This window comes from Notamacropus eugenii, chromosome 1 (genome assembly GCF_028372415.1).
Source record: "Notamacropus eugenii isolate mMacEug1 chromosome 1, mMacEug1.pri_v2, whole genome shotgun sequence".
NCBI classification, from domain to species: domain Eukaryota; kingdom Metazoa; phylum Chordata; class Mammalia; order Diprotodontia; family Macropodidae; genus Notamacropus; species Notamacropus eugenii.
Genome location: NC_092872.1, coordinates 176,623,564 through 176,892,301, shown reverse-complemented (window position 1 = coordinate 176,892,301; position 268,738 = coordinate 176,623,564). Strand labels below are relative to the sequence as shown.

Sequence of the window (268,738 nt, the reverse complement as noted above, 5' to 3'; positions counted from 1 at the left end):
GTGTTAAGTAGTATTTTCATTCCTAAATTTTCCTGTCTCTCTCTTCAATAAGTATACCTTCAGGTGGTCAGTCACATACCTTCTCTCATCCACTTCTTGAAGAGTAATAAATATCAACTTATTGTCCTCTGTATGTACACTCCATACCATTAGAGTCTCTTTGCTCATATTGGTTTTCCCTTACCCCTACTATGCCTTCTCTCTTCCTCTCTCATTATCCAAATCATAGGATCATAGGATTTAGAGCTGAAAGACCTTAAAGTTCATGCATTCCAACCATCCTGTTTTACAGGTGGGAAAACTGAAGCCCAAGGAACTTAGGTGACTTGCTTAAGGTAATATGGCAGAACCAGAATTTGTGTGGAGCTACTCTAATTTCATATTGAGTATTCTTTTCACAGTCCAATATACTTCTGATACCTCTGCTTCAGGGTGTAGCTCATATCCATTTTCCTCCATTGAGCCTTTACTTTCTCTACTCTACAATAAATCCCTTTTTTCAACTTAAATTTTCCTTTCCCTCAACTAGATCATGATCTTCTAGTACACAGTTTGGTACACTGTAAGTCTCAATAAACACTTGTTGATCCATTAGTGCAGCCCTTTATCTCTTCCTGATGAAGTATTTTGTCAACCATTCAATCAACAAGTATGGGACTGCCAAACCAATTTATTCACCAGTTTCTAAGTTTTACACAAAAAAGATCCCCTTTAACTAGTGCCAAGCAAATTGTGCTCTTTCATCGTTACTAGAGCATAAACACTTCTTTTAACACTTGTCTTTTAGTTCAAGGTTTTCAACTGAGTTTAACATATATCATGAGAATATATCACTTTCTCTTTTCCCATCTCCTAACCAAGACAGACTTTATAGCAAGACCATTTGAGATCTCTTTGTGGTCTTCTTTTGGCTGGAATCTCCCAATGTACATGGCTAAGTACCCATTTGTCTGGACCAGCATTGACATATTACCATCATGTCAATACACCTTTAATGAACCACTGCTCTGTGGCTTCAATTGCAGACATGGTTTTCAGACTTGTTCTTCTTGCCTTATGTTTGAGACTGATACTATTGCTTCCACATAACATGTTATTCTTTCAAATATTTACAGAGATTAAGTACCATTTTTTAGAAGAATAATTGTCCCTTTTTAAAGGAGAGGGAGGTTTTTTTTGATTTGAGAAGAATTGGCCTCAAATCTGCTTTATTTGGGATTTTGAGAATTAAATAAGTTGATTTTTTTAAAAAAGGAGTTGACGATCATTTAATAAGGATATTTTACAGGGGATTTCTATTTCAGATATGTGTTTGACTAAAGGGCTTCTGAAGATTCTTCCAATTCTAAGATTTTATCATTCACTGATGCTATAAATTTTGTCCAGAAACTAATCTGAAGCTCCTAATTTCCCTAGTTGGTAGGAGCACCTATAATGATGAAATTGCAAATCTTGCTAATGTTCTGAAGTATCATGTCACCTCATAAAACTGTTGATAGAAGTATCTTAGACTAGTGACTATACGCTACAGTATAAAGGACATTGGTCTATATGTTGTTAGGAAACAGGTTTTAATCCTGGTTCTAACACTATATTGTATGGTCTTGTGCAAATCACTTCTCTCTCTAAGACCCCTTTTCTCATGTATAAAATGAAAAGATTTCAGTAGATGATCTTCAAAGTCCCACCTCAGACACAGGGATGTCACACCCTGGAGCTCACCCTTACATACAAATATTTCACTTCCTTAATTAAAATTAAAAATGCATTCTTCCTATCATTCAGCCTCTCCCTATGCTTCACCCTTCCAAAACCAATTATTCACTCTCACCTTGACTTCTAATTCCTCTATCCTTCAGTACTTTCCCTGGACATTTCCCACACTCTTACTTCACTTTTCCTCCTCAATCTCTATCTTAAAGTTAGCCAATTCAACTCCACTCTTTCCTCTACTCTTGATTTTTCACCCCATTTTCCCACCTCTTCTCTTGGAGGACCTCTGCTCTGAATTACTTGTACCATCCTTTTGTTTTGCATCTATTCACATACAGTTGGGGCAGCTAGGTGGTGCAGTGAATATAGCACTGGACCTGAAGTCAGGAAAACTCATCTTCCTGAGTTCAAATGTGGCATCAGACACTTGCTATCTGTGTGACCCTGGGCAAGTCACTTAACCCTGTTAGCCTCAGTTCCTCATCTATAAAATAAGTTGGAAAATTAAATGACAAACCACTTCAATATCTTTGCCAAAAAAAAAAAAAAGCCACAAATGGGGGTCATGGAGAGTTGGACATAACTGAAAGATGGCTTAATAGCATACACTGTTGAACAGAGCTGGAGGAAGTCACACAATGGTGCAGACTAAATAAATTCATCTAGTCACCTTCAACTGGGTCCTTACTGTGTGGCAAGAAAATTCTTTTATTCCTTTTTAAAAAACAAAAACAACACTTTCAGTTTCATCAGTATGTTTTGTTTTTATACTTACAGATTACTGCTACATAGTCAAAGGTCACTTGTAATAAAGTAAAAAAATTAAGTAAAACTAATAATATAATGAAAAAATGAGCAGAGATCTATTATATCCTTCCCACATCCATTCTATTAGAAAAAAGAAGAAAAAACAAATTTCTTGTGAGAATATGCATCACCCCCTCCATGGCTGTATACAAAAAATAAATGTGTCTTATTTCACACCTTAAATGTATCACCTCTCTATAATGAATAGCATGCTTCTGTGGAATCAGTGATAGTCATTGTATCAATCATTGCTCTTACAGCTTTCAAAAAAGTTGTCTTTTATTTCTCTCTAATTACTTCTCTCACTCCCCACAGAAGCTATTCTAAAACTCCTCTTCTTAAACCTCCCAAACCTTGTGTCAGATAGGTTAAAGGCTAAGATAAGCAAGAGGGCCAAGAAAGTTGTCAGAGGGAGGGAGTTAAGTAGGATCAAATGTCAGGCAGGTCAAAATCAACAAGTTTTGGGACAGGCAGAGAAGAAACAGGGAAAAGTTAGTTGTAGCACCAAGGAGAGCTCCAAACATGCTGCAGTGGGGCTGTTTTCCTGACTGAAGCCCTTCACACCCTATGCAGCTCAGTAGCACTCACTCAATACCATTACCTGCCTGGATCTCTGGTAGAAGACCAACTCTTGAGGGATTTGGCTGGTTGTTCAGGTGCACTTGTACTGTGGCTTTCTCAAGAGAGCCCCTCCATCCAACCAAGAGTTCGTAGTATCTACAGTCACAAAATGTACTATGAATGACTCTGGGGTTGAGCTGGGAGATGTCATATTCCTCTCAAAGCTCTAACTATATGGAGCAGAGAAGCCACCTCTTCACTATCAAAATACTCATTCTTAATGTCCTAATTGTCCCCTGTGCCTGAAGCAAGAGTCCGAGCAATGGACATCTTCACATCATCCCTCTTCACAGTCATCTTCCAGTGGTGAGACACAGGATCAGGATCAGTGACCTGACTTCAGTGGAAATGTCTATTGGTCAGGAAGAACAGGCATAGATGACAGGTTCCCAGAAATAATCCCTAGGCAATAGCTTTTCAAATTCAGTGAAGTACTCTCGTAATTGTTGCCAGATATAAGTTTAAGGTGCCATAGCCTTTTAATTCTTCCTTATCTTTGTGGGCTGAGAGTAGAAGCATAACCTGGTTGTTAACTCATCACCAAATTCCATACAGAACTAGATTACCAAAATTAACATCAGAATATCTGAAGGCTGTTTGTAGTCACAAACTGTATGATCTTATTGATGAAAAATAGTGCAATGAAGTGGTTGTCTATCTACTTAGAAAGATGACTTATGTGCATCTACCAAATAGGGAGTAGTGGCCAATCCTTCATATATAGTTTTCCCATTACCTGTCACTACTTAATTTTGTCCTTGTAAAGTTCTGTACAGCTTATGGCTCTGTTCTGTAAACCTGTACAGCATATAGATCAATGAAGTAGTCATCTGAGATTGTAACTCAAGATTCCCACTGTCTCCAGAGGGAATAGATGTGAGAGGAATGATGAGGGGAAGGACCATTGGTGGTGAATATATCTAACAAAAACAATGGAGGAATGCATTTATTGCATAATTTCATGCAAGTGTAATACTGGGGAGAAATGCAACCTCATAACTTTTTTTGACCATGGTATAACAGTGGAGGTTTTATTCTCTTTCCATCTGTCACTAGGTAGTGGATAAAGGAAAGGTAAACAAACATTAACCTCCATGGTGGAGAAAAGATTTTGCCTAACATATTACACAAATTTGGTTCTCCTTGAAGAGATTTGATTTGAGCATCTATTGAGAAAAACAACTGTTTGAAGGAACAGGTAGGCAGCAGCACTTGGTTTATGATTATGTAGGTTAGCTTTAGGTCTACCACCATGAAGATCATGTTGCACTGTTGTGAAAAAGGTAAGAAACTGATAAGATCCATGACAACTATAGCCCATGTTCTCTGGGCATACAGGATGTCCTTTGGTTTCCTGATGTGGCCTTGAGTTCCAGTGAACAGATTTTTACAAGAGACCACAGGCAGGTTTGTTTTATCATATTGATTTTTGTCTTTCTTTTTAAAATTTCTTTGTTGCAAAAGATGACTTGCTGGGGAGAGAAGAGTAAAGGTATATATTCAGAAATGAAGGTGATATGAAAATAGATAGATATAAAAATTTGAAATAAGGAACCTACTTACCTCTGGTTTAATCAGAATAAAAATGATTGACTTTTTTGTTTCTACTTATGTGACTGTGGATAAGTCATTTAAGCCCTCTGGGCCTCAGTTTTTCTCATCTGCAAAATGATGAGGTTGGATTAGATGATACTCAAGGGCTTTTTTATTTCTAAATTCTATGATACTGTTATTCTGTTTGCTCCCATAAAATGAAACCTTTTGTGATGGAAAATTTCATTGTCCTAGAGCTTTCAAAGAGGCCACGCATTTATCTATTGCTTATAGAATGTAAGCTAATGCATGAGTGGACAAATAAATTGTTTCTGGCGGATTCTATCATCTTTCTGTACCTTCACTGACAGATTCATTTTAGAGTTTGAAGAGAGTAAAGCTATTGAACTCCTTGACAACTGGAGAACTCATTTTGAAGAAGCAAGGTTAGTGTTAAGGAATATTTTTACCATTTTCTTGTTCCACAAGTGTACCTTGCTGTTTCAATCTATTAACCACAGTGTTATCCAGAGTATGAAATGTCAGGGAGGAGATCTGATGAGCAAATTGATGCATTGATCAATTGGCATTGTCAGAGGCAATGAATCTCTGAATCAAGTACATCCTTAGAAAAAGGGGAATGACTAAAACAGTGGGAAGTATTAGGGATGGTTTGTGCCCACCATCTCATCCTTGACCAACTTCCATCTTGGTGTTTTTATAGACAGATTTCTGAGCTGCTTGACGTTTAAGTCTTAGATAAATACAGCTTGATCTAGAGAATACATATAAGATTACCCTTTAAAGATGCCACAGTAAGGCCCCAAAACAGACACAGAAGGAAAGACACCTCAGGGAGCCTGGACAGCCAAACAGGATAGCCTCCTACTCCAAAAATCTTTTCCAGTCATTCTCTTTCACTCAGTTCTAGCATGCCACTGATGAATAACAGGGCCAGTTTCAGAAACACCAGGAGCTAGTCACTGTTCATCCTTCCCTTAAGTAGTTAATTATTCCATCATAGGCTTGGAAACACAGATAAACCATCTGGAGCAAGCTTGACTGCTTATTCCCATGTCTTTGTGATATCGATTCTCTTGTGCATCTTGCCACTGATGGTAGGAAATAGTCAACTCTAATGACATCACAGATAGAAAACTTAACATTGCTGGTTCATTTAATTCTGTTCAGAGGCACACATTAAAGAAAGCTTAAAGAAAAGCGTAGCTTGGTGTCACATTGAAGTGATGTTTCTTTCTTTTGGTGGTGAAGACTTTCTAGACTTTAATCCTCCCGCTAAACACCTTACTATCAATTCTTGAAAAGATAAGAAATACTTCTTCACATCCCATCCACAAACAGAATAAATATGAGATAAATGAGTGTACTCAAGCTGACAAAGAGGTGACTTTCATCCATTGTGCTAATGATATGGAAGTCATAGATGTTTTGAATATTGTTGACAAGAGAGAGGACACTGATGGCAGTTGTTTCAGTTCTCACTGTCTGTGATACAGATATCAAAGGTATAAAATCAGAGAGAATAATGAATGACATCCCCAATCCCCAACCCCAGGTGAAAATGATCCATTACTCAAAATTTGGTTGTTCTTTTCTTGACTCTCTTTTGCCTCTGTCACATCTTACCATGCTATATGTGTGTGTGTGTGTGTGCATGCGTGTGTATGTGCCATCTCTCCCCTCCACCCCAATATCCTAGACATTGGACTGGAATCTCCTTGAGAGTAGGGACTGTCATTTTTAAAATTTGTGTCTCCTGTATGATATGCCCTTGTCTATAGGAGGCACCTATAAGTGTTTATTGAACCTGGAGTCAAGTCTGACCTCAAAAATGTACTAGTTTATGACCCTAGGTAAGTCACCTAACCTCTATTTGTCTCTGTTTCTTCATCTGTAAAAGAGGGATAATAATAGCATCTTCCTCCCAAGGTTATTATCAGGAAAAAATGTGATAATATTTGTCAAACCCTTTGCCAACATTAACACATGCTATAAATGCTAACTAGTTACAACATTTACTAGACACAAGACCTTTAGAAAATCAGCCTCTCTGAGTCTCCATTTCTTAATTTATCAAACATGAATTATTATATCTGTATTGTCTACTTCATAAAGTTATTGTGAGAAATGTGCTTTACAAATATGAGATATTATAATAAAATTCTGCCTGCTCATAACATTCCTCTCCTATCGTTCAACCTTCTTTTCCCTACCTTCCTCCTCGATGCTGTTTTCATTCCTATAATCTCTACTTAATAACTTAGGTACAATCCCCATCCTATCTAACTTGCTATCATCTCTTGTCTTCTTATTCCTACCTACTTCTTCCTACTGCCTTCTTGTAGGCCTTTCTATTAGTTCCTTCTATTGTACTCTTCCAGTGTTCTTTTATCAACAATCACTCTCATATCATTGGGTTTTTCTTCAGATACTCCTTAAATGAAACCCACATTTCCCCTCATAGCATCACACCACTGGCTCCCTTTCCTGACCTTTTTCCACTCTCTCAGTCACTCAAGTTGCAAGAGATCTCAGGAATGTATCCATTCCATTAGTTGAGGCATACCTGTATGTACTTCTCAAAACTGAGAGTCTATATAACTCATGAGAATTATTATTGAGGCACTGGAACCTGCCTCTCTGCCTTACTATCTTGAATACTAGGAGACAGCACAGGAACAGGAAAGAAAAGTGTAACCTCTATCCTGAAGTCCATTGGAATAAGAAACTCTCCTGTTTGGTGGAAATGAATGCCCTGCCCTGCATGAGAGCAGGAGGTGCTGGTGGGAGGGAAAGATGGGAAGATGAATGAGGCCAACCCCATTTCAGGTTGCTAAAGTAAAAGACTCTGGGAAGAAGCCAATGTGAGTGAAGCTGGAAGTATCCTTCATGTCCCTATCCCCAGATTGCTATACTAGAGACTTTGGGGACCTTCCCCTTGGGTGAGATTGAAAACACTGTCTCATTTGAGCTGAGTTATCTCACTCTGTATTGTGTAGAATATATTCTTCTAGGTAAACCTTCTCTGATTTTTGTTTTGCTACCAATTTGGATAAATGAGTTTTCTTTGCTATTAAAACACTGATTGGGGCCAATTAATCAATTAATCAACAAGTATTTATGAAGTAAATACTTTGTGCCAGATATGGGGCTAGGCATTGAGGATACAAGGATAAAAATGAAACAGTCCCTGTCCTCAAAGAACTTACCTTTCTATTAGGGGAAACAATAGTACTCATAAAGGCAAGAATAAAATATGTGTAAAATAATAAGTGATCACTTCAGGGGATGAGACATGAGTCAGGAAATGGGACTAGCATGTTCCTTGCTCTCTTCTGCTGCTTCCAGATACTTTTTTCTGCAACCATTGCACTTCACAGTGCTTGACAGATAACAAATGTTTTCTAAATGCTTCTTGATTGATTGATTGATTAATTCATGTGAGTATGCCACCTTCTCTTCATCTTTAATATTATCTTTTGATTATCAAACACATTCCCAATTTTCTTAATGCTTTTAGGACCTTTCTCACTATTTTCTTTTTCAACTTATCCCATGCCATCTTCTTTGATGATATTAATATCTATATTGATAAATTTTTATCCCACACTAAGTTCGCAGTTCATCAACTTTTTCAATTTTCAGTAACCTTTGCCTGCTTCCACTTCAACTACCTACATAGATATCCTGTATGGCCAACCCTCATACAGAATTGCTCTACCTCTCAGATTCTGAACTCTTAAACTGTCCTTTGTGACTTCCACGTCTCCCTCTTCTTTACTATTACTGAACTTGATTTTTAGCTTTAGCACATTCTCAGTGCTGTGATCTTTCACCAATCTTCCAGTTATCCACAGAATAATTACTGACATTTACATATAATCTTTATGCTTTTCACAAATTACTGCATTTGAACTTTCCAATATCCCCATGACTTAGGAAACAGACCTTATCTCCATTTTACAGATAAGGCAACTAAAGGTCAGAAGAGAGACATTATTTGCTTATGGTCACACAGCTAATAAGTATCAGAGGAAGGATTTGGACCCAGCTCTTCCTCACTCCAAATGCAATACTCTATCCATTACACCATGATGTGGTTCTAAATGCTGGAAGGGGTCTTAGAGTTTAAATTCATGCCATTATTACAGTTCTGACTTCATTTGCTTCCCTTCCAAGTCTGGCCAGGTATTTCAACTGTGCAATCACTCCCATTTAAGGGTTCGTTTGCCCCCTGTAATATCTACCTTTTTCTACTATGTAGAAATGCTCATTTCCCTAAGTATGGATTCTGACAGTGATAATGATGGGAAAGTCTCAAAAACCTAACTAGATGACTCCATGGATAGAGGCACTGGGCCTGGAATCAGGAAGACCTGAGTTCAAATCCAGCCTCAGAGACTTACTAGTTGTGTAACCATGAGCAAGGCACTTAACCTGTTTGCCTTAATCCACTGGAAAAGAAAATGGCGTCCACTCCAGTATCTTTGCCAAGAAAATCCCACAGACAGTATGGTCTGTAGGGTCACAAAGAGTCAGGAATGACTAAATAACAACAATGAGGGGAAGGCCTGAAAAACCATTATCGGACATGTTCCCCAATAATCTATAGCCAGCTTCACCATTGCCTCATGTTTATGAATTCATGACCAGCTGCAGTACATCCCTCAATACTACTCTTCACTTATAAAAACACAGAGACTAACCTCCCCTAACCAAAAGAATTATGTCTTTTCTAGGTACACATGTATAGGATTATTTGTTCCAGATCCCAGCTGGCAGTAGCATGAGCCCACAGGGAGATACATAAAGTTCACACAAATGAAAATCTAGGAAAGGTACTCCCAGATGGCAGTAGTTAATAAGGATTCCCTAGAGTTGTAGCTCTGAACAACTTTCAGACTGGGCAATGCACAGCAACAATGCTGCAAATAATTTCCTGTAGCATATAAACAAGTACATCTGTTATTAATGACTAGCTCACCAGCAAAACAACTAACTCTTTTGGTGACCTTTTCTTGTATGTATACATGTATATCAATGAGCAGGTGCCAGGGAGAGAAACGATGAGAGAAACATTGAAAGAAAGTGACAACAATTACTAAAAAGAAATGTACATAAAAGACAATTCAAAATTGCTTTTACATGGGACTGGAGAACAATATTAAATAAATAATTTTAAAAATAATAAAATACTTTGGTACACTAAAAAAAAAATACAGTTCAATGGTCATAGGTTTGTTTAGATCTGAAGGAACTTGATGTTGTCTAGTCTAATTGGCTAATTCCTTAAATGAGGAGACTGAGGCACAGAGAGGTCATATAATTTCCCCAAGGTCACATATGTAGTACATAGCTACATCCTCTGACTCAAAGCTGAGCTCCCTCTACTGTACCATCTTACTTGTTCTGTCTATACTTTTCCATTCTCCCTCTGCACTTGCTAACCTCAACTGCATAATTCGTGCTATCTATTTTCTCTTTTCCAGGCCCAGGTTACTGTGTATTACTATCAGCACCATACTGATTTGGTCACCTAAAAATTCATGCTGTGTAAGCTAAGCTAGGCCCTGGATTCTGCTTATCAATTGTTTGATATATCTCCTCTTAATTCCCTATCACATTGCCTATAATAATTATTCCACATCTTTTCCAAACCCCTCAACTCAATCTTCATCTCCCCTTCTCATAGAAAATTACCTTATTTTCTACTTTAATGAGAAGATCAAGGCCATCTAACATGAGCTTATGAGCAAATAGGACTGTGACCAGGATATGTCCTTAGACTTGTACAGTGTTTTCTTTAGTTCATACCTTAACTTATGCTATTGTCTATACTTTCTCCTGTCCTCATCTCTATCTTATCTTGGTTTTTTAAAAGTCCTGCTCATCTTGTAAAATGTAGCATAGACGTCACCTCTTTTAGAAAGCCTTCAAACCAGCAAAAATTAATTTTTCTTTATTCTGGTTTTGGAATATTTTGAAAAACCTATTGTATAGCCTCAGTGCATTCTGGATTATAATTATGGTACAGTGTGTATATTTGCATATGTTTTGAGTTCCCTCTCATAAAATGTAAACTCCATGAGGGCAGAACACATGATTTGAATATCTTTGTGTCTCCTCTTGGTACCACCTGTGTATCAGACAGTATACAAAGACAAAAAAATGAATGCATTCTTGGCCTCAGATAGTTTCTATTTTATCAGAGGAGGCAATATGAATACAGATAAATGTATAAAAATGAATATGAGGAAATTTTTGTGGAGAGAGGCAAGAGGTGGATGTTGGGAAATACATTTTTTTCACCTGCATTTTGAGCATTTCAAACTGGTTGTCCCATGGCCATCTCAATTTCAACATGTCCAAAACAGAACTCATTTCCCCCAATTCCACTCCTCCAGTGAGCTTCCCTATTATTGTAGAGGGCACCATCATCCTCCCACTCACCCAGGTTCAAGTTTCATTGTCATCCTCAACTCCTCACCCTCACTGGTCCTACATATCTCACCAATTGTCCAATTTCCTAATTCCTTTTCTCACAACATCTATCAGATATGTTTCCTTTTTTCTACTCACAGATTCACCATTCTAGTTCAGGACCTTATTTTCTCACTCCTAAATTACTATAATAGCCTTTAAATCCAGCTCCTTTCTTCAAGTCTTTCCCTACTCCAAGCCATCTTCACACAGATGACAAAATGATTTTCTTAAAATATAGGTCTTACCATGTCACCTCCTATTCAATAAATTCCAAATATTACCTTAGGATCAAATGCAACATTTGACATTTAAATGTCTTCATATTTGACCCCTTACTGTCTTCCCAAACTTTTTATACATTTCTCTGTTCCATTCTATGATCCAGCCATACTGTTTGTGTGTGTTTTTGGGGGGAGGGGCTGTATTTGGTTTTGGTTTTTTTTTTTGTTTGGTTTTGTGTTTGGTTATTCTTTAGACATGACACTCCAGCTCTCATCTTCATGCATTTGTACTACTTTTCTTCTCTGCATAGAATGTTGTTCTTACTCACTGTTTCCTAGAAACCCTGGTTCTTTTCAAGATACAGCTCTAGCACCATATTCTGCACAAGGCCCTTTCTGATTCACCTACCTACCTTCCAGTCCCTTCCCTGCCTATCTATCTATCTACTTTTGTATGTATCTTGCATTTTTCTATTTATATGCATTGTGCATTGTCCTCCATAGAAATGTAAGCTTCTTAAGGGTAGGTATCTCAAGGTGTGTATCTCAAGGCCTTGGCACATAGTAAGTGCTTAATAAACTCTTGTTGGTTGGTTGGTTGGTTGGCTGGTTGAGCAATTGATTCATGCCCTTGTCACAACCCTTTTAATTTCCCTCCCTTCAAATTGAGCCCTCCCTCATGACACAGAAAAACAATTAAGCAAAAATATCTATTACAATGCCTGTAAACACCAATGTCCATGATATTCTATTCCAGATAGCTTTTACTCCTCTAGTTGGAGGGAGAAGACTGATTTACTGTAGAAAAAAAGAAATGGAGTGAGTAGAAAGGGCAAAAATGAAAATGCAAAAGAAAATGATTGTTGGAGTGCCATACCCAAAAGGGAAAGAGGGAAATTTATCAATAGCAATCAAAGATGGTACAGTAAGAACAACTAAACAACATGGTCTTTTCATTAACTGCCAAACTACCACTCACTAACATACTTGGAAGCCATTTGCTTTGCCATTTTCAAGTAATGTATTTTATAGTAGGTATTGTTGGGATTATGTGTGGGGGAGAGTATTTTATTTTCAAATACAATGTATCAATAAATTTGAAAAAGAGAGATTGGGAGAGAAAGTTTTACATGGAGAGCAAGGCCAATGAACGCATTCATTCATTCTCTCATTCATTCAAAAATAGTTTAAGTACTTGTTATTGGTTGCTAAGTGAAATTTTAAATTCCTTTGTCTGGCATTCAAAGCCCTCCACAGTCTAGTGACCTCTTAAATCTTACAGGCTTAATCTAATTCTATTCCATGAAATCTATGCTCCAGCCAACTGGAAGATTTATCATTTCCTGAATATAGTTCTCATTTTTCACTCTTTCTTCCCTTTACTTATGATGTTCTCTGTTCCTGGATATTTCTACCTTCCCCTTTGCATAGTTCTTACCTATCCTTTAAAAACAAGTTCAAATTCAACCCTCTTCATGAAAGCTTCCTCTATTTCCCCTAATTGGTAATAAATGACCTCTTCCCCTTCTACCCCAAAACACTCATACTTCATGTAACACTTTGCTTAGACTTCCCTTATAAGTAGTGCATTGTTGCAAAGTGGTTGTCAAGTTTCTAAGGGATATTTCTCCATTGACTGCTTCAGTGAGATACTTCCCAGACTGAGCAGAGTGCCATCAGTGGTAATGATGGATTCCTTAGCATGGTCTAATTGGAGGTAATGATTTGTGGGGTGGCAATGACACTGGACACCATAACCACTAGTGTATGTAGTATGAAGGTTAATTTGGAAAGTGAAGGGGATGAAGAACAAATGACCACAGAGCAGGATACCTCCTCCACCTCCAACTCATAGATGTTGAGGTACTCCTTTTTCTCTCCCTTCTGAACTGTGGCAGTGTGGTAAAACCAGGAGGATAGCTCAGTTGAGCACAGCTGAGAAGGGGATTTCTGAGATCCCTGCTGGCCAATTCTGCCTTAAGTCATGGCCCAAAGTGTCAGGAATTATCCATGAGTTAAGCTCAATACTCTCCAGTTAGGTGCTGCCTCTAGGAAGCTCAATGATTGTCTAAGGAAATTCTTCATTTGAGTGCCTAAAAGGAAGCCAAAGAGTTTCATAACTTCTGCTGTAAGAAGCAAGAGAATGAGCCAAGAGAAGAAGCTTCACTCTAGGGGATAGGGATTGAGATTTGTTGCTATTTCTACTCTTGTGCCTGCTACAGACATTATCATGCTTTTCCTAATTAAACTATTTTGCTTTCACTATCAATAAGAGGTCCAGATCATTTGTCAACAACAGCTGGATCTAATAGGAGGGAAAGATTTCCCAGTGAATGGGGGTAGGGCCAATGAGCGTGTTTTGAATTCAAGAGTAACAATAAAAGTGAAATTTTCCATAAACCCCCCAAAACCATTAGATTTCTGAGAATTCATTCCCAAGAGAGTTTTTAAATGTTGTGGATTTTATTTTTAAAGGCCTCATGGAGTACTTCAAATATCTTTCAGTATTCTGAGGTAGTGGATAGAGTGCTGGACTTGGAGTCTGGAAATCCTAGGTTCGAATCCAGCCTCACATACTAACTGTGTGACCCTGGACAAGTCATTAAATTCTTCAGCCTCAGTTTCCTTATTAGTAAAATGAGGGTTAATAAAAGTACCTACTACATGACATTGTTGTTAAGATCAAACTAGATGCCCTACATAAAAGCATTTTTCATATCTTAAAGTGTCATATACACTTTATATATATTATATATATTTATATATATATTTTACATATATACATATATACATACACACACACACACACACACACACACACACACACACACACATATATATATATATATATGTATATATATAATGGTACCTACATTCCAGGACCTTTGGGAGGATAAAATGAGATCATATTTGGAACGTGCTTTACAAACTGTAAAGCATTACATAATTGCTATTATTATCACTGTTGTTATTATTATCCTTCCAAACCTGAAGATATTTCCTTTTGACGTTGAAAGATCCATTGAAGATTTTTCCATCCCACTATTTTTTCTAGGCTATGTTTCTCTGGGCTCAAAGTTTTTTGTTGTTTCCCACTAGAACCCTTTCTAGAATGGACCAGCTGCTGTTTCACTAGATCCCGTGGTATATATACTTCCAATATGATGCGCATAGTACTTTATATGTTATTGCAGTGTGATTAGGTATTCACCATGTTGCATGGCTGTGTGGTTAAGTATTGATATTCTTGCAACTGCTGTAACATTTTACAATTATAATCAGAGCTCTAAAAGCACCAGGGTTGTCTCATCCTTGGAAAGCTCATGCTCAGTAGTAGGACTGATACCCATTTACTGATAGATCCTCATCAAGATCTTTTAATTTGAGGGTGTTCCTGTTGACCATGAGGAGAAAAATATGGTGTTGTGGACAATTTGAAGAGATGTCAGTATAAGGTGTTCAAGATGGAAAGACAAAACACTGTTCATGTTATGGAAATTATCTGACACTGAGATAGTCCATCACTGATGAAAACAAAATTTGAGAGAAGTGTTTGGAAATGAGTTAGAGAGCAGCTGGGTGGTGAAGTGGATAGAGATCTAGACAGAGTCAGGATGACTTCAGTTCAAATCCTACCTTAGACACTTACTTAGCTGTGTAATTCTTGGCAAGTCCATCTCAACCTCAGTTTCCTCGAACACCTATTTCACAGGTTGCTGTGAGGATCAAATGAGTTAGCCTATATAAAACATTTTTTAAAAATCTTAAAGTACTATATAAAGGCAAGCTATTAATATAATAACAATATACTCCTCTCACCATTCCTTTCCAGCCACTGTGGCCATGAAGATAGCAAGAAGGCTTAAAACACTTGAACTTAGCCCAAATAGGTACATATGGGAGAAGTATGGACAGAAACTGGGTTGAAGTAGACATCAGGAAGCAAGATAACATATTAGACAGTAAGCTGCTAAAAAAATACAAGAAACTCATTAAGTGAAGCTATGAAGACTGAAGGAAGAACTCACGCCCCACTGGGAAGGACTGTTCAAGTTCAAGACAGAACATACATGCCATTGAAATGCTATAGCAGAAACACAGAATTAATGTAAGATAAATAGAAGAGGTGAATAGCTTCAGGAAAATTACATTTTATCTTATGTCCTCATCTGAAAATTTGGGTGGTAAATAATAATATCTGCGTTGTAGGGTTGTTGTGCAGATTGAAGTAATATTTGTAAAATGCTTTGCAAACCTTAAAATGCTATAGAAGTACTTTATATTATCTTTGTTCTTGCTATTATATTATTATTATAATTTGAACCCAGAAAATGCAGATTTCCAAGGTCACGGGTTTAGAAGGTTTGCAAAGACTGGATGGGCATTGTCTAAGCAGAGACTGCCTCAGCAGGCTTATGTCCAGTTTGTCAATACTAACAAACTCAAGTAACAAAAGTTGCATTTGGAAATTGGGGAGAGGTGTCAAAAATGATCTAAGAATTCCTAAATGAAAAAACCTTAGGATTGCTATCTTTCTTGTTTAGGACCAAACTTGGTCATTAGCATTTAATTTCAAATTTTATCACTATTATTCTTTTCATTTACACTGTTATAGTTACTGTGTATATTTTTTCCTATTTCTGCTTACTTTACATTGTATCAGTTTATATAAGTATTCACATCCTTCTCTGAATTCTTCATATTCATGGTTTCTTATACCATAATAATATTCCATTATACTCTTGTACCAACATTTACCACTTCTTTGCTACCATGAAAAGTGCTGCTGGGAATATTTTCGTATTTATGGGACCTCTTTTTTCTGACTTTGAGATTCTTGAGGGCAGAAGCCTAGTAGTGGGTTCGTGGATCAAGAGATATAGACATTTTAGTCACCTTCCTGGCATAATTTCAAAATATATGATGGAACCAAGTCATGGATCTACCATTAGATTAACTCCCTAAAGCACAGCTCTGGTCATTTCCATCTTTACATCATTATCACAAACCCGTACTCAAATATCTTTGGTCTTCTACCACCATTTCCTTCATTAAGCTCATATTCCTTAGTGGGCATTTTTTGGGTTTCCATGTTCTACCCCCCAAACTACTTTTCTAGCCTCATAGGCTACTACTCCCCTATATGCAACCTATACTTCAGACATCTTTGACTTCCCCAATCATTGTCATTGGTTTGGTTTGGTTTTTTAAATTCTGACTTTACATTGTTGCTAGCTTCTGTGTTTTTCCTTAAAACCTCCCCAATTAAAAAGAAAGAGTAAAATAGAACCTTGTAATAAATAATCACGCAAAACAAATCCACAGTTTCCCATCTTGAAAAAATCATGCTTCATTCTGCACTCTGGGTCCATCAGTCTATCAAGAGGTGGTTAGGATGCTTCAGCATTGGGCATCTGGAGTTATGGCTGGCCATTGCATTAATTGGGAGAGTTTTGTCTTTCCAAGTTGTTTTACTTTATAATGTTGTACTCATACACATGGTAATATTAGCTCTATTCACTTCATTCTGCAGCACACATCAGTATGTCTGCCCAAGTTTCTCTGAAACTCATTTTTTACAATTCAATAATATTACCTTACATTGATAGATCATAATTTGTCCAGTTGTTCCCCAAATGATGGTCACCTCTTCTGTTTCCAATTCTTTGCTATAACAAAAAGAGTTACTATGAATATTTTTGTATTTGTGAATATTTTTCCTTGTTTTTGAATTTGGGGGGGTGTAGTCCCACACCTAGTAATGTTATTGCTATATTGAAGAATATGCACAATTCAGTGATCTTTTGACCATATTTCAAAATTTATTTGGAGAATGATTAGCCCAAATATAGCTCATCAGTAGTATACTAATGAGTTTGCCTTCCTGGAGCCCCTCCAACAATTATCATTTTATTTTTAATTTTTTTCTCAAAATTTGATAGGTGTATAGAACCTCAGAACTATTTTAATTTGCTTTCCTAATTATTTGAAGCATTTTTTCATATGTTAGTTGACAGGTTAGATATCTTCCTTTGAGAACTGCTCACTCATATCCTTTGATCACTGAGGAATGACTATAATTCTTATCACTTGATTTTAATGTTGGATATCAGACCTTTATCAATGACTGTAAAGAATCTTGTCAGTTAATTGCTTCCCTTCTAATTTTAACTGCATTGATTTTTTTTTCGTAATAAAACGTCAATTTTGTAGAATGAAATTGTGTATTTTATCTTCCATGATGTTCTCTCCCTTGTCTGGTCATGAAATTTTCCTCTGTTTATAGTTGTCAAAGATATTTTCTTCCTTGCTCCTCTACTTTGTTTATAATGCAACCTTTTATATGTAGGTCATCTATCCATTTGGGTATTATTGTGGCATACTGTGTGATATATTGTTCCAGGTTTAATTTCTTCCAGTCTGTTTTCCAGTTTTCCCAGTAGATTTTGTCAGTGAATCTTATACCAGGAGTTGTGGTCTTTGGCTTTATTGAACACTAACTTACTACATTTGTTTTCTGCTTTATATTGTGTACATAATCTGTTCCTTTGTATGACTTCTCTATTTTTAGTTAGTTTCAAATAATTTTGATGAATACTACTTGCAATGTAGTTTGAAATTAAGTATTGTTAATCCTCCTTCCTTCTCATTTCTTTTTTCATTATTCCTTTAAATTCTTGACTTTTTTCCTTCCAGATGAATTTGGTCTCTTCTCTCCTCTTTGGTCTTTTATGGTACTGAATAAATTAATTTAGGTAGGATTGTCATTTAATTATGTTGGTATGACCAAACCATGAGTAATTAATATATATCCACTTATTTGGGTATGTATTTCTATAAATATTCTTGGTGGATGCATTCATATAGTTCCTTTGAGTGTCTTGGTAGGTAGACTTCCATTTTTTTTCATATTCCATAGTTATTTTGAATGGAACTTCTATTTCTTTCTGTTCCTCCTCTGTTTTGTTGGTAGGATGTAGAGAGGCATTTGATCTGTGTGTTTTATATCCTGCTACTTTGCTAAAGTTATTATAGAAGTAGCTGGTAGCACAATAGAAAGAGTGTTGTGATGACTAATATGAAAATGTGTTTAATAAGAATGTATGTGTAGAACCCATATAAGATTTCATGCTGTCTTGAGGAGGGAGGGGGAAAAAATTTAAGACTTATGGAAATAATTGTTGAAAATTGAAAACAAATTAATTGATTAAAAAATCTTTTAAAATAGAACGAGTATTATGTCTAGAGTCAGGAAAACGAGTCCAAGTATGACCTCAGAAAATATCTGTATGACCCTGGACTAGTCACTAAATATCTATTTGCCTCACTTTCTTCAAATACAAGGTTGTTATGAGCATCAAATGAGATGATATTTGTAAAAGACAGTTAGCAGAGTGCCTGGCATATAGTAGCCACTATGTAAATCTTCATTCCTTTTCCCTATTCCCTTTCTATTTGTTTCAATTTTTTTTAGTTGATTCTTGGGTACTCTACGTAGACTTTCACTTATGCAAAAAAAAATGGTGACTTTTTTTTCATATCTATACTTATTTCCTTGATTTCTTTTTCTTGTCTTACTATAACTAGCATTTCTAATACTACATGTAATAATAATGGTGACAATAGAATTTTTTATACTTGATCTTACTATAAAGGTCTTTAATTTTTCTCCATTTCATATAATGTTGGTTTTATGTAAACAGCATTTACCATATTAGAGGAAAGGTCCATTCATTCCTATGCTTTTTAATGTTTTTTAGAAACAGAAATGGGTAGTATACTTTGTCAAAATCCTTTCTTACCTTTCTCTGTTTACTGATATAATTATACTATTTTGATTATTTTGGGTTTTGATATGTTCTGTTATGTTTATAGTTTTCCTAAAATTGAACCAGTTTTGTAATCTGGTATAAATCTTACTTGGTCATAATGCATATTCTTTTTGATGTATTACAGTAGTCTTTTTGCTAATATTTTACTTAAAAATTTACCTTGATAGTCAATAACTATATTGGTCTAAATTTTTCTTTCTAGGTTTTGTATATCCCTGGTTTAGATACAAAAACTACATTTTTATCATAGAAAGAATTTGGCAGAATCCCTTATTTTTCTATTTTCACAAATAGTTTGTATAATATCAGAATTAATTTTTATTTGAATGTTAAAATTTGCTTGTCAATCTATTCAGTGTTGAGTTGTACTTTTATTTCTTGGTGAGTTTTTTTTATTTCTTTTTCTTGGGTTATTTAAATTTTCTGTAAATTTTGTACTATCAATTTGATTATTTCACATTTTGTAGATATTTATCAATTTCATTTCCATTATCAATTTTGTTGGCATGTAAATGAGCAAAACAGTTTCTAATAATTTTCTTTATGTTTTATTCATTTGTTGTGATTTCTACTTTTTTCACTTTTGATACTAGCAATTTGGTTTTCCTCTCTCCTTTTTAATCAGACCAGATAATGGTTTATCTGTTTTATTTTTATAAAACCAGTTTTCTCATTTTATCTATTAATTTAATTATTTTTTGCTTTCAACTTTATTAATCTCATCTTGGATTTTTTAGGATTTCTATTTTGGAGTTTATTTAGAATTTTAGACTTTGTTAGTTTTCTAGTTTAGTTGCACGCTCAATTAATTGAACTGTTCTTTCTCTTTGTTAATGAAAAATTTTAGAGATATAAATTTCCCTTCTGGGATGCTTAGTTTGTTGCATCAATATTGTCATGATCTTTGATGAAAATTGCTGTTGTTTCTATTATTCGTTCTTTAACACACAAATGCATTATGATTAAATTATTTAGTCTCCAATTAGTTTTTAATTTTTTCCTCAAAGTTCCTTTACTGAATATAATCTTTACTACATTGTAGTCTATGTAGGATTACTTAATATTTTTTCTGTATTTGTTTGTAAAATTTCTTGCCCTAGTACATGACTAGTATTTGCCAAAAATCTATTATATCCAACTTGTCTAAAATTCTATGCAGACCCTTAATTTTGTTTATCTTTATATTAGATTTGTCCAAGCCTGAAAGACATATGCTGAGACCTCTAAATTTTATAATTTTACTGCATTTTCCTGCAGTTAACTTTTTCCTTAAGTATTTAGATGCTATGGTATTCAATGTACATATGTGTTTGTGTATGTGTGTGAATAAAATTGATGTTAATTCATTGTCTATGGTACCTTTAAGCATAATGCAGTTTCCCTGTTTATCTCTATTAAGCACATCAGTTTTTACTGTTACCTTCTCTGAGATCATGATTGCTTTTCTCTGATCTTTGGAGTCCACCTAAAGCACAATAAATTCTGCTCCATTTTTTAAAAACTCTGTTTGAATCTTTCTGTTTCAAGTATTTTTCTTGTTAATGATATATTGTTGGATGTCACTTTCTGATTCATTATGTGATCCTTTTTCCGTTTTATAGGTGAGTTCATCCTATTTATGTTCATGATAGTATCTATATCCTCTTATGTTTTTTCCTTCTTTTACCCTATCCACTATTTACAAATAAGAAGGTAGTCAGAAAGAATTTTCAGTATCAGTTAAGTTGCCAGCTTCTGATACACTGTACATCTTCTCTTCCCCTTGCCCAAAACCTAGTTACAGATGGTTTTCTCTCCCTCTAATGCTTAATTCATTATCAACCCACCAGAGATAGAATTTGTTTGCTTACAACGAATCCCTCCCTTACTTTGCTCTACCTCTTAATTGTCTCTGCCCCTCTCCATATTCTTACCTGCTTCCTGTTCAGTTCAGCTTTTAAAATTAAAGCTCTGTATATGTGTGTCAATAAGCTTTTATTCAGTTCAGATGAAAATGGATGTACACTCCTCCTTACCCCTTCCTACACATTTTTATTACCTTTTTCTTTTACCTCAACCACATGAAACAGTGAGTTCTACTAATTTCTTCACCCATTCTCCTCTAATGTATTCCTTTCCTCCTTCCTCTTGTTTCTTGTCTTAAGATCATCAAAACAGGGAAAAAAATCTATATACTCTGTCTTTAACTCCAGCCACGATCTTAGAAGACATTAGGGATATAAAGAGACATTTGTTAATTCTCTCTCTGTTAACAATGTAAATATATCATCACTGTATCTTTCCAGTCACTCCAAAATATATATCTTCCTGTCTTTCTTTTGATGCTTGGGTTTGCATTCAGTATGTCCTTTTTTAGCCCTGGACATTTGTATCAGGAATGTCTGGAAAGCCTCTACTTCATTAAATACCAGTTTTTCCCATGTAGGATTATACTCAATTTTGCTGGGTATTTTAGGGGGTTGTGCAGCTTTATAATTTGCCTTTTGGTATATCATTTCTTGCTCTCCTGTCCTACAAAATCATAGCTTCCAAGCTTTGTGTAAACATTACTTTTGTTCCTTGATACTTGAATTCTTTTTTTCTGATTGTCTACAGTATTTTTCTTTAACCTAAACTCTCTGTATTATGGCTCTTACAATTCTGGTAGTTTTTATTTTGAGGCTTCTTTCAGGAGGAAACAGATGAATTATTTCTATTTGCTCTTTGCTCTCTGATTCTAATATAGCTTGACAGTTTTTATTTATTATATTTTTAAATATAGTATCCAGAATTTTTTTGATGCTTGTTTTCTGGTGGTCCAATGATTCTTAGATTCTCTCTCCTTGACATGTTTTCTAAGTCACTTACTTGTTCACAGCAGGAGCCACTTTACATTTTCTTCTCTTTTCTCAGCTTTTTGATTTTGTTTAATATTTCCTATTGTCTCATGGAGTCATTTATCAGCATTTAGTCCACACTAATTTATAAGAGAAATGTTACTTGGTTAAAATTTTACACCTCTTGTATGAAACTGTTTAGGTCTTTTTCTAATTCTTTCCCCCTTGAGCTCTCATTTTATTTCTAATAATATCCCTTTATATCATCTTTCATCTCTTTCATGAATTCTTGTGGGCAAGACAAATCATTACCTGAGGGTCTGCTCATAGCAGTTGTATTATCACTCTCTTCCTCTAGGCCTGTCTAGGTCCTACAAGTTTCTTGATACTTAACATTTCTTTATCATTAGTGCCTCCTTCTGTTTATTCATATTTCTTTCCTGAATTGGGATCCCTGCCCCCTCCGCCCCGCCCCGCAAAAGCCAGGCTTAGACTTCCACACACTTGGATAGGATGGTGGCCTCCTATTCAGACCCAGTCTGTATTTTTTGAAATCCTGCCCTGGCCCTCCCTTCCACTGGTGTCTGGTATGCGCAAATTGCTGCCTGGTACCAGGCTCATCTATATCTTGAGCTCTTTTGAGCTGTCAAACACGGATCAGTTCTGCGGCTGCAAACTTTCAGGATGAGTAGACTGATTGTTGCCTTCTCACTTGCTTTGCTGGCTCCCAGGGTGCTTAAGTAGCATGAGGCCTTCTCCCTGGAGCACTCTGGTGTTAGGGGTGCACTTGACTGCCCTGAAACTCTCTGACTTGCAGGTCTGTTACAGGAGCAGATTTGACTGCCCTGGGGCTTCCTGGATGGTACCTAATAAGGTGTTAGATAGCTGGATAACTTCTTACTGGTAGGTTTGCCTCACCTTAGTTCCTCTGCCTGGGCTCCCCTTCTTAGTGCCTGTGTGCTTGTACGTGTCCACTTTTCCAGACCAAGGCTGCAGCAAGATATTCACTAGAGTTTCTATTTCCTAATCATTATTCCATCTGGAGCTCTTTTTGTTTTCTCTTTTCTCAGGTACATATGTTTGGGCTGTTCTGTTTCTACTTTTTTTTCTATCATCTTGACTGGAAGTTACATCTATACTTTATTCATACTCTATCTGTCTCAGCCTTGTGCTATGTTCCTCCTGCTTATAAAGACTAATCTAGTCATCTTTGTCTGCTGAAGTTCTATCTATCCTTCCAGGTTTAGTTCAAATGCAACCATCTTCATGAAATTTTCCTTGATTTCCATTCTGTGCCTCTGACTGTCTTTGTCTGTTTCTGTCTCTCTCTGCCTCTCTCTTTCATCTTTGTCTCTGTCTCTCTTCTCCCTCAACTTGGGTTGGGGAGAGGGATAGGTATTTGATTTCATTAGTTTGGGAAATGCTCAATGAAGAAACTCCCTTCATTGATACAGCTCTGTATCACTCTGTAACTTTATTGTCTTAGAGAGTTGCCTCAGGCCCTGGGGGTTAAGTGGCCTGCCCATGGATCCATACTACTACATATCAGAGACAGGTTTTGAAACCAGCTCTTCTTGATTCTGTAGCTGGTTCTCTATCAATTGTTCCACACCACTTCTCTTGTACTTATCTTATAGCACCTACTCCATGCCAGGTGCTGTGCTAAGGGGAAAGAAAGGAAGGAAGGAAGGGAGAGAGAGAGAAAGAGAGAGAGAGAGAGAGAGAGAGAGAGAGAGAGAGAGAGAGAGAGAGAGAGAGAGAGAGAGAAACAAAGAAAGAAAGGAAGGAAGGAAGAAAGAAAAAAAGAAAGTAGTTCCTGCTCCTTTAGGAGCTTAAATCTAGTGGGAGAAGACAACACACAAAAGCAAAAAGAGGTACTCATTGTGGGAGCATGATCATTATGGAGTTCAGTGTAAAGGAGTGAAACCAGGTGGACAATAAAGAGATAGCTGCCCTTAGTTGTTGTTCAGTCATGTTGTACTCTTCATGACCCCATTTGGGATTTTCTTGACAGATACTGGAGTGATTTGCCATTTCTTTCTCCAGCTCCTTTTGTAGATGAGGAAAGCAAGGCAAACCGGGTTAAGTGACTTGCCCAGAGTCACACAACTAGCAAGTGTCTGAGGCCAGATTTGAACTTGGGAAGATGAGTCTTCCTGACTCCAGGTCTGGCACTCTAGCTATTGCAATACCTAGCTGCTCCTGGGATCTGTCTTTAAAAATGGAGGCTTTGGGATGAGTTCTTTGCTCTTTCCTCCCCACTCCAGTCAGAAAGGCAGAGTCCTAAGGATACTGACGGGGTGTAAATACTAAGGTTGATGCAATCTTGTAAGATGATGAGGTTCCTAGGGCATGATCATGATGGAGTCCAGGCCAAAGAAATAGATCCAGTTTACACCTATTATGTTCAGCATTGTAAAATAGTTATTTGTATGCATCCTTTTTCCTGATTAGTACTCAGTATTAGTTAGTAGATACTACTTAATTCAGCCATTCTGGGATATTGGGGGAAGGTCATTTTCTACCCCCAGGTTTGTTGAATATATTGATTCATCTAGCCATAGCTCTTATCTGTGTCTGTCACCAGGTATTCTTCCCCAGACCAAGAATATCCATGTGTATATGTGGTCAAGACAGAGAAGTGGCCACTAGGCATTTAGTTTGATTATGCCTTCTATTTGGTTTGGGGAACCCCAGTTCCAGGTGGAGGAATCTACTCACTGACCAGGACAGAGGGAATCAGAAGAAACTGTCATCTGGCCCTCTACCTCCTCTGATGTTATTCAATAAAATGTTAGAAATTAAAGATTTGGCACGACTATAGAGTCCTGAATTCCATCACCATTCAAGATAAATATCCTTTATTTAATACTCATGAATCAGTTGGCTGGTGCAGTAAGATTCAGCTATACCATCTGATCTAGAAACAAAGACCCAATAAATAAAAAATAGATTTCAAAAATTTAACAAGTCCTGTTTGAATATTGGGATATATTGTTTGGGTTGTGTGACATACCTCCAGTTTAGCAGAGGTTCATGAATTCTGTTTTAAGACCTACTGGTTCAAAAGGTGGTGGTTTATCTTGATTATATCATCATTTAATCCTGGGATCCTGTCCAATACATTAAATTGGCATAATCTGTTCATGCCAGCAATAGTAATTTGCCAAATTAGAACAATACAAATTAGCAAAGGGGGAGAGTTCTTGAAACACATAAGTTGCCAGTGTGTGGTTCATATAGAGTCACATGAAATGGAGTCTACACTATAGCAAGTAACTTCCTTCTTTTTGAAACCTGAAGTGGTTCCATGGCTTCCCAAAGTATTGCCACCACTTCCTTATTGGTGTCTCTCACCAATTTGCTAAAGTATTTCAAGGTTTTTCAGAGTTGGCACATGTTTTTGACTGAAGAATCAATTCACTTTTGCCCCTGTTTTGGTTTATCCAAAATCACAGAGTTGCTTGTAGGGACAATATATTCAATGTGGCTATGAAAACTGTCCTCCTCCATACCTGATCCTGCATGTACTACCTAAGTGCTGATCAATGCAGCATAGAACAATATAATCTGGGAGAAGATGCTATTTGTAATTAAAGTTGCACCAGTAGCCATCTCAAGAAACACAGTACCTCAGGTTTGTCCACACTGTCCGTAAGTTGTTAGAGAAACTTCAGCCTGAATACCAGTTCAGTCAATGACATATCAGTGGGAATAATTTTTCATTTCAGAAGATTCATCTTCAGTATCATTTCCATTCCTGGACAGCATGATTTATAGGTATTGTTGGTGTCTCATCACTCAACAAGCTCTTGTACGGTCCATTTATAGCCATTATATCTTTATAGCCTTAAATCTCAACCAGAACCTATTAGATGTAACCTGCCAACAACAGAGTCAAGATTCCTATATTCAGACTAGTTGGTTGCTAGTGTCCCCCCAGCAAGCATGATTCCCACACCTAAGGGATCAGTCTTTGATCAGCTCCCCTTAAATTTATTCATTCCTCTTGGTAAGGTTCAAGAGGCAACACATTTCCTTGGCAATAATAGTCCAGTTACAGGCCATAGGGCTTGATTTTTTTAAAATACAAATTTTTTTTTGTTTTTCTGAACTTGACAAACATCAACAAACATGAAAATTTTCATATATAAGACATATGCAAGAAAAAAGGAATGCATATGAAGTCACAAATCCTTATTATGTACAGTTTATATCTCCTTTCAAAATTATATAATAAAATGAACTCAACAGTTTCAAAGCTACTTTGCTTGTTGTCGCTGTCCTCCTCCAAACCTCTTTGTGTTTTCTCCTGGGCACTTAAAAGTTTGTTTTTTTAAAATTTTGAACTTAATCACCAAAAAATCAAAAATCATTTCTTTGTGCATAACATAAAAGGTAGATTACATATGAAACTACAAATTTCCATTTCATATCACTTTTATAATATATATATGACACATACACATGTTACTTCAAAAACTGTCCTGCTTATCTATGCTTCCTTCTGAATTTCCTTCTGTTCTTTCTGTGCATTTTAAATGGGTGGGGTGGGGAGGAGTAGAGTGGGGGAATGGGAAAGGCCTCTGGCAGCAATTGGGATTTAAACCTGAATCTTGAAGGAAACCAGGAAAACTCAAGAGGTAGAAATGAGAACAATTCACTATTTTTTCCTCAAAATTCCCCCCTTCTTTCAAACTTTCCAATTATTGTTAAAGACACCATCATTCTTTCAGTCAACCTTGGGAAGCCATTGCTAGTCATCCTGACCTATGTCTTGCTACTGGACTCTGATGATTCTTGAGCAAAGAGTGAGGCTGATGACTCTGCACAGACCTGCCTCACTTAAATCCAATTCACTTGGTAGTTAAGACATTGCCCTCCTATTGGTCCTCTTTGAGGATGAAAGATAAACAACAATCTGTGAGTAGTAGTAACTACCCCCTCCCTTGGCACCCAACTGGCCAGTTCCAGTTGGGCAATGATGCTATTTCCTCTCTTCTCCTCCTCCTCATCTTCCTCTTCTTCTACTCACTCTGTCCATGTGGGGAGTCATGTGATTTTGATTGCTTATATTTTGCAAGCTATCTTGGGATTTGGTAGCTAGATTTTTTCCCCTTCCTTATTTATTTATTTATCCTATAATTTTTTTTAAAAAACTGGGACAATTAACTCTTTTGTCTCATGTAGTTTTCATTCAAGATTTCTTGAAATATAGCTCTGGTAAATCAGACTTTGATAAAGTCCATTGGGATTCAAATGAAACTATTTGACTAGGGCTTTAAACCCAAATCACTCTGGCTCTCATTTCACTCTGGCTCTCACTTTTTAGCCAATAATATACATCCCAGACTAAGACTCACTTGCATACTGTTTGGGTTTTGATGGTTCAGAGTGAGTGTAAACAGCAATTGTTTCTGTTCTAGCCAGAAACTCTGAGGGTCTTCCCCTCCCAGACAGAATCTTTTGGCAAGTTCACTAGGTCATCTTTTGCCTTACCTACCCTTTAATTACTGAATGGGTGTTGCCTCAGACAAACTGAGACCTGGGAAAGACCTTAGCTTAAAAAGGCCAGGGTCTCCCACTGCAGCTGGAGCCATCGTCAGTCATCCTGACCTATGTCTTGCCACTGGACTCCAATGACTCTAGAGGAGAAACTGAGGCTGATGACACCATTTTGGTGACAGCAGAATCCCTAACTGATGGAGATTTCTCAGTTCCTTTCCTGTCTTGGATTCTCTACCCTGGAAAGCTGCCTTTCTTTTCCAAAAGAGAAATTTTAGACTCTATATCACCTCTGATATGGACTTCTAGTTTAACTTAGATTCCTAAATTTCTCCTTTTACAACCTTTCAAGTAAATATACATTCACTTTCCACAGCTTATTACCATGAGTCAAATGCAGTGACAGTGTATGAACTGAACCCTGGAACAGTATCTTTCCAGGGTCACATGTCCTATTATCAGAATGGCTAGGCCACCTGACTATGTACTGTACAGGTTTAAAATTCTCTATCTACTCATCCACACAGAGCAAGCTCTTCTGTGAGAGATAAGGTTTCTACTCACAATTTTTTCCTGCATTCTCCTATTCGTTGCAATTCCTCTGGTTGATAGTTATTTGAAAGGGTTGGAGCTTACCTAGGCTGACTTGTAGCATAGCCTAAAAATAGTCAAAGTAATATACAATTAGGGGGCTGGCTGTTATGAAGAAACCCTTGAATATTGGGGATTAGCTCTAACATGACAGGCTCTTAATATTTCTTCATTAAATGTTGAATCCTCCTGAAACCTCTGTAACCAGCAGACCTTACCATAAGCTGATGTAAAAGATGCCCTAGAAGATTCTTCCCTATCATTCAGATGTCTATCTAGCTGGGTTGCCAACTTTACTTTATATTCTTCTATGTTTTTTACTAATTTTTACAATAGACTCAGCTTTGCCCAAAAATAAAACACTTGAAACATTGTCCACCACTATTAGTTGTCTTTTTAAAATAAATTTTTATTTATATATTTTGTTTTTACATAGCAAAACTCTGCCCCTCTAACATTCCCTCTCCTTTCCCCCAGAGAACCATCCTATATATCACAGAATTTTAAAAGAAAAGAGGAAAAAAATAATCAAAGCTAATTAATGTTTTAAAAAATCTAACAAAACACACTATGTTCCATACTAATGATCTGCCCCATCTATAAAGGAATAGGAAGAAGTATCTTCTCACATCTCTTCTTTGGGGCCAGACTTGTTCTTTGTAACTGCAATATTCATTGGTTAATTATTATTTTATAGTTGTTCTTTCCATTTACATGTTTATAGGCATTATGCGTATTATTTTCTTGGCTTTGCTTACTTCATGTTGCATTAAGTTTTGTAATGCAGCTATGCTTTTTGTCATATTCATGATGTCTTACACCACAGGAGTATTCTATGACATTCATGTGTCCTAGTTTGTTTAGTAATTCCCTAATAGATGGACATCTCTCCTATCACAAAATGTGTTGCTATCTGCATTTGGGAATGTATGGGACCTTCCTTTTTATCAATGACCTCCTTAGAAGTACATACCTAATAATGGAATCTCTAGGTCAAAGATCAGAAACATTTTAGCTAGTTTATTAACATAATTCCAAACTGCTTACCAAAATGGTTGTACAAATTCACAGCTCCGCCAAGGCATCACTAGTGTACTTATCTTTGCACATATCTTTCTACACTGACCATCTGTCAGTTTTCAATGATAAAGAAGAATATACTGCTCAGAACATCCATGACACATAGAAGTGGGAAAGTCACGTCCAGTACTGAGTGAGCTTGTAAATAAAGGAGCCCAAGGGAAGGACACAGGAACCAGCCCCAGGTGTTTATGCCATGGGATCTATAGGTTCCTTCCACCAACAGCATCCCACCAAGCCACAACATCAAACTTCAAGGAAATATTTTAGGGACTGAGATGATAGATGATTCCATGACCACTGATGGGTGTATCAGAACCAGGAGGAGATATGCTGGACTTTACTTATGTTCATACGAGCACATGATCACCATGAAGGCTAGAGAACAGAATTAGCTGTCATAAAAGGCAGATGTTTTAGTGAATTGGATTGTATCAGACAAGTGATCATCTTCACAAGGTAATAGGATCAAGAGCTGGAGGAAACCTTAGAGTTCTGCTAACTTAATCCTTTAATTTTAAAAATGAGGAAATATGAGAGCAAAAAAGATAAAATATTTTATCCAAGGTCATATAGTCAGTAAAGCTCAGAATCAGGATTTGCACCTAGGTCTTCTGTCTCCAAAATCCAGAGTTCTTTCCAATATTGCCTCTCTGGTGCTCTTTCAACTTTGCCTTATTAATCTGTGTGCTTCCTATGCCTAAATTTTGCTTTGGCAACCAGTTTTCCCTTCATCTCTTGGATTTGTGTGCTCTGAAGTTGCCAATCCAGCCTGATTTTTTGGGTTATGATTACTTTCCTGAAATTTGGACCCTGTCTTCTCTCTCCTATGTTGAAATTATCTTTCCTCAATGCTGAGGGGTTTATCTAATCAGGAAAGACACAACAGGGGTACTGTATTGTGGCCAATTTGGATAATTCAAGAAAGTCCTTGTTTGCAATATCTGTTTAATAATTCAGGTCTCTGAACTGCAAAAGCAAGGTCCAATTATGACTGTTTTCATAGATTGTATTAATGTCTATGAAATACCTTATCAGTTTCATAGATTGAACTCTGCAATATAAGTCAGCTTGTGATAGTTTTTAGCTGGGTATAATATTTGGTGATTAAGATCTAAAGAAAGTGGTATGATCTCTACTTTGGTTACAAATTTAATTAATATGAAACTTCAGAAGGGAATACGAACTGATCTCAAACCCAAAGAGCATTCTTGGAAGAGTTCAAGAAGGATATTAAAAGCCAAATTAGGAAAGTAGAAGAAAAGCTGGTCAATTATTTTAAAAATATGAAAAAAGAAATCATGGAAGAATTTAAAAGGAAAATTGGACTAATGGAAAAGGAAGTGCAAAAACTAAACGGAGAAAATAACTCCTTAAAAGGAACAATTGGACAGATGGAAAAGGAGATGCAAAAGTTTACTGAAGAAAACAATTTGATAAAAAATTAGAATTGGGCAAGTAGAAACTAATGACTCTATGAGACATCAAGAATCAAATAGAGTCTAAAGAATGAAAAGATAGAAGAAAATGTAAAATATCTAATTGGAAAAACAACTGATCTGAAAAAATAGATCCAGGAGAGAAAACCTAAGAATTGTTGGTCTACCAGAAAGCCATGATGAAAAAAGAGTCTGGGCAATACCTTCCAAGATATCATCAAGGAAAACTGCCCAGAAATCCTAGAACCAGAGGATAAACTAGTCACTAAAAAAATCCACCATTCACCTCCTGAAAGGAATCCCAAACTAAAAACACCAAGGTATATCACTGTCAAATGCCAGAACTATCAAGTGAAGGAGAAAATACTGCAGCAGTGAGAAAGAAACAATTCAAATATCAAGAAGCTACAGTCAGGATCACACAGGACCTTCTACATTAAAAGATCAGAGGGACTGGAATATGATGTTCTATGAGGAAAAGGAGCTTGGACTACAACCAAAGGTCAATTACCCAGCAAAAATGAGCATAATATTTCAGGAAAAGAGATGGACACTCAGTGAAATAAGGGATTTTCAGACCTTACTGATAAAAAAGGCCCGAGCTCAATAGAAAATTCAATCTTCAAACGCAAGTCTCAAGAGAGGCATAAAAAGATAAACAGATAATTATTTTCTAGAGCTAAAAAAACATAATATCAAAACGCATCTGGAAGAACAAAAAGGTCAAGGGAACTAATGAAAAGAAATACTAGGGAAGGTAGCCTAGCTCTACCAGATCTCAGATTGTACTATAAAGCAGCAATCATCAAAACCACTTGGTACTGGCTAAGAAATAAAGGGGTAGACCAGTGGAATGAGTTAGGTATTCAAAACACAGTAGTCAATGAATATAGCAATCTACTGTTTGATAAATCCAAGCACTCCAGCTTCTGGGATAAGAATTCACTGTTGGACAAAAATGGCTGGGAAAACTGGATAATAATGTGGCAGAAACTGGGCATAGACCAATGCCTGACACCATACACAAGAATAAAATCCAAGTGGACATATGATGTAGGTATAAAGACTGATACTATAAACAAATTAGGGGAGCAAGGAATAGTGTATTTGTCAGATTTATGGAGAGTGGAGAAATTTTTGACCAAACAAGAGACAGAGAACATTTTGAACTGTAAAATGGATAATTTTGATTACATTAAATTGAAAAGTTTTGCACAAACAAACCCAATGCAACCAAGATTAGGAGGGAAGTAGAAAACTGGGAAAGGATTTTTGCAACTAGTGTCTGTGATAAAGGCCTCATTACTAAAATATATAGAGAACTGAGTCAAATTTACAAAAATACAAGTCATTCCCCAATTGATAAATGATCAAAGGATATGAACAGGCAGTTTTCAGAGGAAGAAATTAAAGCTATCTATAGTCATATGAAAACATGATCTAAATCACTATTGATTAGAGAGATGTAAATTAAAACAACTCTGAGATACCACACCTATCAGATTGGCTAACATGACAGAACAGGAAGATGATAAATGTTGGAGAAGATGTGGGAGAGTTGGAACACTAATTCATTGTTGCTAGCTGTGAGGTGGTCCAACCATTCTGGAGGGCAATTTGGAACTATGCCCAAAGGGCTACAAAAATGTACATAACCTTTCACACAGTAACATCACTTCTAGGACTGTATCCCAAAGAGATCATACAAATGGGAAAGGGTTCCACATGTACAAAAATATTTATAGCAGCTCTCTTTGTGGTGGCCCAGAACTGGAAATCAAGGGGATGCCCATCAACTGCAGAATAGCTGAACAAGTTGTAGTATATGAATGTAATGGAATAGTATTGTGCTATAAGAAATGATAAACAAGAAGACTTCAGAGAGGCCTGGAAGGACTTATATGAACTCATTCTGAGTGAAAGGAGCAGAACCAGGAAAACTTTGTATATAGCAACAACCACAGTGTGCAAAGAATTTTACTGGTAGACTTAGTCCTTCAGAGCAATGCAAGGACCTAAAAAATTCCCAATGGACTCTTGAGACAAAACACCTTCCACATCTAGAGAAAGAACTAAGGAATTGAATTGCAAAAAGAAGCAGACCATTTTCTCTCCTATTATGTTTTGTTTTGTTTTACGGTTTCTTTCATTCATTTTAATTCTTCTATGCAACATGACTAAAGTGAAAATGTATTTAATAGGAATGTATGTGTGGAACCTATATAAGATTGCATGCTGTCTTGGGGAGGGAGGGGGGAAGAAGAGGGGAGGGAGGGAGAGAAAATCTAAGATATATGGAAGTGGCTGTAGAAAACTGAAAACAAATAAAATAATTTTTAAAAAAGAAAGAAGTACATTTCATAACCACGGTGATAATGAACATTCTTGCTTTATCCCTGATCTTAATGGAAAAGCCTCTAGTATTTCTCCATTTCAGATAGTTCTTGGTTTCAGACAGATAATATATACCATATTAAGAGAATTTGCATTTATTCCTATGCTTTTCCATTTCTTAAACATTAAAAAATTTGCATTTTGTAAAAAAATTTCTGTATTAAAAATCATATGATTTTTTAAAAAGCAAATTTAATTTTTCAGTAGCTAGCTCTACTCTTACTTTTGCTTAAAGTGGCGTATGTGGAATTAAAAAAAAAACAACAATATGTAGTTGTCAAGTATTAATAAAGCACCTATTTTTTCCACATTTATTTTATTTTATGGAACAAAATAACATTAACATAACATAGTATAATTAAAAAGATGATTGCACATAGAATGGGAAATCTATTATGTACAACTTGCTATTCCTTTTAAATATATAATAAAGTTATCATGTAAATTTCTTTTTTCTTTTTTTATTCCCTTGCCCCACACCCTACAGATGGCTACCATTAGACACAAATAGGTATATATGTGTAAGATATATGTGTAAAATCACTCATAAAAATATGTGTAAAATCATTCTATAATACTTCTATGTCTCAGTTTACATATAATATTTCTATGTGTCTCTGAATGTAGATAGCATCTTTCTTCATATGTCCTTTATAGTTAATTTGGATATTTATAAAATTAAAATGACTTATTTGCTCAAAAATCATTCTTAAAACAATATTACTATATATCCTATATTATGATAAAATGAAGGATACCCCAAAAGTACAAAATGGAGTTCCTGTCCTTGGAAAATTTATATTCTATTTGAAGAGACAAACTTAAAAATGTCCAAACATAATAATCCAATTCAAAGCACAAGGTGCTGAGGGTACAGAGAAAAAACAAAAACAAATCCTTGTCCTTAAGGATCTTCCATACTACTATAGGATACGACATGCACATAGATAAGACTATACATGTTAAATTGAAGCTAGAGGGAATAGTGATAGCTGGAGGAATCAGGAAAGGAGGCAGCCTATAAGCTAGGCTTTGAAGGAAGCAAAGAATTCTTAGAGACAGAGGTGAGAAGGAAGAACATTCCAGGAAGGGAGATGATCCATGAAAAGGCAAAGAGGCAGGTAAAGAAATACTAAGCTCCAATGAACAGTAAATAGACAAGCTTGGTAGAAGATAGAGTCCATAAAGGTCTGTAATATACAATAAACCTAGAAAAGTAGATTGGAGCAAACTGTGTAAGTCTAAAAACGTATGTGCATTTTTATCCTAACAGCAACAGCCATTGAAGTTTCTTGAGTGAAGGAATAATACAGTCAGACTTGAGTTTTAGGAAGCTATGTGGAGGATGGATTGTAGAAAGGAAAGAGTAGAAGCCAGAAATCCAATTAGAAGTGGTTGTATTAGCCCAAGTAAGAGGTGATCAGGGTCTGAACTAGAGTGGTGGCCATGAGTGGAGAGAAAAGGGACAGACAAGATGCATCATGAACGTAGAGCTGACAAAAACCTGACAATTTATGATTTATGCAATATTGGAGGGGGGTAGGGAGAAGAAAGAATCGAGGTGTAACTCCAAGGCTGTTAACTTGAATAATTAGAACGGTGGTGATACTTTCAACAGAAATAGAGAAGTTTGGGAGAAGGGTAGCTTTAAGGAAGAGTAAATACTAAGTTCTATTTAGGTCTTGTTGAGTTTGAGATGCCTTCAGGATATCCAGATTGAGATATCCAAAGGGCATTTGGTGATGGGTTGAAGAGTAGCCTGCGTGGTACTTACTGTGAGTATGATAAATAGGAATTCAGAGAAGAATGGATCTATGTGAGCTGGATTGTTCAGATAAGAACAATATCATGGGAAGAGGGGTGATCCTTGAAGGACAGACAGGATTCAAATAGATAACGGATAAATAACAGTTATAAGTAAAGGAATCAAGATAAGAATGAACATGGTGTTCATAAAATATACTGAGGAAACTGCCCTGAGTGAGGAGGAGGGTGCATGCTGGGAAACAGCAGAACACAAAAATTTTGGTAGATGTGTTGCAGAGAAAATCTATGTTGTTGACCAGGAAACATTTCCTTCCATTCCCCCTACACTCCTTCTAATAGCCTCCAAACCATCTATCAGAGTACAATTCTCTTCCTTACATTTGAATGCCATGTAGACAAAATGGTGCCTAATATCATCAAATTCTAGTCTACATGATAAGCATTATCTCTGCAGGTGGAGAACAACCCCGCTGAGAAAAGGAAAGCTTTGCTTCTTTGCATATTTTCTCTAAAGGAACGTTGTAAAGGCATCATCTAAAAGCAAACCAAAGTTATAGTGAGAGAAGAATGTTGAGAATTGACAGAAGCATAATTTTCTTGTGATATTAATGACTTGAGTCCCAAAGAGACTTCATCTCATAAATACCAAGGAAAAATATTTCTCTCCCATGTCTTGTATTATATTAATAGAAACAACTTCTTAGATAAGATTTAATGGAAAGCTATATCTGGAAGCAGACAGCAGAACATATTTATTAAGGATGCTTTTTTAACTCGACGTTAACTTTTAATGAATGAATTAAAAGGTGGAGTTAGAAAAGCAAGCACTGCTTCACATATCTCCTCCTAGCTAGGCATTGTACTGCACTTATTTGGAAAATTTCATCCCAGATGTCAGATTTGAGATTTGAAGTAAGGATAGTCTATCCTTGGAAGCAAAGGATGATTCAACAACTATTAAATTGATTAGGATGAAGGAAGGAAGTGTATCCCTTAAATAAATTCAGACTCCTTTTTCTAACTTGGAAATAATGTTTAAAAGTAACCATGACTATAAATAGGTGCCCATTTTAATGAATTTCTCAGAAAAATTATCATAAGACTGAATTGGAACATTTACTAGGGAAATTAGCACCTTAGTTTTTCATTGGACTGACAGTGGTTGTTAAAGACACTACTTAAAGTATCTTAGAATATTTTAGGTTAGCAGTTAATGGTCTGATTGCATTTGTCTTGCTATGATTAAACAGATTTCTGTGTCTTAAAAAATACATCAGGGGCAGCCAAGTGGCACAGTGGATACAGCACTAGCCCTGGAGTCAGGAGGATCTGAGTTCAAATGTGACCTCAGACCCTTGACACTTACTAGCTGTGTGACCCTAGAAGTCACCTAAACCTGAATGCCTCACTAAAAAGTAAATTCAATTCCATAGTGGAATCTAAAACCCATTTTTATGGGTTGAGATATGCTTAGGAAGATTGAGAACTCATAACCTACATATGCTTTCATTGGACCTGGTTCTCCTCTTTATGTTCCAGATGGTGAACAAGTTGAAGCCCTGTTTCAAGAGTTTTTGTAGCTGACCAATCTTGTAACTAGGCTATTGGAAGGATATTGAAAGGAGTCTGAAGTCAGATAGGGCTGGAATAGCCCACTGTTCCTGACTCACCAAGCTTCCCTTGGCAAAGGAAGTGAGGCCTAGGAGATAGCACAGATTCACTACGCACAAGTCATGTTAAACTGACTTTGTTCTCTTTTTGAAAGGATCACTAGATTGCTCCTTGAAACAAAAACTGATCACTTTAATACTAATGTTCTTCTACTGGTACTGCATGGCTATGAATCATGGCACACTACAGTTTCCAATAAATCAGAATTGTAGGTCACCCAAAGGCATTGTAGGATATGTGGAGGTTGGTGAATATTGCTGGCATAACACGTTCAACAAATATCACAATCAGTATCATCCAGGAAATGAATAATTGGAAAAAGCATGTGGGCAGATCAAGTAGCTAGAGAAAGGGATAAAAGGTGGATACTTCATAGACCATAAAGAGACCTAGAGAAAAGCCTCCAGATCTGAGGTGGACAACTCTAGGTCAGGAGTAGGGAACCTGAAGCTTCAAGGCCACATGTGGTCCTCTAGGTCCTCAAGTTCAGTCCTTTGACTGAATCCAAACTTCACTGTACAGATCCCCTTAATAATAAGGGTTATTCTATGAAATTTGAACTTAGTCAAAAGGCTGTGTGGCTTTGAGGTCCCAAGTACCCACCCCTGCTCTAGGGCAAAGTAAAATGCCCAACTCCCACATCCCACCCTAAATGCCCTCATTCCAAAACAGAACCAAGTCGAAGCTCAGATGCCCAAGATTCAGATACGTTGCCTAGGATAGTATCTGCTACTGGTATACGGTGTATGCATGTAGCACTTTATGTTCCCATTTGCATTCGTTAGCAGAGGAAACAGATCTAGAGCAAAGCCTCACTGCATCAAGAGTTTGCACCAGGTCTCTGCACCCTCCCCCTCACACTTTCACCTGTCAGGGCACACCCACACCATCTCATTCTCTTCAGACCATTCTAAATGTACAACCACTGAAGAATACCTCTTTCCTACTCACTCTGTGTTCTCAGGTGAATGCCCAAGTTCCACACTCACACCTACCTGTTCTGACTCCTACACAAACACACACCCTTACAACACACTCTCATTGCAAGTTCTGACTTTCCTTCCAGCCTACTCACAGATAGCAGGCTAGTCTCCCAAACCAGCAGTTGACATTCACCAGCAATCAATCCACTTCGTGGAGCTCCTAAAGACTCTTGAACAATTGTAGATTGTCCAGTATTCCCACGAGACAGCCCCTTGTCATGGTGGGAAGCTCAGAGAAAATCTTCACTCCTGGTACATACCTGTGTCCATGAAATGGCTGTTAAAATGACTTAGACCTGGATCTCAAGAGGGCATCTGATGATGTATCATTGTGGTAGAGCTAGAAGAACTTAGGTTAGCTATGATTAAATGGATTTATGGGTGGTTGAACAACTATACCCAAAGGAAAGTAATGGATGGAAATCAACATAAAGAGAAGGCTGAAGTATCATGCTGTAGAGCAATGGTATCAGATTCAAATAGAACAAGATCCCTAAAGGTTTCATGTTGACTTAGAAAACTACAAATGAACATTATCTATGTTGTATTGCATTTTTATTTAGTTTGTTCAACATATCCCAGTTACATTTTAATCAAGTTTGGGCTGTAATCAAGGAGTTTGGCTGACTGCTACATGTCTGTTGTAGGGTATTATTTTTGTTCCTGTCCTATTGAACATTTTTAGCAAATGACCCAACATTTGCAGAACGCCTAAAACATTAATTGACACAATCAGGATCTAAATATAAAATGGGGGGAGGGGGAGAGAGAGGGGAAATACAGAAGCTCATGAGAAAAAGACTTGGGAATTTTAGTGAACTGTATATTCTATTATATATAGGGGTAGCTAAGTGGTGCAGAGGATAAAGCTCCAGGCCTAGAGTCAGGAACACCTAAGTTCAGATTTGACCTCATATACTAACTGGCAGTGTATGACTCTGGACATGTCACTCAACCCTGTTTGCCCCAGTTTCTTCATCTTTAAAAAAGAGCTGGAGAAGGAAATGACAAACCACTCCAGTACCTTCACCAAGAAAACCCCAAATGGGGTCACAAAGAGTCAGATGTAACTGAATGTTTAAACATCAAAGTGTTCAATGAGTCTACAGTGGGATGTAATGACTAAAAAACATCCATCTCATTTAGGTTAAGGAGGGAATAACATAGACACTCAACTGGGTATGGAAATCTATCTTACCCTACAGGAAAGTAGGGGTGGGGAAAGAAATAAGAGAGGGGAAGGGATGACAGGTGGGATGGTAGATTGGGGGAAGGGATAACCAGAATGCACATCTTCTTGGAGTGGGGGAAGGGAGAGATGGGGAGAAAATTTGAAACTCAACACTTTTGAGGAGGGACAGGATCAAAGGAGAGAATACAATAAACGGGGGATGGGATAGTATGGAGGGTAATAAAGTTTTACAATATGACTATTATGGAAGTATTTTGCATGACTACACATGTATAATCTATATCAAATCGCTTGCCTTCTCAATGAGGGTGGGTGGGGAGGAAGGAAGGGAGAGAATGTGGAACTCAGAGTTTTAAAAACGAATGGTAAAAATAGTTTTTACCTGCAACTGGGAAATAAGATATACAGGCTATAGAAATCTATTTTGCCCTGAAGGAAAACAGAATAGAATAGAAAACAGAAAAATAGAAGGGAAAGGGAAAAGAGAAGGGGGGAGGATAGTGAAAGGAAGGGAAAGCAGACTGGGGGAAGGAGTAACCCGAATGCACACCATCTTGGAGTGAGTGAAGGGAGAGATGGGGAGAAAATTTGAAACTCAAAATTTTGTGGAAACAAAGGTTAAAAACTAAAAATAATTAATTTTTTAAAAGATACATAAATAACTATCCATTCCCCTCCACCTAAAAATCTTAATAAAGTTAAGGCTACATTAATAGAAGTGTCCAGAAGGAAAGATCTGTTATTTCACTGTACTCTGTGTTGGTTGGATTATATTGGTAATATTGTGCTTATTCTGACCAGCACATTTTAGGAATTTTAGCACATTTAGAGAATGTCCTGACCAAGGATTGACCAAGGCAGAATCATATGTTGTCAGGTTTGGATGTAAAAATTATGCTCCGGAGCCACCACTCATAGTACAGTGGACTTTGTGGATTTTTTTCCCTAGTGTTGCTGAGATGTTTCAATTAATATCCATCCCTAATTAGAACCATGGATGTTTAGAACCAGAAATGGCATTATGGATCATCTGGTCAAACTCACTCATTTTACAAATGAGCAAACTGGATCCCAGAGAAGTCAAACCACTTGCCCGAGTGACACACAGCAAGTAGTGGTAGAAATAAGACTGGAACCCAGGTCCCTGGTTTCAAATCTAATGCGATAATATTTGTAAAACCCTTAGCACAGTGCCTGACACACAGCAAGTGCTTAATGCTTATTCCCTGTATCCCTGTATCCCTTCATTTCCTTTCCCTTCAGATCCAGTTCTCTAATCAGCCTACAAACTTATCAAAGTTTGTTTGATAACCCTTATGATTCATAGTAGGTACTTGGCAACGTGATTACCTAAGGTTATTTATCAGTAGATTCTTTAACCATATAGGTTTTTACTTCCAAAAGACCATAATTTACTTGAGGATCGAGACTTTGTTTGTTAGTTTGGTTTTCATCTTTTAATCTCAGTGTCTACTGCAGTGACTTGCATTTCATAGACACTTATGTCTATGTGTAACTGAATTGAAATGTTTCACACAGGACTCATGATGGTGCGGTAAGTTTAACGTAACCTATGGCCTCAGACCTCAAGGTCTAGGTTTTATATGAGTTGAGTTTAATTTTGGGAGTATCTCTGGAAAAATCATATCTTTTCTCTTGGGATTCCCAAATGAACGAGAAATCTCAGAAAACAGCTTGTCTAGGTGTCCACAGGTATGGATAAAAGACCTCCAACTTACATGCAAACACTCCGGATAATAATGCATATTGAATATAAGGTAGCCTTTCTTCCATCCCACAGAAGATGCAAAATAACATGGGAAATTCATGGTAGCCAGTAACTAATCAACATAATTTTTATTTAAATGCCCATATTGCAGTGAGTCCCACCTTCATTCAATGAGCTATATAGATCTTCAGACTTATAATATACCCTAAAGGTTTACACTCTCCGTAAAAAGGGAAAAATACCCTTGTGGTTGTTGGAGGAGGACTCTTCCCCACATGCTAGTGAACCTCAGGGACTTTATGGGCTTCCAGTCAGAGGGTTTCAACTTCCCATGGAAGGAAAAAGAATTTGGTAATCCTATAGAAAGAAAACCTTAACTTTGCAGTAAATCCTTACCCCATAGTAGAAACAAATGGGTTTGCTAAATAAGTGTGTTTGTTTGGGGGAAGTGGGGTAGGAACATTGGCCATTCACCTTGTGATATAAGCAAGACCATTCCTATCAGACTACTACTGTCTGAATAACTCTTGGAATAGTGAAGTCAAAGTTCTGGTTTTGTTCCTCTGTTGTTTGTCCTTCATTCTTGAAGAGGCCCATGACATCAGTGAGGTGATGCCATGATATGTGAGTGAATTGGATTTAAGTGAGGGAGGAATATGCAAAGTCACCAGTCTCTCTTTCTCCTTCAGAGCCATCTGTGTCCCATGGCTAAATATAGATCAGGACAACTGGAGATGGCATAGGATACAGTGAGGGTTCCTGTAGATCATGTCTCCAACTCCAGAGGCTGTGTGCTCAAAATTTACACTAGGAATTCTTCCCACGCTTTCAGAAATTGGATATTGAGGAATTTTCATCTCTGTTCCTGTAAACACAAGCAAGAGGAGATTTTTGTTGATTTCTTTTTGGAGTTCCGTTTCCCAGGCTCAGGCTAAATTGCAAACATCTGAAGGCCCACTCTCCTTTGAACTCCAGTAGTTCACAGCTGTGCTGAGTTAAGTGGGTTATGATGCCTTCTGACTCTGAGCCTATTAGTTGAAAACTATATATCCTGGGAGGTTAGTATTTTGCTTTGGGGGCTGGTATATGAGAAGGACTTTTTGATTCCCTGGATGAAACTCTGAGTAGCCATTTGTTAAGAGCCTCCTGACTACTCAGATGCTGGTTCTCACTCATCCAGTGGTGTATGCTGTCAGACAGTTGGAGTTCTATCTGTTGATCTCTGTGCTAATTTCTTTGTCTGTATTTTCTCCATGTTCAGGGTGTTGACCTTTGCCCTGAACTAGTGAATGACATATATGTTTAATTAAAGAAGGATCGTTAGCCCCTTTGAAGTTGTCTTTCCTTTATAAGGTAGATCAAAGAACCTGTGCTAGCAGACCATCCTGAGTGTCCTAGAGTGCTTGATAATACAGTTCCAGAAGACTGGGGCTCACTCTCTTCCACTACTCAGGTATGTGGTGCCCCTATCCACAGCTACCATCTCTTGGGCCAATCAACTCTGGAATTGCCTCTAGATAGATGTCCTTTCTGAGGCTGAATTATGGTTGTTGTTCCCAGGGAAGTTATGCTAATATTTCATCCCTCCTCCCTGCCAGGGACCAAAATTTGCTCTCAGTAATCTGGTCTTAGTTCTCTCTGGACTTCTCTTTCTGATTCTGGCAGATCTGCTCTTCTCCTTTCATATGTCTGTTACCAAGGAGTCACAGTGAACCACAATAACCTGAGTCAATTCAATTATTTCCATGCTGAGATGTAACCACATCTTTAATGAGGTGTGAATAGGTGAACAAGTACCTAAGCCTAGGATACTCTTCTTCAATGAGTGTTCTCAATCATGTCAATGTGATAACATTAGATATATCCATAGGAAGATGTCTTCAAAGTCATCTGACTTACCCAATAAATCTATTAGGGATGCTTTATACCTATGTAAGAAACACAAAGTCTTTCCTATATAATCAAAGTTCCTCACACACACACACAAATGGCATCATTCTTCTGATTTAATTACATTTATCTGACTCCTTCGATCAATTATTTTTATTACTAACATCATCTTTGAAGCTGTACTATCCCAGTGTGTGTAGCAGAGGAGCAAATTAACCCCTTTGACCCTAGGGCCACTGAAGACTGACCGCTCAGAAACAAGAGAGAATTGTAATATTTTACTAACGTGTTTCCAAATTTTCATGCCAATGACTATGGAAATCACTGTGAATACCAATCTATTTCTGTTTGGTGATATATTAATAGTCAGTTCTTAGATTAAGTCAAATATTTCAGTTCACCATTAAAGTACTTGTATTTTATTATCATATGAACTTACTTTTAAATCTGATTTTAATTTAGAATCATTATAAAAAACATAATCTTCTGAAAAATGTCTGCTCAGATCCTTCATTAAGATGTGATGGTGATACTCTACCTCAGTTTTTGCATAGTAAAATCTGTCAAGGAGAGTAAACTCTACCAGACTCTCATAATGAAAACACTTTTTTCTCTCCAAGTTGTATTGATTCCTTTGGATTTTATAACATATATATTTCCAAATATCACCTGGCTTCTCTTACCCAGCAAATCTTCCCTTGAAATAAGGATTAAATAAAAACCAAATTCCAATACCACATTTACTGTGTCTGAGAGAATATGTAATATTGCATATCCATAGTCCCTCAAGTCTTCAATGAAAGAAGTTAAGTGCATTTTTCCATCTTTTCTCTATGGTCCATCGCAGTTATTATAATCATACAACATTCATTTTAATTTCATTGTTCTTTTCACTTACATAGTTGTAGTCATGGTGTGTATTATTTTCCCAGTTTTGCTTTCTTCACTCTGCATAATTCACATGTCATGATAATCTGCTTTCTTCCTATTTGTAATTTCTTATGGTGCAATAATAACATTCCATCAGAAAGACTTTCACATGGGCTTTGTGACGGACTGAATCTACCATCCAAAGACGAACCTAATAAAATGTATACAGAGGTCCATCACTCTTAGGATTCTACTATGTAACTAATTATTTGGCCATGATAACCATGAAATAAATTAAAATAGAAAACAGCCCTCTATCCTGTGGATCCTCTCCTGTTCCTACAGTGAGAGGTAGAATGACAGAAAGATCTATACACATGAACTTTAATATTTATTTGGATGAATCTTCCTAGGAGATTGTCCCTGAAAGGGAGAAGAGATGGCATTTTGATAGGATGGCAGGATCAAGTGAAGGTTTTTAAGGAAATCTTTCCCAGGGGAAATTTAAGAATGTTTGTAGGTGGCAGGGAAAGAGACAATGCAATAAGAGATTGAAAGAGGGATTGAAGATGAGAGAGAGGGAATGAAGAAGGGGAAAACTCCTGAAAGATATGGAAGGGGGTGGGACCAAGAGCAAAAATAAAAGGGATGTCCTTAATAAAAAGGAGGGGTTCTTCTTCAGAGTCTGGGACAAAGAAAATGAGGAAGGACTACATATGAGGATTTAAGGAGCAGGGGTACAGAGAAGCAGAGCTCTATATGCTCAATAAAGGGGAAAAGTTATCTTCAAAGGGGGTCATAGAAGGGAGTGGCAAAAGAGAAAAATAAGTTTAGAATAGTTGCTGGAAAGAGTGTGATGCTCAGTCACAGAAGAATATGAACATTTTTTTGCAATTAGAAAGGGTTCAGTTGAGCTCAGATTCTCCCCTCCCCCATTAGCAGGGACATCTTGTAGAAAAGTATCTTGCCCAGTAGAAGAAGATACTGCCATGCCCAGCAAAGACTAGGTCCGAAGAGTCCAGCTAAGGAATCAAGTTGAATTCTAGAGAGAAGCAGGCCCAACTAGGGAAAGCTGCCCAGCAGAGAGATAGCAGAGGTAAGACCATGGAGACATCATGAGAAAAGCCAGTGGGGCCTGTGATGTCAGAGTTTTGAGCCATCTTTCATGTTCCCCATGAGTCTGCCCACTCTTCTCACTGACTATGTACATAGTATGAGAAAGTACACTCATTTGCTAAGCACGTTTTAAGAGATAAGGATACAAAGAAAAAACCAGAACAGTCTTTGCTCTCAAGGAATTTACATTCCAATGGGGATGACAACTTGAACTTACCTAAATAAACATGATAGGCAAATACAAGACACCCAGAGTAGACAGAAATTAATCTTAGAGGGGGAAGGCACTAGAAGAGTGGGTAGGGAGAAACCCGGAAAAGCATCTTGTAGGAGGGTATGTTGGTGTAAGCCTTGAAGAAAGTCATTCATTTTAAGGAGAGCTGGGGGTAGAGGGGCAGGGAGAAGGAGTCAAAGTGGCTGCAAAGGTGTGGGGACACAGGATGGAGTTCTATGGGAAAAAAAGGCTTGCTATTGCAGTTGCATTAGAAAGAGTGCTGGAGCATTGACTTGCTGGGGCAAGTCACTTAACCCTGTTTGCCTCAGTTTCTTCATGTATAAAATGAGCTGGAGAAGGAAGTGACAAACCACTCCAGTGTCTAGGCTAAGAAAACTCCCAATGGGGTCTTGGAGACCAGGACACAATTGAAATGACTAACAATTACAACCACAAAACATGTCAGTCACCGTGCTGGGTGCTGGGCATAAAAAGGGAAAATATTTTTTAAGAAATAATGCCATATTGGGAGTAAACCAATCTGGGTGCAAATCTTGGTTTGGGTTTCAATATCCTTGAAGTTTCAATACCGAAAACAACCAATCCTTGGGTTTCAATATCCATCTAAATTCATGACCTTTTGACCCTATCATTTCAAGATGATTTCTTAACCTACCTAAGACAAGCGATTTTCAAAATTTGCATATGATATTTGAATGATAAATGGTAATGTGGCTCCCTGTGCTATCAGTCCTCATGAAGAGGACACAGAAAACATAAGTGGGTGTACAAACTTGGTTCAAAGTAGGGGCTCCCTTCAGTCACCATCTGCAGATGGGGGATTGGTAGAAAGGATGTTGATCTAGTGTCAGAGGAGATGCTGACCCTTTCACTGGGCTACCTGTTTGACTTTGACCAAGACTTTTAACTTTGGGGGGGCCCAATTTTCTTTACCTGTGAAATGAGGGGGTAGGATAAGAAGATCCCTAAGGTTCCTTCTAGCTCTAAATCTATGATCCTCCAGTGTGTCACATGTAGTCCACATCCATTTACACAATCTAGCCACTAGATGGTTCCCACGAGGGCAAGTCACTCCTTCAGGGGTCTCCAACCATTTTCTTAACCAGATCTTTTTATTTCCCTAGACCTAGACATTACTGGGGTGGGAAGGCAAGGGTGATAACAGTGTCATCTAAACTAGAAAGAGCACGCCATCTAGGGTCCAAACTCAGTAAATGCTCTTCACCTAGAATGGCCCCAGTTAGTTACCTGATCAGGATTCATCTGTAGATACAGAATGTCTTCCCTGGTTGATCTCTGTGTCACTTCATATTCAGTCCTATACTATCATGTCTGCTCTAATCCCTTCTCATGAATTTCTGAGATTCTAAACGGAGATGGGGCAGGGAAGGAAAGGGGCGCTTTAGTGCTGTCTTAGAATGGACGAAGTAGCCCAACTCACTGCTGTTACCATTGCTGCTGCTGCTACCACCACCATCAGGGCTATTAACATTACTACTACTTACTACTTCAGCTACCACTGCTATTACTACTACCACCATCACTACCATTACTTCTATTCATTCTTACTACCCCTGCTGCTCACTAATATTACCCTTACAACTACAACCACCACCAGATTTATAAACTTGTAGCTTAAAAAACAGGATGCAACAATTTCCAACATTTATTAATATTATTTTGTCTATTAAATAACATAGGCAGAGAGTCAGATGAATGCTTCACATGATAAGGGTTTGGAGGTAAAGAGAAAGATGTTATGAATTCTTTGAACATATATAGTCTTCAGGCCAGTATCACCCCTTTTCATGACTATCCACAAGAAATATGGGATTGGAGATTGTTTGGGAACTCTCTCTGTTCCCTTTTATAATTCAAACCATTAGGCAAATAAATCTCTTATGATATTTGCTTCTCTGTTTCTCTAGTCAAGTGGAGACAATGTTTTCTGCCTGATGATAGGCTGTTTTAATCCTCTGTGACCATGATCATTACTACGTTGTGATTTCCACACACACCCCACAGAAAAGGGCCTTATAAAAATAAGAGAGACACTTTGGATCTATATGATTGTATTCATCAAAAATGTTTACAGACATTTCTATCCTGGACAGTTCCTTGGAATTTTTTCTGCATTTAACATGCTAAGATGGCTTCTTGGCTTAAGACACTGAGTTAATATAATGCAGTCTCAACTACTAACAGCACATCCTATTCCAAGCTATCAACCAGCTACTAACCACATTTATTTTTTTTAATATGCCATAATTTGAAGAATGACCATATGTCTAGATTTCATAGTAAGAACAAATGGAAATATTGTGATAACTAAGGCTACTGGGAACTTAGACAATACCTTCCTGCAGAATGCTAATTATACATGGAAGAAAATCCTATCAGCATTTAATGAAATAAGAAACTTGTGCTTTTCTCTTGTATCTGATCATTTCTAACATATAGTTCAATAAATCCTGATTGCAGACAGTCACAATTGTTCCTAGTGAGTCCTCCTGAAGACTGGTGATGTTACCCAAAGCCATTAGAATAGGTAGAGTTGAGGGCAGGTAACTAATGGCTGAAGCCCTCTTATTCACACACTGGGGATAGAACATTCCCTAAAAAGGGAAATATTTTAGAATGGAAAATGAAATTCTGCCAGCATGACTAATTGAAACAAGTTCCTACGTGATCAATATGGCTGGTTTGCAAAGACAACTCTAATGTACAACATCATCATCACTCAGCAGTATAAAAAAGGAGGACTGAGTCAATAAATCAATACCTACCCATTCATCTCTTGGAAGGCAGAATTCCAAAGAAGGCTAACTTACATTATTTTGGGGATGAAGTAAAAGTCAATGTTTAAAAACACACATGTATGCAGAATACAGTGGAAAGAGCAATGGCCATAGCAAGAGGACAGAGAACAAATCCTGCCTCTAATCCTTAATGTATTCCCTATGTGACTTTAGGCAAGTCATTTTACTTCTCTGGTCCTCAGTTTCTTCATCTGTAAAAGGAAAGGATTGACCTGCAGGGCCTCTGAGCTCTCTCTGGCCTTCAGATCTAGGTTCCTAAGATACAACCAAACAGAAAGGCTCAACTGAGCAGTCAAGGGAGAGCCCTTCCTTTCCTTCATTCCCTGTCTCAGACTACCCATGGCCCAGATCCCATTTGGCAAGGACAGCCCCTTTGGAACAGATACTCAGGAGTCCTTCCCCTCAAATTTCCTACCAATATTCCCTTTCCAGTTCCCATTCCCAGATGGCTCTTGGGTCCTATCTTTGCCCCTACAGGAAGCCCCTACTCTAGTCTAACTCTCAAAGTTGGAACTTTTCCATTAAATATTAATAAATGGAAATTTTATTATCTAAGAAGAAGAAATAATAATGATGGAGGAAGGACTGTTGAATGGAAGATACATATGAATATACACAGATACATATGTACACACAGATACATAATATACACAGACATGAAAATTTATATGTTACTATATACATATATATATGCTCACAAACACATCACTATTGTAAAGTGACATTAATTTCTGTGGGATGTATTTGTCTTCTAAGTGTTTTTATCTTACTATGATGAGAATATTTTATGAGCCTATAATACCCATTTAGAAAGTTCAAGTTATGTACCTTTTGCTGCATAATATAGGGGATAAGGCAGCTAGACCTGAGTTAAAAATTCTAGCTTTGCCACTTAACTATGTGCATGGCCTCAAGCAAGTCACTCCAATTCTTTAGTGAAAAAGCTCTGATTTCATCTTTAAAATGAGGGGACTGACCTAGATCCTTGGTGTCAAACTCAAATAGAAACATAGCCACTAATCCATAATAAAGATCCCTGCAGGCTGTATATTGACTTAGTTTTAATAAAATATATTGCCTATATTTTGTTTTAAAATTTATTTTATTAAATATTTCTCCATTACATTTTAATTTGATTCTCACCACACTTAGGGGCATTGTGGGATGTTACCCATGGGCTGAGTATTTAACACCTCTGCTCTGAGGTCTTTTCTAGCTGTAGACTTGTTGTCTGAGTTCTCAGTCTCTTTCTTTTTTCAAAAATCAAATGAGATAACATATGAAAAATATTTTGATAGCCATAAGGTGCCCTATAAATACTAGCTATTATTATGGTCCATAAATAAAAATAAATAGCATAGGATTAGAATTAGAAGGTTCTTTAGAAATCATCTGGTTCAATCCACCTCATCCCCAATTTCATTTTACAGAAGAAGAAAAGGAAGTCCAGAGAGGGTGACTGGTCCTAGATCAAAGAGGGATTGAATGTCGGCAATGATATTTGACCCCGAGTCTCCTCACTCCATGTTCAGCACTCTTCCACTACAATGTGCTGTGTTTCTTTAGTAGCACAATTTCTCATTTATTAAGCATCTGCTATGAGCACGCACTGTGCTAAGTGCTAGGGACACATAAAGAGACAAAAAATAGTCCCTGACCTCAAGGAGCTTACAATCTAATTGGGGGAGATAACATGCAAACAAATATTACACACACACACACACACACACACACACACACACACACACACACACACGATAAATCGGAAATAATTAACAGAGGGAAGGAATTAGAATTTAGAAAGGTTGGGAAAGGCTTCCCATAGGAGGTGGGATTTTATCTGGGACTTAAAGGGAGCCAGGAAAGTCAGTAGTCTAAATGTAAAAAGGACAGTGTTCCAGAAATGGGGGCCAGTCAGAGAAAAGGAGAGGAGCCAAGAGTGTAATAAATAAAACAAATACTAATATTATGCATCATAAATCAAAATAGAACGTTATAAGATCATAGGATTACAGATTTGGGATTAGAAGGGATCTGGTCTAGAGATCATCCCATTCTATCCCTTCATCTTATAAGAGAACTGAGGACAAGACAGATGACCAAGGTTAAACAGATGGTAAATGGTAAAACTAGGATTTGAGCTCAGGTACTCTGACTCCAGATACGCTATTCATTCATTCATTCATTTCATTCATTCATTCAACTAAGTAGCAGGTACTTTGGTAAACATTGGAGATGCAAAGACAAAACTGGAAAAATAAGGCCTTCAAGAATATTACATTCTATTAGGAAGAAAAAAAACATCTAAACATATAATTAAATAAACAGTAAACACAAAGTAATTTCTAAGGGAAGTGGCAAGGGCAATAGAAAGTGGAGAGAATCAGACCTCCTCTTGGATGTTTCAGTTGAGCTGAGTCTTGAAGGAAGTTATGGCTTCTAAGAGTGATAGGTGAGAAGGGAGTGTTGTCCAGGCATGGGGGCCAGCCCATGAAAGGCACAAAGGTGGGAGATGACACATCTCCCATGTGTATGAGGAACAGGAATTCAGTAGGTTTGCTTGACTAGAATACGGGGAGAGAAAGTCTAGTGGAGTAACATGCTAATGTAATTACAAATAAATAAAGAATAAGAATAAATAGAGGAAGAAAATTATTTTTGTTGTTCAGTTGTATTTGACTCTTCATGACCTCATTTGGGGTTTTCTTGGCAAAGATACTGCAATGATTTGTCATTTTCTTCTCTAGCTCATTTTCCAGATGAGAAAATGAAGACAAACAGAATTAAGTGACTTGCCCAGTCACACAGCCAGCAAACATCTGAGGTCAGATTTGAACTCTGGAAGATGAGTCTTCCTGACTCTAGGCCACAGTGCCACCTAGCTTAACAATAGACTTTTGTTTGTGTTTGTGGTACGTGAATGCCAAATTCTATTTCTACTCACTCTAGTCATACAGCACTATTTTTCAAGTGAGGCACAATTTCTAATTAACAAATATATTTTAATAATGTTACTAACAACTATAAATTTACTTGCCTTTGGTTTTTATTTTTTCCAAAATATCAGTTGAAAAGAAATGAATGAGTGTCTTGAATCACAAAGATGCTGGAAATTCCAAAGCAATTCTAACCATTTAGTGGCTAGAATTTATACCATGAAGTCCAAGAATTTGTAAAGGCCACCAAGGATGTAGGTGTTCAGGAAAGACTTGTTTTTTTGGTTCAGACCTATGATTTCAACAGGGTGGGAACTCCCAGGATGTAAACTCTCCACCAATACAGATAAGCAACTCTTTTGTAATTTATCAACTAGATGAAGTACCTTCAATACCAAGGGTTCAAGTGACTTGGCCAAAGTTACCACATGTCAGAGATAGGACTTGAACCAAGAGAGACCAGATCTCTGTGTATCTAAAGCAGGCTCATCATCAATTTATGTCAACTGCTTTGGGAGGGAAATGGAGATAGATACTTGAAAGATGCATTGATAGAACGATAAGGGACTGGGCTGCACTAACAATAGAAGAAGAAGGAGGAGGAGGAGGAGAAGAAGAAGAAGAAGAAGCATTTGTATGGTGCTTTAAGGCTTGCAAAGTACTTTATGTATGTTATGATAGTCAATCCTCACAACAGCCCTATGAGGAAGGAGCTATTATTATCCTCATTTTATAAATAAACAGATGGAAAGCTCTTAGATGACTTGTCCAAGATCCCACAGCTAGTAAGTATCCGAGTCATGATTTGAACTCAGGTCTTCTTCACTCCAAGGCCCATAAGAGTCTAACTGTAACTAGTGAGTAAAAGGTCAGGGACTGAAATGGAAATGATAAGAGATCCAGAGATAGAGGTCACATCTTCTCCCAGGTTAGATAAGATTATTTAGCAGATGCCTGCACTTCTGAAGAGTGGATGGGGCAGCTTCATCGAGCTGCATCGATTCACTCCATATTACTAGACTCTCCTTATCCTTGAAGAATTGGAGCCAGGGCTTAACTAGACCCTTAACTACAGGGTAATTTTGAAGATCAGTAGCCTGAACTCTGTTCATCTCTGTTCATTCTTTTAACTCTCAACTTGAAATGAAAACAAATGGGCACGTTCGGGTTGAGTTGTGAGCACAACTGGGGTTAGCCAGTGGATTCAGTGGAAAGAGAGCTGGGCTTGGAGTTAAGAAGACCTGAGTTCAAATATGGCTTCAAATGCTTAATAGCTATGTAACCTTGAGAAAGTTACTTAACCTCTCTCTGCCTCAGTTTCCTCAACTATTAAATGTGGATAATAATAGCACCTGTCTTGCAGGGTTATTATGAGGATCAAATGAGATAATACCTTATAAACTACTTAGCACAGTGCTAGTGGGCACTTAATTAATGCTTTTTCTCCTTTCTTTTTAGCCAGCTTTATTACATTACTAAACAAATAAATTACTTAAGGAAAACCAAAGAAACTGAACACCTGACAATCTGGCCTGATCTCAGAGGAATATGGAATAAGTACAAACCATACCTTCCTTGGAGTTCAGATCTGGCCTCTGGTAATTAGTGCCTGTGGGCCTCAGTTCCCTCACTTATAAAGTGAGGAGGTTGGACCAGAAGGTCTCTAAAGTGTTTTCCAACTCAGTATGTGTGGACCCATTTTTGCAAAAATCTATTTATGAAGGAACAAGAAAAATAATAATTTACAGAATGTCTGTTGTGGGCCACAGGGAGTCAGGTTGTGTTCAAACTGTGTAAAAATAAAGGGCCAGTGGAGAGTGACGTAAAGCTCTAGAGGCCTTAGATGGAAATGAGGAGAGATTTTGTTCTGGCTCATGTCTGCTGTTAATGACTTTGTGTGCACACCATTTAATGTTCAGAGCCCTAGCTGTAAACTGTGAATCTGTGAACTTGGCTTAGACTACATGACCTCTAAGGTGTCTACTGGCACTAACATTCTGTGTCAGTTGGTCAGTCCCAGCAGATGTAACAGCCACAATAAGAGTGGTGTTTTAGAAAGGTATGAGCTGCTTTTGTTGTTTCAAAAAACCCAAATAATTTTGAGGCCCCTTCCATCCATCCATGGATCTCCCTTGATCTCCACTGCCAACTTTCTGTTCTTATTTGAAAGTAAGATGTATGGTCAAGATGTGTCTATCGTGTAGAAATAGCAAAGTAGTATGTCAGCAGGAGTGGGTTATAGGACTTCAGACACTCTTGTGCTCATCTGAAGAAGTAGACCTCCTAGAGAAGGTTCTAACCATCAAGTCTCACTTAATGACAATTGCCAGTGAGACCAGATTTGGACTTTATGAGAGAACTAACAGTTATTTCTGGGCAGAATTGGACTAATTGGTCTAGGAGTTAGGTAGATCTGAATTTGACTCTTGGTTCTGTAACTTCTTAGGTATGTGAGTTTACTTACATGTAAAACCGAAGGAGGTGGGGGTTGGGAAATGTAATGACATGGCCTGAATGACCCTTAAAGTCCCTTCCAGTCATAAATCCAATGAAATCAATGACTTTGGGGGAAAATCCATTATATAGGTTATAATTGTCTTTGAAGGACATCTCGCAGAGCATGATCAAAATCTCTATTCCTGGTTCAGGTAAATCATGAGAAATCCTTGGAGCTTGTGTCTGGCCATGTGTGATTCCTGTAGTTTACTTTTATACTTTGAGATAATGAAGAATCCTCCTTGTTCACAGTAGAGCTAGAATGATGGATGGGTACATGAATGACAAAAGAGTGTTGTGGACCTCTTTGCTGCTCTCTTCTCTTCTACCTGCCAATTGCATTGGAATTCTTTAAACTGTTACCCATAGAGAAAAGGGGAAGGGCAGTTTGCCCATAACTCTGATTCCTGGTCTCAATGCAGCCCAAGAACATGAAAGCTAAAGCACAGGTAAGCCTGAACCTGGGATTGAGCTACCTCTTTGTCAGTGTGTTCATCCTTCATTGCCAATGAAGAACATGCCATCAGAGAAATGATGACATGACTTGTACTTGACTTTGTTTTGAGTGAGGGAGGGCTGTGCAGGTCACTAGCCTTGCTTCTCCTCCAGAGCCATCTGAATCCAGTGACCAGATATTCATCAGGATGCCTGGAGATGACTCAGGATGAGGCAGTTGGGGTTAAGTGACTTGCCCAAGGTCACACAGCTAATGAGTGTCAAGTGCCTGAGGTGAGATCTGAATTCAGGTCCTCCTGACTCCTGCACTGGTGCTCTATCCACAGCACCAGATGAGGTACAGACCTATCAGTTTAGGAAGAATCCTTGACAAGTACTCTATCACTCTTGTAAGACAGTCAGTGACAAGAGGATTGGCCCAAATTTGGCTGTTTTACCAGCAAATTGTTTCATTAATGCAGATCTGAGGTGAAATATAAAGTGCTTAATTACCAGTCTTGCAAACTACTTTGTGTTGTGATAATGTTAAGTACCAGCCTCTCAGCAGATTATAGTCACAGTAATGTTACTGAATCCTGTTTAACTCATTCAAATGATGTGAAATGTGTGTCTTTTATATTTAGTACACCACTTTTGTGTGTAGAAGTAAACTGTCTCTCCCATAGCTAAGGCTAGCTAGGATAGAATTTAGAGTGAGGAAGGCCTGAGTTAAAAATCTTGCCTCAGATACTAGCTGTGTGGCTCTGGACAGGTCATTTAGCCCTCTTGGTCTCAATTTTTTCACCTGTAAGATGGGGATAATAATAACACCTACCTTACAGGATTGTTGTAAAGGTCAAATATATAAAGATATATAAAGTGCTTTGTAAACCTTAAAAGGCTATAAAAAGTGAGGGGTTGTCATCCATCATCATCACCATCGTATTTGATTTGTATTCTACATTGAATATTTTTCTACACCATCCCCTTTTGGGGGGGAATCCATGAATGTGAGCCATAAGCTAAGCTATCAGTAACTTGTCTCTGTGTAATGGTAATTTAAGGTTAATGGGGGAGGGAAGAGTTAAAGATATTCACCCATTAATAGGCCTCAATACCTTTTGTTAATTTCTATTGAGGCACTGGGTCAGAGGGTCCTGCCCTCCAGGCTCTGAAAAATGTATAAATACTCTGAGGTGAGGTTTTGTTTTACCACTTAGTCTTTGGAAGAAGGTTTGAGTGCCAGATGACACTCTGGGAAGCCGCTAAGGAGCACCCCCAGCTTTGAAAGCCCAGATGCTGTTGCTCCTCTCTCTGGTTACTATGTATGTATGGTCAGACAGTTGGATCTGTCTGTTGATCTGTGATGTATGTATTGCTTATGGTCAGACAGTTGGAAGCCCTCTCTGTTAGTCGATCTTTGTTTCTCTGTATTTTCTCTGAAGTTCAGGGTGCTGACTTTTTTCCCTGAACTAAGTGAATGATATATGTGCTTAATTAAAGTAGATTGCTGATCCCTCAAAAGTTGCTTTCCTTTTAGAAAAGCAGATCTAAGAACCTGTACAGCAGGCCCTCCTGTGAATGTTGGGATCTTTGCTTTACTTTCTGCTGTACCAGAGAGAGAAGTTTAATGAGTTAAAGAATGTAAGAAAAGAGGAGTCCATCTCTATCAGAAAAGGCAGACTCCCCGAGGACAGAATCTGTCTGGGGTTAGACAAGAGATACCCCTCAACGGAGGGTTAGAAGGCACAGTGCCCCAGATCCTCAGGCCCAGATTGTTGTTGTAATTGCTAGATTAGAATGTAAGTTCCCTAATAGGAAAGGATATTTTTGCTTTTTATGCTTCTCTAGCACTTTACATATAGTGTCTGTTAAATGGGGAGGGAAGAGGGTTGGACTTATGTCCTCTGAGATCCCTGTTTGTTCTAAATCTATGATCCTATAACTTAGATGGTCTTGAAAGATCTTATTTACCTTAAAAGTATTCTGCTCCTAAGAAAAGCATTTTCATTTCAGAGGAGATAAGGATGAAATTCTTGTGGCTAATGAGAATGAGAATCACTAAGCTGCCTCTTTCTAAACTTCCTACATGCAAGAATCATCATTATCATCCAAAAGCATTTGCTGAGCATCCACACAGGTGGTGTACTGCTACAGGGCTGTGCTGTTATCAAATAACAAGGAGATACAGATCTGGTCCTTGAGAAGCAAACATCTAAGTGTGAGAAATAAGATTTAACCAGGCATCCATATATAGATCCTTATACAGAGCGATGCTCAGGCCAGTGATGTGGACTCAAAGGCCCCATCACAGTAGTGGAGGAAATAGAAATTGTTGAGCAAAGACACTGTACTATCAGTAGGCTAGCAGTGCATGGGGATGATTTCCCTCTGGGTCAGAGAAAGGTTTCTGAAGAATGAAATTGGTTTAAGCTTAATGAACAAGCACCTCCAGACTAACTCATTAGGATGACTGAAAGGTTTGAGGGGAAAAAAAGCAGGAAACCTATAAAATTGATTTTAAACCAAACTTTAGCTTTGAGCATAGATTCATCAGGTGGATTTTCCAGTTAAAACTCTTTCTTAATTGTTAGCAAGCCCTTAAGGCAGTGTAGTAAGTAGTTAAAAAGGTGCTTGGTCTGAGAGGAAGTTAGGGTAATGTAGTATTAAGACAGTGTAGTAAGTTATGATGAGTGTACTGGATCTGAGAGGAATTTAATGGAATACCCTGCACTGAAGAGCTAAGAAGTTCTAGGTTTGAATCCTGTCTCAGACACTTACTAGATATGCGAACCTGGTCAAGTCATTTAATATCTACAAGCCCTAATTTCCTCACCTGTAATATGGTGATCATGCGAACACCTACTAGATTTTTATGAGGATCATATGAAATAATGTATATTATGCAAGGTGCTTTGCAAACCTTCTAGTTCTATGTAAATGTGCCTTAATTTAAAGAATGACTCTCCTACTTACTATGTGTGTGACCTTAAACAAGTCACTTCCTTTCTATAGAACTCAGTGTCTCTACCTATAGAATAAAAGTGTTATATTAGATAATTTCTAAGACCTCTTCCTTCTCTAAATTTTATGAGCCTAAAAGGTCCAAGTGGAATATATGTAATACCCAGAGGGATCCAGCAGAGGTCTCTATGCCCTAATAATTAGGCTTCTAAGTCGGTATTAATGAGTTCTAGGGAACATTTTTTTTTTTTAAAGAGATACTCAGAATTCTAAAAAGATTGTAAAGAAAGCACATATCAGCCAAAATTAATATTTTTAATTCCCCAGTTACACGATGCTTTTGGATGTGACTTCTGGATTGGCAGGCATCGATAAAATGGTTGGTTCCTATGATGAAGCAGTTTTACACTGAAACATACATTAAAATCCAAAGTCAGCAGTAGTCATGATAGACCTGGGTATATGAATCATCAAGCTTCTGAATGGTTGCTTTTTTATTTTCCAGCAGGTGAGACCAAATTTGCTGGTGATGTAACAAGGAGCTGTAAGAAAGGCTTTTACCTAATATCCCAAAATAAACCAGACTTTTCTGCCAGTGTGACAGAGAAGTTTGCAAATTTGTGATTTGCCCTTGCAAATGAAGGATAAGGGTCAGTAGAGTGAGAGGTCTGGAAACCATGACCAATTTCTCATCTATAAAATCAGAAGACTAAACTGGATGATTGCTAAGATCCCGTCCAGTCTGAAATCTATGTGAGAAAACTGGGGCTTTAAAGAGATGACTCAAGTAGGGAGAAGAGACACAAATTACTCTCTTTATATATGTGAAAGGCTGTTGTGTGGAAGAAGGAATAGACATTTTGCGTTTTGAGGTGGGGGGGTGATTTAAGAGGTGCGGCAATGGAGCTGTCCAGCAATCAAATGGGCTTGCTTGTGAATGTAGAGTGTTACAGAAGGGGTTTCTGAACTGGGATGGGCTAAATCAAGGCTGGGGAACTTGTGGCCTTGAGGCCACATGTAAGTCCTCAAGTGAGGCCTTTTAGGGCCACATGTGGCCTCAGGACTGTAGGTTCCTCACCCCTGGCTTAGATGAAGTAGCATCCTTTCCAACTCTGATTGCATGATGGATCCCAGTGACCCAAGTCTTCAGCTGAATATACAAACTCTTCTGCCAGATGGAAAGCCTAACTGAGGTCTTAGTTCCAAGAGGCCCTAACTGACTTGGTGGCTATGGCTCTGCCACATTGTACAACTAATACATATTCTATTAGATTAGTCATTTTAATTGTTTCCCCCCCAATTGTGGCCCAGGAGCTGTGCTCACTCCATCTCATCAGCAGTTTAGTCTGTGAACACAGAACAGATGTTGTGGGAGATGGTAACATTCCCTCTGTAGCTGGGTTCATAGTAACAAGGAAATTTTCTTTACTTTGACTAATTATGCAGGATTTCTTAGCCATTTAAACCAATATCCTGTGGCTGAGTGTAAAGTATATGCTGTGGTGAACAAATTCAAATGTTATTGGAATTAGAAGTTTTAATTCATTACAAAATAAACATGACTTACTTTCTCTTAACTCTGTACCATGGGGCAATGCTTTTATCCTAATGATCTCTAGTCTTCCCATAATTCAGCAGGACACAGGGATCACTTGGGATTCTCATAGTTATTAGCATCAGAGAGGCGACATGATACAGAGGAAAGAGTCCTGCTCTGAGCGTCAGGGGACTTTGGTTCAAACACTGTCTCTGACGCTCTTAGCTATATGACCATGGGCAACTTAACTTTTCTGAGTCTGTCTTCTCATCTGAAAAATGGGAATGCTAAAATTGTGTTGATTAAAGCTCTCTAAAAATGTGAGTTACTACTAGGATTCCTCCTTAGTTCTTAGTGGTTCATAAGATTGTAGATTAGAACTACAAGGACCTTGGAGGTCATTGAACTCAATTCACTTTTTTAACAGCTGAGGCACAGAAAAATTAGTTGTCTTGCCAAACTTACACAGCTTATAAGTATCCAAGGTAGAAACTGAACCCTGGTCTTCCTAACTCCAGGTCCAACCCTTTATACACCAGCCCTGATTCATCATCATGACGTGGAAAAGACCCTACATTCTCAAAGGCTATGCCAACAGAACACAAGCTCTGGCAGGTCACAGCAAGCTAGAAAGGCTTTGAATATTGGCCTGATGATGTCTGTTGTCCAAGAACTAGCCTAGGTAAGTTCCAACAGGCTCACTGCCAGACTGGCTGCAAGATGAGAGGTTTTTTTGGCTTCATCAACTTTTCACAACCACTTAATGGAGGGGTTGTAATCTGCATCTGGGAGGAACCTAATCACACCAATGAAACTACAGATCCTTGAAGCAGAAGTTGTTCTTATTATTATATTAGTTGTTCTTATTATTATCAGTGGCATAGCAGGAAAACATATAGAATTAAATCCAAAATTAATATTATTAATAATGTAAAATCATCAGGTCAAGCTATGTGTAAGTTCTGTTTGTTAATGTCAAATAACATGTATAGTACTTGGTTCTTACCTTTCTAGGTTCTACCTTTCCTGGGATACCACAGTTTTTCTTGCTTAGGTTTAAGTAGGGAAAGTTGCTCCTGGAAATCCAAATGACAAGTCCCACTTGGTGATATAAAGAGATGGAACTGGAAACATAGTTTTTCCAGTGGGGAGTTCAAATTTTACCCATCCAACAAGAAAGCTCCTCCTAGAAAAGACTACCATGTTCCTATCAAACCCCTCTTTTGCAAGGGAAAAATTGCTTTCTAACCCTAAGGTCCTTTTCTGATTATTGAGCCCCTGAGCAGTCTTGTTGTAGGCCTGGATTAAGTGGCTCCTCCTTCTGTCTGGGAACTCTACAGTCTGATTCTATGTTGTGCAAACCAATGTTTTTGTCTAAATGTAGGGATGTAATGGAACCCTGAGGGGAAAGGAAGAACAGTTTCTTTTATTAGTTTGAATGAATTAGTCAAGCTCTTGGCTTTCACTTCCTGCAGTAGCTCACTCAAGTTGTTTCCTTGATTTTTTTCAATGAAATCAGGATGTTTCCTAACATAGCCAGTCTTGCCTTTATGTCTGAGTTTGAGTTCTGGGTTAAGATGCATAAGGAGACTGAAATGTCTGCAGGAACATTCAAGTACATTGTAAGCTCAGTATGGGCAGGAACTGTTTTCATTTTTTTGTCTTTGCATATACAATAGCCAGAAGAAGAGTGATAGGGTAAATAGAGAGCCTGCCTCTATGTGGATCAGGACCATATAGATTCCAATGTCATCTATGACACATGTGGGCTTCATGCGCATGGGCAAGGTCACTTCTTAGTGCCACAGGTAGCAGTCAAAAATGAGAGATTGCAGAACAGTTGCCAATCTGAATTGGTAGAGGGAGTTTTCTTCCTGGGAGTTCCCTAGATGGATGAAATCATAGGTCCAGACCTCCTCCCACTAAAAAAAAATTTTCCAGTAGCTAATATAGTACCTGACACATACCTAATATAATTCTTATTAGACTGAATTAAGTTAAGTGCTTATCATTAGGATAGTAACCATTGAGTTTACTGGACAGAGAGAAGAGCCAGAGCAGCAGGCTGGCTTGTCAGAAGGCACCAGCACCTTTCCTGGGCCACCAATTAATTTCACCACCAAGACATATGAACTCTAATAACTTCATCGATTTGGAACTAGGAGGGATATTAAAGGTTGTCCAATCTAACTCACCCATTTTATCTATGAAGAAACTAAGGCCCAAGGTCACACCAATAGTTTGCTTCAGAGTCTAAATTCAATCCCAGGTGCTCTGACTCCAAATTGAGAACTCTTTCTACCTCACCACTCATACCTTCCACCCCTTGAGACCTTCCTAGAGTAGAGCAAAAGAACCTAATCTTAGATTTCTTGTAGGATTTTGTTAAGAAATCTCATTGCTTATTTCTTCTTCATTCATTTTTTCACACTTGAGAGGAATTAAAAATGTTTTAGAATTTTCAGTCCTGGTATAAAAACACTTTTGAAATCTGGTTTATTAATATTGTGGTACAGAATAAATATTATTATGAGGGAAATAGAAATATTTCCAATATTTGATTATTTGCAATAATGCCTTTATTTTCAGGATCACTCAACTATTCTTTGTGAGGAAGAAGAAGGCAATCTTCATAGCACCTGTTGGATGAAGGTTGTATGTAATTCTTTCATAACTGCTAAGGGGGATCAGCCTGAAATTGTGATTTATCTGTTGACTTGAGGGTGTGTAGTCACTATTGTCAGTGGAGTAAACATAGTCTCATAAAGCAGAAATCTCTAATAATTCCTTGCATTCAGGTTGCTCAGATAGTAACTATCTCTTTTATAGACTTCTTTAACAATATTTCTAGGAGACAATGGGATATGTTTTCAGAAGGTTTAGAAGCATGACTATGCCAGTTGTTATACTTCCAGTGTCAGCATTTACAACTTAAAAACTGGCAAACTCTACAAATCAAGGCTTGATTTATTATTTGGTTGATTATCTAGACCACTAGTCTCAAGCTCAAATAGAAAATGTCAATAAACAACCATAACTAAGGATCCCTACTGGCTAAATATTGACTTAGATTTAAAACATTATTATCTATGTCTTATTGATCACACTGAGGGAGTGTTAAGGGCTACATGAAGCCTGGCACCTCTGCCTGTTTGACACCTCTGGTCTAGATTTAAGAAAATGTTGAGGAAAAAAATAACTATACAAAAAAAATTTTTTTAATGTGCTTTGGGTATATTTGGAAAGCTGATTGTTAAACATTTACTGGCACATCACTGATTAGATGTCAATCTGTATAATGCTCTTCCTATTTTATTTTGTGAAAAGATGAAGGGTGTTATGTATTTTTTTTAAAAAAGGAATTCACAAAGTTGTCTTATTCTAGACAAGTTGTTTTACCTCTCTGGGCTTCAGTTTCCTCCTCTGTAAAATAAGGTTAGACTAAGTGACATGTAACATTTCTTCTAGCTTTAGATCCTTTGTTCATATCAGTTGTAAGCATATTTTTTGGGGTCTTAGCAGGGTAGGCATTTTGTAAAAGAAAATATAATGGACTCCTTTCTGCATACTATATTTCCAAAGCAATATTTTCCAAATATGGCCTTTGGAGTATATGGCTGGCTGAACAGAAACTCAACATCCAGTGAGGTAATTAGTCATTGTTCCTACTGCCTTGCCAAGGCTAATCTAATTCTAGATGAAAAAAAAATGGGTTAGGCTTTGTATTTGGTTGTTTCAGGGATTTCCCTGCTCTGTTTCTCTGGGTCTGGGGGATTTGGCTTCCCCCTCACTCCCAATTTTTGTTCCTCTGGACCTGTGGGAGACAGGATTTGTTCTCTACATAGACACTAGATTTTGTAAAACATAATGGAGAAATGGGACCAAGGTCAGCTGGTTCATCAATAAGTATTTATTAAACTCTTAATTTGTGCAAACCACTTTGTTAAGTGCCAGAAATACAGAGAAAGGTGAAAATTTCCCTACTTTCCCTGGAAAAATATCTACTGAGCTCACAGTAGATATAAGATATATACAGTCATCTTAGATTACAAGGCATCAGCATCTGGGAAAACCAAGAAAGGCTTCCTGCAGATGGGATTAGAGCTAAATATTGAATGATGTCAGGAAAATGAAGAGTCAAAAGTGAGGAGAGAAAGCACTCTAGGCATGGGGATCAGCCAGGCTAAAGGCATAGAGATGGGAAATGTTGTGTCCAATATGAGGAAGACCAAGTAGGGTTGGATTGAAAATTGGATTGGAGAGAAAATGGAATTAAATAATAAGAAGACTAGGGTTAAAAAAAAGAAGACCAGAAAAGGAGGGAAAGGCCAAGTTCTAGAGTACTACAAAGGCCAGATGACTTTATACTTAATCTTGGAGGTAAAAGGAAGCCTTGAGAGTTTACTGAGTAGATGTTGCCATGGTCAGACACACACTTTATAAAAATCACTTTGGCAATTAAGTGGGTATATTGGAGTGGGGAGAGACTTGAGGCAGAGAGATCAATGGGAAAGCTGTGTGTGTGTGTGTTCATCTTTTGTTGACGAAGACCATGCCATCAAAGAAATGATGACATGACTTGCACTTGACTTTCTTTTGAGTGAGGGAGGGCTGTGCAGGTCACCAGTCTCACTTCTCCTCCAGAGTCATCTGAATCCAGTGACCAGATATTCATCAGGATGATTGGAGATGACCCAGGATGAGGCAGTTGGGGTTAAGTGACTTGCTCAAGGTCACACAGCTAGTGAGTATCAAGTGTCTGAAGTGAGATTTGAACTCAGGTCCTCTTGACTACTGCACCAGTTCTCTATCCACTGCACCACCTAGCTGCCCACTATACAATGTAATTTAAGTAGGAAAGAAGAACCAACAGCTAGGGGGATCAGGAAAGGCTTCATGAAGGAGGTGGCAAACAGCTGCCCTTTTTTAACAGCAGTAAAGATTCTGATGGCTTACTCGACACAGAGCCTAGCCTGGTAGGCTGTCCTTCTCATTGGAAAGCTACTGCAAAAATCAAGGGGAAAGGTGATCATGACTTGAACTGGGCTGTTGACTGTATGACTGGAGGGAATGAGTTGAATGGGACATAGGCTGTGGAAGTAGAAAGGACAAGTATTCACTCCAGTGCCTTCTGTAGAGTAACCTGGACTATTCCAGAGGGGACTATGGGAGCATGGCTTATCTTTGGAATTTTCAAGCCTGAGGATGACCTGGAAACCAGTCTCTTCTGGCTGAGGCAGTGGTGTTGGGGGTGTATGCCTGAAGTGCCTCAGGGCCAGACTGATCTCATCCTGACTACTGAATTGGTCTTGGGAAAACAGTCAATTAAATGCTGTTTGACAAGTTTGTTCTTTGACATATTAAAGCTGCCAAAATTCTTTAGAGTTACATTTAGGGCCAACATTTATTTACTCTGAGCTTTTATTTTTTTTTTCAAATCAAATTCTTGAGGTGTTATGTCCCCGAATGGGGGACGGAAACTGGGAATTAAAAATTCCCTAACTTGAATTCACCACTCATAATCAGCTATTATCAACATAATGAAATGAAAGTTCCCTGAGGACAGGAATTGTTTCATTTTTGTCTTTGTGTCTTCCAAACCTACCACAGTCTCTTGTACATATAATATATAAGTATAATTAACTGCTGAATTGAATCAACCCTTTGGAAGCTCTGCTGTGAATGGGATAGCTATGTTAGTCCATGAAGAGCAGGAATTATTTTTTGCTTTGTAAGCATTATGGTCGGAGAGGATAATCCTTTATCCCCTCCAACGATTAGCATTTGCAGCTGGAGTTTCCTAATCTCTACATCACAACATTCCAGACAGCTGTCTGACTTCTTATTCTAAAGACCTTCTGAGAATAGAGACCTTTTCAGGGCTGTGCTGGAGCCGGGTCCAAAGAGCTTGCCAGAGTAGATTGTTACATTTTCAGTATGAGGATTTACACTTCAGAAATCAGCAAAATCTACAAACCCAAGTCTGATTTATTATTTTGTGGATCATCTGAACTTTGTGAGAAAATGATGGAGAAAATTTCAGTAATGCATTCCTCCTTCACCTGGTTGTTAAACATTTATTAGTACAGCATTGCTTTTAACCCTTCAGACTGGTCTCCACCCCCTACCACACACACACACACACACACACACACACACACACACACACACACACACACACATACACACACACACAATTTTTGTTGTTCAAGTTGAATCAGTACCTTGAACAAATCATTTGATCTCTATGGACTTAATTTTTCATGAATGTAATTGTTCACATTTAAACAGTACTTTAAGGTTTCTAAAATACTTGACATATATCATTATCTCATTTGATCTTCGCAACAACCCTATAAAGTAGGTGCTATGATTAGCCCCATTTTACAGATGGAAAAACTGAGCTGAAAGAAGTTAAGTGACTTGCCCAGGGCCACAGAGATAGCAATTTTCTGAGGCAGGATTCAAACTCAGGTTTTCTTGACTCCAAGTACTGGCACTCAATCCATTAATTTCTCATCTATATGTAAAATTTATATATAAAATGGAGGGAAAGAGAAGTTGGACTAAATGTTTTCTAATTGCTTTTCCAGATTTAAAATTTGATTATTCTAAATATCTGTTGAAAAATCTCATCACACAAAACTCAAACTACTCTGATAACATGAAGTTTATAAGGTTCCATTCATCTATAAATTTGCACTTCTATCATGGGTCTACTGTAAAAGTGGTAGGTGAATTCTAACCTTGCTTCCCTTTACCTAAGAAGTTCATTAGTAGTTCTAACAGTACCTTTACAAGAATCAAATCAAAATATTAAGCTTTTTTGTTTGTTTGCTTGTTTTGAGAGCACTGTGCTAAATTGGGGGAGGGAGAAGAAGGCTTACACGTATAACAGCCTGATAATCCATAGATAATATCATTGAAATAAACAAAATTCATTCAAGTGGTGCAAAGTTTAAAGGGAACTTCATCCCTCACCAGCCTGTGCAAAGCACAGCAGATAATGATGCTCCCCCAACGTAGATTCCTGTTGCATAGGAGAATTTGCAGTATATCTAGTAAGATGTTGGGCACAGTCTCATCAGCAAGGGAATATGGAAGATTGAACTGAAAGCCAGAGGAGAGGGAAAGAAAAATGAGAGGTAAGGCTAGGGGCTTACTCTGGGCTGCATCTAACTCTTTACAGTATTATCAACAATTATCTAAATTCATGCTGGTGTTAGGTTTCAAAATTGTTTACCTCCTATTGTTACCAATAGGGCTTCTTCTGGATAATGCTGGGACTAGACTTTTGAACAGTGATGTGACAGGGCTATATAAACATTGAGTTTTTATCCCCTTCAGGACCTGAGGGACTTCAACAATCTGATGACAAAGGACAATGCAGGGCCAGGCATCCATATGTTAGCATTTGTCCATGAGGCAAATCATTACATCCTTCTGTTCCATTGTTTGCATTGCTGAGCTAAGAAGTGATGTTTAGGAGTAGGGATGTATAGAGTCACACCCTCCTCTTAGGACTTAGGATAGCTTGGGAACTAATGTGTTAAGAGTGTAGGCAGTCTGACTTTAATTCCTTATTATGTGTTTCGCATTTTACTTTATGTAAATACTCTTTTGTATTACTGTGGTGTCTCAGGATTAATCTTGGTTGGTTAGGTGGGAGGGTAGGAGAACAGTATGGATAAGTGGGGGTGGGTGACTAGTAGTTTAATAGGTGGTAAAATTGAATAGGTTGTAAAAACCTGAATATAACATTTGAAAACTATAAAAATGCCACGTGAGATTTAACGGAAAAGGTCATTACTGACAGGACAATCAGGCAAAGCTTCCTGGAGGAGGTAACATTTGAATTTGGCTTTAACTGATGGGTTGGAATTCAATAGGCAAAGAGGAAAAAGGGAGGCCTTTCCAAATATGAGCAAGATAAGCTAAAGCTTAGAGGAAGCAAAAATGCAGAACTTGTCAATAACAATAATATTACATTTGTATATTGATTTAAGATTTGCTTCATGTTTTGAATACACCTTATCATTTGATCCTCCACAAAGCTTTTGAGGTAGGTGCTATTTTGATCCCTATTTTAGAGATGAAGAAACTTAAAGGAGACTCAAGGAGATTAGTGACTTATTGAAGGTTCCATGGCTAGTTAGTGTCTGTGGGAGGATTCAGGTGAGAATGTCTATTTTGTTTAGAGGAAATTAATGTGAGGGAGGGGATGGAAAAGTAAAAATGCTGCCAGATCCTGGTGAATCTTAATTACCAGGCAAATTTTTCAATTTTATCTGGCAATAAGGAAACATGGAAGATTTTTGAGCTTCAAAGTGGCATGACCAAATCTAAGTATTAAGAAGGTTAATATGGGGGGAGGGCAGAATGAAGAATGGATTGGAGATGGGGAGTAGAAGCAGGAAGATTTGTAAGGAAACTTTCCACCATCCAACCATATGGTAATGAAAGCTGTATTCCAGGATGTTTGCAGTAAGAACAGAGAGGTGGAGAAGGATCAAGGGGTGTTATGGAGACGGAATCCAAAACAGTTCGCAACTGCTTGGATATGGGAGTGGATAGAAGGGTCAAAGAGAACCTTAACTTTTCAATACTGGGACTGTGAGTGAATGGTAATACTACTAACAATAGAAAAATCAGAAAGGACAGCAGCTTTCATACCATAAGTTTGCCTTCGAATATGTTGAATTTGAGGTGCTAATAGAACACCTAGGTGAAGATGTCTTGTAGGCAGTTGACCATATGGGTTTGGAACTCAGAATAAGAGTTCAAGATCAGAGATGAGATTTAAAAGTCATTTGAATAGGGGTGGTTGTTGAAGGTGTGAAAGTGAATATATTTGTCCAGAAAGAATGCAGATGAACTGATGCTGACTGAAGCGAGCAGAACCAGAGAACATCCACAACCAATGCCGTTAATACATCACTAGAGTACACAGTACAGCAACAGGGATGATGATTAACTATGACAGACTTAGCTCTTCTCAGCAATACAATGATCCAAGACAATTCCAGATGAACATCCAAAGAAAGATCTATGGAATCTGAATACAGACTGAAGCATACTATTTTCACTTTTTTTTGTTTGGGGTTTTTTTTCCCCATGTTTTTCCCTTTTGTTCTGTTTCTTCTTTCACAACATGAGTAATGTGGAAATATGTTTAACATGATTGCACATGTACAACCTCTATCAGATTGCTTGCTGTCTTGAGGAAGGGGGAGGGAAGAGAGAGAGAAAAATTTGGAACTCAGAATCTTATAAAAAAAAGAATGTTGAAAATTATCTTTACATGTAATTGGAAAAAAAATACTATTTACAGGGGGGAAAAAGGCTGATCTAAAAAAAAGAATGTAGAGAGGAGAGAGAGAGAGAGAGAGAGAGAGAGAGAGAGAGAGAGAGAGAGAAGAAGCAAGGGCAGAGATTCTTAGTGAGAATCTACCTAAAGGGGTAAAGAAATAGATGAAGAGCCAATGGAAACAGACATAGGAGAGACTACAGATGACTAAAGAGTTAGAAGAAGAACCAGGAAAAGTATGATATTTCTAAAGCCAAGGAACAAAAAAGAGTATTTACTAGAATGTGGGAGGGCAATGATGACAAGACTGTAAATTTGTATAGTGATATAAAGTTTGCTTGTCTCATAACAACCTTCTAGGTCATGCATGTATTAATTTTCCCATTTCATTGATGAAAAAACCATGTCTCAGAGAGGTTCAGTGCCTTGCCTATGGTTACGCAGTTCTTTAATGGCAGAGCCATGAATCCATGTCTTCTGATCCCAAATACAGTTGACTTTATATATCATACTGATTCTAAACAGTGTCAATTCTGCAGAGAAGTCAAGAAGAATGAACTTGCTTGGGCCAGGAAAGGCCAGTGGATCTGGTGGTTAGGAAGTCATTGGTTTGAGACAGCAGTTTCAGTAGAGCAGTGTGGTCAAAAGCTGTGGTGTAAGAACTTGATGACAAAATTGGAAGTGATGTATCAGAGGCACTGGTCGTACATAGCTTTTTGAGAAGTTTAGCACTTTTGACTCAGAGCAATATTACTGAATACTAATGGAAATAAATGTGTCTTATCAGACCAAACATATCCTTTGTTGTTATTTGGCATTTTGAGCAATTTAAAAAATATGTGAAAAATAAAACTCTCAATACATATCTGCATTGTCTAGCAAAACAATTTCCCATATTGGCCATTTCCAAAAATGTGTGTTTCTTTCAGCATTTTCAGTTCATTACCTCTCTGTCAAGGAGGGGCATGTTTCCTCTTCATTCTTTTGGACTCTGGTTTATTATTTCATTGATTATTTAATTGATTAGAGTTCTAAAGTCTTTAAAAGTTGTTTTTCTCTTTAATGTTATAGTTTTATACATTGTTCTTGTAGTTCTGCTCATTTCATTTTACATTAATTATAGGGGTCTTTCCACTTTCCTCTAAAATTGTTCATTTCATAATTTCTTATGGAATAATACTATTCCACTACATTCATAAACATATTTTAGGTTCCCCAATATATTTGATTATCTCAAAAAGGGGTGCTATAAAATACCACTACTATGTGTCCCAAAGAGAAAAAAAAAATTCAAAAAGGAAAAGGACCTATATCTAGCTACAAAAATATTTAGAACAGTTATTTTAGTGTTGGCAAAGAATTGGGAACTCAAGTATTTTAAAAGTGCATGTTAGAAACTGTTTTTACATGTCATTGGGGGAAAAAATAAAATATTACATTATACCAGATAAAAAAAGAACTGCTATAGTATTTTTGTATATATAGCTTCTTTTCTTCTTTTTTTTTGATTTCTTTGGGGTAAAGGTCAAGTGGTGGCAGAGCTGGGTTACATACATAATTTAGTAATTTTATGGGCATAGTTCCAGATTACTTTGCAGAACGCCTAGGCCATTTCAAAGTTTGACCAACAGCACGCTAGCATTACCACAGCCCCTCCAGTATTTAATTTCCCATTTTGCCATCTTTGCTAGTCTGATAGGTGTAAATAGAACCTGGAAATTGCTTTATTTTGCATTTTTTATTGGTTATGTAGAACATTTTTTTCATATAGTTGTTGATAGTTTAGATTTCTTCCATTGAGAAAACTGTCTATTTGACCACCAGTCTCTTGGGAATGGTCTAGTCTTATAAATTCAATCGGTTTCTTATGTATCTTGGAGATGAGGTCTTTATCAAAGAAACTTGCTGCAAAGTTTTTGTTACCTATTTCCCTTCTAAAATACTTACATTAAATGTGTGCAAAAACTTTTAATCTTATATAGTGTCCATTTTATCTTGTGTGATCCTATCCCTTGTTTAATTATGAACTCTTGCCCTATTCAAAAATTTGAAAGGGAATTTTTTACTTGCCCTTATAATTTAGATATAAACTTCTAAGTTTATATACATTCTTAACTTATCTGGTCATATTGTGTGATGGTCTATACCTAGTTTCTGGCAGACTTCCTTCCAGTTTTTCCATTAGTTTTTGTCAAATATTGAATCCTTCCCTTGGTAAATGTGATTTGGGGGCTTATTAAACACTACGCTACCAGTGTTGGCTTCTATATGTTGTGTACCTTAACTGTTTCACTAATTTTTTTTAACCAGTACAAAATAATTTTTAATGATTACTGCTTAATATTCAAGTTGAGATCTGGTACTGATAGGTCCTCTTTATTTCCCACTTTTTTCCCCATAATTACCATTGAGATTCTTGACCTTTTGTTCCTCCATATGAAGATCATTATTTTTTTCTTGACCTGTGTACCATTCTTTTGGGAGTTTGATTGCTATAGCACTGGAAAAGCAAATGAGTATAGGTAGTATTGTCTTTTTTATTCCATTGACTTGACCTACTCATGTGCAACTATTATTTCTCTAATTATTTAGGTCCATCTTTATTTCTACAAAGTTGGATTCATATATTCCCTGAATGAGTCTTGTCATATATAGCCCTGAATATTGTATAACTTCCATAGTTATTTCGGATGGAATCAAAACTCAGTCACTGAACCACACTGCCAAAGAGGAATGGAGAAAATGTACTACATCATCTTGTTACACACACACACACACACACACACACACACACACACACACACTCACACACTCACATATAAGAGGCATTTCAACATACTGACTTGAATGGGTGGGACTCTTGATAATACCATTACTAATAATATATAGGAAGTATTTATTGAAAAAAATGTGCCAAATGCACTGAATTTAAAGGAGATACATTTGAATTTTTAAATCATTGTATTGCTAAGATATATGCTATGTAAAAAATTTTAAATCATGTAAAAATGAAATAAAAAATAAAATTTATAGCTCAGCTTGTGAAAAACTAAAGCATTATGCTTCTCTCCCCCCTACAAACATTTTAGCAGTAAAGAAGAAGAAGAAGATGAAATGGAAGTTCAGTAGAATAGAAAGGTCAAGGAAAAGTAGAAGATAGAAAGGGAGGCTTAAAAAAAATATTGGAAACATTCCAGGATGTTTGTAGTTAGAGAAACCAGTGTTGGGAGAGACATTGAAGATGCCTGAGAGAGAGGAGAGAGAGGGTGTGTGTGGAAGGGGGTTGGAGAATGGTGACTTCTAGAGAAGAAAGAATAGGATGTAGGGATCAAGAATTAACCTTAGTGGAAGTAGAGAACTTTTTCTATGACAAGATGGAATGAGAGAGCTGATAAAGCTTTGCAAACATTTTGAGGAATGAAAGATAGAAGAGAAGGAAGCTTATGTCAGAAAATCTCAATCTTCTAAGTGAACTAAGTGAACTGTTATCTTCTGTGGCTGGACAGGATCCCAGTTGAAGGGTGAAAGGAAGGAGTAAAGTATTTGCAACTGCCAGAATGGGAGGAAAAGATAGGCTATAAGGATTATGAAACAGTAGTGAGCACCATCACGGAGTATGCAAATATGAACTTGCTTTTGTGATTTTGTCCAGTGGTGTTCAGCAGCCTGGGAACAGAATGAAAGAGGTCAGATGTCATGAGGAGTGTCCCCAGGAATGGGAATTTGCAGGGTGAGAATTTTAGAAGATCAAGAAATTCTCAGGTTAATGATATGTTTAAGTATCAAATTGTGGCATCAAGACTGGGTCTGGAGACAAAGGAAGTCAGTGTGAAAAAGACTAAGAGGAAATTGGAGGTCACTACCAGAATGAGGAGGAATAGGTTTCATAGAAGTGAGAGTAGGGCAGCTAGAAGGACAGAAGGCTGTGGTAAGAGAGTGGTCTTTAGAAGCTCCAGATCATGGAGACAGTGCAATTCTAAATGAGGAGAAAGGCAATAAATAATGGTGAGGGGATAAGGTGGGTACATGAGGCTGTCAGAGTTGAGGAAGTTGGAAGAACATTGTAATCAGGTTTTTGGAAGTCTCACTGGTATGAATAACAAAGTCCTTGAGGATGAAGGCTGGGAATAGTATAGAGAAGACTGTGAGCCAGGTGTTAGTCATTGAGAATGTGGGGAAATGATTCAGATGTGCATAAATGGCAACCACAAAGATGAGGAAAGAGCACAAACAGATTTCATGTACTTCAAAAGAGCCAAATTTTGTTTTTGTATGTTTAGGTTTTTTTTTTTTTTTGGAGGCATAATGGTCAAATTGTCTAGAAATGGCAGGGGTACACCAGTCCTCCATATATGGCTTTGAAATTTGGTATCTTCATATTTGCTACAGTTTAACTGTCTGATAAAATGGTTTAAATTGAAATAGGGAAAAAATGGAGAATTCAGTTTTGATCTGGATCACAAATAAAATCATGTAGTTAGCACATAAATAAACCAAATTGTAGCATTCTGGAGCTGGAAGAAACCTTAAAACAGCTCATTCCTAGCTTTTCATCTTACAGATAAGGATCCTGAGGTGAGATCAAGTGACTTGCTCAAAATCACACATTATTATTCAAAGAATTGCATGATGGGAAAATGGTATGATTAAGTGATAACTAGAGAAGACTTGTGGCACCTCCCTCTCTTTAGGAAGTTCTATTCAGGGACAAAGAGCAAACGTCCATAATTTATCAGGATAAGTGGAATATGCCTGCTTCCAGAGATAGTTATTGCCTATCATACAAAAACCAAAACCATCAGGAAGATGCTTTCCCCATGTGTGTATGGCATCATGTTAGATGCTACTTGAAATAAGCTAAAAGAAGATCACTCTCCTTGCTACTAAAAAAAACAAGGAAAGTACTAAGTGGAACAGAAATTGAAAGATGCATTTGCATTATACAAAAAATTAAAGCATTTATCCTCTATTGATAATGCACTGGCAAGGTTGTGGGTTGGACAAAATCAGAAATGTTTTTTCCACTTATTCAAGAAGACTCTTGGGGAGTGCATGGGATTTTAGAAGCGGTTTCTATTCCAGGAAGTAAGGGATTTGATGAGGGCAGTCCAGACCTGGAGTGTGGTGTGAGAGAAAGCTCAGAAGAGTAAGGTAGATGAATGATCACAGGATGTGCCAAGTATGGAGTATTTGCAGAAGTGGGTGGACTAGAGGGAACAAATATTTATTAAACACTGACTATGCTCCAGGTAGTGTTGTAAAACTCTTTAAAAATATTATCTTACTTCACCCTTACAACGATCCTTTGATCTATTATAAAGGATGCTATTATTTCCCCATTTTACAGATAAGGAAAATGAGGCGCACAGAAGTTAAATGACTTGCTCTGGGTCACACAGCGATTAAATTGTCTGTGGCCACATTTGAACTAGGTTCTTTGTGACTCCAGGTCTAATACTGCATCTCTTGTGCCATCTAGCTGCTGAATTAGAAAACAGAAAATAAGGGAAATGAGCTAAATTTAGGGGATCTAGGAAAGGACCTAGAACTTGAGAGCATAGCTCCCGATATTTAGGTTGAGAGGAAGCCATGAAGCATCTCAGAAATTGCGTTGAAGTGGTCAAAGTAGAAGAGAGAAGAGGGCTTTGCCTCTATTGGTCAGGATTGACAAAAAGAATGAATGTTTAAATTATACCACAAAGACTGGGGCCCAGGAGATTTGGGTTTCAGTTCAGGCTCTACCACTAAATAGATGTCTGAATATGGTGTTTCTGTGCCTACTAGAAGGTAGTTTCTATTTTCCTAGCCAGCTTTTCCTCCCTGAAAAAAGAAAAAGTTCTAAGTCTGGACTGCACCCATCTTGTAAAGCCTACTCTAGCTCTAAGATTCTTTGCCTCTCTAGATTCATCAGGAATGATTGAGGCCTGAACTAAGGAAGGAGAGTCAAAGACAGTCTAATTCACTGGAGTGAGGAAAAGTGATGGATTTGGAATAAGGAGGGACCTGCTTGAATCCTGCCTCTGAAACATACTTACTTTGTGACCTTTGGTCTGAGATCAGTCCACTAGGAGCCACAAAACATGGCTTTGAAATCTTGTTCCTCCACTCCTCCACCTCAGGTGACCTTTGGGCTAATCACTTAACTTGAGTCTCAGGTTTCCCAGGTTTATTGTTATCAGATAAGCTAATGTGGGTGAAAGTGTCTCTGCAATAACATACATAGAAGGATTCCTAATCAGAGGATGTTCTCTCAATTCCTTGCCACCACTATATTTGAAGGTACTGAGTGAATAAAGTGAGGCATCTACATATACACATCTATCTATATCTTTCTATCCATCTAGATCTCCTTTGAATTCCCTGCCACCACCCTATTTGAAGCTGAGTTTGGGTGCACTTCTCTGTCTCTTCATATATACACATATGTGGATTATGTACATGTATACCTATACCACACATGAACATATTATATGTTTATACATACGTGTGCATGCACATATGCATATTGTCCTAAATAAAATTGATTTCAGCATCAGGAAGACTTCGGTTCCAGTTCTGCCTCAGATACATATGACCAGATGGCTCTCTAAAACTAATCTGCATTGCTAAATGAAGTTCCTCACTGGGAGGATATATGAAATCTATTCTCAGATCTGGGACCTCCCCTGTGTAGGGGGTGCCCAGTGAGAAAATTCCCTCTACCAATGCTTAGGGGCATGGAGAGTTAAGTAATGTTTCCAGGGTCACTTGGTCAGTGTTTGTCACTGATCCTGGGGAATTTCTCTTCCTTAAGCTTAATTTGATCATCGTACCCAAACTGGCAAAATATATATATAGTGGGTGCTTAATACATGTTATGCTCTTTTTCATTAATACTGAAAAAGATTTGTCAAAAGAAAAACTTTTTTAAAAAATCCCTTAAAAGTCCTCCTCAGCTATCTCCAAGTGACAATGGTGGTAACCTTGGATTCTTGAAGGCTGTCCCAGGTTCTGGCAGGTCCCCCTATGCTGAAAAGGCATTAAGTAGGAGTCAGATAACAAACGTAGATTGAGGACTGTCACGGCTAATAATTTAGGAGTTTCATCACCAGGGTGCCTGTTGGATGATGAGTTGTTCTCCCACAAAACCTCACAAATACTTGGCTGGGGTTGTAGTGTATTTCAGTGGAGGGACTATCCCGCTGATGAAATCACAGTTCTTTGACATTCATGAAGTTACTCTTAAAGTTACATGTAAAGGAGGAAAGGCAATATCATTTGGATATTTATAAAGCAAGGATGGTCACAACTCTACCAGCTTCACATGAATATCTGTGCTTCTCTCTCTCTGTATGTGCATATGTATATATGTGTATGTATATACATGTACATATGTGTATGTGTGTATATGTATATATGTGTGTACATATACGTATATATATATGTACACCAAGCACATAGCAGGAGCTTAATAAATGTTGATTGTTTGATCATTATCCCTGGACCTTAAAGAAGTCTGAAGAGCAATGAGTGAAGGGAGTTTCTATTTTCCTAGCCAGCTTATTCCATTAAATGACAGTGTCCACACAATCAAGTATTAGAATCTTTATTTCAAACACCCTAAAGTTATTTTTTGATGCATGTCATATATGCAGTAACTTTCAATAGTCTCAGCCGATGTAGGAGCGGGGAATTACATTAATCTTTCCTCAGTCCAGAGCTTAGCATAGCGTCGCTAGGGCTTAGCACTGAGCATGGCACATAGTAGGTGGTCAACAAATATTAGTTGATTGAGACAGTGGTACTTAACCTTCTGGTTATCATAGACCCCTTTAGGTACTACTATCAATCCCTTCTGAGAATGTTTTTAAAAGCATAAAATAAGGACACCAACTATTTTGAAATGCAGTTTGCAAAATATTTTAAGAGACGGGCTCACGAATCCCAAGTTAAGAGCCCCTGGTAAGGTATTTTTCTCTTTCTTTTTAAAAATTATGCAAGATAGCTAACATTTCTGAACATCAGAAGTTCAGGTATGCTACTAACTGAATCTGATAAAAGCAAATCTTATCCCTTGGGGCAAGCACCACATGCTTGGGGATTGGGGGTGAGGTACAAGACAACTTCAGTTTGGGTAAGGGGAGGCAGGGAATAGGGATGGGGAACAGGGAAGACAGCATCCCACAGGGTACAATTTAAACTCTGGTACACTAAGTGGCAAAGAAGCCATCCCAGGACACAACAGCTAGGTGCCAGGTTGCGAAGTTCCCCTTGCCTGTATCCACTGGGCTAATTATTCATGCTAACCAGGTGATAATTTCAGTTGTGAAATTTTCAAAGCACTATCATGATTACTCTCTAAATTTTGGCATTCTTGGGTAAAGCCCCAGTCACGTGAGGCTAGTTATGGCTATAGCAGTTTCGGCTCATGAAGAAATTATAAATGGAGCGGAGAGAGCCTTGGCTTTGTAGTCAGAGGATCTGGGGTCATATATTGACTTTGTTCCTTGCTACCTGCATGCCCTTGGACAAATCATTCATCTCTCTGGGTTTAATTTAATTATCTATAAAATAAGGAGGTTGGATCGTATCAGGTACATGAATATTTAAAAAAATTTGACAACTATATAAAAATAATTGATTTCCCTTTGCAATCCTTTGTATTTTGTTTTATGCATTTAAAAACATTATTCTAAGAAAAGGGGCCATAGGCTTTACCAGACTGCCAAAGAGGTCCATGATCCAAAAAAGGTGAAGAACTCCATTCTAAACCAAAAGTACAGCTTGTTTGGGCTTGTCTTTAAGAACATAATGTAAACCTAAGAAAGGTAACCTTTATAGCCAAATGTGGTAGAAAAAAAGGAGTCTGCTATAACTGTCAAGGGGCTTTTGAGCAGGAAGGGACTTTAGAGATTAACTAGGCTAATACCCTCATTTAATAGAGGAGGAACTGAAACCTAGGAAAGACAAATAAGAACAGTAATGAGAGCAGCTAATATATAGAGCACTTGGGATGTGCCAGGCACTGTGCTTTTTACAACTCTTATCTCATTGGATCCTCACAACTTTGGGAGATGTGGGTGCTATTATTATCCCCATTTTACAGATGAGGAAACTGAGGCAGAGGTTAAAGGATTTGCTCAGGATCATACAGCTAGTACCTGAGGCAGGATTTGAACTAGGATGTTCTTGACTCCAGTCCCAGCATTGCATCCACTGAGCTCCCTGGTTTGTCTTGAACTGCTCCAGATAACCCAGGGGGTAACAAGCAGCACTCCCAGCACCTCCACTCATTACATCTTCTTAACACAGGGTAAGAATCTGTTGGATATCATCATCTCTGTCTCAGAAGACTTCCATTCTCTTCATTAGAAACAGAATTTTTTATCTGGAATGTACCTCAGAGGCCATCTAACTTCAAACTCTCATTTAACACATTAAGATACTGAGGCTTGTCCAGACTCACAGAGCCAACGGGCAGCTAGGAAGCCAGGTCTGACATCGATAAGACTCCTCTCATCTTGTGGAGTTCAAATCTGGCCTCAGACACCTAGTAGCTGTGATGAGAATGGGCAGGTCACTTAACCCCATTTGCCTCAGTTTCCTCATCTGTCAAATGAGCTGGAGAAGGAAATGACAAACATTCCAGTATCTCTGCCAAGCAAACCCCCAATGGGGTCATGAAGAGTCAGACACAACTGAAATGACCCAACAGAACCAGAAAGTAGCTGAGCTGGATTAGTCTCAATCCCTTGTCTTCTGGCTCCCAGCCTGATTACTTTTCCTAATTTTAAAAATGATTTCCATTTGCAACTCCAAACTATAGTTGTCAGTATTCTTGTTTGTAGACTCCTCTATTTGCTGTTGGTTCAAAAGGAAGGCATCTTTCCCATTTCTTCATTTCTTTTTCTGTTAGCTCTCCCTATTAACTGGCTTCTTTAGAAACTGGGTCATACATAGAATTTAAACAATCTTAAAGTTCAAGCCTAAGGTTTAGATTGACATCCCTCTTAAAATATTAACATCTTGTAGTTTCCATCTTGACAACATCTCTCATATGCGTCCCTTTCTCTTTCTTCATTCACACGGCTACAGCCTCAGTTCATGCCCACATCACCTCTTGCTTGGACCACTGCAAGAGTCTTCTAAGTAATCTCCAATCTCTCTACTCCAAACCATCCTTTACATATATGCCAAAGTGATTTTCTGGAAAGTTACCCCATCCCTATTCGATTAACTTGTGGCTCCTCATTACCTTCAAGATGGAATATAAAGTCTTATGTTTAGTATTTCAGGCTTCTCACAATCTGATTCCTTTCTATCCTTTTGGTCTTCTCACACCTTACTTTTCTTTATACATTGTACAGTCCAGTAATACTGGCCTGCTTGAAGTTTCTCACATACAATATTCTATTCTGGGCGGGGAGTGTCTTTGAACCACCTGTCCTCCATGCCTGGAATATTCTTCTTGCTCAGCTCTACCTTGACATCATCCTCAGCTTCCTTCTGCAGAAGACCTGGATCCCTCCAGCCACTGGAGTCTTTGCCTCTAAGGTTACCTCTCTACGTACCTATTTATTTACATATTGATTTCCTTATTAATATGTAACCTTCTCTTGAGGGAAGGCTGTTTTTCTTTTTGATCTGTTTCCATAACCCTAAAACTTAACACAGTGCCTAACATATAGTAAGAACTCAATAAATGTCTATTGATAGAAAATTGAATAGTTGCATAACTGGTTGGACAATAAAAATTATGGGAATTAAGTGTGGAGCAAGGATCCATCATATTTTTACTTGAGTCTAGTTTTCAATTTCAATTGGGTATTGAGAGACAAAACTTGATGCATTTATTTAGTAGGTAGGAAGATCCAATGTAGTTAAAGTTGAGACTTGGCTAATTCTAACTAGGTTATAGATATTAGTGTGCCCACGCACAATATAAGACTGGCGGAGGAAATGTTGAAGCTAGAGATTTTTAGACATTCTATGAACTCTAGACTTCTTTGAGAGTACGAGCTGTAAAAACAAGATGGTAGGCTTAGATTAGATGGGTTATATCTACTCTTCTAATCACTTTATCTCTTTTTCACTTTATTTCCCCTCACCCTAATAAAAATATGCATTCCTTTAAGGCAAACTGTCTTATTTTTGTCATTGTATTCCTACCACCTAAAAATAATTGCTTGACGTATAACAGGCACTTGATAAATGCTTGATTTTTCCCCTCTTTTCTCTACTTTCCTTCTCAACAATCGCATTCATTCATATAGTTGACTACCCTACCTGGGCAGATGACTGTTACATCTACATATCTACTCATAAGCTCTTTGTTACAGAGTCCCAGACCCTAATCTCTCAGAGCCCACAGGATATCTCTACTAAGATTTCCCACTGGCATCTCAAAAGTCCATGTCCAAAGCTGAGCTTATCATGTTTCCCCTTAAACCCACTTCTTTCTTTCTCACAGAACTTCATTATTTCTGTCAGAGGCAGCACCTTCTATCCAGTCTCATGTCCAGAACCTAAGTGTTATCTTTTTTTCTCCTTCTACACAATCAGTTACTAAAACTTGATGGATTCCATCTCTGAAATACTGTTCATACATGCCACCTCTCTTTTTACAATCACCAACCCAGTACAGGTCTTTATTACCACCTATTGGGCCTGTTAGAATAACCTAATAGTCTTTTCACCTCCAGTCCCTTCCCACCCACTCAAATCCATCCTCTTTACACCTCTGCCACCCAATCTGCCAAAAGCATAAATCCGATCATTTCATTTCCCTGTTCTAAAATCTTCAGTGGCTTTTTGTTGACTAGGAAATGTTTCAAATACCTCTGCTTGATATACAAGATCCATTACGATCTAGCCCCACCCTACAATTAAAGCTTGAACCAATATTCTTTGTACTCTTATGTTCTGATTAAATTGTACCAATCTGTCCTCCAAACTCACCCTGTGCCCACTACCTCTGAGTTTTTGCTAATGCTGTTCCTTATGCCTGGACATTTTAGTCATTCCTTCTTCACCATTTGTTGCATATTTGTCCACTCTTTAAGGCCCAATTCAAAATTCACCTCTTCCACAACCTTTCCTGAGCTCTTCCCTATCCCAATTTGATAAGGATTCTTTCTTCTTGTTTGCATCTTACAAAGTACTTCATTTGGGGTTAATATATTTATTATGTATTATCTAGGTTCATATTACCTATTAGAGTAGTAAGTTCCATGATGACAGAGGATGCATCTTGGCTAAATGCTTGATCTCATCCAGTGGCTAACCTGGTGCTCTGCCCACAGAAGGTACTAATACATTGGGTTACTTGATAATAGGTTCACTGATCTAGAACCAGAAGGAACATGCTTCAGAGGGCCTCAAGCATCTCAACTTTCTTTTTAATTTTACAATTTATATCCTATACCTATAGTTGATATGGTATTAAGTTAGTGGGAACCAATGAAATAATTGCAAATACTATGATACTCTTTTCCTTATTGTAATAGAAAAAACTGCTTCTTTTAAAAAAGTAAGTGTCAAAGTCCTAGATTCAATAAGGAAATGGAAGAGCGTCTCTTGGACAAGCTGCCATGCGCCTTTTGCTTCTTCCCCCATTTTAGTAGGTGGTTTGGGTAAATCTAGAAAGAAGGGTTTGTAAGGTGACCATCTCTGAGGGCTGATCCATATCACCGCAAAGGAAGAAAATATGGCCAATGAGTAGGGCAGGAAGGCAGAATAATCAAGGGAAATATCATTTAACAAAAATGGGCAACAGAGTTTGGGAACGAAAATGAAGAGAAAACTAGAGTTAGTTTCTGATGTTAGCTGGTAAGGATTTATGATCTTCAAGAGCATTGGAAAGTAGCACTGGTACATTTGGAATCAGAAGACCTGGAGATAATTCATGGTTTAGTACTTGTACAACCTCAGGCAGATGTCATTTAACTAAGTTCCTAGGTCTTAGCTTCCTCATCCGTCATATGAGGGGATGAATTAAGTGACCTCCAGAATCCCATGACACCAAACCTGTGGTCTTGTGATTATATATATAGATATTCTAAGATATTTGTTTGCTACAATCTCATCATTTAATCCCTTGGATAGTAGAATTCTCAAAGTCTTATGTTCTTATGTTGGAATCATACTTACTCTTAGGTACTGGTCTAAACCCCAACAATCCTAAAGGCTTTCATTTGGTTACTCTCAGTTTGGAAAGTAGGTCCAGGAGAGAGAATTAAGTACATGTGTTTATGGATTTATAAATCGGAAGGACAAAGTTGAAGGAATATAGGAAGTTGAAGAATTTCCAAAGTTCTACACATATGTAAGTTTTCTTTAAAAAAAAAAAGATTCATCTAAAAAAATCTTTCACAAAAATCAGTGGTTGCTTGGTTGCTTTTGGTATCTGAAATGAAACAAAATGCTATCAACATTACTCTGTATTCATTATTTACCATGACAGCATGTAACAGCTGAATCATTTCAGCCCAAATCTTCCCAGGTAAAAAGTCAATATACCAATAGAAAACATTACTATATTATTGACACTCTAACTCATTAATTTCCATAATTATACTGTGGCTGTGGTAGCAGCAATCATGATACCGTATATTTAATTACCATAAACCTACTGAGCATGCAATGGGATATATTAATCGAAGCATGTAGTTTCTAAAACTAAACTGCAAAATGAAATTTGTTCTAAAAATGTATTCATTTTAAAGCAAAAGAAGTGTCATATATTTTTATTAACTCATAAAAAAATGCAAAGGGTATACAAATTTCGCTCCTTTTTTGAAAACAGTGAAAAAAATGGTTTGTGTATAACAAATATTTGAAAGATACATCACATTTGACTTGTAAACAGAGCCTTAAAGTTTAAGCAATCACACTTACAAAAAAAAGTTGAAATAGTTGGTACCAAGTTATTGGCTTTTTCACCAAAAGGCCAGAGTAATAAGACTCTTCTTTGGACCAAATGTTCTCTTAATGGATGTTTACCATTACTTTAGCCTTCTGGAAATATAAAAGATTGGTTCAGTTATACTCTGAATATGAAATTCATTTCTCTCCAGACTTGTATAACACCTGCCAATCCCAAATTTCATAAGGTCTTATTTCATTGGTCTGATTTGGCTTCCTTTCTAAGAATATGAAATGGATAGTATATGGTATTGAATATATCTTAGAATAAGTTAAGCATTTAAACACACAGAATGGCACTGTTCTTTCTACCAACTAAATTCAAAAAGTTCTACCTAATCTTAATACATCCAAAAAATGTATCAAGATTAAGAGATACAGTTATGGTGAAAATCCAAACAAATCTTCAAAACCACATACTCTAAAACACTTAAATATATACAAACTGTGCTATAAGAATCATGCTTGTATACCACAGGTGACCAAAACAAATTGAAGTTTACCAAGTGAAAATAAGCAGTGGTTTTGCAAAATCTAGTTTTAGTGTTTTTCCTGCTCTCCAGGAAGGATTCAGTCAAGTATACTGTTGCACAACATATATACACATACAATACTCATAGGACATAACCACAAATTAAATATTATCAAAATGCTTTTAAATAAAATGCAATACCAGTAAGTGCACAGAACACAATGCAGAATACTGTCGATTACAATGACCAGAAAGAACAAGGTGAATCACCTCGGTTTCAGAACCAAAAATAAGAAATGCAATGTTTTTCTTAACTATTATTAAGCAAAATTAAACCTTTTCCTACCTGGATAACCAAATTGTAAACATCTACCACTGCTCTGTGAGCACCTCTTTTGGGTGTATATATCCTCCATGTGTAGAATTTAAAACTTAAATAACTACCAATTTGGGAGTGCTTTTTTGGGGGTGGCAGGGAAGGGAGAGAAAGTAGGCAGGAAAAAAATGCTGATTGCTTCCTAAAAGTAGTTTACAGAAAGTGCACTTTAACATAGGAATTTTTTCATCCACTTCTAGGATGTGTTTTGCTACAAATCAGGAACCCAAAAAGGGCATTTTATATGTCAACACTATTCTCTGAGAATGTTTTCTAAAGCAAAATAGGAGGCCACCTTAGAATAGAAATAGACCATTCCATTCCAAATAACCTGACAGTCTCATCTAATAGTCTCCAAGTCATTTTCCTAAACCCACATTCTGGCTTTTGGAATTATTAAGGAGTTGTTAAGTTCAAAGTAGGATCTTTAAGGACAGGTCCTTGTGCTCAATGATTCCGTTAAGTCCCCAGGACACATAAATCTGGTCCTTAATACTGCAAGTCTACCTTAATAGTCCATGAATCTCACCCTCTCCACTCCCTCTCTAAATTCAGGATCCCAAACTGTCCACTGGTCCAGTGCTTCCCCAAGGTAATATGTAAACAAAACTGGGACCAGCTGGATTATCTGCAGGCTTCTATATTCTCAATGAATAATACTTCAGGTTTAAGAGAAAGTAATACTAGATGGTACCACCACAATACCATCCTTCCATATTGCATATTATTATTTTTTGTGTCTTTTTTGTTTGTTTTAAACACTACCCAGCCTCTAGAAACTTATAAAGTCAAATGAAATAGTGGTTTAAAGCCAGGGTATGCCCTGTGGGCTTGGCCAAAATGGAGGAAAAGAAAATTAGAGACATTTCATTTTACTATTTTATTATCTGAAATAATTAAAGCTTATCAAAAGAAAATTCAGTCTCCCATCTTGTTACTGGAGATTATTTGGAGATGTGGTTAGACTTTTGTGCAAGTTGGGATTCTGGCTATGCCTATTTCGACTGCGGACTGATGAGAACATGGTATTGCAACCTGGTACTTTACACTTGTGAAGTTGGCGGAGGTGCACAGTTTTGTAGTGGGCCCTGAAGGTTCCTTTATTACTGTATATCTTTTGGCAGAGGTGACAAGTTATTGGCAAACCAGAGGGAAGGTTTGAAAAGCTGTGATTGGCCTTTTCCATGAGGGCGCAAATTGGGTAGCCATCTTCACTGGGGATCAGGCTTGGCCCTTCACAGCTTTCATCACTGTCTTCCAGAGCTACATTGCCCTCTTCACTCCCTCCATCGGAGTCCCAAGATGAAGGGGTGCTGCTCTCGGACTTCATGCTGGAGGTAGTGCTTAAATCAAGGACGGTGGCCTCACTGGTAGGACCGCAGCCATAGCTCTCTAAACAGGATTCTCGGATTTTGGTGATTGGATAGACGACACTCCCAGTCCGGTTGGTTCCTTTGAAGATGACTGAAGTCTGGGGAGTATGCTGTTTGAAAGCTGCATCCTGATAAACCTCCTTAGCCATATCTTTCAAAAGGCAGGTTGCCCCCAAAGGGTTGTCATTGCTTTCCAGGGTATCTTTGGTGATAACTTTCTGATGAAGACTTAGGTTTGAACTGTGTCTAAAATAGTGAAAAGAAAATTAGCCATCAACAGACTGTGAGTTGTTAAAACCTTAAATCATCAATGTCATTATGAAGTCACAGTTTAGGGGGAAACCTATAGGCTGTGGTGAAAATGTTCTCAGGGAAAATGTTCACCAGTCCTTGGCATACTGGACTGGATTGTACTGACGGGCACATGATAAATGCCTATGTTTGTTAACTGACCCACTGTGACTCTGGACTCCTCATCTAACAGGGATAGACTAGAAGATCCCCTTCTAGCTTTAAGATTCCATGTCATAGCAGCCTATAAGATACTTTGAAGCTTACGAAACTGCAGGTCTCATTACTGCATCAGATTTCACAGGGTCCAGAAATAAAGTCAATGCCACAAAGTTCTAAAAAAGTTCAATATCTCTTCTGCACTTTAATCCATAAATGTTGTTTATTTCTATGACTATACCAGGAAATGAAAATTACTCATTTATTCTGTAAGTACTTCAATTATAACTGTACTAAATTTTTCCACCAAATTTCTAAGTGGAAAGAGGAAGTATATTTTGTTGCATAAATGGACAACAGTCTTACACGTAGAGGAGACTGCGTACAAGTTGCTCGGCAAGATACCAAGTGAACTACAACTACCTAAGAAGCACCCATCTAGAGAATCTAAATATAGGCACTCAAGGTACAAGCATTTGACTTCTGAACATCTTGCATGTATTAATGCTATGCCTATACTGGCTTTTTCCCAGAGACCCAAAGATGTTTCCTTAGCCACCATGTTTCCTTTTCCCCCCTTCACTTCTAAATATGTTATGCATATTAAAGCTATACCCATGCTGAGCTTTCCCCAGTGACCCAAAGATATTCCCTTAGCCACCATCTTTCTTTTTTTCCAGGAGGCCATTGTAACTGAACTGGAAGGGAAAACAGGTAGAAAAGGGGTGATAGGCTGGAAAAGAAATTCCTTCTCCCTTTTAGGTTCCTAGATCTAGAGATGGAAAGACATCTCTAGTCTATCCCCCTCATTTTATAGATGAGGAACTCAGGGCCAAAGATGTCATCCCAGTATATTCTGAACTTAAGTTTCCTTGATTCCAGAACTTGTGGCCCAAGCACAGATGCTACTAAAATTGCAAAAGCAAAGAAGGAAAGGTTCCAATCTTTAAAGACGGGGAAAACTTTTGATAATCTCATGCAACAATTTCATTTTATAAATGAAGAAACTACTGTGTAGTATAACACTGGAGGGAAAGTGAGAAAGACCTGGGTTCAAAGTTCAAATCCTATCCCATATTCTACCTGTGTTGACCTTGGGCAAACAACTTCACCATTTTAACAGCCTCAGATCCATTATAAGAATAATGGGGTTAAAAATAGTACAAACTTCACAGGGTTGTGAGGCTCAAGGGACAAGGTATATAAAACACTTTGAAAACCTAAATGGGCTACATCGATGTACATCATTACTCTTTTTGTTGTTAAATTGGTTTTTATGGACTGAAGGTGACAGTCAGTTGACAGGGGGTATCTCTGCATTCCCTTTTGCAATCCCTGTGGATTTCATTTTCCCACAGAAATAATGCTCCACATGGTCATTAGGTTACTGTTAGGTCACAGAAGTATATTTAACCAAGAATGTGGCTGATTCTGTGGAGGAGTTGAAGAAGCACTGGACCTGGGGTCAGGAAGAGCTGGGTTCTAATTCGATTCCAGACATTTCCTAGCTGGGTGAGCCTGGACCACATCTCCTTTTTCAAAGCTGGTTTCTTCATGTGTAAAAAGGGGCATAAGTATAGCTGGAGCAGTCACCTCCCAAGAGTTGGCAGGATTAGATTGCATAAACCTTCCAGAGTTATAAAAATGGCCATTGTTGCTATTATCAAGAGTAGATACAAGTTTTGTGGGACTAACTTTGGGATTTAGTCACCATTAAAAAATTGCATTTGTATAGAACAACGTATCCCAAATGCATGTAATCAACGATGAGTCCAATGGGCCCCTTCAGGCCATCGTGTCCAGTTGCCCCATTTCATAGATGAGACTTAATTTGCCCAAGACAAGTAAGTGACAATGCTGGGATATTAGCCCAGGTCCTCTGACTCCAAATCAGTGCTCTAATGCAACACACTTGACAATGTTCAATAGTGCTCTAAGGTTAGTTAGTAAAGTGCTTTACAAATTTTATCTCATTTGATCCTCTTGATAACGCTGGAAGGGAGTACAGAGGAGGTCTCTCTCAGTCTCAGTTTCTTCCTCTGTAACTTGCCAGGATCACATCTATGTGATCTGTCCAAGAGTTATCTGAGGCAGAATCAAACTCAGATTTTCCTGACCCCAAGTCTAGCACCCTATACACTGTGCAACCTAACTGTTGCTACAAAAAGAACTTTCAGAATATATCCTGCCTGTAAATGGGGGCCTGCTTATTTTTATAATAAGGACAAACACATGAAATTAAAAAAAAAAGCCTTTTGAATGAAGTGACTACTAATTTAGCAGATGTTGTACAAAATAATAAAAATGATATGTAATAAGGATTTTAATCTCATCAAGACTATTTCTTACTGCTCTTTGTGATCCCCACAGCACCAAATGTGATGTAGGAACATACATTCAAAAGATCTTTTTTGAATGACTAAATGAACCCTCTCCATTTTTTTTTCTACCTTCTCTGTGTATTTTCTTTGCTCTGAGACCACTGTGCTCATTCATGAGAACGCATTTGCTCCTATCTATAAATAGAGGGGCTGTGCTGGCAGGGAGTAGGTTATCCCTCAGCACTCAAGTTGGGTTTGTCATAGAGAGAATGCTTGTTTTCATGTGGCCTGGTCTAGAGGGTCTCTAAGGTCCATTTCAAATCTGATCTTCTGTTATAAATTTTTTCAGCTACAGAAACTCATTGATACAGTGTACTGGAGTATAGTAGAGACAGTCATGCTTATGAAATCAGCGACACTTGAATAAAGCATGTGTTTTATTAGTAATAATATATTCTCATGTGCTCCATTCAAGAGTTTCGTTAAGAAATGTCTTTAGGACTTGAACATTATTTCCCTCTTAATTTCTCCCTCTAGAAAGCTTTCTGAAATTCAATTTGAACTCGAGTTAAAAGAGCTATCTGGAACTACATAATTCTCATTTTATAGATATGGAAGTTGACATGTTACTGTACTTTTTGAACTGATACTCAAAGCCTGCCAGATTCTGGCCCCAAACATTCCAATCTTGCCTTTCATTACTTCAAATTACCCCATGGCTTCAAGTCAAACTAGCCCAAACTTCCCATTGTCTCACCATTCCCCCACCCCATGCTAATCTTTCAATCTGTAATGCCCTTCTTTGTAAAATTCTTCGAGCTACAATCTAATGACCCATTCAGTTTTCCCTAATCCTTCCAACCAAATGGGATCTCTTTCTTTTCTCAGCACCCAACACCTCAGCATTTGCATTTCTCTTGTGGCATTTACTATATATCAGGTCTTGCTTTACAGTTATCTATACACACTTCTCTCTCTGACTAGATTCTACTTGAGGGCAGGGACTACCTGCCCTTGACCAGAGTCAAAGACAAACAGAACAAAATTCAGTTTTGTATCTCCAATAGTACTTAGAGATGCTCAGTGAATGTTTCTTGAATTAATGGATAGGCTACATCAAGACATAATGATCAGAAGGAAGAAATGTATTTATCATTTTTCATGTATTTCATAAAACTTCTGATCTCCTCTGAGTTCTCTTGGGGACAATGTTTCAGAGTCACTGTGACAGGAATGGGATCTCAAGACTTGTCAAGTTAACTCAACTTTACTAAAAACAAAAGGAACAAGATTATAACTCAGGACACATGACCCTATTGGATGGATTGGATATGGTCTATAGGCTGCTTAGTTTTTAAAAGACTGGTTATCTTCAAATTCAGAATCACAGGAGTCAAAATGAGATGAGACTTTAAGAGATGACATTATACTACATACAACAGTATATTATATTACAGCCCCTGAATTTTATAAATAGGGAAATTGGTATGTTTGTGTATCAGAAACAAAAACAAAAAAACAAAACCCAAAATTTAGTCATCTACAGGTTTTCCTTCTTTCAGTTTATCTAACCATAAGCCATATATTAAAAAAAAAAAATCAATCCTCAACATGTACTCAGTAGAATCCTCACATTTTTGCCTTTATCAATTAAAGTTACTCTGCTTTGAAAAATATCTGATCACACCAAGGAAAATAAGTTTCTATAAATGAAAAATCCCTTCCTTCAAGGCTCACACTCATAGCCCCAGCCCCTTCTTGATTCTCCTTTCCAGGCTACAAAGTAAGCTCTCCCTAAGGATACCTTTCATAGCGTATTTTCACATTTTACTCTTTACATTGTTTTTGGCTCCCATGTGATGCTAGAGGGTAAGCTTCATATCCAACCCATCCAACAGGGTCATGTGTCCTGAGTTATAATCTTGTTCCTTTTGTCTTTAGTAAAGTTGAGTTAACTTGACAAGTCTTCAGAGATCCCATTCCTGTCACAGCGACTCTGAAACACTGTCCCCAAGAGAACTCAGAGGAGATCAGAAGTTTTATGAAATACATGAAAAATGATAAATACATTTCTTCCTTCTGATCATTATTTTTAGTAGTCTGGAAACTCTTCTGTTGCACATTGTACTCCCTGCCCCATTCCATTTCAATGTGATAGTGAACCCTTTGCTTAAAGTAGATGTTTATAAAATGTTTGCTGAAGTGATTCAATAATTATATTCTATAAAGGGTACTCAAATAATCCATAGAAAATAAGCTCTCGGTATAAAACCATGCATACCCTTTGACTTAGCAATAGCACTACTAGGTCTGTATTCGAAAAGAGATTTAAAATAAAAAAAGGAAAAAGATCTACATGTACAAAAATATTTAGAGCAGTTCTTTTCTGGGGGTAAAGAATTGGAAATGGAGGGGATGCCCATCAGTTAATGAATGGCTGAACAAAACTGTGGTATGTAATTATGATGGAATACTACTGTTCTATAAGAAAGAATGAGCAGGATGCTCTCAGAAAAACCTGGAAAGACTTTCATGAGCTGATGCAAAGTGAAATGTGCTGTGTATACAGTAACAGCAACATTATAAGATGGTCAGCTGCGAATGACTTAGCACTTCTCAGCAATACAACAATCCAAGACAACTCTGAAGGACTTAGGGTGAAAAATGCTCTCCATCCCCAGAGAAAGAAGTGATGGTGTCTGAATACAGATTGAAGCATATTATTTTTTTTACTTTATTTTTCTTGAAGTTTCTTTTTTTTTTTTTAACTTCCCTTGGTCTAAGTTTTCTTTCACAACATGACTATTATGGAAATGTTTTGCATGACTACACATGTATAACCTATACTGAATTGCTTACGTTCTCAATGAGGGAAGCAGGGACAGAGGAAGGGAGAGAATCTAGAACTCGAAGTTTTAAAAATGAACATTAAAAATTCTTTTTACATGTAACTGGGGAAAAAATAAAGTATTAAAGAAATTTTTATAAATGTAAAAAGGCCCCTTTTCTCAAGTAGTTACATTTCAAATGGGTTGCTATCATGACTGCAATAAATCAGACCTTTTACAAATTTCTTACCTGTCTCGGCTTCTGCGGGAAGGGAAGGTTGCACTACAACCCTCAATTGTACAGATATGCATTTCTTTGGCATGCACATTTTTGAAATGAATTTTCACACTGTAAGTGTTTTTAAAGGTCTTCTTACAGATATCACAATGAAAGCGAGTTTCTTCCTTTTGTCTTCCTAGTGCATGCTGACTGACCTGATCTCTCTCTCTAGCATCTTCAAAACAAGGAAGAGTCATCCCCCGGTTGGACAAAGCATTTAAAAATCCCCCAGTCAGTAAGTGGTGCTGCAACTCCACGCAGTCAGAATTGGGAAGCTGGTGTTTGGACTGTTCTTTTGCATACATGGGCAGAGGCTCAATGACTGGTTTTAAGACATTGGTGTGTTGTTTGGGATCACTGAACACAGCTTCCCTGGGCACAATGGCTAACACTGGGTTTTGTTCAGTCTCTTTCTCTGAGTTATTCAAATCCTGCTCGGATATTTTTTTTAAGTGTTTGGTCTCAATCACCGATTCTGGTTTGGGAGGCCTCCCTCCCTCAGAAAGAGATTTCCATAAGCTGGCCGAGTGTGGGTGCTGCTCTGCTTGGTCAATGACCTCTTTTTCCACCCTGAGCTCACATGTCTCTAGCTCTCCATCACTGACAACCTGCAAGGGCATCTCTTCATCTGAACTGAGGGCATCACTATTTTCATTGGCAATTTCCACTGCTTCCTTCTCTATTTTGATAGGCATGCTCGATTTCCGAGATTTTTTCTTGGGTAGAGCATCGAATGGCAATTCATTGGAAGCCAGCTGTTCAGGTATGGAGGAGGACACCAGAGGCAGAGAGGGGAGCGTTCCTGGGGTGTTAGCAAGCTCAGCTGGTGTGATTGGATTGCGGTAGAAAGGAAGAACAGGCTGCACTGTCTTTAAGTTGGGAAAAAGCACACCATTTTGCCCAATACTGGGAAAGGCCGACTGTACTTTGGAGTCAGTGCATGGTCCTATATAACTGGGGATGGGCCTGCTGTCTGGTGATGACACAGGAAAGCCTGTTCTTTTGCCCTCCTCAGGGATGGTCATGTTCAAACTGTTCCTCAGATCTTTATCTCGGTTGTTCCTGTTCATGGGCATATGAAGCCGCGGGTTTGGGTTTGCACTGTGTCGGTTCCGGCTCCTCAGGGAGCTGAACACCATATTGCATCCTTCAATTGTGCATTTGTGCTTGATCTTTAGATGGACAGCATTATAGTGGATTTTCAGGGTCCCTTTATCATAGAAAGTCTTTTCACATGCAGTGCAGAAAACCCGGCCTTTCTTTGGCCCGATGCCATTTCTTTCAGTAGCTTTCCCTTTGGGCTCTGGGGACAACCGGCTCATTTCCAGCTTTGCGACTGTGTGGTAGGAACCAGAATCACTGAAATGGGCATCATCTTCACTTTTGGGGAGGACATCTGGACAGTTTATACACTGTTCATTTTTGACTTGAAATGCAGCAGAAGTAGGAGTTAAGAAGCCATTTTCAGAAAAGGGTATCTGGATATCATGTTTGGCGTCATTACTTCTGTCCTGACTTTGCTCAATCACATGTCTCTCTGGTGGTGAACCTATCAGTGGGGGAGGCACTGGGCTAAAGAACTGAAAAGGCAGCATAAAAGCCATGTTATTGATGAGGTTTTCAAAATGATGAAGGTTGCCAGGGTTCACTTTGTCCACCGGAACAGAAAGGCTAGGACTTCTCTGGTTGCAACTTTCTATAAAGGCCCGAATATCCAAATTAGTTGTTGTCGATGGTACAATAATGGACTGTCCTTCTTTCTCCTGAATTGCCATTAGCTCTACGATGGATTTGGTCTCTCCAAAACGAAGAAACTGCTGCAGGGTGGCCAATTCTTCTTCACCGGTCATGATACTCCAGTGATCCAAAACCTTTCCTGATGCATCCTGAATACAAGATTAGTTGAAAAAAAAAAATCAGTGGACTGTTCTTTTTGTGAAGAAATGATTCCCTTCATTCACCGTAGCTATTTAATGGCAACATCCAAGTCTAACCCAAGATAACTCAAGTATCCTTGTTTCCCTTCTTTGTTCCAACCCAGTGATAAACTATTCGGCTGTCATGACCCAAAGAGTAATTATTTATTAGAAACTCTTGTATAATTTCATCACCAAAATTAAAATATGCACAATTGGAACAACAGCAGCACCTAAGACTAAGAGAAAAGATAGAGCAATCAGCCTAGATGTATAACTCAAGTATTATTTCACTGAAAGCTTAATAATCTTTCAAGCAACTGACATCAGAAAACAAATGAACCTGTATTGATCTGCTGCCAGTGTTCACAAAGCACAGTTGTAATTACACTAGAGTGTTGGAGTTCTTTCAAACTCTAGCTATGCCTAACTTTTCCCAATAACTATAATAAATATTTTATCACAGAACATGTATTTGATGGCCTACTGAGATTTTTCACAGTGCATGTAAGAGTTTCTAAGATGATAAGGAATGTAACATCATAAATTTTTCATGTGATAGAGGTTCAAGGTAATTGATTCCATATTTTTAATCTGAACACTAAAAAGCAGGATTATCAAGATCGTTAAATATTGATCTATGTCATAATGTAAGATCATAATACTACTTTATATAAAAGGTCATTTCCATCTAGTTGCAGTGCCCACTTTGTGTGAGCACATACACACACACAGATTAATTTGGGGAGATTTGTTAGTCCGGCAAATGTAGGCTACAGCCAGATAAAATTCTATCTACATATTTAAGATCACTATATGAAAATTAAGGTAAATTTTCTAGGACACTGAAACCAAGCACAAGTGACGCATTCCATGAGATGTATTTCCCCCAACAATTCTTAGTCTAGGTTGTCAATTCTATAGTACCTGGAGCACATATCCACGAATATAATCCTGTAGAGTCCAGTCCAAGGCATGAAGAATCTGGATTACCTCCTCTTGTTTCAGAACACTGAAAAGCCGATCTAAAAGAATTTTAAGGCGAATGGGAATAGCTTGGGTCCCGTAGAGCATGAGACTGCTGATATCAAAAACCACATTGGACTGGACTATCTCCACTTGGCTAGTTGGGTACACATTTGGGATCCTCAATTTGCTTAGTGCTGAAAACCAGACATAAGAAGCATTTTAAAGAGGTGATCTCAGTTCAGAGGTAAAGTCACTTAAACTAAAGTCCATCCTCAATTGTTTAAAAGCTATTAATAGTTTTACAATTTTGTTTAACCCAATTACTTCCTGTTCATTCCCACCAAACTTTTTTTTTTTAAACAGGAACTACTCTCTAAGACGTGAAATGGGCAGGTCTTACATTCTTCTCTCCCTCCTTTTCCTCATAGGGGCTACTGAAGCTCATGAGAAGTTAAACTGCCACATACAGGAAGGGAGCGGAATAAACAAGGGACGGAAATAATCCCCCAAACTATATAACTAGCTACTGAATAACGAGTTGATTTATCACAAGCAAAAAGTTATACAAAGTTATTGTGGTTTTTTTGTTTTTGTTTTTGTTTTTTTTACCGTGTGCCACCCATCCATGTCTGCACTGTTCACACTGCCGGTGGTGTATTTTTCCTGGTTTGAAACCTTGACAACTGCAGTTCAGAGTGCATCCGATAGCCTGCAAAAGCAACAAGCACAAAGTGAAAAGAACGGCAGGGTGTTTTCTTTTTTAAAAGCCCGAGCAGAAAGGATATGATCAATTTCAGCATAGGAAAATAAATAGTTAATTTGGTGCCTGAAACCATTAATGTATCAAATGAATTTTCTCTGCACCCAAAGAAGCAGCTCACACATATGGCTGAAACAGAAATAGATTTCTTTATTAGAAATAGACTAGGTTTACATGTAACTCAGAATCCAAAGAGTAAACTCTTCAGAGTAAGTGTTACAGATGCCCCATTTAGAGCAAATCGGATAAAGGATTACAACTGTGTTGCTTTTAAGTGCTAATGCGTTTGAGCACAGAGGTAGGCTACAATAATTCCCTATTTTCCAGCTGGAGAAAGAGAGGAAGCTGTTTGGCAGGCAGCTGTATGTAGTTTATGGTGAAGTATCACTGCAATGCAAATGTTTGCAATGCAAACTCAAATGGAGATTCATGACCTCATTTTAATCACCAAAGGTATCTCACTTTTGGGGGAGTAAATCACATTTGCCTCAATCTACCTGTTCTGTTTCACACCCTGCCTCCTCAATCCCGGCCTGTAAACCCCATAACTCTTCTTACAGGGCACTCCTGAGAACTGTTTTCCTGCAGCCCCTGTTGTTCCAAGCAAGTCTAGTTGTTGTGAATACTTCTCATTGTGGAGTTTGAAGGGTAATGAAAAAGATCAAGGGAATAAAGATTTTTGTGTGAGGGCAGATAAAAAAAAAATTAGTCTCTTTTAGTCTAGAAAGGCAAAGGTAGGAGGTGGGGAGTCAGGAAATATGATCAAAGCCTATAAAAGCGTGAAGGGTATTGATAGGGTAAAGCCCAGACTACTTTGCCACATCCCAGAATATTAGAGCTAGGGAACATCTACCCCTTGAAGCTTTAAGAGAGGTAGTTTTAGAACAAACAAAAGGAAATACTACTTAAACAGCGGGTAGTAAACATATGGAACTCATTACTCAAAGAGGTGGCAAAGGCTGAATACAAATTGCTTCAAGAAGGAGAGATCTATTAAGGGAACCTAGGGAAGTTTGGGGGTACAGTCTTTATCTTTTAAGTGAACTTCATGAAGGGCAGGCCTACTATCTTTACCTACCACTCAAGAGAAAACAGAATTTGGGGCAGAATGGACCCCAGATATGACCCCGTGTGATTCTGTAACATTCTCCAAATGGAGAGTTTGAAACTTATAAATTCGACTCAATAAGTCTTATTGACAACATAGCAGATTACTAAGAGCCACAACACTGCTGTCTTGTAGGTAATGGCAAAGTCTTATTATTCCCACTGTACAGATGAGGCAACTGAGGCTTAGAAAGGTTAAATAATTTGCCCAAGGCCATGTAGGTAGTGCTGGAGTTGAGATTTGAATGATGTTCTTTTGCTACACATCTGGTACACTGTTGTGCTAGGGAGCTGAGAACTTTATAAGAATAAAAGAATGTTTAAGATAGAGATCTTTGGGGATGGTATCATCCAGCCCCCTTGTTTCATGAAGAGAAACAAAGTGAAATGACCAAGGTCAAACCAATCAGAGCCAATGACCATGCTGAGAGTGGTATCCAGCTCAACAGTTCCCAGTTCAGTGCTCTTTTCAATACACAATCCACAGTGCTTTGTCCATACACAAATATGTAAAGATAGGCATGAGTCCAAAGTGGGTAGAGTTCTCACTGACAAAGTTTCAGAAATATTTAAGTTTAAGCTGAATTTCTCAGACCTTCCCTTCATCTCCAATCCTCCAGTGAGATAAAAAGGTCTAAAGAATGAAATGAATTATTAAATAGAAAAAGCCCTCACAGGAGACCTGTCAGATATGAAACTCTACCAGGAGTGGTAAAAGCAGTACACAGTCTGTTTGGACCTAAGAACACAACACATCAGTTTCGGAGAATTGCATTCTGTTGGGTCAGGGACAGGATGAAGGCAATGGAGTACAAAAACACTGGGTTCACTTGTGGTACTGGTTAACAGAATGACTACCTTACCCTCTTGGGGGCTTTAGTTCTTGCTTCCAGAAACATGGAGATAGTGCTTATTTCAAAAGTGTTTTGAGATCCTCTGAACATAAAGGAAGAAGGGAATCTGTTACCCAGAATTGGGAAACCTGCCCTTAGAGTATGTATCAGGGTGCCTCAGCAGTGATAATTAGTGACTCTCACTATAGAATTTCACATCTCTACAGCTTGCTCATTTCCAGGATTTATTCTGAATGAGGATGACATATTAGCATGCCTGGAGATACAAAGCTGGCAAGAACTAGGCAGCCTTCGGTTTTCATCTGAAGGACTGGAACAGGAGGTAACAGGGTGTGCAGCTGACTGGAGTATTTCTGCATAATCCCTCAAAGAAGTCATCCTCAAACGATAAAACTGGTGAAAAAAAGCTTTTAGCTCCTTGTAAAAGAGGCAAACCCAAGAGCATGTGGGGTAGTATTAATTAATCACTTTCTCTCCTGTAACAGATCTATTTTAACTTTGTTATGGAAACATGTGATGAGTAGAAAATCATACACATTTAAATCAAAGGTTAAAAAATAATGAATAAAAGATTGCCTTTACCTAACAAGATGTCAAAACAGAAATATAGTTCAATTAGTTGACATCCTTATACATCTGACAGATATTCCAACAGTTCAGACTTCCATGAAAAGCTTTCAATGTAAGCTGCTGGAGAATCAGAAATCTTGCCCTCTGGCTGTTCTGAACACACCTAGTGTCCCAGTGGTCATTTATAAACAGCAGGACTATTCCACAACCTGCTTCAGCTCCAAGGCTCAGGGAGGGATTTCATCAGAATGGGTACCCCCCCCCCCACCAATCCAGATTGTGACCCCCATACATTTTAGCAGACTGTCCTCACAAGTTGTTGGGATACAAATATTTATCACTTATAAGCCAAGTGGGTCACAAGCCTTTTCAAATACAGATAAAATGGCTCTCAAATGAGAAGGATGTGTTCTGGGTTTATTCTTTATCTTTTTCAGTTCTTGAGAATCTGCCAGATTCTGTGAGTACATCACGATTAAGACTAGGTCATTCTTAGCTTATATTTAAAAGTCAAGTGCATGTCACGTCACCATTTCTCTGATGGCATGGTCTTCTTCGGCAACAAAGGATGAACACAACAACAATAAATTACCTTATCTGGGATTTCTTTTTTTACATTTTCTTTCTCTCAAAAGGACTACAAAAATAAGAGATTCAATATTTCCTTTTCCTCTTGCATTCATTTCCCTCTGAGTATAATTTGCTGTGTATAGTTGGTTAATTAATATTTGCTATTTGCAGCCTGGGAAAATGATCAGTAAAATGAATACTAATGATAATAATAATCCCTCATATCCATATCACACTTCCTCCTAAGGTCCTTACCAGCTTTAAATCTATGCTTTTATGATGTTCCCCTGTAAGGTAGGTAAAGATTTTACGGGTCAGACTTTGTCTCAGACAGATTAAGGTGAAGGTCAATGGACTAGGAAGGGGAGGAGCCAGGAGCATAACTCAAGTTATTTTGATTAGACAGAAACAGAGACACACAGAGAGAGGCAGATAGACACACAGATTCAGAAGAGAGGGTATGACTAGGTTCTTCAATATACTTCATCCTTTATACACAAACTTCTCCAGAGCAGGGATTGTTTCGTTCTTTGTGTGTCAATGCCTGACACCTATCTGGTAGATACTTAATAAATGCTTACTGTTCGATTAACTCATAAGGGTCTTCAAGGAGAGCTTCTCATGTATAGAGAAAGTTCTATGCCAGAACAGCATGGCTCCTATTAACAAATGGCAGCTCTTTATTTACTCTAGCCTAGGAGATTCATACATTTTGTTGCTGAGTCGTTTTCAGTCCTGTCTGACTCTTCATGATTCCATTTGGGGTGTTCTTGACAAAGATATTGAAGGAGTTTACCATTTCCTTCTCCAGTTCATTTTACAGATGCAAACAGGGTTAAGTGACTTGCCAGGGTCACACAGCTAGTAAGTGTCTGAGAAATCTTCTTGACTCCCAGCCTAGTGCTCTATCCACCGTGCCACATAGCTGCCCTGAGATTCATATATATTTGAGAGATTAATTCCACTTTCCTTTATGAACAGGACTTTCTGTCTTGAATATCATGTAACCTGGTCACTTCATTTCAGGAGCTTTCAATTCTCGTTCAGGATTTCCAAGAAATTTATCAACAACTCTAATCTCCAAACCCGTGTTTTATAAGCTACACTCAGATCAGTTCTAACTTAACCCATTTTAAGAAGAGGTAATGATGGTAATTAAGCATCTAGGGAAATAATCTCATCTGAATCGTTTATTAAATATGAATGCTAATTATAGTGGCTAAGAAAGCTTCTAATTTCAGTGTTTTTTCAATAAGCAAGAGTCAACAGAATCCTACCGGGTTGAAGAACAGTAGCATTACATTTTAAAGTAAAACTAAAATATTGAAAGGCAAATAAAACTTCAAAATTCTAATTAAAGGACTAGAGGTGCACATGGAAATTAAAATGGAACACTCTTTTTAAAGTTAAATCCTTTCACTCAGCTTCTTAATATTTCTTCCATTCTCTAAAAACATAAAGCAGATGTTTAAAGCATTCTGGACCTATAAGTTATCATTATTGTCATTTTTTTCATCACACCTCTTCTTAAACTGAGTTTCCAGAATCAGTATTAGACATTCACATATGCTTTAAACCAGTATTAAAAGTTCTGGTGTCCACCATGATCCAGACTCTGTCCATGACAGAACTAGAAGCATCTTTTGGCCATTCAAGATCCAAGTAAGGATACTGACTGGACTCTGCCTGATAGGCATGTTTGGGCTGTCCATTAGTGAGGATGCAGCAGATGCATCCACTATTACAAAGACACGCACCTTGAGTGATTCTTCAAGCTACACGAATGAGTTTGCACTGACTGCACGCACACTCGTAGCTAGCTAATAATCAGGATGTGATTCCTTGGAGAAGGGATCCTTGAGATAGTACTTCTATTTAGCTTGGTGACAGGACTTGGATTGTGTTCAAGAAGCAAAACTATACTTGTTTAAAGCAACTACAATCCTTCGGAGGTGTACCTAGTATCACATTACAAAAAAAGAAATTCAAGAAGATCCTAGATGACTCAAGGCAATGGGGTGGGAGACTTGGGTCCTGTCTTGGACTCAAGATTCTAACCCCAGGGTTCTATAATAGTGATCTGCCACATAGCTTTAGGTCAGTTAATTAACAGTTCCTATACCTCAGATTCCTCATCTATAAAATGGGAATAATACCTGCCACCTATCTATCTCAAAGACATGTTTTGAAGAGTTAAGGAGGTTAACAGGCACACAGAGCTTCAGAGAATAATTACCATGAAATGGTTGCTATTTTTCTAAGTTCGATAAATAAACCAGGATTTCAGTTTTTTCTAGCACTGTCAGCTCAATTCCTGTCACCACCAACAGAACTACCAGAAACTAAAAACCCATTAACAAAACATTCATTCATTTATTAAACAAATATTTACCTAGTAACCATGTGCAAAGTCTGTACTACCCTGGAGGGGCCAAAGAAAGATGAATAAGAAACTATCCCTGCCCTGCAGCAGCTTACAATTAAGTGAGGTGATCACACACACACACACACACACACACACACACACACCCTAAACTACAAGGCAGACCATGTAAAGAGCCTGAAGAAGGAAACATTAGGATGATTTAGAGGAGACAGAAAAATCACCTGATTTAAGAAGGTATAAGACGGGGGCAAAGGAGACCATGAAAGCTACATGAAGGAAGTGACGTTTGAGCTGGACCTTCAAAGATGAACAGTTGCCTTTTGACACAAACTCTAGTCCCAAAGTGAATAGTCCCTGAATGAAATAATAAAGTGGAGTATTTTGTTGCTATTGTTATCATTACGACAGGAACCTGGAAGTCTGAAGGATCATAGGAGCTCAAATTTAGACCAAATAGGGGCCCAAGTGGCTTTCTCCAAAATTACTTCTTTATTGCCAAATCTGATGTTTTGCTACTGGCTTTTTTTTTTGCCCCAGTCCTCATCCTACTTGACCTCTCTCTTCTGTTGACAACCCTCTCCTCCTGGAAAGTCTCTCTTCTCAAGGTTTTTGTGATACTATTTTCTCCTCCTACCTGTCCTGACCATAGCTTCTCAGTCTCTGTCTGGATCGTTATCCATAATCATGCCCCCTAACTGTGCAATGGCAGTAAATGTCTAATAATCTGCTCTCACTCTGCTCCCCGAAATGTACACGACATGCTTTTAAATTTAATCTGCATTAAATATTTAACACAGCACCCAAAAAATACACACAGGATATACTTTCAAGTTTAATCTGCATTATTAACATTTTCCCATCACTTTCTGAAATCTCAATCATCAACAAAACAGTAAATCAAGTGGCATGTGTCAAATTCTAAGGTGTAAATACTCAAGGTGAAGATTTAATGATCAGCTCTTGTGAGCTCCTTTAAGCTGGCTCCAGCATACACCTGGAGTAATCCAAGGCTCTTTCCTACACCTTTTTCCCTCTTTGCTCTGGTGACCTCATCAACTTACAGGGCTTTAATTATCATCCCTATGCAGATGGTTCTCAGCTCTACACATTTGGTCCAAATCTTCCTCCTGAACTCCAGGACTGTGTCATTAACTGCTTTGTTGAACCTTTTGAACTGGTTATTGAAACTCTAATTCAATGTGTCCAAAAGAGAACTCATCTCCCACCTCTTCACATTCACGCCTTCTGAATATCCTTATTTGGGGGGGGCTCATCATCTTTTTTAGACTCCCAGTTTTACAATCTCACCATTATTCTCAACTCTTGACTCATATGTACTTCTATCATATGTCTTGAATCCATTGTTTGAGGTCCAAACTGCCTTGTGACTATTCTACTCCAAAGGGCTCCTAACTGATGTCTCTGGCCTTAACTCTCTCCTCTAATCCATCTTCCAGAACCAAAGTGACAAGGTCAGTACTATTCCCCTACTTAATAAACTCCACTGGCTCCCTATTTGCCCCTGGTATCAAGTACCAACTTCCTAGTTGGGTTTAAAGCAGGGATGTTTTCATTTTTTGTCTTCACATTCTCAGCAGCTAGCACAGGGCTGATAGTAATAAATGATTATTGACTGACTGATTCTAGTAGAATCCCTTCAATTTTACCGATTTGGAAACATAAGCCCAGAGAGGTTAGATCACTTACACAAGGAATCCAAAGGTATATTTCAAAATATTAGTAGACTGTATTCATCTCCTTACGTGAGTTGACTATCATAGTCTGAACTCGCCATATTTTTAAGATATTCATTCATTCCTTCAAGTATTTTCAGTCACCTAATATATAGAAGCTATAAAGGAAGCATAAAACATGGTCCTGCCCCATTGCCAGAGACAAGCAATGTGTAGATAATATGAAAGAATAAGGCAATGATAAGACAATTTAGGGTAAAATGTCCAATAATGAATTCTAATGGCACTGTGGTCAGAGTTCATGGAAGGATTCGAGGAAAAGATACTGCAGAGATTAAGACCTTTTTCTGGATGTGGCCAAGGGGACAATTTGTTTTGCTTGACTACACATGCGTTAACAGGGGTTTTGATTTTCTTGCTTCCTCAATTGGCGATGGGGGAATGAGAAGGCAGATCTAAAAATAAAATAAAATGTAATTAAATAAAAAGAAAAAAGTAATATGGGGAGTTGGGGAACAACATGGAGAAAGGCAGAGAAGTGAAAATCAGGATGACATGAATGAAGGGAATGGTGAGAAGACTGGCATGACTGGTATAGACAGATTCATCTTGTAATGTCTTATAAGCTCAACTTGGTTAGGCACTGTGGGGACTGATAAATGCCTGAAGGAAAAGTTTGGATTTAAGCCTATTAAGTAATAAGAAAACTTGAAGATTTCTTCCTCTTTTTTTTTTAAATCAGGAAAGTGACTTCATATAATCTACTTTAAGAAGTGCAACTGAGGCAGAGCTGGGAGACCAGATGACTAATTAGAAGTTAATACTCAAGATGTGCAGTGATGATGGCCTACAAGACAGTGGTATCACTGGGCATGAAAAAAGATGGTTCCATACAAGATACATGTGAAAAGAAAACACTGGAAAGTGACAGAATAAATGGCAAAGAAGAATGAAGAGAAGAGGGGAAAAGGCAGTCAACAGTAACTTGGAGATTCCATCCTGGATTACCAGAGAGGATGGTGGTACTACTATTGTGGAAGATGATAATCTGAATGGTGATATGTTTGTGTGAATCTTGGAAAAGGGAAGTTAGACTTCTATGGCTGCCTAGTGCAAAGACAGGTGACTAGTCAATTTCTTTTTCTTTTGATCTCTCTCTAAATACATGTATAAACTTCTCCCCCCAAAACATATCACATTCATATCTTCTTTTTATTTTCAAAACTAGCAACTTCAATGACAAAAAGAAAAGAAATATAAAGAAAAACAGTTTTAAGTAGATTACTTAAAACAAAGCAAAGTATTTCTATTCCTTCTCAAGACATATGTAGAATTAAAAACATCTTCACCAGTCTTCCATTTCATACTGAAATTACGAATGTACAATAATAATCTTCAGAGGCACCCTTAGAAAAAGTCAATGGGCAGACGCTAACTGCACTTTTGGATTGATATTTTGAATTTTACTCAGCTTACTCACTGAGATGTCTTCAATCCTAAGCCACCGTCCAGGAGGCAGGTACTTACAAGAGCTATAAACGGCTGTATTGGGATCTGAACTTTGCTGAGGAAGAAACAAAACAACTTACTGCCAATTAAAAAGAGAACCAAAACCAAAGCCATGAGCTGTGCCGTACCGTGTTAATTCTCTAGAAGCTCAGTTTCAGTTTAATTCCCAGGATGCCACTGAAGTCCAAGGCATAATTAAATGAGGAATGCCATTCCAAACAAACTATGTGTGCACCTAAGGAAACCAGTATGTATATCACGAGATGTCAAAAGCACCAGAGTAAGAATTTATCCTTCAATGAAAAATGGAAGCGACAAGGCAGGGCCTCCAGTTCTCTGGAATTAGACGCTTATCTCTGAAAGCGTAGGGGAAATGTTTCTGAAATATGGGGGAAGGGGGTGGCTATTGGTATGAAGCAGGAATATCATTCAGATGCTTATTTTCTTACACAGCAGGACAGAAAAGCTATCCACATGGGATAAAGAATTAGAGTAGGTACAACTATCCTCTTAAAAAAAACAAACCCAACACCTATTGTTAGGTGTAGTTGAGTCAAAACGTACATGTGACAACTGTTTTCCACATGGTGTTGTTTTGACAGAGTTTTCTCTGCCTGCTCTGGACACAGTTTTCTTTCTTCATTTCTGTTGAGCCCTACTTGACTGAATAAGACTATTAGCACCCTGAAGCGATATTACCACAGTTTACAATAATTAGACCATGTGTAGATCTGAATGGTGTTGCAACTTGTTTGGCTATAACTGCGAAGAGTTCTGGGAGGTCAGAAACTGGACACTAAAAGGGTCTAGTCTTCCTTTCTATTTTTGTCTGTTTGTTTTTAAGATTTTCTTGTTTTGGCTAAAATAGAAGTGTATACTGGGTGGAGAAGTACACTCCAATCCCAAGAATCTCCAGAATTCGGAAAACTTCAAAGATTAAGAGAATATACTTCCTTTAAGTCAATCTCTATTTGTAAAAAACTTTGAAAGTACCAACTCTGTACTGCTATTAATAGTAGCCTGCCAGTTAATTCTTTTAAACTGCTAAATAATCTCTCAAAAAACCAACATATCTGCCTTGGAGAATTTGCAAAATTCCCCAACTTATATTAAAAAAAAAAAAAAAAAAGAATCTTCTTCCTAAATAGTGATCTGTGGCACTGAAAAGAGGAGAGTTTTGGACCTGAAATAGGAAAATTTAGGGTGTAAAAGAAGGGTGACATTTCTGAAGAAGGCAGCTTATTATAAAAGCCACCTCTAAATGAAAATGTTCACTTTTGGGGAGGGGGGGAGATAAAAACAACAAATCACCACCACTATTCTTCTGGCAAGTCATTTACCCTACAGGGCCCCTCAGGGCAACTTCTGTTAATGAGTACTGTCAAAATAATTACTAAGGCCACAGACAACTGCTGCCTTTTTTTTTTTTTTAAACGTCAGCAAATACTCTATGCTGTAGTTCAATTTTACTGTCAAACTGTATGTCGTGAACTCATTATATCATGTATATTTAATCCCATGCATTTATAAAATACAGGCATGTTTTGAGGTTTAGTTACATACTCCACTGGATCAGAGGGTTATGACTTCTTGCACCTCTAAGTAAGAAATCAGGAAGACATCCTTCCTTTCGCTGGACATTTTACAACTGCTTGGCTACTCGGCTCAGACCGACCTTAATAACAAGCTGCCAATCCGCACCATACTGAAACACATGCAAGACTGGAATGTGTCTACTGCTGCAAAGAGAAAGAAACATTTTGGGGAACTTTATCTGCAAATCATTACTGTTGCAGAACTTCTCGAAATTGACAAGGGAAGCCATTTCTAAAGCAGATTACAACCCAAACTAACAGAACATGGCTTGCTATCTATTGAGCACCAATTAGTCATTTCAAGCTCCCAGCTTGCTGTTCAAGGTTTAGAAAGCGGCTCAGTCCCTGGAATTCTTATCAGTTTAAATATACTACATGCTAACAGATGATATTACCAATTATTTAAAGGATGATGCCTCATCACAATTACATGATGATTACATGGATGAACTATACGTGTGCTACTGTACATTTTCTTGTCTACATGTTCAATACCTTTCATCATTTAACTTTCTGGATGAAGCAGTAATATCCATTTATTCGACAACAGCCTAGATGGATTATTCACTTTCATTGGTGGAATCAGACTTATTAACAGTTTTTCTTTTAACATTAGATTGAAAAGGTAATGACTGTCATAATCCTTTGTAATTATTTTTAAGAAACTAGCTGTATAATCTAATTTTTAAAAACCAAAGGCTTTAAAAGTAAAAGCTATTTGTAGTTTTCCTTTACTTTAAAATTTGCACTTTTAAATACATTTGATGTTTTGTAACATTTAAGTGATGTGCATTCCTAGGATGGGCAAAAGTTATTTTAACTTTTAAAATATGTTTTCTTTTGGTTTTCACCAAAAGCATTGTAATGTTTAGATATTCTTTTGATTAATTCCCCCAAATTCTCAGGTTTTTTAAAAATCCCAAGTGGCGCTCCAAGATCCATTCACCTTAAACATCAGTCTATGGCTTCTTTTTCTGTGTTTGTTCATGCACCTTTGAACTAAAACTCTTCCAGAAAACTCTACAATGATTACGCAAAAATCTAATGATAAGTTAAAACAGTCAAACCCAACATTTGTTATGGGGGGGGAGGGTTTGCACGGTATACTGGAAAAATGACAATCTCTTGCACAACATAATCCTAGTCACTGAATAAAATTTTTAACTGTGGTTAAATATACAAAAATTCATTAAAAAAAAATCTATGCTACCCCGTGTGTCCACCAAATGGCAGCAATTCTCACATAAACACACATATACACATATGAACACACAAGTTTCTCAAAATGTCCCTTCTGCAACCCCACCTCCAACAGGGTTTCCCAGAAAAACAGTGGGCCCCTCCTTCTTAGGACTCCAAAGTACTAATAGGAAAGCTGGTTCTGACCATGAATTGGAGAGAGATATTCTAGGAGCCTGGCCTTATTTAAGTGCTCTCATCCTCAGAGGACTCTAGTGAATATAACTATAAAATCTGGAGGAAACATAAAAAAAAAAAATACAAAGTGTGATTCCCACCTTCTCCCCCCTCCCAGTAGAATTTTATTCATACAATTAAAGGCTGTTAGTTGGCATCCCATTTAACCGTCAAACTTAGACCAGTGGCAGTTCCAGAGCCACAAAGAGAGGCACTAAATGAGAAGAACATGTTACTACACAGCATATGAGAAAGTTTGGCTCCGAGCTATGCACTGATTAATATCAGATCTCCTCCTTTACTTGCCTCTTGACAATCTTGTCACATCTGGCTGACAAATCCTTACAAGCTTATCCAAACCAAGGCAGCCCGGATCATGCTCCAGGACTAGCTGGAAGGAAGTGGCAACACCAGCCATGCATGGGATGTGCCATCGTGAGACTAATGAAGCTGACTTCGTTTGCAGACTGCGGGAACACTAAGAAACCCAGCCCGCCTCCAGGTTTTGCAACATAGAGCAGAGCCGAGCTCACCCAAAGATAAGACAAACAATAGGCTCCCCGGGTTTGAGAAACTGACTAATTATATGACTTTAAAAAGGGGAGGGGGGGAATTTATTACAGATTCAGGCAGCTCTCAACAACCTAGTGAATACAGCATAACATGCAAAGCCAGTGTTATTAAGCTTGTCTTAAATCTCAGATGGGTGGACTTTTTTTCAAAGTGACAAGTGACCATTTTATCAGGCTTTTTCATTTGGAAAGATTAAAAACTCAACGTAATTCAGTTTGAACTAACCCTGGGGAGATTTTTGTTTTTCAGAAACACAATCCAGACTTTTACAAATTGTTCTGAAACCTGACAATCTGGATGGAAAGTCATTTTACATTTTCCCAGAAACTCTTTTACATCAGTCACACAGCTCTCCTTCCTACCCTCTGTTACCGAAAATATTTGGGAAATGGTGGGTACGTGGTAGGGATTTGGGGGTAGGGGGAAAGACAGTAATTGCCACTCTGCTTTCTGTATAATTCTGCCTAGCAAAATGATAATGGATTTAAGTTTACATTTGAGGCCATGTTTAGTTTTCCACAGACAACCAAATCTAGTCAGAAAAAATAGCCTGTCTTAAATGTCAGCTATTTAGCTGCTTAATTTCTTCAAAGAAAATCACTCCACGGAACCAAACAACGCCAAGTAGATACCTACTTCGTTTGGAAAAAGTATTACTGGCTTTAGTTTCTGAGAGGCAGAGAGCGTCAGCAATGAAATGTGTCTAAAATGCAGACATGGGGCTTCGATTGCTGAACACTTACACGTTCATTCTAAGAACTCCAGAGAGAGGCTGGATGGCTTTCTGGTCTCCCAGTGCATTTATACATCACAATAACTCTAATGTATTTGCTCAAAGCACTTGGCCTTAGAATACATTTAAGTCACAAATCAAAGATTTTTATTGTGATTAACGTATATCTCAGACTTGTACAATCAGACATCATCAGGTTCTAGGTCTTCAGAGCCCGACCACTTCAGTCTGAAAACAATTACCTAACTGGTGTTTATACCTAGGTGCAGTAAGCTAAAATTTCAGCTTTCCCCCTTTGCAGACAGCTTGAGAGCACACAGCCTAGCAGCCCAGGTATGGCAGCTCTTTTGAAAATTAACTCATCAAATGCCTCAACATGTAGCGTTAGAACCCATTAAAGCCCAAACAGACAACACTCCCCCTCAAAGGGCCGCCTCCACAAACCCCATCACTCCAGCGGCAACACACACCCCACAGTCCCCAAAATGAGAAAAAAAAAGTTGTCCACTATAATCAGGCATTCAGTGTCTAAAATGGGAACTTTTCTTACCTCAGCCATGTTGGTGCTTATGTTTCCTGAGCTTTAAAAGAATTTCCCATTCCTCGGTGAGCTCTCACAAGAAGTACTGGAAACACTCCTGTCTGTACAAGTACTAAAAAGGCAGGACCATCACCCACCCCTTTACTCTCGTCTGAATCCGAGCACCTCAAGGTCTGATGTACACTCAGCCCTCAGACGGGAATGAAATAAGATCCTCCCCCTTGGTGTTCTCCAGTACGAAGTTGTGTCTGCCTCTCTCACCTTTGTAGCAAGCTCTCATCTCTGTGCCCGGTGTGGTGTGTTCCAGCATGCCCTAGGAGTCCCAGAGCAGTCCCTCTCACAGCTGGCTTGAAGAGGGCATGACACTCATCATTCACAGAAATTTGATCAAAAGGAGTCATAGAGGCTCGAGGCACTTCTAATGCGGTCTAAGAAGATTCTCCCCCTGCTCAGGCAGCCTGAGTAATGCATTAAATCAATGAAGCTGACCTGAGGCCCATTACACTTTCCCGGAGAACACAGACCTATCTGCAAACAAGCTGAAGGCTTTAAGTCTCTCCCCCCCTCTTTTTTTTAAAGCACAAATGCATTCCTTTTCATCTCCAGTTTAAAACGGTGAAGGTTTTTCTTGAACACTTAAGTGGACTGATTTTACTCTATTCAGGGGATGCACATACAATTGTGACTGGCTACGAAGAGACACAGGTTCTTATATGCAACTTCAATGACAGAGGTAGAAATAACACGGGGGAGGGATGGGGTAAATGTTCTGGATGTCAGTAAAAGGGAGGAGGGATAACATATGGAAATATTGTTAAATAATGGTCAGATGTGCTGAATAATATAAATATGGGCCTCCCAGGGCAGAGGAAGGTTAAAGGATAGGTTATGAGGGGGAAGAAGTTCAACCTATGCTCAAAAATGGAGGGGGTAAGGGGAAATAGGGGTCGAGTCCAGAGTGGGGCGGTGGGTTGGGCTGTGCCAGAAGCAAGGCTAGCTCAAGGTCTTGGAAGTCGTCAGAAACATTGTAACTCGGACTGTAACCTAAACCCAACCAGACCCACAGCGTGCTGATCCCAGTGGAGCTGGAGGCCATGGGAGAGAGCAAGAAAGATGGGGGGAAAGGGGGGTGGGATGAAAAGGGGGGAGACTGCTCCTTCATCTCTTACGAGGAATCCAGAGTCATCCTCAAAGGATTTAGTTCTAGAAAGTACTTTAGAGATCTAGTCCAACCCCTTTACTTTACTGATGAGGATGCGGAGGCCCAGAGACACCACACAGATAGTTAACAGGATAAATAAACATATTTTTTTTTTTCAGAGATGAACCTGAAGTATGACTTTGGACCTCCCTTTTCCAAAAGCATGTCTCCTCACCTGCTTCCCAATGCCTAACATTCCTTTAATGAGAAACAAAGCCTTTTATACCAGGAAGAAAGATAAGGGACTTACAAGGCGAATGCCTGGTTGACGGAACACATTATAACTGCAGTTCGAATGAGTGTCAATCAACTAACAAGTGCAAATGGTATCAGATCATTTCTAGGTCTGCCAGAAAGAAGACGCTCGGGGAGCAGGAGGGCACTGGGTGGCCGAAGGTGGGAGAAGGGGAAAATGAGTTGCCCCTGCAGAGAGAAAAGTTCACAGAAAGGATAGGCCAGGGTCTCCTAAGAAAACTTTTTGCCAATTTTACTGTTTTATAGAGGGCTGGACTGTCTTCATTCGACCAAGATCATCATTCTCATGTTCCTTACCATAACTGCACATTCCTATAATGCTTTAACCTGACACAGGCTGTACAAAAGTTTGGCTTTGTTCAATGGTGCCACCGTTCAGCTTGAAGAGAAAACTACACTGAAACAGTATTGATTTGGTTGGTTCAACTTTGTATGTTTCTATGAAAAAAAAAAATTAATACGTCTAACTTTTATATGGCCAACAAAAAGCTCGGTTGCCAGAAGAACCTGTGCATCCTCATGTGCCATCTTCCATTTGCTCCATGTGTTCATTTTCTGTAAATATCCCCATGATGGCAATGTCCACATTATAAAGTTGCTAAGCCCCGGACAATAGCCCATTTAAATCAGATAATATTCAATTTGACAAGATTTCAGCCTAACTAAAGAAACTGTACAAGTGCCTGGAGCATGCCAGAAACTGCACTGGACTTGTACATTTGTTTTAGTTGAATGTCTTACTTCCCACAAATTAAAGCTTAATCTAAATCAAGTTTTTTTTTTTTTGTTGTTGTTTTTGTTAACTTATCAGCAATGGAGTAGGTTTTGAAAGATTTTGGTAAAGCAGGACATTTAGAACTTCTGTGGATTAAAGCAAACAGGAGTGGTATGGAAGAAGAAAGATGACTTGGCAGTTGTCTGCCTGGCATTTTAGACCTGGAGGAGGACACAGATAATCTTTTTTGAAAGTGAGACCATAAGAGCCTATATGAGTTGTCCAGGGCTACTCAGCATAGATAGGGCTCAAACCCAAATCTCCTCTCCTTAAGCTCTTTCCATCATACTACATAGAGCACGTCTCACCTCACACATGTGATTCCACATGAGAGAGAAGAACAAAAGGGGTGGCTAGTACTTAGCATGCATGTACAGAGCCTCAGAGTGACTTTAAACAGAAAGACCAAGTTTAGAGTGCATTTGTGTGTCTCATAGAAATATCTAATTCTTTGTACATCTGGGACCTATTCTGCCCCTTAACCACCTACAAAAGAGACTTCATGAAGGTATTCAATGAATTGTTTAAAAAGGAAGAAAGATGGGCTCAAGGTTAGGGGGTCATGATCATGATCAGTGGAATATATGGCAGTTCTCCCCCCCCCCCCCCCCCCCCATTCAGCTTCAAGTCCAAAACATTCAGCTTGCGATTAAAAAGAGAAACTGGCTTCTCTTACCTGAAGGGTGCTTTAGGAAAATAGACGATTTTACTCACTCACCATCCAGGAAGTTCCCATTCTCCTGGTACTCTGGCCACAGTTTTTCCAGCTTACAGTGATGTGCTTTGTTCACCATCAGGAAGCTGTGGTTTCTGATACCTCCCAATTCATTTGGGGAGGAATACAGCATCGGATCGTCAAACCATTTTTGGTTGGGGTCAAACACAAGTTTTATTGCCTGCTGAAACCTTTGGTAGCAGCATGTTATATCTGTACACTCTAACTTGACAAAGTCAGGAAGTGCCAATGTTAAGAATTCCTACAGTAACAGGAGCTCAACCAAACTTGAACATTCCAAATGGGAATCCAAAATGTAAAACCACTGGTCAATTTATGCTGTGTTGAGAGCTTAACTCCTGCATTTTCTCAGCTGGGTAATTTTAAGTTTCCACTTGCATTACTATAAATTTTCAAATTTTTTAAAAAAAAATAAGGGGTGAGGGGAAGGACAAACTAAAAAGAAAATTAAAAAAGCCAACAAGAAATAAATCCACCAAGGACTACTGCAATGAAGACCTTAAAATCAAAGAATATCAAAACTCACGGGGACTGTAGATATCATTTAATTCAATTTCTTATTTTATAAGTGAGGAAATAGTGACCTGGAGAAGGAAAATGACTTGCCTCAAGTCAAACAGCTGGCTAGTAACAGAGCTAAGACTTGAATTAAGAATTAACCATCCCATGTGCTGATGTTTTTAAGAATCCAGCATTTTCTAAGGAGCATCTCTCTCTCTCCCTCTCTCTCCCTAAAGTAGCATAGAGAAAAGATTATAAAGCAAGAATTTACAACCTTTTCTGATCCCATATGTCATGGATTTCAGTAAACCTTTCCTTACCCCTATTCAATAGCAAAGAAATTCTAATGTTCACTATGCACATGTCTCACATAATCAGCTAAGCAATCAAGTATTGATCAGGTACTTATTATGTGCTGGATATGTTTCTAAGTACTGAGGATAAAAACAGCAAAAACACAACTTGCCCTCAAGGAAGGTATGTTCTAATAGGAAGACAACATACATAAATCAGGACATACAAGATATATACACAGAAGATACAGAGATTAATTTCATTAGGATGCTATATTTATTTGCCAAGAATTCCCATATTCCTTGATAACCTTCTTGTAGCCCCAGGGGTTCATATATTCCAGGTTGGGAACTTCTGGTGTGAAGAAATGAAATCCTCAAAATCTACACACTTGGCATAACCATTAGGCACTCAACTTTTTTTTTTTTTTAATTACACAACTTCTTTAAAATTGTCCTATGTTCATGTTCCAGAACAGTCTCTACCCATGACTCATAAGTTGTAAAATGGTAACAGGTTGCAAGATGGCAATTTCCAAAGAAAAAATAGGTTGTTTTTTTTTATAGATTAACTCCCCATTGAGGAATGTAAATGTTCTTTCCAATAGAGAAGCACACACACACACACACACACACACACACACACACACTCACACACACACAAGTTTTTGGAAGAGAAATCATCCATTTGTAGATGTATGGCATCAAGGACAATTTCTGAGTATGTATATTTTTTGACTAATAATCACCTAAAAGGGATAAAGATCTGAGCACTAATAAGAGATAGGACTTCAGACTACCTTATAGCTAGGAGGGAAGGTTTTCTGCTTAAGTCAGAAGAGGCCCTGCTACCTGAACACTTTGATGGTACTGTACAAAGAAACTCCACTATTTGTTGATAGGTGATAGGTGGAAACACTGTACCAGTAATGGGTCTACTGATATTGGTAAAAACCAAAATCAAGTCTTTTAAGAGATGAAAGAATGAAAAGAACAACTTGTCTCTCCTTTATTGATCTAAGGATCAATACTGGGAGACTACGAACATTCCTCAGAAGACAGTGTGTCAGGAAACACCAAGAGAAAGGATGAACCCTTCTACCTTCACCCCACTGCCAAAAGACATCTACCTAGGGGCAGCAGGTCTGGGCACATCTGGGGCATGAGATGGTGTTGGGACCTGACTAAGAGCAACAAGTAGGAGCCAAGGTTCCCCCCTACGCAACAAACACCCTGGGTACAGATCATACTGCCACAGAGGCCAAATGTTGCAATTTCTATAGAGACTGGCTCAGAAACAGCCTTCTGTTGAGAGAGAAGGATGATAAGGTCTAGCCAAGAGGTTGGCTCCGATTTCTGCTGCCAAAACACTGTTTTGCCTGTGGTTCCCTTCATGCTGGTCCACTCCACTTTCCCCTCTTCTTGTCTGGATTTCTCCTCCTCTACCTTTACCTTGCATGTTAGACAAAACTAAATTTCCAAGGCTCATGTTGTTTCATTCAGTGTTTCTTCCTTGAAGAGAGAGGGCATTCAAAGTGCCCAGTGGGCATGTGTAATACCTAGAGTGAATGCAAGGTGACTGGACTTTTTTTGTGTGTGAATGAGATTTCCCAATCTTAAGTAAAAGGAAAGAGTAAGAGAAATGAGAGATAAGTATGAGGAACCTAATCTTCAAAACAAAGAAGCAAAACAAAACAAAATCTAAGCCCTAGTTTGGCTCTAAATCATCTCTCCTGTATCTGTCTTCAGCAGAGATGCAAGCTGGAAGTTTTTGTCCCTCTGTGAGAAAAAGAAAACAGGCATAAACAACGTAATGTAACCCCTACAAACTTGGGAAAAATATAGACGTGAGTGGCCTTTAAGGCTTCTTTTAATTGAGGTAAATAAGGCACATTCTGATTTGGGGAAAAAGAAAAAAAAAGATTGCCTAAGTGGTTATCACCATTCAGATCTGCTTAGTGTGTGAAACGGACCTTCTTTTTTGCTAGTTACTTCATGTCGACTTTTCTATCAGCTGCCAGCTCCAGTCTTGGCTTTGCCAGTAACCTTGGGGAAATCACTGGACCTCTCTCAGGCTCAGTTTCCTCATTATGAACAGACGGCATTAGACTAATGTCTTGAGGCCCCCTTCCAGCTTCAACATATGACAATCCATTGGATCATACCAGAAAGCTGGCATTTCTCTTCTAACCTCACAATGTGAGCAAAGGTACAAAAAAAAATTAAACGGTTAGGTTCATCTCTGGGAACTTTTAGTTCAGTTAATTTCTTGAGTTACATATTTGTATTTCATATTTGAAATGTGGACAGAGGAGGAATGGAGTGAGGATTAATTATATAAAAACCAAGGGAGGGAAAAAAAAAGAACCTCCAATCTTACTCTATGGAAGATGTTCAAGTTTTGATTCCCGTTTTTTTCCCCTTCCCATCTCATTGGCCTGTTGTCTTGAAAGCAGAGAACCCTCTGCCCAGCCTCCTAAGATGACACTGATTTGTGGTCTGTGCACCAGGGAAATATCCTATAAAGAAAAAGCGATTTCTTCTTAACAGGAACCTGATCAAAGATAACAATAGATGGGAACAGCTAATCTTGGAGGTTCTGTGAGAAGATGAACACACTAGCACATTGTTGGTGGAGCTGTGGATCAGTACAATCATTCTGAAAGGCAATTTGGCATTCTACAAATAAATTGACTAAAATGTCAATATTCTGGGAACCATGTAAATGGAAAGAACAACCACAAAACAATTAAAAGCGAATTTGTAAAATTACAAACAACAAAAAAAACAAGTAACACTGGAAAGAAAAGATATGAGAAGACACCTGCTCCCCCTTCAGAGGTGGGATGTCCACACTGTGGAATTATTGCCTGTATGTTTGGACTTTCTCAATGTATTGATTGTCTTTAGCTGGAGTTTCTTCCTTAAATTTTTTTTTGGGGGGGTCACATGAGATGGTTCAGGAGAAGAATACTGGGAGAAATTTTGGCCATATAAAAACAAAAGAGATAAATAATTTTTTTAAAAACAGGATGCCTGATTTTTTCCACAAACTGAAGAAAATATAATTTGCAGTAAGCAATTATCCTGCTTAAGAATTTTTGCCCCCAATAAAATGGAAAAGTAGCATTTGGCTCTAGGAGTATCTTGCTTCATATCAAAATGAAAAAGTTCATAAATCTAAGAAGGTAGTGCTGGTCCTGGTTGGGAGGTACTCTGAAAGCAAAACCATTATCATCAAGAACACAGACAATGCAGAGAGGCAGGTAGGGTGGCACAGTGGATGGAGCACTGGCCCTCGAGGCAGGAGGATCTGAGTTCAAATTTGAACTGACACTTTGTGCTGTGTGCCCCAGGGCAAGTCACTTAACTCCAGGTGCCTCACAAAAAGAAAGGAAAAAAAGAACATAGATGATGGGACCTCTGACAGGTCTGACAGGTTCTACAGCTATGTCCTGGGGACTGGTATCAAATGCTACCCCCACAAAGTGACCCCAGCAATAGGCAAAGAGAAGATTGACAAGAAATGAAAAATTAAGTCCTTCATGAAAGTTTATAGCCACAACCACTTCACATCTACCAAATATTCTGGGGATACTGCACTGGACAAAACTTGTCACAGTAAGAATGTGTCCCATGACCCTGTACTAAAATAAAATGTGGGAATAAAATGAAGGAAGTCAACGTCAAGTTAGGGAAAAGCTACTTAAAAACAAGTAGTTTTTCCAGAAGCTACAGTTTTAGAACTACTTTGCTGTTGGACAAACAAAATGGCTTTTTTTTTCCTCAAAAAAAATGGAAAACTGACCCTAAACTTCTACAATGCCATCTTCAAAGGAAGAGATGTAACCTGTGTTTAGAGCATCACTTCTCTCCAATGATTTTTTCTCTAAGTGCTTTTTAGGGCAATCTCGATGGATTTTATGAAGGAAAATAGCTTAGTACAAGGATGAAATGAGACCTCCAAAGCCCATCTCCTTCATCTATTGGGCCGACATCTCTCAGGCACAGGGGATGAGGAGCATCTCCTTTTTAAAAGATCTAAGGAGATTTCATCATTTTCATGGTAACTAATAAGCCTCACTACAGTCAAGTGTTCTAAATTTTATCTTTCGGTGGAACACATATCACAATGACCAAGCCTGGCCCCTAAAGAGAGATGAGAAAATGAATCTCCCTCCCCTATTTGCAGAGGTAAGGAACTTGGGGTGCTGAATGCTGCATGTTGTCAAACTGTCCATGTGTTAGATCTGTGGAACAGCTTTTCTGCTTTTTCTTCTTTCTTTAAAAAAGAAAGAATGTTACAAGAGATGTCTTTTCGGATAAGGTGAGGAAAGATAGATATATCTGTAAATGAAGGTGGTGTATGACAAAAGATACCAAGACTATTTTTTAAAAAGCCATCTAACTAGTTGGGGTACATCAAAAAGAATTACTATGTTCAAAAGAGTGGAAGAATTAAAAAAAAAAAAAAGCTCTGCATTCCATAGCTCATTTGAGAGACTATATGACTAGATTGCCTTAAATACAATCAAATGTTGCTGTCGCTCTCGTAGCTTCCAGTGCACTCGTACCTCAAGTTCTTTGCCCTTAGCCTTTTTATTCTTCACTGTTTCCAAATAGGCTTTATCTTATTCAATGCAACTCACCATTCTAGCTCATAAAGACCACTAAGCAGTAGACCTAAAATAAATTGAAGAGCTACCTTTCCTTTTTTGTTCCAATGAAGTGGGAAAGAGGGCTTTTGATATACTGCCACTGGAATTTGGTTTGGGGGTGAGCTGAATATTGATACTCATTATATTATTAGGTATGACTATCAGGAAATATGACTAATTGCTAAAAAAATGATACCATCCAAATGAAAAATGTTCCTTTCAAAGCAGTTACTTTGGAATAATCTAGAAATACATTCATGGGCTAGCATGTGGATGAAGCCCTCTTATTAGCTGACTTCCACACCTGTGATATAATTTTTACAATATCCTCAATGGTAGCCAATCTTCAGCTTTTTGAGAGTAGACTTGAATTCTTTTTAACTGTCCAAGATCATTCAGAGTTTTGGCTGGTGAATAAGGCAAGTGATTAAGCTGGGTAATACTATTTGGGTAAAAATGTAGGTGTGGTAATAAAACAATGAGACTTGGTTTCCTGTGTGGCTCATGTATTAGCTCTGAAGGCAATTCCAAAGAGGAATTCTGAGCACTGGCAGCACAGCTGAAATCAAGGTCTCACCTACTAAGGTGACTTCTTTGAAGGGGATGCTTCTCAATTGGAAGTAAAAGTTTCCATATGTTTGCTACATTGATTTTTAAATCCCTTTTCTATCATGTATATTTTTTAAGGTTAATTCAACATTCAACAAACATATTAGGAAATGAACAGCTGGTTAAGAAAGTAATGTCTGAGAATGAGACTTGGAATTCTTGAATACAGCTTACAGTGTAAGAATGACCTGATTTCTGGATTGGAAACGTTAGGTATAGTAGTGATTGGGGGTGTTCAGTTATGCAGACATCTATATGAGTGTGCGCTTTGTCTAAAGCACAGTAATTAATAAGTTCCTGATTTGCCTTGATAATTTTATCCTCTGAAAAGTAGTGGAAACAGTGAGAAATTCTATTCTGGATTTGATTGTTAACAAAAAGAAGGAACGAGTGGCTGCAGTGGGAATGATGGGAAACTTTCAGGGAAGTGATTGTTCTATCTAAAAGAGGAAACGCTGACACACCCTCTAGATTTTGAGAGATCAGATTTCAAAGTAACCAAAGAAAGGATAGGTGGAATCACAGAGCCTGAAATTCTACAGGGGAACCAGTGCCAGTAAGGAAATTCTGAAAGGCACAAAGAAAATCAATTTGATAAAGAAGAAAAGAGGAAGCAGTCTAAAGACACCAGAGTGTGGATACAACAAAATAAAAGATATGTACTGAAACTGGAAGCTAGGGCAAATAACAAAGGATGAATATTAAAGCATGCCATGGTCTTCTAAGATTCATGGCAGGATTTCTAAAGCTTAGAATTAGCTGTGCCTGGAGAGGAGACTAAGAAAGCAAGAGGTTTCCTTCTTACCTACATAGGGAAGAGAAAGGTCAAAGAAAAGAGAGGACCACTGGAGCAATGAATGGCATGATGATAACTGATGGTGAGGAAAATATAGAGCTGCTCAGCTTAATTTTGCCTATCTTCTGTGTCAAGGAAAATGAGTTTTTTAAACTGGCAAGGTCAGAAAAAATGGCTACAGGGGAAGTGATAACTAAAACAAGTCAAACGATAGTAAGAGAACATGTCACTGGACTTGATAGGCTATTCCTAGCCTAGATCATCAGACCCAAGTGATCCAGACTGAGATCTAGAACAGTGAAGGAACTGGAAGATGTAAAACATGGAGAGTGAAAGACTGCATTTCAGTCTAGGTTACACTCCTGATTCTGGACTTTTTTTAACTACAGGTGTAGCCTCCCTTCCCCCAAAGCTTTTCAGCTTCCTTTTTATATGTTGTAAGCTCCTTAAGGACAGGGATCATCTTTCTTCCTTCGTATTTGTATTCCTGGCCTACTGCACAGTACGGCACAAAGTCTTTGTTGCTGCTGTTGAGTTGTTTCAGTCATGTCTGACTCCTTGTGACCCCCTTTGGGGTCTTCTTGGCAAAGAGTAGTTTGTTATTTCCTTCTCCAACTCATTTTATGGATGAGGAAACTGAGGCAAACAGGGTTAAGTGACTTGCTGAGGGTCACAAAGCTTGTGTCTGAGGCCAGATCTGAACTCGGGAAAAATAAGTCTTCTCTAGACTCCAGACCTGGTGCTCTGTCCACTGTGCCACCTAGCTGCTCCTGAGGCTTTTAAATAAAGGCTTGCTGACTTGAACTGAAAAGCTACTATAGGATTTGGGAAGGGCAAATACTATCCTGATTTTCCAAAAAAGGAAAGCAATGAAGTCTACAAACTAAAGGTCAGTGAGTTTGAATTCAATTCTTGGAAAAATTCTGGAATATATCATTAAGTGATGGAGAACAAAAACTGTGATCACATTAACTTAACATGGTTTCCTCAATATCAGTTTTGACAAGATTACTAGACTGGGAGACCAGGAGGATGATATAATGAATGAATAAATAAATAAATGAAAAAGCATTTATTAAGGTCTTATTATATGCTATGCTATTAAACACTTTATACCATGTTAAGCACTGGACATACAAATAGAAAAAAAAGCAAAACAACGAGCTCGTTTTAATTAAGGGACACAACTCATAAAAGAAAATTTAGCTCAGGGCAGATACAAAGGTTTAGAAATTTTTAAGAGTGCATTGGAAGGATAGGTGACAAGGCCCAGGGGTTCTTAGATTGTCAGCAGGTCAGATGATAATGTCAAAGGGTCTGCAGGGTATATAAGACAAGGAAAATCATAAAGCCTGGTGGCTGGTCCTCTGCATCTCACCAGGAAGAGTTGAGTTAGTGATTCCCATGCCATCCAAGCCATGTGAATGGTTAAGCAGCCCCTATGAGTTCTGGCTAGCAGGAGGAAATGAAGGAGAAAACTTAAGAGAAAATGGGCTGTTCCTTTTGGTCTGGTGGTGGTAGGTCTTCCAGCTGCATGGTGAAAATGAACATAATGAATTTTGTTGCTCAGAGTTTAGCTGGCCCTGACAGAGATAGATGAGGTAACTGCTTCTTCTTGACTAGAACCATTTCTGTGGTTGTTGATAACCTATATTTCTTTATTATTGGTATTCTTTTAAAAATTTATCTAGATTTTACTGGAGCATTTGCCAAAGTCTCATACTATTCCTGTATAAATGATGGAAAGGTGATAGTAGATTTAGGAGGCTTAGAATTTGGTTGAACTGGCCAGACCAAAAGATGTCATCAAAGGTCTATGATAAAATGTCACAGGCATCTATCTGTGCTCAGTTTTATGCTACTTAACATTTGTATGGATGCTGACATGCATGGCATAATTTCTTATAAAATCTGGAGGTGCCAGAAGGCTGTGTGAGATATTTAATATGTCGGATGAATCTAATAAGAAGAAATTTAACATAGATCAATGTAGAGTCTTAACACTTAGGTTTAAAAAAATCAGCTTCACATATACGAGCTGAGGGAAGAGATGGCTAGATAGCAATTTGTCTGAAACATATCTAGGGCTTTTAGGAAACTACAAGCATAACATGAGTCAACAGTGTGATATGGAGGCCAAAAAAAATGCTGATGTGATGTTTGGTTGCATTAAGAGAAGAATACAGTCAAGTCCTGATGAGCATGAACAATGAACCCCCTGAAATGTTCACATTTTTCAAACCCACACTGCTTATTTCCATTGGGCCAGAACCAATTACCATATCTTACATAATTATAACTTTGAAAATTTGGATAAATCTGAATACATGCAACCACTTTACAAGACTCATTATTTACAAGAATCAGTACCTAGCTAGAGTGGCAAGGACAAGGACAGTAGTAGTCATGCTACATTTTATCTGGTCAGCCTATATCTGGAATACTGTGTTCAGTTGTTACCACATTGTAGGAAGGAAGTTGATGAGCTAAAGTGTGTCCAGAAAAGGATAACCAGGATTGAGAAGAGCCTCAGGATAACATTGTATCAGAACTGGGAAGGACCTACGACGACTGGATTTGATGGAAACAAAGATGTTTCGCCTACATGAGAGAAGAGTTGGGGAGGGAGAAACAATCTGATGGCTATTTTCAATTATCTCAAGCCATCACGGGGAAGTGGGATTTGATTTGTTTGGCTTGGCCCCAGAGGCTAGAACTAGGAATAGAAGTTGCAGGGAGGCAGATTTAAACTTGAAGTAAAACAAACTATAAACTTATGTTACCCATTGGGAGCTGTCCCAATGTGGAATGAGCTGCCTTGGGAGATTAATGGATCCCCCTCACTAGAGGGATTCAAGCAAGAGTTAGATAACGATATGGATATTGGGCAGACAGGCTCAGGTCCAAGCTGGGTTATATGGCCCTCAAGTGTCCCTTTCAATTTCAGATTCTGTGAAATGTTTATTAAGCTCCTTACTAGTACTGAACTAGGAAAAATTCAAAGAAAAATAAAGACTGATACCTGTGCTGAATGAACATATTAGAACTTGGAAGGAAGAGTTGTAATGAGTAAGAATTGGTGAATATACATAACAAAAACAAAATTTTATAGCTCTATATCTTGTTTTTTTACACAACTATGACAATCTGACTTTACAAATTTGTAACACAGGCTTTGTTTTTCTTGCTTTCTCAATGAAGGTAGGAAGCAGGAGAGGGAGAAGGCTCATCTTTCTTTGAAAATAGAATTTTTTTAAATTTAGAAAAGCTAAGCAAAACAAACAAACAAACCCAAACCCCAAAGCAATATAGTATAGTGGATATAGGGCTGGTCTTGGTGTCAGAAAGATCTGTGTTCAATTTCTGCCTCTGACACTTACTAGCCATGTAGTCTTAGACAAGTCACTTAACATCCACAAGAAGCCAGAGGCAACTCCCTAAGTCATCTAAATCACAAAAAGGTTTCAATCTGCATTGGCAGAGAAATCTCCCATTCTTGGGAAAAGTATTCTTCCCATATTCCAGCAAATCACAGATCCTTCCTTTCAAATTTAATGTCATTTGCAAATTTAATGGCCATTTAGCTCTTCAAGTGTCAAATTAAAAATGTGGAGCTTCCCCCTTCACAAACAACATGAATGGCATATATTATGACTACTGAACATAGTTACTAGACAGACATTGGGCTACAATAATTGAGAATTTGGAATATGACTAATAGCTTGATTTATTACTTTATCCTATTTTTTCAGAAGTAGAGAAAAAGGGCTTTAGAGAAAATAAGATACAGGACTAAGTTAAAAGGTAGACTCATATTTTGTGGAGTTATAGACTGTCAGAGGGGGAGGGAACCAAGTCCAGTCCCTCATTTTATAGAATTATCCTTTTCAAAAAGGAAAGAAAATAAAGATGATTAATTACAATTCCAAACCTTTGAAAATACTTCTTAAGGGCTATATATCCCAAGGGAAGAAGGAACTATAAAAATCAGATGTCAGTTTGAGTTACTAATTATTTTGCTGTCTACAAAGCCATGTGGCCCTGAACAAGTCTTAACTTCTCTGAACCTCAGTTTCCTCATTTGTAAGATGAAGGGGTTGGACTACATTATTCTGAGCTTGAAATCCATGATTCTAATCTATAAAATCAGGAGTTGAATTAGTTTTCAAACTATTTGCTGTAGAACTCTTGAAGTAAAACCTTTTGGGGTTTTGTAAAGATGCCTCCTAATAATGGTACCAAACACGACAAGGTTTACCTTACATATTCATATTATCATGTATATCATATCCAATAGATATTCATAATTGACATAAATGATCCCCCAACTAGTCTCTCTCAATAAGCACTTTCTTCATACTTGGGAAACATCATTGGATGTTCCTGCTTTATTTGTTAAGGTGTTTCAAAATTTTCATTTTCTCTTCTCCTTTATAAGTCAGCATTTTGAGATGTTTTATTTTGTTATATTTTGGCTTTTAAAAATTTTCGGTTTTTTTGTTTTTCAATTCTCTGTAGTTTGTTAATAAGTGCCTTTGGTAATTTTATGGTGCCATAAGAATTTTTTTAAAGAAAAATTAGTTACTAACACACATATTAGGATAACCAGAAATGAATCCTAATTCCCTATTGCTTTCATCATATCTGTTATTTAATTTGTAAACTATCAGTGCATTGGTTTATTTTTAATGCTTTTGCCTTCTTGTATCCTTCAATTATTCAAAATGGGCATTTGGTACAAAACCAATGAAAAAATATCTATCTGTATGAAAAGTTATATATAGATGGGAAGAGGGAGATGCTCCATAGATATAGGTATGGATGAATAAATACTGATTATCTTATATAATAAAATGCTACAACAATGACAAACAACTGGTTATTCATTATACAGTACTGGTACAATCAATTATTAATTCAAGACCAATGAGAAATAAATTAATTTCTAAGTCGCAAATGATTGAATGTAACTGTCCATGAGGAACCACATAGCACAGAACAAATGGGCTTCCTACGTATGGTTGTCTGCTTTTGCAATATTTTCCTTTCTTCGTATCCCCCACGCTTTAGCACATTGCCTAAATCAACAACTGTTGACTGACGACAGATCCTCTTGGACTGCTTCACAGGAGATTATAGTTTCAGTAACCCCTGAAGTCTGTCATCTAAGAATTGGTCTTACCAGTTCAGTTTTCTAAAATTATTATCCTTTAAAGTTTGACTGCAGAATGTTTATAATCAACAAATTAAGTTTTGCTTCTCCCACATCTGATATGTTGACTTTCCGATGTAGGTTCAATTAAATTAGTGATCAGCCAATGGAAGCAGCATATTTAAAGAGTTTTCAATTAATTTTATTGACTGGTCATCTAGGTAAAAGAAGAGAAAAAAATTAAGTACTAGATGGGTCTGAATATAGGCAGCCTCAAAAGAGAGGCTTTAATCTTAAAGGAGGTTCTCTTTGAAAGGATATTTATCCACAAGTGTATATTTGTGCAAAAAAAATAATACTAATTATAAGCCAAACTCAGATTTTATACAAAACAGAGTTAGGAGACTCCTATCTACATTTAGATTGATGCACTATAAAACCTTCCCAATAGAATACCTTTTATCAGCCACATACTTGCATTAGCAAAATGCCATCTAAAAATACATTTTTGAATTCCAGATTTTACATCTACAATCTCTTAAGGACAAGTGTTGGCAAGTCTACCAACCAACATATCCTTATGAAGTTTAAGTCACTGTTAAAGACTTCACCTTTAAGAAAAAGAATTTTTTTTTGGTAAAAAACAAAACCAAACCAAAAACTTTACATAGTTATACTTTTATATTTGAAGGAAAATAAATGAGATTTGATGTGTAGTTTTTAAAAAAGACCCCTTCATAGAAATGTTATAGTTGAAGATTCCTTAAAAAAAAGTTATTGCTAACTGTCCTAACTGCTTTTAGGAATCTCCTTTGTCAAATTGTGGCTTCCAACAACATATGTCTCCTGTACCAGATCAGTTGTGATAGTGATGCTTCCCAGAGGCGTGGCTTTTAATCCTCAAATTACAATGCAAGTTGAAACTGGCAAGTTTTGTCTATCATCAGGAGTTTAGTAATTAACCAAAGATCCCCAACTAATGGTTTATCAAAATGCTGGTAAAGCAAGTTAACAGAATGTATAGTAAATCAGACTGGCATGCTCCCTAGGATAGATGTGATGGATCCCTTGTGCTACATCCGTAAGGGGGCTAGTAAGCAGCACGCCATTATGTGCCTTAAAGGTACACTCTAGCAGAAATCCAAGGCCAACCTTTCAAAAGGAGTTAAGCGACAGACCAACAGCCAGCCAGCCAACCCCCCTCGTAGTTAGTGGCTTCTCTCCCTCGCTTTCTTCCCCTCACAGAGAATCACAAGCTCTGTAGTCATGCTCACAGCCCCGGGCATCATTGTGCAGGAATCCTTGCTTGATCTTTAATAAAAGCTAGTGGTTTTCTCAGGGGTTGGAAGGCAGAACATAACAGCCCGTGAGTAACCTGGAAGTAATGCCTAGTGCTCAGGAAAATTGCCAGTGGTGACAATTTTCCTTTGTTTGTTTCGTGGGAGTGTAAGAAGCAGAGTTATTAGCTGGGGTGACTCTCACTGAGGAGTGGGGAAGGCTGACACACTGAAAGAAAGGTGGATTCTATTTACCAGACAAGCTTGCCAAACCTTAAATGCTCAAATGTGTAGGTGTGCTTAGCTACAACTCTTGTGAGCAACCTGACCAGGGAAAGAAAAAGGACAACTTGATTACTGCCCAAGATTTGTTTTAAAAAGTTTATTTCGGGAAAAAGAATGTTTTTATTTTGTTTTAAAGGCCACCATGCCCTCAAATCATGATGGAATGGTTCCCACACATGCTAATTCTTGTATTTCTCCAGAACTGGTTTCCTGCTTGAACCTCCCCTCTCACTTTTTCTCTTGACAGGACATCACTAATGGATTACAGGCTTCCCACTTGGTCAGGCACAGATTTCAGACACATCTGCTTTCAGAGCTTTCATTACAAAAACACCTGCAAACCTTTAGCTCTGGTGAGCTTTACAGCACATTTTGAGCTTTGAAAACTTTTTTGTCTGCTAGAGAAGAAAGAGAAGGCCATCTGCCCTTGGAGTATCATCGTCCACCTTCTCAGTTTGGAGTTGGTGATGGACACCAGTCTACAGGATGTTCTGCTGTTCCTCCTTAGGTAGTGACCACATGGGTGTGTTAATACCATACCTATTCTACTAGAAATTGGCGAATCAATTTTCTAGAGCCGACTGAAGCTGCAGGAAAGAGATCTAAGGTAGGAGCTGTGGTCACTTTTTGCTTGATTTTTTTCCTCGATAAGTCTTGAAAAGGATTATTAGGCTTTTTTTTTTTTTTTTTAGTTCTTTGGTCTTTTTAAAAAAGTTTTTTTATGGACTTTAAGGAAGTCAACCTGGGTTTTAATCTTGGCACAGCCACCTTTTAGCTGTGCCATGAACCGAACTTTTGTAAGCCTGTTTCCTCAGAATAAAAAAAATGGAGATAATACATGTCCTACTTACTGGTACTTTATAAGATTTTTATGAGAATCAAATGAGATCAATCAGTAAATGGACAAGCATTTACTAAGTGTACACTATGTGCCAGGACTTAAATCTTCGGGATACAGTGATAAATAAAACTGTCCCTGCCATCAAAGAGTTCACATTCTACAGTGGGAGACAACATGTACATCTCTAACTCTATACCTATGGGTACATATATGCAAAGTAAAGAACCCAATAATCTATAAAGTTCTATATAAGTGTGAGCTTCTGGTGTTATCATTAGCTCCACAAAGACCTCCAACAATAAAATAATGGAAAGTTTGTTACGATAAGATCATAAAACGCTTTGTTGACATGTTGAAATTCCTACATGTGCTCAAAGCATGCAGATAGTTCTGTGTTGGGTAAAATCCCCAGAGATTCAATTCAATTTAACAAATAATTATTAAATGCTTACTGTATTCTGTGTACTATGCTTGTAGACTCTATTGCTACAAAAATATTTAAAAATTATACACTACTTGTCCTCAAGAAGCTTACAATTGACCATGTATATATTAATGTAACAAACACACAATTAAGTTTAATATGAAATATTAATAATAATACAAAACAGTGTGATGGGCAGAAGAAATCAGAATGAACTTCATCTTTGAGAAAAATGTGAGAAGAGAGAGAATGCTTTTCAGCAGGGTCTAAACAAATACAGAGGAGCTTTAAGTATCAATAGCATCAGATGAATTGACCTTTGAAAGATACTGACAGGTAAAGATAAGGAACAGGGACATTACCGGCATTGGTGGGGAGAGAGGGGCGGGGAGGGAGGATGGCAGGTACAGTTTGAGAAACAATTTCCTATCCCATTTGGCTGGATTCAAACTAGTTTCAACTGCCTTCTTTACTTTCTATACTTCAAGATTTTTTCATTTCCACTTTTTCCCATGAATCCAAAGAAATTAGAATCTCATTTTAAAAGCTCTGAGTAATTAAAAAATTAAATTGTACATCTTTAGCACTGCCAGAAAAAGTTGTGACAGATGCATATTTCCAGAATGGCAGAGAGAGAGCATTGAGCTGGTCAGCAAGAGGCCTGAGTTCTAGACTCTGATCCTGTACGAACAAGCTCTATGACTTTGGGTAATTTATTTAAACTTTCTGGCCCTTACCTGCCTCATTTATAGCAGGAAGGAATGGTCTTTTTGGTACAGAAGTGGAGGACTACGGTGCAGAATGTTATGTTCCTTGTCAGTCAAGGTCCCTCTGTCAACTGACTTTGCTTAACTGTTTTTGTTTGTTTTTTTACAAGGGACAGTTCTTTTGACAGATACCTGGAAATGATTATTAAAAAAAGACACTAATAAAAACTCTAAATATAAACAAATAAAGTTGCAGCATAAAGAGTACATAAAGGCAGGGAAGGCCTTGCTGAGATTTTATATGAGGATCTCCTGCTTATAAAAATGATGTTAAAAATAAAATGGAACATTATGATTTTATATGTCTCTTCCCAGGAAAGCTTAATTCCTAAATTTCATCCCAGTTCATCTAAATCTTCATCTTAAACATCTCTAGCAATTTCTATTTCCCAAGTATTTTATAATCATTTAAAATGTGGAATTTCTTGCTACTACTGTATTTAAAAAAATTTTAATTAGTATTACTCACCTCATTTTATACATCAAGAAATTAAAGGCATAGTTTATTTTTTTTCTTCAGACTAATTCTTAAACTGGAGTTAAAATCAATTCATTCCACTTCTCTATGATGTAGTAGAAGGCCTTGATGCCTTTATCCTAAATGCTATTTTTTATCTGGATTTTGATATTATTAACAATTATATCATTTGTCTTAGGATCAGAGAATGTTAGATCTGAAAGGGAGCTTATGAATTATCTGACTCAAGTCATTCAGGACCTTTATGGAACACTTTAAGGTTTACAAAGAGACCTACACATATCATCTCATTTGATCCTCTAACAAAGCTTTTAGTCTAAAGCCCTACCTTGTAGAGGAGGAAACTGAGGCTCTAAGACTTTAAGTGACCTAGGTGTCAGGGGTGGAATTCAAACCCAGACCTCACCTTCATACTACACCACACTCCTTCCCAATTTACTGAAAGTCACATTGCTATTACCAGGGACACTAATTAATGTGGGGAAGCAAAGGTTGGTTACTAATGAGTGACAGTGCTATTTAGTGCCACTTTCAATAGCAGGTTGGAGCTGTAAGTGTATCTGTAAGAGAAAAAGAGCCTCTTCCACCCCATCCAATCCAATAAAATTTATTAAGGTACCTAATACGGCACTGGGAATACAACTGATAGAAAGATAGCCCTTGCTCTCAAGAAGTTTACAATCTAATGGAAGGAAATAACATACAAAAGGAGGCAGGAAAGCAGGGGATGGACACTACGAAGGACCCAGCACCAGGGCATCTTTTTCTATGGAGCTGAAAGCAGGCAAGACAACAGATGCAAAATGGAGCCAGCTAAGGGGCATCTAGGTGGCAGAGAAGACAGAACACCAGCCTCGGAATCAGGAGGACCTAAGTTCAAATCTGGCCTCTGACATTATCTGTGTGATCCCGGGCAAGTCACTCAATGCCAATGGCCTCCAAAGAAGGGGGAGGGGAGAGTCAGCTATATAAGTCCAGTTTCTGCCCTCTATAAAGGAAGTCATTGGGAGGAGTTCAGTCCTCTACCTTCCATCCTTCCAAAAAGAGGGCAGGAGGCTGGAGGTGATGTCCGTCAAAGCTTGAATTAAACAGCATGGTGATGAGATCTGAAATGATGAGCTTGCCCTGGGAGGGGCATCTAGTTCCTGGACTTGAAACCAGGCAGAGCAACAGATACAGAGTGGAGATGACTTCACAATGTTTTTAAAAGTTGTTTTATATTTAGGGTTTTCTTTCCTTTCACATTTTGGGACTGGAGATTAAGTACCTTTAAACAAGGAAAAGAAGACCAGACAACTATGATAGTGCTAATTTGATGCTTCCACAGGGTAGGAGGAGCATTCAGGGTGCTCAGGGCCATTATGCTACACCCCAGAAAAGTAGGAGGGAGAACGAGTTAAGGAGACAGAGGTATGGGAAGTACCCAGAGGTGAGTGATTACAGGTGGAAGAGTGAATTTTGTCTTATAAAAAACTGTAGACAGCTCCTCTAAATTATCCCTCCACTGTGACCATAAGCATCTTTTATTTAAGAGGAATTTGTTTGTTTTTGCTTTGAAATTGTCCAACCAACAAACTAAAAGCCTTGGTGAAGGAAAAGAATTATGCAAGGAAAGATTTTTATGAAGTTCTCTATTTTGAAGGGGACTGCGTAACAATTAAGTGATGATTTGTAACATCCTCATACTGCTTTCTACAATAGTTCTGGAAGCCACACAGAAAGGAAACACACTGGATTTGGTTTTGAATAGTGGACACCCTCTACCATCGTCACCACCACTTTGTCCCACTCCTTTAGAACCACAGATTCTAATAGCTGCAAGGGGCCTGGAAGGCCATCTTGTCTACCTAAAAGCAGAACAGCAAACCTTCTACTACAACCACCACCACAACAACCCCTCTACACAATGACCAACAAGAAAGGTTATCAGCCTTTACTAGAAGCCCTCTAGCGAGGGGAAGTCCATTCCATTTTTTCCTGTTCCTAATTCTTAGAAAGTTTTGTTTTCTTACATTAAAATGAAAAACTTCCTCTCTTTGACTTTTACCTACTACTTCTTCCGGACAATTCTGCCCTCTGGCTTGGTCAAATCTTTCTTCCACATGACAGCCCTTTAACATCCCATTTCCTTCAACTGATGCTGATACAGTACATCCTCAAGGCATTTTGTTATTATGGCTGTCCTCTCCCAGGGATTTTCCTGATTCTATCAATATCTTTTCTTAACATGTTTAGTCTCAAGGTGAATTCAAGAAGTGATGTGACTGGTGAGAGGTATGGGGACCTCTTGTCTCCCTTATTCTGGATATTACACTTTTCTTAATTTGGATTCAAATCGTATTATGGCTGCTATATCTTACTCTATGGTGCCTGAAGGATTGGTCCCCTAGATCTCTTTCTAATGAACTGCTATCTAGCTGTACCTTCCCTGTTTTGTACTACTGAAGTTAGTTTTTAAAATCCAAGGGTAGGAATTCATATTTATTTCTTTCATGTTTCATTTAACTAAGATTAGGTCTAAAATTGAAATATTTTTAAAGCCTATCATGTAACATATTAGCTACCCTTCTCAACTTTGTCTCATTTGAAAAACTGGTAATGCTATCTTCATTTACGTCATTGATAAAAATGTAAAAAAAAATCAAAACAACAAACCCACAGAGTCAAGCACAGATCCTGAGGATTAAAAATCTCCTCTGTGATCCTCTAATGACTAGTTTTGGGGCTTGGCAATCAGCTAATTCCAAATCCCCTATCAAGTAAGGCCCACATTTCTCTAGTCCTAATCACACTTAACTTTTCTGGGCCCCTATTTCCTTATCTTAAAATGTTTCACATAGAGAACAATTAAAATTAAATTATGTGTAATTATGATGAAATATGGTTCCTGAGAGATGGGAAAAATTCATCTCCTTCCCTTGCTTAGGTGAAACATTGCATGTACTGTTTGTCAGATGCGTTGAAATGTTGTTTAGTTTTGCTGAGCTCCCTTCTTTTCCCCTTCTTTCTTGGAGAGGCTTGCTGAGTAAAGGAGAGGGAAGGGATGCAAATGTAAAAAGTGATGAAAAAAGAGATGATGCTAATAAAAAATTTAACTAATTCACAGATGTTCAGAGTTGGAAAAGACTTAAGAGATGTTCTAATCCAACCCATACCTGAACAAGCATCCCCTTTGCAGAATATCTGACAAACTCAGTCTTTGCTTAAAAACTTCCAATGAGGAAGAATCCACCTGCCAACACCACTGATTTCTCTGCAGTATGGCATAAAAAAAAAATGTTAAATTTCGAATCAGAAGACACAATTTCAAATTCCAATTTCACCACTTTCTAGCTATGTGATAACCAAGCAAGCCACTTAATCCGCTGAAACCTTACTTTCCTTATCTATAAAATAAAGATAATATTTCACTAGCCTATCCATAGGGCTGATGTAAAGATTAAATCAAACAGCATCCATTAAATACTTTGTAACTGGTAAGTGCTATAATAATATATACGATTTTTATTATAACCAGGCCTTCTGGAACTGCTTAGGCCACAAGACTTTTTTGCCTATCAACATCCTCTTATTTAAGAAGAATGCAATATCAAGGGTAAATATCAATGAATACTTTGATCTAGTCTCCCTACTTTCTACTGGTGTCTATTATAGATGGAGGATCTCTACTACTCTGCTATCTCATAATTCCAATGTCTTACCATCTGCTCTCCTCCTTAAGGACCAATAATCACTTAGTACACAAATGGGCTGTTCTGAGAAATTATACTACTGCTTGCCTTCCAGGAGGTTAATGTTACCTGAAACACCAAAACTATTCTCCTGATGCTGACTTAACCAAAACAGAGGAGGTTCCCTTGAAGCCAAGTTCACAAATTAGCCATAACACATTTTTCCTGGTACATGTGTAAGCCCTGTTCGACACTCTTAGTTTAAGAAAAAAAATTCCCCCCTCTAACTTTCTATCAGAGAGTATAGACAGCATTTTTTTTTTGAGTTCATGAAATATTATAGCAAAAGTGGAAAGTGCATTTGTAGATAACTTGTTCTTGCTACGTGATGATCTCCTAATCCATAGGTTTCATCATATCCTTTCTCTTGCTCAAAAGACTTTATTAGCTTCTTATTGCCTCTGGGATATGATAATACAGCCTCCTTCACTTGTCACATACGAGTTCCCATAGTCTTCCAACCTTATTGAACACCATTCCCCCCCTTTACTTTCCATATCCTTCCCCAAAGGGGTGACTAGCTTTTTCATGATCTCATTCTATAACGCATCTGTGCATTCTTTGAAGGCAGGACCCTAAGTTTAAACAATACCCTTCCCTCATCCCTTGCATCAAGCCCCAATAGGGTGTACTCTTCTTTTCTCAATACTTTTCCTGATCCTTTTATCTACAAGGAATGAGTTTCCCTTGGTTCCTATCCCATTCTATCTTAACCTACTTGTGTGCATGATGCATTGCGTCTTAGATCATAAGCTCAACGAGGACAAGAACTATGTTCTTGCGTCTTTGTACATCCAGCGCCTTGAACCCAGCAGGCATTTTGGTGTTTGCTGATCATTACTTTGTGACAAAGATCTTTCCCCATGAGAACAAAGACTATTTTCAAGAAATACACATGTAAAATTTATATCCTGTGATATTATAGGAAAAACCCTCATCCCTCTTGAACCTTTGAGGAATGAGTTATTTTAGTAACTGAGTTTTCCCAATAGATGAAGGTTTTACTCCTTTGACTACCAGATCATAGGAGGTCCCATGGCTAAGTGGAAAGAACGGTAAATTTAGATTTAAATGGCCTGATTTCAAATCCCATCTCTTTGTCGCTACCTGTGTGATCTTGAGCAAGTCATTCAAATGCCTTATGCCTCAGTTTCTTCATCTGTATAAATGAGAGAGTTGCTTTTTGGCTTGGGATAGCTGGCTTCTAAGATTCTTTCCAGCTTAAAATGTGAAGATCAATGACTTTATTTTAAGTGTGAAAATGGTGATTTCCTTAGGTTTTGCTGAAGCCATGAAATGGCCCAGACTACAGTTGGATCCTGATTAATGTAAAATAAGGAATCCCATGAAGTGGTTACATGAATTTAAATTTTCACTATTCAAAGTTGTAATTTTGTAAAAGATGATAATTTGTTTTAGTCCTGTGGAAATATGCAGCATAAATTCAAATAATAAGATCATTTATTATTCACCCTAATCAAGACCTAACTGCTTTTCTGTTCCTCTGTTTGCAAGTGATTTTCCCAAGGTCACACAGGGAAGTAGGCATTAGAGCCCAGCCATAAATCTAGGTGCTATAACTCCCAAGATACAGATCTTTATGCTATACAATGCTGCTGTGGGCTTGGAAAACATACACAAGTTTGTTAAGACTGTGTATAATGTAAGTCGATGAGCCTTCAGTCATTCTGAAGGGCTCTCTTATGAGTAATATACATGAACCTGCATGAATTTGCTTTGTTAGTTAATTCAGATGTTTTGTCTGTCTATTTCCTGCCAGTCATTTGTTAAGAGATTACTATGTGCCAGGCATTGCACTAAGCGCTGGGGACTTACAGAAGCAAAAGACAGTCCCTGCCCTCAAGAAGCTCATAATCTAATGGCAGAGTCAAAAAAAGCAAACCAACATGTACAAACAAACTCTATACAGGATGAAAAGGAAGTAATTAAAAGAAGAAAAGCAGGAGAATTAAGAGGTGTTGGGAAAGGGTTCCTGCAGAAGGTAGGATTTTATTTGAGACTTAGAGGAAGTCAGGGAAGTCAGTAGGCAGAACTGAGGAGGGAGAACATTCCATGCATGGGGGACACCAAGAGAAAATGGAGGTTTTGTTGGGGGAGGTCAATGTCACTGGATCAAAGAGTACTTGACCAGGAGTAAGTACAATTGGAAAGATAGGAGGGGTCCAGATTATGAACAACAAACTGAATTTTGTATTTGATTTTGGAAGCAATAAGAAGCCAATGGAGCTTCCTGCATGGGGGGGAGAGGAGGAGGGGCAGTAATCCACAGCTGGACCTGTGCTTTAGGAAAATCACTTTGGTGGCTGAATGGAAGATGAATTGGAATGGGGAGAGTCTTGAGGCAAGCAGCCAGGCATGAGGTGAGGAGGGCCTGCACCAGAGTGGTGGCAGCATCCATAGAGAAAAGGGATATATAATCAAGAGATAACAACCTGGTTCCCTACTGTTTTCTCAAACCTAGGTGAGATTGTTGGAAAGTTCCATTCCAGTTAAAAGACCAGACCAGAGACAGAAGAGCCTTCCTCTAAAGAGTTTATCTGACCAACTCCCTCATTTTACAGATAAGACTAGATACAGAAATGATGTAACTTGTCTGAAGGTCTCACACACAGAGTGGGGATTGAGACCAGAGAAAAGAGTCCAAACAGAAAAAAATAAAATTTCTACATTTCTACATGCTTTATAAATATAGATATCCTTACCTCCTTGAGGGATAAGGGAATGGAGTTTAGCCATCATGGGCAATCCATGGGTGAAACAATGGTTGGAACACAAGACATAATGTGGAAGAGTAAACAGGACACTGTGCCAAAGGCCAAGGTCAGGAGGAGTTCGACAAGTGAACAACTATGGAAGCAGAGCCAGGCAGAGATGGAAAAGGGGGGACCAAAGGGAGGCCTTGGGGAAGTGGTGAAGGGATTTGGATGGAGTAAGGATAAAACAGAGGTGAATGACTGTAGGCCTTAAAGGGTACTGTCCATTTATAATAGCAATGTTAGCCATAAATTCTTTTCCCTCAACTGTGACTGTACCACCGTAAGCCTGCAGACATGAGGAAATGCCATGTTGGAGTCAGAAGACAGAAGTCTGAATCCCAGTCCTACCAACTTATTTCACTTAACCATCCTGGGCCTCAGTCTCCCCATCTAAAAAAGAAAGGAAATGAACTTGGAAAACCTGTTCCCTTCCATTTCTACATCTATGATACTATGAAATACTGGGTCTTCATCAGAAATGTGATTAAGGGAAATTAATGGGTTTTGTGATTCTGTAAAAAAAAAAAAAAAAAAAAAAAAAGTTTTTATTGATATTCTGCTTTTGTATCACCTTTCTGGGGTTCTTACTAAAATGTCCTCTTCTTTGGAAAAAAAAAAAAAAGAGTAAAAAATATCCTGTTCGAGTACTACTTGTATCCTTAGATACAAGTAGTAGAACTTAGTAAAACACCTTATTAGTAAAACACCCCTGGAAAAGCAACAGGGCTTTGTGATGAGACCAGACCACTTTATCAGGTCTGGAGAGCAAGATTCTGATCCTTAATTAGTGAATCCACCTTTTTACTTAGGAAAAGCAAAAACCTCATAGCATGGGATTTTTTGCTTCCAAATATTTTACTTCAATTTTTTCTTCTAGGGATACCGGGAAGGTTAAATATTACTTTCCATCTCTGGGTTTCAGATTTTTCATTTTTAAAATGGTGAGGTTGGGCCAATTCTTGAGGTTGGGTAGGGGGAAAAAAAGCACTCAGTAAATGCCTACTATGTGTCAGGCACTGCGGCATAATGAATAGGATCTCAGGTGATCCTCACAACAAAACTTTGAGGTAGGTGATCCCCGATTTAGAGTTGAAGAAACTGAGGCACATAGGGGTTCTCAAGCTGGATTTGAATTCAGGTTTTCCCAACTTCAGACTCAATGCTCTTATCCCTAGAGCCACTGAGGTGCCTGAAGAGGTTTTGAAGCTCCCTCCTTTGATTCTATAGTGTTCAAAACATCTTGCGGTCTTTGGTGGTCAAAAAGTGAGCTCAATGTACAAACACTGTTCGACCAGGGAAATATAAGGTCTCCTCGGGTCAACAGAAGGTATTATTTGCTAGCCATTTTTTTCTCACACCTGCTAGAATATTCCCACAGTTCTGAAAGATAAGGTTGAAGTCCCGTGACATTCTATATTCCAGGAGTGGGGAACCTATGGTCTCGAGATCATTTGTGGCCCTCTGGGTCCTCAAGTGTGGTCCTTTGATGTAATCCAAACTTTTTGTCAAAGGGCTGCACTTCAGGACCTAGTGGGCCACACATGTCCTTGAGGCTACAGGTTCCCCATCCTTGCTCTATACCCTTTTAAGCCTTCAAAAGTAAACATATTACTTTAATTTACCCTTACTAAATGAATGAATGAATACATGAGATCAGAAAAAGGTGCCTGCCAGACAGGGGTGAGTCAGTCAGGGCACTGGCTGCCTTCCTACTCCTCCCAGGGGTCTCTTTGTCTCTCACCATTACCAATGCCTCTGGAGGGAAAGAGGAGTGGTTCTGTGGCTGGCTACTTATTGGGCATCCATAACGTAACAGAAGAAGATGGTGGCCTAGTTAACTAAAGAGAGGAAACATGGCATAATGGGGGGGGGAGACTGTATTCAGAGTGTTAAGGTCCAGTCCTGGCTTTGCCAATCATTAGGATCTTAGGGCAAGTCACCTCACATCTCTGGGAATGAGTCCTTCATCTGCAAAATGAAGTGGCTGATAAATTCTAAGGAACTTTCCAAGTCAAATATTCTATGGTCCTTGGAACACAGCTTGACCTTTGCCCTTCCACTTATCTGGTGGGCATCCAATCTAACCTCTTCTTTGAGTTCCCCTTTGCTTTTGGAGAGAAAAAAAAGAAGATAAGAGGGTATAATAGTTAAATGGCAGGTAATATTCACTTCATTTTAATGACAAAGATCTGTTCTTATACATAGCAGATTTGAAAAATAATGACCCTGTGATCTTCATTTCGTTTCAGACAGATTTGTGTTTTGTCCAGAATCTGTGAGAATCTCTTAATCTACTACTTCCTACCCTCTCCCACCTCTCACCACTACTGCTGCAGAGGCCAGACAACTGTTTGGCATTTGTGGCTGCTCCCTCTCAGGATCTTAGAATTATGGGAGGAGGCCTCTGGGGCCTGTTACCATCCACTTGGGGTTTGGCCACTTTCTCTCCCACTCTTTTCCTTTCCCAATCTAAATAGCTGTCTTTGGGAACATGCTAGGGGTGTTTCCTAAATCAATCATATAAAGGTTATAAAGGCTCCTAATTTTCCCAGAAGATGAGTGCTACTCAAATTTTAAAAAGCAATTTTAAAAACAAAGTCTTTTTTTTTTTTAATCATCTTTAAGGCTTCATCTTTTGCTGAAAATTCTTCTCCGTGGGTAGATTGAAAAAAAAAATCACACTAGTAAGGAGACTTCAGAAATACATATACCTTCATCCATGGGAAAATAAGTGGCATTACTGTTTTGTAATGCTTTGACTAGTCATGATTTATTTCAAATACTGGAACATTCCACTTCTCCAAGTTAAAGACCGTAAGTCAGCTGTCTTCTACCCCCTCCCCACCCCGCAGTTAGTCAAAATGTCTCACAACTGTCTCTTCACCTCCAGCTCTAGTCATTCCCAAATTCAGGCTTTCATGACCTCATGTTTGGATGACTTTCTGCCTGGCTTGGTCAAGTCGCTACACCTTTATGACTTCCAGTTTCTTCATCTATAAAATGAAGGCATTGGGCTATCTGGCCTTAAACTGTCTAATTTTGTTTTCTTTTTGCTATTGTCCTCTCTCTCATACAAACATGCCAGGCTCACTTCTACCCACTGCCTTCACTCATGCCCCCCTACCTTGGATTGCCTTCCTATCTCTCATGGTCAGATCCAAATCCCACTCATTTTCTAATGTCCATCAACCTCCAAATCAGAAGTCTTGAATGGCTCCTTATTATTGCCTCAGGGATAAAATAGTAATTCCTAAGGCAGGCACTGAAAGTCTTCCAGAAACTGGTTTCCTCCTAATTATCTGTCCAATATTGCTCCATATTGTTCCCCTTCTCATATTCCACGTCAAACTGACCTATTAGCTAATTCCCCAAAAGAGATGGTATATCTCTCATTTCTGTGTCTGTGCACAAATTGTACTCCATGTTTCTAATATCTTCTCCTTCTCACTCTTACCTTATAGCTCCCTCCCAAGTACAGCTCAAATGACGCCAAGACCTTTCCTAATCCCAAGTTACTAGTACTCTCTCCCTCTCGAAATTACTTTGTACTTAATTTATGTGTGTATTTATATAGCCTTGTGACCATAGGCAACTCATTGAAACTCTCAGTCTCAGTTTCCTCATCTGTAAAATGGGAATAAGGACAGCCCTCACTTCACTGGATTGTTACAAGAAAAGGTCAAGCAAGATGATAGCATGTGTAAAGTGCTTTGCCAATTTTAGAGCACTATAAAGGGTATCCTCAAACTCTTAGAGCAATTTTCTGGAACACCCTTTATAGTGTTCTGTATAGTATATAACATATGTAAATTTTGCAAAAAAAAAAAATACTTTAAATATACTATCTCATTTGATCTTTCCTTACAACAATTCTATGAGGCATATGCTACTGTTTTTTAAGCTATGAGATCTTAAAACTGGGCTTAGACTTTTGGGACACCCTGTTTAAATGCTATTATTATTTTTAAAAAACCCTTTGAGGTCAATAACTATGCCTCTCATACTTTTTGACACATTTCCCTGATCCTCTCAGAAGGTAATTCTCTGCCTCTAAATTTTTCTTGTACTATATTTATTTGTGAGTATGTTGATTCCAGCATCCCATCTACTAGAATAGGAGATCATCAAGAGCAAGAATTGGCTGGAGGTGGGGGATGGGAGAGGAGACATTGGTATCCCCAGCAAATAGGCAGCGGGCACTTAAATGTTGGTTGAATATTTTCCTTACTTCTAGTAGCACTACGTTTCATGTGACTGGAGGCAGAAAGCAGAAGAATTAAGATTTTCTGTCTGGAGAAATGGAATGTTCTCGTTTGGTTTTCAGTGAAAAACAAAAGTCTAAATAGATCATGTCTAGTTATAACATTAAAAAGCAATAATGGCACTTATTTTCCCCATGGATAATGGCAGACACTTTAGTTGCTGAAAGTGGCACATAAAGAACATTTGTGTGGGGAAATAATAATAAAGTCAGCTTGTGAAGAAAAAGAAAAATACAAATATTTCAGGAGGCAGTCCACTCCTCCATGAAGGTGAGAGGTCCACAAGTGTTACACACTGCACGTGTTTTAAGACTCTTCTATGTACTGATCAGTTGTGCTGTTAAATTTCCCCCATTTAAAAAAATATTATTTATTATATGGGCTGGCTGGGGGGGAGGAAGGGAGAGATATTTGGTATAACTATTAGGATATAACAAACAAGACATCAATAAAAACTTATTTTAAAAGAAGTGTTTGAAGAGACATTTGAGAAATAATACTGCCTCAGAGATAAAAATCCTTGATTAAAAATGGAGATGGCCGAAAGGCTCTGTTGTGTATCAGTTCATTTGTGAATGACTGTTTTCAGAGTTTTGAAGGTTATAACTGAGAAAATAAAAATTAAGTAGCTGTGGGACAATTACTTATAAGTTGAATGTTACACCTGAAAGAAAGGGGGAATTTTTGAATTTCACAACATACAGATAAGTCACTAAATACAAGGAGACCCTGATTTGACACAATGAAAGACAAGGAAGATAGAGTTGTCAACTAGCATGTATTGAACACCTATTATGTGCCAGAAATTGTGCTAAGGGCTATGAAGGAGAAGGTGTTAAATGATGACAGAAAGAAGATACAATACAGAAGCTGACAGCAGCCGAGTCCCTCTTTATAGGTGGCAGACTTTATAGATGAAGTAGGGAACTGTTTGATTGGAATGGAGGACTGTTGTTGTTGGAAGCTGACTGGAGCAAAACAGACTCTTCTGCTATACGATGACCTCTCTGGGCTTACTGTTCTTTCATGCCATCTACAGCCTGAGAGGGAAAATCTCTCAGGGCTGCCTATTTTGACCTTTATCACTCCTCTATGGCTTGGGAAGGGTAAACCCCCTCCTAGCCCACAGAGAACAGAGCTGATTAGCTTAGTAGAGACATAGGTTTTCCTAGTAGGAGAGCTATGATCACCACAAGGTGCAAGTGAGATCAAATGAGATAACTGTAAAGCACTTGGCACAGTTCCTGGCACATAATAAGTGCTATATAAATGTTAGCTAGCTGTTATTCTTATCATTATTAGGACAGCAGCTAGCAGTGGTTTTGCCCAGAAGGTGACACTTGGTACAAACTGTTCCCTAAAGAGATTAAAGACATCAGAGCCTGTAAGTCCAGAACCCAGAGTGGTCTGAGTTTCCATACTTAAGTATGGGTTTCCATCCCACTTCCCTCCATCCTACCCACCCTCCCCAGTCCCAGTAGAGAACAGTAGGAGATTGTTTCCCATGCTTATGGGACTGTCTTATTTTGATTAGTCCTGATTTTGCCTTCAGTTGAGCAAATGTTTTGATCATTTGCCTTTCTGGGGGGTAAATGTTTCATGCTTAAGAATCAGTGATGTGGACACATAGCTCTGAACCCACAACCCATAGAACAACTACAAAGAAGTAACTCACGGCGAATTCTGCACCCAGAGGCCACAGAACATTGGAGTGGGAGATTTCTGTTCCGGAGAGACCTGCAAACCTCTCATGGGGTGTCCTTCGCGCTGCGGACTGGGCGCCGGGACTGGGAGCTGAGTGCAGCCCTGCCACGGCACCGAGAGGAAAAGATCCGAGTGGGCTTCAGGGACGGGATCTCCAGTGGCCGCATAAGTCCCTCCACCCACAGGTGACAGGGGTCGGTGAGAGAGTCTCTTTGGCGGGTCAAGGGGGGAGTGGGGTGCCCCCATGGCTTGGGCCCCCTCGGGAGACAGAAGCTGAGGGGCAGCAGCACACCAGGGCTCCCCAACCAGGCAGGAGCCTGGATCCATTGTTGAAGGTCTCTGCATAAACTCCCTGAGGGAACTGAGCCTGTGAGGCGGCCCTGCCCCGACCTCAGCACCTGAACTTTATCTCACACTGAATAGCAGCCCTGCCCCCGCCCAAAGCCCTGAGGCTGAGAGCAGCATTTGCATCTCAGACCCAAACGCTGGCTGGGAGGATCAGGAGGTGAGGTGGGTGTGAGGAAAATATTCAGAGGTCAAGTCACTGGCTGGGAAAATGCCCAGAAAAGGGAAAAGAAATAAGACTATAGAAGGTTACTTTCTTGGTGAACAGCCATTTCCTCCCTTCCTTTCTGTTGAGGAAGAACAATGCTTACCATCAGGCAAAGACACAGAAATCAAGGCTTCTGTGTCCCAGCCCACCCAATGGGCTCAGGCCATGGAAGAGCTCAAAAAGAATTTTGAAAATCAAGTTAGAGAGGTGGAGGAAAAGCTGGGAAGAGAAATGAGAGACATGAAGTCAAAGCATGAACAGCAAATCAGCTCCCTGCTAAAGAAGACCCAAAAAAATGTTGAAGAAAATAACACCTTGAAAACTAGCCTAACTCAATTGGCGAAAGAGGTTCAAAAAGCCAATGAGGAGAAGAATGCTTTCAAAAGAAGAATTAGCCAAATGGAAAAGGAGATTCAAAAGCTCACTGAAGAAAATAGTTCTTTCAAAATTAGAATGGCACAGATGGAGGCTAAGGACTTTATGAGAAAGCAAGATATCACAGAACAAAGCCAGAAGAATGGAAAAATGGAAGATAATGTGAAATATCTCACTGGAAAAACAACTGACCTGGAAAATAGATCCAGGAGAGACAATTTAAAAATTATCGGACTACCTGAAAGCCGTGATCTTTTCAAAAGAAGAGCCTAGACATCATCTTTCATGAAATTATCAAGGAAAACTGCCCTGAGATTCTAGAACCAGGGGGCAAAATAAATATTCAAGGAATCCACAGAACACCGCCTGAAAGAGATCCAAAAAGAGAAACTCCTAGGAACATTGTGGCCAAATTCCAGAGTTCCCTGCTCAAGGAGAAAATATTTCAAGCAGCTAGAAAGAAGCAATTCAAGTATTGTGGAAATACAATCAGGATAACACAAGATCTAGCAGCTTCTACATTAAGGGATCGAAGGGCATGGAATAGGATATTCCAGAAGTCAAAGGAACTAGGACTAAAACCAAGAATCACCTACCCAGCAAAACTGAGTATAATACTTCAGGGGAAAAATTGGTCTTTCAATGAAATAGAGGATTTTCAAGCATTCTTGATGAAAAGACCAGAGCTGATAAGAAAATTTGACTTCCAAACACAAGAATGAAGAGAACCATGAAAAGGTGAACAGCAAGGAGAAGTCATAAGGGACTTACTAGAGTTGAACTGTTTGCATTCCTACATGGAAAGACAATATTTGTAACTCTTGAAACTTTTCAGTATCTGGGTATTGGGTGGGATTACACACACACACATGCACACACACACAGAGACAGAGTGCACAGAGTGAATTGAAGAGGATGGGATCATATCTTAAAAAAATGAAATCAAGCGGTGAGAGAGAAATATATTGGGAGGAGAAAGGGAGAAATGGAATGGGGCAAATTATCTCTCATAAAAGAGGCAAGCAAAAGACTTATTAGTGGAGGGATAAAGACGGGAGGTGAGAGAAAAACATGAAGTTTACTCCCATCACATTCCACTAAAGGAAAGAATAAAATGCACACTCATTTTGGTATGAAAACCTATCTTACAATACAGGAAAGTGGGGGATAAGGCGATAAGCAGGGTGGGGGGGATGATAGAAGGGAGGGCATGGGGAGGAGAGTGCAATTTGAGGTCGACACTCATGGGGAGGGATAGGATCAAAAGAGAACAGAAGTAATGGGGGACAAGATAGGATGGAGGGAAATATAGTTAGTCCTATATAACACAACTATTATGGAAGTCATTTGCAAAACTACACAGATTTGGCCTATATTGAATTGCTTGCCTTCCAAAGGGAAGGGGTGGAGAGGGAGGGAGGTAAAGAAGTTGGAACTCAAAGTGTTAGGATCAACTGTCGAGTAATGTTCTTGCCACTAGGAAATAAGAAATACAGGCAAAGAGGTATAGAAAGCTATCTGGCCCTACAGGACAAAAGAGAAGACGGAGACAAGGGCAGAGAGGGATGATAGAAGAGAGAGCAGATTGGTCATAGGGGCAATTAGAATGCTTGGTGTTTGGGGGGGGGAGGGGATGAACGGGGAGAAAATTTGTAACCCAAAATTTTGTGAAAATGAATGTTAAAAGTTAAATAAAAAAAATAAAAAAAAAAAGAATCAGTGATGTGTCCATTTACACTGTTGTCTCATATTGTACAAAAGGGAAGCATATTGTACAGTGGGAGCTCAGGAGTTATGAGAGTGAACAGCAGGTGTACATGCCCTGTACCAGGGCTATCCGTAGAATCCTGAGAGTCTGAGATAGCTGTATCAGTGTGATTGTGGCCACGTCTACCTTCTTCTCCTACTTTGAGAGCAACTCTCTTTAGGACTGCTAGTGTGAGGAAAGGATGGAGGTGAGACAGAGATAAAAGGGGGGAGATGAGGGTGCCATGTATGTATAAACATACATACATACACGCACACACAATAGGTTCTCAATAAATACCTGTTGATATGCTCAGGGCTACAACTTTCCATAACTACCTAGAAAGGAACCTAGAATTAGTAAGAAAATCTTCAGGCCTCCAGTGTAAAACAACAAAAATAGTTAAACAGAGCCAAAGATGCAGAAGATTCCAGAAAATATATTCAACTATTTAACAATCTAGTAAATAGATTTAACAATCTAACAACCAGGAACATTCTCCCTTTGGCAGGCATTATGTTATACAACTGAAGCCCCACTAGCCCCAAAGCTGAGAAATGTGGGAGAAGACAAGAACCAAGAAAGCAGAGAAAAATAAAGCTCCAGTGAGCAGAGGAGACAGATCAATGCTGGACGAAAGAAATCAGATCTTAAAGAAATCAGTGCAAGCTTTGGGGACAAAAGGTTCACATCCAGCCGTCATCATGCCCGAGCCAGGCTTTCTTCAACATGGATGGGCAGCTACTTCTGAGAGGCCCCGTTGCCCAGAAACCTCCCTGCTGTAACGTGTAGTAAAGAATACAAGATTCTAGTCACCTTGGAGTTAATGAATTGCATCTTCAGGAGCTATTAGAATTAAAATACTCCAGAATGGGCAATACTTAGTATAATTCACTTCGCAACTGTACTGTACCACCCAATGGCGTCAAATTTAAACCAGGAGGATGAAGCCTCCTCTTCCTCCTCCTCACATCCACATAAAGGGACAAGTGACCATTATTAAATCCCAGGCATCTGTCCACATGGAATAGAGGTTTTTAACCTGGGGTGTGTGAAATTTAAAAAAAAAGTTTGTAACTGTATTTTAATATATTTGGTTTCCTTTATAGTCTTGCCTATTTTATTTTATGCATTAAAAACCATTATTCTGAGAAGGGGTCCATGATCTTTACCAGACTGCCCAGTGGGTTTATGACACAAAAAAAGATGAAGAAGCCCTGAGGTAGAATCTACTTAATCAAGGCCCTCTAAAATCTGGCTAACCTTCTTTTCTAGTCTGACTAATCCTGTGATTCCAGCTAAAGCGGGCTACTCAACGTTCAAAATGTCCTCTTAGGCTGTTCTCATCCAACTTGTCTCCATCCATAGAAAACATTGCCCATCCTACAAGACCCAGGTTAAGGGCTGCCCCTTCCCAAGAAATCATCTGGCATCAGCCTCTTCTGAATTCCAATTACCCTTCTTTCTACTTCTCCAACGAAAGGACACTTCTCACATCCTGCTATCTACCTGCCTAATCTCCCTTGTCCGACTGTAAGTTCTGGAGATCTGGGACCGGTTACTTCTCACTTTTTTATCCTTTCCAAAGTGCAGTACAGTTCTTGGCACAGAGTAGGCAGTCAGTAAACACGGACAGCAAGGTAGAAAGGCCAGCTTCATCTTATTTCCTATGGGATATTCAACACACACAGAATGTTAGTGCTCATAGGTCATCTTGCCCAACTGCCTCATTTTACAAATAAGGAAACTGAGGCAAAAGGTGAAATTAATTTTTAGGTCATAAAGTGAGTTAATGCCAGAGCAAGGGCTAGGATCCTGAGCTCCCTATTCCCAGTGCAATGTTCTTCCCAATACACATTTCTGTACAGAGGTTGACGGGTGGGAAAAAAAAAAAAAAGCCCTGCAAACAGATTCTGTGAAAGTGCTACCATTTACCACCACTTAAAGCTAATTAGCAGCTGCAGTACACCACTCCACCCTTAGCAGTTACATATGCTGCTGGTTTTACTTAGCAATTAAACCAGATTACATCACAGTGCGACTAGCCAGTCATAATTAGGCAGACCAGCCCTTGCACAGTGAATGTGAGTAAACATAAGGTAGCAGAGGGGGTTTTTATCATGAACTCACTGGATTATATCAGGATTAAATAAGCACAAATCTGAAGGAGCAGACAACTCTCAGAGTGCTATGCTATGTAATAGCCTCTCACTAGTTATATGTACACAGCCTTTAAAATTACAAACTGGCCTGTTATCAGCTACTGTTTGTCTCTTGGGGCAGCTAGTGACCCAATGGATAACAGAGTGCTGGGCTGGACTCAGGAAGATTCATCTTCCTGGGCTCCAAGACTGTGTCACTTTGGGCAAGTCACTTCTCCCTGTTTGCCTCAGTTTCCTCATCTGTAAAATGATCTGGAGAAGGACACAACCAATATCTTTGCTAAGGAAACCCCAGATGGAGTCACAGAGGGTCAGACAAGACTGAACAACAACTTGTCTCTTTAAGCTCAGTTAACTTTAAGCCCAATGTAAAGAAAGGACTTGGCTTGACCAAGTAATAGACATAACGGGGAAAAAGAGATTCACAGTAAAACTGCCATTTTTCCTTCAAGTCACAAGTTACTAAAATACCAAGAAAGGCAAATGAACCAAGTACTCCTCTGTCAGTCTGAACTCTTTCTGTGGTTAAATCAACACACTCATTTTTTCTTTTTAGATTTCTATACAGCATCCTATTTTCTAGGGAATTATTAAATGAGCTTTCTCATTACTTAAATCAACACTTAGAAAATGAAAATCGTTTTGGCTTTCTATATGTATGGTTTCTGCCTGGCTAACTTTAGTAGACCCAGAGTTTTAGTGCTAAAGGTATAGTACTGATCCCCTAGGGCACCCCTCCATACTCTCTACAATCCACCTACACTAGCTGTAGTTGCTATGCCTTACGTACCTACTACTGTCCCTAAGCCTGGAATCCACTTCCTCTGCACCTTTGCCTTTGTTTCCCTGACTTCATGCAAGGCTCAACTCAAATGCCACCTTTTCCAGTCTCTCCCACGTCCCCCTTCTCAGCCACTAGCATCTTCCCCTCTGAAATTACTTTCCATTTATTCTGTATAAATCTTATGTGCCACTAGTTATGTACACTTCCTCTTCCTCATTTGAATGTGAATTCCTCAAAGGCAGAGAAGGATTTTTTGTTTGCTTGCTTTCTCAACCATTCCTTAGTGCAATTTCTGACACTAAATGCTTAATAAATGCTTGTCAATTGTTTGGTTCTATAAAAAACATGCAGAAAGTTCATCAAACTGATTTGAAAAATATATGTCAACATCTTATTTTTGACAATAGTTCCATGTTCATCTATAACAAGTCAGCAGTAATAAGAGTAGTAGAATATTTGGAAGACCAAGATATAATAAGGAATAGTTCAAAGTCCACCTAAATTAAAGAAAATCCAATTTTATTTCATGTCATGCTCTCCTCTCAAGTAAACAGTTTATCATGTTCAATTTAAACACTATGGATTAATTTTAAAGCCTATTAGAGAGCACTTCAATGGGGTGTCAAATTATTTTACTGCACCAAATTTGGTTATACTGAATACATAGTATTGTTCTAAATTTTTTTTAAGTTACACTGATTTTTTTTGCTTTCTAAAACCCCCAATATTTTCTGGTATTCTTATATCATTGAACCTTCCCTAGTGGCAAAGAAAAACAGTTAAGCAAAATTGACCACTCAAATTATCTTCTTACAATGCATCTGATTTGATGCACCCATTGTCCCCCACCTCCCTAGTATGTGGATAGAAGTTTGTTTTTTCCATCTCTTCTCTGGATAATTAGTTGGAAATCTTTAAGTGTACAATTTGTTTCCATAAAATACATACAAACTTGAGACACTGACATATCTATTTTCTAGTGAAATACATCTCAGTTTAGGCTTCATGGAAGAATTGGCATCTAAAATGAACCCTGAAGAAATTCAGAAGCAGAGATGGGGAGAAAGCGAATTCCAAACACTGAATACATGGAGGTGGGAGATGGAATGTCAAATTTGGCTACAACATGAAGTGAGTGATAGGGAGTCGTGTATATAAGGATAGGAAGGTAGCTGGAGCCAGATTGTGTGGGTGGCCTTAAATGCCAGGAGAAGTTTATATTTTAAACTAGGCAATAGAGAGCCACAGAAGTTTTGAACAGAGGAGTGACATGGTAATATGTGTGAAATGGGAAAATTATTTTGGTAGCTGTGGTAAGGTCAAACACTGGAATCTGAAGGAAACAACTCAGAAATTATTTTTAATAGTCCAGAAGAGGGGTGATGAGAGTCTGTATGAATAAATGCAGTAGTTGTGTGAATGGAGCCTGGGTGTGAGGGGTCAAGGGGGATTTAGTACAGCATAGAATCAGCAGGGCTTAGCAACAATTAGATGTGGGGGTGAGGAAGAGATAAGAATGAAGGGTAAACTCTGAGGTTTCAAACCTGAGTTAACTCATAGGCTGGTGGTATCATCAACAGAAATAAAAGTTGGGAGGAAGGTCAGGTTTAGGGGAAAAGATAAAAAGCTCAGTTTGGGACATATTGAGTTTAAGCTGCTGAGGGAAGGTCTTTTGAAGACATAAGACCAGAATTCTGTGGAGGAATATGGACTGAATACATGCATAGGGTCTGAAGAGAGGTGATATTTAAACCCAGTGGATTAGATGAAGTCTCCAAAGAGAGTTTAAGGAGAAAGGAAAAGACCCAGGGCAGAACTTTGCTGAATGCCCACGTTAAGGGCTGTGGGGAAAATGATGACTGAGCAAAGGAGACCAAAAGGAAGGTAGGAGGAAAATGGGAAGGGAGTCATGTTACAGAAGCCAAGGGGGATGAGAGTATCTGGGAGGACAGGACAGTCAGTGGTGTCAAAATTAGCAGAAAGTTCAAGGAAGATGGTATCTGAGCACAGAAAGGCAGATTTAGCAATTAGAGCTCACTGGCAACCTTTGATAGTATAGCTTCCAGAAACTAGTGGAGTCAAAAGGCTGACTGCAAGGACTGAGAAAGAGGAGGCAGTGAATGTAGAATAATATCCCTTCCACAGTGTAACCTTCCCCATTGCAGTTTCTATATATCGATGTATTGTGACAGGTCAGCATATGAAATTAAATGGGAATTTTGAGGAGCCCATAGATGACAGAAAAATTTAGAAACTCAGAAATGCATAAAATATGTATAGTATTGTAAAATGTCAACATATTTTATTTTTTAATACTGTAATAATTCAGACCTTCTTCTCTGGTCTGAAGGAAGGTTCAAAAAAATGTTATGTGGATTTTCCAGACTTGGTGGGTGCCATGCCCCAACCCCATGAGATACAGAAGCGATAACAGTACTCCTTCTAAGTGTTTAACAGTCAGTGGGGATGAGTGATGATGAGGACCCTTTGGAGCACAGATTTAAAAATAGGGGAAACCTGAGCATGTTTGTAGGTAGCAGGGAGGATCTCAGTAGTAAGGGGTAGAGTGAAGATGTATGTGAGCAGGAAGAAATGACTGATGCAGAAAATTTCCAAAGGGACACACGGGAGAAGGGGATTAAGAGAGAAAGACAAAGGGGTTAAACTCACAGGGTAGGAAGTCCATCTCATCATCTGAGACAAAAGAAAGGAAAAATGAAAATAAAGCTTCTTAACCAGCCTCTCCATCTCCAGTCACTTCCCTCAGTAATCTTTGACTCTCTCCATTACCAGACTCATCAGAAATCAGGCACAGACCAACATCTCAAACCGTATAACAAGGGTAAGCGCAAAAGGGGTACATGATTTAAATAAAAGGGTAGCATCATAAGGAAATTAGGGGAACATAGAAAAAATTATCTGTCAAATCTATGAATGAGAGGAGAGTTTCATAACCAAACAAGAAACAAAGGATCATGGGAGTTAAAATGGATAACTTTTATTATATTAAATTAAAACGGTTTTGCACAAACAAAACCAAAGCAGCCAAAATTAAAAGGCAGGCAGATTTTTTGGGAGGTGAGGGGATTTTATAGCAAGTTCCTCTGATAAAGGTCTCATCTCAGATATATAGGGAACTGAGTTAAATTTATAGAAATAAGAGCCATTTCCCAATTGATAAATGGTTAAAGGACATGAACAGGCAGTTTTCTGAAAATAAAAAAGCTATCAAAATCATATGAAGACACACCCTAAATCACTAATAATTAAAAATGCAAATTAAAACAACTCGGAGATACCATTTCATACCCATCAGATATGCTAACATGCCAGAAAAGGAAAACAGCAAATGTGGAGGGGATATGGAAAAACTGGGAAGCTAACGTATTGCTGGCCGTGTAATGAACTGGTCCAACCATTCTGGGGAACAATCTGGAATTATACCCAAAAGGCTATAAAACTGTGTACATTCTTTGGCCAAGCAATGACTCTATTCGTTGTTACCCTAAAGAGATCAAAATAAAACAATGAGGACCAATATGTATAAAAATGTTTATAGCAGCTCTTTTCATGGTGGTAAAAAATTGAAAACTGATGAGACGTCCATTATTCAGGAAACAGCTGAACCAGTTTGGTATGAGATTGTGACAAATACTGTTCTGCTAGAAGAAATGACAAGGCGGGGAGGGGGAGTGTCAGAAAAATTTGGGAAGATTTATATGAATTGACACAAAGTGAGGTGAACAAAACTAGGAGAACATTGTATACAACAGGTACAATATTTTAATGAAGATCAACTGTGAAAAAGTTACTCTGACTCAACAATTCCAAAGGAGCAAAGATGAAAAATGCTATCATCCACCTCCAGAGAGAAAACTAATGGACTCTTAAGTGCAGACCGAAGCAAATGTTTTACATGACTTCATATCTATATCTATATAGATAGATATAGATATAGACAGATAGATATAGATAGATACTATCTATATCTATCTATCTATCTATCTATCTATCTATCTATCTATCTATGTCGTAAATCTTGTCTTCTCAATGGGCAGGGGAGGGTTGGAGGGAGAAAGAAAATTTGGAACCAAAAATAAAACAATAAAAATGTAACAGCAATAATAAAAAAGAAACACAGATGGTTTCATCAATTGCTATGGATGAAGGGAGGGAAATGGCTTTCCTGGTTAAACCTCTGGTTAAAAGCTTCTGCAAATTTAGCGAGGCTGGTACTTGGTAATAGATATATAGACCACTGCTAGGTTCATAAGCAAATTCACGCTAGCTTGATAGAATATTACCTCAAGGGCAGTGGCTGTCATATTTTAAAGCTGTATCCTGGGTCCAAGCACGATGCTTTGGACATAATAGGTGTTTAATGAACAGCGAATGAATGAATGGCAGTAGAACCTATTACAGCTTACTCCTCACCGACATACTCTTTGAGAATGCTGAGCTACCTCTATGGCCGTGATGAGGTAAAGAGAAGGATGTATCTTCTTATTCTATATATATATATATTTTTTATCTCAAATAGCAAATAATCTAACAATGTACTGTCACTGGAATGTCTTTTCTTCATTAGCAGAGCTATTAGGGTATTGTATAGAGTAAATATCAGAGGCTCACTATAACACTGTCCCCTGGAACCTACAATAGTCTAGGCCTTGCATGCAAAATCAACTTAGGATCCTTTTTAGTTTTCCAGTAAGAAAATCCCCTTGGACTGATGGCAGTAGGGGTGGAGATGAAATCATCATATACTGAATCCTGTTATATATGTAGCAAAAATCCTGTTAATTCCAGCCGCAGAGACATGTTCCCTTCCTCTACCTTCCATTATTTCCTACCACACTTTTGAATGGGAAGTAAAGGAAATGACACTGGATTCAAATGCTAAGTACCATGAAAGTGGGCAGACACACTGCAAATGGGGACCTCCATCTGCTGGCTGTGGGAGGTTTGGCTGTAGAGATAATCCAGTTTCCTTTTCAGCCAGTTCCTAATCTTCCCATCATAGATGTAGAACTGGAAGGACCTGAGAGACCATGTAGTGCCAAAATGATGTTTTTGCAAAAGAAGAAACTGAGTCGCAGAGAGGTTAAGTGATCTGCCCAAGGTCCTACAGCTGGTGAATTTATTGACTTCCTACTCATTTACTTCCAAGAGCTATAATTCAAACTCAGAGTGTTTGATCCCAAATCTAGAAAATTTTCTACTGTGTTTTTAGTCGTGTCCAACTCTTCATGACTCCATTTGTTTGGGGGTTTTTTTGTTTGTTTTGTTTTTGGCAGAGATACAGGACTGGTTTGCTATTTCCTTCTCCAGTTCATTTTTATAGAGGAGGAAACTGAGGAAAAGGGGATTGACTTGCCCAGAGTGACACAATTAGGAACTGATAGAGGCCAGATTTGAACTCAGGTAAATGAGTCTTCCAGACCCACCACTCTCTCTGTGCCACCTGCCTATTTTCCACTGTACTGCTCTTTCCTAAAACATTCTAAAGTCTATTCAGTTCCTGCCACGTCTTTTAGAACTATCCCTTCCAGACTCTTACCTAGTACCTTCATACCCCTATCCCTAGCAAAAAGCCTTGAGGTTGGCCAGAATTAAGATATAAAGGGCAGGATCTTATTATCACTATCCCAAGAATATCCACTGAATTACCCTACTGACAGTCACAGGAATAGAAATCAATAGCATCCAAGAATTTCAGAGTTGAAAGGGGTCTCATCAATCATCTAGTCCAATCTAGGCTTTAAAAAAACTCCCACTTACGCATACTAAGTAAGTGGTTGTCCAATCTTGCTTAAAGGCGTCCATTAAAGGGAAACCTGTTACAACCTCAGGAGGTGGGTCTTTTGGCTGCTACATCACAATCTATATTTACTCAGAGTGAGCCTGCAAGGCTACAAACAGTGGCAGATCTTTTTAGAAAATGCTGTCTAACCATGCCTCTTCCATTCTGTACCTGGCAAGCTGATTTTATGAAGCCACATGTAAGCCTCCACATTTACCCTTATCAAATCTCATATGTAGCCTAGTTTTCTAACATATCAAAATCTTTTTACATCTTGACACTCCTGTGCACTGTTAGCCATCCCTCCTAGTTCTCTGTCATCTGAAGATCTGCTAAGGATGCCATCTATGCCTTATTGATGAACAACAACAACAACAAAATGTTAACCAACACAGGAAAAAGCACAGGTCCCTGAGTTAAGCACCAGATGAATACCTCTTAAGAAGTTTGCTTGGAATTCAACCACTGAACCAATCTGGAAGGAGTGCAACTGGACTATCATTTAGCCCACATTTCTCCACCTTTTCCACAATAATAGCATGTTACACTTTATCAAATGTTTTGCTAAAACTTAGGTATACCTACATCTATATCACTCCCTTGCCCCCCACCCCCAGTCCACCCATTTAGCAACCCTGGTGAAAAGAAAATCAAGTTAGATGACATGATCCATCCCTGATGATTGCCATTTCCTTTACTAAATGTTCACTAACAATCGCTTTAGAGATTTTTAGAATTTTTCCAGGAATCAAAGTCAAGATCATGTATGTTCCAATATCTTCTCTTTTTGAAATTTAAGACATTTGCCCTTCACCAGTCCTTCTGTACCTCTTCTGCTCTCCACAATCTTTCAATTATCACTGACAATGGTTCAGCAATGACATCTGTGAGATTTTTTTTTTTACCCCTTCAGTATCTAAAGATAGTGTTCACTTGGATCACAGCTGCTTAGTGGTACAATGGATATAGAGCTAGACTTGGAGCTAGGAAGATCCAAGTTGAAATCCCACCTCTGACATTTACTTCCTGTGTGACCCTGGGCAAGTCACTTAATCTCTGCCTCAGTTTCCTCATCTGTCAAATACTACCCACCTCTCAAGGCTGTTGTGAGCTAAGATTGGTAATGCATTCCGTAAACCTTAATTTCTGGTGGTTGTTGATGTTCAGTCACGTTTGTCTCCATGATCCCATCTGGGCTTTTCCTGGAATGATTTGCCATTTCCTTCTCCAGTTCATTTGACAGATGAGAAAACTAAAACAAATAGGGTTAAGTGACTTACCGAGTGTCACACAGCTGGTAAGTGTCTGGAGCAGATTTGAACTTAGGAAGATGAGGCTTCCTGACTCCAGATCTGGTACTTTATTCCCTGTGCCACCTAGCTGCCCAATTGCCAACCTTAAGGGTCAACATAAATGTCAGTTGTCATTGTTGTTACCATTGTCAGCAGCAGCCTGCAGCTGCAGATTCCCTTACTTCTAATTGCTTAATTCTTCATCGCTCACCCTTCCCAACCAATAACAAGAGAGAAAAAATAGGCTGAGAAGTATGGCAAATGACTGTTCCAAATCTTCTATGATACCCAGTCTCTCGAGCTCATCTCCTGACAAATCCCCTTTAGCAAAGACCAGCCTTGTCTACTATTTTACTGACAAAGAGTCTATTTGGCATAAGTGTCCTTATCTCCCTGTCTCTCTATCTCAAAATATTTATCTCCACTGTCCTATCTCAAAATGTTGACTCGAGATACCTAGCCTACATGATTCTTGTTTTTGGTTATCATACCAGCACCGTACATGGGAAACTGAACTTGTCAATCAATGAATAGGCATGGATTATATTTCTACTCAATGCTACTGGAGGTATGACATGTGACTAAAACTTAACCCCCAAATCTCTCTCTTTCTTAACTTTTCTATTGCTGCAAATACTCATTTTCACTAGTTCAACCTCTTCATTTTACAGATGAGGCATAAAGGGATAAAATGACTTGCCTAAAGTCATAAGGTACCAAGTGGCTGGGCCAGAATTTGAATCCATATCCTCTGACTCTAAAACCAACCTCTTTTAAACTCACCACATTACACCAAAGCCCATCTGCAATTAGCTGTCAAGTCCAAACCAAGCCAAACATCCATTATATATCTATCTTTCCTTCAGAATCTCTCAAATATGCACTTATCTGTTCATTCCCATTGTTGTTATGTTCAGCCCTGGCCCCTATGTCTATGTTACACAACAAAACTTTAAGTTTCTTTAATGCACAAGTTTTGCTTTATGCCTCTTTGCAATGTTTTTGCCCCCTAGCTGCTATCTAACAACACACATACCAACAAATGGTTATGATATATATATGAATATATATACATATATGCAGGCACCAAATATGCTGTGAAACTAAAACCTAATACAAAATGGCACACATCTCAAGTCTAGAAATACATTCATCTTTCCCTGACTTTGACATAAAATGTCTCTCTTGCACCCTCCCTATACTCCCTAACCCCCAAATCCATTTCAGTCATGGACAGGTGCACATCATGAAACCACTTTCACATTTTATCCGCTATGAAATAATAACTATTTAAAATGAAAAATATCTTTTTTTTCTTGTTTCTTTTGGCTAATGAAAAATAAATTATTTCAAAACTGTCCGATTATTTTTCTTTATTTTTTTATTAGGCTGTTGCCAAACATGTTTTACAGAATTCATCAAATTTCTTTCAAGCATCTCCTGCTGTACTGCTAAGCAATGAGAATGATAAAAAGTACAGATAATACTAAGGGCTTACAGTCTAACAAACTAAAACCCAGTTTTAAGTAGGATTCATGGATACAGGAGAAATTGCTACCACTCTGAACAAGGCACCAAGTTGGGTTCCAAGAACATAAAATAGGAGGTTCAACAAATATTTAGTGTTTATGAAGATAACAGATTCACTACCTAAAGGAGGAAGTGATTTGCTGCTGGTGATAGCTAGAGTAAATTCATTTCCACTTGGCAACATACTATTTTCCCTACCTTCAGGGAATTTATAATCTTCTGGCCAGTCTATATGGCCACTTAAAATTACTGTCTACAGAAGGGTGTGCTCCAGAGCAACCTAAAAGGATCTCATCCTAGGAAGATTCCCCCAGGGATGCAAGAAGGACCCATTAATCCCTGCTTCATAAACATAAAGGAAAAATTTGGTAAATAAAAAGTCAGGTCAGCCGATCTTAGGGAGATACTGGAAATAAGATTTTTCTATTTACTCTGTAGTTAAAATTAAGTAATTTAAAGAAAAAAAAATACTGCTTTTCCTGGTTTCTTTGTACCAAGGATCTGGCGTTTAACTTTTTGACTGGCAAACATATACCTCGGCTTAAAAAAAAAAATGTGGGGGAGTAGTGAGGAGAGGAAAGGGGGTGGGGGTTTGGAAATCCACCTGGATGCTATCAGTCTTGTCCAAGTAAACAGTACTGACATTAGTGCTAGCCTGCTGACTGGTACAGGTTAGGAGGGGTCAGAGAAGCAAAATGGTGACCCGACTTGCCCCAAGGTAGAGATGCTCTGGAATCTGTCACAGAGGACAGAGCTAAAAGTTCATTCCTCTTTAAATGAGCTTTGTTTTTCCAGCGTTCCACAGCATTTTGGGGACAAACTTTAGAAATGTCTAGAATGTAAGTTATGGCAGAGATCAAATATACACTTAAAAAAAAAGCTACATAAAATTGCCCAGTAAGAAACTACCAAAAGCATAAAAAAGGCTCCCTGTTAGCACAGTTCCAGTTTGAGTATTCAAAAAACAGAGAGACACACAAGGAGAAAAAATGAACATTTGAAACACAAATGTTTTGACCTACTTGACATCCCACAAAACAAAACAAAAAAAGAGCTGAAATCTTGCTCCGTAACAAGGGGCATATTTCGCTGTTCCCTAAATACAAAGATGAGGTGACAGTAAGGAGAGATTTCAAAAATTTCACAGCTGATTCCCCCTTGGAAGAAAGAGCTGGTCAATAAAATAATAAATAGTAAATAAAACTAACTCTCAAGGCAGTCATCATCACTGTGCTTAATCATTAGCGTAATAAGGAGAATCATCCCTTTGTTGAACCCATAGGTCTTAGCACTTATATGGGTGACTCTCTGCCCTCCCCTTCCAATTTCTCACGGCACTGTTTTTTCCTTTGCCACCATGATCTTGTTCTATTTTGTACTATATTTATTCATCTACATGTTTTAGCTTTCTTACTAGACTGTAAAATCTATGAGCACAGGAGGTCATTCATCTCTGGATCCTATCCCAGCACATGGTATGATGCGTTGCTCAACAGCTGTATGAATAAATGCCTGCATGGCTCTGAACAGAATGCAAAAATTATGCCAGACATAGCCCCTTCCTTCTAGGAGCTTAAAATCAAACTGTGGAGGTAAGACATAGTTACACTTCCTATTCAACTGGAGGAAAAGAGTCTCCTTGTAAGCTTCCTTTCATGATTACACACTAGGCCAAATCTTCCTCTAATTTTATTCCCAGCCAGCCAACTGATATGCAACTGTGGCGAGTCACTTTATTACTCCCAGCTCTGAGTTCTGCTCATCTATGAAACAGAGATGGTAAAAACACACCTACCTTCCAGAGGTAGTATGTACGTTTTATATGAATGCTTGTAAAGTGCTTGGAGATTCATGGATGAAAGGCTCTACAGAAGTACAGAGCATGATTACTATAGTATAAACCTGACCATTCCCATGAAAACTATGATCATCTTTTACCATCTCTCAGAGAACATTTAATAGTAAGTCAGTGGTGTGTTCGCCATGTAAGAGAATTCCATTACTTGTACAAAACAGACTGCAGCATATTGACTAGTATCCTAGAGACTATTATCATAAATAATTAAGACTAAACTCTCCTCACAGCTTAATGAACTAAGTATATTTTGTGATGCAGGAGATTTTGATTGTGGTTTCCCCCAACTTGCTAATGTCACAAAACTTGATTATTCTAGGCGGACCCTCTCGTTGGTCTGAATTAGCAAAGGTTCCACTTTTTGTACTGGGTGAGCAACGTCTTTTATATTACACTTTGGAGAGATATTTCTATCTCTACTTAAGAGAAATAAACCCAATTAGAGGTTTCTTCTGCTCTCAGTACACACAGATAACACTCATTAATGTTAATGAGAGGTTAGGCAATGTGTGCTTTGCTAAGAGAATGAGCCTCTAACTTTATAATTAATCCTGTATAAACCTTTCAGCTTGAAAATATTGAAAAACCCTTACAAATTGAAGTCATACTAATTGCCCATCCAGAATGTATGCATTTGTGCATAAAAAAGCATATACAGTGAATGTTGTATGCACGTATACATGTAAAGATATTCCTCATTTGCTCTCAGAGCACTTTCTATTCTACAGTCTTATACATCATATTCCAATTTCTACATTTATCTGTGTAAATGTCTTAATTCTCCCAATTAGACTATAAGCTCCTTGTGGGCAGAAGCCATGTTATCTGTGCATTTACCTTGAAGGGTCATACAGGATCACACCTCTAGAGTGGGAAGGCACCTCGTAGACCCTCTAATCCAGTCTTCCCATTTTACAGATGAAGAAACTGAGTCTATTACAGATACAAAATCAATGTTGTATGAAAGAAATAATAGATTAATTTAAAAATATTAAGTTTCTGCTTTTGTTTAGAACATGCCCCCTCCAATAGCACATTTACTTATGAACTGCCTCATGAGAAAGACCAATAAGACTTTTTTAGAGAACATCCTGGCTTTCAGATATGCAATATTTAAACTCTTTAAAACAGCTGATTCAATAAAAGTAACAAAATGGAAATGTTAAGAGACAAAGTAAAAAGGCTGAAAAATATCCAAATATGAGCCATTAATACTTAATGCTCAAAACGTGTCATTTCATGAAATTACTTTGAAATTACTACCCCAGAACCTTATTTTAAACTGATACCCAACAGAGCAGAATTACATTTTTTGTGTGATTTTTCACTAATTACTTAATTTCAATTCTGCTGTCTTTTGGAATCCATCAGTGAGGCAACTAATAACACCAGTATGCTCCTGTCTGCATATAATGAGAAAGGAAAGAGATTATGGTTCCTGCCACTGAGGTGACTCGTTAACATTTTAAGTGCTTTTTGAAAATAATCATAGCTGCCATTTATGGTACTTAAAGTGATAGAGGTAGTTGTGGTATAGTGATAAGCACATGGGTGGGTCTCACAATCAGTAGACCTGGGTTTCTATATGGTGCCCACGCTGTGTGAGCCTTTTTGCTTCTTAAGACCTCAGTTTCTTCAACTGTAAAACACAGACAGCAACAACTGTATTACCGACCTCACAGGCTTGTGGTAAAGAATGTTTCTCAGTCCACTTTTTCATCTGGTCTGCCCCATCTCCAAAGCTGCCTTTTACTGAGGATGACACCATTCTAAGGTCAACATGATGATGACTGATGGGTGAATTCTTGACCAGATGGGTGAATTCCACAAAAGTTGTGGCTACACTGCTCATCGCTTCCCTCCCAACTCATTCTCAGCTATGCTCTATCTTCACAATGACCGCCGCAATCTCCACCTTTCCTTTATATGCTGTCTTCTTCTGTTAGAAGATAAATCTCCTTGAAAGGAGGATTCATCTAATTTTCTTGGATTTTCCTAAAGCTAAGAACCGTGCCCAGACCAGTTGTGTTATTCTGTCATTTTAGTCTTGTCTGACTCTTCATGACCCCATCTGATGTTTTCTTAGCAAAGATACTGGAGTAGTTTGTCCTTTCCTTTGCCAGCTCATTTTATAGATGAGGAAACTGAGGGCAACAGGGTTACATGACTTGTCCAGGGTCACACAACTAGTAAGTGTCTAAGGCCAGATTCGTACTCAGGAAGATGAATCTTCCCAACTTCAGAGTAGGCACTCTATCCACTGTTCCACCTATCAGCCCAACCCACAGTGAGTGCTTAATAAATGCTCCTGACTATGGTAATCCACTATTTGATAAATTCAAAAGCTCCAGCTTCTGGCATAAAAACTCACTATTTAACAAAAATTGCTAGGAAAAGTGGAAAATCACATGGCAGAAACTAGGCACAGATCAACATCTTACACCCTATAACAAGATAAAGTCAAAATGGGTACATGATTTAGATATAAAGGCTGATACTATAAGCAAACTAAGACAGCAAGAAATAGTTTACCTGTCAGATACATGGAGATGGGAAGAATTTATGAACAAATAAGAGATATAGAACATTATTAAATGCAAAATGGATTATTTTGATTACATTAAATTGAAAAGATTCTGCACAAAGTCAATGAAATCAAGATTAGAAACGAAGCAGAAAACTGGGAAACAATTTTTAAAGTCAATATCTCTGATAAAGGTCTCATTTCTAAACTATATAGAGAACTGAATCAAATTTATAAGAATAGAAGTCATTCTCCAATTGATAGTCAAAAGACATGAACAGGCAGTTTTCAGAGGAAGAAATTAAAGTTATCTATAATCATGAGTCATGTGTGTTCATCCTTCATTGCTGAAGAAGATCATGCCATCAGAGAAATGATGACATGACTTACACTTGACTTTGTTTTGAGTGAGGGAGGGCTGTGCAGGTCACAGCCTCACTTCTCCTCTAGAGCCATCTGAATCCAGTGACCTGATGTTCATCAGGATGACTGGAGATGACCCAGGATGAGGCAATTGGGGTTAAGTGACTTGCCCAAGGTCACACAGCTAGTGAGTGTCAAGTATCTGAGACGAGATTTGAATTCAGGTCTTCCTGACTCCTGCACTGGTGCTCTATCCACTGCACCACCTAGCTGCCCCTCTAATCATATGAAAGAGTACTCTAAATCATTTATTGATTAGAGAAATGCAAATCAAAACAATTGTGAGGCACCACCTCACACTTACCAGACTGGCTAACATAACAAAACAGGAAAATGATAAATGTTGGAGAAGATGAGGGAAAATTGGAACACTAATGCATTATTGGTGGAGTTGTGAACTTATCCAACCATTTTGGAGAGCAATTTGGAACTATGCCCAAAGGGCTATAAAAATGCATCTGAAAGAGATCATAAAAACAGGGAAAGGACCCACATGTACAAAAAATATTTATAGTAGCTGTTTTTGTGGTGGCCAAGAACTGGAAATTGAGGGGATGCCCATCAATTGGGGACTGGTTGAACAAGTTGTGGTATATGAATATAATGGAATACTATTGTGCTACAAGAAATGTTGGGCAGGCGGACTTTAGAAAAACCTAGAAAGACACATATGAACTAATGCTGAGTGAAATAAGCAGAACCAAGAGAACACTGTACATGACAACAGGCACACTGTGTGACGACTGATAGACTCATCTCTTCTCAGCAATGCAAGGATCTAAGACAACTCCAAAAGACTCATGATGGAAAATGCTATCCACATCCAGGGAAAGAACTCTGGAGCCTGAATGCAGAGGGAAGCATACTATTTGCTCTCCTTTCCTTTAGCTGTTTTGCTTTGTTTCTTCTTTCCTATGGTTCCTCTCACTGATTCCAATTCTTCTTTACATCATGACTAATGTGAAAATATGTTTAACATGAATGTATAAATAGAGCTGTTTGAGATTGCACATCTTCTTGGGAAGGAAGGAGGAAAGGGAAGGGGAGAAAACTTAAAACTCAAAATCTTATGGAAGTGAATGTTGAAAACTAAAATTAAATAAATTAGTTATTTAAAAAAAATAAATGCTCCCTCCCTCCTTCCCTCTATCTAGTTTTGGAAAACTCAAAGTACTATATGACTGAGAGTTCATAATAGTAATTTTTAAAAAGCCTTTATATACATCATTTTTCTTATTTAGTTCTCACAAGAACTGTAAGAAGTAGGTAATAGAGGTATCCTTATTATTCATAGAGAGAAGAAGTGCTTTGCCCCAAATCCTCAGTTTCCTTCAAGGTTTGGTTCATATGTCACCTTCCATATGAGGTCTTTCTTGATCCCCTCAACTGCTAGTCCTACTCTCCCAAATCATCTTGCATCTCCTTTCTACATACCTATGTATGCACATATTTTCATGGCCCCTCACCCACAGTGCCTAGCACAGAGCCTAGCAATGAACAAGTACATAATGAATTTGTGTTATCTAATCACACAGCTAGTAAGTCACATAGCTGAGACTCAAACCAAGCTCTTCTCATTCCTAGCTCCACAGACATCTCCATGATATCAGCTGCCTCTGAAAAAAAATGCTTTGGGATACAAAAGTAACATTTTTTTTGAAGTCAGGGTTATCATCTATGGCCCTTCAGCTTTTCTATCTACAAGTGATCTGGGCCAGGGGTGAGCAATCCTTCCCAAATTCAGAAAATAATCCAAGCATTAGAACCTTTTGAAACTATGGCTTACTCTAACTTCAGACCAGCAGAATCAATAAAAACTTGCCCATGTATAAACCAGTTTACTGAATTGTTTCCTAGGTGTGTTGTGCTTATCACAAAAGTCCATATGACTCTAGGGGAAGATCTGTGAACAGACCCAAGGCAAAATGCTGACATTTCAGACTTAAGTTTTGAGGATTCACATTTATTGGTGACTATAAAATCATGTGATTGATTTATTAACACACACACCCAAATGTATACATCCAAATGAATGCTGCTTTCTTCAAACTAATCATTTTAGGACGTTAAGCATTTAATCCAGTGACGCGGTCATGGCTCAAAGCATTTTTGGAGCGCTTCTTTTGGAAATGCCTTCTGAGGCCATCTTTGAAAACCCTCCAGGGATGGCAAATTTTTGTCCATTGACAGTAGAGTTAATTTCTGGTGGCTGCCAAGAGTAATTTGGAGCCATGTCTAGAGAATAAGGTGGGAGAGTAATTAGAGTTAGCTATAAAGTAATGAGAGGGAGTTTCTAGAGTGGCCTAGAAATTTCCACAAAGCCAAGCCAAAAGTGATCTGGGGAATGGTAGCATTTGGCCATGTGACTTGGGGAGGCTGGAAAGGGAGGCAAACCGTTCCTCTTCTGGAGGACTGTCTCCTCATCAGTAAGATATTGGACTACACAGACTAAGGAATACATCCTTTCCAGCTGCAGATCTGTGTTTTAAAGATCCAAGATGATTCCTAAGTTAAACTCTAGCTCTAGTGTTTTACAATACCAACATATGGCCTTCCCCAAGGCAACTACTCTGAAGAAAACACTCATTTGAAAGTATAAATTCTGATAAGCTCATTTGTTTGGTTTTAGTCCAAATGCTTTATGGTCACGCATATATTTCACTATTTTAAAAATAAAACATTAAAGCATTTTAAATGACATGGCCTATGTGGGGAAATTTTTGATCTAATAGTCAAAATCCTTTGTTTGGTTCTATGAATAAGTCCCCATTTCTCAATCTATGAAATAAGAGTGATAATCAGTTAATCAAATAAACATTTATTAAGCACCTACTACAGGTCAGGCAATTAGGTATTAGGGGCAACTAGGTGGTATGGTGGACAGAGAGCCAGACTGGGAGTCTGGAATCAGGAAGATTGATGTCTCTGAGTTAAAATCTGGCTTTAGACACTTAGTAGCTGTGTGTCCCTGGGCAAGTCATTGAACCATGTTTGCTTCAGTTTCCTCATCTCTAAAATGAGCCAGAGAAGGAAATAGCAAACCACTCTGGTATCTTTGCCAAGAAAACCCCAAATCTGACAAAAAGTCAGATATGACTGAAAGACTGAACTACAACAATGGTGTCTTGCACTACTCTAAGTGCTGAGAATATAAAGGATGTCAAAAAGTTATTTTTCCTCTCAAGGAGCTCAGAGTCTAATGTGGGAGACAGCCTGCCAACAACTTCATACACAAAGCTATAAATAGGAATAAATTGTAAATAATCAACAGAGGGGAGACACTAGAATTAAGAAGGATTAGGAAAGGCTTCCTATGGATGGTAGGATTATCACTGACACTTGAAGGAAGGTGGGGAAGCTAAGAGATGCAGATGAGGAAGGAGAGGATTCTGGGCATGAGGAACAGCCAATGAAAATGTCTACAATTTGAAGATGGTGTGCCTTGCCAAGGAGGCCAGTGCCACTGGATCCCAGAGTACATGGAAAAGTAGAGGGGAACTAGGTTAAGACAGACTTTGAATGCCACCCAGGATTTTATATTTGATCTCAGAGGTAATAGGAAGCGCCTCGAACAGGGGAATGACATCATCAGACCTTCACTTTTAGAAAGCCTAGGACTTGTGGCAGACAGACTGACCAGCAGGCTGCTATAAGCAATAGTCCAAGAATGAGGTGATAAAGGCCTGCACCAGGATGGTGTCTGTGTCAGAAGAGATAAGGGAACATATACGAGAGATATTATGGAGGTAAAATTGACAGAATTTGTCGGATGAGGGAATTATTCTTCTGAATGTCAAAGGAATTGATATAAACATGTATCAGATCCAGGGGTGGGGAGCCTGTGGCCTTAAGGCCACGTGTAGCCCTCCACATCCTCAAGTAAGGCCCTTTGACTGAACCCAAACTTCACAGAGCAAATCCCCTGCATCCCTGATATCATTCCACATACATTGTTTAAAAAAAAACCTGGCATGTTCTAAAACATTGGGCATAAATCTGATTTTTCTAAGTCAAATTTTATTTCAATTGCACTGCGGAAAACTTTCTATTTAAAAGCAAGTAGTTGCAGAGAAGTTAATCCTTTTATAAACCTGAAGAGTCCTTTTTAATATAAAATTTCTGACAAATTTTTATTTTGTAGGTTTGTATTTTCCTATGCTATTTTCCTAAAGTGGTCCATGACTATATATGGAAGGTTCTAAGTTCTCTGAAAGATAAGTAGCACATAAATCTAAGCTGGTATTTCTGTTTTCCTTTTTATTAGAAATGAAGAAATAGATAAATTCCCATCTACCTAGGAAGAGATAAATTAGATAACCTCTCAAGGTCCCTTCCAGACCCATGATTCAATTTTGGCATTGTTTGGATGTACTTATGGCTCCCTATTACCTGGAGGATCAAATAAAGACTCCTCTGGTTGACATTTAAATCTCATCAGAGCTTGGCCCCTCCTACCTTTTCAAGTCTTCCTAAGCATTACTTCCCTCAAACTGTGCTCTAGTCATACTGGCCTAATAACTGTTCCATACACATGACACTTCATAGAATCCTCTACACCCTTCTCCTTAGCTGATTTCCCTACCTGAAATGCAACAATGCTTCCTTATTTCCTTCAACACTGCTCAAATGCCACCTTCTAAATAAAGCCAGTGACCCTGGCCCTGGGCAAGTCACATCACCCTGTTTGCCTCAGTTTCCTAATCTGTAAAATGAGCTGGAGAAGGAAATGACAAACTACTCCAGTATCTTTTCCAAGAATACCCCTAAATGGGGTCACAAAGAGTTGTACACAACTGAAACAATTCAGCAACAATAAAATGAAACCTTTCCTGGTCCTTCAGCTGCTAATTCTCCAAAAACAACCTAAAAGCCCACACCAAGGTGGGTTTGAGCTATCTCTTATTCCTGGGGAGCCAAAGAGGACAGAGAAGCAGGAAGACAGAAGAAGAATGAGAAAGAGCAAGAACCAAAGAGTGAGAGTGAAGCTGAGAAACCTTGAATAGCAGACAGAAGAGCTTCAGGTATATGGGGAAGAGCCAGTACCCCCAAGAGATCCCTTAACTCACAGCACCTGTATTCTAGAAACTTCCAGGAACAGGTGACAGTGTTCTCTCCTTGATTGAGCTGAGAATGCATCTCATTACCAAGGCATAAAACCCCCTGACACCTGTGTGTCCTATTGCCTAAACTGATCTGTATAACTTTTCCAAACTGTATTTTATTATTTGTTCTGATAAATATATCTGCTTGCTGAAAGTGACTGTCTTTTGTGTAGTAAGCGTTTGGTGGGAGGGAAGCAAAACTGAAAGGTCTTAAACAGGCACTCTGGTGGACCAGGGAAAACACCTTCTCCTCTTGATCCCCTAAAGAACATCTTAACCTGAGACTGCAAATATCTGATGTGTAACAATTAGATGTAATTCTAGCTCCATGTCCTTCTTGAAGGGAGGAGAGGACAGTGACTGCCCAGTTATTCCTGGCTCTCCAGTAAGGTAGAAATTGTAGTTTCTCTTAGACATGTAGAATGGGGCATGCTATATCTGTTTACAAACTCATACTATATGCTGACTCTCCCCCATATATCTATAGCTCCACGGATTTAGCTCCGTAGCTCTTCTCTTCAGAGTTTACATCTTCTCTCTCTGTCTCTGTCTCCCTCCTCCGTGTCTCTTGGCTAATCAGGAGCTATATTTTCCTATGCAAAAAGAGCTGCACAAGGAAGTCCCTAAGGGGACTGCCCAAGCCTACCTAGGTTGGGAGAATGTGACATATGATATGATATCATAAAATATAATACATATATGCATATACTTTTACATATATACACTTTTGTTATCTCACCCTATTAGGAAGGAAACACATTGAAGGTAAGGACTCTTTTATTTTTTATTTTATATCCCCAGCACCTGGCACATAGTAATTATTTAATAAATGCCTGTTAATTGAATAAATTGGCAAATAATTTAATTCCAACTATCTTCCAGCTTCCAACAGTTGGCTTCCCTTCTCAAACCTTTAAGATTTTCCATTCCTAAGAGAGAAATAGAAACTTTTCTAAAGAGGCAAGGAAAGATTATGTTTGTAAAGTGTTTTGAAACTCACAGATAAATGATATTCCCAGAATCCAAGAAGCCTAGAGTTTGAAGGGATCTCAGAGGTGACCTGGTCCAACCTACCTCCTGATGCAGTAATTCCCTTTTAGAACACATGGCAGGTGAGTATCCAAAGCAATGGGGCACCTGTTACTTTGCCAAGCTTCCCATTTCATTGTTGCAAAGCTCTTAACTATCAGAAAATGTGCCTTTATATTGAGCAGACTTGCTTCCACTGCACTTAAATCTGTCTTCTGGGGTTATAAAGAATAAGCCACATAATCATAGAATCTCTGACCGGAAAGAGATTTCAGAGGCCATCTAACACAAAACCCAAACCCCAAATTCAAGAATTCCCTATATAACATGTGACAGATAGAAGAATTCAGATTTTATCTTAATACTTCAAGTGATTGGGTTTCCATTACTTCCTGAGGCAACCCATTCTACTTTTCAATATATTTGTTGGGAAGAGGACCTTCTCATCTCACTAAGTGGCTCATTGGACAGAGCACTGGCCTTGCAGTAAGGAAGACCTAAAGTCAAATCAAGCCTCATACACTTACTGTGTGACTCTCAGCAAGTCACTTAACCTCTCTTTGCCTCAGTTTCCTCAACTGCAAAATAGGAACTCAAAGGGTTCTTATGAAGATAAAAATGAGATTAGCTTTGTAAAGTACCTCGCACACAGCAAGTGCTTAATAAATGCTTACTCCGTATGAGAATTTTTTAGTTATTAAGAAACAACAAATTCTTCTCCAGGCTAAATATCACTAGTTCTTTCCAATGAGACCACAAAGAGCACTTTGAATACCTTAAATGTATACATTTGAGCAATTATTATTATTCAACAAGTGTTCAAGGACAAAAGTCCATGAACATGCTGGACACTTTCATCTAGACCTGATAATAAGAGCTCACGATTACATAGTACCTTAAGGTTTTCAGAGCATTTTACATACATCATCTTATTTAATTCTCATGACAACCCCATGAGATAGCATTATAGATTTAGAACCAGAGGGGATCTCAGATGCCATCTAATTCAACTTCCTTCATTATACCCTCTGTGGCCCAGGTTGTTAAATGACTTGACCAAGGTCACCTAGTTTGTGTCAGGGGTGTGATCTGAATCTGATCATGGCTACCACTATCCATTACACCATGCTGCCTCTCCACATTCCAGTCTTTTAAAATATGTAGAACTAAACAATGTACTTCCAACGTGTAGCACAGGGTACAATGAGATAATGGTCTTCTAAAATTTGGGCACTGTGTTTCTGTCAAGATACCCTAAATTTGCACTATTATTTTTTAAGCAACCATCTCACCATCTATTATGAGCACTCTGAAAAATTATCTTAGTTCAAAATTTGTATGAAATATGTTAAGGTGCATCTCTTTCAGCTATTTCAAATGTCACCATTTCCGCTTAATTCAGTCTACTGCTTACTAACAGCCAATTCATTACCAGCTAACCAAATCCATGAACATCTTATGATTATGAATGTCTACTAGGCTGTTATTTATTTGAGCAGTTACCAAAAGCAAGGACAGGAGATGAGCAAAACACCCTGACAATTTGGATAAAGAGAAATATGAGGTGACAAAAGCCAGGCTTTTCCTCCTTAATAACAGTCCATCTCCTCTCTACTTAGCAGAAAACAGACAGTGAAAGTGAGAAGATGAATATGCAGAAGGTAATTTTAATAGGAAAAGTGGGTTTTGGATTCACAAGTGGTAGAGAAGACACACCTGTCAAATTCAAACTTTCCTTCTTAACACAATTGCCTTTAATCATTTTCTTGAGCACTCCTCCTATTCAAATGGCACACCATGGCTAAACAGTTTGTTTAAGCTGTTATAGATTTGAGTTCTATTTACTTACAGCTTTCTTTTTTTTTAAAAAAAAAATCTCTTTGAAAATGAATTGACAAATGGCTTACAAGTGTCGAATGTAGAATCATGTCTCACTCTCCCCTCTCTCTCACCTCCAACATTCAATCAATTGCCGAATGCTGGTTCTGTCTCTGTGGTGTCTCTTGCATCTATTCCATACTTTTTCGTTCTCCCTGTCGGTCCTCCCTTTCAGGTCCTTCTTACCTCTCACCAAGACTACCATAATAGCTCTCTACTTTATCTTCCCACCTTCAGTCTCAATCTAGTCCAATCTGTCCTCTACGAGCTAGCCAGAAGTAATTTTTTTTTTTTTTAACATTTTTATTTCAAGTTTTGAGTTCCAAATTCTATCCCTCCCTGAACCCTCCCTGAGACAATAAGCAATCAAATATAGGTTATATAGGTAAATATAGGTTATGTATATATGTATATATATGTAAAACATTTCCATATTAGTGATTTTGTATAATTCAATCATTATCAGTTCTTTTTTGGAGGCTGATAGTCTGCTTCCTTTGGGATTGTCTGGGATCACTGTATTGCTGAGAACAGTTAAGTCATTCAGTTTTTAATCAAATGATATTGTTGTTAACTATGTACAATGTTCTCCTGGTTCTGTTCACGTCATCGTACATCAATCCATGTAAGTCTTTTCAGGTTTTTCTGAAATTATACTGCTTGTCATTTTTTGTAGTAGAGTAATATTCTGTTACAATCTTATACCACACCTAGTTTAACCATTCCCCAATTGAGGGGCATCCCTTCCACGTTTAAGTCTTAGCCACCACAAAAAGAGCAGCTATAAATTGTACAAATAGACCTTTTTCTCCCCTTTTTTTTGCATGTCTTTGGAATATAGACCTAGAAGTGGTATTGCCATATCAAAGAGTACACAGTTTTACAGCTCTTTGGGTATAGTTCCAAATTGTCCTTCAGAATGGTTTGATCAGTTCACAACTCCACCAACACTGAATTTAGGGTCCAAGTTTTCCCATATCCTCTTCAACATCCAACATTTTCCTTTCTTTTTGTCATATCAGCTAATCTGATAGGTATGAGGTTGTTTTAATTTGCATTTCTCTAATTAATAGTGAGTTAGAGCATTTTTTTCAAGACTACATATAAATAACTTTGATATCTTTGAAAAACTGCTTATTTATATCCTGGGACCATTTATCAATTGGGCAATGACTTGTATTTTTTATTAATTTGACTCAGTTTTCTATATTTGAGAAATGAGGGCCTTGTCAGAAAAACTTGTTGCAAAAATTTTTCCCCAGTTTTCTGCTTCCCTTAAGGTTTTGGTTGCACTGATTTTGTTTGTGCAAAACCTTTTTTATTTTATATAATCAAAATTAACTGTTTCACATTTTTTAATGCTTTCTATATTTTGTTTGGTCCTAAATTCTTCCCTTATCCACAAATCTGATACAATGAGTTTATGTTCCAAAACCTTGGATCTTTGGGTTTATCACATAATAGAGTGCTATGGTCATTTACTATAATTTGTACCTAATCTATTCCACTAATCCACCATTCTATTTCTCATCCAGTAGTAGATTGTTGTGATAATTATCACTTTGTAATACAGTTTGACATTGAGTATGTCTAGACTACCTTTTTCACATTTTTTTCAATAATTCCTTTGATATCCTTGAGCTTTTGCTCTTTCAAATGAATTTTCTTATTTTTTCTAGTTCTATAAGATAATTTGATAGCTTGATTGGGATGGTACTAAATAGATTAGGATAGAATTGTCATTTTTATTTTGTTGGCTCACAAACCCATGACCACTTTTTCCAATGTTTAGATCTGACTTTGTGTGAAAAGTGTTTTATAGTTGTGTTCATGTAGTTCCTAGGTTTGTCTTGGCAGGTAGACTCCCAAATATTTGATACTGTCTAGAGTTATTCTAAATGGAATTTCTTATCTTGTTGTTGAATTTTGTTGCTAATAAGTAGGAATGCTGATGATTTATATAAGTTTATTTTTATTGTGAAACTTTGCTAAAGTTAACTTCAAGTAGCTTTTTAGTTTATTCTCTAGCATTTTCCAAGTATAACATTTTACCATCTGTAAAGAGTGACAGTTGTGTTTCCTCACTGCATAATGTAATTCCTTTCATTTCTTTTTCTTCTCTTATTGCTAAAACCGTTTCTAGTACAATATTAAATAATAGAGATGATAAAGGGTATCCTTGCTTCACTTCTGATTGTAATAGGAAGGCTTCAACTTATCTCCATTATAGATAATACCTGTTGATGGTTTTGGAGAAATATTACTTATCATTTTAAAGTAAGCACCATTTATTCCTATGCTCTCTAGTATTTTTAGTAGGAGTGGGTGCTGTATTTTGTCACAGGCAAAATCTGCATCTATTGAGGTAATCATCTGATTTCTGTTGGTTTGGTTATTGATATGGTTAATTATGCTGCTAGTTTTCCTAATCTAGAACCAGCCCTGCATTCCTGGTATAAATCCTATCTAGTCATAGTGTATGATCCTTTTGATATATTGTTGGAATCTCTTTTCTAGTATTTTATTTTAAGATCTTGCATCAATATTCATTAGGGAAACTGGCCAATAATTTCCTTTCTCTGTTCCTGGTTTGAGTATTAGCACCATATTTGCTTCATAAAAGGAATTTGGTAGGTCTCCATCTTTACCTATTTTTCCAAATAGTTTATATAATATTTGGATTAATTGTTCTTTAAATGTTTGGTAGAATCCATCTGATCCTAAGAAAAAATTCCCAGCAAGTTCATTAATGGCTTATTCAATTTCTTTTTCTAAGAGTGGGTTAAGTACTTTATTTCTTCTGTTAATTTGGGTAATTTATACCTTTGTAGATATTTATCCATTTCATTTAGATGGTCAAATTTACTGGCATATAATTGGGCAAAACAGCTCCTAAAGAGGGGGTGGAGCCAAGATTACGGAGTAGAAGGATGGACCTGTAGAAGCTCCCCCCCACAGCCCACAAAATACCTGTAAAAACTTCTAGAACAGAAGCCACAAAATAACAGAGTGAAAGAGATTTCCATCCCAAGACAGCCTGGAAAGCCAAAAGGAAAGGTCTATCACACCAGAGCAGAGTGGAGCACAATATGGTCTTGGCCACACGGCTTGGCACTGACAGGCCCAGAGTAGGCCTCGGAGGGTGAAATCACAGGGAACAGTAGCAGTTCCCAGACTGTTCAACCCATAAACACCAGCGATAGCTTCAAAGGTCTGTGAGAAAGCTCTTTCACCTGGGTGAGAAGGGAACATGGGCTGGCCCTGCCAGTAGCAGCCACTGCAGCAGCAGTGTCCATTTTTTGGAAAAAGAAGTCCAAAAAGCCAATGAGAAGAAAAATACTTTAAAAAGCAGAATTAGTCAAATGGAAAAGGAGGTTCAAAAGCTCACTGAACAAACTAGTTCTTTAAAAAATAGAATGGAGCACATGAAGCTAATGACTTTAGGAGAAACCAAGAAATTACAAAACAAAACCAAAAGAATGAAAAAATAGAAGACAATGTGAAATATCTCACTGGAAAAACAACTGACCTGGAAAATAGATCCAGGAGAGACAACTGAAAAATTACGGGACTACCTGAAAGCCATGATCAAAAAAAAGAGCCTAGACATTATCTTTCATGAAATTATCCAGGAAAACTGCCCTGAGATTCTAGAACCAGAGGGTAAAAGAAATATTGAAAGAATCCAACAATCACCTCCTGAAAGAGATAAGAAAAGAGAAACTCCTAGGAATATTGTAGCCAAATTCCAGAGTTCCCAGGTCAAGAAGAAATATTGCAAACAGCCAGAAAGAAACAATTCAAGTATTGTAGAAATACAATCAGGATAACACAAGAACTGGCAGCTTCTACATTAAGGGATCGAAGGGCTTGTAATATGATATTCCAGAAGTCAAAGGAACTAGGATTAAAACCAAGAATCACTTACCCAGCAAAACTGAATATAATACTTCAGGGGGAAAAACGGTCATTCAATGACTTTCAAGCATTCTTGATGAAAAGACCAGAACTGAATAGAAAAGCTGACTTTCAAACACAAGAATCAAGAGAAGCATGAAAAGATAAAAAAGAAAGAGAAATCATAAAGGACTTACAAAAGTTGAGCTGTTTATATTCCCGACATGGAAAGATAATATTTGTAACTCTTGAAACTTTTGTCAGTATTTAAGAAATTGGAGGGATTATACACACACACACACACACACACACACACACACACACACACACACACACACACACACACACACACACACACCACACAGAGCAGAGGGTGAGTTGAATAGGAAGGAGTGATATATAAAAAAATAAAATTAAGGGGTGAGAGAGGAATATATTGGGAGGAGAAAGGGAGAAATGGAATGGGGCAGGTTATCTCTCATTAAAGAGGCAAGAAAACATTTTTTCAATGGAGGGGAAAAGGTAGGAGGTGAGAGATAAAAAGTGAAGCTTACTCTCATCACACTTGGCTTAAGGAGGGGATAACATGCACATTCAATTTGGTATGAAAATCTATCTGACACTACAGGAAAGTAGGGGAGAAGGGGATAAGCAGGGTAGGGGGGATGATAGAAGGGAAGGCAAATGGGAGGAGGGAGTAAAATTAAACACTTTTGGGGAAGGACAAGGTCAAAAGAGAAAATAGAATAAATGGGGGGCAGAATAGGATGGAGGGAAATATAATTAGTCTTACACAACATGACTATTATGGAAGTCTTTTGTAAAACTACATATATACAGCCTATATTGAATTGCTTGCCTTCTCAGTGGGGATGGGTGGGGAGAGAGGAAGAGAAAAAATTTAGAACTCAAAATTTTGTGGAAATGAATGTTGAAAACTAAAAATAAATAAATAAACATTAAAAAAGTAGCTCCTAAAAATTGTCTTCATTGCTGGTGAATTTACCTTTCATTTTTGATACTAGTAATCTGGTTTTCTTCTTTTTTTTTTTTAAATCAAACTAACCAGGATTTATCTATTTTGTTTCCCCCCCCCCCATAAAACCAGCTTCTAGGTTTATTAAATATTAGTTTAAGGGTTTTCTTCTTTCAGTTTTATTAAAATATCTCCTTTGATTTTCAGAATTTCCAATTTGAAGTTTAACTGCAGATTTTAATTTGGGTTTTTGTTCTAGTTTTTTTTTAAAATTCCATCCTCAATTCACTGATCTGCTTTTTCTCCATTTTACTGATGTTAAACAATTAAACATAGAAATTTTTCCCTACGTACTGCTTTGGCCACATCCCCAAAATTTTGGTATACTGTCTCATTGTTGTCATTTTCTTTAATGAAATTATTGGTTGTTTCTATGGTTTGCTCTTTGATGCACTTATTTTTAGGATTAGATTAACTGTCAATTTTTAATCTCTTTCCATTATTTATTTTTGAATGTAATTTTTATTGCATTATGATCTGAAAAGGAAGCATTTGCCTTTTCTGCTTTTCTGCATTTAGTTGTGAGGTTTGTATGTCCTAATACATGGCCAATTTTTGTGCAGATGCCATGTACTAATGAAAAAGAAGGTATAATCCTTTCTATTCCCATTTAATTTTCTTCACAGATTCATCATTTCTAACTTTTCCAAAATTTTATTCCCTTCTTTAACTTGTTTCTTGTTTATTTTTTGTTAGATTTATCTAGTTCTGAGAGAGGAGAGTTGAGGTTTCCCACTAGCATAGTTTTAACTCATTCAACTTCTTCAAAAATTTAGATTCTATATCATTTGGTGCATATATTTAGGACTGTATGACTTTATTGTCTACAGTACCTTTCAGCAGGACATGATTTCCTTTTTTAACTCTTTTAATTAGATCCATTTTTGCTTTTGCTGTTTGAGATCATAATTGCTACCCTGAGTTCTTTGCTTCAGTTGAAGCATAATAGGTTGGACTCCAACCCCTTAACTTTACCGTATGTGCATCTCTCTGCTTCAAATGTGTTTCCTGTAAATGATATATTATATTATTCTGGTTTTTTATCTATTCTGCTATCCAAATTCATTTTATGAGTTCATCCCATTCACATTTACTACATATTTCCCTCCATGCTATTTTCACTTGTTTATCCCCCTCTTTTACCCTCTACTCTCTCTTCTCACAAGTGTTTTACTGCCGCCTTTCCCAATATAGCCTCCCTTTTATCACTCCTCCCCCTCCCCTTCTATTATTCCCATTTTCTTTTTTACTTCTTTATAGGGTAACATCAATTTCTATATCCAACTGAGCGTGTATGCTTATTCCCTCTTGAGGTAATTTTGATGAGAGCAAGGTTTAACCTCCCCCTCCCCCCACCCAATCTTTCCCCTCCATTATAATAGCTCTTTTATATGAGATAATTTACCCCATTCAATCTCCCCCCTCTTTCTTCCAGCACAATTTTCTTTCTCACCGTTATATTTTGTTCGGGGTTTTTTGGTATCATTCCATCAAAAACACCTTATTTCCACACCCTCTGTCTACATATATGCCTTCTAATTGTTCTTAGAGTAATACAGTTAGGAGTTACAATTACTATCTTGCCACACAGAATAAACAGTTTAGCCTTATTGCATTTCTTATATTTTCTCTTCCTTTTTTTCCCTTTTCATGTTTCCCTTTAGTCTTGTATTTGGAGGTCAAATTGTTTATTCAGCTCTGGTATTTTAATTAGAAGTTCTTGAAAGTCCTCTATTTCATTAAATGCACATTTTTTTCCCCTGAAATATTATATTCAATTTTGTTGGGCAGGTGTTTCTTGGTTGTAATTCTAACTCCTTTGCCTTCTGGTATATCATATTCTAAGCCCTGTGGTTCTTTAATGTGGAGGCTGCCAAATTCTGTGTAATCCTGACTGTAGTTCTATGATATTTGAATTATTTCTTTTTGGCTGCTTGCAATATCTTCTCCTTGATCTGTGTGCTCGAGAATTTGGTTATAATATTCCTGGGAGTTTTCATTTTAAGATTCCTTTCAGGTGGTGACTGGTGGATTCTTTCAATTCCTGCCCTCTGGTTCTAATATATCAGGCAGTTTGATAACTTCTTGAAAGGTGTTGTCCAGGCTTTTCCTTCTTTTTATTTTTTTTATCATGGCTTTCAGGTAGTCCAATGATTCTTACATTATCTCTCCTGGACTGAGGTCAGTTTTTCCGATGAGAAATTTCACATTTTCTTCTTTCTTTTTTCTTTTCTGATTTTGTTGTATTGTATCTTGATGCCTCATAGTCATTAGTTTCTACTTGTTCAATTCTAATTTTTAAGGAATTATTTTCTTCAGTGAGTTTTTACACTTTCTTTTCCAGCTAACCAATTCTATTTTTTAGGGAGTTATTTTATTTTCCTTGGTAAATTTTTATATTTCTTTTCCCTTATTATTGCATCTTTTTTTTCATGATTCTCTTGCATTACCTTCATTTCTTTCCCCAATTTTTCATGTACTTCTCTAATCTGCTTTTTAAACTCATCCAGGAATTCTTTTGGGGCCTCAGACATTTTTTCTTTGAGGCCTCACATGTAGTCATTTTGACACTATTGTCCTCTTCTAAATTTATGACTTGATCCTCCCTCTCACCATAGTATCTTTATAGAGTCAAGATTTTTGGGGGGTTTTTTTTGTTCATTTTTTCTGCCTTTTTTTGTTACTTGGTGTTTTTATGTGAGAGCTGGGATCTGGTCCTGCACTGTCCCAAGCTTTTTGTGCTGGGTCTCATTGCTGGCTTTCTCTGGGCTTCAGGGCTCAGCTGCTTGCTTTCTCTGGAAGGTAGACTTCCCTTCTGGCTTGTACTGGGTGTGGGATGGGGCTCTCTCTTGGCTGACCCTGGAAGCGGTATCTTGTTGCCGGTCTGTCCTACAGGTGGGGGCCCTGCTGCTGGATTGCTATAAAAAGATAGTCTCTCTGATGGTAGAGGCCAACTCACTGTTGGTCACTGGTCAGCAATGGGATCAAGGCCTCACTGGTGGCTTGTGGTTGGGGTGGAGTTGCTGGGGGAGGCCCTTGCTGCAATGCCCAGATTACTTACTTGCCCAGGGGGCTACTGGTTTGCAGGAGGGTGGGGTCTCCCTGGTGGGCTGCCCAAGCTTGGAGCCTTGCTGCAGGTCCCTTGTTGTGAGGCTGGCTGGTTGCTGCTGCTCTTGGCCTTGCTCCCCTCCCACCTCAATGAGACAGACCTTTCCTCCCATAGTGGTAAGCTGCTTCCATTCTCCTAGACTAATTTTGAGGTAATTTCCTAGTTGTTTGGAGGGAAATCTGGGAGGGCTTCAAGAGGGTTCCTTCTTCACTCTGCCATCTTAGCATCAGAAGTCTCCAGAAGTCATTTTCTTAACATATAACTTCTATCCCATTTTCCTGATCAAAAATCTTTGATTACTTCTGACCAACTCCAGGATGAAATTCAGACCTCCAAAGTCAGCATCCAAGGTCCTCTGTCCTTGGTTCCCTCTTATCTTTCCTAACTTCTCTCACTACTTCCCTTTACTCATTCTGCATTACAGCATAATTGGAGTATTTACCGTTCCTTGAACTTGTCCTGCCCTTTCCTGCCTCTATTCAGGATGCCCCCTAAGCATGAACCACATTCCATCTCCACCCTCCAAGCGTCCCTGCTGATAACTTTCACATCCTGCTGGGCCAGGCTTAAGTGTGTTTATGGCCCCTTCCAAGACCCCTGCTGCTTTAAGTGGCTTACAGTATCATCTTGTGCCTCTCCAACAGACTTATCGCATTCAAATTTCTATTAAATAAAATAATAACCTGTCTGTCCCATGCTGAAATTCTAAAATAGGTTAGCAACTAAACTGGGTGTGGACTAGACAAGGCTGGACAAGTCACGTCACATTTTTCTACCAACTCATCTCCACCTATTTATTAGTAACTCCCTTATGGCACTGTGAGGCCTTGACAAAATTCTTATCATATTGTGAGAGTTTGGGGTTCTTTCTCTCCCCTACCTCACTTGACCTCACCTGATGTCCTGTAGACTTAACATTACTTCCTGTGGACTGCACAGTCAGCCAAGGATGGGTGCCTGACACTATGCCTGGGCTTACAGCTGCTGAATGACAGCTCCCATCAGCAGGTTCCTAATGAAAGAAAGCAATCCAAAGAAGGATAAAATGGGGCTAATTTACAGTTCCCTTTCATTCTTTAAAGCAGGTCTCTCCACACCCAACAATCCTGAAGTAATATTAAATCAGAATCACATTTTTTTTTTTTACTATATGAATCTTTTCAAAAGTTGCTTCCTTGTATTCTGTCTACAGCTAAATTCTTTCCCACCTATCAACTCTGCAATTTCAAATTCCAAAGAAATAACAATCTAGACTAGGAATTTTCTGGAAAGAATACAAAATAAGGATGTCACAACAAGTGCACTTAGAGGCTAACACTGCATACTCTGGCTCTTAGGATGTCAGAGATTATTCGATCTAACTCCTTTATTTTACCAGAGGCTCTGACTTGTCCAAGGTTACTCTGCTAGTCATAGGCTGAATTGAAACCCAGCTGTCCTGTAAAGTTCTTTTTTCCACAAGCATCACACTCTACTACTATTTTTTTTTATTCTTTTTGTTATCTCAAACCCAACATAACCATTTCCGCCCACAAAAAACAGAAAGGATTGTACATGAAACACAAATCACTGAATACAGCTTTAATTTTTTTCAAAAGAATATAGCAAATTCAACAGTTTAGTGTCAAAGTGGTCCCTACTTGTCTTCCTCTGAACATTCCTCTGTTCTTGGGATTTAAAAAAAAGTTTCCTATGATGCTTCTTCATGAATATCTTTTCAGTTTACTCTCATTAGGCCCCTAACTCTCCCCTCTAAACCCTGTCCCTTGTAACAAATAAACAGAGTTGGGCAAAAGAAATCCATACACTGGAGAGAATGAAAATACATGTCTCATTCTGTGCCTCAAGTCCATGGCCTGTCAGTCAGGAGGCGAGCAGCATGCTTCATCACTGCTCCTGGAGGATCTCTCATTGCTCACTGCATTACTCAGAGTTCTGAAGTTTCTCAAAATTGTTTTCCTCTACAACATTCTTGTTATCATATAAATTATCCCTAGTTCTGGTCATTGCATTCTGAATCAGCTCATAAAAATCTTCCTAAAGTTTTTTCAATCCACCATGTGTCATTTCTTTCAATTCAATAATATTCCTTTACAGTCATGTACCATAATTTGTTCCACCATTGATGGGCACCTCCCTAGTTTCCAGTTATTTGCTACAACAAAAAGTGCTATAAGTATCTTTATACATGTGAGTGTTTTTCCTACTTATTTGATCTCTTTGGTATATATATGTCTAGCGGGGGTATTACCTGGTCAAGGTTCTGTGCCTTTTAGGACATAATTCCAAATTTCTTTCCAGAATGACTGGATAAATTCATACTTCAACAAAACTTCTCCAATAACTATATTTTCCTTTTTGTCATCTTTGCCAGTCTGATGAATGTAAAGTAGACTCAGAGTTGTTTTAATTGGCATTTTCTTATTACAAGTGATTTGGGCTATTTTTCTCATATAACCTGATAACTTGGATTTACTTTGTCTTATTTATCACTTTTCTATTGAGGAATGGCTTGTGTTCTTAAACATTTGAATCTGCTTCCTTTAAAAGAGAAACTTACTGTAAAGATTTATTTTCAGTGTTAAGTGGTCCCTTTCTATTTTAACAATACTGATTTTTTGTGCTTTTTGTTGGTGTTTTGTTATTTTCAGTTACATCCAACTCTTTGTGACCCTATTTGGAGTTTTCTTAGAAAAGATACTATAAAGGGTTGCCATTTCTTTCTCCAGCTCATTATACAGATGAGGAAACACAGGCAGACAGGGTTAAGTGACTTTCCCAGAGTCACACAGCTAGTAAGTATCTGAGGTCACATTTTAACTCAGGAAGAAGAATCTCCTTGGAGTGACACTGTATCCACTGGGCCACCTAAGCTACACTTATTTGTGTTTCTAAAATAAGACCTACAGATAAAATATTACGTCTATTTAGAGATTATTGTGGTATGTGTTGTGTACGTCAAGTTTATTTGGTTGAAACCTAATTTCTGTCAGACTGCTTAAGTTTCCTAGAACTAAGCTATGTTTTGTTTTGTTTTTCTTCCTAATATTTTCCTTAATTTTCCTTAATTTCCGGTAATTTTGAAAGAATATTCTACAAGGATACTAGTCTTTAGTTTCCTTTCTCTACTTTGTCTCTTTAATTTAAGTGTCCAAGATTACATTTGTATCATAGAAGGAATATGGTAGGATCTCCTCTTTTCCAATTTGTTACAAATAATTTATGTAATGTTAGAACTATTCTTTGAATGACTGATATAAATCATTTGTAATTCTATGTAGTCTTACGGTTTTTTCTTTTGGAAATTTCCTAATGGCTGGAAGGCTTTGGAAGGCTCCTAATGGTCAAAACACTGCCATTTTTTGATCTGCCCTGGAGATTTCCCATTCAAATATTCTAAGCTGCCTGTTGCCCAATACAAAACGCTTCAGGATTCAGAGACCCCTGGAGAGTCACAGGTTGCAATGTTGTAGAAATTTGTTTACATCTTTTTTCTGAGGTTGGACTTTTAAAGTTCTTTTCTCTCTTGCTCTATTAACCAAGGTATTTTATACTTTTGTAAGGATCCATACATTTCATTTAAATTATGAGAGACAATGTCTAATTACTTTGACTTCTTCATTTGTTGTGAATTCTTTTTCATTTGTAATACTTTCAATAGTTTTCCTTTTTCTTTTAAAATCAGATTAATGGTTTGTCTGTTTTATTCATTTTGCAAACTGTCTTTGATTTTATCATTTTGATATTTTAAGGTAATTTCAACTGTTGATCTCATTTTTTTTTTTAGATTTTTTTTCTTTTGGTATTTAGTTGGCTTTTTAATATTATATTATTCTAGGGGTTTTTTTTTAAATAGGTCAATTAAGCATCTATTATCTAGAGCAATTAATCTAGATGAAAGATCAATTGACCTGTACTTTCTCTCTTGTTGATCAAAGTATTTGATGAAATTTTCCCCTAAGGACTGTGTTGGTGGTATGTTGTCTCATTATCATTTTCTTTGGTGAAATTATCTATTATTTTTCTGACATGTTCTTTGATCTAACCAATTCTTTATTTAAAAGGCTTTCCGTTTATTATTTTTTATTCTCTTATCAATACAAGATTTTATTTTTTTCCTTAATTCGCTTACAGGGCTTTTTTATGTACTAGCACATAGTCAATTCTTGTAAAATTTTTAAAAAGCCAGTCACAGATAAGAAATGTGTATTTCTTTCTGTTCCCACTAAATAATCACCAGAGACTTAATATATAAAAATCTAAATTTTCTGCATTCTCATACAGATCCATAAATTTTTTATCGTTTATTTTGTTGGTGTTATTGTTAGACTGAGGTCAACAACTATTGTAACTCTGCTATTTCTCCTTGTAATTTAACTTTAAGTATTTAGTTGCTATGCAATTTGGTGCACACATATTGAGTACTTATTATTTCACTTTCTTTGGTACCTTTCACCATAATGTAGTTTCCCTGTTTATCTTTAACTGCGCTTGTTTTTTTCTGTCAACTTGTCTGAGGTAGTGATTGCTATCTCTGATTTATTGAATTATCCTGAACAAAAATAAATTCTGCTCCAGCTACTTATTTTAATTTTAATTTTAATTTTTAAATTTAATTTTAATTTTAATTCATTGTAAATCTTTCTGTCCCCAAGTATATTTCTTGCAAACAATATATTGCCTCCAATATACTGCCTCTGCTTTTTAACCCATTATCTTACACTCTTCCATTTTACTGGTGAGTAAATTCCATCTACATTAATGGGTATGATGGTTAATTGTTTATTTTCTTCTATCATATCTTCTCATATATTTTCCTCTTTTTTCCTATACCCCATTATGCTCTTGACAAAGAAGGTGGCAAAAGAAAAGGAATGTGATCAACATCAGTAATCTATAAATGAAGCAATCTGGCTTCTACACCCTTGCCCCTCCTCACTTCAGTGATCAACAGACACTGGTTCATATACTTTTTGTCTTTCAAACTTTTATTATTCAATCTCTGTCTTTGAAGTTTATTTTGCTTGTGACTATTCCCCTTCTAACTCCTCCCTCCTTCTTAAACATTCTTCTGACCTTTCTCCTCTGTCCCTGTCAATTTCTCTGTTGAGTTTGGTATGTTTCTAAGCAAAACTCTGTTTTCTAACAACCTTTTGCACAGTTTAAACTACGTTGTATTTACCTACTTTGTATATGTTTACATTTATTAATATATTTATGGTACATATATTTTTATATGTACATGTTGTCTTCCTTATTAGAATTCAAGCTTATTTTAAGCAGTGATTGTTTCATTCTTTGTATTTGTATCCCAGGAACAGAAAATGAGAGGTATTTAATACATACTTGCTGATCAATTCATATAACTGAGGTTTATATGATACCTAATCTTCTCACTGCTCTCCCCAATGTATTTGTATAATCTTCTTTTCATGCATCCCAATTAGGAGAAATAAGTTTGACTCCCCTGGAGATTTCCCATTCAAATATTCTAAGCTGCCTGTCTCCCAGTAAAAAGTGCTTCAGGATTCAGAGACACCCTGGAGAGTCACAGATTGGAATGTTGTGGAATTTTGCTTACATCTCCAACACACTTGGAGTCCTGCTCTCATTCCTACATCTATGGCAAAAATGGTCAGAACACTATAGTCTTCTTCGTTGTTTAGGGCTTCCCAATCCACTCAACTCTGGCCTTCCTTCTTCTTCCTCCCCAGTACTCAATACAGAATGTTGCAGGTGCCAGGGGTTTCAAGTGCCCCTGAACCATCTCTGGCCCCAGCACTAACACGTTTCCAGCTTATTTACGTGCATTCATTTAAGCTTCCCGGGAGGAGGAGGTCCTTCAGGATTTGGGCCCTCTTCATGTGCAATTTTAGGTTAGTTGAAAATACCTAATTTAGTTTCTCTTTGGATTTCTTAATCATTATGTAAGTCCACTGTCAAATTTTTTTAATCTTTGCTGGTATAGTTGAGTTCATCTGATACCTTTCAAACCACCATCTCTGTCACTACTTATCAAAAATAGATTTTCATAGAAGTGTCTAAATTTGGTATGTCTACTTCCCCCTTCTAATATTAAACTTACCAAATGCTTCTAAAGGATAGGCAACCTGGACATTTCGCAATAAACAGTATCCCTACTGGTAATAAGAGCCATATATAAATCTCCCAGTCCCATTTCTGTACCATAATGGGCTATTACTCTATGTAAGCATTTGTGAGGAAGAATGGTCAAGAGAGGGTAGGAAGAACAGTGAGATTCTCTTTTCAATGACATATCAAAGGATCAAAGACTCAAATCTAGAAGGAACCTGAAGAGATTATTTAGTCCAACTTCTTCATTTTATAAATCAGGAAACAGAGATACACTGTGGTCAAGCAACCTAGCCAAGGTTACAGCTCCAAGTGGCACAATCAGGATTAAAACCCAGAAATTATGGTTCCTATCCTCCAAAGTGCCTCCAATATATAAGCACTCTCTTTCCTCAGACCCCAAATTTCCCAAATCTAATCCTTTTTTCCTACACCCTTCACTTAAAGTATAAGGGGGCCACTGCTTGCAATTAAGTTGCACTCAGAAGTTACAGAAAAGAGAAATGCAATAGTCCTAAAAATCAGTAATCTGGCAAATGAGGACAGTTGGGGGGAATGCTATTTTGATTAGTCAAAAAACAAACAATAATCTACTTGAGAGTATTTCAAGAACCCCCACCTTCACAAAAGAAGAAAACAAGACCATTTTCTAGGCAGATTTCACTAACAATGATTCTAGACCACAGAACATATTCACTGTGTATATTACCAGTAGTATCATATATCAAAGCACCCTGTCATTGGTGGCTGGCAGAGCCACCTAAACACTACATCTAAAAGTCTCTGAACCCTGCAGGGTATACAGTTCCAGAATATCTTCTGGTGGTGAGTCCAAGAGACTTAGGAACTGGGGTAGAGGGAGGAAGAGCCTGGGGACTACGTTCTTAAGTTCAAACCATCCCCTGGAATTAGGTGGCAAAGGAGATATATAGGATGGAAGCTTACTATATTAGCACCACCGTACAGCACTACTCTCCTACTTCCTCCTAGGAAGAAGCCATTGAAGGTAAATAAGGTAGTGGATTCCTTATAGCTTTGAGTATGTGTGTGCGTGTGTGTATGTGTGTGATACAACAGCTCACTTAGATGATCACTTGGCAAAGGTGAACAACTAGCCAGTTCCTGGAATTTTGCTAGGAATAGGGATGGCAACAGGTCATCATTCCCATACAGATAAGCAGACAATGAGATTGCACTGAACAAAAAACTTGCTCAATTTGTTGGAAAGGTTACCCATCCAGAGAAACAGTGATCTGTGATATGCAACAGCAGATCACTATAACACCAAAAACAATAAACTAACAATTAAACAGCAAATGCAAACAATTTTGCTTATAGGCACTTAGATCTAAGAACAAAGTAAGGCTACTGTCAATCTGATTGAACTTTTGATAACTAAAGTAAAGTTTTCACTACAATTCAAGAATGGATTTACACATCACAAACTATTACATTTTCTTCCTTAGCAAAATGGATCTGATATTGAGCCTCATATTTTGTTTCAGACGGTAGGACCATATATCAAAATAAAGTAACTAGGGCAAAATTTGAACTTGGAGTCCTCTTAAAGATTTCATTCTGGACCATAGCCCATTAAGTCATACAAACAGTACATTCTCAACTGTTCTTTCTCAATTGCAAGTCTGAGTTCTGAAAAGCCTCATAATATCAGAGAACTGGAAAGGACATTAAAGAATCCAACTCTAACCACTCATAAAAAAGAGAAGAAAACAAGAGAGCTCAAAAATTACTTGACCAAGGTTACAGAGTAGTAGAACTGGGACCTAAAACAAGGTCTTTCGACTCCTAGTCAATTACTCTATCTCTTTATTCCTAGTCTATGATGCCCCCACAAGAAGTGACACTAACATTTTCCTATGCATTCCTCACCCCAATTTGTGTCTGTGTGTATCTCTACGAATCTACCCTTCAATGAAGTAAAGGGCAGGAAACTCAGAAAACTCCACATGCCTATGCTTCTAGAGACTTTGGACATCCATCAACAGGAGAGAGGGATAGCAGATGGTACGTAAATTGAGCCCCCTTTGTACCATTTTCTTTCCAATTCCTCCTTTCAGAAAAAGTAATGCCAGGCAGGGAGTGAATGACTTTCATCAAGAGCACACTACAGGCTCCAAAGGGGATACAAAAATGAATGAAATACTTTCCAAATTTTTTTTTGCACATTTTGGAACTAGGGATTATGCAAATGGGAACTGGGGTTTCCATAACTCTATTGCAGAGATTAAAGGTACAATGAATGTAAATAATAATAATAATAGCTGACATTTATACTGCAATTTGAAGTTTACTAACCTTCTGAGGCAAGTACTACAGGCATTTTTATTCCCATTTTATAGATTAGGAAACTAATACCCAAAAGTTGAGAGCAGCAGGAAATAAGAACAGAAAGCTAAAATGAAATAAGATTGTCAAAGTCTGGATTTTATTCATAATGTTCTAAAAGTAGTGCCAAGAACATATAAAATAAGTTGAGACTGATTAAGGAATATCTAAGGACAAAACACCCAACAATAACAAAATGTTTTTAAAAGCTACACTGAGGAATAGAGGAAAATCAAAAAGAGATAGGAATACTGCTTGAGTTAAATGGGATGAGAATAGATGATGGAAAGAGAACTGGTCAACTAGCTTATTTGGCTTCTGTTTTCTGTGCCAAGGAGCGTGATAACTCAACTAAAGAGAACAGAAACAAATGGGACTTGAAGCCCCCAATAAATGGGGAGATAATGAGACAGCACCTTGTTATCCTTAAGGAGTCCAAGCTGTCAGGATGAGAGGGGCTATGGAAGCAATGAGAGAATACGATTAGTGGGAAGGATGTGGTCAATGAACTGAATGATCATGAGGAAGGGAGAAAATACTGAAGGACTGAGGGGGAGGAAAGGTTCCACTTAGCAAAAGAGGCTTCAAACTTTAGGTCAGTAAGCTTGACTTGAATTCCTGTTCAAATTCTACACTATTATGAAAGACATTGCTAATGAATATCTAGAAAAGGAAGCAATGCCTGTAAAAAGTCAACATGGCTTCACCAAGAATAAATCATATCAGACTAACGTATTTTTTATTTCTCATACTAGGTATGTGATACCAGGTAGGTAGATCAACAGAATACTATAAAAATAATCTATCAAGATTTTAGGAAAGCATTTGTCTAAGTCTTTCTTGCAAAACAGATGGAAAGATGGGGGCTAACAGGTGGTTTCAGAAACTGATTAAGAAAAAAGGCAGAGAGGTGCCAAGATGGCAGAATAGAAAGACACACATATGCTAGCTCCAAACCCACAGCGCATAAAACATCTGTAAAGAAGAACTCCCAACAAATTCTAGAGCTGGAGAAGCCACAGAACAATGGAGTGGAGGAGATGTCTGTTCCAGAGAGACCTGAAAAACTGACCCGAAAGGTCTGTCACCCACTGGACCCGGAGCAGAGCCCAGCCCTGCCTTGGCCACTCGGCACCGAGAGGAGCAGATCTGACCAGGCTTCAGGGATGGAATCTCCAGCAGCCACGCAGGTCCCTCCACCCACAGGTGCTAGAGGTCAGTGAGAGAGTCTTTTTGGCTTGCTAAGAGGGGAGTGGGGTGTCTCCATAGCTCAGGCCCCCTCGGGAGGCAGCAGCGGAGTCAGCAGCAGACAAGGGCTCCTGAAGCAGGCAGGAATTCGGATCCATTGTTGAAGGTCTCCACGTAAACCCCTGAGGGAACTGAGCCCCCTGAGGTGGCCCTGCCCCCACCTGAGCACCTGAACTTAATCTCACACTGAATAGCAGCCCCACCTTCACCCAAAGCCTTGAGGATGGGAAGCAGCATTTGAATCTCAGACCCCAAGGGCTGGCTGGGCGGATCTGGAGGTGAGGTGGGTGTGGAGAGGACACTGAGAAGTCAAGTCACTGGCTGCGAAAATGCCCAGAAAAGGGGAAAAAAATAAGACCATAGAAGGCTACTTTCTTGGTGAACAGATACCTCCTCCCTTCCTTTCAGATGAGGAAGAACAATGCTTACCATCAGGGAAAGACACAGAAGTCAAGGCTTCTGTATCCCACACATCCAGAATAAATATTCAATGGGCTCAGGCCATGGAAGAGCTCAAAAAGGATTTTGAAAATCAAGTTAGAGAGGTGGAGGAAAAACTGGGAAGAGAAATGAGAGAGATAAAAGAAAAGCATGAAAAGCAGGTCAACACATTGCTAAAGGAGACTCAAAAAAATGCTGAAGAAAATAACACCTTGAAAAATAGGCTAGCTCAATTGGCAAAAGAGGTCCAAAAAGCCAATGAGGAGAAGAATGCTTTAAAAAGCAGAATTAGCCAAATGGAAAAGGAGGTTCAAAAGCTCACTGAAGAAAATAGTTCTTTCAAAATTAGAATGGAGCAGATGGAGGCTAATGACTTTATGAGAAACCAAGAAATCACAAAACAAAAACCAAAAGAATGAAAAAATGGAAGATAATGTGAAATATCTCATTGGAAAAGTAACTGACCTGGAAAATAGATCCAGGAGAGACAATTTAAAAATTATGGGACTGCCTGAAAGCCATGATCAAAAAAAGAGCTTAGACATCATCTTTCATGAAATTATCAAGGAAAACTGCCCTGAGATTCTAGAACCAGGGGGCAAAATAAATATTGAAAGAATCCACCAATCACCTCCTGAAAGAGATCCAAAAAGAGACACTCCTAGGAACATTGTGGCCAAATTCCAGAGTTCCCTGGTCAAGGAGAAAATATTTCAGGCAGCTAGAAAGAAACAATTCAAGTATTGTGGAAATACAATCAGGATAACACAAGATCTAGCAGCTTCTACATTAAGGGATCGAAGGGCATGGAATAGGATATTCCAGAAGTCAAAGGAACTAGGACTAAAACCAAGAATCACCTACCCAGCAAAACTGAGTATAATACTTGAGGGGAAAAAATGGTCTTTCAATGAAATAGAGGACTTTCAAGCATTCTTGATGAAAAGACCAGAGCTGAAAAGAAAATTTGACTTTCAAAGATGAGAATGAAGAGAAGCATGAAAAGGTAAACAGCAAAGAGAAGTCATAAGCGACTTAATAAAGTTGAACTGTTTACATTCCTACATGGAAAGACAACATTTGTAACTCTTGAAACTTTTCAGTATCTGGGTAGTTGGTGGGATTACACACACACATGCACACGCACACACATGCACACACACACGCACACACAGAGACAAAGAGCACAGAGTGAATTGAATAGGATGGGATCATATCTTAAAAAAATGAAATTAAGGGGCGAGAGAGAAATATATTGGGAGGAGAAAGGGAGAAATGGAATGGGGCAAATTATCTCTCATAAAAGAGGCAAACAAAAGACTTTTTAGTGGGGAGAAAAAGAGGGGAGGTGAGAGAAAAACATGAAGTCTACTCTCATCACATTCCACTAAAGGAAGGAATAAAATGCACACTCATTTTGGTATGAAAACCTATCTTACAATACAGGAAAGTGGGGGATAAGGGGATAAGCAGGGTGGGGGGGATGATAGAAGGGAGGGCATGGGGAGGAGAGTGCAATTTGAGGTCGACATTCATGGGGAGGGATAGGATCAAAAGAGAATAGAAGTAATGGGGGACAGGATAGGATGGAGGGAAATATAGTTAGTCCTATACAACACAACTATTATGGAAGTCATTTGCAAAACTACACAGATTTGGCCTATATTGAATTGCTTGCCTTCCAAAGGGAAGGGGTGGAGAGGGAGGGAGGTAAAGAAGTTGGAACTCAAAGTGTTAGGATCAACTGTCGAGTAATGTTCTTGCCACTAGGAAATAAGAAATACAGGTAAAGGGGTATAGAAAGCTATCTGGCCCTACAGGACAAAAGAGAAGACGGAGACAAGGGCAGAGAGGGATGATAGAAGAGAGAGCAGATTGGTCATAGGGGCAATTAGAATGCTTGGTGTTTTGGGGTGGGGGGAGGGGACAAATGGGAAGAAAATATGAAATCCAAAATTTTGTGAAAATGAATGTTAAAAGTTAAATAAATAAATTTTTTAAAAAAAGAAACTGATTAAATAGCTGGACCCCAAAAGTAAAGGAATTACTACATTAATGGTTTGATGCTAATTTTCAAATCCTTGTGTCTGTGTTAATATTTTTATTAGTAGCATGAGAAGAATAGATCCCATGCTTCAAAAAGTTTCAGATAACACAAAGCTAGAAGGCAGAGTTAAAATACAGGATGACAGGTCCAAAAAGATGCTGGCAGGACAGAATGCTGGGTAAAATCTGACCAAAAAAGTATTTAATAGAACAAATTTAAAGTCTTACGTTTGGGCTTTAAAAAATTAACTACAAATACAAGATTGAAGAGGTATGGCTAGGTAACAATTTAAAAAGAACCAAGGATGTATAATTTTGGGAAGAGAAAACTTAAGAGAAGATGAGAACTATTTTAAAGTATTCAAAGAGCTAACATATGGAAGAGGGATTCAACTTCTCATGCATGGCCCCAAAGGGCACACCTAGAAACAGTGGTTGGAAGGGATAGAACAGCGGTTTTCAGTTTGACATTAAGAAAATTTTCACACATTTAGAGCTATCCAAAAGTGGAGAGGGCTTTGTCAGGAAGTAATGGGCTCCTCATGAGAGGGTTCTGAGCAAGGGTATTTTGTTAAAAGTACTCTTATTCAGATATGGCTTGGCCTGATGGCTTCTGAAGTCCCTTCCAAATTAGATTCTGAGGTCCTGATTCTGTAATGGTGAGTCTTTAGATTTAGGAATGGGAAAGAGAACACCAAAAGGAGTGTTTTAAAGGGTTAATTTGGCAAAATAGAGTAAAGAAGTTATCTCCCCAGATACTGGATACAGGAATATTAGTTGGGAGGTCACTAGAAAACAGAAACAAGGTGAAAGATCTAAAATAGACTAGTTAACAGGAATGGAAAAATAGATGCAAAAGATTTTAGACAAAGGAAGGATTGATGATGCAAATGATTTTAGACTAAGGGAAGATTGAACTTGGGGAGGACTTGAATATGGGGACTTAAAGAGAGGAAGGAGTCAAAGGTGACTCCTAAATTTCCAGCCAAGGTAACTAAGATAATGTGGTACTTTGATCAAAAAATGAGGATGTCTGAAGGTGAAACTGACTTGGAGAGGAAGATGATGAATTTTATTTTAGATACGTTTAGATTATGGTGATGGCAGAACACCTAGGTAGAGATGTTGGCACAATATAGCCAGAGCTGTGAAAAGAGGCTAGAAACTAGTAAGAATGTATCGACATCATTCCAGGAACAGTCATGTCTCTACTTTTCTTAAAGATAATCAAGGAAGGAGATTCCATAATATCCCTCGGTATTCCATTCAAACACCTCTCTATCCCCAGAAATAGTCATTATTCTAAATCTCAAGAAAAAACATGTTCAGAACTTTGGGCGCCCAATAATTAGAGATACAATCCCATTTTAATAAATACTATTATACTGTCCAAGCCTATATAACAATACCATTTTCACATCCCTGTGAGGGGCCCGAATTAACATCAGCTTTTGCTGAGGTTATTATTAAGATATTTTTTAAATGAAAAAATTCCATGTAATATATAGTCATTGGTTCCCATCCAAGTAAGAGTAAATTTCTATAATAAAGATACTGTCTTATTATTTGGGCTTTCCAATGCAACCCCATTTTAATGAAATAACATTTAATTGTATGCTTTTAAATGTTCCTATTACGATTTTGGGGTCAGGGTGATGGTAAGCTCCAAGGTTGATGATGGTGTATAAAATGCTAAACAAAAAAGCCAAGGCCAAGAGGTGAAATGGACCACATCCTGAGCCAGGGGCAGTGACTAGTGAGGGTGATTATTAGCCAAGAAGATTGTGGCATGAAAATCAAACAAGTGAAGGGCCAGGCTCTCTTAGCAGTACAAGGGAGAGAGCTAGGTAATTAACAAAGCAAGGGAATGGCAAGAGAAGGGAGGAGTGTAACATTCATTTATTCATCATATCTACTGAGCATCTATCCTATGCAAAGTAATTCTAGGTTCAATGAGACATAAGATGAATATTTCAATCACTGGCTATGCCCACAAAAGGTATATTATAGCTAAAGAGACAAAATGCATGCATGCTTGTGAACACGCAAACAGGTAAATAACAATACGGAAGGTATATGATTAAGTACTAAATAAGAACTGTTCCCAAAAGGTGGTTCCTAACCTTTTAATTAGATGTACCTTTACATGAGGATAGTTGTACTATTAAAGAAAATATATAGTAACAGAAAGCTACTACTGTATTTATATCCCTAGCACCGTGCAGTGCCTGCCACATAGTAGATGTGTAATAAATGCTTGTTGATTGATGAATGAACTCAGTTTTTAATGAATATGTCATATGATCAATTCAGGACCTCTATCCAGTGCTAATGATCACGGTTTATCCATGTCAGCTAACCTGTTCTTCTTCTTTGTCTCTGTCCTCCCTGGCAGCCTTCATCACTTTTTCCTGACAGCAAGTGGGTACCAGGGGAGAATTTTGTGGTTGTCCAATTGACATACCATTGCCATTGACTAGCCCATCTTATCTTCCTATTATACATTTTGTTGATGACATCTTTACTCCTATTTTTCTAATTTGGTTCCTCATTTGGTTATATATTGGTTGGTTTCCTATTCCTCATTTAGTTATAGGTTGCAGTCTGTTCATGCCCACTATGTGCCTTTTCCATTAATTCAGTACTGCTTTTAAAATTTTAAATGTAATACATATGTAAGGTATATCATTCAGTAAACAGAAAGTATGTTTGCCTTTCTGTGGTTTTGCTTATCTAGGTACTTTTGCCCCCACCCCTGCCCAAAAAAGAAAAGGTCCAAAGCATAAGGGTTTGGGAACCACTGGTAACAAGAATAAGTTTGAAAGGAAATCAGAGGACTAAGAGATCATTGCTATTATTTGGAACCGTAGGTGAAGGTTTTGGGCTTGGTCAGATAAAGGGATATGAGTTATGGTAGATAAAAAGAGTAAATAAAATGCACTGCAGACAGTAGGAATGATATGAGCAAAGGAAAATAGGAGGAAATAATGTCTGGGGGACAAGTAAACTAGATTTGTGGTAGTAAAGTATAACTGATATTCATGGTAACAGAACAGTGAAATAAGTTTGGACAGGTAGAATGGGGCAAGATTATAGAGTGTTCCAAATGCCAGGTCAAGGTACAAGGTCTTCATCCTGTCATTAGGAGCCAAGCTGGTGAGGGAAGTGTCAGGTAGAGTGATGCTTTTTCTGCCAAGTGTTTTCTGTGTCTCCTTTCTTCCCTCTCTTTCTCCTGATCTTCTGAATAGTTATCTTAACTCTGTAATTTTATTTACTTATTCTGTATAAATGTAGATACACACACATACCCTTACATTTGTCTCCCCATTTAGAACATAAGCTCTTTGAGGGCAGAGGGGTCTGTTCTTTTTCATTTTTTGTACCTCCAGTGCCTAATACCTGTCATAGGATAGGCAATTAATACTTGTTAACTCCATAACAAAGTCAATTCCATAGGTAATTGATTTGGTTCTTCTTTCAGAATGACTGAGACCATCATTATTCTGTGGCTTCCTGATATATTATTGGTTTCTTAAATTTTTCTTCTTTTATTTTTGACATTATACACAAATCCCTGGTGTTAGATACAGTTATTTAATGAGCTTGCTTTGGGTAGAGTAACTGGCCTGCATGGACCTTGTGATTCACGGCACATTTGTTATTCATGGACCACTCTAGCTAAGGTTATCACGAAGTTGGCTGCAGGGTAATGTATGTTTTTTGGCCAAGAAACTCTCCAAGACTGATCATTTACTACATCATAAAAGGGACTGGTACAGAGAATGCCCAAAATGGAAAAAAATCTCAGATCTTTGTGGTACTGGGGTATCTAGTAGAATGTTAGACAAAAATAAGTGCTGATTTACTACTTACTGAAATTAAGATAGAAAAGAAAGCCGAGTGCAACACCCTTCACGATCTTTCTGCTTTCCATGTCAAAATCCCAACCAGAAGAGTTCTACAGATTCATTCCTGGTCAATACTCTGAATCAGGGACTTCAAGATTTGCAATGGATTTTAAACTAAAACTCAGAAAAAGTAATGCTATCCCAATGTCTGTATTTCATAGATCTCACAAAAAAAAAATATTTAACACATTAACAGAGTTAGATTTTGGTTGCCCCAAGAAGTTCCTCAGTTTAAGATAGTCATGTCATATGATACAGTATCTTGCCTGACCCATTCCCTATGGAACAACTAAAGGCCACAGAAGTATTCTATATTTAGTGATCCTTTTGCATGTATACTGAAGTTTCTCAGTATGCCACAAGGGACAAAATATCTTGGAAATAATCAATTCACTAAGTCATGAAGACCATCTAAAGCCCTAGTCAGTCACACTGGAATTACTGTATGCAGGGACAGTGCTCAAAAATATTCATGAAGGAAGCCAGAGGAAGTCCATTTGCATGCTGTAAACCCAGAAGAAGCCTCAAGTTATATATGCAATGACATGTACCAGGAAAATACTGAACTGCATGGAAGTTTTAACTAAAACTATTGCTGAATTCTCAGTTCCTAGGTATGCCTTCAGATAATTGAAGAAACTTTCAGCCCAGCATTCTATGAAACCATCAGAAGCAGAGGTAATGGGAGATACCTAGAGTCCTACATTCATTGACAGAACTGCAGTGAATCAGGTCCTCTGAAAGACATGCAGAGTATGAGAGCAACATGGCACCATGCTCTACAGGCATAAAAAGCAGGGAGACCTGAACCAACCGTAGCTGTTATTTCTAGTTTCTAAGAGGATCTGATCAGCATCACCTACAAGCCCTCATTAAGACCTGGAATGTAGCTAGGCTATGAAAGAATCAGAACAATGCTCCTGTCACATAAGTAAACTGAACATATGCTGGAAATGTACAAATGATGGATGACAGACAGCAGGAATACCCCAAGATACTGGTATGATTAGATCATATGGGGTATTCCACAAGGTGAGAGGGTATAAGGAACACTTTAAGGATCCCTGAAACACAGCCTCAAAAAACATGTCATGAAAAGTCAGTCAAGTCAGGTAGTGCTGAGACAAATGGTGACAGAACAGGGAATTGCTCTGTTTTGTTCAAAGGTCCAAAAAGCCTGCTCATGTTAACCATCCATCTAAGAGACTGCCTTAGTAACGGTGACTAAGTGCATGGCTATACTGTAGCTACTCACTTATCAAAAGACAACGTTTCACTTGTACTAAGTGTGGAAATAACCATTGCCCAATGCTGGCAAATAAACATAGTAATTCACTACCAAGAAATGTCATCTCTGACAAATGAAAGGATAAGAACTGTTTAATTTTTGAAAATCCAAGTACCTGTAAACTACAGCCACAGATCTCCATTTTAATTGACAAAATAATCCTAATGTCCTATCAAATTAGTCAAAACGGGATTCTACCTGTAAAACTCTGCTATCTGTTCTTAACTTATACACACTAAATTCTAGTGGTACTAAATAAATACTAAGAATGACTCTGAATTACAAACTCCGTATATTTATTCTCATTTATCAAGTAATGTTTTTTAAACTATTATTACTTGACATTTGCCAGTTATAAATCATCAAAAGCACTTTAGAGGAATTTTAATTCAAATCAATTCAATGAACATTCATTAATCTTGTCCTATCTCCCCAACGTGGATTATCAGACTTCCAGAAGTGATGCCAATAGTCCCATGGGTTTGGAACTCCCATCTTTGGGTTTGGCTGTCTTGATTGGTGAGCAATGGTGTAAACCCAATCTATCTACTTTATCTCTTTTCCCCCAGAGTAAACCACCCTTCATATCTCATCCAGCTAGCCAGCCTATCCCTCATCTTTCATCTTCACACTCTCTTCTCCCCATTTCCAATCTGCCTTCCATTGGGCACAATAATTAAATAAGTACTTCATTGTTTCTGAAAAGGCTATGTCAGTTGAACTTGCCCTACGGATCAATTCCTAATCCTGTGATGTCCCAGACCAATACTTCTTTTCCTGACCACCACTCCACAGTACAGCTAACATTTATCATGCTTTTTAAGGATTGCAAATCACTTTTTACATATATTATCTCATTTGATCCTCATAACAAATCTACGAAATAGGTGTTATCATTAGCCCAATATTACATATGAGGAAATATATGAAAAGAAGTTGGTTGCATGTCTAGTAAACATGGGCAGAGCATTGCAACTCAGTTCTACCTGACTCCCAAGTCCAGCTCTCTAGGGTTGTCCTCCCTATTAGAATATAAGCTCCTTGAGCACAGGGACTGTCTCAACTTTGCATTTGTATTTTCTGTGCTTAAACAGTGTCTGTAAGTGCTTAATATGTTTTAGTTATACATTCATTAAATCATTAAGTACCCGCTCTGCCAGGGACTGAGCTGGGCAGTGGAGATACAAAAGACAAAAATATAACAGGTTGTGTCCTTAAGACAATTTGGTGTGGTGAAAAGAACGGTAGGAAGGTAGGTGGCTTCCAGGGTTCTTTGCCATCTGAGCTCTACTGTAAATTAGCTATGTGATCTTGGAAAATCTAAGCCTCAATGCCGATTGGAGAAATGAGGTATCACAGACTTGACGCTGAAAGTGTATTGGATTGATTAACTTTTTGGGTCCCTGCAAGACCTAACATCCTATCAATCTCTAATTCTAAAAGCTTACCAAAATTTAATGAGGGGGCAACGACAATCTTCAGTTTTATTACTGACTATTAATTTCACAACTTTGTTCTTCCTTTCTCACTTCTGCCAACTCAACTAGCTTTTTTTCTTTCTGTTTTAAATACATAGGATCTCACTTTCTTAATGTTGTTGTAGTTGGGCAATAACTTGGAAGTTAAAGACAGTTATAAAGATAAAATAAGATTATGCAGACTAAGAATGAGTACAGTCTCATTAACCATTTTCTGCTTTGTCCTTGTTACCAGCTTTTCTACCCTATCATCTTGTGGTCTCTGACACCTATCCAATATGGGATTTAGGGTGGAGTGCTCTTAAAGGGCACTGAATTAATTGTTCAAGAAGGGAATCACCTCAGAAATCGCTAATAAGAGAAAGACAAACTGAAACAAGACTGAGGTTTCACCAAACACCCAGCAAATTTTTATCAAGGATGATAAAAGAAGGGGATAGTCAATATTGGTGAGACTGAGGAAAGATGAGCATACTAATGGCACTGTGAATGGAACTTTTAACTGGTCCAACTATTCCGGAAAATAATATGGAATTACACTTTTAAAAGTGACTAAAATGTTGATGATTTTTGACTCAGAGGTTCCACTGTTAGGGATATGCCACAAGGAGGTCAATGACATGACATGAAAAAGGGCCGATATGTAGCAAATAATTCACAGCAGCACTTGTTGTAGTAGCAAAGAATTAGGCATCAACTAGATGCCCTCTGACTGAGGAATGGATAAACAAGTCGCGGTACCTGAACGGAATGGAATAGTACTGGGATTATCATGAAATACAGAGAAGCATGGGAAGACTTAGAGAAGTCAGAACCAGGAAAACAATGTGCCCAATATTAATGTTAATTAATGTCAATGTTAAACATAACAACTAAACAACTAAACTTACATGCCGTGCAAATATAATGACCAGCTTTGGCCCCAAAGAAGGGATGTGAGAAAGCACTTCTCCCTTCCCTAATTTCTGCAGGGATATGTGTATTGGAGGGAGGGTACAAATATTGAACATTGCATATAGCCTTAGACTGTCAATTTTTTGGTTTTACTGAATCCTCCTCCACTTTTAAAATTCTTTGTAATGGGGGAGGGGCTCTCAGAGGCAGGTAGAGGTTGGGAAACGTAGGTAACGTACAACAAAAGATCAATGAAGTGTTGCTTTAACAAGCATAACTTGCATTTATAGAAGTTTAGATATTAATCAATATTTGGATATTAGCAGATCACACTTCCCCTTTTAACTGCCTGCAATATAGTACCACAGAGCAGATATATTTAAAGGATGTTGTAGAGTAGAAGTGAAAAGAAAAACAATACAAGGGTTTGAATTCTAGCTCTGTTGCTACCGAGGAGACCTTGGCCAAGCCACTTCACCTAGCTCGAGACCTTAGTTTCTTCATCTGCAAAATAAGAAGGGTGAACTCAATGACCTCTAAGAATATCTCCAGCTCTAATTCAATTTAATCATGGATTTATTGATATTTTATTCCTAACACAGAACCAGAACATTTGAGCTGCTTTAGACTGGCAACTGAAAAAGAAAAAGTGCTTAGGGTTAGTTAGTGAGAAGGATATATACGCTCAACGTAGGATCATTTTATTTTCTTAGAAAAGAAGGACTTGGAGGTTTGGGATGTGATGATAAACAAACAGATGGCTGGGGAAAAAAAACTGCAAATATGACTTCCTTCCAGACATAGTTGTGAGAATACAGTAAGTAAAGAGTCAGATAATAGTGAAAGACCAGAAAATCTTCTGGCCATGCTGTGTGAATCAGAATACCAGGCCATATTATCTCAGAGTATGTTAAAGAGCCAGGTGTCAGAGCCAGCTTCCATCACAGCTGCAGTATGTTAAGCAGGAAGAGGGGGTAAAAAGCATGACAACGTACCCCCAACTACAAACAGACAGACGCTGAGCCAAGCTGAAAACCAGTCAGTCAAATCATTGGTTCTGGTGACTGGGATTCCATGGATCACAGCCCTGGGCTTGCACCGGGCTCCCCCTCCAGCTCACTTTCCTGGAACTTGACTTCTGCCTCTGTCTTGGACTTTGCTCCTGGATTTGCCCCGGACAGCTCTCACATCTCTGTGGTCTACACTCCTGGCCTGGATTCAGATGGTCTCCTTGTTTATCTCAAGTACCAGGCTCTGACCTGCTTATCTCCTACCCTGACAAGTAGGAATCTGCTCTAGTCTTCTTTTCCCCCAACCCCCATGCCCAGCTGCCTCATCAAGCACGGGTCAGCTAGTGCCATTTCCACCTGGCCTTGGAGCTGGCAGCCCCTCTTGTTTCCAGGACCAGGGACACTCCCTTTCAGAGCTGTAGGAATGAAGATCAAAGAAAAGTTTTGTCCATTTTATAACAACCTGTGAAGTAGTCAAAGGATAGGAAGAAATAGTTCCCAAAAGAAAAATTGCAAACTATTAACAACCAGGTGAAAGAATGATTCACATCACTAATAATAAAAGAAACACAAATCCAAAATAACACCAGCAAATTCGTCAAGATGACAAAAGAAAGGATAAACTAGGGTGGGGGAAGGAGAAGGGGGAGAGGAGGATGTCATGGAAAGATGCATACATGAATGCTTTGCTGTGAATCAGGAGAATCATTCTGGAAAGTAATTTGGAATTATTCCAGTAAAGTGGCTTAATTATTCATACCCTTAAACCCAGAAATTCCACCTCAAGGAGGTAATTCCTTCAGAAAGAAAGAAAGGAAGGGAAAATGTACATTGATATAACTATAACAGCACTTTTTATGATAGCAAAGAACTGGAAACCAGATGTCCTTTGTTTGAAGGAAGGTTCAAAAACCAGGTGAATACTTTGGAATATTACTGTGCTGTAAGAAACAACAAACACGATGAATCCAGAGAAGCCTGGAAAGACTCCTGAACTGATACAGAGTAAAACAAGCAGAGGCAAAAAAATATACGTACACAGTGGCAACAAAGGAAATTTACACAACCATGAAATAATCAAAAATGAATGTTGCTAAATTACAAAGAACAAGTATGGCCCCAAAGAAGAAATAAAATAATCTGCCCTCCCCCCCTTTGTAAAAGCCCATGGTAATAATATTAATAATAAGAGAGAATAATAATTTGCTTGATGTTTTGAGATTTGCAAAGCACTTTACAAATATTATCTCATTCTTGCAAAAAGCCCTGTAAAGTGCTCTTTTATCCCCATTCTACAGATGAGAAATCTGAGACAGAGGTTAAATCACTTTCCCAGGGCCACACAGCTAGGATGACTGGATTTGAACTCAAGTTTTCCTCTCTCCAGGTTCAGCATTCTATCCATTGTGCCACCTAGCTGTAATATAGGTTTGGAACACTGCATTTTTAAATTGTATTAACCAATTTCCCTGAATGTTTTCTCTTCATCTTTTTCTTTTCTTATTTCTTTTTCTCTGGGAGAGAGGAGGAGGAATTCAGGGGGAAATCTAGATAAAAATAATAAATAATAAAATCTATTAAAAACAAAAATAATTTTTTTAAACATTGCTTTATCATGCTACCTCTATGGTTCTGGCTTAATTTCTCTGAATCTCAGTTTTCTCATCTATAAAATGAAGAGGTTAAGGCTAGGTGACTTAAGGTCCCATCCAGCTTTAAACTGCTCCTATCAATTCCCCAAAGAATTTTTAAAAGAAAAGTTAATCATCTCATCTTTAAACTCCTTATCTAACCTAGCATTCTTTTGGGTTTTTTCATGTCCATGGGTTATTGTGCCCAAGGCTCAACTGTGGACCAGTTCTACATCTGTCCTACACACTGGACACAGAGATGAAGGAATCGAAGAAGAAATGGAAGGAAAGAGAAGAAAAGAGGGGAACTTGGGAAGGGGGGAGGAAAAAAGAGAGAAGGGAAAGAAACATCAAGAATAGATAACAGGTACCTTTCAAGACATTCCCCTGTCATGCTTTTGCCCAAAAGGAAGAATTCTTCCCCACATCCTATCCCAAGAGCTACATCCTAGGAAAGAATTCTCATCTGCCTTTAGCCCGACTGATGGTAGGGTGATTACACAGAGACAGCACATATTCCTTTGCCATTAATCTAGGAGTCACAAAACCTGAAATTTTAGAGTTGGGAGAGATCTTAGAAATCATCCATCCAGCCCTAACATTTCACAGAGGTGTAAACTGAGGCTCAGAGATGAAGTAACTTCCCCAAAGTTACTCTGCTAGTCAGCAGCCTGTTGCATTGAACCCATTCCAAATATTAGAAATGTCAGTTCAGGGCTTTCTCCAACATACCATAGTTAGAAGGAAGGGAGGGAAGGAAGGAAAAAAGAAGGAAGGAAGGAAATTGTTTGTGTCTTAGCTTGGAAAGTAAAAAACATTACAATATTTGTCTTCAAATCCAGAAACAAAACGGGAACGGGAGAAGAGGAGCAGAATGTGATTTCTTTGTCAACAGGTATCTATGCTTTGTGATGTCAGAAACCTCTCAAAGGGGTCCACATCTGATTCTGAGAGTCCATTCAGTCTGCGAAAGAAATGAATAATCTATCTTGATCCGTAAGGCAACTTGTTGCTGCTGGGAATTCAGATACTGCGCACCAAGATACTTAAAAGAGACTAATATCCCTTACCATTTGCCCTTCCTTTCAGCGTTTCCTGAGGACAGTGCCAGACTTGTAGAAACTAGCTTTTGGTCTGACTAAACATTTTCTCTGAGAAGAGCAAGCTACGACGACAGCCTCATTCTTGGAAGAGAGTAAGGCCTGGGGAGAGGCAGAACCCAGCAGAGCAGAGAGAGAACCAAGGCGGCCCCACTATTTCACATTATCACTGCTATATCGCACATGAAGGAGAGAGAAGGATCTCTCAATCTCTGAAGACCTAAATCAAAGTGAGTAAGCTTCAGTATTTGATATCGACTCCCCAGAATTCCACCTCATTTAACATGTAAAATTTCTCCTGGACACACTCTGTGTAATTAGGACAGCAGGAAAAGCTGTGTACACATTGTGACGTAGTAATATTACAAACACTTTACTGTGATTTTGAGTATCTGATTGAGTTAACAAAAAAATTACACAGTAAGTTCATGCCTGTAAGACGAACTAACAAGGATGTGAAGAGGGGAGGAAAGGGGAGGGAAAAAAATGAAAGAAGGGCAATAGGGAGGAAAATGCAGTTTTCCCTGGTGTGTTTACAATTTGTTCATTTTGAAAAGGGTTTAGGAGTGGGGAGATAAAAGAAACTAGAGTTATTTTATTCCCCAAAGTCATCATTACTCAAGGTATTTCTAAGGCCTTTTACACAATCCTTATTTCACCCAAGTTATTACCACCTTAAAACAGGACAGATTTTTAAGGGTCACATACCATTTTTATCCATCAGCCCTCCTTTTGTCTTTGGCAGATGTAGACATGTCATTTGGAATGTAGTGCAAGGGGCCCTGATGAAATTGGAAAAGCATGTGGAGATAAAAATCACTCTCAGATGAATTCAGACACTTCCTGCCACTCTACAGATGCCACAGTGCTGCAAGCCACCCTCCCAGGAGAGATGATTCACCTGGAAGGAGGGCCAGGCTCTGCCAGATGTGTAGGAAGCTGCCTGGGACCCACACGCTAACACTGTCTTGATTGTATGAAGCATATGCTTTCAGTCAAGGGTGAAAAATGCAGGCACCAGCACATGCCAGAAGTCTTTCAAGCATGGCCCACCAGTCAGCCTGAAGCTGAATGCACTGCTCCATCGAGTCAGCAGATGTATGTCACCACCATGCAAGTCGAGGCTGGCTAAACTATAAAAGGGCTAAGTGACCTAATCCAGACATTCAGATCATACAAAGAAAACCATGCCAGTGTCATTTGTGTGCCTCATATCAACCTGATTCTAAGATCACTGTAAATATCTGTGCTTAAATCAACAAAAAATGGTAAGCTGCACTTTCCCGCACCCAGCTGGGCATTTCATTCACTTACAACCCAGGTGCCACACACTGCTGACAAATAATTTTAGAATCAATTCTGAAACTCTACATGCTTTAAATTTTTCTTAATGTAGAACATAATTCACAAATATACCTGATTAAAAAGGTAGTTTTTAGAGTATCTGTTGTAATTACCAAGTTTATATGTGTATGCATGCATGTATGTATATATACACACGTATATATACACACACATGACATGTAGGTATGTATGTAAACATTCATCCTCTTCCAGGTTGTTTGCCCAGTGGGTATCCAGCAGCATAAGTTAGCTACTTAATGCCCCAAGGCATCTCTTCTCACCTCATTCATGAATATCTGGTCTAAGATTTGTCCAAATGGTCTAAAGACAGAAAAAACAGGCTTTACAATTTCTGTCTAGAATAACTCAAGATTAAATGTAGCAACAGAATTTTAGAAGTGGAAGAGGTTTAGAAAATGACCTAATCCATGTTTCTTCATTTCACAGATGAGGGAAACTGATGCCCCAGAGAGGTGACTTGCCCAACTTTAAAGAGCTAGGGAAACTGGGGCCAGAATCTGGACATGTTTGTACATGTATGTAAGTACACACAAGAAACACACACACACATACACACATACCACCCCTACATTAAAAAAAACCAACCTGGTAGAAAAGTGTTCTGGAATAAACACGGTGAGCGCAGCATATGAGCAGAGCCACTTTCCAGCTCAGACATAAGTGATAAGATACAGCTCTTACTGGGCAAACACAATTAAGTAGATGTAAGCAGATGTAAAGCCTTCTCTTGAAAGAAGGTCTTTTCCACCTATCAACTGGAATCCAGTTCACATAGAGCTTTCTCAAGTGTTTCTCTCTGTAAATATCCCAGCCTTTGGAAGAATATCGATGTTGCACAATGACTTCATTGTGCTTGGATACAGCCAGCTTGATCCATAGTCTGAAGCAAATACACACACCTGTTTCATCTATGCCAAAAAGACCGCAAAAGCCAAATTGATTTAAATCATCATTTGAACTCTTCAAATAAAGTAGGGCTCCTCCACCTTACTGGCTTGATATATCATCCCTTATGAAAGTTTCTCCAAGGAAGAGCATCCAGTTGCTTAAAATATAATCTTTATAATTTAAAACAACATAGAGAAGAAATGAATATAAAGAAAGAGATGCAAGTTTTCTATGAATTTAACAGTACTCTAGGTTTTACACCTTAAGGCTTTTTCTGTTACCCCTTTGGTCTGAAAACACCCAAACCAATTAACAAAGTTTTCAAATCCTGACATTTCGTGATTGGCAACTGGAGATCACGTCCCAATCCTACATTTATAAATGAGGTAAAATGAGCTGACTTGCCCAAGCGAGGTCACTCAGCTAGTATGTAGCACAGAACGGACTAAACTGCAGATATATTGGGCTCTCCCCTACTTCCCTTCAGGTCTGCTGCAAAACAAAGCAAAACAAACAAACAAAAACAAACCACAGAACTCCAAAGTAGCTTATCTATGAATAAGGTAGCCAACATGTGTAGGTGTATACAAGATTCATGAAGAGTGTATACGTCTCCACCTCCCATCTCTGTGGCTTTGAATTGGTTGCCCTTGTAGAAAAATGCCCATTTGGATAAAATGGTTTATTTGATTAAACCTTCACAAGAAGGCCTACCCAGTGTCTTGCATCAATGGAGAGAAAGACAAAGGGATAGAGACAGAGACACAGAGACAAAGAAATAGGCAGACAGAGATAGAAAAATGGAAAAAATTCTGGGATCTGAAAACAGACCTCAGTTTTTAGCTCTGATTTCAGCACTGACCAGGATGTGACCATAAGTAAGTCAACAGGGATAATGGGATACTCGAGATTTACACAAATATAATTATAAAATCCTCTATAAAGAAATTAAGAATGACTTAAATAATTGATTCATTGTTCATAGCTGGGCCATGGTAAATATAATAAAATACTACCTACGTTAATTTACCAAATTACTGCTACAGAAAACTAACTTATCTAGGAGAATTTCCTAGTACACAAAAACATAAAATTCACTTTGAAGGTAAGTCCAGAATTTCAAGAAAAATAATGAAAAAAGTAGGAATGAAGGGGTATATTACCTCCAGAGTTCAACTTATATTTTAAAGCTGTAATCATCAGGATTATTTGGTTCTGATGAAAAAAGAGGAAATTAGATAACTGAAACAGACAAAAGAAAAAAGCACCAAAAACAACAAATTTCAATAACCCAGTGTTTGATAAACCCCAAAATATCAACCATAAATTAATGAAATTGAAAAGGTTTTGCAATAATAAAGTTAATTCAGCAAAGTCAATCAATTGGGGAAAATCTTCTGGATTAGTCAGCTATCTCTTATAAGCATCTAATATCCATGATCCATGATGTATGGAGAATTTACACAAATATATAAGATTAAGAGCTGTTCCCCAGAAACTAAATATTCAAAGGATATGAACAAACAATTTTTAAAAGAATTGAAAAGTACTGCTCCAAATCATTAATATGAGATATGTAAATCCAATCAACTTTGAAGTTTTGCCTTTGATTCAGCAAACTGGCAAAGATGATACAAATGTAGAAATAATTCATGTTGTGGGGATCGTGGAAAGATAGAAACATTAACGTATTGTTGGCTAAGCTATGAATTGGTTCAACTATTCTGGAAAGCAACTTAAGTATTACACTTTTGAAAAAGTGACTAAAATTTCCATTCCCTTTGACCCAGAGATCCCACTACTAGGTGCATACCCCAAGAAAAGTAAAGACGGAAAGCAACATTCTACATACATCAAAGTACTCATAGAAGCATTTTCTATGGCAGCAAAGAATTTAAACAAAGTATATGCTCATTGACTAGGGAACAAATTGCGCTGCTTAAATAAAATGGAATTATCACTACCCTATAACAAATTATGAAATGAATAATTCAGCAAAACGCAGAAGACTTATGAACTGATGCAAAATAAAGCAGGCAGAACCAAAAAAAAACAGCATACACAACTGTAACAATGTTAACATAGATAATAAAATCTGAAAGCTCTAAATTTTAATGGCAAAATTTAACCCTAGAGAAGAGATGGGGAAACACACCCCTTTTCTTCACTGTAGAAGTGAAGGGTAGGGGAATTATGGTCAGTATTGTACAAACTGTCAGGCATGGTCAATATCTTGGTTAATTTTGCTGAATTGCTCCCCCTCCCCTTTTTTAAAACTTTCTAACAAGGAATGCTTATGGCATGGGTCAGGGGACAGAGACAGTATATTCACAAAGTAATATGATGATAAAAAGGACATTGTTAAAAGTAAAGAAATTTAAAATAAAATGGATGATCGGTACTTGCGCTATTACAGGGTCGTGCTGAAGAAAATGTCATGCGCCACAGAATCATGACTGGTTACTGTGATCATACAAGCTCAGAAAACACTTTTTTGAAAAATTAATACAAGAGAGCAAAGAATACTGATAATAACATCCTAAACTAGGGAGGGTTCTTAAAAACCAGGTCATCCAGCTCCCTCATTTTGCAGGTGATAGAGCCAAGGCCTAGAAAGGTTAAGGGACTCACCCACAGTCACAGAGCACATAAATGCCAGAATCAAGTCAAGACTGGTTTCTCTTGGTTCTGTAGGCAAAAGGTCACCCCTCTGTATAACCCTGCTTCCTGTAAGTACCTCTCCTCTCCTCATCTGTTCTTTTCCCTTCTTTTCCTCTCTTCTCCCCACTTCTCCTTCACTAGAGAAAGTGCTAAGTAGGCAAAAGTCAGGCAGCTATAAGGTATGGGGGGGAAGCAAGGGCTTGCCAAACCAAGTTGGTTATATTTACTCATTTCAGCCAGGTACAGTGAGAAGACAATTATTAATTATATGATTACACCATTATGATAAGCTTCCAAGACAGCCAGGGTCGTATCTCTTTAATTTGCTTTCCTTAGCACTTAGCAAAATGCCAGTTGCATGTGAGTACTTAATAAACACTAGTTGGGATTATGATAAACACTTTTTTGAGATAAAAAGTAACTGTTTTTAAGACAGTTTTCTCTCTCTCTCTCTGTCGTGTGTGTGTGTGTGTGTGTGTGTGTGTTAAAAACCTGCTTCTTGTTAATTGCTATGAAGTGAAAGGTGCCAGCATATCTCCCACTAAATCTTACCTCACTATGCCATGGGTCTCTTGTTGTTTTAAGTAAGGATGCTACTTAGTTCCAAAAAGAAAATTAAAGACTGCTTTTTAGACAAGTACAGTCATTTGGAGGAGAGAAAACGCATGGTTGCATTTAGAGATCAGATCTGAACATGACAAGACACCCCTCTAGCCCACATAGGAACAGGTCATATGATACAAATCTGGAATTTATACGAGAATATTTTGCCCTTATTATAGCACCTTTTATCAGAAGATCTTGACAACATTTTCAGGCGTTAATTAGTTCTTGCTACCTTTCCTGGAAGAACCCATTTTACAGATAGGAGACTAGACACAGAGTATGTACCCTGCGAGTAGAATAAAAGAATGTGCTAATTGTTAGCTTTGACCTCTTGCCCTCTTATCATCATTAGAATTAAATCTTGCATTGATACAAGAATTAAATATAGAATTGCACAGAATTAAAATTGCATGGATGAAACTTAAGTGTTAGCCATTGGGATCATCTTTTAGCATAGCTGGAAGAAAAACCTATCACAGGGAGACAGGAAATGCTACATCTCACTTTCTAACTTCCCTGTGACAGCCTTCAGTTGTAGAGACTATCTATAGCCCTCTCATGCCATCTCGGTATGATCTGACCAACCATCTGAAGTTTGGAATGGGAGATGGGGAAAAGGAAGGATCAAAACACATATGCAAAGCAACTGTAAAAAACTTAATAAGGTTTTTTACTAACATATAGCCATGGGCTTTTCATAATTTATCCTCTAAGCTCACATGGAAGCACAGTATGTTCCTGACTCGTGGGCTGCCACCCAAGGTCATGAACTTTTCAGCTATGGAGAACACTGGCTCCCCTTGTCCTCCGTGCTTTCTGTCACAGAAAGCTGTTCCCAACACCATCTCTAATGTACCATTGGGTGCACAAAAGACTAAAAAAGACAATATATACATGGTTCAGTACAAATTCATCACTGAGAACTCACAGTTAAAAGATTTAGAGTTGGAACAGACTTTAGGGGCTATCACACTCAACAGTCTATCCATCATACCTTACTGCCTTGCTAGGTGTTGCTTTTAGCACCGTTATTTTCATACTTGGAATAGGTCAAAATGATTCATATTAAACTGTTATTAATCCATTCAAAATGTAAGTTTAGAAAACTGAGAAAATAATTTCTAATAAACAGAGTTTACCTTAAAACAGAAACCTTGGTAAACTAAAAAAAAAAAAAAATAGCCTATAAAAATTTTTAACAGGATGAAGCATTTTTTCCAATCCCTTCTGATGTTTCCCAGAACCACAGGGCATCTGATAGTAGGAAGCACCAATGCCTTAATGTTGAAGCTTTGGAGGTCGTTTTAATTTTTATAAGGATTGCCATGTAAAGCAAGTTCATCTTCTGGCCCAAAGCTTGCAGCTACAAGAAAAAGAATGCCATTTTGGAAACAGCGTAACACAAAGAAAACTAGCCTGGAAGTTACAATCTAGGCCTGACTTTGTCTGACCAAGGGCAAAGCCACTTCCATCTCAGGGGCCTTAGTTTTCTCATTGTCCAAATGAATGATGAAATTATCTTTTAGGTCCCTTCTAAGCCAACATTCTGGCATCAATAACATGACTCCAACTTGGAGCTTCCAACAAGTGACCCCTTAACATCTTCTGTGAGTCTAATGGTAGAGTGCTGTCACTTAGGGCGTAGCCCGTCAAGTGGCAGCATATTTAAGTAGTTAGCTTCAGAATGTAGATCTGCCCTGTTTTCTTTACCCAATGGAGTTTAAAATTCATGCATATTATGTTGGATAAAGGCTACCAGGATACATTCACTAGTGTGTGCCTTTAAATATACAGATAATTATTATCAACACAATTTATATATAGGGTAGTAATGAAAGTGCATGCCTTAATAAAAAATTGGTGATATAAAAATGTTTGGAATTTAGTTTTCATTCTAAAGGAGAGTCAACTTCTTAAGGAGAGCATCAATTAATTTCAGTTAATCAAGAAATATTTTTTTTTGAGTAACCTACTTTTCACTCAATCCTCTGAGAAAGAAAGGAAAGGAAGAAAGTGAAGAAAGAAAAAAAGGGAAGAAGGGAAGTGGGAAATGGAGAAGAGGGGAAGAGGAAAAGAAGAAATGAAAAGCAAGAAAGAGAGGGTGTAAAGAGGGGACCCAGTGTGAGAGAAAGTCTCTATCCTTGAGTAATAAGAGAATATGAACATAAGAGAGCTGGGTAAACAAGACTAATGCATATGTGAGGACAGGAGGGAATAGAAGAGGCAGCAAGGAGGAGTGTGCATAGAGAGCTGCTGGGCCTTAGGGATTCAGGAGAATGTAAGTTCAAATTCAGCCTTAGATGCTTAACTATCTAGCTATCTAGCTATCTAGACCAGTCACTTAAACTTTGTCGGCCTTGGTTCTCCATCTGTAAAATGGGGAAGATAATAGCACCTATCTTCCGTGATTGTCAAAATAACATCATTGTAAAGTGTTCTGCCAATCTTCAAGTACTATATCAATGCTATTTTAATTAAACGTTAAATTCTGTGACGCAAACTAAGGTTCATTTTGGAAACCATTTGAGACGAGATTAATAAAAATGTGAGGAGTCAAGCAAAACTTTTACTTAAAGAGTGGCATTTGGGCTTGCAGGATGGGCAGGATTTGGATAGACTGCAAGGGACAGAAGTACTTTCAAGCAGCAGAAAGAACACAATATAGAGCCAAGGCACAGGAGATGGGTCTGGTGACAGCTGACAAAATACAAAGGGAAATAAAGAGAAAAGGTAAGGTAGGACCAGATTAATGCAGATCTTGGATATTATGCAGGGAAGTTTAGAAATGTTGTAATATAGAATAAGGACCCACTAAAGGTTTTTAAGGAGAAAAATTATAATTAAGGTACTCTTGGTTCTTAGCTATATTTTGGACAGCTGCAATGACATTTAAGCCTTTATGCCACAGAAAATTTAATACCTGACACTGAGACCAGATGATGTACAATTAATTAGTAAAATGGGAGATATCTTAAGGCATATTTTGTGCACATCCTTGGTTCTGTTCTAAACATCTGCAACCTTCTTTTAGCCAATAATTTACTTATTTAGAAAAGGATACTACAGGAGAAAGTCTGGACACTTATTTGTGACTTGCAGGAGAAAAGTTTCAGTAGAGTGGTGGAAGCTAAATTGTAGGAGGTGGAGGAGGTAATGACTAGAGAGGAAATGCAGATAGCAGAAGTAGGCCATTTATTCAATAAATTTGGCAATAAATTAAAAGTGTGTAGGGGGAAACAGAAAAACTGTTAGGGAGCTCCATGGGGCCACGTTAAAGGGTTTTTGTTTGTTTGTTTTACCTTCCTTTCTCTTAATAGGAAAGACCTAAACATTCTTGAAAGCAAAAAGGAAAAAGCCTGTAGAGAGGTAGAGGAACGAACTTCCATTCGATTTTGGATGCAAATGAAATCACCAAGAGCCAAAGTGAATTTTCTTACTTTGCCTTGATAGAGTATGAATTCTATGCTTTAATTACCACCACCTACACAAACTTACCACATAGATGGACCTGAGCACCTATTCTAGGTGCTTGAACACACGTGTTATGCCACTCTTTTTATTCAAGCTATTAAAGCTTCAAATAACACTAAAACTTTTGGGACATCCTGTATAAGCCAGGTTACTGATTATGGCCTTGATAAAATTTACCATGACCGCAGCATAAATAATAAAGGATGTCAACCACTTGTGACAGTCTGATTCATATTTCCAAGGACCCCAGCTAAATAAGTAAGCTACAAGACAAATACAGAATTCTGCTAACATCCTGAATAGAACCAGTAATGGGCAAATACAAAAAATGTACTTCCAATTATACTCCTTTGACAATGTAGGTCATCTTCTTTCACTGTGATAGTCAGTCAGTAAGCACTTATTGTCACTTATAAGTGACTATTACATGTTGGGCACTATGCCAAGCACTGGGCATAGAAAGACCTTCCCCTGCCCTGCCAGAAACAGAAAAAAAAAAAAAAGTCCCATGTTCTCTGAAGGGGCTAGCAGTCAAATGGGGTCACAGATTAAATTTTCTACAGCATGCCGATCACGAAACTTAGGCATCATCAAGAATATAGTTAAGAACAAAGAAGAATGTGAAGGTTTTCTGAGAAGCTAAAATACATGTCACAAAGCCAATGCATGTTAAACTTGTATGCTTTGAGACTTCCTCTAATGATACTAAGTGCCTTACAAATATCTTCACAATAACCCTGGGAGGTAGAGGTCCTATTATTATCTTCATTTTACAGATGGGGAAACTCAGTCAAAGATTCTGTGACTAGCCCAGGGGTCACAAAGTTATCAAAAGTGTCTGAGGTTGGATTTGAACTCAGGTCTTCCTGAGTCCTGGTCTAGCACTCTCTCTACTGTGCTAGCTGGCTGCTCTCTAGAATAAAAATAAATGGTAACAAAAAATAGCTAACACATTTATATAACACCATGCTAAGAGCTTTACAATTATAATCCCATTTAATCCTCATAGTAGCCCTGGGAGGTAGTGTGACAAAGTGACAAATGTGCACTAACATTGTATACTCATGAAGTATTTCTAGGGCCTTCACCTAGAGCAGGGGTTCTCCACCTGGGGTCCACAAACTTTATTTTTAAAATATATATTCTGATAACTATATTTTAATATAACTGATTTCCTTTGTAATGCTATGTATTTTATTTTATGCAATTAAAAACACTAAACACTATCCTGAAAAGAAGTCCACAGACTTCACCCGATTGCCCAAGGACACTCTTTTAAGTTTAATCTGAATTATTCACATTTTTCTCCATTGCCTTCTTTAGTCTACTCAATCAACAAAACAATAAAGTCATGCCCTGACTTTTGGTTTGTCAATTTCTGGGGAGTAAAAGCTCCCACTGAAAATTTAACAGTCAGTTCTTAGAGCCAGAATAAGCTGTCCACAGTACAAAAAAGTTTAAGGACCCTTAACCTAAAAGATATTATTCTTATTTTAGGAGAATAAAAAATTGCTTGGTTAATGCTAATAGAAAGGCAAATCAATACTACGATACAGGTAGGGACAGCAAAAGCAGTGACAGGAAAGGAAAAAAACAAAAAACAAAAAGAAGCATTATACATACAGAGAGAGAGAGACAGAGAGAGAGAGACAGAGAGAGAGAGAGAGAGAGAGAGAGAGAGCGAGAGAGAGAGAGAGAGAGAGAGAGAGAGAGAGAGAGAGAGAGAGAGAGAGCACAATTATTTAATGTAAGAGCTAAGAGACCTACATTTTTTTATAAATCCTGAAGGGCTGTATTACAATCTGTACAATAAGTTCTTTCTAACACCAGACTTTGTGCCAAGTTTTAGGGATACAAAGTGGCAAAATCAGTCCCCCTTTCTTCCAGAAGCTCAGTCTAATCAAGGAAACAAAGTGCAAACACTTATGCACAAAACAAAATATATACAGAAAAACATAGAGGTAATCTCAGAGGAAAGGCTAAATTAACATTAAGTGGGACCTGGAAAGGCTTCCTGAAGGTGAGGTGTTAGCTGAGACTTGAAGGAAGTCAGGAGGCAAAGACAAGGAAGAAAACTCCAGGGGAATAGCCGGTAAAAATGTATAGAGTTGGGAGGACAGCAAAGAGGCCAGTGTCACTGAAACACACAGCATGTGGAAGGGAGCAGAGTGAAAGAAGACTAGACAGAAAGGTAGGAGTGAACTGAAATATAAAGGCTTTGAAAGCCAGAGAGGTTTTATGTTTACTTCTGGAAGTAATAGGGAGCCACTAAAGTTTATTGGATAGGAGGAACAAATGGTCTGACCTGCGCTTTAGGAAGATCACTTTGTCACTTGAGTGAAGGACACACTGGGGTGGGGAGAGAACTGAATCAAAGAGACCAGCCAGAAGGCTTCTGCAATAGTCCAGGCATGAGATGATGAGGGCCTACACCAGAGTGATAGCAGTGTCCAAGGGGCCACATTGGAGACATGTTGTGAAGGACTTGGCAACAGATTGCATTTAGAGAGTAAATGAGGGAAGTCAAGGAAAGCATCTAAGTTATAAGTATGGGTGATGAGGAAATGATGACATCCATGACAGTAACAGAAAAACTAGGATGAGGGGAGGGCTTAGGGGAAAAAAATAATAAGTTCAGTTTTGGGACATGTTGAGTTGAAGATGAAGATGAAGAATTATAATAGGCAGCTGTAGATGCAAGCCCAGAGAGAGGTTAGGACTGGATATCAGTATCTGAAAATTATCTACATAAGGAGGTCTCCGAGTCATCAAGATTAAGTTATGTTTAGGGAACTTCAAGAAGGCCAGAAAGTGTGTTAAACATTTTAAAAATTTTCCACTAAAAAAAAGTTTTGAAGTTTACATGAACAAATTCTCAACTATCTGGAAAACTCAACTATCCAGAATGATGCACACTTTCTGATGTTCCAGAGAAGGCACTATGTTGCGGTTTATAATCCGAATACATTGTCTGTCACTATGTAAAAGTAAACATCTGTGATTATAAATGTGTTGACAGCAGGCTATTATTCACAATGTTGCACAATGGTTATCAAAAATTAGGATAAGATTTATGATAATCCACGACAAGCACTCCTAGAATGAATGCAAATTTAAACATTCTTTTATATTCCAAATGTAAAGCCGCTCACAATTAAACATGTGACATAGAAAAATGACAATCCTACTTCACTTACAATGAACTATTTAACATGCAAAGTAATAAGATATTAAGTTGACATTTACATCCTCCTCTCAGAGGTCTCCTGGAAAGGACCACCACCTTTCCCTGGACAGTTACATACACACTTCTCTCAAGTTCTTGATCAGATGAGTTCTCTTCCATACCTACAGTCAATATTCATTATTCAAAATAACTTCTCTTTCCTAAAAGCTAAATTTGGGAGTTCCTAAGAGGACCCAATGTTATGCCATTCAACAAAAATGCTGAACCCCACTCCCCCTACTGAGTCATGGTTGTTGGAAATCTACATGCATCAGCCTAAATTCTCATTCTTACAACAAGAAAAACCTGCTGAGCGATCTATGTAACTGTATTCTGCATAGGCTTCCCAGCAAAATCTGTCCAAGTGTGTTGAAAGGAATGACACTGACTATAATCACTTTTACATATTCAGATTTGCAGCTGTACTATACTGTGGGCAGGTAGGTGGTGCAGTGGATAGAGCAACAGTGCAGGAGTCAGGAGGGCCTGAGTTCAAATGTCACCTCAGACACTTGACACTCACTAGCTGTGTGACCTTAGGCAAGTCACTTAACCCTGTTTGCCTCAGTTCACCATCTGTAAAATGATCTGGAGAAGGAAATGACACATATCCACCCCAATATCTTTTCCAAGAAAACCCCAAATGAGGTCACAAAGAGTCAGACGTGACTTAAAAAACTAAAAAAAAAAAAAATTAAATATTGTTATGTCTCAGAGAATATGGAGGCTGAAAGTGAGGGTGAGAGGCAGGGAACGGCTCATCAGTGGAGCAGTCAGAACACACACAACATTTATCAATTAGGTTTGCTGTCTTACATGGGTGCAGTTAGTTCATGGTGGCCCAAAACAATTACAATAGTAACATCGAAGATCACTGATCACAGGTCACCATAACAGATACAGTAATAACGAAAAAGCTGAAAGATCCCAAGAATTACCAGAATGTGACACAAACATGACATGAGCACATGCAATTAGGAAAAAAAAAGTGGCTTCACAGACTTGCTCAAAGCAGGGTTGCCACAAGCCTTCAATTTGTAGAAAATGCACTATCTTCGAAGCACAATAAAGTGCAATAAAACAAGGTATGCCTGTAATTGGCAGAGAGTGGTTAGTATGTTTTTACACGCCATGATCTCCTCTCCCACTTGGCAAAAAGCAAAAACACAGCAGGTGATCAGCATTCTTCAGCGACAGAGAAAGATAAGTAGATATCCCTATCTATCTATCTATCTATCTATCTATCTATCTATCTATCTATCTATCTATCTATCTGCATTCCTACAATGCAAATCCTGGGCAGCCACTGATAAAGAAGAAAAGATGTAGGTGGTTTCCTTTCTTTCCTTCTTCACCTCCGAAGGAGTACAGAGCATGGATTAGATTGGAAACAGAGAGCTAAACAAGACAGCCTAGGTAAGCCTAGAGCTGGGGGTGCTGAACCTCTCTGTGTGCTATGGGCTCCTTGTGGCAGTCTGGTGAAGCCCATGAGTCCTTTTCTCAGAATCATGTTATTAAATGTATGAAATAAAAATACACAGGAAACCTATATGCACACATTTATAACAGCTATTTTAGTGGTAGCAAAGAATTTGAATTTGAGGGAACGTCCATCAATTGGGGAATGGCTAAACAAGTTGTTGCAAATGGTTGTGATGGAATCCTATTTTGCTATAAAAAAATGATGAGCAGGATGCTCTTAGAAAAACCTAGGAATACCTTACATGAACTGATGCAAAGTGAAATGAACAGAACTAGGAAAACATTGTATATAGTAACACTGCATGATGATCAACTGTGAATGTCAACTATTCTAAGGAATACAATGATCCAAGATGATTCTGAAGAACTTAAGATGAAAAACACTATCCATTTTCAGAAAAAGAACTGGTGGAGTCTGAATCCAGATCAAAGCATACTTTTTCTTTATTTCTGCTGGGAGTTTTTTTGTGTTTTCTTTCACATTTTTTCAAGACTGCACATGTATAACCTATTTATATCAAATTGCTTGCCTTGTCAGTGGGGAGTGGGGTAGGGAGAGAATTTGAAACTCAAAAAAAATTTTTTTTAATGTTAAAAATTGTTTTTCACATGTAACTGGGGAAAAAGAAAATATTAAATTTTTTAAATGCCTGCTTTCTCAGTTTTGGGCTGATTAGATTATCTTATTAAAGTCACTCATAGATAGCTAAAGGAGGCTTAAGTCTCTACACAAGTGGTTGCAGCATACAATCAGAAGTTAGAAATTCAAATAAATTTCTAGTTGATGAGATATGGGAGGGAAATGGTATGGAAAAACTCTAATGCCACCAGTAATCTTGAAGTAGACAAACACAACTGGGGTTTATAAAGCATTCAAAACAGCAAACTCCTAGTTAGGTAGCTTCCTCTTCCTCCCCTTGGAGGCTCCATAAACAGCAGCAACTTGAGTACTCAGGAAGTATGTCCCTAACAAGGACTTGTATTCCAACTTCCAAGGTCTCTTTGATATCTCTCCTACTCTCAACTGAAATTATCTCAAATAATTAACCTGAGAATACCTTTCATATTACTGGCCTTGACTGAATTTTTGGTGTTTGGACCAGGCAAAAGGCTTCGACTTGTGGCTCTGGAGATATTTTTGGACCAAGTACCTTTATGTACTACTCCTGGTCTACGATGAGCCAGCCAACCCCACTGTTACTTAGTGGACCAGAGAAGACAACACAAATGCAAAATCGGCGTGAAAGACAAGACAGTATCTAACTTATTTCCTCACTTCTACAACTAGGGCTGAGGTTAAAAAAAAAAAAAAAAGAATGAAAGAAAATGTCTATCAAAGAACAACAAAAACTCTGATTTGCAGATGAAGAGGTTCTCCTATTTAACTCTATCAAAGTAGTTAAACTTAAAAATTAAGCCAATGTTACTGCAGATCACAGTTTTTTAGTCATGTGTGGTTCTTTGATAGGTAATCTGTGGTTCTCCATGACTAATATCTGTGTGGGGCACCTAGGTGGCACAATGGATGGAGTTCTGGGCCTAGAGGCAGGAAGATCAGAAAATTCAAATCCAGCCTCAAACACTTACTAGCTGTGTGATCCTGGGCAAGTCACTTGACCCTACTGGTCTCAGTTTCCTCATCTGCAAAATGTTCAGGAGAAGGAAATGGTAAACCACTCCAATATCTTTGCCAAGAAAAACCTAAATGGAGTCATGAAGAGCTGGACACAACTGAAAAACGACTGAACGTACTATGCTAGACTACTGGAGCTTAGACCAGTCATGTGACTTTTTAGGTCAATGGTAACAGTGAAAAACTATTCATATCACTATTAAATTATAAAGTAGATTTAGAGAACTATCTTTCATGGAAATAAGCTGCTACATAAAACTTAGTAGCTTCTTCCCCATTCCTTAATTTACATCATTTCTTAATCTGTTTGAGGACCTCAGAGAGAAGAATTTTTAACTTCTTCATTGACTCATGTAATTCAGTATTAAAAGCCCTGGGTTCTGGAGAGTTCAAGTGCAGTTAAAGTCTTCATAGCTTCCTTCAGAGGAAGCCTTCAAAAAATATTTTTTTCCCTACTCGAAAATTCTAAATGACACTGGAAGCCATGGAAATTTACAAGGCATCACCAAATGGTGCTCTTATGAACACCGTAGGACTGAAAAGTTTCAGAGAATTCTCCAGGAACAATGAACTGATAAATGTAAAATTCATTAGGCACCACGAAATACCTAATTTCACCCCTCAATCAACATATATACAAGCTTATCTATGCTGGAGGAGGGAGTAGAAGGAGGGAAACGGAGATGAAGATATTCCAAAAACTAAATCTAAATCAATTCTTTTAACTTCCTCCATACCAAACTTTTTACTAGACTACTCTGAGTTTCACCTCTTCCTCCCACTCTCTGAAAAAGCAAACAGAAAAAGAAGAATGAGGGCCCTTCTGGGATCACACATGAGATAGCAATGCCTTATATTTTTATGGTGCTTTACAATTTATAAAGTATTTTTCACGACATTGGTTGATTTTATGTTCCCTATGAGGTGGATGGCAAGGATTCTTACAGGCAAGGAAAGTCAAAAAGGTAAAGTTACTTCCTGAAGGCTGGTGGTTAGCCATTGGCAGAACCAGATCTAGAACTCAGGTCTTCAGATTCCTGGGCCAAGGGTGCCTTTCAATGCCCCATCCAGTCTCTGAATAAATCGAGAGTAGAATAGAACACAGAGAACCCAAGAACACCTTCAGGAGAAAGAAATGTTGACAGGTTTAAAACTTACTAAGACTCAGCAGTTCTGGTATCTCTCACTGGAATATCTCCTTGAAATTGGTGTGTGTTGATTTGTTTTGTTAATCCATGTAGGTACCCATGTGGAACTCTGATCCCCAACTCTCCAATACTTTCATCATCTAGAACCTAATGTTCTTTCAAGCAAACCCAAGGATCTCTTTTGAAGCCCCTCTTCGAGCACACAGTTTGAGAACAAAGATGAAACATAGCCATAGGGGCACAATTAGCGCCAGGTCACACAGCAAATCAGTAGTGAAATTACAAACCCCTTAAGGGAATCCATCCAACAACTATTTTTCATACCTATCAGCGCCATTTTTTTAAAACTCATCTCCCAGATCCAGGAAATCCTCTGCTCATTTTAAACAAATAAAGAAAATCATCTCTGGGTTGATTATCAATTTAAAAGAGTATCATCTTGTAATTCCAATGGAAGGAAGGAAATAAACATTTACTAAAAAATCTACTATGTGCCTGCCAAGCACTTAACAAATATTATCACATTTGGTCCTCACAAAAACCCTGTGAGGTAGGTGCTACTATGATCCCCATCCTGCAGCTGAGAAAAACTGAGGTCCAAGAGGCAAAGTAACTTGCCCAAGGCCACAAAGCTAGTAAGCATCTGAGGTTGGATTTCAACTCCCTGGTCTTCCTGACTTCAGACCCAGAACTCTATCCATTGTGCCATCTAAGCTCCCAATTGGCCCATTTAGTACAGTATTAGTTAAAAATGTGTTGCCCTTAGCTCCTATTATAAGTAAAGTACTATGTTAATATTTAATGGCTAAATTTAGAACAGGAAATTGTGTAGAATAGAAAACTTATCTGGACTCAAACAGTAATGTTCTCACCAACGTCAGTTTTTTTGTTTTTTGCCAAGTCATCAAATTTGATATATTAAGGTTTGTAAGCTGGATACAAGAGGTAGCTGGGTGGTGCAGTGGATAGAGTGCAGGACCTGGAGTCAGAAAGACTCATCTTACTGAGCCAAAGCTGAACTTAGACACTAGCTGTGTGACCCTAAGTCACTTAACCCTGTATGCCTCAGTTTCCTCATCTGTAAAATGAGCTGAAGAAGTATCCATTCCAGTATCTTTGACAAGAAAACCCCAAATGGGGTCATGAAGAGTTGGGCATGACCAAACAACCACAATATACAAAGGCAAAAAAAAAATCAGGACATTTTACATTTGCTCAAGGTTTCAAGAGTGGTTTCCAAAGTGATCCTTGGGGTTGCTTGAAAGAGCTTTTGGTCCTTAGAATAATGGTATAGAGCCTTGGTCCAGACAATAAGAACACTGGGGACTTGGTTTGTGTGTGCATGAATACTTTTTAAAATATATGGTATGAAAATGTGTTTAATACATTGCAAAATTTATTAAAGTAAAACTGCGGCATTGAAATGAAAATACGTGGAGTCCAAAAAAGGACGCTCACGAGTTGATAGCTTTAGTTTTAATAGAACCTGAAACCAGATGAAGATGAGAGAGAGAGAGAGAGAGAGAGAGAGAGAGAGAGAGAGAGAGAGAGAGAGAGGAGAGAGAGAGAGAGAGAGAGAGAGAGAGAGAGAGAGATAAAGAGAAAGAGAGAGAGAGAGAGAGAGAGAGAGAGAGAGAGAGAGAGAGAGAGAGAGAGAGAGAGAGCATTTGTTATAGTGTAGAGATGGGGGGGCATAAGTAAAGTTCCCAAGGGAGATTAAGCAGTGCCCCAAAATAATGAATTCAATTGTCTTTCTCCTAGCACAATGACTTTTTTGAACTCTATTCCGCAGAAGCCTATGAGTCTATAACTCTTCTCTAAGGCCTACAACTCGTGGTGAAAGCAGATATATCTGTGCCCTACTCCAATGCCATTTCGGCATCAGAGATTCCAGAATGTAAGAAAACACAAAAGGGAAGTTGCATCAATTTAAGAAATTTGAAAAGATGCTCTAACACCTTCTTTCTTAGAGTCAATGGCTTTCTCCTTTCAGTGCTTCCCTTAGTTTTGATCCACAACTGTTCCTAAAGATTAAAAACAAACTAGGGTCTTTGCCCCAAATCTACCTTTAAACAGTAGGCCAGCAGGCAGAACATTCTATTAGGACCTCCCTGGCTTATGTATTCATGAATGTTAAAAATCCGTTGTCTCCTTGAGACAAGCTGAAATGCAGCCTTCATGTGGCCTCATGAAAATAATTTCTCCAATCTTATTTTCTAGATCCAGGAAAATATCTGCTCCCCATTTTAAACAGAGTAAGAAATACACTCCCTTGCAGTTTCCTTTTAAATCATCCTGCAATTTTAATTGGCACATATAATACCACAAATTAAAACAAAGCTCATAGCCTACCCAAACACTAATTCATTTACTACGCTTCTCATCATCCCTCAAGTGGATAAACTGACCTATGGTAAAATGGCCATATTTCAAATTGTCCAGTGCAGGATAAAAAAGGGGGACTGGATGGACAAAGGAGGAGGAATCTGGGCAATCATTCAATGAGTTAAATATAACCATGTAATTCTAAGATAAAATATAAACTCCTCAGTTAGACTTGTAAAGTCCTACACACTTGGCCCTCACCTATCTCTTCAACCTCACTGGACCTCCCCCAACCCCTCCCGAATTCTTTGAGCCAATGAAACAGGCCTTCTCTATGACCCTCACGCGTGACATTCCATCTTCTGTCTCTGTGCTTTTTCAATGGTCATTCCACATACCTGAAATGTCTTCCCTCCTCTCTAAGTATATCTCTTCCTTTAAGGTACAACTACAATTTCCCCTCCCCCCAACTGCTAGTGCCTTCCATCCTAAATTACCTTATATTTAACTACTTTGTATATATTTTTATTCATTAGTTTTGTACAGGGTATCCCTAAAGTCTTAATGCAACTTTAAACTATGAAAGCTAGGACAGTTCACATTTATGCTGGAGAGATTTTATATGTACATGTTCCCCCCATTAGAATGTAACCTCCTTGTGAACAGGGATTATTTCATTCTTTGTACTTGTATCCTCAGCTCCTAGGTCAGTGCCTAGCACATACATAGTATGAGTTAACACTTGATGATTAATCAAGGGTTCTTCCTCTCTCTCCCTCCCTTTCTCTCTCACTCTCCTTCTCTCTGTCTCTCTAATATTCTGAAGTCTCCTGGAGCTACAATGTCTTCCAAGTAAAGGCCAGGCCTGTCAGAACATGTAACAGCCACGGATAGACTTCAGGCAAGTTTTCCCATAGACTATTTAGCCAAATTCATAATTTATATATAAAATTTAAGCTTAAGTTATTGCCAAGGAGGGCTAATTAATTTCTGTACAAACTGATGAACAGGAAGCATGTTGTTCACATTATTTCATCAACAATTAATTCAATAAGCTCAGATTCATTAGTTTCCTGGCATTCATCTAAATGATGTTTGAAAGGTGTTTATAGAGGGAGACTCGTCTATTTTAAGCCTGCTAGTGAACATGTTAGGCTCAGTTACCTCTCTGGCAGGTGACTTCATTCTCCTCAGGAGAGGATTCGTTAAGGTCTGTTTTGCATGCCCCAGGAATCATGTCTGGGTGGTTGGTGCTTCCTTCTTCCTCAGGATATTCTGGAACTGCATAGTTTCTTTGGCAAGAAGAGAGAAGTGTTCCCTCCTTCTCTTTGGTCAGAAGATCCCTAATAAGCAAAGGTTTTTCAGGCACACGAACTATAGCCTGGACGATGACAAATAAACCACTCGGATGGAGCTCCATCTCAGTACTGTTCCCTGCCAACCTCCCTCTGGCTGGTTGTTTCTGACATCAGAGACAGCAAGTGAGAGCTCAGGGTCTCATTCATCCTGACACCCAAAGGGCAAGCGTTTAAAATCACTTAACCTGATCACCTTTAGTCTATAACTTTCCCATCTGTTTAAAAAAAGGGGGAGGGGGAAATTGTGCATTGCACTTTTATGCTAAACAATTTAGAATTGGATCAATCGAAAACATTCTGTATGCTTAACTTGCACATCTGTATTTAGGAGTAAATGGATTATCAGCATCTAGTTCTAGGACAAAGGTTAATTGCTGCCCCTTCGGAGACATTGGGAGGAAAGGGTGGTGAAGATGAAGAAGGAACTAGAGATGAAAGGCAGTTTCTGACAGAGGGAAAGTCTTCTGCATTCCTCTTATAATAGCAAAAACAAGGGATCCGTCTGCGGTAGGTGTTTGTGTGTCCATCATCACTATTACAAAAATGAAACACCCAAATCCACAGCTTGTATTACTTATTACATTCTAATGGATGCAAAACAAACTGGAAAGTGGGCATCAGGGTAAGGCAGGAGCTAAAGAAAAGGCACCCAAATTCATTCTGCAGATTGGTCAAGGCTACTGTTTGAGCTCCACATCAAAGACAGAAAGAAACCTCTGTTCCCAAGGGTTTCCTGATGGTGTGAGCCAGGCAATCTGAGTCACATTAATCATCAAAATTATTTTCCTTCAGAAATAAACGTCCTTTGTGCACCAGAGTTTATGTAATGTAAACTCATCTGTCCTTTGTTGAAAATGGCACTAACAGTATTTGATACTGGAAAGACTGGAAAACCAGGACCCACTTGGATAAAGAAAACCTACCTTCTCTGTACATACACATATACCGTCATATAACCACCTTGCATGCTTTCTCATATCATAGATTTAGAGGTAGATGGGCCTTAGAGATAATCTAGTACAAATCTCTCATTTTAGTGATATGGAAACTGAGGCATCATGATGATGAGACTTTATTAATGATCCCTATTCATTGTTAAGTATGACATTTTCCTTCACCCTTGCTATGGTAAAAGTACCAGAATGCAAAAAGGTATCTATGTAGGTACATACCCTCTTTCAAACCAATTTCAGGTACATACAGGGGTAAGAAGCATTGCATTTAAGGCTGACATATCAGTTCATCTGGCCTTGTTCCACATTCATAAATGGGAGCATGCCAAGGAAGAAGAGTCTCACCAGTGAGGATATTTTGGCATTACTTCTTGGCAGTTGCTCTGATTTTTACATACTTTATCGCTTTATGAATTTCCTTTTTTGTACGTGTATAGTAAACTGCTTGCAGCTCGACTTCAGTCTTGGCTCATCAAGGCAAGTTATATCCCTTGGCTGCCATCCGCTTTCAGAAGTTCTGACTTGCTCAGGACTATGGAGAAAAATATCCACCATTTATCTTATAGCATCCTCTCTTTTCTTTACTTGAGTGTTGTTCCAGGTTTCCCTTGGGTATTGCCAGAAACACTGGTTTGTACTAAACCCTCAACATTTGCAGCAGCTTTGTGGAAAAAATTTTTTTTTAATAGTTTCTAGCTCCATGAGTGAGGACAGCAAGAAAAGCTGTTTCAAGACAGAAATATTTCACTTAAGAAATTCCTCAGGTTGGCCCAGAAAGAATTATATGCTGAGCACAGTTGTAGTCAGGAAGAAGCCAGGAAAAGTGAAAACAGCTGTCAATTTCCTCCCAATGGTAAGAGTAGATGGGGAGATCTGTGGTCTTTAACATACACCCTGATCCCCTAGGATGCAGAGGCAATGCCTTCCTTTGCATTGCATAATCAACCTCTTCTCTGAAGTCCGGTATCAGGAAAAGTAAGACTTCTTATGAGGTCCTTCCATCTAATATTTCTGACTGCTGTGCTTTAAAATTATTATGGAAACTTTTAATTCCCATTAATCATGTCCCCACAAAGAAACCATCAAAAATAATTACCACCATCATCTGGTTGCTGTTGCTTTTAAATTGAGAGACGGCTAGGGAGTTACATGGTTATTGACTTCGGGTATATTATGGATCTTCAAAATTCAAATTCAGCAAATATTTATTGAGTCCCTAAGTTGTGAAAGGTACTATAAGACACTCTTCCTGACCTCAAAGAAGTTCCAATCTAATAGAGGGAGGGGAAAAAAGAAAATATGGATAGAACACATTTAGTGTTATAGACCACATAAAAAAAAAAAAGGTAATTCCGAAAAGGAATCAATCACGTTTGGTCAATTTGGATCAGGACAGTCTTCATGGAGTCTTCATATACTATAAAAGTGCTATATACAGAAACATATAGTTTATTTTCCCTCTTACACTGTCAGCTTCTTAAAACCAGGTCTCTGTTTTATTCATGTCTGTATCACCCACAAAGTATTATACACACAAGTGTTCCATCAATGTTAGATGAAATAAATCAATGTAATGAAATAAATTAATGAAATGTTGGAAAACTTTCTTAAGCCTTCAGATTCATGGGCCTTTGTTGTACATATTCCCTCTTCATGCCCTTATATGCAAAGTGTTTAAAAGGAATGTTTTTGTAGAATATTAAATGATATGGCATCTTACCATTATTATCCAGCACTCAGCACAAGAAGCATTTAATAAATTCTTATTAATCAATAACTAACAATTATTCTGTATTCCATCCTCCATTCACTTCTATTATATGTCAGGTATATGAATAAAATGGAACAGCAGGTCTTGAAAAACTACTCCGCAAACATTTTCCTCGAGACTCTCTCACATCCTGCTTCTATTTAAACAGGAATGTCTCAAGGTCCCATCCATCAAGGGAACAAGTCTTTTCTGAGCATATTTATTGGGCTGACCACCTGGCAGACACTTGGAGTGGGGGAAAGAGGGAGAGAATTATTTTAAAAATAAGCTTTTCCCTCAAGAAGCTTAAAATCTAAGTGTGAAGACAACAGTGAGGAGATGATTTTATTATTATTAATAATAATAGCACTTATATAGTGCCTACTATGTTCTAGGCACTGTGCTGAGTACCTTCTAAATACCTCATTCAATAATATAGCACTTGCTATGTTCCAGGTATTGTGTTCAGTACTTTATCAATATCTTATCTAATAACAATAAAAAACATGTATATAACACTAAAAGCCAGGCACTGTGCACATGCTTTACAATTATCACCTCATTTGGTCCTATGAGGATCAAACAATCACGTGAGGTATGTGCTGTTATCGTCCCCATGTTAGAGTGGAGGATAGTGAAGCAAACAGAGATTAAGTAAGTTTCAAGGTCATACCCACAGTAAGGAAGAAAAGAGATCTTGGGAGGCTGACGTTATAGGAGGTTCCATTGAGGACCAAATAAGAGAGGCCACTGAAGATCTCACAGAAGAATTTTAACTTGACTTGAAATTTAGCAGGGAGTTACTGTGTATACTTGAGTAAGAGGGTAACAGAGGGAAAGCAGTAATTTTAGAAAAATTAGTGTTCTGCAAGATGGAATGAAAATGAAAGCCAGAAGGCAAGGAAGCTGTTACTGTGGACTAGGGAGGGATGAGAAGACAAAGGCATGGACAATGTTGGTGGCAGCAGGAATCAGAAAGAAAGGCCCATCTGAGGGCCATTTCAAAAAGAAGCCACAAGACTTGGTGATGACCTAAGTCAAAGTGGCTTCCAAGTCTTGTCGGTGAGGCTACAAGGACAACAGTATTGTTGACAGAAATGGGACAGTTAGGAAAGGGAACAGAAATGAGGTTGAAAGAAATTCCTCAGTCGTTAAGATTGAGAACTTAAAAGGCTCTTAGTGATCATTCAGTTCAATCCTCTCCTCTGAAAAAGGAGAAAATGGAGATTTTTGACTTACCCAAGGTCTCACAAGTTAAAAAAAAATAGTTCAAGTAAAACTTTAATCCAAGTTTTGATTCCAAATCTAGTGTTTTTTCCAATATACTGACAAGTTCCAAACAACTGTCCCACAGTAAAAAAAGGGATGGTGCTGATAACATCAAGGTTTCAGGTTCCAACTCCACTTCAAGGCAACCAATGGATTGAGGGACTTTCTACATTTTTAGTACATGAAAATGTCACAAAAATGATTGTGATTCTTTGTTTCCCCAATATGTGGCACTTATAATAATCATTCATTTAACAAATATGAATCGTGCTCATTAAAACAACTTATTCATCTATGCTGTTATACTTAAAGAAAAAAGAAATATTTTTAAAATTATATTTAAGAAAGAAATTCTACTAAATTGTGAGAATAAATATTTTTGAAACTTCCCCACAATGTTTTTATAATGCTGCTGAATGTAATTTTATTACTAATCAAACAAACAAAAAAGCCAGAATAAGGAAAAATCATTGACGAGAAAAAAAAGACAAGACAATTCCTAATTTTTCCAAGCGTTCAACTATATTAACAAGAAACCATACCAAGGATCCTAAAGTACTACTGTAAAAAGCCTGGGAGGTGCCTGGCAATAAAATGAAATGGAGAGTCTGATCATATTCAATAGCATGGCTTCCAAGTATCTTGTATGTAAGACAACAAAATAAAGGTGGCGTTGTAGACTGGATTTGGAGTAAAAAACAAGTGAGTTGGAACTCTTGCACATTCAACAGTTGCGTGGCTATGAGCAAGACAGTTACCCTCTAAGCCTCAGTTTTCTTATACATAAAATGGGAATAATAGCACCCTCTTCACAAGGTTGTTATAACGATCAAGTGAGATCATTTGGGTATCCCAAAAGTCTTAGTGCCATCTTAAGTTTAACACCACAGAAAGATTTTGGAGACATCTTTTATCTGTACAATGCTCTATAAACCTTAAAGTACTACATATTATTATTTTGAGGTAATAAGATTCTACAGTATTGTCATATATAAGAAATGACACCTGGTAGCATAAATTTCTTGTAGTATGAAGATATAAGGGGCAGCTAGTCATCACAGTGGATAGTGATGGCCCGAAGTCAGGAAGATTCATCTTCCTGAGTTCATATCTGGCCTCAGACACTTAATAGCTATGTGACTCTAGGCAAATCACTTAACCCTGTTTGCCTCAGTTTCCTCTATAAAATGAGCTGGAGAAGGAAATGGCAAATCACTCTGCTATCTTTGTCAAGAAAACCCAAATGGGGTCACGAAGAGTTGGACATGACTGAAAGACATGAACTGATCCTGACTGAATAAGATTCTACAGTACCATCAAATGCAAGAAATGACACCTGATAGCATAAATTCTATGTACTGTGGTGACAGAAAGAGCCTGAGTCGCTTCATCAAAGGAGAGAAGAATGAAAAATGAGGAATCAAATAAACAACGTTATGATTCCAGTCCCCTCTACTAATTATAGATACATAAGATGAAAGGACCTCAGATCTCACGCAGACCACCCCTTATACATCTCCCTGATGAGGTCACACAATATAGTAATAATTAATAAAAGCTAACATTTATGTAGAACTTACTAAGTGCCAGACACTATACTAAGTAAGCACTTGACAATTATTCTCTCAATAACCATGGGGGTCAGATACATTCATTTTACAAATGAGGAAACTGAAGCAAGTTATTTGTCCAGGATTATATAGCTAGTAGGTGTCTGAAGCTGGATCTGAACTCAGGTCTTCCTGACTCCAAGTCTGGCGCTCTCTCCATTGACACCAAGCTGCCCCTCATAGAGATAATGACAATCAATAAGAAAGAAAATTACAGACAGTCCCTGACCTCAAAAAGTTTACTATCTAATGGGAGAGACAACATGCAAATATATATGCAAACAAGCTTTACACAGAATAAATTGGAAATAATTAACAGAGGAAGGTATTAGAATAGGCTTCCTGTGAAAGATAGGATTTTAATCCAGAATTAAAGGAAGTCTGGAACGAGAATCGTAAAGAGGTAGAGAAGGTTACAATACGAAACGCCAGAAACAACACGGCCAAATATTAACTTGATTTCATGAGTGGCATGTGATGCAGCTGAGTCTTCTAGAAAATTTGTAGCAACACATAAAGGAATAAAAAATGCATATTTTTTTTTCCCTCCCAAAGTTAATCTCAGGCAGATTCTAACTAAGGAAATGCAAGCCTAAAAACCTTCAGCAAAGAGTGACACTGCTATACTTTAGCACAAGGTTTAGTAAACTGACTTTTTGTGAGTGGGGAAAAACATGACCAGAAACAAGCCATAGGAAAATGAAGTAATTCACTGAGTCCCTTATACTGTGCCAACGGATAAGGGAAAGCTGAGCGAAAGCAACACTTTTTTGCAAACAATCTGATACTCTAATGGATCTTCATCAATGTTAGTACTCCCTCCAATGATGCAACCTAGACATGGCCCTCACTGTGTGCATCTTTTGTCCATGTGCTCCATCCACATGCCCATGTGCTATATATTCTCCACTAGCGGTCCACTTGAAGTGCTAAGGGCATTTCCTTGGGTTCTCTTGCCACTGCCTAGACACCAAAGGGCAACAGTGCCAGATGACTGTGAATAAATTGCTACACAGTACCAACCAAAACCTACACAACAGAATTGGTATAAAGCAGATATATCAAACATGATCAGCAACGTTCCTGCATACTGTCAGAACCAGATTAAAACATAACTAGGAAATATTTAACAAAAGAAATCAAAATATAATAGAACATAGATCATGTGACTACGTGGTTTTGTAAGTCAAGAAGGGGCCCACAGGGAGCCTTCTCTACAGTTTAATGGCCCCCATTTCTATTTTAATTTGATACTACCATTTGAAAGATGTGTAACCAGAAAAAAAGGTGGACCAGTCACATGATGAGAGAGCAGGATAAATGACAGACAGCTGGTTTGCACACAGCAGTTGCTTAATATTTGTTGAAAAAAATAAATGAATCCGTAAATGAGTAACGTAAAATAAGAGGATTAAACTAAATGCCTTCTAAGATCTCTTTCTCTCCGATCCTAGGTAGATGAAAAAAACCCCACCTCCCACATGTAGGAAATAAAAAGAAAATCAAATTAATGCTTTCCACCATTCTAACATAAAATGAAACAAAAAAGCAAATTAAAATCTGAAAATATAATCTATAGCTGAACTAAAAGAGAAAGACCAAAAGGAAAAAGATACTGAAATATTAGAAATGTAAATAATAAAAATTACAATATCATAATACCACAAACAAAAAAGATTATATTCACTGCATATACTCATGAAATGACCATTTTAAAATTAATGAATGTTACAGTCTGTGACTAGAGAAGGATAAGGTTAAGAAGTCTGTAGTGTTTTAGGTTTATGTAATGGGAAAAAAACGGTAAAAGGACATGTCCTTTGAGGAAACGTTAATGGACTTGGGACTATGAAGTTCAGAGAAGGCAGAGGGCAATTTGAAAATCTTCTGATATCAGTCAGGCCCTTACACGCAGGGCAGTGGTCCTCATTATGGACAGAATATAGAGAAATGAGCATAAATATCCATTATCTGGGTCAGATAAGAGAAAGGAGAATTGAGAGGGAGAGTTTAGGACACAGAAATGTCTTCTTTGGAGAGTCGTTTGCATCCATCTGGAATGGTTTCCATTTGTCCCTGCCTAAAGGTAGAGAGGCACAAACCCGATGATGTCCCAATGCCCCTTCCAGCCTTGTGATTGCATGTGCCTCTTTTTTCCCTTGGTGCAAGTTTAAAGCTCACTTTGAATGCCCAAATGAACAGACATCACAATATGTAAATAATATCACTTATCAGGAAATCAGCCGATATACCACTAACATTAGTACAGAGTGAAATATTCTAATACCATGAGATACTTTTTAAAAAGGTACGGAAGGAAAATCAATTAACTCAAGTTGAGTGGTATGCTACAGCAGCACCTAAACACACTTCAGCAATCGCATAAACTTCTAGTATGCTCCAGTGATGCCATACTCACTTGTTTACTAGCTCCTAGGGCTATAAAGGCTGAAGAAAAAAAATGGATGCATGATGAATTGTCAAAATGGATGGATGTGTGTGTGCGTGTGCACGTGCGCATGCATGCACTGTGGCTCATTTGCTGTGAGGCACTTGTTACCAAACAGATCTACCTATTTACCACTGGACAAATCTTCTGGACAGCTTTGCTACATCTCTGTTAAGGTAAGAATCAATTCCATTCAACTGTTAAGCGCCTGCTACATGCAAAGCACTGTGTTAGGTGTATGGGAGATAAAAGGAAGAATATAGAACACAGTGCTAATCCTCATGAAACTTACAATCTGTTTGGGGAGACTAAAATAGGGAGAGAGAACTATGGGGGGAGGTCTAATGTTTTTGTCCTTCATCAAGATGGAGTTGGAATGGAGTTTAAAACATGTGGTGACTTTGTCAACTAGCCTTAAGAGGTCTTCTCCTCAATCTCCAGGGGCCTAGTGAGCTAGTGAGAATGTCTGAAGTTCCACAGAGGAGAGAAGTGGGATAGTGCTGCTTACTTCCAAAAATTTGTTTTGTCAGTTTCTTTTTGGAGATCCAGGGTGGGGCTATTTCTAAAAGGATGACCCAGGAAATAAGGGGGAAAAGATTTCTAACCCAACCTAAAGTGACTGATTTAATAGTTACCTACAGTTGCTAATTTGAATCTTGGTTTAAGGTAAGGTTTTCCCTTATCTAGTCATTTCTCAATAGCCAGAGACTCCCCAATCTAAGACCCTTTCTACAACATCACCCCAAAATAAGTCAATGATTTCATGACCCAATGATTACCCCCAAAGGTGAAATTATATTTGGTTTACCCAGTTTATAAAGACAGAAGAGGTTATAAAGTAAGTGAAAATGATTTTTAGCCATTTTCAATGAGATCAAAGATGATAACAACGATAGCTAGCATTAACACTGTACCTACTATGTGCCAGACATTGCGCTAAGGGCTTTACACATATCTCATTTGATCCTCACAACAACCTTGTGAGGTAGGTGCTTTTTTACAGTTGAGGAGGCAAAAAGAAGTCAAATAGAAATTGAGTGACTTGCCCAAGGTCACACAACTAGTATCTGTTTAAGGCTGAATTTGAATTCAAGTCTTCCACATTCCAAGGTCAGTGCTCTATCTACTATCTACTATCCCAGCTGCTGAGGAAATTTTGGTGCTTGAAGTGGCAAGTTTCCACTAACTAGAAAATTAGCGTATACATAGCATCTCACTCATCAAAGATGCCTGGTAAATGGTTTTACTACTACATGATCTTACATGAACTCATTCACCCCAGATGTCCTCCTTTCCAATGCCACATCATGGCATGGAGGTGGATCTGGGATCTCTCTCAAATACTCCACCCACCAGGAGACTTCACAAGCTCTGGCAAGACCTAGCTAAGATGGAAGGGCTTCAAATTCATGCCCAGTGACAGACTGAGTGCCTCTTATCTTATGACCAACCTAGCTCCTCTTGGAGAGGCTCATACTGAAGACTGGCTATAGGGGGACGACTTTTTCATCCCTAGAAGCAACCAGATGATAGAGGGGATGGGGGCTGGCCCTATAGCCTCAGACACTAACTAGCTGCATAACCCCTGGTAAGTCACATAAACCTGTCTGCTTCACTTTCCTCAAGGGAATACGAAGAGCACCTACCTCAAAGGGTTATTGTGAGGATCAATTGAGGTATTTGTTCAAAAAAAATACTTAGCACAGTGCCTGGCACACAGTAGGTGCTATATAAATGCACACATAAATATATATTACACATTCATAGCATATTATATATAAATATATTATGTTTATAACATATGTAAATATATCATGTATATATATATTATATATAAATGAATCCCCTTCCCCTTCACAGTACAGAAAGGGCATGATCTGAAGCCCTGCAAAGAACAGCCACAATCAGAAGATTAAGTCTTCTTGAAGTATTGCAATAGACAGTACACCTGTACTCTCACATGTACGCATGCAAGTATTCCCAGAGCTTTCCATTTAAGTTCATCTGAGAGAAGACGCAGTGTCTAAATAGCTCTACTTAGTGAACTCTGCAGCTGACGTGGAGGCCAATCAATAAAACTCATATTTTAGATGCAAACAGCAAGAGTTATTTAGGTTACATTTCACTGTGATGGAAAGGAGTTTAAAATAAGCTGGGCATCTTCAAGTCAAAGGTTGGAATCACTGATTTTCAGCACCAGTCTACAATCAGAACCTTCACTTCCTTCCACACATATATGTCCATAAATGAAATGAATGAAGAAATGAACGTAGGAATAATAATGTAGAAATGAAATTACATAAACGATAAGTGCATGGACAGGATCAGGGAAGCTAAACTGTAGCATCTAAGTGAAAAATAATAATAGTATTTTTTATCATTTGTTCAAGTCATTTCAGTCGTGTCTGAGCCTTTATGACCCAATTTGGGGTTTTCTTGGCAAAGATACTGGAATGGTTTGCCCTTTCCTTCTCCAGCTCATTTTACAGATAAGGAAACTGAGGCAGAGTTATGTCATTTGCCCAAGGTCACACAGCTAGTAGATTGTCTGAGGTCACATTTGAACTCAGGTTTTCCTGACTTCAGGCCTGGGTTTTATTATTCTATTTATCTGCTGTGCCAACCTAGCTGCTGTAATAATATAAATAGCTTACACTCATTTCTCACCTTTAAGGCTGGCAAAGTGTTCTACATATATTATTTTGTACTATTAGAAAGCTGAAAATAATACTGCTAAAAAATAAAAACCACACAAGCAGCTGGAACACTTGTGTTTAAATCCTGCCTCAGACACTAGCTATGTGTTCCTGAATAACCTTTAAAAAAAAAAAAAATTTCTCTGTGCCTCAGTTTCCTCTTCTGTAAAAATGAAAGATGGACTCATCTTTCCAGGTTCATTCCAGCCCCTAAATCCATGATCTCTGTGAACTTCTAATTCACCTAGCTGACTGAAAACAAACAAAAGTACCACATGCCAAGTTTACTTCTTTCTCATCACCTTTAGTAAGTTTTTCCTAAAATTAGGCATCTTACAGTTACTTGGTTCCTTCTTTTGATTCAAATGTCAGAATTTCTTTGAATAACTCTGAATGAGTACTGAGGGAAACACTGCATTTTTCTGACACTGCTCCTACTCTATAAATTTTCCAGGAAGAGCCTAATAGCAGGACACTAACCTGTAAATCACAACTTCCTCCCTTTAGGTTCTTTTAGTTTAACCTACAACTCTAGTGCACACTTAATTAAACTCTCTATTTAATTAAATTTTACTTGTGGGTCTCACATGGACATCTAGATTATCGCTAACGTAGTAATGAGTGTTTGTCTCTGAAATTGTTCCCCTCCTTTGGGCGTCTGCGCTAACATGGGTAACACGCCGACTGCCAAAAGACCATAGCTTTTTTGTGCTGCATACCAGACTCTGCAAACCACACAGGGCTGCCTCCAATGCTGAGCGTTTACAAGTTGTATACAGAGGCCAACAATGATCCTCCCCAGACGCTAAATCATAATCTTCATGTTTTTCGTATTTCACATTCTAGCCACAATTTCAACATCCCATACCCCGTGACATTAGAGAATGATAAATCAACAGGCATGACAGCTCCCTTGTAGAGACTGGTACGGACCTAGGTCCTACCACAGCCAACACCCACAGCCCCTGCCAGATGTCTTTAAGAGAGTATGATATTAACCCCTTCAAACTGAGCTGGAGTTTTCTTTCCCTTCTAAGCTAATTCTACAAGCAATTAAAAAAAAAAAATGAAAACCAGTCTCTAGCATTCTTAGGTCAGTCTGCCTAGAATGGTATCTCCAAAGATAACACTGCAGTTAAGTACCTTAATGTTATATCTAGAAGATTCTGAATTTTACTGAACCAACTTAATACGACTGTATTTTCTTTAACCAAGTTCATTTCATTTAAAAGGCTTCTCCCTCAATGCTAGGGCATAAAATGAAGGAAATAAAGGTAAATTAAAGTTCATTTTAAAATCGGAACAAAGCTCATGCAAATCATTTACTTCATAAAGCACATACTATCACCTGAACTGGTCTGTGTGGATATATGACTATACATATGGGTCTGCCACATATCCTGACAGATTATCACAATCCACATGCACACAGATAGACTGTATGCATATTTAAATATTATACAGCCATCATATATAAGACACAACATAGCATAATAGATAGTGACCCCACCTTGGAGTAAGAATAGCCTGACACATACTAGGTGTAAGACCCTGGGCAAGTCACTTACCCTTCTAGTGCCCCTAGGCAAGTCTCTAAAACTATAATTGCCAGAAACTTCACTTCCTACACTGACTGGGACAGGTCTAGACAAATAAACATAAATGTAAATCCGGTTTTTGGTGGTTATTTTTAGTCAAGGGCCACAGGTAGGAGAGCAGGTCAAGAGTCACATGAGTAAAAAAAAAAAATCAATTTACTATTAATAATTTGCTTTGTCATAGAAAAAATACAAAACATTTAATGACTATTTTTGAATTTTTAGATATCATTAAACTAATTCAATAACTAAAAAAAAAAAAGCTAAAAATCCTTCTGTTTCATAGTAAATCAAGTCTATATTTATTAACCAACTACTATGGGTCAGCTAGGTGCCTCAGTGGAGAGAGTGGATAGAGTGCCTGGCCTGGAGTCAGGAAGATTCATCATCCTGAGTTCAAATCTAGCCTCAGACACTTACTAGCTGTGTGACCCTGAGCAAGTCACTTAACCCTGTTGGCCTCCATTTTTCTCATCAGTAAAATGAGCTGAAGAAGGAAATGGCAAATCACTCTAGTATCCTTGCCAAGAAAACCCCTAATGGGGTCATGAAGAGTCAGACATGACTGAAACCAATGAACAATGAATCAGGATGTTGAGAATGCAGACAAAAATGAAACAGTACCTACCATCTTTGAGAAGATTACACTCTATCAAGGGAAATGTACCCATAAAAGTATATACAAAATACAGATACAAAAACAAGTTCCAAATTAAATTAAAATGGGAAGAAAGAGAGACATTTACAGCTAAAAGGGAGAAGCCGTACCAGCAAAGGCTTGCAGGAAAGCAAATTTTTAGTTTAGTTTAAAAAGTAGCTAGGGATCCTTATGAGTGAAGACAGAAACCATTCAGTAATAGGGGAAGATCTATGTGAAGACACAGAGATAGGAGATGGAATATTATCCATAGGAAACAACATGAAAACCAGGTTCGTGGGTCCACAGATACGTGAAGGGAGAGAATCAGATACATTAAGTAGGTTACAGCCAAGCTGTTAAGGGAATTTATTATAGGGAGTTATGGAAGAAAGAAGTAAAGGAAAAAGACATACAAAGCAAGGAAAAGATGAGGAGGAAAAGACACAAAAGGGGAAGAATGGAGTGGGACTGGAGAAAGAGACAGAGATATTTAATAAACGTAGACAGGTCTGACCTATTCTGAAGTCTTGGCAAGCCAGTATATAACAGCTTTTGAAAAATCCCCCTCATTTATTCTCTTGGGTTGTGGTAGGGAGCTTTTTAGCTCTTTAGCTGTTAATTGTAGTTCACAACTTTGCAGCCACTGTGATCAAATCTCCAAAATAGAAATAGTCACAGTATTCTTCAGCAGAAAATTATTTTTCCTTCACCCCTTGCTCCCTTGAGATACAGTCAGGCTGGAAGAATATCAGTTTTCAGGCTGAAAACTGAATGTTAATGAAGCTGAGGGCTAAATGTAGCCTTCACAATGAAGGTTTCCCCACTTCTGGTTTAATATATGCAAGTATCATCCAACATACATCTGTGTTTATATACATATATGCATGTACACTGAATGGACACATGCCATGTATACACTGACAAGTGTATGTCTTTTAGCTACGTAGAAACAAAACGAACATTCAAGTGTTTAAAGGGGCGTTTATTCACTCTCAAATTTGACATGAAAAATGGCTTTAGTGTTTGTTTCTGTCATTTTATGCTTTTTTGGAACAGCTTAGTTAATATCAAAGATGTACTTTACAAATAAGTGTTAACAAAATATTTCTAATTCTATTAAACACGTTCATTATAATTATTCCATTTAGGAACACATAGAAAAGTTGAAATGTCTAGAATTACTTGAGACGGAGAATACCACATGTTGTAGTGGGGAAAAGCATGGGGCTGGGAGTCAGGGATCCTGGGTTCTACCTTCAGTCTGTCATGGATTGCCCAGCTGTGTTTAAACTGCAGCATCTCTGGACTTCACTTTTCTTATCTGTAAAATGAAAGGGCTCTTATCTCTGCCAGTTCAGACTTTCTACGATTTCATTTGTGGTCAACCAATTCCAAATAACAAATCAAACTGTTTCTAAAACTAATATTTTCAAAGGAAAAAAAAGAAATTCAAAAGTATTCTATATAATTCTTTATTTTCTGCTAAAGGGTTAAGCTGTATTACGTTTCAGAGTAAACTGTTTGCCTTAGAGCCATCTCCTCCTCGTTCCTGATGAATTATCTGACACTTCACATATCATGCACTACTTTTCATTAGGAAATAACATTTGGTTCTAGCCATGGCAGAAGACCTGGCTTTGGTGATTTAAGGCCATAAGGAATGTGGCAGAAAATTAAAATACTTTTATATCTCCAAAAGAGACAGACTCTAAAATACAAATGTTCATTTAAAACAAAGCAAGTTGGCTCTTTAAGCACAGTTCAAGAATTATACTAAATCATTAAAGTTACTACTTCTCTCTTTTTAAAAATAAAGTCTAGCTATAGTTCTGCGCTCTATCAAAACCCCATTATGGTCTGGCTGGACTGTGTTAAAGAATGTACTGTGGTTTGAGGCAACAGATTTAAGGAGAAAAATCTTACGTTTTAAGGAATCGGAGAAAAAAATAAAATTTTTGCCCTATTAGCCAATTAATCCACAGCAAGATATAAATTATGTAAACTAGAATTAGTTAATATGTTATCATATTTATTTTATGATACAAATGATTTATTTTTTTTTAAATGAAAAAATCTTTGCAAATGTTTCCCCCTCCCCTTTCCTTCTCTCCTCAACAAAGGCAGTGTTAGTGCAGTGCAACAGGAAGGTGATGGCCTAGAGTCTAGTCTCAGATCTGCCACTGTCCCAAGCTTAGGCATGTCATTACCATCAAAGCCTCAATTTCCTCATTTGTAAAATGTGCCTGTTAGACCAGATGCTCTCTTAGATCCTTTCCAACTGAGATGTTACTCGAAATGATTTTCCTTCTTTTGGCAGAAGGGGATCAAGGGGTAACTATTACTTCTGTGGGAAGAACACACATTGAAAAACCTAGAAAAACAATTAGAACTAGACAAATGCCAATAAACTTCAGCTTCAATTGAACTTCTTTTTGCTCCTCAGAATTCAGAATGGCTCAGTCTATGTAATCCCTTTTCTTTTGTTTATAACAGAAGTTGACTTTATATAAAGAAAAAATATTCAAGGAAATTCTAATAATAAAAAAAATTAATGCTTTAGCAACTTAAATACAAAAGCTAACCCAGGTCATGGTGTTAAGGTATGGGTGTGGGAGTCCAGCAACTCTTAGTCACCTCATGCTGACCCCATGGGATCACAGATTTATTCTTGTCTGACCCCTTCATTTTACAGGTAAGGAAACTAACGTTGGCCTAGGTCACATAGGCAGTAAGCATCAGAGGTGGATTTTGAGCTCATTTTCCAATCTGGTGCCCTTTCTAACTACTTCACTCTGCCTCCATTTCTGCCCTGTTCACTCTTCCACTCAAGATTCCACATCCACCACTATAAGATAACTAATCGATCAATAAATAGTCTTTGCTCAATCCATTATTGACCACTATTTCTCAATATTCCATTTCTCCCTTGCATCCCATCAAACTAGCTATATGCTTACTCATCTCTTTGTCTTGGTTACTATTAATAATAATAAATAATTAATAAAAATAATGGCTAACATCTACCCTTGAAGGTTCACAAAATGCTTCAGTCTAAATTATCTCATTTCCTGTTGCATATGTGTGGGATGACTCACTACTCTCTACCTACTAAATTCTTACCCGTCTTTCAAAGACCATTTCAAATAAATGTTATCTCTACCATAAAGTGTTCCTTGATCTCCTGCAGTTGGTACTGGCCTATCTCCCCTTATACTGCACACAGTACTGCTTCAACCTCTTTAATCATGTATTATTCAGTATTATGAGTTATTTATGCACATCTCTCCCCTCTAAAAATCCCCTCTCCCACCCATCCCTCCCAACCCTCCAACTACCAGACTGTTAAGTTTCATAAGGGCTAGGAATATGTATTATCTCAACTTTGTAACTCTCCCAGTACCTAATAGTACTACACATGGTGCCAATATTATCAAGTATTTGGAAAATTGAATTGAATGTTATGATATCCCAGTTTTCTTACCTCTTTGATTGCCTTTTAACTTTTACTTTTTTATTTTTCCTAAATACAGAATACCATGAGGTTCATTTCATGGCCCTCTGCTATTTGACATACAGTTTCTCTCTCAAACAACTTATCCCTTCTCACTGCTCTATGGAGGGCACTGATACACCCTAAATTTGTATCTAGCTTTGATCCTCCCCCTAACTTTCAAGCTCATATCTCTAGCAAATCTGATTAGTACCTTCCCCATGAACTCAAACCTAATATGCCATAACCTAACAACCACTAGCTTCTGGACTTCTCTGTTTCTTCCAATGGTACCACCCCCTCCAGTTGTCTCAAAACTGTGCAACTATTTCCTTTTCCCTATCCCTCATCCCCAAAGGAAAAAAAATTCAAGAAATAAAATCAATCAGTAACCAAATCCTGTCAATTCTTCTTTCAAAATGTTCCTCCCATCAGTCTCTTTCCCACTGATAGCATCTAGTATGAAATCCTTATCACTTTACCAGAAGATGAGTATAAAAGCTTCCAACTGACTTTTCTGACTCCCATATCTTCATCCTCTAATCTGAAGAAGGCAACAGAAGTAACTCCCTATTAGAGTAAGAAGCAAAGAGGTGGAGGAGCAGATTTGCCCCCTCCTTAGTACTTCCTAGGGCTCTATTTTACTCACCCTAAAAAGTATTAGGGCCATATTGTCCCATTCTAGCCTCCTTACCTTCACTCAATTAAGCTTCCTAAAATGCCATTTTCCATATGTTACTCTTCTCAAAAACCTTTAAATCATCCCCACTGCGCATTACCTCCAGTGCCCTTCAAAAAATGCAATGCCGCCTCAGTTTGATTCAGAAGATTCCCCCAACAAGAAAGGCAGGGACATCATACCAAGGGAGCCCCGAATATGATGCCTGAACCCTTACAAGTCCAAGGGAGAGAACTCTACCTACAGGGACAGAGTTCCCCAGTCTACTGAAACTCCAAATGACCTGACCAAGAATCTGCCCCAAAGCAGAATAACTACCCACTCAAACACCTGTGCTCTAGCCCTCCTACCAAATGTGGCCCAACTAATAATTGCTTCAGTGGTCATACTCTTGGCACTTAGCCTGGTAAAGTCTAGGAAACCTCTGCCCATCCCGGGCACTATTCATGTGGAAAATATCACTAATTTATTAATATCAATTGTAGAGAAATATGAAAAAAGTAAAAAGGCAAGGAAGGGGCAAGAGAAATTTAGTCACGAATTTAGGACCTCAAATGATCAAAGCTAATCCATTTCTTTTTTGTTTTTGCCTGTATTGATATATTTTGTTGAAACGCAGCAGACATTTGGCAACAAAGACCTAGAAACTCCTCCCCACTTAAAGTACATACCCCTGAAGCAAAACTACCTAATGAAGTAATTGCCATGGGCTTTAGCTATTTCTCATGTAGTTCAAAAATATAACCTCTTCTATTTTACAATTCAAAAAAAGGGCTTGGGTACAATTAGCATGTTACATTTATTCTTTGCTATAGCCACTAAAAGGTGGAGCATCTTTAAAGTCTGATAAAACTTCAGAAACAAATAGAGGATTTTCCAGCTAACAGCATGCAAAGCTTTCAAAATTAAGATTTGAATATGGCCTATCTTATATAAAGTACCACTGACTGCTACCACTGCCAGTTATCATGACACAATGACTGCAGCTAGAGCAAAGGGTCTTAAGTCGGATTTGTCTGGAGAGCGGATAGGACCTCCAGTAGTATCATGTCAACCGTGGGCTGGAACAGGGGTAGGGAACCATCACTCGGAGAAGTTTGGATTCAGTCAAAGAGCCACTACTTGAGGACCTAGAGGGTCACGTGGTCTTGAGGCCGAAGGTTTCCCCCCAACCTTGGGCTAGATGCCTCTGGATAGGTGGGAATTTCAGAAGATTATTCTAAATAACTGAGGGTTTTTTCCACCGTACTTTTTGTTTATATGGTATCAAAACAAGCATTCAGTTCATTCAAACAAATCAATCCAGCTATTTGGCACTATACAGACAAAAACAACCACGCAATGGAATTTTCCATATTTCTACTAGGTGTTTTAGTGTCAGATAAATATAGTTTCAAAGCAGAGGAGAGAGAATGAAGGCAATCTGAGACCAGGAAATACTCTCTCCTTAAAATTCTAAAGGTCTTCTATGTGACTAAACAGTTAACATTTCTCCTTCTTTAAATTGTAAGCTGCCTAAAAGCAGGATCTTGCCCTTTTATTTCCACCACAACTCCACAAAGCATCTGATGCAACGCACCTCGTTAGGTAGACATTTAAAAAGTTGAACTCTATCAGTCAATCATCATAAGTAGATGGCATTTATTTTAAAGAGTATACCCTCAGAACAAGGATTCGATAACTTGGATGGGAAAAAAATTACATTTTCATTTCAATATAATTGGTTTCCTTTCTCTTATGAAGTTAAAAACATTATTCTGAGAATGGGCCCACAGTTTCACAAGAATGTCAGTGAGGTTCATGACACAAGAGTCCTAGAGGGAAAAAGCAGAACTATACAGAACGTTACAAATGGAAAAGACCTTAAGATCTCAAAGACTTTGAGGCCACACTACAGTTGTATTCAAATATTCGATGGTTAATCACATGGGAAGGCGACTCGTCTACTCAAGCCCCTGCAGGCAGGACTAGGGGTTATAACTGAAAGTCACAAGGAGGCAAATTAGACCTTACATGAATTTTTAAAAGCCAAACAACTTTCTAATATTTAAACCTATCCCCCAAATAGAATGGATTGTCTTGTAAGGCAAGGAGTTCCCAATCACCAGAATTTTTCAACCAAATAAAATGATCATTTATCTATAAGGATGTTGGTAGGGGGATAAACATGGGTGTATGTGTTTCAGGTAGGGAACAGAAGAGATTCTTCATTCAGTATCTTAAGATTTTAGTCCCCCACACCCCTCCCCCCAACACACACTCACACCCTCTATTTTACAGTTGAGGAAACCAAGATCCAGACAGGAGATGTTATTTGCCTATGATCACACAGGAAACTGAACAGTAGCAAAACCAGTCCTGGAGCCAATGTCCCCTAATCTCCCACCCAAAGGTCTTTAGACCCTGCCAAGCTGCCTCTCTGTATACTAACTTTAAAGCCCTGAAGGGATACCTCATAAATTATTGGTAACACATGCTAATCACAACCTGAGTGAATAACCATATACCTACAAAAGGTGAATGATTTAGCTCTCTCCTCAGGGAACGAATCTGCCAAGTCTTTTTAAAGGGTTGAAGAACTATTTTTTGAGGTTCTCTCTTACTAACATCCTTAGAAAAACCAACAAAAACTGATATTCATTTAAGAAATAAATTATTGTTCACACACCTGTTTTTAATTGTTACTGCCATATTCTCTAATATTTGACTGTCTCTCCTTGGAAATTGAGGAGTTTTGGGCTTCTAAATATAATAGCTTTCCCATACCCTATATGACACTTGCAGTCCATGACATCTACCTAATGGACGTCTCCATGAGTACTACTAGATAGCTTGAAAATGGCCTCCCTCCAAGATACAGGGATCTAAAAAAATGTGGCAAGCAAAAACACTTTGAAAAGTACAAAAGACTGGTTCCATTATTGACAGTAAGCAAGAAGAGATGAGAAACAGATCACAACTCAGAGTTTAAAAACATTAATGTTTGTTCTTAGAGGCAGAGAAAATGAAAACAATCCTGGGCTTTTAGTCCCAGCTCTACCACAAATTAGTTCTATAAACTGAACAAGTCACTTCAAAGCTCACTAGGACTCAGTTTCTCCATCAGTAATATGAAAGAACAAGATATTTTCTGAGGTCTCTCCTGGAAAATTCTTTGGCCAGATGCTTGAAAATTATCCTATCGTAGCAACAATAACAACGAACTAATTAAACTGTTCTTCCAAAAAAAAAAAGATCTTTCTTAACCAAGAAACAACAAATGGAATCATACAGCAAATTAAAATTCTGTCAAGACACACACACCTGAAGTTACACAGGAGATGTTTCTGAATAACACCAACATATATTATATATAATATCTGCATATATTTCATATAATCATACATAATGTATAACATAACAATATATAACCAATAACACCAATGAGCAACCCCGAGTTATATTTCTTAAATCCTAAGGTTTAAAAGGCACTTTCTGCACAACAGACCCATGAGGCAGGAAGTGTAAGCACAGTTATCCCTTCTACATCTCAACTTCCCCCATCTCGGTTTTCATATATCCAAGGTTGGCATAAGAAGTTAAAAGGGAATTTTTTGGAAGTTTTGTAGAAGCCGCAGTCAATTCTCAAAGGCCAGCAGATGACCTAGAGCCTGGGACCCAAATACCTAACTCATATTTTACAATAAGGTACTGTGAACACCCCATAAAAGAAAAAGAAAAAAATTCAAACTTCTAATCCCTGGTGGAAGAGAGGGCCAAAAAATTTTATGAAGATTTTTCCAAATTGAGGGGCACCGCACCCCTAATACCCAAAATGTGGAAGGGATAAACTGTATTATCATAGCAGTTGTACAGATAAAGGACCTAGAGTCTCAGGAAGGATAGAAAGACAGGAGGACCTGAATTCCAGTCTTGCTTCCTCTGTGACTTTCACTTCATCTATCTGGGATTCCATTTCCTTCATCTGCAAAATGAAGGGGATGGACAAGATAGCCTCTAACTAAGCTTCCAAATTTAAATCTATAATCTTTCAAAAGATCTTACATCTTGCCCAAGATCACAAAGCTAGTTTAAGTGTGAAAGAAAGGATTCAAACACTGGTTTTTCCCAATTCCAATCCCTTCACTCTTTCAATTATTTGGTATTTCTCAGTGTCTGATAAGAACTCTGTAAATAGGAGCACTAAGTCTATCAAACACTGAAGCACTGGGACCTCTCATCAAGATTTATCTAACAAGCTGAACTCCTAAAAACCTTGACTCCAGTTCTACTCAGAGGCTCAACGTGTAGCTAGGATCCTGAGTTTTCAAAAGGTTATGTCAATGAAATTCAAGTTGTAGCAGACCTTATCAGTCAATATTTACAAGGAGTCTGTTATGTGCCAGGGTTTTTACTAAGCCATGGGGGTAGGAAAAATAAAGTAAAAAATATGATATCTGCCCTTAAGGAGCTCACATTTTAACAGAACACACCACGAAACTACCTGTACATACAAAGACAGATGCAGTGAAAATGGAAGACAGCTTTAAGGAAAAGATACTGGGGGTAGGGGAAGAGGTTGGGGAAGAGGGAAGACAGTATTTGAGCCAATCTCGAAAGCAGCCAAGCTGTGAGAAGAGAGAGAACATTATGAGCACAGGCGAAAAACCGGTGCAAAGGCTCATCCAGTTAGGAGATGGAGGCAAATTTTACCAGACTGTTGAGTCTAGAGGGGAGTAAAGAGTAAGAAGAAAGGAAAGATAGGAAGAGGCAGGCAATGAAGGGCTTTAAATGTCCAACAGAAGATTTTCATATTTGATAACAGAGATAACAGGGAGCCCCTAGAATTTTTGAAGGGGGAGCCAGAGGAGTGAAATGGTCAAACAGCCCTGTAAGAAAATTACTTTGACAGCTGAGTGGAAAATGGATTTGAGTGGGGAGAGACTTGAAGCAGGGGACTAATGAGGCTATTGAGAAATAGTTCAGCTGTTCCTCTGTAAGGACCTACATACACCTGGTTGGTGACTGTATGAGTAAAGAGAAGGGGAGATACAGAAAGGGGTGTGTGTGTACACATATATACATACATACGCACACACACACACATATATGATACTGTGAAAGTAGGAACAACAAAGCAACAGATTATCTATGTGGAGTGAGCCAAAGAGTCAAGGATGGCATCAAGGTTGGGAAGCTGGATGACTACAAAATTAGTAGTGCCCTCGACAATAACAGGGAATTTTGGAAGAGGGGTTTGGTTAAGGATAACAAGTTCTGTTCCAGACATGACAAGTTTGAGATGCCTATGTGCTATCCAGTCTGAAATGTCCTTTTAAAAACCTTTTGGGATATAGGACTAGAATTCAAGAGAAAGGTTAAAGCTGGATATGGAGATGAACCATGGAAGCTGATGAGATTATGAAGTGAGATAGTGGGTGTATATATAAGGGGTAAAGGGGAAAGAACTTTTAAATCCCTTTGCAACTCACCCCTTCCTACCCTTCCAGTCTTCTTACACTTTACTCCCCTGCACACACTCTACAATCCAATGACACTCATCTCCTTTCTGCTCCTCACACACAACACCCCATCTCCTGACTCTGTGCCTTCTTACTGGCTGTTCCTCATGTTTGGAATGCTTTCCTTCCTCATCTCTTGCCTTCTGGCTTCCTTCAAGTCTCAGCTAAAATGCTACTTTCTGTCTCTGCCTGTCCCCCTCAATGCCAGTACCAGGACTACTATCAATTTGCCCTGTATACACCTTACATATGGCTTATTGTTTCAAAGACTATGTCTTCCATCCCTCCACTCCCACCCTATTAGAATGGGACTTCCTAGAAAGCAGGAACTATTTTCCCTTTCTTCATATCCCCAGGTGCTTAGCTTAGTGCCTGGAATATAATAAGAGTCTAAAAACTGTTTGTTGATGACTGGACACCCACTTTTAGTGGGTGTGACCTGGGTGAAGATCCAGCAAAGGAGACTAGGAGCTTAGAAAAATCAAGATATCAGTGTCATGAAAACCTACAGAGAAAAGAGGGTAACTGACAACGTTAAAGGCTACTACGGCAAGAGTGAGGAGGAGGATTAAGAAAAGGCGATTAGATTTGCAATTAAAAGATCATTAGTGACTTTAGAGAGAGCAATTTTCATTAAATGATGAGGTCACAACTCAGATTGCAGAGGGTCTAGAATCAAATGAGAAGAGAAAACACAGAGGCAGTGAGTGTCGATGGCTTTCTCAAAGAGTTTGACCATGAAAAGTAAGAGATATAGGAAGATAGCTAGCAGAAACATGAGGATCAAGTGAAAGTTGTTTTTTGGCTTAGTTGGTTTTTAGAAGTCTGGAGAGGTTTTAAATCCAAGTGCAGTGGAGAATTACATGTTTGTCTAATGAGGACCAGCCTAGTTAAGTTTGAAGAAGCTCTTTATTAGGGTGAAGTGATAAATTTCTCAGCTATCTAGCAATAAGAACATGTCCTTCCCAGATCTAAATCAATGATTTATGATCTACTAGGTTATAAATATATATGCATCAAAGGGGATTACTGACACTGACTTCATAGATCCTTGGCAAACTAAAGTATTTCATTTAAAAAATAACATTCAATGTCCTGACGTGGTTGTTATTGGGTGGGGGAATGGCAGAGAGAAAGAGGAGGGAAGAATACAGATCACTCTTTCTTGAAATTATGCCAGGTGAGTATAAGTTCTGGCAGGTCTCACGAAACAGGCCAGTTTTGTGTTCAGGCAGTGTGACAGACTCTACACGTCTAAGTTGGGCACCAACCTGGAGAGGCTCAGCACCAAGTGACTGAAAGGGTGATAAAGTCTTTAGCTACAGCAGTTTATGAAGATCATTTAAGGCACAGAAGGATCACAATCTATACTGGTGGAAGAAATAACCAACGAACATAATCATGGGTCCTTAAAATATTAAAATAAATATTTAAAAAATATAAACACTAAATATCATCATGGATTTTTTTTGTCCAGACCTATGACTTCCTCTATGTGGGGATTTCTCTGGCATAGAAAACTCTCTCCACTGATGTAGCAACTCATCTGAAACTTATAATCTCAGAGTTTCTTGGGTCACTGAAATGTTTCTTGGCTTGCGCACAGTTACCTACCACAGTGTCAATGGTGGAACTTGAACTTAGGTTTCTGACTCCAAGGTTGGTCCATTACACCAGGGTACTTCTCAAAAATCATTTAATCACAGATGACAATTTAATGAAAATGCTAAGGATTTCCTCCCCCAAAATTTTAATGAACATAACAGTGCTGCAAAGTAGAAAAAGCACAGGGCCAGAATCAGGGAGACCTAAAGTTCTGGCTCAGCCAAGTACTGGCCTTGTGATCCTGAGCAAACCACTCTCTCTTCAGATTTCCTTCTTTTTCTTGTATGCAAGGCACAGAAATTCATTTCAAAGTAGAACCTCCTTTACATGGGCACCAAGAGTCATAAGACAGAGTCAGGAGTAGGGTAAAGCTTGCTATGCTTGCTCATATGCCCCCCGAAAGTGGGGCTAGAATAGCTCTTCAACAAGCAATCTCTACAGAAATCACCAGACAGCATTCCAAGCACAAGCCGCTCCAGCTCCCCTCCGATGCTTCACACACCAGTAAAAATGGACTTATTGAGGTTCCCCTCTTTCCAACTTGTGACTTGATCCAGGTTCTGTCCCGTCTCATTTAGTCTAGTGATGAAAATGCAAACATTACCACAACTTATTCCAATTAAGATTCTCATCTCCTCAGCTGCCCCTTCTCCACAAGGACTACACATTTGCATCATAAGTTAACATACAGTTGCTGAATGCAATAGAAAATAAAAGATACAAACATTAAAACTTCTAAGCAGCGTTCAACTGCTCTGATAAAGTTCTAAAATCTCCACTCCCCAGTGGTTGCAGCTGCTCCCATTAAGATCCAAGTTTTCAACTTCACCTTCCACCAAGGGAATAGATGCACTCAGAGGGTTTTGCTGAGGAGGGTTTTCAAGCATCCCTCCTCACAATATCAAAGTCATAAAAAGAGGTAATGGAGAAGTCTTAATACAAAATGAGTGGAAACCTCATTCCAACTCCTAGAAAGACAGCAGCCACTTTCCTGATCCATCACCAAGATGAATCCTGCAATGATCTTAACAATCTCTGATTATTTTCTCCGATATCTATCGTTACTCTATCCTGTCCCTTTGGCCCAAGACCGCAGGAACTTACGCTGAAACTCATTCTTCGTATTATATCTGGTTTGTTTTCTCTCTGTTGCTTCTTATGGGCCCTTTCGGTTGTGAGGATAGGCTTCCAATTACTAAATCTTACATGACCCTTGAGTAAATCTCCTGACAATACATGAAACACACTTCCTATATTCCTTTAGAGCCTTCATGATGGGAAAAAACGGGATCAAATGAAAATAAAAGGAGCCCCGTTCAAACCCAAGTTGGCTCAAACATGAGCAATGTGTAAAATGTGGGGGTCAGATTACAATTATCTCTTAAATTCCACCTAGTTCTAACATTGTTTCTATCCGATGGAGAAACATGGCTTAATTGGGTGATCTGGTTCCTACTTTAAAGAAGTACTGACAACCTAGGAGTAGGCTGACATTTGAAGATGGTCCTCTCTTCAATCTCTTTGACCACCAGATGCCAAAATGGCTCGGAGATCTGGTTCTTCTTACATCTCTTGAAGAATACCTGTAAAGGCCACCACATTTTCCATATGATTTTCACAGGGCTTCTGGACAAGGGGCAATGGAAAACAGTTGTTGAGAGACAGGAAAGTGAAAAGAAATGTTTCCTTAACTTCAAAACCATACTGACAGCCATTCTTGCAGAGATCAGACAGGAATCTGTTTTTCCCTTCAAAAAAATAAGCCCAACTCAAGATCTGGGACACAGTCTAACTCCTACGTCACAAGACTTCTAACACTGTTTCCCTTATGAACAGATATTTTAAAGAAAATAGGTACAAGAAGGGGAACCTTAAAACCTTTATCCCAATTTTTGACCATGAATTTCTTGTGACCCTGAAATGACAGGTCAGGGTAGGTTGGTGGCACTAAGTATTGAGGTAACTTGTCTAACTCCAGGACAAAAGTCTTCTTTCTGCATGTTTACTGTCCTTATTTCTTTACGCATGATATTGTCCTCTTTTGTACCCATTCCCTACAACTCCCACGAGAAAGCCTCCAGCCCTCACTTACAACAGGAAACTAACTCTTGGGTAGATTTCCAAGGGATGTTTGCAAATTAATTGTACGAGTCTAACTGAAGCTGTGTGGAAATATTCTGGTTCGTGGGCAGCTGTACATCAATGCAGCAAAGAAAAAATATGAAAGTAATAGAAGTAGCTGGTGTCAGGTAACTAGTTTCCTTGCTAGGGCAGAAAGCTGGGCAAAGGGAGGTGCCCTCAGTCCCCTTTACCTTGCCTTCCTTCCCCTAGAGACCAAAGAAGAAGCAGCTCCTCTCACAAAGATGAAGCCAAAGAGAGATTCATTTTGGTTAATAAGCCCTGCTTTTTAAATGCAAATATCCTCTGGGAAAATTAAGCTATTAGTCATTCATACCTTACAGTAAATGACTTCAATTAGATAATCAGATTGCCTGAAAGCTAACTGAGATCTTCAGGAATGGAAACTTTGATGGCAGGCACTGGGTGGAAGAAGGGAAGTGCTTAGCAATACAGCATAAATACCAGGAAGAGTGTGCATCGAAGTGCTGTTCACACTATATAAAGGATATTAACACAAATATTTACATGATTATAGCCATTATTGGTTAATGTTTATGCGAGGCATGGTAGCTGAATGAATGAAACATGATTCAGTGTAACTCAAACTTCATAACTGGGGGGGCTGGCTTCAACTAAAACAACACATTCCACAGACAATCAGCTCAATTTTTTGATGACTAACCCTATCTAGCTGAAGCAACACATGCAGATACTCTCTTAGGTTAAGTCTCAGAAAACATTCCAAGGGAAAATGCAATTGTACTTGCTGGGGAAAAAAGAAAAAAAAGATAGAGCCTTGGCATCTGTTTTGCCCAGAACCCATCACAGGCTGTCACTGCACACCAAAAAGTCTGTATCTTTTTAAGAAACAAAATAAAATCAAGGCTGAAAAAGATACCTCTTGGCAAGAAGGTGGTCATCCTCTTATATAACCCCCCTGGAATTCTACAGGACAGGAAGTAAAAGAGAGTGGGAAAAATAGGACAGGCCTATGCAGACTTGAGAAATAAGAAAATCTGGAAACACTCTCATAAGATTCTAACAGTTCCACACAATTAATGTTTCATAAATTCAAGGGGTATTTATCAGATGATGGATGACCTTCTATGTTTCCCCAAAGTAGGTTTATATTTGAGGAGCAGTGCAGTGTTCCCTATACTACTATCTATCTGCCTCTTGGAAATCAGAGAAGCATTGACTCAGAGTGGGAGGGAACTTCAAGGTCATGTAGTTCAATGAAAAGTTCCATTTCAATGGCACCCCTGATAGATCATCTAACATAAACTTCAACAATTTCAGTCCTCAAGTCACCTGGTTCAGCTTTTGTTCTGCTGTTACTAATAAAGTTCTTCCTTAAATTGAATTATAATCTGCCTCCCTTGCATTTACTAGTACTATTCCAGTTTTCTGGAGTAATGTAGAGGTCTACTCTGCAATTGATAAGGTCAAATGTTTGACCTGGCTAATGACTTTCCCTTCTTCTGGCTTATCATTTCCACTTTTCCTTTTTATTATTTCTGTGTCAGATAGTTTCCTCACACTAACTAGCTTTTTAAAAATTTGATGCCTTAGATTAAACACAATCCTTCAGATGTGGCAACAGAATAACTCAGTGGAATGATTTAAATTAAGCCTAAGACTACATTACTGGAGAGCAACAAGATGGCAGACTAGACATTCTCTCTGATCTCTACAACCTCTCAAACCTCTACAAAACAAAAATTATGTGCCAAAGACAAACCATCATCAGCTGTCTTCACAGTCTAGGACAACCAAAATTCAAAAGAGTGTAATAAATACCCCCAAACTCAGGAACTGATGCTCACTGACCTTGAAGTCACTCAATAACCATTTCCCACCTTCCACACTACTGACAGGTAGGCTTCCCTAGCAGACCCAAGGATACCAACACATATGCTTTCTTCCACACTCATCTCTACACTCTAGTCACTCCTCCCTTAAGTCGGAGGGAAAGAACCCAGCATCTACTTTAGGATAGTCCTACACTACCAGAAAGTCAGTCCTACACTACCAGAAACCTAGGCTGAAAGAGGCTGAGACATTTTGAGATCCAGCCCCCCAAAAAATCAGAACCAGAGAAGAGTCAGTGATAAGGAAAGTAAAGTGAAAGACTAAAAAAAGTACGAAAGATTTCAGGATATCCATCAATTTTCATAGATCTTCCCATGCTATTATGTATTCACCACACTCCCCATTTCTTATAGCACCATTACATTTCTGTACCATAATTTGTGTAGCCATTCCCCAAGTGATGGGCATCTATTCTGTTTTTAGTCTTATAGCTGTTCTGTCATTTCTCAGTCATACCTGACTCTTGGGACCCCATCTGGGATTTTCCTGGCAAAGATACTGGAGTGGTTTGACATTTCCTTCTCCAGCTCATTTTATAAAAGAGAAAACATCTCAGAGAGAAAACTCATTTTACAGAAGAGAAAACTGCCCTACACAGAAGTGAAAAGAGGATGACAAGAGGCAGACAGGATTAAGTAACTAGCGAAGGGCCATGCAGTTAATAAGTGTCTGAGGCCAGATTTGAACTTGTGAAGTCTTTTTGACTCCAGGCCTGGCGCTCTATCCACCGTACCACCTAGTTGCCCCTTCTCATTCTTAGCTATCACAAAAAGCTGCTATAAATCAACAGGAAAAACAGTAACAGTAGATGGAAATATGGCCTCCAGATCTAGTAAACAAGTACATGATTGCTGAATACTTGCAAAATAAAGGGAAGTGAAATAGTCTCCAATACTTGATACTTACTACCTGTGAGACCCTAGCCAAGTCACTTAATCCCAATCCCCCCCAAAAAAAAACAAAAAAAGGGGAATAACCAACATTTGACAAAACAGTGGGCCCTCTGGAATTTGTGGAGAACATGGAACCACAACGAAGTTTTAAACCTGAGTGGCTTAAAAGAGAAATGAGAATTTATGAGAGTATCTTTATGTACCACATAGTAAAAAATCAGAATAGAAAAGCTTGAATCTGCAATGGCAAACCTCATTTCAGAAATAAAAGAAAGAATAATAAATAGATTGGGAATGCAAATAGAAGAAAAAGACAACCTAAAAGAGGAGAATCAAAAAACAAGAATATTAAAAGAAAATATTCCCACTATGCAAACAAAATATAGGTATCTTGAAGACAGCACACAGAGAGATAAGCATAGAGATAACTTAAGGATCATGGGTCTCCCAGAAGAAACTGACAAGACAAAAAAACCTTCACAGCATAATGAAGGAAATAATGGAGGAGAGCCACTTAGAACTTCTGAACATAGAAAACAAAATTCCACTCGAAAATATTCACAGATGACCTCCAGAAAAAAAAGTTCAAGGTTGGAAAGACACATGAAATGTGGTTAAATTTAAGTTAATTCAGTAACAAATCCCGCAAGCCATCTGAAGAAAGACCTTCAAATACAAAGGAAAGTATATCCTAGTAACAGAAAACTATTCCACACCCACTAGAAAAAGGAGGAAAGAAAGGAATAATGTGTCCCAAAAGACAATGGAGCTTGGGATGCAGCCCAGGGCAACCTATTCTGTGCATATGAACTTAGTCATACAGGACAAAGGATGGACATTCTTTAGAGCTGGAAATGTTTTTTAGAAAGAAAATGGGAACTGAAGAGACTTAGGTGACTCTTAAACATTCAGGAATGACAGAAATGCAGGAGGAATGAATAGATGCAACAGGCAAGGACTGCAACAGCAGTAAAGTGAGCCCAGAAAGACTGCAAGAGACTTCTTTCTAAATGTAGATATATATGCCTACATGTAAGCAATACATTGTTGGTGGAGCTTCACATGTAAATGGTATGATCATTCTGGAAAGCAATTTAGAATTATGCAAATTAAGTGACTAAAATGTCCATGTTTTTTGAACCAGAGACTCCATTACTGAATTTGTTATAATCCAAGGAAGCCAATGATTTAAAAAAAAAAGTCCTCAAATACTCCAAAATATTTATATCAACACTTTTTTCTGATAGCTAAAAAGTAGAAGAGGCTGCTAGGTGATTCAGTGGATAGAGGGTTGGGACTGGAGTCAGAAAAGCTTATCTTCTTCCCAAGTTCAATCTAACCTCAGACACTTTCTAGCTGCGTAACCCAGGGCAAATCTCTTAGTCCTGTCTGACTTGGTTTTGTCTTTTGTAAAAATTAGCTGGAGAAGAAAATGGCAAACCACTCCGGTATCTTTGCTGGGAAAACTACAAGTGGGGTCACAGAATCAGGTGTGGCTAAAAAAACAACTAAGCAACAGCAAGAATTAGAAACAAAGTAGATGCCCATGACCTGGGGAATGGCTACACAATTGTGGTTCAGAAATGTAATGGTGCTGTAAGACATGGGGAGGGTGATGAATACATAGAAGCACAGGAAAATCTATATGAGTTGATGGAGAGTGAAATAAGCAAGAGCTAAGAAAACAATGTACATATAGTAACTACAACAACGGAAATGGAAACTACCACTGCACAGGAAAAATCAACAGTATACGTAAAAAAACTATAAGGATCAAATAGAACTCAAATGTAGAGTTATGAAAAGGTGGGAGGTCCGCAGGTGTTACACACTGCACATGTTTTTTGAACTTTTTCAATGTAAAAAAAAAGTACAGCACCTGTTAACTTAAAAAAAAAAAAGACTCCATTACTTTTTTTTTTTTAAACAACCACAATACATCACTGGCTTATATTTTAGCTCATGGTCAGCTAAAATCCTCAGGTCCTTTTCCACACGAAACGAGATCTTCCTTATTCTGTACTCTTAACAATTTTTTAAAATTTAAACAGATCAAAACAAAGGACACGTGCAATAGTTCTACCTTCTTCCTGTCATTGATCTATCAGCAGGGCCTATCCTAAATAGATGCACTAAATGAGAACTCAATGAGCTGCCTGCCCTTCCCATTGCATGTCATAATCTTGACAATATTCACTCTTCATTCGATTTCTCCTCAGTGGATTGCTGATTTGATCTCTCTGAAATAAGCATGGAGCACACAAAGAAAGCCCTATAAATTTCTGAGGTTTAACATAATCGGGACATTGTCATCTGCCAACAGGATCAGCTGGAGGCCGCAAGGAACAATTGCACACTCCTCTTCCATCTGGATCTTCATAGACTCTATACATTTGGACTCTACATTCACCCCTGTAACAGTGAATACCTGCAGAGAGCAAATGATCTCCCTTAATATTGATAACCAAAGGATCATTAAACAAACTCATTTCTGGGCTACTCCTCTCAAAGAATCTTATATGATTTGAATAAATGCATGAGAGACACCTTGATATCAGGAGGAGAGTCCTCTAGCCAAATTCATTCTACAATCAAATGCTTTTTAAAACTTAAACAATAGACAAAGCACCATCTTATGTTCTCTACACCTCCCATTAACACGGATCAGATCATATTCACCTTCTTGTTTTATAGCTTCAAGTTCGCTTTGTTTGTTATTGTTATATAGATACCTAAGGCCATAGGTAATGCCCCTGACCAGCTTCCCTGTTATTTTTACCTGAGAATTACTAAGCACCCACCTGCATGAGGTTGCTTCTTGCTTTGCCTTACAAGTACAAAGAGGAGTCAAAGGCAGCCACGTGTGTGGTCTATCAGGTACAATTCAGCCATTTTTATGCTCGAACCAGTCCTAATACCTGGCTCAGGAATAAAATCAGGTCCAAAGAAAGATTTCCTCTCCTCAGTGGCAGAACTCAAGAGTGGTGCTATTCAGGAAAAATTGGAAAAGGAAAAAACTAGAAAAGAATGACTAATTAAAATACTGCTTTGGATACATCTGGCACCAGAAAGTAAATATCATTATGGTTTAAAGATATTAAAATCTATATCACAAGCAACAAAAGTTTCATTATCAGTTTCTGGTTCCATGACAATGGCATTTGGTCAACTACACAAATTTTCAAACATGCCTTTTCTAAGTGAACGTGTTAGATAGCACTAACTTGAATGCCAGTCTTGATTCATGGGTCCAAAAAAAAAGAAAAGGGAGGGAGGGCAAGAAATTAATAGAAACGTTGGTGAGTTAAAGTAAGGAAAGGAAAAATCCATACCTGCCAATTCTGCTTATCTACTAGGTTTTCCTTGCTCTTCATAACTGATGCATTGATGTTGGAATAAGCCCCAAAAGGAATTGAATTTTTTAAAAATTGGTGGGGGCAGGAGAGGGGGGTGGAAGCAGAAGAATAGCTGTGCTACCTCACCTGGTCTCCTGCTAGTCTCCTTGTCCTTTTAGCAGTGAGGGACAGTGGCTAGAGCACTAACTTCCTTAAAAGTGTGATGTTTGTTCAATACTGGTTATGTGAAAAGGTCAAGGTGGGGGGAAGAAACAAATACCCTAGATACCCTCAGTCGTCATGGCTGTTTTCCGGAAGTGCCCTGTCCCTTTGCATTGTCTGACTGTCATTATGTATTATCCTTCGTGTGAAATCCAGGGATAGAGGGAAGGAATGGAAGACTTCTCACACTCTCTTCCAATCCCATCATTCTATTTGACCCTTCGAGTCAAATAAAGAGAAGCCACTTATACTATCATTCACACAGAGAGAAGACAAAGAAAAAGTTGTTACAGAATTCCACTTTCCATTCCCTTCTGCCAAGAATATCAATAACATGATGGCTTAGGAGCAATTATACTCTTTCTCCATATAAATCCCCAAGTTTTCCCTCCAAAATGAAATAACTGCATTTTTTAAAAAGTATAATATTTCAAGACTCAAGATTAAGACTGAAAAACTCACAAACAGAAAATAGCTTCATACTTAGGATGAATCACTCACTTCGTTTCCTACCTCTCTCATGTCCTCCCTCCTCACCTCTGCCTCCTGGAATCCCTGGATTTCTTTAAGGCTCCTACAGTGAAACCTCTTCCAGATCCCTTGGTTTTTAGTGCTTTCTCTTTCCTCAAATAGGTTTACTATCTTTTTTACATTTTGTTATCTCCACTTTAGAAAGTTAGCTCTTTGAGGGTAAGGATTATTTAACACTGTTTCATTAACCTCAATGCTTGGAGTGTAACAAATACTTGGTCAGTTCAATCAGTGCACTGTAACATGGCTCAGTTGCAAATAAGAATCCTTGCACTATAAGAGGAAATCCTCCTGACCCAATAGGTAATTGGGTTTCTCTGTTTTGAGGCCGAACCAAATGCCAACTGGATCTTACCGGCCCTCTGGGAAAGTTTCGTTTGTATCGTTAAAGGGAGGAACGGGGAACTGGACCTGTGATTCACTTACTTCTGGAATCGTACCTTCTGAAAGATGCTTCTCTGGGCCCTCCTTAATCTTACTGCCTTCCCTCTAAGATCATAGTTCATTTATCCTGTACATATCTTGTTTATAATGGGTTTTGCATGTTTTCTCTCCCATTAGTTCCTGGGCCCCTACACAGTTGAGCCTATTTTAACTTTCTCTGTATCCCTGCAACTAGCACAATGCCCGGCACATAGCATGCATTTAATAAATGCTTGATGAGTTGATTATACAGAACCCCCAAGTGAGAAAATGGCCATTTACCAATAGAGGTCAGTACCTTTTCTGTACCTTCTAAGTGGCTTAGAGGATTTCTTAAAAGCATTGAGAGTAAATGACTTGTCCAGGGTCTCAGTCAGTAGTATGCATCGGAGATGGGACTGTAGTCTACGACTCCCTGACTTCAAGGTCAGCTCTCTATGTACCTACACCACTCTAGCTCACGTGTCTCCGTATCATTATTAGAAAAACATCACAAAAAGTTTATATGCATGATATATGCTTCTTAAAGCAGAATTATTTTTTAAAGCTTCTTTTTATAAATATAAATATATATTTTATAAATATAAAAATATTTTCAAAATTCAAATAAAATGTTGGCATTTTGGTGTTTTTCTTTTTCACTGTTAGTAGCTTAGGGGAAAAGAAAGTAATGGCCTGGGGACTTGGCCTTGCTAAATTTTGAAAAATAGAGGTAATCTTTTCTTCTCTTAATAATAGAACTTTGTGATTCTCCTGGTAAAAACCTTCTAACTTTAATTTCTTTTTTCCAGGAAGTGGCAAATGGAAGAGAATCACTACCCTAAATTAGGATTTGAAATAGACACCTTAAAAGGAAGAAATTTACCATCAGAGACAGCGAAACTAGTCTCTAGCAACTTTTCAATGAAGACCAAACCAGCTACTTTCAATTTGGTCATCTGTACAAATCATCTCCTCCATTCAAAACAACAAACATTTATTAAGCACCTACAGTGTGCAGATACAAACTTTAGATAAGACCCGGTTCCCACCCTCAAGAAGCTTTCTTTCAGTCTAATGGGGGAATAAGATACAACCATAGGTAATCTTATCATAGTATGGAAAACTGCAGAACCAAGTGTTGGTCTTAGGTGAAAAAACCCTACCAAACACAGGAAGAGATGGTGTTTGAGATGGAATTTAAAGGATGGCTAAGAGTATTAAATTCCACCTACTAAATTGTAGGATGCTTGAGGACAGGGACTGTTACTTATTTTAGCATCTCCCACCAAAGTTAATCAACAGCTAGGTGGTACAGTGGGTAAAGTGCTGGACCTGAAGTCAGGAAGACTCATCTTCCTGAGTTCAAATATAGTGTCAGAGACTTACTAGCTGGGTAACTCTGGGCAAGTTACTTAACCCTGTTTGCCTCAGTTTCCTCATCTATAAATGAACTGCAGAGAAAGTGGCAAATCCAGTATTTTTGCCAAGAAAACTTCAAATGGGGTCACAGAGAGTCGGACACAACTGAAAAACCAGTTAATGCCTTTCGTTAATAAGAATGCTCATTAAATATCAGTAGCAAGGTAAGAAATTGCTTTGGTAAACTGATCTTTAATATGTAAAAGGTAAAGGGGGCACAGAGATGGATGAACATGGTATACTGGCTTTATTTTTTCTTTTAAAAGGTGCCCTATTGGGAGAGGCAGAAGACTGATTGTACAAACTAGGCAAACATATTTGCCTGGAGCCTGCAGTGGTTCTGATGGTAGATTTCCTATGTTTAAGCTGTTTATTTTAAATCATAGTTTAGGGAAGCGGTTCTGTTCCATTCCCCACCTCCTAGAAAAGAGAAATTAAAATTGTAGGGGTTTAAAAATTCCACAGCATTATCAGCATCTGATCCGAGAATAAAACAATCCTCCGTGTATATGTGTGTACTTGCTTGTTAGGGGTGGTGGATTGTAAATTCTGACTTTCCACTTTGTGCAGGGGATGTGGAAAGTCAGAAAGAGTAGAAGCTTGTTAACCTGGGTTCAAATTGGGATTTTCTGTAAACTAAGAATTAACTCCTTCCCCACTCCCACTGAGGAAAAGTTTATAACCAAACCTAGTTTCCAGTAACTTTTCAATGAAGACCAAGGAACGATTACAACAAATCACAAACTTTTAATGAAAATTGACAAAGGCAAGTGCTTTTCTTCCCCTTCTTTAAGGCTTCCCCTGCCTCACCACTAAAACCCTAAATTGGCAAACAGGATGACAAAGGGAACCAGGATTTTTTCTCTGGTCTCTTCTTCTGAAATGCAAAAAGGTTTTGATGAAATATGGCTTGAGGGCAGCCCATAAACAGCCAGGCATTTTAGCAGCTGGATCCCCATCCAGCCAATTAAGTTTCTCTTCCAAAGACCCTCTCAGTTCACAGCCGGGGTACATACACTTCTGGGGGGTTGAGAGAAAGAAGGAAGTAGGGAGACATACCCTTGCCTCACAGAATCCAGGGCAGTGTCTTGCAGTCCAGCACACACACAACCACTCAGAGAACAGCAACCCCTTTACTTAAATTATATGTGGATCTAGGGATATACACTATGCATGAGAAGGTAATTAATTGCAAGCATGGTCTTGTTACTTCAGCTCAGTATAACTTAGCACAATAATTATGACAAAGGATATCAGAGTGTTTAAAAAAAAAAAAAGAGAACCCTACAATATCACTGAATCCAAACTTTATAAATGAGAAAGCCAAGGCCCAAGGAAGGAAAAAGACTCATTTAAAATATCTTAACTAGAACTAGAAGGCCTTCTAGAGTCCTGGCTCATGAGCTGAGATACTTTTGGGAACTAAATCCTAAAAACCTGTCACTTTTATCCCTAAAATTTATTATAGTTGATTTTATAAAACTCTTGGTACCTATGGCAGAACATCTTTAGCAGGTAAGGACTGACTGCTGGTATTCAAGAAAATAACTTAAAGATAGTTTGAAATTCATTAGTGTTTCTTGAAACACCTGAAAATTATATTGCTGTGTATGTATATGTGTGTGTGTGTGTGTGTGTGTGTGTGTGTGTACACACACACACACACACACACACACACACTTTTAAATGACTCGATTTCCTCCGAATTTCAAGTTAAAAACTGAATTCTATCAATAAAAAACTTATTAAAAGTTTTATATTAATATGTTGCCTTGGATACTATTTAACTAAAAATTATAAACCCCATTCCACGGTGCTTATACCTTTGAGTTTTACTATATTTTAAATAAAATTATCTAGGCTTTTAAAAAATAATTTAACAAATGTTTATATGTACATATGTATGTGTGTATATGCATATATATGTATATAAACACACATATATAGTTTTCAAAAATTGTTCAAACCCTACCCCCCCATTTATCTTCTGATCAAAGCATTCTATTTAAGAGATTCTTGGCAGTAAAATACGTGCTGACCACAATCAAGAACAGAAGCCTCATTCCTGATTCTGTCTATTAGTCATCAATGCAATTGGTTTGATATAATAATACAATTCTCAAGGAATTTTTAAAATTTTACTCTGAATTTTGACACTCTCATAAGCTTAGTTTCTACCAAATATACTTATAAGCCATTTTTTCCATATACTTAAGTTGAATGTGCAGTTTGTCCTTCCTTCTTGAAGAGGACCATGACATCAGGAAGGTGATGCCATGACTTGCAACTGAACTGGATTCAAGTGAAGGAGGGTTGTGAAAAGTCACCAGCCTCACTTTTGCCTCCAGAGCCATTTGGGTCCAGTGGCCAGATATGAATCAGGACAACTGGAGATGACCCAGGATGCAGTGGGAGAACTTGGCCTTTTTAAGTGCCCAAAGACATGCTCTTAAGACCTAGGAAACAAATGGGGTCTGTGAGCGGTTAACAGAGAAGTAATGTAGCTACTATGATTCCAATTTTTCCAGACAGAATTGTTATTCATCTAGGTTAGCACAGGGTCCTAGGAGAACTGAGTTCTTTACAAGGTTTTTGTCATGCAAGAGTGCAGGTAATGGCTCACTTAAGAAAGGCCATAGAGTGTACTGAGTAGAGGAGCTATCCTCAGAAGTCTGGAAAACTAGGGTTAAAGTCCTACCTCAGCTGTCTGACTGGGTGACCCTGGACAAGTCACTTGACCTTTTAACACTACGTAAAGATGTAAACAAAGTACCTTGAATCAGATGGAGTTCCTCGGTGCACTGAAAAAAGCAATGGATTTAGAAGCAGAAAAACTGGATTTAAATCCTAGTTCTACCACTTACCTGGGTGAACTTAGGGAAATCACTTATACTTTGGGCCTTGGTTTTTCTCATATGTAAAATGATAGGGCTAGGGGAGATAGTACCTTCCACCTCTAAATCATTTTCTGAGTTTCTAATACCCATGACACCACAGGTCAAGACCTCCCTAAAAAAATGTGACAATACACATATGTATATAGGAGTAAATATAGGGGTTTTTATCACACATATATGTGAGATATACACACATACATGTATATGGCCATGTGTGTACATACACATACATATTTACATATAGATAACCTTTCAAAAGCTGAATATAAAAGTCACCAAACCTGTCCTGGGATGCTGGAATAGGAACAGGGTAGAGTCTACTCCAGGTGGTGTAAAGCTGCCAAATCATTTTTGGGGGGATAGAGGGGGTGGTTCCATTCTCATGAGCATGAAAGGTAAAAGCAACATTGAATTATCAATCAGGAAGGGGACATGAGGGAAAAGGACTTGCAGTAGGAAAGGAGAAGTACAAAAAAGAGAATTAATACATAATAGCAACTAATAGAAATAGCAATAAGATTAATTCTAGGGTGAGAGGAACAATGCCTTCTACTGAAAAAAACAGCCCTCTTATCCCTTCATCTGCTTCTCTGTACATTCTCCAAACATTTATTAAATATTTGATTCTATGCAATGTGCTGTGCTGAAAATTAGGTAAAATACAGAGATAAGACATCCATGGTCCTCGCAAATTTCAAAAATCTCTGAAGAAAGTATTTTGCATGGGCAAATGACTTCCTAGGATGCCTACACATTTTCACAGTAGCATACACAGGTGAAACTATTCCATTTCATAATGGCTCTTTTTGTTAAAATTTTTAGCAAGCCAACCATGTTCTTAACCAGAAAATCTACACAAAAAATTTGTGAAAATTCTAAGGCAGTTTCTACAGCACAGTATTTTCTACTCTCTGAATTCTTAAACACATTACTGCTTTATTACCACATATCATAATGCTTAATTATATGCTATCTTGGATTGTTTGCTGCTGTTTTATGCCCCAGGAGTCGTCTCTCCAACAAGACGATAAGAAGGCAGGGACCTCCAGGATACTCCACAGCATCTGGTCTAGTTGGGACACATATCCATGAATACCTGTTGACTGGTTGCTCAAGCCCTGGGCAGTGAACATTTTAATAAACCCCAAGGACCCAATCAACTTTTTAAAACTCAGGGCTTCTCAGTACAACCATCTTAAAAACCATTCTTCTCCTTTCACAGGACATGTGCCAAGTAGCAAGGAACAAAACAAGACATGTCATCACAGGCCTTCCCTGGGCACCTGAGGTCATCAGTAAATGAGTGCCTCCCTCCTCGGAACCATCTTGGCCAGCCAGCTGCTTAAAGGGCACTAATGAGGGCACTGGCTTCTGCTACTATTATATTTCTTCTAGTGCAATTCAACAATTCCGTTCAACAAATACTTATTCAACACTTACTATGTGCAAGGCAAAAGGCAGTTAACAGTAAGTAGGTAGAAGACTGGCCTTGGAGTTAGGAAGACCTGGGTTCGAGTACTACCTCTATCAGATTCTAGCTGGGGAACCACTGCAGAGTCACTTAACCTTTTAGGGCCCCTAGATAACACTAAATCTATTAGTCACAGAAGTTACTAAAGACTAGACAATTTGTACTAGTGGAAGTTTCAATATTAATACTTCCCTTAACCAGGGAAACAACAGGACGAGCTCTCATTCATTTGGCATTAGGGGTAAAAAGACCAAAATGAAAAAGCAACTGCCTCCAAGGAGCTAGCCTACATTCTCCCAAGGGAATATAACAAGTGCCTAAATAAGAATAAGAGAAGGTAGGGAGTAATGGGGGCCAAAGATCATGGATTTGGAGGCTGGAAGGAACTTCAGAGGCCACTGAGATCATTTTACAGATGGGGAAATTAAGACAAAGAAATTAAGTAATTATACATTAAAAGTTAAGAGTTACACAGTAAGTGTCTGGGCAGTTTCTTCCTAAAAGAAAATATCAGACAAAATATTCTGAGAATATTTGAGGAAGGAGAGAACGCTTGGTCTACCTAAGCAGAGGTCTACCCCGAAGTAGGAATCCATAGAAAACAGTGTATTGTGAATGCCTGGATACCTACAAAATCCATGGATGGTGATTTGGTCACTGCAGTGAATCCTACCTAAATCGAGATCCAGGGATAAAATGTAGGAGAATAATTATTTTTTCAAAATCCTTCAAAATCCCAATCATCAGAGGGCTACTGTGGAGCATGAAGAGAAAGAGAATTCACCAGCACCAGAAAGCATTTACTGTGTGTTCCCTAGGTGGTTGGCAACATAACTAAACACCATGAACAATATTTAATACACATTAGCTACAACACCTACTTACTGTCAGGCTTTAAGGGGGAGAAGGGAGAGGGAAGTCAAGTCTGATGAAAGAGCAATCAACAAGAATATAAAAACACAGATATGTATAGTATATCCACTTGTATTCCTTAAATAAGCCCCAGTCAGTCTGAATATTTAAAGATTTTAAGCATCTGTATACTGTTACTATTAACCGGGAAATTCTTCTTGGCAGTGCTGGCTACTGGAAGGCTGATACTGTATTAGGATTATTCTCTCTAGTTCTAATTTGAGGTGTTTTCTGCCTTTCCCCCTCTATCTTTTCAATCCCATTTCTTTCTCTACTATTTTTTAAAATGTTGGACCACTTACAGGTAAGTAGCCATTGTGACAACTACGGATACAGACCGAGTCGTGTTATCGTTTCTGCACTCACAACTGCTGTAAAAACCAAATCAACAAGATCAACTTGAGGTTAAAAATCTGGAATTATAATTTCATCCCTTCCACGATGCCTCCTCTAATTTACCAGGAACTCCCTGCGAGCCCGGTGCACTTAATGCACGGTTTGCCCCGGTTGGTTAGCACAGTGTAAGTGTGGCTGCTATACGGAGAGAGCTTGCAGAAACTTACTCTCTGGAACCAGGACACCCCCCTGAGGCCAAGTTAATTTAACCGCCCGCCACAGACCTTTTGTTTTAAGACTCGTCCTACCCCCCACCCCCATCCCCCCAAAAGCTAACAAAAACAGAAAATTTAGAAGTCTGGGTGAAATGCACCCGAGCCTGCCCTTGGGCCGGCTGTCCGCAGGGACGGCAAACTATCGTACAGAGAGGCTCTCTCAGTCCCTACTAATGTAAAAGAAGCTCCAACAGCTTTCCCTTTCGCGGGACTCTATCCCCTGCAGTGAGAAAAGTAGTTCTAGCCGGCCAGGGCTAAGGTCAACACCGAGGTCCGGTGGTGCCATCTGCGCCTAAGAAGAATGTAAGAGGCTCAAAGGCTGCGCGTCCCCGGCAGCGCGGTCGCCACGAGCTCTGCCCCCGTTTTGGTCCCAGGCGGGCAACCCCTTCCCTGCCACCCACAGGAGTGGCGAGCCCGAGCCTCCCCCCGCAGATGGCGAGAGCTGCGGCGCAGGCGGCAACGGCCCCCCGGTTCCCTCTGCCCTTTCTCCCGGGCGGTCCCAGCGGGAGCCGGATGACCCGGAGCTAAGCCCCGGGAGGTGCCCTGGCCAGTGGCCGAGGCTGCCCAGCGAGCAGGAGCACCTTCCCTTCCTCCCGCATGCCCAAGCTGGAATGCACGGGGCAGCCCCGGCGCGCGTTAGCAGCACCGACACTTACCCACTCCATCCCGCTAGCCGGGGGGCGGTGTCACTCCGCCCGAGTTTGGGACGCCGCAGCCGCAGCCTGGAGCTATCCTCCTCTCGGGACTCCTCCCTGGGAGCCCGAGGCTGAGGCGGAAGAAATTTAAACGGGACCGCGCCCGGGTGCGCACGGGGAAGGGTGGGACCGGCCGCCTGTCACCCCCCCTGCGGCATGTCCCCGGCTGCGCCGCATCCGGACGGGAGGGGCCCGCCTCCACCCTCCAGACCAGGCTGGGCAGAGCTCGCAGCGCACCTGGGACTCATTTGTAGGCTGCCGCCGGGCCGCCGCCCGCCCCGGGCCCTCCACCTGTCCCCCGGGCCGAGTTACAACAAGCTCAGAGGAAACCAGTGCGCTCAGGGAGATGCCTCTGCACAGCTGGGGCAGGTCCAGGGCTGTGACCTTGGCGTTTACACGCAAACGCCACGGGGCAGGGGGCCCAGCGGGGTCGCCTGAGATTGCACCTCGCGCCCCTCTCCCCCAGCCCTAGATAATCGGGGTCTCTGGGAAAGAGACATCGTGTGTGCATCCTTTCTCCTTAGAAAGCAGGCGAAGTTTCAAAAGAAGTTTATTGGTAGCAACTGGGCAGTTATTTGCTAGCTGGTGCCTTTAGGGTTTCTGCACCCGCCATCTGCGTCCACCCACATCTCCCTTCTCAGCCCCTGCTCTCATGGATATCCCAGCCATTGGGACCCCAAAACTCTCCTCTTAGTGTCTCTCACCTCTTCGGTCCGAGAGAGCCCCTAGCTCTGAGGGAAAAGTTGACCGCCAGGTTGGGGTGGAGTGAGAGGGGGCGCGGCCACTTTGGGGTGGGAGAGGGCGCACCCAGGTACCGTCTTCTCAGGTGTACCTGTTGGCCTAGCTTAAGAAGTGTTCATGTGGCCCTAGGTCCTCATTCATTTAAAGGTGCCAGCTCGGGGACTACTGTCCAGCTGTTTCCTAAAGACTCGGGTAGCCTCGAGACCACTTGGAAGGTGCTGAACTTACACCGCCCCCCCACCCCAACCTCCTCCACCCGCGCCCTTCCTGATCGAGGGAGAAAGAACCCCTTGCGCCGAAGAAAAACAAAGAGTTAAAGCTCAGAGTAACTGTAGAAACAGTGTGCAGTCCCCTGAAGAACTCAGGGCTCTGGGACTAGTACCTGAAAACAATCGGATACTCTATCTTCTTTCAATACATTAGGCTTTAAGTAACTTTCTAAGTCTCTGCTCCGGGTGCACGACCTCACACTAGAACGCGAAGCAATTAAGCCATATTTACCAATAGGAATTTCCTGTCACTTAAAGACTGGCCGGAGGAGCTGTGGACCAAGAGGCAACAGAGAAGCTCCGAGTTCCACCTAATACCTCGGGTATTCATTGCCAGGAAGTGCCCTGCCGGAGGGTCATTATCACTGTCACAAACAAGGAAAACATTTTCATATGAGAAGAGTGAAAAGCGTAATTAACTACCTTTTTAGGGATTGAGAAGGTAAGCATGGAGCTGCCTGTTGCCATGGATATGGTGTTCTGTTTACAGGACTGTTCTTTTCCTAGCAGTTAAAGGGTCTAGGAACCAATAGGAAACTATTTTCCCACAACATTCCACTAGGTTTATAATGGGTAAGTAAGTTAATTGGATGTGTTTCGGTGCTTGAAAAACTTAGGGGGAAAAAGCCCTGAAGCATTGCAGGTGACTTATGATGGTGGTTAAAACAAAAAATCAAAGCAAAGAATATGTTCTTTTTGCTGTCTGCTGCAGGAAAAGCATTCTGTCCCTTGCGGGGGAGGTGGGGAAGACAAAGAAGGATAAAATCTAGCACCCATCCTCAGGAAGCTTAAAGTTTAGTAAGGAAGACAAGACGTAAATGTGTACAAAGTTAAACAATAAAAGTTTAAAGTGACGGTTGAACTATTTACGACGTTCAATCGGTTGTAAATCCACGGTGCTTGGAAAGTTTTTTCCCTAGATAAACTGGTGAAACTTAATTGGGTATGTAGTAATAATTCATAGCATTTGAACAGTACTTTACAGGTAAGAGAACGCTTTTATGTACTCATTTCATTCACTTTTATATTCTATCTGCACACCAACCCATTCTAGAGATGAGGAAATTGTTTCACATAAGGGGACACAGCTAATAAGAGGCAGAAATAGGACTAGAACCCAGGTTTCTGGCAGCTTAAAGAGTGCTCTTACTAATATACTACGCTTTCTGTCCGTTCTCCCACACCATCTTAAACCTTTCCTTGATATGAATAAAAATAGGTGGAATAATCTGCATAGAACTAGGTGAAGTAGGCCAGCTTACTGAGTCTGCGGTAGTGGAGATGGTGGTCTACCTAATACCAGATATCTCCCACTCATCTGAGATTCCCACCCTAGGTCCCTAAGGTTACCACTGGGGAAAAAAATACACTTTTTCATTAGCTCTATTATCACAAGTGAGTTTGTGAGATTTACTAGTTGATACCCTAGGGCCAGGGAAATGAAATATAGAGTATCCAAATTTCAATGGAAGAGAGCAAAGCAAGGACCAGTCCTGATTTCAAGGGACCAATACAGGCTCCTAAGTAACAAATGAGGGGAAACCTAAAGTGATGAAGTTTCTTGGAGGAAGGAAGATGAAGGACAACTAGATGCTCAATGAATTTGTCTAGGGGTGATCTATGTCTGGCATTTTCTGCCTTTAAAAATTTAATCGATCAACCTACAAATTTTTTAATAGAACCTACTTTGTGAAGTGTACTTTGTCAATGATAAGGTATCCCTGCTAACAATGTACTTATAGTTTAGTTGGAAACAGAAGATGTATACACAAGATAAAGCTATAAGGTAGCCACCAATGCTTAGGTCCAAAAGCATAGTAGCCAGTAATTGCTATAGGACTTCAAAGGAAAAAGAAATCATTCATCTGAGACTGAAACTCAAAAGACTAAACAGTCTCAGCTATTGATTAGTGAGTGGTGTAATTCCAAGTAAATCGTTTAAATTTTCTCAGTTTCAGTTTCCTCATATGTCAAATGTAAGCTCCTTAAGGTTAAGGGTCCGATTCTGTTTTGTGTTATGTCCCCATTGCTTAGCACAGTGTTTGCGTACACATATACATATATGTATATATAATTTATCAGTTAAAGTCATAGCTAGATGTTTGATGATAGCAGTGAATAAATGATACAATTGTCAGAGTTGCATAAACAAAGGTACAGTTATTCACAACCACCTTTAAAAAGAAAAGCTGCCCAAATAAAAGTTTCTCCATCCAGGTACACTTCAGAAAAAATCATACATGTATTGCAAATGAATTAAATTATAAGAAGCAGACCAATATGACAGAAAGAACACTGATTTCAGGGTCAGGAAACCAGGGTTGGAATCCTACACCTCTATCACTTATAAGATATGTGACTTTGGGCAAGTCATTTGACCATTCTGAGCCTCAGTTTCCTCATCTGTAAAATGGGTATAATGGGTATAATGATGCTTCTGTAACCCACTTTGAAGGGTTGTTGGTGAGGAAAATGACTTGTTAGTCTTCTCTTTCCCCACTTAATAATATTTTATTTTTTCCCAATTTCACATAAAGATAGTTTTCAACATTCATTTTTATAAGATTTTGAATTCCAAATTTTCCCTCTCCAAGACAGCAAGGAAGCTGATATAGATTATTCATGTACAATCATATTAATCATATTTCCACATTAGTAATGTTGTGAAAGAAGAAACAGAACAAAAGGGGGCCACCATGAGAGAAAGAAAAAACAACAAAACCACAAAAAAGTGAAAATAGTATGCTTTGATTTGTATCCAGACTCCATAGTTCTTTCTCTGGATGTGGATAAGATTTTCCATCATGAGTTTTTTGGAATTGGCTTGGATCATATTGCTGCGAAGAGCTAAATCTATCATAGTTGATCATCGCACAATGTTGCTATTACTGTATACAAGCATCAGTTCATATATGTCTTTCCAGGTTTTTTTTTAAATCTTCCTGATCATCATTTCTTATAGCACAATAGTATTCCACTATATTCATACACCACAACTTGTTCAGCTATTCCCCAATTGATGGGCATCCCCTCAGTTTCCAACTCTTTGTCACCACAAAAAAAGTTGCTATAAGTATTTTTGAATATGTGAATATAAGTATTTTCATGTTTTTATGATCTCCTTGTCATACAGACAGTGGTATTGCTTAATCAAAGTAGTACTACTGGAACTAGATTATTTTCAAGGCAATTTCCAATTATAGAATTCTATGGATGTGTTCCAAATAGTAGCAAGTTTGTGTCTTGTGTTCCATACACTAAATTTCCCAGCTCAACAAAAATTTATTAAGAACCTATGGGAAAGATGGCAGAGTAGGTATGAAAATTCCAAAGCCCTCCAGATTTCCTCCACAAATAAGAAAAAAAATTGCACCTCAGGGTGAACATAGAGCAGCAAAAATAAACAAGAGTTGGATTCAGGGCAGTGGTGCTCCTGGGACAACTCGAGAAGGCCTGAGGAAAGACTCCAGGAACAGACATTGAGCTTCAGTGAAATGCAAACACCTCCAGGAAATCTCCTCTGAAACAACAAACATCAAGGCCTAGCACTGGGTTGGGAGGTAGCCTCAGCTACTGAAATTCTCACCTCCCCCACAGTGTGGTGGATCAGACATCTGAACAGGGGAAGATTAAAGGACCTCCACTGCTGAGGGCCACCAGGCCCAGCTGTGCTGCTGAGACCAGCACATGCACCTTGAATGCAAAAGCAGTGGAGCTGATGCTGCTGGCTCTAGGCACTTACAGGAGAGCTGAATTCTTGGTTTTGGTTATAGGCCAGAGGGGAGAACTGAAGGCTACAGCTACTGGAGGGTCCTCAGGGAGCAAGAGCATTTCCAGCATGTGTGGCTGGGGGACCTAACTGTGGTGTGGCTTGGAGGGGGAAAGGAGTGCTGAGCTGTGGACAAAGCTCAGAAAATAACATTAAGGACCTGAGGCACCATCCACCACACCTCAGGACCAGAGTTCATTATAATAACAAGCTGTTAAAAATAAAATAAATAAAAATGATTAAGCAAAGAAGGAAGAATCCAACCTTACATAGCTATTATAGAATAGAAAAGACCTGGTGTCATTTTTAGAGGAGGATACTAAAGCAAAAAATAGCCTCTCCTACCTCCAAGAGTAACATCAAATGATTACCTGCCCAAAAAGAATTTATAGAGCTTTAAAAAGACTTTAGAAATCAAATAAAAGAAATTGAGGAAAAATTAGAAAAAATAAGAACAATCCAAGAAAATTATGAGAAGAAAGTCAAACAACTAGAAAAGTCAGAATCTTAAGAAAGAAAATAACTCCTTGAAAACTAGAATTGGGCAAGGGGAAGCAAATGATGTTATAAGATACCAAGAAATAATAAAACAAAATAAAAAGAATGACAAAATACAAGAGAATGTAAACCATCTCACAAGAAAAACAACTGATCTGGAGAACAGATCTAGAAGAGAAAACAAGAATTATCAGACTACCTGAAAACTATGATTAAAAAAAAATAATCTTGATACAATATTATGAGAAATTTAATTAAAGAAAATTTCACTAAATTTTTAGAACAAGAGGGGAAAGTAAAAATAGAAAAAATCCACCCATCACCATCTGAAAGAGATCCCAGGATGAAAACCTACAAGAATATCATAGCCAAATTTCAAAAGCCCCAGGTTAGGGAGAAAATATGAGTAACAAGAAAAAAGTAATTCAAATATTGCAGAGCCACAATCAGAATTGCACAAGACCTAGCAGCTGCTATACTAAAAGACATAGGTCTTGGAACACTATATATCAAAGAGTAAAAAAGCTGAGAGTTGTGGTCAAAAATAACTTACCCAACAAAGTTAAGTATAATCCTGAAGAAAAAAAAAAATAAATATGCAATGAATTGACAGATTTTCAGGTTTTTGTTGCAAAAAGACCAGAACTTAATAGAAAATTTGATATAAGATCCAGGAGAAATATGTAAACCTTGAAGACAAACTACAAGGGATTCAATAAGGACAAACTGTTGATTTTTATATGAAGAAATACAGCCATATTCTTAAGACTGTCATTAGTAATTATGCAGTTCTAAGGAAAGATTGGATGTGTGCTGAGTATGGTGTAGTGATTCTAAAAAGCAAAATTATGTAGGAAAAGATAAAAAGAGGAATTATCTCATGCAAATGAGGTGCAAGAGGAAGAACTGATACAGAGGAATCAGATTGGGGTGGTAGTACTGGAACGCATCAGATATGGGTTAAAGAGGAAACAATATATACATCTAAAAGGGTATAAGTCTTCTAAATTTATAAAGAAATTAGAGGGTGAGGGAACAGGATGGGGGGTGGAGCTTAGAAAGGTGTACAGATTAAAATTTAGGAGGGTAGGGGTAAGAGGACAGGACCCTTCAAGGAGTGGGTAGAACAAGGAAATGGAAGTTTAGGGAAGAGGATAAGGGAGAGATTCTTTAAAAGGGTGTGGAATATGGAGGTAGAGGAATATAGAGGAGGGATAGGGTAAAAAGAGAGGCTGAGAAGGACAATAGTGAAGAAAAATAGGATGGAGGGAAATACATGAATAACCATTATAACTTTGAATATGAAGGGGATGAATTTACCCATAAAACAGAAATAGATTAAAAATCAGAGTCCAGCAATAGGCTGCTTACAAGAAATACATTTAAAAATGATAAACACGAAGTTAAAATAAAGGGCTGGAGTAAAATGTTTTATGGCTCAGTCAATGCAAAAAAAGCAGGGGTAGCAATCATGATATCAGACAAAGTCAAAGCAAAAATAGATTTAATTAAAAGAGATAAACAGGGAAACTACATTATGATAAAAGTTACCATAGATAATGAAGCAATATCAATACTAAACTTATATATACCAAATATAACATCAAAATTTTTAAAAGTTAAATGAATTACAGATGGGAATAGATAGTAGTATTATAATAGTGAGGATCTTTAGTTTTCGCTTCTTAGAACTAAAATGTAACCAAAAAATAAATAAGAAAGGAGTCAAGGAACTTAAAAGTATTTTAGATAAGCTAGATATGATAGATATCTGGTGAGAACTGAATGGAAATAGAAAGGAATACACCTTTTCTCAGGAGTACATGGTACTTTTACAAAGATTGACCATATATTAGGGCAAAAAAATTTTATAGCTAAAAGCAGAAATATTTAATGCTTCCTTTAGAGACTATAAGGCAATAAAAATGATATTTAATAAGGGATCATGCAAACATAAAAAAAACTAATTGAAGACTAAACAAGTTAATCTTAAAGAATGTATGGGTTTAAAAACAAATAATAGAAACAATCAGCAATTTCATTAAAGAAAATGACAATAATGAAGCAACATATCAAAAACTATGGTTTACAGTGATCAAAAGAAAATTGATTTCTCTAAGTGCTTATATCCAAAAAAAAAGAGCAGGTCATTGAACTGAGTATATAGTTTTAAAAAAACTAGAAAAAGAACAAATTAAAAATCCCCAATTAAACACTAAATTGAAAACTCTAAAAATTAAAAGAGAAATTAATGAAATTGAGTGTAAGAAAACCATTGAATAAATAAATAAAACTAGCAGTTGTTATAAAAAAATCAATAAAATATATAAACTATTGGTTAATATGATTAAAAAAGAGAGAAGAAAATGAAATTATTAGTATCAAAAATGAAAAAGGTAAATATACCACTAAAGAAGATGAAATCAAAACAATTTTATGGAATTATTTTGTCCAATTATGTGTCCATAAATTTAACAGCTTAAGTGAAATGGAAGAATATTTACAAAAATACAAACTGCCTAGATTAGCAGAAGAGGAAATAGAATAACTAAATAGACTTATTTTAGAAAAAGAAATTGAATAGGCTATAAATGAACTTGCTAAGAAAAAAGCACCTGGACCAGACAGATTTACAAATGGATTCTATCAAACATTTAAAGACCAACTAATTCTATTATTAAATAAATTATTTGGAATAATAGGCAAAGAAGGGGTCCTACCAAACCTCTTTTATGAAACAAATATAATATTGATACCTAAACCAGGAAAAGTAAAAACAGAGAAAGAAAATTGTAGACCAATTTCATTAATTAATATGAATGCAAAAATCCTAAATAAAATACTAGTTAAAAGACTACAATTTATAGAGATTATACATTATGGCCAACTGGGATTTATACCAGGAATGTAGGAAAGGTTTAACATAAGGAAAACTATTAACACAATTGATTATAGCAATAATACAAGTAACAAAAATTATATGATAATATCAATAGGTGCAAAAAAGCGTTTGATAAAGTACAACACTCATTTCTTTTAAAAGCACTTAAAAGTGTAGGTATAAATGGACTTTCCCTTAAACTGATAAGAAGCATTTACCTCAAACCATTAGCAAGCACTATTTGATTTGTAATGGGAATAAACTACAAAGAAGCCTTCCCAGTAAAATCAGGAGTGAAACAAGGATGCCTAGTGTCACCAGTATTGTTCAGTATTGTACTGGAAATCCTAGCAATAGCAAAAAGAGAAGAAAAAGAAGGAATCTGAATAAGGAATGAGATAATAAAACTATCTCTTTATGCAGTTGACATGATGATATACTTGGAAAAATCCTGAAAACTCAACTAAAAAGTTAATTGAAATAATTAATAATTTCAGCAAAGTAGCAGGATGTAAAGTAAACCTACATAAATAATCAGCATTCCTATATATCACCAATAGGATCCTGCAGGAAGAGATAGCTAGAGATACTCCATTTAAAATAACTCTAAACAGTATAAAATACCTGGGAATATGCCTACAAAACAAACATAGGATCTATATGAATAAAAGCATCAAAAATTTTGTGCACAAATAAAATCAAATTTAAGTAAATGGAGAAATATTAATTGTTCATGGGCAGGCAGGGCCAATATAATAAAAATGACAATTTTATCCGTTGATCTATATATTCAATGTCATACCAATTAAATTACCAAAAAGTTACTTTATAGAGGTAGAAAAAATAATAAAATTCACTTGGAAGAAGAAAAAGTCAAGAATATCAAAGATACTAATGGGGAAAAAATGTATAGAAAGAAGGTTTAGCAATACCAGATCTTAAGTTTATAATCTTAAGATTATGAGGCAGTAATTATTAAAACTATCTGGTACTGGCTAAGAAAGAGAAAGGTAGATCAGTGGAACAGAGTAGACATACAGTCTACAGCAACAAATAAATATAGTAACCCAATGTTTGATAAATGTAAAGACTAAAGATTTGGGGGTAAGAATTCATTACCTGGTAAAAATTGTTGGGAAAACTGGAAAACAATCTAGCAGAAATTGGACATAGACCAATATCTCACACCATTTATCAAGATAATGTCAAAATGGATACATAAGATAATGGGAGATGTTACACTAAAATTTGAAGAACACGGAACATATTACTTATCAGACTTATGGATAAGTGAACAACTTATAGAACAACAATAGAGAGTGCTGTGAGATATAAAATGGATAATTTTGATTACATTAAATTAAAGTTTTTGTAGCCAAGATCAGAATGAAAGCAGAAAACTGGGGGAAAAAACTCTATAGACAGTTCTTCAGATAAAGGTCTCATATCTGAAATACGTAAAAAACTGTGTCAAATCTATAAGAATGTGAGTCATTCCCCAATTGGTAAATGGTCAAAGGATATGAACAGGCAGTTTTCCTATGAAGAAATCAAAACTATTTGTTATAGTCATATGAAAAAATGCTCTAAATCATTATTCATTAGAGAAATGCAAATTAAAACAACTTTGAGATATCATTTTACACCTATCAGATTGGCTAAAATAATAGAAGGGGTAAGTGACAAATGTTGGAGGGGATATGGAAAAATTGGAACTTTAATTCATTGTTGGTGGATCTCTGAGTTGATCCAACCATTTTGAAGAATAATCAGGAATTATGTGCAAAGAGTTATTAAACTGCCTATAACCTTTGACCCAGCAATACTAGTTAGGCAGCTAGGTGGTGCAGTGGATAGAGCACCGGTGCAGGAGTCAGGAGGACCTGAGTTCAAATCTCACCTCAGACACTTGATACTCACTAGCTGTGTGACCTTGGGCAAGTCACTTAACCCCAAATGCCTCATCCTGGATCACCTTCAGTCACCCTGATGAATATCTGGTCACTGGATTCAGATGGCTCTGGAGGGGAAGTGAGGCTGGTGACCTGCACTGCCCTGCTTCACTCAAAACAAAGTCAAGAGCAAGTCATTCATCATTTCTCTGATGGCGTGGTCTTCTTTGGCAATGAAGGACAAACACACACACACACCACTATTAGGTCTATTTCCCAAGATAATTAGGGAAAATGGAAAAGAACCTACATGTTCTCAAATATTTACAGCAACTTTCTTTGTGGTGGCAAAGAATTGGAAATTGCAGGGAAGCACATTATTTGAGAAATGCCTAAACAAATTGTGGTATATGTTCATGATGGAATATTACTCTGCTATAAGAAACAAAAAGTTCGATGATTTTAGAGAAGTATGGAGATTATTACAAAATAATGAAGAGTGAAATGAGCAGGTACAAGAGAATGCAGTATACAGTAACAGCACTGTTGTTTTAACAACCACTTTGAGCAATCAAATCATTCTATTATAAATACCCTAA

The 268,738-nt window shown here is 38.2% G+C and overlaps 1 protein-coding gene and 1 long non-coding RNA gene across 7 annotated transcripts; one reads left to right on the top strand and one right to left on the bottom strand.

Moving 5' to 3' along the window:
• Positions 1–52,215: 52,215 nt before the first annotated feature.
• LOC140510745 (uncharacterized) lies at positions 52,216–91,389 on the top strand. 2 transcript variants are annotated; one of them, XR_011969360.1, is made up of 4 exons: positions 52,216–52,323; positions 58,215–58,378; positions 60,286–60,348; positions 90,784–91,389. It is a non-coding gene; the product is annotated as an uncharacterized lncRNA (long non-coding RNA). The 2 variants fall into 2 exon arrangements; XR_011969361.1 differs by lacking the exon at positions 52,216–52,323 and adding an exon at positions 52,807–53,209.
• BNC1 (basonuclin zinc finger protein 1) lies at positions 80,713–259,582 on the bottom strand. Of its 5 annotated transcripts, none has more exons than XM_072619539.1 (5): positions 259,523–259,582; positions 92,500–92,599; positions 91,849–92,084; positions 88,976–90,891; positions 80,713–83,372 (listed from the first exon to the last, which is right to left on the bottom strand). In XM_072619539.1, exons 1-5 carry the CDS (start codon positions 259,565–259,567, stop codon positions 82,688–82,690), a joined length of 2,982 nt encoding a protein of 993 aa, XP_072475640.1. In that variant the 5' UTR covers positions 259,568–259,582; the 3' UTR covers positions 80,713–82,687. The 5 variants fall into 5 exon arrangements, with proteins under 5 accessions (XP_072475640.1, XP_072475632.1, XP_072475657.1 ...); XM_072619531.1 differs by lacking the exon at positions 259,523–259,582 and adding an exon at positions 259,332–259,478; XM_072619556.1 differs by lacking the exon at positions 259,523–259,582 and adding an exon at positions 258,051–258,338.
• Between the last annotated feature and the right edge of the window lie 9,156 nt (positions 259,583–268,738).

What these genes read in the sequence shown, in the direction of transcription:
- BNC1 (XM_072619531.1), bottom strand. Translation starts at nt 259,430, where the DNA reads ATGAATACCCGAGGTATTAGGTGGAACTCGGAGCTTCTCTGTTGCCTC. An exon ending in GTGACAGGAAATTCCTATTG is followed by an intron (nt 92,600 to 259,331) that starts GTAAATATGGCT and finishes TTGCTTTTGCAG; the next exon opens with GCTATCGGATGCACTCTGAA. An exon ending in TCCCGCAGAAGCCGAGACAG is followed by an intron (nt 83,373 to 88,975) that starts GTAAGAAATTTG and finishes TCACTATTTTAG; the next exon opens with ACACAGTTCAAACCTAAGTC.